The sequence below is a fragment of the Plectropomus leopardus genome, chromosome 2 (assembly GCF_026936395.1).
Source record: "Plectropomus leopardus strain MGB_pleo_1.0 chromosome 2, ASM2693639v1, whole genome shotgun sequence".
Classification (NCBI taxonomy): Eukaryota; Metazoa; Chordata; class Actinopteri; order Perciformes; family Serranidae; genus Plectropomus; species Plectropomus leopardus.
This window is the reverse complement of record NC_142177.1, coordinates 20,180,773-20,455,420: the sequence shown is the minus strand read 5'-3', so window position 1 is coordinate 20,455,420 and position 274,648 is coordinate 20,180,773. Positions and strand designations below refer to the sequence as shown.

The window sequence follows — 274,648 nt, the reverse complement described above, 5'->3', positions numbered from 1 at the left end:
GAAGATTTAATGTAATTGTTCCTTAACATGGTTTAAGAAGAAATTAAATTGAAGTTTATCCTAAATCCGGATACTTGTATCTTTTTCCAGATGGCAGCAGGATGAACAGACTGTGGCCGGGGTGGCAGCTGTCTTTCAGGATCCTTTGGGCTCTGTACACACACCTCACTTCACCAAGGTCACTGATACTCTCTAGGTGGGAACCAGTGATGTTCTGGGCAGTTTTAATCACACGCTGTAGAGCCTTCCTGTCCTGGGCCGTGCACAATCCATGCCAGTTCGTGATGTTTCCAGTCAGTAGGCTTTCTGTTGCTCATCTGTAGAAGTTAACCAGGATCTAAGGAAGGAGGAAGTAGAGCCTTTTCTGTGCATTTTTAACCTGGGTGGTGATGTGTGATGACCAAGATAGGTTCTCTGTGATAGTAATTGCAAGGAACCTATAACTGTTCAGCCGCTCCACCTCAGCTCCACTGATGTAGACAGAGGTGTATGTCTTTGCCTCCATCTTTCTAAAATCAGCAATCAGCTCCTTGGTTTTACTAATGTTGGGCAGTAGGTTGTACTCTGTGTTGATTTCCTCCCGGTATGAACTCTCATTGTTGTTTTATAATACGACAAATGATGGTGGTGTCGTCCGCATAGTTCACAGTAGAGTTCTCCTGATGTCTGGGAGTGCAGTCATGGGTGTACAGTGTGAACAGGAGGGGGCTGAGCACACAGCCCTGGGGGGCTCCGGTGTTGAGCACTAACGTAGAGGAGGAGCAACTGTTAATTGAACCCTCTGGGGTCTGCATATGAGGAAGTCTGGTGTCCAGTATCCAGTTGCAGAGCGTTGTACTTAAGCCCAGAGTATTATGTTTTCCAATCAGCTTCATGGGAGAGATTGTGTTGAATGTTGAGCTGAATTCAACAAACAGCATCCTTATGTAGCTATTCTTATTCTCCAGATGAGTGAAGACTGAGTGAAGAGCAGTAGATATGGCATCCTGTGTGGATCTGTTGGTTCTGAAAGTATACTGGTGAGGGTCCAGGCTGGCAGGGATGTTGTGTTTGATGTGCTGGAGAACTACTTTCTCATAGCAATTCATCAGGATGGGGGTAAGAGCCGCAGGGCGGTAGTCATTAAGACTAGACACAGCAGACTTTTTAGGTACAGGGACGATGATGGCCGTCTTGATACAGGAAGAAACAGTCTCTTGTGAAATTGAGATGTTAAAAATGACACTTATAACATTATCAAGCTGATCAGCACTGGTTAGTTATTGCAGGAATGTTCGACTGCATTACACTGCACAGGTGTTGCTTTGATTTTATTATTGTGTGGATACAGGATTAATTAATGTGCCAAAATAATCATTTTTAGTCATATTTCTGGCTAGATTTAGTTTACTGCCCTATAGCCTTAATAATGTAATGTTCCATTAGATATCAATAGAACATGAAGACAGGTCCGCACATGTAGGCTTGATCTGTCTCAAGATGATGTGCGCTTAAGGGAGCTCTGTACCTTTCTGAGTGATTTATTGCTATATTTTATTGGTTCCACACCTGCCTTAAACTACTACACTGCACCAGTGGCAAAAGTTAGGCTCTATCAGGAGAATCCTGTAAAAATAGACAACAGCGCAGAATTGGCAGACTTTGCAGTGTACATCACAGACCTTTTCTATAAATTCCATGATCAGAAATTATGAGCGTGGAGAGCAATTTCTGGTTACAGTGTGTTTGTTATTGCACAACTTAAATCATTTACAGGAGACAAAAATTAGATAAATTCATAAAAATAATCATGAGATCTGTATTTGTGAAATATTTGTTGTATTTTAATTAGACCCAATATATTCATGTGTTCAACATATTCACTGTATCTATATAGGTTTTAGTAGATAAATCACACTTGCTTGTTAATTACACTGGTTAGCACAGTTCATTTATCAAACTAATGCTTTAACACAGTGTCCTGTTTCTGCTCATAAAAATTCTAAAGGTGTATTTTCTGGCACAGTGAAGGACTAAAATGAAAAGACGAGAAAAAAGCATGCTGAGGTTGTGAACATAGGGTGTGGTGACGCTGAATCATCAGTGATGGATCTCAGACACAAAAGAGAGGCATAGAGATACACAACAGCAGCCTCTAGTGGATCACAGCTCCCTTGTAGACAAAAGTTGTTGAGAATATCACTGAAACACAATTAAGATTTTTAGTTAATCTTAAAAATGTATTTCTTAAACCTCTCAGAATGAATGGAAATAACACACAAAATATACTTTCATTCAAATACTCAACCAGTGGTGACATATAGTCATTATAAGTATACTTTCATCAGTTATAAAGTGTCTTTAAGCCCATATATTTTAAGCCTTTCTTCACTGCAAGGGCACAACAGAAGCAAATGTATTCTGCTTTTCTGCATAATGAAAACAACACTGTGGAACATTACAATGGGTCTCACAGAGTGGTTTTTACTCAACTCCATCAGCAGTTAGGTCCATACTTGTTTACACATACTTGACAGAAATATGCAGTACCGAAGTAGGTTTAATATTCCACTTATCACCCTTTGATAAAAAGGAAGTAGATTATCAGCTACTCCAAACATACATTTACAAGTAAGCAAAAACTCTGTTAGTTACTATGGATTCATCGCAAATAACAAAATAATTATGTAGAGGAAACATGTTCACTTCCTTTGTTTTTGTCAAAGCTTTTACCAGGAAGAATACATAGGTGTAGATTTTAAGATGGATATAGGGGGCACATTCCCCGCAAAAACATAGAATGCGCATTTGTCTACCAAAATAAAAACAAGTAGCAGAGGGCTTTTATTTCTTTTGACAAAATCAGTCACACTTCCACCAAAATGCAATTTTTGAAACCCCCCCACCCCCCTCCATTTCATACTTTGAAACAAAACCTTTCACCCAAGGGTGCATTTATGATTGTCAAATCCTACTCAATTAATAGAAACTTAAACAATACCAGAAACAGCAATATACAGCATCAACAGAACTTTTAAGAATGGCCAAATGTAACACAGGTAGCATTGTCCACAGGTGCAGCAGTTTTGGGGAATTCTTTTCATTTGTTGCGACGGAGTGGATATTGTCTTTGGCTTTTGTGATACAAATAAATGAGGGCAGACAGATCCTGGTCGTGGCAAGTGGTCCTCTTCCCCCTCAGTGAGGTGCACTGATCCTGCCAGGAGTGCCAGAGCTGTCACAGAACCACGCTGCCTGCTGCAGCTGTCACAGAGCTTCTGGTGGCAAAAGGCACATGGGGCATGCCAGGACTCAGAGCTGAGAGCGTAAGATAGGTGGGTGGGGAACAGTATGTAATGAAGCAAGGAGGAGGAGGAGTATCAGGGAGTAAGCGAGATACCAGGACTGATCTTCTGGTGTATGAAAAGGTACCGCACTTCATGCGATCACACTATAAACACTAAATTGTTAGCTCTTAGACTTCTTTGCGCAGTGCAACACGCACACTGCTGAAAATCTTGCCCAGTGCTTCAAAGAAGGGGTCACAGAAGGTCTGGATGCAGAGAGAGTAGATGCGGCTGATGCACTGCGACTCAATCAGACAGCTCTTGATGCAGGGAACCACAGCCCAGATGTGGCAGAAGGAGATGCATGCGAACAGGAAGCCCCAGAGCAGAGCGACAGGGATACCAAAGACAGCAGACAAGATGCGGTAGCACCAGTACTTGGACACGGTGAAGGTGGTGTAGCTGAGCTTCCACACTCCATCCAAGCTGTGTGTGCCGTCAGGCTCTGCAATGACATCCTCAAAGTCCACCTGATAGAAAATTGAAAGAGGCTTTCATTACTACACATTTGTAACCAGGCGCAATTTTCATCCATCTCCATCCACCAGATCTCCGTGTGCTCTGAGTAATATGCACATGCCAATGTAAAGTGTGGAGATTAAGCTTTGAAAGCTGCAGAGTGTTCGGATCAAATTTATGCAGAGGAACCAATTATGTGTTGAACATTATAGAATAAAACCTTAATGTTGTGGCATACAGGCAAAATAATGGAGTGGCTTTTAATGCTGTGTCTAAATCATCCTGAAAGGTCTATTTCTACACAATTCTCAGTAACCCAAGTTTGCCTCATGTAAAATGCATAAGAGCAACTGTACAAAGGTCCAATCTGTTTTCAGCATGTGTCACCTCGTCCACTGGAAAAGTGCTGTCGCTTTCTGAGATGAGACTCAGCTATAAAATGCTAATTAACTTAATCATGACAGGCAGACTCACTGCACATCTTAAACCTTTTCTTTTCTTCCAGACCACTGGAAAGGATCAGTATGGGGAGAGTGAAGTCCGTTTCCTGTAGGGATGGCAGCCTGAGATCATCCTCTGAATGAATGGCTGGACATGAACCGTTTTATATTTTCTCTGCAATATCTGGCCTCTTTCAGCTGTTAGAGGGATTGCTAGAGTCAAATACAGCAACAGACCAATCAGTGTTCTTTAGAGACAATAGATGGACACCCAAAGATGGTAAATCTGATAACTCAGGAGATAACATTCCCTGACTAATTAGACTGGTTCAATCAATATCACTTTATTTTAATGGAAAGGCAAGAAATAAGTTATGTTTAGTAGTAGATGAAGTGCCCAAAAGCCATACTTGAGTAAAAGTAAAGATTAATCACTGGAAAATGGCTATGGTAGAAGTTAAAGCCACCTATTATGATATAACTTAAGGAAAAGTCCTAAAATATCTGATTTTATTGTACTTAAGTACATTTAACATAAGAAAAATATTTTTAATACTTAAGTATTTAAAAGTACAATTAAATACTGTTAATAAATAGTTAGTGGTCAGAAGTATTATATGTTAGCACAAAATAACTGCATGGATCAAAATGTTGAAGTATCACTCACTTACTCCTACACAAGACAGTTGGGATTATTTTTGATAATCCTTTCAGTTTAAAGCAGACATAAGCAAGCATGTAAATCATTCCAAACGGAGTCTTGCAGACACTGAACTCTATTCATAACTTGTGATTTATACCTCAATTGACCATGTTTACAAAACATATTCTAAAGGTATATTTGGTCCTGTCAAGAAAATATATTGTTGCGGTAACATGGCAACAATCACCCGATAAACAGTCGTCAAACCTAAATAAATCACACGGCACAGTGTATCAGTTTCACACTCTTCTACCCCATTCCCAAAATACACTTTGCACAGGCAACAGGAATAGCTCTTGGTCTATTTAAGGATTTTCCAGACAGTGTGATAACCTGTTCTCTTGTCTTTGTTCCTATTTACCACTTTATTTATTTTCTCCCTGAACTCCCTCACATGCCAAGACAGAGGTTCTTAATCCTCTGTGTGACAGGACGGCGTCTCCATGCTGCACAAACCTTCACCACGTCCTCATTGATCTGCTTGGGATCTCTGTTAATTAGATCGATCTCCTTGGTGTGGCTGTCCTTCACAATCTTCTCCTCGTTGGTGTTGTACTGGTACTGATCCGCCATGGTGGAGCTGCAGGTCCTGGACGGGGCTGGAGACGGTGAGAGTAAACCTTCCTGGATCAAACTGCACAGAGCCGCCTCGGTTCACTTCTGAACCCCTGTATCACCACTGTGACGCTCCCTCTTGCATGCCAGTGGACAGCTGCTGCAGACGACCTGGTAAAAATGGAGGCCTGACCCCCACCCTACACACGCATAGGCATCAATACACACACACACACACGGTGTACACACACACACAATGTAATGCACACAGACAGAAAAGGCATGCCTTAAAGGAGACCCAGGGTTGTGTCACATTTCACATGGGGTTGTGGGGCTAACTGGGCAGGGTTTACACTGTGGCATGAACTTCCACCACTGAGTGTAGCAGTACGCACAAACACACCCTCCTGCTCTGGTTTTAGGTGGGACACAGTGTTTTGCATTTAAATAGTAAACTGAATTTGAATTGGAAAAAACTTTTTTATGCATTTGAAGCTAAATTGCATAATAGTAGAGAGAAAAATAAATATAACGAAAGTCACCAGGATTGTAGTGCTCTGTACTGTTAAATGTCCAGTGTGAATGATTTAGGGAAATATATAGGCAGAAATTGAATGTAATGTTATACCTATGTTTTCTTTAGTGTAAAATCCCCTGAAAATAAGAATCATATGAGAATGAAAATAAGAATGAGCTCTTTATATCTACACAGAAAGCATTACCTCGTCCACAGAGTCCACCATATTGTAGTGCCATGTTTCTACAGTAAACCAGAATGGACAAACCAAACACTTACTCTATATAGGGCCATTTGGATTTTTGGCATCGACCACTGTAGTTAGCAGCCCCTCTGAGACAAGCTATATCAGAAAAACACAGATGTTTGAACATTAACCCGCTTTATTTAATGCTTTTACTGGTTTAACTGTGCAGGTTTGTTTGTTTGGGAGAGAAAGAGGTCTCTGCAGGTAATTAGGGGTGTAACGATCCATCGATCTACATCGATATATCGATTAAATGAGCAACGATCACATAACATCGATGCAAAGTGTAAACATCGATCCATATCATCCTCTCTCAGGCGCGCCCTTATTTTGAAATTCTGTGTCACCGTCACACAGCGTCAGACAGATGGTGGCGAGCAGCCAAGAGAAAGATGATGAGGATAAAGCTGTTTATTCGGGAATAAATCATCAGTGTGGAAATATTTTGTTTTCGAAGAAACAGCAAGTCAACAGACGGCGGATGTCGTATGTAAACAGAAGCCGTACTGAGGAAACACGACGTACCTGCCGGCCACTTCACTGACTTCTTGCTAACGTTACGTTAGCTGCTCTGTTTCAGCAATGTTTACTGAAAAAAAAAAACGTGCATGTAGACCGAAACTCATCTGTGCTGTTCGGTCGGGAGTTGCGGGGACTTAAACCAGCGGTGAGTAAGACAAAGAAACGTAATAGTAAACTGGTTAAGTTACGAGTAGAGGAAAAGTCAGCTAACCGCTAAGCTAATTTCTGCAATGTAAAATGCCATAGGCGTATGCTAAAAACATTAGCATGTTGTAGGCTACATGTAGGGGAAATGTGACCTATAAAAGACAGCTGTTTAGTCTATGATCCTTGACAGTTATTATTGAGTTATACACTTTAGTGAAAAGATCTTGTTGTTAATCCACGTTTTGAGGATGTTGGGAGAAGTTTGTCTTCAAGTCAGACAGACCTGAAGTTTAGGATCATGGTTTAAATTCAAATGAAAACATGTTTTCCAGAAAGCATTTTCTCACTAAGCCAGATAATTATTTTTCAGTTATGTATATGTTGGTTTTATGCATTTTTTGGGCCAAAAGCAAAGAAAGGGGTGGCAGCTGTAACCTGTAACCGACTGTGTAACATGAGCATATATTGGCCTATATAGGCCCCTAAATCAAATCTATCTTGGTAGGCTTTGTAATATCGGAAAAATATTATATTGTTGTCCAAAGTATCAATATAATATCGTTTTGTGATGAAACCTTGTGAACGTCTGAATCTGAAGTTTTCAGAGAAAAAAGGTGAGCACACATTAACAGGTGCTGGGCTAGCAGCCCATTCCTGACTAGCCAAACAGTGTCGCTGTCAAATAGCGCTGTTTTTATTTTTATTTTTTTGACATAATACAGCTTTTTGATTTTTTGAAATGAATTTGCTGGTTTTACTTACCAGGTCAGTTTTTTGGAGAGGAAAAAACCTTTGTGGATAATTTGACCACCAGTAAACAAAACACCTTAACAATCAACACTGAAGGAATTTGCATCAAAATGCCACAAAATCTTCCCAAATTATACACACTGGAACTTTAATGTAGATTCCCACTATTAGTATCATTTATCATTTAGAAGGAGGAATATGATTAACATTAAAATTTGCCGAATTTATCAACTCATCACCTTAATCATGCTTGACATGGTCAGGCAGGTGGTTGGGTAGTTAGTAGATGTCACCTTACTTGTTGACTTTGCCAGCTATTCCCTCTCTGTCATTGCTTACAGTTCACAAACACTCTTTGTAGAGTAGTAATACTGTGGTGTACTGATGGATGTTTAACTGAGTTTTTTTGAAGGCTTTGTTTTATTTCTCAACATATTCTTTCTAAAATTGAGCCTGTGTTATATTGTTTAATTGTTAGGAGAGATTTGCCTGTATTGCATACTCATATATTTGCAAATGCTATTGTTTCTTTGCATATGCAACACTGCAAAACATGTCAAAGGGCTGAGTGGACATTGTAGAAAAGGTTGTCAGCCACTGGGTCTCAGAAGAAGGACAATTAAAATATCAAGTTTGCTGTTATAGTCTAGTTAAGGTGCTTGCATTCATAATCAGTCATAACAGCAAAGTGTTTCAGTCATTTAAATGTTTCACAGTCGTAGTGGTGTATAATAGATACCACACAAGGCGGGGCCCGAGCCTCTTATTCCAGATATTTCTGATTTTAGCAAGGGCAGATACATAAAACCCAATAGTCCCCCAAAATAAACTATGATTCAGTCTTTCTTAAGCTGCACAGTTGTTGCTATCGGTCATAGCTTTCTATAACAGCAGGCCGCATAAACAAACTCATAAGCCTGGTGCTGCCAAAAAGAAGGGGGAAGAGGAAGAGGTTCCTATGAAAACTGGTCCAAGGTCTCAATGCAGCCCCAGGTCTCTGTTGCTATTTATCTCAGTCAGTGTAAGAACAGTACAGGAAGTGTGACTTCAGATCATGGATTGGCATTTCTTGCCCCGGTTCCCCTGGTGGCAGGGACAGGGACAAAGAGGGAGGGGTGAAATGGGATCTGCGTGCATGTGATCGAGAGCCAGCCCAATTAGAGGAGTATTCTTGGCGTGGCAATGGGGAGAGTGGAGGCCAGTTAGGCATGGAGGCAGCGAGACAGAAATAGCTCAGCAGAGAGTCATGGTGGGCATACCTCTGCCTCTGTGCGTGTCTGCAATCAGCTGAGACTGCACCGGCTCCTCTCTCTCATTAATGTAGACAGACATACCTCTCTCAGACCTTTATTTAGAATCATATAGAATGTAATGGTAGGAGTGGGTATCACTAACTCGGGGTAATTTTATGAATAGTACTGGGTGTGTTATTTGACACATACAAATTATATTCAGTATTATTTACTATACATTTCAAAGTGATATTCTTACATACCATAATTCCTGAGAGCAGTAGCTTATCACAGGATTTTTTGTTGTAGCCCAACTGTTTTGTTAAATTCTCAGTGGTGTCCTGTACTGACCTCCAAAAACACAGACAATTAAACAAATTGCTCCACATTTTGGGAAATGCACTTATTTGCTTTCTGGGCAAGATGAGAAAGTTGACACCACCCTCATGTCTGTTAACTCAATATGACTGCTGCCAGCAGCTGGTTAGCTTAGCTTACCATAGACTGGAGGCAGGGAAAAGTTAGGCTGGCTCTCTCAAAAGATAACAAAATCTCCCTACCAGCACGTCTAAAGCTTGCTTATGAACATGCCATATCTTGTTTGTTTAATCTATTTAAATAAAAGCGATGTTAAATGTTATGTGCTTTGGCCAGGCAGCGTAACTTCCTGGAGTCCTGGAGTAACTCCCTCCAGGATTTCCCACATTCCCAGTCTTTGTGATAAGCTAACAGGCTGCTGGCTGTAGCTTCATATTTACCCTGCAGGTATGAGAGTGGTATTGATTTTCTCATCTAACTCCCTGCGAGAAAGTGTTAAACAAAAATTTAAACTATTCCTTTTTTTGCCTTTGCGTGATCAAAGTGAGCAAATATTTTTGACAGCCAATTCATGTCTTTCTTCACTCAGTCTTAAAATAATTTGAATACTAAGAGAAAAAAAAGTTTTCTTGTGCATTGAAGTACAGAAAAGTTTTCTTTGCAGTCATACCCAGTTTACTTTATTTTCCCCGCACAAGGACTTTATAGAAATATTTGATGTGTCCTCACTAATGTAAATAAAGATGTTGTCTAACCTAAGTGGGTTACTAGACTCCAGTGGGTGACTGCTGGTAGACCTGCAATGAGTTGCACAACGTACTTCACATTCATACTATTAACACTAGGACTGTTAGCTTTAACGTGTTAATTGCAGTGTAATTAAGGTCAGTATATAACAAGTTGGGTTTTTTTTTTTTTATCGCTGGCCCAAATTTCTGTCTTTAAGAGGCGGTACCGGGCTGAGCTTGAAACTAGAAGACTTTTGGAATCCAGGGGTACCATGTCATGCTAGCTGGGCGACATGGCCATTTCACAGGGGTCCGTTTGCCTCTCACCTCATGATATCTCAATGAAACGTGGGTTCTGTTAGTACACATGACTCTCCCCTTTAAAGAAATACCCACTTTCTGCTCGCCCCATGCAGTTTTTTGCTGTGATTTGATTCCAAATCAAGACAATCTGGTAAGAATTAACTTACCTTGTAAATATGGACTTCAACTTTCTTTGTAATGGAAAATACTGGAATAGTAAACATGCAATAAAAAATGTGATTTATCGTGATTAACTATTGAAATTCTGCAATAGATTGCAATGTAAAAAAAAAATCATTTGGCAGCCCTGATTTAAACTTATATTAATGTACCAAAATAAAAAAAGAATGTTTCAGTCTTCAGTTATATGGGGCAACAAATATTTTAACTAAATCTAATAAAAAGATAATAATGTCAACCATATATCCATATAAAATGGAATAATACATTACAATGAAGGAAAGAAAAATCATTTATTAAATTCATAAATGTAATTTCATTCAACTTATTTACGATTCCATTACATACATTTTACTGTAATATCATCGATGCAATAACTCAGTCTCGAAGACAACTCAAGTCCGTTTGTTTATCCAGAGACTCTTGCATAGCTCTCTATCAGCATCACTAGGTTTGTTGGGCTGTTTTGTGTTACAGAACAGAATCTGTGTAGATCATTTTGTAATTTTATTACAATGATTCATGCATTTACTTGCTAATTTTTCTGTAATTGTGCATTAAGTAGTTTTATACATTTACCTCACATATGCTTTCAACATGCTTTTTCAGGAGCTGGATCGGGGTTTGTCATACATCAGCTTCATCACAAAAGAGACAAACTGACATACAGTGTGCCAAATATCATGCCAGGTGAGTAATCATAGCTTACAGAATAATCACAGACCACGATGATGCACAATAAACCTGGATGGTTTTAGTATGAAATTTGTCACCACTTGCTTTTTCTCTGTTAATCAACAGTGTGTTTTTCTATCTGTCTGCATCTTTTGCCAGATGGATGTTGATTCGACCACAGCACTTTCCAATGCTAGTAAAGAAGGGACCGATGACAATGTTCAGTATGCTGCCCCACACAGTCTGAACCCAGTGCATGTTGATGAGAAGCAGCTGCACACAGGGCATTATTAACCTGCAGAGATATAGGGAAGTGGACAAAGCATGAGCTCATCTTGTTGATTAAAAAAAACAAAAAAGAAAGAAAGGCTTCTACACTCCGAAAAAAAAACCTGTAGTAGAGAAAAGGTTGAGATACTCTAATCATTTAATACCGCAAACCCTCCCAAATTTAATTTAATTCTAATTTAACAAAATTAACCTTTTTTTTTTTTTTACTAGAACAACATTTAGCAGTTCATCCATTCCTGTAGATTTATCTCATTTCAGTGACATAACAGTCCTACCAGATGTGAAGGCAGCTGAGCACAGCAAAGAGGACCCCTGCTGCCAGTGCAACCGGCACTGCCAGGAGGAGGGAGATGAAGCGGTACATCCACAGCCTGGACACCTCAAACAGGGCGTGACTCCACAACCACACTTTATCAAAGCTCCGCACAGAGGGAGGCTCTGCAATCACATCCTCAAACGTGACCTCAAGACACACACACACACACACACACACAGTCAGTGATTTCTGGGGAGTTCTTCTTCAAGCGTGTAAAATATAATACTGAGAAAAACTGGGGGCTTGGATATGAAGGCGTGGAGGCTATAATATCTTGACATATTTCAATATATTTTATTTCCTCACTTGCAATTTGGGTGCAGGATCTTACTGACATGCGCAAGACATGACTGTGTATGATCGTGTCCACTTGAGGTCACTGTTATGCAGTACATTGATATTTACCACATTAAGTTGGCAGTCTTTATACCCCAGAACAAAAATCAAAGTAATTGGCTTAGATAAGCAATTTTACATAACAAAAAGCTTTTTAAATTGCATTATCAACATCATTATGACTCATCTTTAAAATAATAATAATTATAATACTACTACTACTATTAATAATAGGCCTAATATTAATAATTATTACTAAAACTATACATAGATTTCAGTTTGAGCTCGACCTTGCATTATCACTGTGGGTCATCAGAGGCAGGAGGAGTTGTATGCAGAACATGTGCAGTGTTTTTGTTTATTTTACTGACCTCTCAAGTCCTCTGTTTCTCCAAACAGCATCGATGTACCTCAGCTCTGTGATGTGTGTTCCCTGTCAAGGTTTGTGTGTCTTTTATGTAGATTAAGCCCCTGTGACGGTGCACTCTCATTACCTTAAGACTCTTGTTGACTCCTTTGGGATCTCTGTCGTGAATCAGAGGCCTGGTGTCACTGTGGGTGGAATTCTGATCTTCAGATTGTACATCCACTCTGACATCCATCAGTTCCACTTCTGATCTCTTGTCTTTTAATTTCAGGTCCTCCATTTCCACGGAGTTGAGCTGTGTCCTAGCTTGTTAGACTGCTGTGGTCATGTCATTGGAAATATGGAGGATGTGCAGGGCGTAGCAGGAGGATGGCTTACCACTCTATCCTCTGCAGGCTTTCCACTGACACCCAGGTGGAACATAGCGGACTGCTGACTGTGTTGCTCCTTGTTGAGCAATGCCTTTATTAGCTTTTAAAGTCTTGTCTTTGGTGACCTTTTCCATGTGAGACACTACATGGAAAGACTCATTTAGACCTGCATGAGAAAGGCCCATTGCGAATGGCATAATTAGCCTTCGCTTCCTCCATAAATACTAAAGGTGTAAAGTATTCAGGGGAAGTGTTGAGTGCTTCGACAACTTCATTCATTCAGGTATAGTGAATATGTTTATGAATGTGGTGTTCACATTCCTACATAAAGATGTTATCAGCTAATCAGATAAAGGTCATAACTTGCATTTAATGATTTTTGGTCCCACGTGGACACAGGTCTTACATAGAGTTAGTTATCTCCTTATATAGTTGATATGAGCTTGTCAGTTAACTGTTGCTTATTTACACATCCAGCAGGTCCAGATCTTCAGTATACTTCGTTTGGAGTCCTGTTTCTGTCCAGCTGATGAATGTAAGTCCAATATTCACTCTCCTTTTAGCAACTTTTCTTGATCTCCTGGATGGAAACTAAAAGAATTTACCAGCTTTGAGGGAAATATCTGCATAGTGTTTTTTTTGTTTGTTTGTTTGTTTGTTTTTCTTCTTCTGAAAGCAGCTGCTTGGTGTATCCAAAAATAAAACTCAGAGAGTGATAAGGAGCCCAGTCGCCAGAATAAATTACTGGCATTCTGTGTTTCTGCAAACCACAGATATGATACATCACATTTCGTATGTAGCAAATAAACATTTATAAAGTGACATAGTTTAAATTACATGAGGGAGGAGGAGGGGACGGTGGATGGTGTGACACCTTGGTGAGATGGCTGCCATGGGGCAGACAGCAATAGATCGTTGTGTCAGAATAACAAAAAGCAGGTATCTTTACCACATGCTGAGACACCTCAAGCTGTGTTTGTTTAATCAAAACCGGTAAACCAGACGTGGCTTTTTGTGCTTGAACCTTTTGTGCTAACCATATGTTAACCACAGTGTTGTTTCAACATAAAATTGAAATGTAAAGAAATATACACTTTCAACATCAAATCCACAAAATAACAGATGAGATGTGCAAATTTAACACAACTGTAGTGTGTAGAAATTAAGAATTCCAACATTTATTGTGGAGACTGAGTTGTAATGAGAGTGAAGCAGTAAGGCTTCCAGCCAAAAAATTTAAAAAAAAATGAGATAAGGCGCTAAAACGCTAAAATGAGTTTGTCACTTCACACTTTGAAGTTGGAATGTTATCGGTTGTTAATATAAGAATAGTGATTGTAATCTTAGGTGAGCTTCATGCCTTTATCTTGTCAGTTCGTATTGCGCTTTGGTTGTGTGTTTTCCAAGAGAAGTTTGCAGTTAATAAAAATTACAACAAAGCAAAAGACACAAAGTGAAGCTGGAACCTTGAGGGGCCCCTCAGGGTCTGTGGCCTTGAGGACAATTGTCGGCTTTACGCTGCCATGTACATGTCTTTTTGGTAAATATAGTCCACTTTCGGTTACATCACCAGCACTGCCTTATTTAAAAGTTCTGTATATGGCAATTCAGAACATAGTTACAGCTGCAAAAAAACTATTTATTATATAATTTATAGCTTAAGGGCAGTAATGTTGTTCTCGTTTTAAAAAAAGGCACAACCAGACATTTATCAGACAACACATATCTCACTGCTAGTTGAAAATTCCTAGAAGCCCTCTTATCAGAAATATTCAACCAAAGAGGAGGGAGGAGGATTCATTGGAATACAGTGCCCTCTGCTGGCCATAGTTTGTGTTTGTAGTTAAAAAAATCCTTATTGTTTATCACTGATGGTTAAATCAGCTGCATTTTCCACTCACATGTGCCCAAATCACTATTACCAAAAATATCAGAGTGCCTGTGTTTCCAAGTGCAGCAGTGTTGCGGCGGTAGTGAAGTGGAGGCAGGCTGTAATTATCTGATGATTAATGGTGTGCATGTGTGGAAACCATGGTGATGAAGAGCCCCTGATATTATGTTGTGATTGTGACTGAGGTCTGTAGATCCTCCTCTCAACTGATGCTGATTTAGTTTATGTCTCGCACAGCTCTCGTTTTGTAAAACAACAATTTTAATCAAGAATGGTATCATGAACTGAATGAAAGAGAAATGTCACAGTAAAAATAACATATGTTGCCAATTTCAAATCAGGCCGCAGAGACAACACAGTAATAGTACCCCACCAAAGTGCAAAACATCAAATTGCTCTCCAAACTTTCTGAACCAGCAGAGGACAAATGTAAGCATCGGTTTGCTGTGTTTGCACTGGTGGTTTGGTGATCGAAAATCAAATTAAAGTCATGGTATACTTTTAATGGTATTATAGTCACTACTATTCTGACAGTTTCAATCAAAACGATAGTAGTGATGATTGTATTGTATTATTGTATTACTCAAGGCTCAGTGTTCTGACACTTCCTGTTTTAATTTTAAAAGCCTAACTAGGGACAGGCATTGCAAATTAGCCTTGGCTAGGAGCCTGTGTGCATTGCATCTACCAGAGCTGCCAACTTTCACGCAATGAGAGTGAAACACACACGCCCACCCTCTTTCACACGGTCTTATGCCACACCTCCTATTAATCATGTTGTCAGATCCAAAACAAGAAAAAAAGTTTTAGGAACTCATTTACAGAATGAGAGTTCTCGAGGCAGATCTGCCTATCAAATCTGCTTGACTATAAGGGCGTGGAACCGAAACTTGGTTCCAAATTAGAACCGAGTACTTCACGCCAAGTAACGGGTACCCTTGAAAAAAAGAAAGAAAAAGAAATCCCTTCTGCTTATCGGTTACTAAACGTGACATAAAAATTAATTAATGCAAGGCTATATAAATCTGCAAGGCCGTTGCTCCTTTGGCTGCCTTCCTTTTCTCAGCTGTCAGCAGGACTTGTTACTTCACACATCAACACTACAACGACCTGGAGAGCCAGCGTGTACGACCAGTGTGTCACAGCCATACCGGAAACCCATTTTATGCTGCCCTCTCTTGGTGTCCTCCCAGCGGCACATTTCTTCCGTATTTCTCCCGATGTTGACAAAATGGTCCAAAAAGTCAAAATGTTAAGCATTTTAAAGTCATTGTATAGTATGTTGAAAAACAGCATACTATAGCATGTCAGAAAATGGTTGAAAAAGTCATCAATCCAAATGTCTAAAAGAGTTAGTATTGCAAGTTTACCCCCACGGCGAACCCCAAGAATGTCACCAAGCCAAGAAGAGAAGCATCTGCTATTCTTCTGGCTCTTGCTCCCAAACCTCCTCCGAGGAAGGTTGCAGGTCTGGAGGACCTGCTCCCCCTTTCCCCACTCTCACACCTAAGCTTGGCAGGAGCTGCAGACTTGTTTCAGCTCTACTCTTCAAGCCCAAAGCGTCTTTGCAGAAGTTAGAAAGTCACAGCTAACTTCTCAAACCACAAGGAGAACAGAACTGAGACAGCATTGAACTGCTATCTCTGTAAGGACACCAGGACTGGCCAGCCTCCTCCTGGATCCTGGGAACTGCACAGCAGTGACTGAACCTGAACCTTTTTTCTTCAGCCAGCAACCTAAAGAACTCTCCTCACACTCCTGGATTGGCAAGTAACATCTGGACATAGTATTAGGACATAAGTACTGGCTGAGCAAGACTGTTTACTTTGTCTTTTATCATATCGTGTGTACCATGTATTGATGTAATACTACTGAACGGGTGGTTTTTGTGATCTCTTTATTAGGTTATTGGTTGGTTTGGATTTAGTTTGTTCATGCCTCACACAGACAGGCTCTTGCATGCAACTAAACACCCTTTTACTAACCAAGGCACCTTATATACATATTAGATCCATACATACACTCATTAATTAGCTCTCAACAGAAGCACAGACAGAAATTTCCACCTTTTTTTTGTTCCTTTGCCGGCTCACACACACACACTATTATGTACGTGTATATACTTGTATATATTGGGATTTAGGACATATTGTGTTTTGTTTGTTTTGCTTCCCTTTTGGAATAAACGTTTGTGTAATCATATTTGCTGTCTACTTAATATTGTACAAAATTGAGTAAATCGCCAACTACTGTGTCAAGAGCTCCAAAATCCTTTACTCTTTTCTATCAATGTGGTAATTTTGGTTATAATTATTAATTTAATTATTGATCAGAGTTCAAAATTGATAATTTAGTGTATTTTGAGACTGATTTTCTTTCTTTATGGGCTTTTGATTGGCTATCATTTTTCCCTTTCTGGGAATGGTGAAACACGAGTTGATTTAATGTAAATTAAGTCACATTATTTAACATAATTTACTAAGTATTTTTAATAGTTATCAATTATTTCTGATAGCCATGCTTTAACAATTGGTGACCTTTTGCATGAGGCCTGATCACATAAAGGGTTGCCCCGTGCTAAAGCCAAATCCCTACAACATGCTATTTTATGTACTTTTCAGCCGTTGTGCTAGTGCTCCTGGATCTCACAGCAGCTTTCGATACAGTTGATCATACAGTCCTCATATCCTGTCTGGAGTAGTTTGTAGGCATCCGTGGCAACGCTCTTCAATGGTTTAGGTCGTACCTGGCCAATAGAAGCTTCTCTGTGTTGATTGGTGACCTCCAATGATGCACGTCATCACATGCATTTCTCCCTTGTGGGGTGCCACAGGGTTCTATGCTCGGCCCTACCCTATTTTCCTTATATTTGCTACCACTGGGATCGATTATAACTAAACATAACCTGTCTTTCCATCTATATGCAGATGACTTAAAGTTATATTTGCCCATGAAACCCAACAAAGGCACTGCACTTAATAACTTACTGAGCTGTAGCAGTGGCTGGCACATAACTTTTTGCACTTGAACAACAGCAAAACAATGTATTTTGTTTAGCTCCTCTTGTATGCCTAATGCTATTGTAACAAATTGTGGCACTCTGGCTCCCTTCCTTAAACCAGAAGTAAAAAATCTTGGGGTAATATTCAACAATGGCCTGAAATTTGATAAACAGATCAGTTCTGTTGTTGGAACAAGCTTTTTTCAGCCTAGTCTCCTGGCCAAAGTGAAGCCCTTTCTCAATCGGCAGGACCTTGAGAAGGCAATTCATGCATTTGTTAGTTCGAGACTCGATTATTGCAATGCCCTTTACGTCGGCCTTAGCCAGTCTTGCCTTTCTCGTCTCCAACTTGTACAGAATGCTGCTGCCAGATTTTTAACCAACACATCCAGACGTGAGCGCATCACCCCTATCCTGTTGTCACTCCTCTGGCTCCCAGTTCGGTTTAGAATTGATTTTAAACTTTTGTTGTTTGTATTTAATGCCATTCACGGCCTGGCTCCTCTCTGCTTGTCAGAGATTTTAACTATCCGTGATCACACAAGGGCCTTGCGTTCTTCTGGTCAGCTTCTGCTAGATGTCCCAAGGTCGAAATATAAATAGTGGGGTGACCGTTCCTTTGCTGTCGCTGCTCCCAGATTGTGGAACAAGCTGCCCCCCGACATTCGCACCCCGACTGATCTCGGCCTTTTTAAGTCTAAACTGAAGACTTACTTTTTTAGAATGGCTTTTAATCTCTGACTACGGCTATCCTGTTTATACTGTTCTATCTTGTTTTATCTTATCTGAAAGGCTTTTAACACTTTGCAGCTGTGTAGCACCTCCCTTTGTATTTTTTATGTATTGTTTTCCGGTTCTTTTGCTTTATTGTTATTTACACTGTTTATCTACACTATTATTTCTGACACTGCTGTAAAGCACTTTGGGTACCTTTTTTCGTAATTGTAAAGGGCTATAGAGATAATATATTGATTGATTGATTGTTGTTTCAGTAGGTCATATTTTGACACTTTTTTGACATACTGTACTATTATGTCAGCATTCTATATTATGGTGTTTTAGGACGCTTTTGCAACATTCTATGCTATGCTGTGTCTCGGCACGCAATTTTATGGAATTTACAGCTATTTTTGGGACATGTCGTATTTTGACATTTTTTTTGCGATACTATACGAATGTAAGGGATTTTCGGTCAATTTTTTGACATGCTATATTATCAAATTTTTAGCCTTTTTTGGACATTATTTCAACGTTGTATACCATGATGCGTCTCTACAAGCTATATTATACAGTTTTAAGCTATTTTTGGATTCGAAATTTTGAGATTTTTTGCCATACTATAGCCTTGCAATTTCGGTGCTTTTTTTCCACATTCCAAATTATGGTGTTTTTGGTCCTGCTTGCAACTTTCTATGCTATAGTGTGTCTCAGCAAGTTATTTTAGGCGTTTTAAAGTGGTGTTCAGCTATTTTTGAGACATGCCATATTTTGACACTTTTGCCATAGTATAGCCTTGCCTTTTCGGTCATTTTTTGCACCTGCCAAAATATGGTGTTTTTGGCCTTTTTTTGCAATTTTCTGTGCCATGGCGCGTCTCAGCATGCTATTTCATGTTGTTTATTGTGGTTTTTAGCTGTTTTTAGGACATGGCATGTTTGACATTTTTGCCATACTATAGCCTTGCATTTCAAGTAATTTTTTGCACCTGCCAAAACATGGTGTTTTTGGCCCCTTTTGCAGCTTTCTATGCCATGGTATGTCTTGCAAAGCTATTTTATGTGGTTTAATGTGATTTTTAGCTGTTTTTGGGACATGCCATATTTTGACATTTTTGCCATACTATAGCCTTGCCTTTTAAGTAATTTTTTCCACATGCCAAAACATCGTGTTTTTGGTAGTTTTTGCAAGTCTCTATGCCAGGGTGTGTCTTAGCAGGCTATTTTATGTTGTTGATTGTGCTTTTCAGCTGTTTTTGAGACATGGCATATTTTGACATTTTTGCCAGACTATAGCCTTGCCTGTTCGGTCATTTTTTGCACATGCCAAAATATGGTGTTTTTGGCTTTTTTTGAAGTTTTCTGTGCCATTGCGTATCTCAGCAGGCTATTTTATGTTGTTTATTGTGGTTTTTAGCTGTTTTTGGGACATGGCATATTTTGACATTTTTGCCAAACTATAGCCTTGCCTTTTCGGTCATTTTTTCCACATGCCAAAACATGGAATTTTTGGTAGTTTTTGCAACTTTCTATGCCATGGCGTGTCGCAGCAGACTATTTTATGTGGTTTAATGTGGTCATTTTTTGCACCTGCCAAAATATGATGTTTTTGGCCTTTTTTGCAATTTTCTGTGCCATGGCGTGTCTCAGTATGCTATTTCATGTTGTTTAATGTGGTTTTTAGCTGTTTTTAGGACATGGTATATTTTGACATTTTTGCCATACTATAGCCTTGCCTTTTCGGTCATTTTTTGCACATGTCAAAATATGGTGTTTTTGGCCTTTTTTGCAATTTTCTCTCCTATGGCGGGTCTCAGCATGCTATTTCATGTGGTTCAATGTGGTTTTTAGCTGTTTTTAGGACATGGTATATTTTGATATTTTTGCCATACTATAGCCTTGCCTTTTCTGTCATTTTTTGCACCTGCCAAAATATGGTGTTTTTGGCCTTTTTTGCAATTTTCTGTGCCATGGCGTGTATTAGCAGGCTATTTTATGTTGTTTATTGTGGTTTTCAGCTGTTTTTGGGACATGCCATATTTTGACATTTTTGCCATACTATAGCCTTGCCTTTTCGGTCATTTTTTCCAAATGCCAAAACATCGTGTTTTTGGTAGTTTTTGCAAGTCTCTATGCCAGGGTGTGTCTTAGCAGGCTATTTTATGTTGTTGATTGTGCTTTTCAGCTGTTTTTGAGACATGGCATATTTTTACATTTTTGCCATACTATAGCCTTGCCTTTTCGGTCATTTTTTGCACATGTCAAAATATGGTGTTTTTGGCCTTTTTTGCAATTTTCTGTGCTATGGCGTGTCTCAGCATGCTATTTCATGTGGTTTAATGTGGTTTTTAGCTGTTTTTAGGACATGGCATATTTTGACATTTTTGCCATACTATAGCCTTGCCTTTTCGGTCATTTTTTCCACATGCCAAAATATGGTGTTTTTGGCCTGTTTTGACATTTTCTGTGCCATGGCGTGTATTAGCAGGCTATTTTATGTTGTTTATTATGATTTTTGGCTGTTTTTGGGACATGCCATATTTTGACATTTTTGCCATACTATAGCCTTGCCTTTTCGGTCATTTTTTGCACATGTCAAAATATGGTGTTTTTGGCCTTTTTTGCAATTTTCTGTGCTATGGCGTGTCTCAGCATGCTATTTCATGTGGTTTAATGTGGTTTTTAGCTGTTTTTAGGACATGCCATATTTTGACATTTTTGCCATACTATAGCCTTGCCTTTTCTGTCATTTTTTGCACATGTCAAAATATGGTGTTTTTGGCCTTTTTTGCAATTTTCTGTGCCATGGCGCGTCTCAGCATGCTATTTCATGTTGTTTATTGTGGTTTTTAGCTGTTTTTAGGACATGGCATGTTTGACATTTTTGCCATACTATAGCCTTGCATTTTAAGTAATTTTTTGCACATGCCAAAACATGGTGTTTTTGGCCCCTTTTGCAGCTTTCTATGCCATGGTATGTCTTGCATAGCTATTTCATGTTGTTTATTGTGATTTTTAGCTGTTTTTGGGACATGGCATATTTTGACATTTTTGCCATACTATAGCCTTGCCTTTTCGGTCATTTTTTGCACATGTCAAAATATGGTGTTTTTGGCCTTTTTTGCAATTTTCTGTGCTATGGCGTGTCTCAGCATGCTATTTCATGTGGTTTAATGTGGTTTTTAGCTGTTTTTAGGACATGGTATATTTTGACATTTTTGCCATACTATAGCCTTGCCTTTTCTGTCATTTTTTGCACCTGCCAAAATATGGTGTTTTTGGCCTTTTTTGCAATTTTCTGTGCCATGGCGTGTATTAGCAGGCTATTTTATGTTGTTTATTGTGGTTTTCAGCTGTTTTTGGGACATGCCATATTTTGACATTTTTGCCATACTATAGCCTTGCCTTTTCGGTCATTTTTTCCAAATGCCAAAACATCGTGTTTTTGGTAGTTTTTGCAAGTCTCTATGCCAGGGTGTGTCTTAGCAGGCTATTTTATGTTGTTGATTGTGCTTTTCAGCTGTTTTTGAGACATGGCATATTTTTACATTTTTGCCATACTATAGCCTTGCCTTTTCGGTCATTTTTTGCACATGTCAAAATATGGTGTTTTTGGCCTTTTTTGCAATTTTCTGTGCTATGGCATATCTCAGCATGCTATTTCATGTGGTTTATTGTGGTTTTTAGCTGTTTTTGGGACATGGCATATTTTGACATTTTTGCCATACTATAGCCTTGCCTTTTCGGTCATTTTTTGCACCTGCCAAAATATGGTGTTTTTGGCCTTTTTGCAATTTTCTGTGCTATGGCGTGTCTCAGCATGCTATTTCATGTGGTTTAATGTGGTTTTTAGCTGTTTTTGGGACATGGCATATTTTGACATTTTTGCCATACTATAGCCTTGCCTTTTCGGTCATTTTTTGCACCTGCCAAAACATGGTGTTTTTGGTAGTTTTTGCAATTCTCTATTCCATGGCGTGTCTTGGAAGGCTATTTTATGTTGTTTAATGTGGTTTTTAGCTGTTTTTAGGACATGGCATGTTTGACATTTTTGCCATACTATAGCCTTGCATTTTAAGTAATTTTTTGCACATGCCAAAACATGGTGTTTTTGGCCCCTTTTGCAGCTTTCTATGCCATGGTATGTCTTGCATAGCTATTTCATGTTGTTTATTGTGATTTTTAGCTGTTTTTGGGACATGGCATATTTTGACATTTTTGCCATACTATAGCCTTGCCTTTTCGGTCATTTTTTGCACATGTCAAAATATGGTGTTTTTGGCCTTTTTTGCAATTTTCTGTGCTATGGCGTGTCTCAGCATGCTATTTCATGTTGTTTATTGTGGTTTTTAGCTGTTTTTAGGACATGGCATGTTTGACATTTTTGCCATACTATAGCCTTGCATTTTAAGTAATTTTTTGCACATGCCAAAACATTGTGTTTTTGGTAGTTTTTGCAAGTTTCTTTGCCATGGCGTGTCTTGGCAGGCTATTTTATGTTGTTTAATGTGGTTTTTAGCTGTTTTTGAGACATGGCATATTTTGACTTTTTGCCATACTATAGCCTTGCATTTTTGGTCATTTTTTGCAATGCCAAAATATGGTGTTTTTGGTAGTTTTGCAATTTTCTATGCTATGGCGTGTCTCAGCATGCTATTTCATGTTGTTTATTGTGGTTTTTAGCTGTTTTTGGGACATGGCATATTTTGACATTTTTGCCATACTATAGCCTTGCCTTTTCGGTCATTTTTTGCACCTGCCAAAATATGGTGTTTTTGGCCTTTTTTGCAATTTTCTGTGCTATGGCGTGTCTCAGCATGCTATTTCATGTGGTTTAATGTGGTTTTTAGCTGTTTTTGGGACATGGCATATTTTGACATTTTTGCCATACTATAGCCTTGCCTTTTCGGTCATTTTTTGCACATGCCAAAATATGGTGTATTTGGCCTTTTGCAATTTTCTGTGCTATGGCGTGTCTCAGCATGCTATTTCATGTTGGTTATTGTGGTTTTTAGCTGTTTTTGGGACATGCCATATTTTGACATTTTTGCCATACTATAGCCTTGCCTTTTCGGTCATTTTTTGCACATGTCAAAATATGGTGTTTTTGGCCTGTTTTGACATTTTCTGTGCCATGGCGCGTCTCAGCATGCTATTTCATGTTGTTTATTGTGGTTTTAGCTGTTTTTGGGACATGGCATATTTTGACATTTTTGCCATACTATAGCCTTGCATTTTAAGTAATTTTTTGCACCTGCCAAAATATGGTGTTTTTGGCCTTTTTTGCAATTTTCTATGCTATGGCGTGTCTCAGCATGCTATTTCATGTGGTTTAATGTGGTTTTTAGCTGTTTTTGGGACATGGCATATTTTGACATTTTTGCCATACTATAGCCTTGCCTTTTCGGTCATTTTTTGCACCTGCCAAAATATGGTGTTTTTGGCCTTTTTTGCAATTTTCTGTGCTATGGCGTGTCTCAGCATGCTATTTCATGTTGTTTATTGTGGTTTTTAGCTGTTTTTGGGACATGGCATATTTTGACATTTTTGCCATACTATAGCCTTGCATTTTAAGTAATTTTTTGCACATGCCAAAACATGGTGTTTTTGGTAGTTTTTGCAATTCTCTATTCCATGGCGTATGTCTTGCAGGCTATTTTATGTTGTTTAATGTGATTTTAGCTGTTTTTGGGACATGCCATATTTTGACATTTTGCCATACTATAGCCTTGCCTTTTCGGTCATTTTTGCACATGTCAAAATATGGTGTTTTTGGCCTTTTGCAATTTTCTGTGCTATGGCGTGTCTCAGCATGCTATTTCATGTGGTTTAATGTGGTTTTTAGCTGTTTTGGGGACATGCCAAATTTTGACTTTTTGCCATACTATAGCCTTGCCTTTTCGGTCATTTTTTGCACCTGCCAAAATATGGTGTTTTTGGCCTTTTTTGCAATTTTCTATGCTATGGCGTGTCTCAGCATGCTATTTCATGTGGTTTAATGTGGTTTTTAGCTGTTTTTGGGACATGGCATATTTTGACATTTTTGCCATACTATAGCCTTGCCTTTTTGGTCATTTTTTGCACCTGCCAAAATATGGTGTTTTTGGCCTTTTTTGCAATTTTCTGTGCTATGGCGTGTCTCAGCATGCTATTTCATGTGGTTTATTGTGGTTTTTAGCTGTTTTTGGGACATGGCATATTTTGACATTTTTGCCATACTATAGCCTTGCCTTTTTGGTCATTTTTGCACCTGCCAAAATATGGTGTTTTTGGCCTTTTTTGCAATTTTCTATGCTATGGCGTGTCTCAGCATGCTATTTCATGTGGTTTAATGTGGTTTTTAGCTGTTTTTGGGACATGGCATATTTTGACATTTTTGCCATACTATAGCCTTGCCTTTTCGGTCATTTTTTGCACGTGTCAAAATATTGTGTTTTTGGCCCTTTTTTGCAATTTTCTATGCTACGGCGTGTCTCAGCATGCTATTTTTTGTTGTTTATTTTGATTTTTAGCGGTTTTCGGGACATGCCATATTTTGACATTTTTGCCATACTATAGCCTTGCCTTTTCGGTCATTTTTTGCACATGTCAAAATATGGTGTTTTTGGCCTTTTTTGCAATTTTCTGTGCTATGGCATATCTCAGCATGCTATTTCATGTGGTTTAATGTGGTTTTTAGCTGTTTTTGGGACATGGCATATTTTGACATTTTTGCCATACTATAGCCTTGCCTTTTCGGTCATTTTTTGCACATGTCAAAATATGGTGTTTTTGGCCTTTTTTGCAATTTTCTGTGCTATGGCGTGTCTCAGCATGCTATTTCATGTGGTTTAATGTGGTTTTTAGCTGTTTTTGGGACATGGCATATTTTGACATTTTTGCCATACTATAGCCTTGCCTTTTCGGTCATTTTTTGCACCTGCCAAAATATGGTGTTTTTGGCCTTTTTTGCAATTTTCTATGCTATGGCGTGTCTCAGCATGCTATTTCATGTGGTTTAATGTGGTTTTTAGCTGTTTTTGGGACATGCCATATTTTGACATTTTTGCCATACTATAGCCTTGCCTTTTCGGTCATTTTTTGCACCTGCCAAAATATGGTGTTTTTGGCCTTTTTTGCACTTTTCTATGCTATGGCGTGTCTCAGCATGCTATTTCATGTTGTTTATTGTGGTTTTTAGCTGTTTTTGGGACATGGCATATTTTGACATTTTTGCCATACTATAGCCTTGCATTTTAAGTAATTTTTTGCACATGCCAAAACATGGTGTTTTTGGTAGTTTTTGCAATTCTCTATTCCATGGCGTGTCTTGGAAGGCTATTTTATGTTGTTTAATGTGTTTTTTAGCTGTTTTTGGGACATGCCATATTTTGACATTTTTGCCATACTATAGCCTTGCCTTTTCGGTCATTTTTTGCACATGTCAAAATATGGTGTTTTTGGCCTTTTTTGCAATTTTCTGTGCTATGGCGTGTCTCAGCATGCTATTTCATGTGGTTTAATGTGGTTTTTAGCTGTTTTTGGGACATGGCATATTTTGACATTTTTGCCATACTATAGCCTTGCCTTTTCGGTCATTTTTGCACCTGCCAAAATATGGTGTTTTTGGCCTTTTGCAATTTTCTATGCTATGGCATATCTCAGCATGCTATTTCATGTGGTTTAATGTGGTTTTTAGCTGTTTTTGGGACATGGCATATTTTGACATTTTTGCCATACTATAGCCTTGCCTTTTTGGTCATTTTTTGCACCTGCCAAAATATGGTGTTTTTGGCCTTTTTTGCAATTTTCTGTGCTATGGCGTGTCTCAGCATGCTATTTCATGTGGTTTATTGTGGTTTTTAGCTGTTTTTGGGACATGGCATATTTTGACATTTTTGCCATACTATAGCCTTGCCTTTTCGGTCATTTTTTGCACCTGCCAAAATATGGTGTTTTTGGCCTTTTTTGCAATTTTCTATGCTATGGCGTGTCTCAGCATGCTATTTCATGTGGTTTAATGTGGTTTTTAGCTGTTTTTGGGACATGGCATATTTTGACATTTTTGCCATACTATAGCCTTGCCTTTTCGGTCATTTTTTGCACATGTCAAAATATGGTGTTTTTGGCCTTTTTTGCAATTTTCTGTGCTATGGCGTGTCTCAGCATGCTATTTCATGTTGTTTATTGTGGTTTTTAGCTGTTTTTGGGACATGCCATATTTTGACATTTTTGCCATACTATAGCCTTGCCTTTTCGGTCATTTTTTGCACATGTCAAAATATGGTGTTTTTGGCCTTTTTTGCAATTTTCTGTGCTATGGCATATCTCAGCATGCTATTTCATGTGGTTTAATGTGGTTTTTAGCTGTTTTTGGGACATGGCATATTTTGACATTTTTGCCATACTATAGCCTTGCCTTTTCGGTCATTTTTTGCACCTGCCAAAATATGGTGTTTTTGGCCTTTTTTGCACTTTTCTATGCTATGGCGTGTCTCAGCATGCTATTTCATGTTGTTTATTGTGGTTTTTAGCTGTTTTTGGGACATGGCATATTTTGACATTTTTGCCATACTATAGCCTTGCCTTTTTGGTCATTTTTTGCACCTGCCAAAATATGGTGTTTTTGGCCTTTTGCAATTTTCTATGCTATGGCGTGTCTCAGCATGCTATTTCATGTGGTTTAATGTGGTTTTAGCTCTTTTCGGGACATGGCATATTTTGACATTTTTGCCATACTATAGCCTTGCCTTTTCGGTCATTTTTTGCACCTGCCAAAATATGGTGTTTTTGGCCTTTTTTGCACTTTTCTATGCTATGGCGTGTCTCAGCATGCTATTTCATGTGGTTTAATGTGGTTTTTAGCTGTTTTTGGGACATGGCATATTTTGACATTTTGCCATACTATAGCCTTGCCTTTTCGGTCATTTTTGCACATGTCAAAATATGGTGTTTTTGGCCTTTTGCAATTTTCTGTGCTATGGCGTGTCTCAGCATGCTATTTCATGTTGTTTATTGTGGTTTTTAGCTGTTTTTGGGACATGGCATATTTTGACATTTTTGCCATACTATAGCCTTGCCTTTTCGGTCATTTTTTGCACCTGCCAAAATATGGTGTTTTTGGCCTTTTTTGCAGTTTTCTGTGCTGTGGCGTGTCTCTGCATGCTATTTCATGTGGTTTATTGTGGTTTTAGCTGTTTTTGGGACATGGCATATTTTGACATTTTTGCCATACTATAGCCTTACCTTTTCGGTCATTTTTTGCACCTGCCAAAATATGGTGTTTTTGGCCTTTTTTGCACTTTTCTATGCTATGGCGTGTCTCAGCATGCTATTTCATGTTGTTTATTGTGGTTTCTAGCTGTTTTTGGGACATGGCATATTTTGACATTTTTGCCATACTATAGCCTTGCCTTTTCGGTCATTTTTTGCACCTGCCAAAATATGGTGTTTTTGGCCTTTTTTGCAATTTTCTGTGCTATGGCGTGTCTCAGCATGCTATTTCATGTGGTTTAATGTGGTTTTTAGCTGTTTTTGGGACATGGCCTATTTTGACATTTTTGCCATACTATAGCCTTGCCTTTTCGGTCATTTTTGCACCTGCCAAAATATGGTGTTTTTTGGCCTTTTAGCAATTTTCTATGCTATGGCGTGTCTCAGCATGCTATTTCATGTTGTTTATTGTGGTTTTTAGCTGTTTTTGGGACATGGCATATTTTGACATTTTTGCCATACTATAGCCTTGCCTTTTCGGTCATTTTTTGCACCTGCCAAAATATGGTGTTTTTGGCCTTTTTTGCAATTTTCTGTGCTATGGCGTGTCTCAGTATGCTATTTCATGTGGTTTAATGTGGTTTTAGCTGTTTTTGGGACATGGCATATTTTGACATTTTTGCCATACTATAGCCTTGCCTTTTCGGTCATTTTTGCACCTGCCAAAATATGGTGTTTTTGGTAGTTTTGCAATTTTCTATGCCATGGCGTGTCTCAGCATGCTATTTCATGTTGTTTAATGTGGTTTTTAGCTGTTTTTGGGACATGGCATATTTTGACATTTTTGCCATACTATAGCCTTGCCTTTTCGGTCATTTTTTGCACATGTCAAAATATGGTGTTTTTGGCCTTTTTTGCAATTTTCTGTGCTATGGCGTGTCTCAGCATGCTATTTCATGTTGTTTATTGTGGTTTTTAGCTGTTTTTGGGACATGGCATATTTTGACATTTTTGCCATACTATAGCCTTGCATTTTAAGTAATTTTTTGCACATGCCAAAACATGGTGTTTTTGGTAGTTTTTGCAATTCTCTATTCCATGGCGTGTCTTGGAAGGCTATTTTATGTTGTTTAATGTGTTTTTTAGCTGTTTTTGGGACATGCCATATTTTGACATTTTTGCCATACTATAGCCTTGCCTTTTCGGTCATTTTTTGCACATGTCAAAATATGGTGTTTTTGGCCTTTTTTGCAATTTTCTGTGCTATGGCGTGTCTCAGCATGCTATTTCATGTGGTTTAATGTGGTTTTTAGCTGTTTTTGGGACATGGCATATTTTGACATTTTTGCCATACTATAGCCTTGCCTTTTCGGTCATTTTTGCACCTGCCAAAATATGGTGTTTTGGCCTTTTGCAATTTTCTATGCTATGGCGTGTCTCAGCATGCTATTTCATGTGGTTTAATGTGGTTTTTAGCTGTTTTTGGGACATGGCATATTTTGACATTTTTGCCATACTATAGCCTTGCCTTTTCGGTCATTTTTTGCACCTGCCAAAATATGGTGTTTTTGGCCTTTTTTGCACTTTTCTATGCTATGGCGTGTCTCAGCATGCTATTTCATGTTGTTTATTGTGGTTTTTAGCTGTTTTTGGGACATGGCATATTTTGACATTTTTGCCATACTATAGCCTTGCCTTTTCGGTCATTTTTTGCACCTGCCAAAATATGGTGTTTTTGGCCTTTTTTGCAATTTTCTGTGCTATGGCGTGTCTCAGCATGCTATTTCATGTGGTTTAATGTGGTTTTTAGCTGTTTTTGGGACATGGCATATTTTGACATTTTTGCCATACTATAGCCTTGCCTTTTCGGTCATTTTTTGCACCTGCCAAAATATGGTGTTTTTGGCCTTTTTGCAATTTTCTATACTATGGCGTGTCTCAGCATGCTATTTCATGTTGTTTATTGTGGTTTTTGGCTGTTTTTGGGACATGGCATATTTTGACATTTTTGCCATACTATAGCCTTGCCTTTTCGGTCATTTTTTGCACCTGCCAAAATATGGTGTTTTTGGCCTTTTTTGCAATTTTCTATGCTATGGCGTGTCTCAGCATGCTATTTCATGTGGTTTAATGTGGTTTTTAGCTGTTTTTGGGACATGGCATATTTTGACATTTTTGCCATACTATAGCCTTGCCTTTTCGGTCATTTTTTGCACCTGCCAAAATATGGTGTTTTTGGCCTTTTTTGCACTTTTCTATGCTATGGCGTGTCTCAGCATGCTATTTCATGTGGTTTAATGTGGTTTTTAGCTGTTTTTGGGACATGGCATATTTTGACATTTTTGCCATACTATAGCCTTGCCTTTTCGGTCATTTTTTGCACATGTCAAAATATGGTGTTTTTGGCCTTTTTTGCAATTTTCTGTGCTATGGCGTGTCTCAGCATGCTATTTCATGTTGTTTATTGTGGTTTTTAGCTGTTTTTGGGACATGCCATATTTTGACATTTTTGCCATACTATAGCCTTGCCTTTTCGGTCATTTTTTGCACATGTCAAAATATGGTGTTTTTGGCCTTTTTTGCAATTTTCTGTGCTATGGCATATCTCAGCATGCTATTTCATGTGGTTTAATGTGGTTTTTAGCTGTTTTTGGGACATGGCATATTTTGACATTTTTGCCATACTATAGCCTTGCCTTTTCGGTCATTTTTTGCACATGTCAAAATATGGTGTTTTTGGCCTTTTTTGCAATTTTCTGTGCTATGGCGTGTCTCAGCATGCTATTTCATGTGGTTTATTGTGGTTTTTAGCTGTTTTTGGGACATGGCATATTTTGACATTTTTGCCATACTATAGCCTTGCCTTTTCGGTCATTTTTTGCACCTGCCAAAATATGGTGTTTTTGGCCTTTTTGCAATTTTCTATGCTATGGCGTGTCTCAGCATGCTATTTCATGTGGTTTAATGTGGTTTTAGCTGTTTTTGGGACATGGCATATTTTGACATTTTTGCCATACTATAGCCTTGCCTTTTCGGTCATTTTTTGCACATGCCAAAATATGGTGTTTTTGGCCTTTTTTGCACTTTTCTATGCTATGGCGTGTCTCAGCATGCTATTTCATGTTGTTTATTGTGGTTTTTAGCTGTTTTTGGGACATGGCATATTTTGACATTTTTGCCATACTATAGCCTTGCCTTTTCGGTCATTTTTTGCACCTGCCAAAATATGGTGTTTTTGGCCTTTTTTGCAATTTTCTATGCTATGGCGTGTCTCAGCATGCTATTTCATGTGGTTTAATGTGGTTTTTAGCTGTTTTTGGGACATGGCATATTTTGACATTTTTGCCATACTATAGCCTTGCCTTTTCGGTCATTTTTTGCACCTGCCAAAATATGGTGTTTTTGGCCTTTTTTGCAATTTTCTATGCTATGGCGTGTCTCAGCATGCTATTTCATGTGGTTTAATGTGGTTTTTAGCTGTTTTTGGGACATGGCATATTTTGACATTTTTGCCATACTATAGCCTTGCCTTTTCGGTCATTTTTTGCACATGTCAAAATATGGTGTTTTTGGCCTTTTTTGCAATTTTCTGTGCTATGGCGTGTCTCAGCATGCTATTTCATGTTGTTTATTGTGGTTTTTAGCTGTTTTTGGGACATGCCATATTTTGACATTTTTGCCATACTATAGCCTTGCCTTTTCGGTCATTTTTTGCACATGTCAAAATATGGTGTTTTTGGCCTTTTTTGCAATTTTCTGTGCTATGGCATATCTCAGCATGCTATTTCATGTGGTTTAATGTGGTTTTTAGCTGTTTTTGGGACATGGCATATTTTGACATTTTTGCCATACTATAGCCTTGCCTTTTTGGTCATTTTTTGCACCTGCCAAAATATGGTGTTTTTGGCCTTTTTTGCAATTTTCTGTGCTATGGCGTGTCTCAGCATGCTATTTCATGTGGTTTATTGTGGTTTTTAGCTGTTTTTGGGACATGGCATATTTTGACATTTTTGCCATACTATAGCCTTGCCTTTTCGGTCATTTTTTGCACCTGCCAAAATATGGTGTTTTTGGCCTTTTTTGCAATTTTCTATGCTATGGCGTGTCTCAGCATGCTATTTCATGTGGTTTAATGTGGTTTTTAGCTGTTTTTGGGACATGGCATATTTTGACATTTTTGCCATACTATAGCCTTGCCTTTTCGGTCATTTTTTGCACATGTCAAAATATGGTGTTTTTGGCCTTTTTTGCAATTTTCTGTGCTATGGCGTGTCTCAGCATGCTATTTCATGTGGTTTATTGTGGTTTTTAGCTGTTTTTGGGACATGGCATATTTTGACATTTTTGCCATACTATAGCCTTGCCTTTTCGGTCATTTTTTGCACCTGCCAAAATATGGTGTTTTTGGCCTTTTTTGCACTTTTCTATGCTATGGCGTGTCTCAGCATGCTATTTCATGTTGTTTATTGTGGTTTTTAGCTGTTTTTGGGACATGGCATATTTTGACATTTTTGCCATACTATAGCCTTGCCTTTTCGGTCATTTTTTGCACCTGCCAAAATATGGTGTTTTTGGCCTTTTTTGCAATTTTCTGTGCTATGGCGTGTCTCAGCATGCTATTTCATGTTGTTTATTGTGGTTTTTAGCTGTTTTTGGGACATGGCATATTTTGACATTTTTGCCATACTATAGCCTTGCATTTTAAGTAATTTTTTGCACATGCCAAAACATGGTGTTTTTGGTAGTTTTTGCAATTCTCTATTCCATGGCGTGTCTTGGAAGGCTATTTTATGTTGTTTAATGTGTTTTTTAGCTGTTTTTGGGACATGCCATATTTTGACATTTTGCCATACTATAGCCTTGCCTTTTCGGTCATTTTTGCACCTGCCAAAATATGGTGTTTTTGGCCTTTTTGCAATTTTCTGTGCTATGGCGTGTCTCAGCATGCTATTTCATGTGGTTTAATGTGGTTTTTAGCTGTTTTTGGGACATGGCATATTTTGACATTTTTGCCATACTATAGCCTTGCCTTTTCGGTCATTTTTTGCACATGTCAAAATATGGTGTTTTTGGCCTTTTTTGCAATTTTCTGTGCTATGGCGTGTCTCAGCATGCTATTTCATGTGGTTTATTGTGGTTTTTAGCTGTTTTTGGGACATGGCATATTTTGACATTTTTGCCATACTATAGCCTTGCCTTTTCGGTCATTTTTTGCACCTGCCAAAATATGGTGTTTTTGGCCTTTTTTGCACTTTTCTATGCTATGGCGTGTCTCAGCATGCTATTTCATGTTGTTTATTGTGGTTTTTAGCTGTTTTTGGGACATGGCATATTTTGACATTTTTGCCATACTATAGCCTTGCCTTTTCGGTCATTTTTGCACCTGCCAAAATATGGTGTTTTTGGTAGTTTTGCAATTTTCTATTCCATGGCGTGTCTTGGAATGCTATTTTATGTTGTTTAATGTGGTTTTAGCTGTTTTTGGGACATGGCATATTTTGACATTTTTGCCATACTATAGCCTTGCCTCTTCGGTCATTTTTGCACCTGCCAAAATATGGTGTTTTTGGCCTTTTTTGCAATTTTCTGTGCTATGGCGTGTCTCAGCATGCTATTTCATGTTGTTTATTGTGGTTTTTAGCTGTTTTTGGGACATGGCATATTTTGACATTTTTGCCATACTATAGCCTTGCCTTTTCGGTCATTTTTTGCACATGTCAAAATATGGTGTTTTTGGCCTTTTGCAATTTTCTGTGCTATGGCGTGTCTCAGCATGCTATTTCATGTGGTTTAATGTGGTTTTAGCTGTTTTTGGGACATGGCATATTTTGACATTTTTGCCATACTATAGCCTTGCCTTTTCGGTCATTTTTTGCACCTGCCAAAATATGGTGTTTTTGGCCTTTTTTGCAATTTTCTGTGCTATGGCGTGTCTCAGCATGCTATTTCATGTGGTTTAATGTGGTTTTAGCTGTTTTTGGGACATGGCATATTTTGACATTTTTGCCATACTATAGCCTTGCCTTTTCGGTCATTTTTTGCACCTGCCAAAATATGGTGTTTTTGGCCTTTTTTGCAATTTTCTATGCTATGGCGTGTCTCAGCATGCTATTTCATGTTGTTTATTGTGGTTTTTAGCTGTTTTTGGGACATGGCATATTTTGACATTTTTGCCATACTATAGCCTTGCCTTTTCGGTCATTTTTTGCACATGTCAAAATATGGTGTTTTTGGCCTTTTTTGCAATTTTCTGTGCTATGGCATATCTCAGCATGCTATTTCATGTGGTTTAATGTGGTTTTTAGCTGTTTTTGGGACATGGCATATTTTGACATTTTTGCCATACTATAGCCTTGCCTTTTCGGTCATTTTTTGCACCTGCCAAAATATGGTGTTTTTGGCCTTTTTTGCAATTTTCTATGCTATGGCGTGTCTCAGCATGCTATTTCATGTTGTTTATTGTGGTTTTTGGCTGTTTTTGGGACATGGCATATTTTGACATTTTTGCCATACTATAGCCTTGCCTTTTTGGTCATTTTTGCACATGTCAAAATATGGTGTTTTTGGCCTTTTTTGCAATTTTCTATGCTATGGCGTGTCTCAGCATGCTATTTCATGTTGTTTATTGTGGTTTTTAGCTGTTTTTGGGACATGGCATATTTTGACATTTTTGCCATACTATAGCCTTGCCTTTTCGGTCATTTTTTGCACCTGCCAAAATATGGTGTTTTTGGCCTTTTTTTTGCAATTTTCTGTGCTATGGCGTGTCTCAGCATGCTATTTCATGTGGTTTAATGTGGTTTTTAGCTGTTTTTGGGACATGGCATATTTTGACATTTTTGCCATACTATAGCCTTGCCTTTTCGGTCATTTTTGCACATGCCAAAATATGGTGTTTTTGGTAGGTTTTGCAACTTTCTATGCCATGGTGTGTTGCAGCAGGCTATTTTATGTTGTTTAATGTGGTTTTCAGCTGTATTTGGGACATGTCCCATTCACATTTTTGCCATAGTATAGTCTTGCATTTTTAGTCATTTTGTTTGACATTCCATATGATCGTGTGACAGTATGAGTTTTTGTCATGACTTTTGAAGAATGGAGACACCTGTTGAAGCTTCAATCAGGACAGGTTTAATATGAGTTAAAGTACGAGTATACAATTAAAATTACAATTACAACAAACACAAGTAACAATAATAATAATAATAATGCATTTTATGTATTGGCGCCTTTCTTGACACTCAAGGTCACCTTACATCATATACATAAAAGCAGACACAATATTAAAAAGACAAAATAAAATCTAGAAATACAATATAAAATTAGAGAATGCAATTGTGATCAGAGGGAGTAAGCCAGTTTAAACAGATGGGTTTTGAGTTTGGATTTGAAATGTGGTAGTGAGTCTGAGTTACGGAGGTCAGGTGGGAATGAGTTCAAGAGCTGGGGAGCAGAGCGGCTGAATGCTCTGCTCCCCATGGTAACAAGACAGGCGGGGGGACGATGAGATGGATGGAGGAAGAAGATCTGAGGGTGCGGATGGGTGTAGCAATGTGGAGGAGGTCAGAGAGATATGGTGGGGCAAGGTTGTGGACAGCTTTGAAGGTAAGGAGGAGTACAATTAACAAGCACAACCTAAAGGAAGAAGAGTAAAAGACAAACTAAACGAAGACTACAAATGAGGACAAGAACAACAAAGACGAGCGCTTGGGTCAGCGCAGACAGAGACAGATACTAAACGCAGACTAACTGACACAAAACATAAAGAGCTGGCTGACACCAATCATATAGAAAGGCAGTAGTATTTATACAATGGTGTGACGTAGATGGTAGGTATCAATTACTAACACGTAAGTTACTAGACATCTTTTGAGGAATGAGGCATGTAATTTGTGTTGCTAAATTTACTGGCACCTGTCCAGCTCAGGTAACCATGGTCAAGCATAACTTACAGACACTAACACGTCACCATATATAGGTAGGTCTTCACTGAGGTAGACATAGAGTCTCAAATTAACCATGGAGGATGCATAATCCTAAAAATACATACAAACATGATGTTTTTGGCCGTTTTGGAATCTTTCCACATTATGGCGTCTCTCGAACTGTCTCGACAATGTGGTTTTCAGCTCTTTCTGGTACATTTCTGGTCATTTTTTCCACATACCAAAACATGGTGTTTTTGGTAGTTTTGAAACTCTCTATGCCATGGTGTGTCTTGGAAGGCTATTTCATGTGGTTTAATGTGGTTTTCAGCTGTTTTTGAGACATGCCATATTTTGATATTTTTGCTACACTATAGCCTTGCCTTTTCGGTCATTTTTTCCACATGCCAAAATATGGTGTTTTTCGCCTTTTTTGCAATTTACTGTGCCATGGCGTGTCTCAGCATGCTATTTCATGTTGTTTATTGTGATTTTTGGCTGTTTTGGGGACATGGCATATTTTGACATTTTTGCCATACTATAGCCTTGCCTTTTCGGTCATTTTTTCCACATGCCAAAACATTGTGTTTTTGGTACTTTTTGCAACTTTCTATGCCATGGCGTGTATTAGCATGCTATTTTATGTTGTTTAATGTGGTTTTCAGCTGTTTTTGGGACATGCCATATTTTGACACTTTTGCCATACTATAGCTTTGCCTTTTCGGTCATTTTTTGCACATGCCAAAACATTGTGTTTTTGGTAGTTTTTGCAATTTTCTTTGCCATGGCATGTCTCAGCAGGCTATTTTATGTTGTTTAATGTGGTTTTTAGCTGTTTTGGGGAAATGGGATATTTTGACATTTTTGCCATACTATAGCCTTGCCTTTTCGGTTATTTTTTCCACATGCCAAAACATGGTGTTTTGGCCTGTTTTGACATTTTCTGTGCCATGGCGTGTATTAGCAGGCTATTTTATGTTATTTATTGTGGTTTTTAGCTGTTTTTGGGACATGGCATATTTTGACATTTTTGCCATACTATAGCCTTGCCTTTTCGGTCATTTTTTGCACCTGCCAATATATGGTGTTTTTGGTAGTTTTTGAAACTCTCTATGCCATGGTGTGTCTTGGAAGGCTATTTCATGTGGTTTAATGTGGTTTTCAGCTGTTTTTGAGACATGCCATATTTTGATATTTTTGCTACACTATAGCCTTGCTTTTCGGTCATTTTTTCCACATGCCAAAATATGGTGTTTTTCGCCTTTTTTGCAATTTACTGTGCCATGGCGTGTCTCAGCATGCTATTTCATGTTGTTTATTGTGATTTTTGGCTGTTTTGGGGACATGGCATATTTTGACATTTTGCCATACTATAGCCTTGCCTTTTCGGTCATTTTTTCCACATGCCAAAACATTGTGTTTTTGGTACTTTTTGCAACTTTCTATGCCATGGCGTGTATTAGCAGGCTATTTTATGTTGTTTAATGTGGTTTTCAGCTGTTTTTGGGACATGCCATATTTTGACACTTTTGCCATACTATAGCTTTGCCTTTTCGGTCATTTTTTGCACATGCCAAAACATTGTGTTTTTGGTAGTTTTTGCAATTTTCTTTGCCATGGCATGTCTCAGCAGGCTATTTTATGTTGTTTAATGTGGTTTTTAGCTGTTTTGGGGAAATGGGATATTTTGACATTTTTGCCATACTATAGCCTTGCCTTTTCGGTTATTTTTTCCACATGCCAAAACATGGTGTTTTTGGTAGTTTTTGCAACTCTCTATTCCATGGCGTGTCTTGGAAGGCTATTTTATGTTGTTTAATGTGTCTTTTAGCTGTTTTTGGGACATGCCATATTTTGACATTTTTGCCATACTATAGCCTTGCCTCTTCGGTCATTTTTTGCACCTGCCAATATATGGTGTTTTTGGCCTTTTTTTGCAATTTTCTGTGCTATGGCGTGTCTCAGCATGCTATTTCATGTGGTTTAATGTGGTTTTTAGCTGTTTTTAGGACATGGCATATTTTGACATTTTTGCCATACTATAGCCTTGCCTTTTCGGTCATTTTTTCCAAATGCCAAAACATGGTGTTTTTGGCCTGTTTTGACATTTTCTGTGCCATGGCGTGTATTAGCAGGCTATTTTATGTTATTTATTGTGGTTTTTAGCTGTTTTTGGGACATGGCATATTTTGACATTTTTGCCATACTATAGCCTTGCCTTTTCGGTCATTTTTTGCACCTGCCAATATATGGTGTTTTTGGTAGTTTTTGAAACTCTCTATGCCATGGTGTGTCTTGGAAGGCTATTTCATGTGGTTTAATGTGGTTTTCAGCTGTTTTTGAGACATGCCATATTTTGATATTTTTGCTACACTATAGCCTTGCCTTTTCGGTCATTTTTTCCACATGCCAAAATATGGTGTTTTTCGCCTTTTTTGCAATTTACTGTGCCATGGCGTGTCTCAGCATGCTATTTCATGTTGTTTATTGTGATTTTTGGCTGTTTTGGGGACATGGCATATTTTGACATTTTTGCCATACTATAGCCTTGCCTTTTCGGTCATTTTTTGCACATGTCAAAATATGGTGTTTTTGGCCTTTTTTGCAATTTTCTGTGCTATGGCATATCTCAGCATGCTATTTCATGTGGTTTAATGTGGTTTTTAGCTGTTTTTGGGACATGGCATATTTTGACATTTTTGCCATACTATAGCCTTGCCTTTTTGGTCATTTTTTGCACCTGCCAAAATATGGTGTTTTTGGCCTTTTTTGCAATTTTCTATGCTATGGCGTGTCTCAGCATGCTATTTCATGTTGTTTATTGTGGTTTTTAGCTGTTTTTGGGACATGGCATATTTTGACATTTTTGCCATACTATAGCCTTGCCTTTTCGGTCATTTTTTGCACATGTCAAAATATGGTGTTTTTGGCCTTTTTTGCAATTTTCTATGCTATGGCGTGTCTCAGCATGCTATTTCATGTTGTTTATTGTGGTTTTTAGCTGTTTTTGGGACATGGCATATTTTGACATTTTTGCCATACTATAGCCTTGCCTTTTCGGTCATTTTTTGCACCTGCCAAAATATGGTGTTTTTGGCCTTTTTTTTGCAATTTTCTGTGCTATGGCGTGTCTCAGCATGCTATTTCATGTGGTTTAATGTGGTTTTTAGCTGTTTTTAGGACATGGCATATTTTGACATTTTTGCCATACTATAGCCTTGCCTTTTCGGTCATTTTTTGCACATGCCAAAATATGGTGTTTTTGGTAGGTTTTGCAACTTTCTATGCCATGGCGTGTTGCAGCAGGCTATTTTATGTTGTTTAATGTGGTTTTCAGCTGTATTTGGGACATGTCCCATTCACATTTTTGCCATAGTATAGTCTTGCATTTTTAGTCATTTTGTTTGACATTCCATATGATCGTGTGACAGTATGAGTTTTTTGTCATGACTTTTGAAGAATGGAGACACCTGTTGAAGCTTCAATCAGGACAGGTTTAATATGAGTTAAAGTACGAGTATACAATTAAAATTACAATTACAACAAACACAAGTAACAATAATAATAATAATAATGCATTTTATGTATTGGCGCCTTTCTTGACACTCAAGGTCACCTTACATCATATACATAAAAGCAGACACAATATTAAAAAGACAAAATAAAATATAGAAATACAATATAAAATTAGAGAATGCAATTGTGATCAGAGGGAGTAAGCCAGTTTAAACAGATGGGTTTTGAGTTTGGATTTGAAATGTGGTAGTGAGTCTGAGTTACGGAGGTCAGGTGGGAATGAGTTCAAGAGCTGGGGAGCAGAGCGGCTGAATGCTCTGCTCCCCATGGTAACAAGACGGGCGGGGGGGACGATGAGATGGATGGAGGAAGAAGATCTGAGGGTGCGGATGGGTGTAGCAATGTGGAGGAGGTCAGAGAGATATGGTGGGGCAAGGTTGTGGACAGCTTTGAAGGTAAGGAGGAGTACAATTAACAAGCACAACCTAAAGGAAGAAGAGTAAAAAGACAAACTAAAACGAAGACTACAAATGAGGACAAGAACAACAAAGACGAGCGCTCGGGTCAGCGCAGACAGAGACAGATACTAAACGCAGACTAACTGACACAAAACATAAAGAGCTGGCTGACACCAATCATATAGAAAGGCAGTAGTATTTATACAATGGTGTGACGTAGATTGTAGGTATCAATTACTAACACGTAAGTTAATAGACTTCTTTTGAGGAATGAGGCATGTAATTTGTGTTGCTAAATTTACTGGCACCTGTCCAGCTCAGGTATCCATGGTCAAGCATAACTTGCAGACACTAACACGTCACCATATATAGGTAGGTCTTCACTGAGGTAGACATAGAGTCTCAAATTAACCATGGAGGATGCATAATCCTAAAAATACATACAAACATGATGTTTTTGGCCGTTTTGGAATCTTTCCACATTATGGCGTCTCTCGAACTGTCTCGACAATGTGGTTTTCAGCTCTTTCTGGTACATTTCTGGTCATTTTTTCCACATACCAAAACATGGTGTTTTTGGTAGTTTTTGAAACTCTCTATGCCATGGTGTGTCTTGGAAGGCTATTTCATGTGGTTTAATGTGGTTTTCAGCTGTTTTTGAGACATGCCATATTTTGATATTTTTGCTACACTATAGCCTTGCCTTTTCGGTCATTTTTTCCACATGCCAAAATATGGTGTTTTTCGCCTTTTTTGCAATTTACTGTGCCATGGCGTGTCTCAGCATGCTATTTCATGTTGTTTATTGTGATTTTGGCTGTTTTGGGGACATGGCATATTTTGACATTTTTGCCATACTATAGCCTTGCCTTTTCGGGTCATTTTTTCCACATGCCAAAACATTGTGTTTTGGTACTTTTTGCAACTTTCTATGCCATGGCGTGTATTAGCATGCTATTTTATGTTGTTTAATGTGGTTTTCAGCTGTTTTTGGGACATGCCATATTTTGACACTTTTGCCATACTATAGCTTTGCCTTTTCGGTCATTTTTTGCACATGCCAAAACATTGTGTTTTTGGTAGTTTTTGCAATTTTCTTTGCCATGGCATGTCTCAGCAGGCTATTTTATGTTGTTTAATGTGGTTTTTAGCTGTTTTGGGGAAATGGGATATTTTGACATTTTTGCCATACTATAGCCTTGCCTTTTCGGTTATTTTTTCCACATGCCAAAACATGGTGTTTTTGGCCTGTTTTGACATTTTCTGTGCCATGGCGTGTATTAGCAGGCTATTTTATGTTATTTATTGTGGTTTTTAGCTGTTTTTGGGACATGGCATATTTTGACATTTTTGCCATACTATAGCCTTGCCTTTTCGGTCATTTTTGCACCTGCCAATATATGGTGTTTTTGGTAGTTTTGAAACTCTCTATGCCATGGTGTGTCTTGGAAGGCTATTTCATGTGGTTTAATGTGGTTTTCAGCTGTTTTTGAGACATGCCATATTTTGATATTTTGCTACACTATAGCCTTGCTTTTCGGTCATTTTTTCCACATGCCAAAATATGGTGTTTTTCGCCTTTTTTGCAATTTACTGTGCCATGGCGTGTCTCAGCATGCTATTTCATGTTGTTTATTGTGATTTTTGGCTGTTTTGGGGACATGGCATATTTTGACATTTTTGCCATACTATAGCCTTGCCTTTTCGGTCATTTTTTCCACATGCCAAAACATTGTGTTTTTGGTACTTTTTGCAACTTTCTATGCCATGGCGTGTATTAGCAGGCTATTTTATGTTGTTTAATGTGGTTTTCAGCTGTTTTTGGGACATGCCATATTTTGACACTTTTGCCATACTATAGCTTTGCCTTTTCGGTCATTTTTTGCACATGCCAAAACATTGTGTTTTTGGTAGTTTTTGCAATTTTCTTTGCCATGGCATGTCTCAGCAGGCTATTTTATGTTGTTTAATGTGGTTTTAGCTGTTTTGGGAAATGGGATATTTTGACATTTTGCCATACTATAGCCTTGCCTTTTTCGGTTATTTTTTCCACATGCCAAAACATGGTGTTTTTGGTAGTTTTTGCAACTCTCTATTCCATGGCGTGTCTTGGAAGGCTATTTTATGTTGTTTAATGTGTCTTTTAGCTGTTTTTGGGACATGCCATATTTTGACATTTTTGCCATACTATAGCCTTGCCTCTTCGGTCATTTTTTGCACCTGCCAATATATGGTGTTTTTGGCCTTTTTTTGCAATTTTCTGTGCTATGGCGTGTCTCAGCATGCTATTTCATGTGGTTTAATGTGGTTTTTAGCTGTTTTTAGGACATGGCATATTTTGACATTTTTGCCATACTATAGCCTTGCCTTTTCGGTCATTTTTTCCAAATGCCAAAACATGGTGTTTTTGGCCTGTTTTGACATTTTCTGTGCCATGGCGTGTATTAGCAGGCTATTTTATGTTATTTATTGTGGTTTTAGCTGTTTTGGGACATGGCATATTTTGACATTTTGCCATACTATAGCCTTGCCTTTTCGGTCATTTTTTGCACCTGCCAATATATGGTGTTTTTGGTAGTTTTTGAAACTCTCTATGCCATGGTGTGTCTTGGAAGGCTATTTCATGTGGTTTAATGTGGTTTTCAGCTGTTTTTGAGACATGCCATATTTTGATATTTTTGCTACACTATAGCCTTGCCTTTTCGGTCATTTTTTCCACATGCCAAAATATGGTGTTTTTCGCCTTTTTTGCAATTTACTGTGCCATGGCGTGTCTCAGCATGCTATTTCATGTTGTTTATTGTGATTTTTGGCTGTTTTGGGGACATGGCATATTTTGACATTTTTGCCATACTATAGCCTTGCCTTTTCGGTCATTTTTTCCACATGCCAAAACATTGTGTTTTTGGTACTTTTTGCAACTTTCTATGCCATGGCGTGTATTAGCATGCTATTTTATGTTGTTTAATGTGGTTTTCAGCTGTTTTTGGGACATGCCATATTTTGACACTTTTGCCATACTATAGCTTTGCCTTTTCGGTCATTTTTTGCACATGCCAAAACATTGTGTTTTTGGTAGTTTTTGCAATTTTCTTTGCCATGGCATGTCTCAGCAGGCTATTTTATGTTGTTTAATGTGGTTTTTAGCTGTTTTGGGGAAATGGGATATTTTGACATTTTTGCCATACTATAGCCTTGCCTTTTCGGTTATTTTTTCCACATGCCAAAACATGGTGTTTTTGGTAGTTTTTGCAACTCTCTATTCCATGGCGTGTCTTGGAAGGCTATTTTATGTTGTTTAATGTGTCTTTTAGCTGTTTTTGGGACATGCCATATTTTGACATTTTTGCCATACTATAGCCTTGCCTCTTCGGTCATTTTTTGCACCTGCCAATATATGGTGTTTTTGGCCTTTTTTTGCAATTTTCTGTGCTATGGCGTGTCTCAGCATGCTATTTCATGTGGTTTAATGTGGTTTTTAGCTGTTTTTAGGACATGGCATATTTTGACATTTTTGCCATACTATAGCCTTGCCTTTTCGGTCATTTTTTCCACATGCCAAAACATGGTGTTTTTGGTACTTTTTTGCAATTTTTTGTGCCATGGCGTGTCTCAGCAGGCTACTTTATGTTTTGTTTAATGTGGTTTTTAGCTGTTTTGGGACATGGCATATTTTGACATTTTTGCCATACTATAGCCTTGCCTTTTCTGTCATTTTTTCCACATGCCAAAATATGGTGTTTTTGGCCTTTTTTGCAATTTTCTGTGCCATGGCGTGTCTCAGCAGGCTATTTTATGATGTTTATTGTGGTTTTTAGCTGTTTTTAGGACATGGCATATTTTGACATTTTTGCCATACTATAGCTTTGCCTTTTCGGTCATTTTTTCCACATGCCAAAACATGGTGTTTTTGGTACTTTTTGCAACTTTCTATGCCATGGTGTGTCTTGGGATGCTATTTTATGTGGTTTCACTTGGTTTTCAGCTGTTTTGGGGACATGGCATATTTTGACATTTTTGCCATACTATAGCCTTGCCTTTTCGGTCATTTTTTGCACATGCCAAAATATGGTGTTTTTGGTAGTTTTTGCAAGTTTCTTTGCCATGGCGTGTCTTAGCAGGCTATTTTATGTTGTTTAATGTGGTTTTTAGCTTTTTTGGGTCATGGCATATTTTGACATTTTTGCCATACTATAGCCTTGCCTTTTCGGTCATTTTTTGCACATGCCAAAAAATGGTGTTTTTCGCCTTTTTTGCAATTTTCTGTGCTATGGCGTGTCTCAGCAGGCTATTTCATGTTGTTTATTGTGATTTTTAGCTGTTTTTGGGACATGGCATATTTTGACATTTTTGCCATACTATAGCCTTGCCTTTTCGGTCATTTTTTCCACATGCCAAAACATTGTGTTTTTGGTACTTTTTGCAACTTTCTATGCCATGGCGTGTATTATCAGGCTATTTTATGTTGTTTAATGTGGTTTTCAGCTGTTTTTGGGACATGGCATATTTTGACATTTTTGCCATACTATAGCCTTGCCTTTTCGGTCATTTTTTCCACATGCCAAAAAATGGTGTTTTTGGCCTTTTTTGCAATTTTTTGTGCCATGGCGTGTCTCAGCAGGCTATTTTATGTTTTGTTTAATGTGGTTTTTAGCTGTTTTGGGGAAATGGGATATTTTGACATTTTTGCCATACTATAGCCTTGCCTTTTCGGTCATTTTTTCCACATGCCAAAAAATGGTGTTTTTGGTAGTTTTAGCAATTTTCTATGCCATGGCGTGTCTTAGCATGCTATTTCATGTTGTTTATTGTGGTTTTTAGCTGTTTTTTTTGACATGGCATATTTTGACATTTTTGCCATACTATAGCCTTGCCTTTTCGGTCATTTTTTGCACATGCCAAAATATGGTGTTTTTCGCCTTTTTTGCAATTTTCTGTGCCATGGCGTGTCTCAGCATGCTATTTCATGTTGTTTATTGTGATTTTTAGCTGTTTTGGGGACATGGCATATTTTGACACTTTTGCCATACTATAGCCTTGCCTTTTCGGTCATTTTTTCAAAATGCCAAAACATGGTGTTTTGGGTAGTTTTTGCAATTTTCTATGCCATGGCGTGTCTTGGCAGACTATTTTATATTGTTTAATGTGGTTTTTAGCTGTTTTTGGGACATGGCATATTTTGACATTTTTGCCATACTATAGCCTTGTATTTTCGGTCATTTTTTCCACATGCCAAAACATGGTGTTTTTGGTACTTTTTGCAACTTTCTGTGCCATGGCGTGTCTCAGCAGGCTATTTTATGTTGTTTACTGTGTTTTCAGCTGTTTTTGGGACATGGCATATTTTGACATTTTTGCCATACTATAGCCTTGCCTTTTCGGTCATTTTTTCCACATGCCAAAAAATGGTGTTTTTGGTAGTTTTAGCAAGTTTCTATGCCATGGCGTGTCTCAGCATGCTATTTTATGTTGTTTATTGTGATTTTTAGCTGTTTTGGGGACATGGCATATTTTGACATTTTTGCCATACTATAGCCTTGCCTTTTCGGTCATTTTTTCCACATGCCAAAACATTGTGTTTTTGGTACTTTTTGCAACTTTCTATGCCATGGCGTGTATTAGCAGGCTATTTTATGTTGTGTAATGTGGTTTTTAGCTGTTTTTGGGACATGGCATATTTTGACTTTTTGCCATACTATAGCCTTGCCTTTTCGGTCATTTTTTCCACATGCCAAAACATGGTGTTTTTGGTACTTTTTGCAACTTTCTGTGCCATGGCGTGTCTCAGCAGGCTATTTTATGTTGTTTACTGTGGTTTTTAGCTGTTTTTGGGACATGCCATATTTTGACATTTTGCCATACTATAGCCTTGCCTTTTCGGTCATTTTTTCCACATGCCAAAAAATGGTGTTTTTGGTAGTTTTAGCAATTTTCTATGCCATGGCGTGTCTTAGCATGCTATTTTATGTTGTTTATTGTGGTTTTTAGCTGTTTTGGGGACATGGCATATTTTGACATTTTTGCCATACTATAGCCTTGCCTTTTCGGTCATTTTTTCCACATGCCAAAACATTGTGTTTTTGGCCTTTTTTGCAATTTTCTTTGCCATGGCGTGTATTAGCAGGCTATTTTATGTTGTTTAATGTGGCTTTTAGCTGTTTTTGGGACATGGCATATTTTGACTTTTTGCCATACTATAGCCTTGCCTTTTCGGTCATTTTTTCCACATGCCAAAACATGGTGTTTTTGGTACTTTTTTGCAATTTTTTGTGCCATGGCGTGTCTCAGCAGGCTATTTTATGTTTTGTTTAATGTGGTTTTTAGCTGTTTTGGGGAAATGGGATATTTTGACATTTTTGCCATACTATAGCCTTGCATTTTTGGTCATTTTTTGCACATGCCAAAATATGGTGTTTTTGGCCCTTTTTTTTTTTGCAATTTTCTGTGCCATAGCGTGTTTTGGAAGGCTATTTCATGTGGTTTAATGTGGTATTCAGCTGTTTTTGAGACATGTCATATTTTGACATTTTGCCATACTATAGCCTTGCCTTTTCGGTCATTTTTTGCACATGCCAAAACATGGTGTTTTTGACCTTTTTTTGCAATTTTCTGTGCCATGGCGTGTCTCAGCAGGCTATTTTATGTTGTTTAATGTGGCTTTTAGCTGTTTTTGGGACATGCCATATTTTTATATTTTTGCCATACTATAGCCTTACCTTTTCGGTGAGTTTTTCCACATACCAAAACATAGTGTTTTTGGTAGTTTTTGCAACTCTCTATGCCATGGCGTGTCTTAGCAGGCTATTTTATGTCGTTTAATGTGGTTTTTAGCTGTTTTGGGGACATGACATATTTTGACATTTTTGCCATACTATAGCCTTGCCTTTTCTGTTATTTTTTGCACATGCCAAAACATGGTGTTTCTTGCCTTTTTTTGCAATTTTCTGTGCCATGGTGTGTCTCAGCAGGCTATTTTATGTGGTTTAATGTGGTTTTTAGTTATTTTTGGGACATGCCATATTTTGAAATTTTTGACATACTATAGCCTTGCCTTTTCGGTCATTTTTCGCATGTGCCAAAACATGCCGTTTTTGGCCCTTTTTGCAATTTTCTATGCCATGGCGTGTCTTGGAAGGCTATTTTATTTGGTTTAACTTTGTTTTCATCTGTTTTTGAGACATGCCATATTTTGACATTTTTGCCATACTACAGCCTTGCCTTTTCGGTCATCTTTTTGACATGAAATATTATTGTGTATTTGGCCCTGTTTGCAATTCTCTATGCCATGGCATGTTTCGGCAGGCTATTTTATGCTGTTTATTGTGGATTTTAGGTTTTTTTTGGGGCGTGGCATATTTTGACATTTTTGCCATACTATAGCCTTGCCTTTTCGGTCATTTTTCCACATGTCAAAACATGGTGTTTTTGGAAGTGTTTGCATCTTTCTATGCCATGGCGTGTCGCAGCAGGCTATTTTATGTTGTTTAATGTGTTTTTTAGCTGTTTTTGGGACATGGCATATTTTGACATTTTGCCATACTATAGCCTTGCCTTTTCGGTCATTTTTTGCACATGCCAAAATATGGTGTTTTTTGCCTTTTTTGCAATTTTCTATGCCATGGCAAGTCTTGGAAGGCTATTTTATGTTGTTTAATGTGGTTTTCAGCCCTTTTTGGGACATGTCATATTCTGACATTTTTGCCATACTATAGCCTTGCATTTTTGATCATTTTCTCCACAAGCCAAAAGATTGTGTTTTTGTCCCCTTTTTGCAACTTCCTATGCCATGGCGTGTCTTGGAAGGCTATTTTATGTGGTTTAATGTGTTTTTTTAGCTGTTTTTGAGACATGTCATTTTTTGACATTTTTGCCATACTATAGCCTTGCATTTCTGGCTATTTTTTCCACATGCAAAAATATGGTGTTTTTGGCCCTTTCTGTAATTTTCTATGCCATGGCGTGTCTTGGAAGGCTATTTTATGTGGTGTGGTTTTTGGCTGTTTTTGAGACACGTCATTTTTTGACATTTTTCCCATACTATAGCCTTGAATTTTCTGTCATTTTTTCCACATACCAAATTATGTTGTTGTTGGCCCTTTTTGCAACTTTTTATGCCATGGCGTGTCTTGGAAGGCTATTTTATGTTGTTTATATGTCACATTTTGACATTTTTTCTGCATGCAACATTATCTGTCTGGTCATTTGTATGATCCATCCCACAGAAATACAGTAAATATTCCAGAGTCCAGCCAACATCACAGTACAATAACGTCATCAAGTAAACATGAACCACCTGAGGATAAATTACTCCAGGCGGTAAGCCACAACAAAATATATATTGACCAAATAGACATATATACATATAAATGCATATATATATACATATCCCAGCACAGCCCCATAAATTCAAAAATGTTATTCAGACAAAACAAAATACGATGCATTGGGACGTATGTCGACATTCTATACTATGGCGTTTCTTGATATGCTATACTATGTGGTGTTCAACTGTTTTTTTGGACATGTCATATTTTGACATTTTTTTTCATGTTTTTTCAACATGCTATATTATGATGTCATTGGCCTTTTTGGACTTCATTTTCCAAGCTATATTATGAGGTCTTCAGTCATTTTTTGGACATGTCAATATTTGAGATTTTTTTTTGCCATGAGGATGTTCATTAGACATTCTATACTATGATGTGTCTTGATATAGCATGTCTTCGTACTCTTTAGCGTAGCATGTTGAAAAAATGGTCCAAATAGTGAATAGTTTAAGTGTTTTAAAGCAAAAGTAAAGTATGGAAAAAAAGGCCATACTATAGTGTGTTGAGATATTGTCAATAAAGTGATTACTCCAAATGCTGAAAAAAGTCATAGTACAGCATGTTGAAGCAGTTTATATAATAGTGTGTTGAAAAAACTGTCCAAAATGTTTTTTCTTTTAAATTGCAAGGTTCCACCAACTCAACAGTCTAGAAAAAAACATATAAAAAATATGTACACAAATTGCACATAGAGGATAATTGCACATAAGAAAAACTGCACCTCTGGTCCAGTCCAGTTGGTTTATGTGCGTGGTCTACTGGTAGCAGTGCTGGTTGTATAGTCTGACAGCAGCAGCAGGAAGGAAGGACCTGCAGTACCGCTTCTTCACACACTTTGGATGGAGCAGTCTGTCACTGAAGGAGCTTTCCAGTGCAGTCAGTGTCGTGCATGGGGTGGGAGTCGTTTTCCAGCATGGATAGCTTGGTGATCATCCTCCTTTCTCCCACCACATGCACTGGATCAAGTGGGCATCCCAGGACAGAACTGGCCTTCCGTATCAGTCTGTCAAGCCTTTTCCTGTCTGCAGCCATGATACTGCTGCCCCAGCAGATCACTCCACAGAAAGATGGCTGATGCCACGACAGTGTCAAAGAAAGTCCTCAGGAGCGACCCCTGTACCCCAAAGGACCTAAGTTTCCTGAGCAGGTAGAGTCTGCCCTGATACTGGACTTGTAAAGCGCAGTGATGTTATCAGTCCAGTCCAGTTTGTTGTTTAGGTGAACACCCAGGTACTTGTAACAGTCCACTATCTCAATGTCCATTCCCTGGATGTTCACCGCTGTATAGTGTCGTGTCTGCGACTGTGGAAATCCACCACCAGCTCCTTGATTTTCCCCGCGTTGATGTGAGCGTGAGTTCGCTTACACCAGTCCACAAAGTTATTGGTGAGGTGTCTGTACTCTGTGTCATCTACATCTGTGATTAGGCCAACAATTGCAGAGTCGTCCTAGAACTTTTGCAGGTGACAGTTCATGGAGCTGTACATGAAGTCTGCAGTGTAGAGGGTGAAGAGAAAAGGGGCCTAGACAGTTCCCTGCTGGGCCCCCGTGCTGCAGACCAACATGTCAGCCACACAGTCCTGAGCCCTCACATACTGTGGTCAGTTGGTCCATTATCCAGGATGAAAGGTGGGGGTCCACCCCTGTGTGCTCCAGCTTGGCCCTCAGAAGCGAGGGCTGTATGGTATTGAAAGCACTGGAGAAATCAAACAACATGATTCTCACAGTGCTTCAAGGCTCTTCCAGGTGAGAGAGAGCTCTGTTTAAGAGGAAGATGAGAGCATCCTCCACACAGATGGCAGGTGGGTATGCAAACTGAAGTGGATCCATCGATGAACTGACCCAAAGGGCAGAGATAGACAAGGACCAGCTTCTCCAGGGTCTTCATCAGAAGTGAAGATGTGTGAAATACGTCATACTATAGCATTTCGAAAAATGGTCAAAAAAATGAGTGCTCCAAATTTTGAAAAAGTCATTGTTTAGTATGTTGTAAAAAGACATACTATAGCATGTCGAAAAATGGTAAATAAAAAAAACAGTTGTGGTTCCGAATGTCGAAAAAGAGTCATTGAATGCCCGTGACCTTGATCCCTCAGGCGGCACTGCATTAAAAACCAGCATCATTCTGTAAAGGATATCACCATGTGGGCACAGGTACACATCGGAAAACCATTGTCAGTTAACAAAGTTTGTCACAACATCTACAAGAGCAAGTTAAAACACTACCATGCAAAGTGAAAGCCTTATCAACGACACCCAGAAACACCGCCGGCTTCTCTGGCCCTGCACTCACCCAGGATGGACTGATGCAAAGTGGAAAAATGTGCTGTGGTCTGACGAATCCACATTTCCAATTGTATTTGGAATTCATGGACGTTGCATCCTCCGGGCCAAAGAGGAAAAGGACACCACAGTCACTTACATTCCTCTATCACCTTTTCACATTTAAAGGAGCAAAGTTAAAAAGCCAGCATCTGTGATGGTATGGGGGTGCGTTAGTGTCCATGGCATGGGTAACTTGCACATCTGTGAAGGTACAATTAATGCATACAGGTTCTGGAGCAACATATGCTACCATCCAAGCAACGTCTTTTTCAGGGGCGTCGACAATGCCAAGCTACATTCTGCATGTATTACTACAGCATGGCTTCGTAGTAAAAGAGTGCAGGTACTAGACTGGCCTGCCTGTCCAGCAACTGAAGTCGTACATCAAGCAAGAATGGGAGAGAATTCAGCCTACAAAGCTTCAACAAATATTGTCCTCAGTTCCCAAATGCTTATTGAGTGTCGTTAAAAGGAAAATGATGTAACGCATTGGTAGACATGCCCCTGTCCCAGCTTTTTTGGAACGTGTAGTGCAGGCATAAAATTCAAAATGAGTGAAAATTTGCAAAAAAACCAATAAAGTTTATCAGTTTGAACATTAAATATCTTGTCTTTGTAGTGCGTTCAATTGAACATAGGTTGAAAAGGATTTCTGTTTTTATTTCCATTTTACACAGCGTCCCAACTTTATTGGAATTGGGGTTTGCACTTCCATCCAAAAGTCTGACTAAATCTGAAACTAACACAAAGTAGTCTGTAAAAGTCGTAAGAAGTCACTATCCACCACTAGATATCTGTCTGTTTGTTCATTCAGACACTCAGATGCTGTGAGGAGAAGCTCCACTCTGTTTGTCGGTCTCTCTCTAACCGCACTGTGCTGTCAGATGATCTGCTGGTTGATCTGTGATAATGAAACACTGCTCAGTTATCAAATAATCAGCTGTATTCTACAGTCAGTCCTTCACTGCATTACATGATTGTTCAACACTTCTGCTGTTGCAATGTTTTGCCGTGAGATTTGCCTGGGAAGCTTGAGAGCGTGAGTCACACGTCAGGAATGTGAGAGTTGGCGACACTGAAATATGTTAAAATTTAGAACAATGCACCTTTAACGTTAAACACAGTCACACAGCGGAGGGCAGCTGCTTTCTCTGGAGCTGTACCCGCTGATCGTTAACACATCCTCACTCTGCAGCTACAGTACTTTGCGGTTCAGCCAAAAAGTTTGGATACGTAGAACTACATACATATAGAACTACAACAAATAGAATGTGCACTGTAGCTAGATACAATGATCTCTTTGTAATTGCGGATTGTGGACGCATTCTAATTCTTCGCGATCAAATATAGTCATATCGCACACCCCTCCATTGTACTACGACCTTTTAATGCTATTTTGGACGGCATACTATACTATGACTTTTTGAGGTATGAAGTCTGGAGCTGAATGGGAGACTGATATTGTAGATCAACAGAATGTTTGTTTTCTTCTATTACACCAAAATGGGCTTCATCATCATTGTATTGTATCATAGTGCTGAAACAGAAAACGTATATAGCCAGACCATTCCCCTGGCTGCTTTTACTGTAATCTACATCATCTTTCATCATAGATTGTCTATAGAGCATCTCCAGCCTTTTTAAATTATGACATCACAAATCTGAGTTTGAGCAATTTCTTTTTTTGTATTTGGGAGAGTTACTCATGTTTACTAATATTTTTTGGCATGTCTAACACCATATGAAAAACATATACATTTTGAATATGGGTGTAGTCCCCCTTTAACTAAGCGAAGAAGCAGACAAATATGCCCAGTTAAAAAAGTCTCACAGCATCTTTTGTTGTTTGTTTTAAGATAGTTATTTTTTTATGTCTTGTTCTTAGCATTTCAGTTGATATTTTATTATGCCTGTGTACGTTTATGTACATATATCTTTGTGTTAAGATAACTATTGCCATATTTACCTCAAAGAATGGTATACTTCAGTTACTGACAGCCAAACAGCAAAATGGGGTTTGCCGTTATTTGCTTTAACCACACTATTCCTCTTTATTCGTCCTGACCGTTGTTTGTGAAAGACTAATACAAACAGTAGAAGCCATAAAACAGCACTTTGTTACCACTCTCAGAGCATTATCAAACCCCAGTACTGATTTCCATTCACTATCTCCGCCTCACCCTACCTGTTTTACTATCATAGCATTCCACATTCGGAGGGGCTTATGCTACCTAACCTTACCATCAGCTTACATTCACACGTTAGCTTCTATTTGAAATCAAAGGCCTCATGTAATCCATCCAAAATGTGAAAAGCAGGCACAGTTAGACGTTAGAGGACTCCAACTGGGATTTAAAGCTAAAGCATACATCCAATCTAAAGGTACACGTTGCTATGTGAGTCATGCATATGCTCACTCAATTTCCATGACGACTAGGGCAGATGGCATTTGCCCTCTATCAGCGTATCTGTTGCACACAGGAACTCAGGGGGTATTGTTTCTTAGATTCATGAGAGCTTGTCACACTAGAGAGGCTACCTTGTTATCACTGCTTGGCAACATGTGCGTCCAATACTAAATTCAGCAGACTCAGTCACAAATATAACATTTGATATAGTTATTAAGATAAAAAAGGATACAGTAATACAAATCCATTTTATATGAAATACAAATAGTTTCTTAATTAAATACAATAAAACATTTAATAGCAATTTAATCAAGGCCTTATTATTGTAGATACACTCTAGTTTTTCACCTCTATAAATAGGTAAAACATTTCAACATCATTAAAATCAGGCCAACTGTAAAATGAAACGGAAAATATGTACAGAGGAACATTTATAAAGATTTCAGTATTTCCAGTTACAAAATAGCCATGGCACCTCGACCTTAATAAGAAAAACAACCTCACAGTTGTCTAAGTCTTTCTTAAAATGATACAGACATGTCCATCTTTGCATTTGAAAGATTATTGGTTGTTGTAAGAATACCTCCTGTCCATACAGGCCACAAATCACTTTCATGGAAGTGTTGGGGACAAAATCTACTGTCTTTGTTCCGTGTAAAAAAATTCTTTTTAAATTCAGATCAACCTAATATCAGTGTTCAACAAACTGAATTATCTAAATAAAGTGCAGATTTTTGCACAAAACAATGACTACGATTTTTAATGATTTTTTCTTCCATCACTTCAACTGATAGAAGCTGTGGTGGAAAATAACAAAGTACATTTACTCAAGTGTTGTACTTAAAGGTTCAGTGTGTAGGATTTGGAGGGATGGAATATATAAATAAGTATGTTTTCTTTGTTGTATAATCTAAGAATTACTGTGTTTTAATTTCCTCAGAGTGAGCCATTTATATCGGTCTTTGTCTATGGAGATCACCACATTGCACCGCCATTTTCCTACAGTAGCCCAGAACGGACACAAACACTGGCTCTGGATAGGGCCATAAGTGTTATGGCATTGGCCACTAGAGTTTGCAACCCCTCCAAAATGAAAGCGTCAAAGACACACTGTTTGTAACTTGAAAGTGCTTTATTCAGTGTGTTAATGCTAATTTAAATCACCCACTCTATTTGGTTTTGGAGAGGGGAGAGCCCTGCTAGTAATTCAGCTCTCAGTTAAAACCTTTCGAACGTCTGGATCTTAAATTAGCAAAGGAAATAGGTGAGCACACATTAGCAGGTAATGGGCTAGCAGCCTTTTTTCAGTGTGCCAAACAGCACCAGAGAAACACTATAATGCCAAACTGCTATATTCTGTGTTATTACTGGTTTAAATCACTGGTCTGTTTTTTTCAGAGGAAGAGACCTCTGCAGAAAATACTGCAGTCAAGCCAGCCCCTACAGCATTTTGTGGTGTGCACGAAGAAAAGACATTACCATAAGAGCGTGAAACAACTGATTTGCAAATTAAAGCCCATTGTGTATTTCTAAGGCTCGGAGCCTAACTGTCCTTTATGAAGTGTAGGCCGGCCTGAGTGCAGTCAATGACCAGATACTGTGATGTGACATTTCAAAATAAAAGCCACTTGAAATATCAGAAATAATTAATGGTTGCAGCTAAATGAGGACTCATACTAAAACTGTATTTCCACAGACTACATCAAATATGAGTGCAATCTGATTTGGAGATAGAACATTAAGAGCCATCTCAAATATGAAAAATGAGCTGTATTTCTGGCTTATTTTATTTTTGGGAATTAAAAATAAACTCCCTGTTTCCAGAGGCTCATTTTGGCTCAGACTGATAGGAGACCACCCACAATTTGACTGACCCAATATCAGGGCAATCTGATGTGGAATTTCAAAATAAAAACCTTCTGAAATGTGACAAATCTGCTAGATTTCTGGCGTATTTTAGTTTGAGATTAAATATATTCTCTGTTGCCACAGACTCATTTTGGCTCAGACTCATAGGAGACAACCCTACAATTTGACTGCCCCTATATCAGGGCTATCTGATTTAGAATTTCAAAATAAAAGCCATCTAATCTAAGTGAAATCTGCTAAATTTCTGGCCCATTTTAATAGGCGGCCAAATATAAACTCCCTGTTTCCACAGACTCATTTTATGTCAGACTGATGGGAGACCACCCCGCAGAGTGACTGACCCAATATCGGGGCAAACTGATGTGGAATATCAAAAATAAAAGCCATCTCAAATACGAAAAATGAGCTGTATTTCTAACATATTTTCATTTGAGATTATAAACACACCCCCTGTTTCCGGACTCATTTCGGTTCAGACTCATAGGAGACCACCCCACAATGTGACTGACCCAATATCAGGGCAATCTGATAAAAGCCATCTCAAATATGAAAGATCAGCTTTATTTCTGCCTATTTTACTTTCAGATAAAAAACAAACTCCCTAGTTCCACAGACTCATTTTACTTCAGACTGATTGGAGAATAACGAGGATTTCGAGGATTGGTTGAGGGCACAAAGTGCAGTTCCAGCTGCCTGCCCTTGCCTTTTCGGATTCCTCGTTATTCATCCCCAGGCATCGTCCATAGAACCATCTCTCACAATTTTGTGAATCCACATCATATTGTCCTGATTTTGGGTCGGTTACATTGTTGGATGGTCCCCTTTGAGTCTGAGCCAAAATGGGTCTGTGGAAACAGGGACTTTATTTTTAATCTAAAATTAAAATATGCCACACTCCTGGGTGATTTTTCATATTTGAGATGGGTTTTATTTTGAAATTCCCCATCAACTCGCCCTAATATTGGGTCCATCATGTTGTGGGGTGATCTCCTATCAGTCAGAATAACATGAGTCTGTAGCAACGGACTTTATTTTTAATTCCAAATGAAAATATGCAGAAATCTAGCAAAGTTGTCATATTTCAGATGGCCTTTTTATCTTGAAATTTCACATCAGATCGCTCTGATATTGGGTCAGTCATGTTGTGGGGTGGTCTCCTATCAGTCTGAAGTACAATGAGTCTGTGGAAACAGGGAGTTTATTTTTAATCTCAAATTAAAATATGGCAGAAATACAGCTAATTTTTCGTATTTGAGATGTATTTGACAGGCAAAATGTCATGGGGGCTGGCTCAAACCACAGTCGGAAAATCCAGATCCCAATTAAGGTACTGAGGTACTTGTACTTCACCAGTTACTAAATTTTGAATTATTGCGGAACACAAGCGCTGTGGTAAACAGATCTGAGTTACAACAGTTTACTTTAGTACTTAAGTAAATTGTAGCTGTTGCCACTGTTGCAACAGATGGTTTTTGTACCAGCAAAACTTCTGGACATTAATACGGATTGTATTGACCCAGGTGGCTCTCTACCTACCTGCTGCCATTTACCTCCAACCCCGAAGATTAGCAGGCTAACCTCCTGCTGTCAGTGCACCACTACTCGGAGACTCCCGTCTCTGTCCATCGCCACCATTATGGGGTATACACCCAGACAGCCAGTCTGCTGTTCCTGCCTCACTGCCTGGCCTTGGGACACACAGCTTTCACGGCTAGCTGCTAGCTAGCCGCCCTTCAGTCATCTATCGGCTGGTAGCTTAGCTGCTAACGAGACGTCCACAATCCTGTCTGCTTCGCCTGGACTCCTCGAACTCCCAGTTCTCTCGGTGTTCATCATGACCTACTTCTCCTGGCTCCGAGTCCTCCTGACATGTTTCTGATGAACTTTCTGCGCCCAATGGTTGCACCACGTCCTCGGCTAACGGCAAACAGCATGCTTACTCTCTCCACGACTGGCATGATGTTGAAGTATTCCCGGACCCAAGTGATGAAATTCAACAATTGTGCCACTCCAATGTACATCTCGGTCATCAAACATCTTGGACTCCTTCGTCGACCCCGCTACTTTCACAGAAGCTCTCGATGAAAGTTTGTTTACTCCCGGTCTGATCACTGCATCCGGTCAGTAAGCCAATCCGTTGCCCGATCCGTTCCACGCATGCGCAAACAGCCAACTTGGACAGCTACCTACGGCAGCCTCATTAGAACAAACAAGTGTTTTATCCCTTACCTCCAAAAGCACCCATAAAATGTAAAAATTGGCCAAGCAGTTGCTGATGTATTGTCAATATATATAATTCATATAATATAATAATAATAATAATATATAAATAACGCATGTATTATATTAATATAATATAATTATAATTAATTATTTTTATTAAATAATTGTTGTGAAACCCCTCATTTGTAAAACTCTTTTTAATCACAAGTTGTTTTCATCTATCGATAATCAGTTATATTCTATGCACGTTTTGCTTTAAATACACTTTAAATACAAGCTCTCTTAGCATGGACACTGATTTTCATGCATAATTTCTCTCCACATAAATATTCGAGGGAAGGAGGCACGGATCAGGTACTGATGCACCTGTTTGTCTAAGTAAGGCTGCTGTAGGTAGCTGTCCAAGATGGTGGACTGCTTGTGCATGCGCAGAACGAGTCAGGCAGGCGGAACGGTACTGACCCCATGGTACTGAGACATCCCATCACTCTGGTTAACCGTTGCATCTCTCCCATGTCATCAGAGCGCTGATGCTCTTTGTACTCATAGCCACGGAAACAGAGCATCTCCACTACACACACAGCGGGAGGGAAAACGTGGTGTGGATTTCAATCTGCTTCGGCCGATCCAGAGACTCATTGCTTCATCAAATATCAAAAATGAACTGTTGAATGCACAATCTCACAAACAAATCCTGTCTAATATGTGTCTATGTCCTGGACAAGTCTTTGTACCTCATATACCTCACGGAAACCTGGCATCAACCAGATGTTTTCTCTGTTCTAAATGAGACCTGTCCTTCTGGCTATTATTATGTCAAGAGAGCCCACAGCACAGGCTGTGGTGGTGGTCTGTCTGTCATCTACCACAGAGACTTGGATTTGTCCCCCCTGCCCCTGCCTGAACTGTCTTCTTTAGGATGCCCGGCTTTTAGATGCAAGCCCCCTTTCCCCATGACAATGCTTCTTATCTCCCGACCACCAAAATTAAACCCAAATTTCATTCCAGAGATGTTCGACCTCCTCTCAACTTTCTGTACTACAGCTACCAATATAATAATACTTGGGGATATGAACATCCATGTCAAAACACCTTCTTGCCATTTAGCAGCTGAATTTCTTCAACTTAGACTGTTTTAATCTCAGACAACATGTTGATGTGCCTACACACACTAGGGGCAACACTCTCTGGTCATTACTGATCTCCATGCACCCGTCAAAACCAGAACAGTCAGTTTCTCCTGCTCAGCCCCCTGGTTCACCAGTGAGCTGCGGAAAAATGAAGGCAGCTGGGCGCGCTCTTTAGCGGTGTCACAAAGCTTCAGGACTCACTGTTCACAAACTAGCAAACAAACTAGCCGATCAGGAACACCAAAAGACCTACTCGAAGTTTCTTAGAGAGGCTCGATCGAAGTTCTACTCATCATTAAAAAGAGTCCTGGCAATTCCAGGCAGCCATTCTCTGCTATTTACCATCTCTTCAAACCACAAGCTCCATCACTCACAGAAACTCCAGAACAACAATGCAACAATTTTGTTCTGTCAACCCACAGTTCAGGATCTCCTGGTCTCTCAGCTTCTTCCTGCAAGTCATGTAGCAGGAGCTTGAGGCCATCATCAGGAAATGAAACCCCCCCACTTGTGCCCTTGACCCCTTTCTTACGGCCCTGGTGAAAGCTAACATTTCTGCCGTCAGCCCTCTGATCACCACAGTGATAAATCTCTCCCTCCAGGCAGGCTGTGCTCCATCTGTTCTAAAAAACTGCCATAATGGGACCACTTCTCAAAAAACTTAACCTAGATCTAGAAGTCCTTGCCAATTACAGGCCCATTTCCAACCTTACATTTCTCTCCAAGGTACTGGAGAAAGTAGTTGCTGCCATCCTACAGGACCATCTCAAATCTTACAACATTTTTGAAAAATTCCAGTCTGATTTCCGCTCTGCCCATAGCACATGAACAGCTCTGGTAATGGTCACAAATGACCTGCTGATGGTGGCTGATGTTGGTTCACCCTCTCTCCTCATTCTCCTTGACCTGTCCACAGCATTCAACATAGTTGACCATGGCATACTACTCAACTGGCTACATCACACCATCGGATGCAATGACACCGCCCTTCAATGGTTTCATTCATTCCTCACTAACAGAGCAGAATATGTCTCCATGGGTGGTGCAAGGTCCCGGACACACACTGCCACCTGCGGGTCCCTCAAAGGTCGGTCCTTGACCCCACCCTCTTCGTGCTCTACATGCTCCCCCTTGGTCATGTCATAAGTTAGTATGGAATCTCATTCCACTGCCACACTAATGACACACAATTATACATGACACACATACCCCTGCAGCTTCACCACCGACTTCATCATCATCATCATCATCTCTGTCCTCACGCACAACTTTCTGCAACTTAACAGCTCCAAAACTGAAGCCATTTTAGTTGGTACCCCTCATCAGATCCAGTCATCCTCCATAACCAGCATATCATTCTCTGGCCAGGACATTTCCCTCTCCTCCTCAGTCACCAACCTTAGTGTGAGATTTGATCCTCAGCTTAACTTTGAGCTTCATATTAAACAGCCCTGCAAAAACTTATTCCACCACCTCAGAAATATTGCCAAACTCCATCCAACACTCACCCTTTCTGATGCTGAGAAGCTTGCCCATGCCTTTGTCTCCTCCAGACCGAATTACTGTAAAGGACGTCTAATCGGGATCCCCAGCAAGAGCCTCCAGTATGTACAAAACAGCACTGTGAGGATCCTGATGAGAGTGCGCAAATATGAGCACATCACACCCATCCTCCACTCACTTCACTGGCTTCCCATTTCTGTCAGAATTGAATATAAGGTCTCCCTCCTCATGTACCAGTGCATCCACATCAGTGCCCCCCCTTACCTGAAACATCTGCTCACCTCACAAACCTCATCATGATCCCTCCACTTTTTATGCTAATCATTTTATAATGTAGCACTTTGAGATTTGTTTAAAATGTAAAGTGCATTATAAATAAAATCCATTAATATTACTATTATTAATATTATTATTACAAGTGTATTTCCATTTTATGCTACTTTATACTTATGTAGGATTTATCTTGTACTTTTTACCGCACTAGATTTATTTAAGACCAAAAGTACTAGTTACCTTGTAAAATTGAAATTTTACACAAATCATACGACCAGTTTCTAAAATATGATCCATTGTTGCATATTACCAAAAAGTATTGGAAGTAATTGAAACTAGTTTTACCCTAATAACCACTAACATCTTAATATATAAATAATAATAATAATGATTGATCGATATAGCATAGTATTGTAATTTTTTTTGTGTGACATTACTCTTTCGTTACACAGACACCAGGTATCGATTTTTTTAAATTTGATAAATTATACTTATTACAAATACAAATTAAACATTTGGTAGTCTACTAGAATAATATAATCAGTTGCTTTTACATTTTACATTTTACTTTTACATTTTGCTGCAATAAAAATGACTGAAGTCTCATAAACAGACTGAAAACTTTATCTTATTAGATAAAACAGATGTTGACAAAATTTTCCTTTGGGGTGATAATTTGCACTTGAAAAAAAGGTAATATATTGCAAGTTATCGCAATATATTTTAATGCACTACTCAGCACATAACTCTTAAAAACAGGATATTATTGTATCATAACTTCCATACCGTGATAATATCTTATTGTATACTACCTGTACTTAAGTAGATGATTTTAATACTTTCACCACCACTGGAAAAAAAAAGGGATCTCTATGTGGCTAGAATGGACAGGACGAATGATAACAGTGACCAGTGATCATTGCAATGGACATATGAGCATGTCAGTTTTGTACTAAGACAGACTTTCAATGTGAACCTATCCGTTAAGAAAAAAAATGGCTCCAGACATGGCCTACATATTAGCACAGTGGTCCATAACTCATGTTGGTCAGTGTCTAAGCGTGCTCTTCAGGTATTTGTCCAGGAATCTTCACCCCCTGGTCCACAGTGTTTTTGGGACGGGAGTTGGTACAACTGGGTGGGCTTTCAGTTGTGCTTGTGGTTCTCTGGATGAACTGGAGGAAGTTCTCCTGAAGGGAGCCCTCGTGGCTGGACGTCCCAAATTCTGCCGGCTGGGTCAAGCAGCAGCGCCGAAACTTCACCAGCTCTTCTCTGATCTGCCTATTCAACATGCCGTAGAAGAAGGGGTTAACTGCAAAAGAGGAGTAGGCAAGCCAGGTGACTGCTTCCTCTAAGTCCCCAGGGCTGCTCATGGAGCCCGTCAGAGACATTTGAAGGTGGAATATGAAGTAGGGCAGCCAACAAACAAAGAACTGACCCACTATGAATACCAAAGTGAGAGCAGCCTTTCCTCCACTGAAGGCCCTCTCTGGAGATAGTCTTTGGGGCAGAGTGCGGGTGGTAGTGATCATGGTGGTCTGGCTGTTGATGGAGTCGGAGCGATTCTTAGCAGGACTTGCATTTGCCCATGTTTGCACAGCAGGGACTTGCTGCAGGGCAGCAGAACGAGCTACCTTGTACACTGCACCATACACAGCAAAGATGATCACGGCAGGAACCAGGAAACAGACCACACTGAAGAGCACAGCAAATATGCTTCTTAGACGACTGTGGCTTGCATGGAGAGAGCAGTGAGCTGCAGCTATAGAGCTCTGGTGTCCATAAGCTGGCCATCCAAACAGTGTGACCAAAGCCAGAAGGGCTGACTTAATCCAGATCAGGAGCATGACACCAATAGCGAGGTTGATGGTCATCTTGACTTCATAACGCATAGGGTGTACGATATAGAAGTAACGCTCCACACTGATGGCCGTGATGGTGAGAATGGAGAGACAGATGAGGAAAACATTGAGGAAGATGTAAACCTGACACTCCAGAATAGTAAACACCACTGTGCCAAAGAATGCTGAGCTGGAAATGATACCCAAAGGCATGAGGAGGATGGCACACAGCAAGTCCACTGCACAAAGGTGACACACAAAAGCAAACCTCTTGAGGTGAGGAGCACGGGCAATGGCCACCATCACACCGGTGTTGGCCAACAAAGCAATGAGGTTAAGGGTCACCATGCAGAATAACCCGAAAAGGTCTTTGACCTGTGACTGGGAGCTTGTGACAACGCCCACGTCGGGAGGAACCGTAGGATTGGGCTCCCAAAGGGCAGTGGTGAGATTTGGCACAGAGGCTATCATGGGACCAGACTTGTCAGCCATTATTCATTCACAACCGCCATTTGAGTCCCAGATGTCTTCATATGTGGATGTCCTGTGATGACAAGAAAAAAACAGTTAATCATAAAAAGATTTAGTAGACATTTCATGTACATACAGGTCTATCTATACATTATATAAGCAACACCCATATAAAACATAGTCATAAGTTAGTTTAGTGAAATACTGATGCAGACTGTATGATTATTTAATGTAAATTAGTTGACAAATATATTGCAATTAAAGCTCTGGTGACTACTGTGTTCCAACTGAGAACATGTTATTCCAGGATGTCAAACCTATTTTAGCTGATACAGCCTCCACACCCCAAACCCTGGCCCTGACCCTAACCTTGCCAGTCTCAAATGGAGTGAACCAATAAAACCATTGCATTATAACCTATAAACATCAACACCTAACACATTTCTCCTTCCTTCTAATAAAGCACAAGTAATTTCTGAAAATGTTCATCAATTTACAACACAAATTGTCATTGTACTACTCACTATCATTACATGTGCATTTTCCCATAATTTTCCACTCCTTTTACACCAACCTTTGGTGGAAATTATATAAGAAGAAGCAGGTTAAGTTATCCCCTGCCTCACAAAACAACTTACAAAGTTAACATGTTTTAGCAGCACCTTAGTAATAGGGTTTAACCAGTATTTTTTTACTATTAAGTCTGATTCTTTTGTCCTAAGGCTGTTGATTGACAATTTGCATAATGTACAATACCTTGAAATATAACCACAATTAAGTGCTCCAGGGATGATGTTTTCTGAAGGCCAACACTGAAGTAAGCATCGCACAGGTTTCCTCATTAAAAGGTCTATGGGACTTTTCCATTGGATTTTGAATCATTGCAGAAAATAATCCCTGTGGCAAACAAACATTTATGATACTTTGAGACATTCTCATTTAGCCCCAGGTTATTAACCCCATTTTATAAAACATAAATTTTTAAAAAAATTACACATTGGGTATTTCTGGCATTCATCAAATATGGCTTATGCCATAATTGCATGATTGTAGGGTAAAACATATTGATTAATAATAGATTGACAGTAAAAGATTACACACATAAAGCATAAAAAACAACACAAATATGTATTAAAAGACTTACCCATGATCCGCTTTGTGTTTGTGTGGTACAGGTCAGACCAAACAGGTGTTTAACTTGACAAAGCTGCTGTTGAAATCCCATATAAGTTTAGATACAGTAGGCCCAAACCAGTTGGTTTTGGGTTTTTATTTTGCTTTTTTTCTCCAAAATTAAAATAGCCAGTCCTGCAAGTGAAAATCCATGTCGTCCAGTTAACTCAGTGTCAGGTTTAGCTCCTTAGTAGAGAGGCTCCAGAGGTCACACATGTATGTTTCCAGTTAAAGAAGCACTGGTCACTGATTCTGTGATGGTTCTGATAAAAAATGATGCTTCCTCTCCTCAACCCTCCTCCAGTAACACTCTCATTCCTGTCCTGTGCTGTGTATGGCAGTGACTGTCACACATTGTGTTGTGTGTAATTGTGTTTTTCTTTTTTTTTGCTTTCAAATAGACACACAGTCCACTGTCCCCCTTTCAGAGCCCAGTCGTCCCTGGGTCCTAATTTCCACCAGGTTAAAGGGGAAGCTCACTCTGATGCAGTCAGCTCTGTATTTTTGCATTTATTGAAATAAGAGGCACCAATAACACTGTGAATGGGACTGCTCCACTAACAAAAAGTAAAGGACTGGCTGTTGTAGCCACAAAATATATTCAAACATTAAATGCACAACAAGATCATGCATGGTGTTTATGTTTTTTTTCATCCCAAGTACCTGTATTCTGCAGCACCAGTTCCCCAAAATGTTTATATTAATGAGCCTTAAAAAATTGCATACAACATCTAAAGTACCTTGAATATTCTTCCATTATTATATAGGTTATGTTTTAGTGCAGAAGTACAAAAGGTACTATCAGTATATTTTTCATCAATCCCAAAAAGTCTTTCTCGTTGTTACAATACCCAATCAATATGTCTACTGTAACTGTTAAGGCCTTTAATTGTACCAGCTTCCTTTAGCTCATCTGTGTCAAAAAAAATGCAAAATGTTGGAACTTTGATTTTATGCAAGTTTACCAGTCTGATCAGCAGTGTGTGAACTATTTGAAAAACACATTTTTAATCACAATTTTAGAACCAACAGGTCATGCAAAGTTTATTTAATAATCAAATTTATATTAAATACTGTAGTTTTTTACAGTCAAATTTAAAATTGGGATGAAAAAAATCACAGGTACGTCTGTTCTATAAGACATTCAGACAGAAATTTACCTGTAAAAAAGAGTAACACTTAAACAAGTAACACTTTGCAGTGTTGAAATAAGGTACATCCTATTAAATTCATTTTAACTCAAATCTTTGGTGTGTGTGTTTATATATATATATATATATATATATATATATATATATATATATATTTCTAACTTCTGATTATATTTTCCACCTTGATAGGTCAAAGAGCAGGATTTTTTACCTGATCTCAAAGTAACATAAAATGAGGGATATCAACCACATGATGGTTTTCAATTTGCTACACAGAGAGAAAATCTCAATATATTAAACCAATGTTTATAGCCTGTGGTAATTTTACTTGCTTCTTTAAGACCATCTTATTTAATCTTAGACAGCCATCATCGCCATTTTTTATCTAAATGTATTAATATTGTGCAAATAAATTATAGTGCTTTTTATCAAATGTCATCCAGCACCATATTTTAAATTTCTCTTGTGAAAAACATTATTATTAAATAAACAATGACTACCCTATAACCTGTAACACTGGAGAACACCTAAAATAGTATACAAAAAACGTTTTCAAGCTCAACATCCAAAGGGAAAAGCATTGCAAAAAGTTGGAGGGGCACTTCAGTTTATTAATTAATCATTGATTCAAGTAATGTCTTGCAATAGTAATGTCGTGCAAAAGATGCTGATACAATTACATTGCAAAGGGACTTGCTCGTTAGTGACACCATGTGGTGGCATTTAGTGTAATATACCTACTGAGAAAGAAACGTGACCAAGCTACTCATGGCTTACATGTTGCATTACTTAGCACAGTAGAATAACTTTCAGAGTCTTTTTCTTTCAATAAAAGATATATACCAGTGCTTAGACATTCCCCACAGATTGCACATCATACTTCTGTCTGTAAACACATCTATGCATAGTGTATCATTTTTACTTCTCCTCCATTATGTGACATTAGTCAAATGTCTGTAACTGCAAAGGCATGCCATTAAGTCCTACATATTAAAGATATTTCCTCTCTAAGGAACAGGTTTGTTGAAGCGTTACCACTGCGATTAAATAATGTAATAGGTAAAAAGTAAACTATTAAAACCAGAACTGAGATGTCAAAGAAAACATAAGGTGCAGCATGTCATATTAAAACACAACTGTGCAAATATCTAGAGGTCTTAAAGACCTTTAACAAAGTGAAAAAGAAATCATTTCATTGCATGGGTAAAAGTAATAAGTCAGCATGTATTGTTACGGAAGTGCAGTCTATCACTCTCAGGCCAGTTGTACAGTATGCAAAATATAAGGCACAGAGAAGTATGAGTCATTTGTGAATCATGGCAGGGACATAAAACACATAATAACCGTAATAATAAAGACAGTTATCATATTTTTTTTTTATAAGAAAACAGCATAGCAAAGCCTTTCAGGAAGCATTTTGTATAGTTGTATGGGAAAATGTTCTCTTTTAGGGAACCTGCTCCTTTCCTTGATATCAATTAGTGCATGTTTAGCTCCAGCAGGTAGCGAATGCGACACTGGCTCTCTTTGTAGATAAGATATTCACTGTTGCTGAAGTGGCTGTCTTTAAACTGGGGCTGATCTATGGGCTTACCCTGAGGCACAGCAACCTTCTTTCCCTCCAGGGTAATGACAGTGTCCTTGGATGGATCTGAAAACACAGAAGTTAACACATTTACCAAACAAAAGATGTTTGCAGCTAAACAAACTAATATCACAATATTTTGTGTTATAATAATATCAATTTTTTTTGACCAAATACCCCAATGTCAATATTGCAACGATACTGTAGGGTTGACTGCTGGTGCTTTCACAAATATTGACACAGTGAGATTTTTTACAAAAATATCAGTAATGAGGATATAATGACTAAGTGGGTAAAGTCAAATAATGGAACAACTAGAATACTCTGGTAGGTTTAGAAAAGTACACCACTTTACTGTAATACAGCGTTTAAAACCGGAAAACACTTACTATAATAGGATATCTAAGATAATATTTTGTCTCATATCATGAGTGCAATATAAGATTAATATATTGCCATGCCTTGCATTACATATCATTCAATACAGTGGAACTCAAATGCTTTCTTTTTTTTTTAAAAAAATCAATATTCAGAGTTCTCACACATTTTCATAAAGAAACTTTTCAAACTTTTCCATGACTTTCAAAGGTCCCATAATGTATTTTTATTACCTGGCATTTTATCAAACATATCTGATCATACTCTATTCAAATATACTTCCAGCTAGCTGGCGTACAGAAAGGGAGAGGGAAAAGGGGAAAATGATGACATGTATGCTACGGCAAACAAAATGTCACACATCAACACATACTACAGCTATGTTAAGTCAATAGCTACAGAAAGCTGCTATGTTACATTTTGCTGAAGGTTTCCATAAAAGATTACTGTAATTACTTCATTGTAGACAACAAAAATCTATGAATTTTTCAAAACTTTCAATGAATTTGACAAATTCTGTGACCTTTCCGGGTTTTCCATGACTATGGAAACACTGATTGTTGGGGAAAATACACACAAAATGAGCCAAGTAAGATTCGATTGAAATAACCTGATCTTAAAGTTTTTTTAAAACCAAAAGATTCTAGGCTTTCGCGATATGCTGTCAATGAGCTTGAGAACAATATTGGGGTAATTTCACTATATGAATGTAAGTGAGGAAGTACTGTACCTGGCTCCACTGATCCTCGTGCCACCACACTATCATAGCCTGCAGGGGCCTTCTTCAAAGAGGAGTTGTCTTTAGTGATGGTATATTCTTCGCCCAGGGCTACCTCATTCAAAAACATCACTCCAGTATTTTTAGAGGTGCGCACTAAAAATAATAAAAAAAAGATTTTTGGAACATCATAATATCATTATGATTGCAATCAATGCCATTATTATCTTCTTCAACCCCTGTCTTTTAAAAAATCCTTACCGTAACCTGCAGACTTGCTGTTCTCAGATGCAAAATAGATACCGCGACCAACACGGCCTCCTGAATGGGGCATTATCCTCAGACCGCTCTTCAGGATGGCTGCCACCACCGCTATGTTTGTACCATGCCACAGCAGACGGCGGTTCTCCAGTTCATCATTGTCTCTAAATCGCTCTCCCTGCAATGCGCAACATCATGTGTTAGGTCACAAGACTTCAGTCCTCTGTGTCACATCTAACAAGACTGACTGCACTTCCTACCTCAGTCTCTCTGTCGACCTCCCAAACATCAATGATTTTTGGTTTACGATAGCCACACCCAGTCTCTTTCAGGTATTTTTCTATGATCTTTACATGAGAAAAATTGTTAAAGTTTAATGAATAAACATGACTGAATGAAGATCCAAATGCTTTGTTTTATCTAAACCTCATCATCACTGTTAAAGTACCTTGAATGTTTCTGATTTCTTGTCCAACAGAGTGAGGCAGCATTTGAGGGAATTGTAGTCCTGGTCCAGAGGGTGAGGAACTGTCTCGATCATCTCTTCTTGAGCCTTTTCAGTCTCTGACTTCAGAGTCTGGGCGAGCTCGATGTCAGCCAGCACCTTAAGGGAGAACATAAAAAGAGAGTGACTTTAGGTTTGAGAAAACATCATAAAAATGAAGTGCATTCTAACATATGTATAATAAAAAAAGCACCATGAGCATCTCTTTCTTTTTCTCGACAATCTCTTTGTTGTCGATGGTTGGCGGTCTGTTGCGGCCAAAGTTGTGCGGGATCGTGGTGAAGAACTTTGAGGAAAGTTCTTCCAGTCGTGAGTTTCTACTTTTTTGGTTCAAGGCTGCCTCGATCTCCTCCAACACTTCAAAGCCCTTTGCAATCTGAACCTTACTGAGCTTGCCCAATGGCATCTTCTTGATGTCTGTGTAACATCCATACACACACATCCATACACACACACACACACACACACACACACAAACAAAAAAACACGAATTAGTTGAATTAGTTATAGTAGTTATAGTTAAGTGAATATTTGTGGCAAATTTGAAGAAATCTTCTCAAGGTATTTTTTAGATACTGCATTCATGAGAATGGGAAATATATACTGTCCAACAACACAAAAGCACAATACCTCCAGCTACAGCTGTCACCTGCACAAAGGTGTAAAAATTGGCTTCCCTCAAACTTCCCTTTCAAGTCATGTAGTAAAACTGGTCCTCTCTAGAGCCAGTGTTTGGTTTGCTCATTCTGGGCCATTGTAAAAACAAAGCTTTGCAACATGGGGTGCTCCATTTAAGAGAAGCTTTACACTAATAAAAACATATTTATGAATATTATATTCCATTTCTGCACATACATCCCCATACACGTCGCTCCTTTAAAGGTGCAAATTTTTACTTCAAATACTTAACAATGTTAGAAAAGAATACGTAATGACAATGATCCTCTTAACAAAGCCCAAGACATGATTGAGATATGTTCACATTGTTGAGATAAGGGGCTGTGTTGTGTAAATGCAGACTTCACCCTCTCTTTGCAGCAAAGGTTAATCATTTACATGTAACATTCTGCACTTTTTGATTTCCAATATTTCAACATTTCTAAGTAAACCTAAAAGTCTAGCTAATTATGCAAAAAGCTCTGCAATTTTGGAAATATTATCCATAATATTATTTAGTGCAACAGTCACTCTGGCCCAACAGGCGTGTCACAGAACAGATATGCGTGTAGCTGAACTTTTGCATACTGCGCAAACCTGCTTGTTTTAAATGGTTGGTAAACTGAGACACACCCACCTAGGTTCATACATTCCATCGCCTCCTTGAACATGTCATTGCTGAAAATGAGCTCGATGAGCCTCTGGGTAGAGTTGTCAAGGGTGCAGTCTAGGACATTTTTGGTGACTTTCACAGTCTTTCCATCGACAGTGTCTACCTGCAATGTCAAAAAGTAAAGCCAGTGAGATTCTGCTAAAGCTGATACTGAATTTCAAATGTTTTCTCTTAAATATCTGTCATAGATGGTGTTAACTTATATGGCATGATGCTTCTAGGTTTCATTATCAGTGCTCCTTGTGGCAGTGAGATGCACATTTATGTTACCTTGACCTCAGCATCCTGCTCTCCATCCACCTCGATCAGCGTGTACTTCCCAGAGTGAGACACAAAATTCGACCGATCACTCCAGTTGTTCTTTGTCTTGTCCTTAAACTTTTTCTCAAAATCCTTGACAGCCTTCTCAGGGTCATCAAACTTGTTAAGTTTGGACTGTCCCACTTCTCCCTGAATTTAGATTAGAGAAGAGGCAATTAGGGGCAATGTGCTTTCATAACAAAATAAAACTGTTCAAGCTGTCAGCCAACACTCAAATGGACGTTTCCATCCCAGTATACAAGTACAGTCAATGTTTTGACACATTTTTACCAAAGAATTTACAAAACTTTGCAATAAATTTTCTACAATATTTTACCCCATTTCCATGACTGTATTTAAGAAGTTTACAATGGATAGGCCTGTATAGTGATACATCTTTACTTAAACACTCACAAAATATCCAGGCTTTGCCCCTTTTTTTGGAGTTTGAAAACATAACATTCTATAGCTTTCAGTGTAATTTGACATGTGTTTGGATTTTAATTTTGAAACTTTTTGTATGCATTCATTTCTTGTTAAACAAATCTTGCACGTATATTTGATTGAATCAAACACAGCAATGAGATGATTCCAGTCAGGTCTTTGTGTATCACGTGATACTATTGACGTTTCAATGGTCACCCAGCAGACTTTAAATAAGTAATCCAAAGAATGTATTTCCAGTAACATTAGACATGTTTTGGGATTTTTATGAATACATTTGAATAAAAGCTAAAACAATGTGCTTCCTAAACCTTCAAAGTATTCAGTTAATTCCATATCATTATCAGGCCTGGAAAAAAGTTATTCAAATTTCCTTATTTTTCCAGGAATTTCACAACTGGGAACCTTGAATAGTAGCCATTAACATTGAAAATACAATAAATGAGAAAATATAAATAAAGAAGATAGTAGTGATATGTTGCAGGACAAACTTACCACTCTGCCCCATCTGTTCCACGAGTAGTAAGTGTTTTTGTCTTTAATAACTTGAATAACATAAAACTTGTTATTGTTGTGTCCGATGTTGGTCTGATTGAGCATGCAGTCATAATCTTCATGTACCTGGTGGAGACAAAACAGAACATCTTTCACAATTTACTTCACTTATTAAATACGATTACATACAGTTCTGACATTTGCACTCAGCTAAGTGAATATTGTGTTATAACAGCATATTTTTCTTACCTCTCCTGACACTGAGCAGTGCTCATCCACCTTCCTCTTGCCTTTTACCTGTGGCCCTGCAGCCAGAAGAGCCTCTTTTGCAGAAGTGAAGGCATCCTTAGGCTTTGGTGTCTCTGGCTCCTGTTTCACCTTCTTGCCACCTGCCCTGGCACCAGAAGCAGCTCGTCTCTTTGGAGGCATGATCCTGGATGAACAGAAACTTGCCCTGTTGGTCATCTGGGCATGATGCCTGGACAAGCTCAGACATGCCCACATTGAGCAGTAATCCCTCTCTCAGAATCAAAATCAAAACAACCTGATAAATCCCCCATGCACACTTATTGAGTTGTAACCTGTTAACTACTACTGTAATATACAGTATACATATACTACAAGTAATATCAATTCTGTTATCATGCAATGATAGTTTTGCTCTGTTTTGGAACAAGGAAGCCATAGTGCCTCCGCCTTCTCCTGTTTGTATTCCGAAGACGACCTGAAATGCCCTCAGCTGGGAACTCACCTTTAGACTTAAACAGCGTTAGCCGAGCCGGAGCAGAGGGAGGTAGACGGACAAACAACAGGGTCTCTTCGCTGCAGAAGCTTTGTCCGGCTGACTGGAGGCTGAACTGTCTGAGTCAGATTTTCGGGAAGTTTACACACACTTTACAGTCAGAGGAAGAGGAGGAGCTCCACTGTTTCCTGTAGTGTACTCTGCTTGAGCTGCCTGCCATCTACTGCCACCTAGCTCATCCTGGTACGTATTGTTCTCTCAAAACTTTCAAAAGAAGTAGGATATTTATAAGTAATAACATTTTTTTTTTTTGGAATCCACCAATTGTTCTCTTCAGTGCACGAGCATGCACTTCTTTACAAATACCAAAGCGCGGAGGGATGCGCTTAATATTTACATCGTGCATTTGTCTACCTAAATAAAGACATTGCAAAATCGACACAATTAAAGACTTTCACACCACAAATTGATCCAGGAAAGGCACCATTTGTTGCAAAAAAAAAAAAAAAAAAAAAAAAAAAAATCACCAGATTGCAGGGAATACAATGTTTGATGCTCAAACCTTTCTGGCAGAGGACTCCACAAACACTCTTGTGTTGAAACAAACCCTATGCCCTTGTTTCAATAAGATAATTTCAATAATCAATAATTTATAAAAAATAAAAAATGAATATATAAGTAGGGCCAAAGCTGGCTACAGATTTGATCCACAGTTCACCGTTGAGGATGCGTTGGCATTTTAAAGGCTATCATTAATTGTTTTAAAATAACTTCATCTTACCTACAAAATGTAGTACGCTACAGTAAGTTTTGTTCAAAATATAACTTCAACTCCAAAAATGTCCAATTGGACTTAGAGCCCACTGAAATGTTTATAAAGTTGCTGTTTTGAAATGCAGGTTAACAGTAAACAGTAAAATGAGATTTGTAGGAGTGGAGAAAAGAGCATGCTGTATCTGAAGTTGAGAGAAAATAATCCTCCATTAATGCTCTTAAAGCAATACAACTTTAAGGAGTCCAAACTTCATTTTTATATTCTATATATCATACCCTGTAGTAATTGGAGCTGCAACAATTAATCGATTGAAAGAAAGTTGCCAATTATTCATCATTTCAGTCATTTGTCGTCCAAAAGTGATAGACATTTACTGGTTCCAGCTTCTTGAATGAGATAATTTGCTGGTTTTCTTTTTCTTTTATGATAGTAAATGAAGAATCTTTGAGTTTTGAACTGTTGGTTTGACAAAAGAAGCAATACGAGGACATCACTTAGGGTTCTAGGAAACAGTAATGAGCAATTTTCACAACTTTACGATTACAACAATTAATCAAGTCATCTTTAAAATAATATACAGATTAATCTATCATGATAAAAAAGTTAGTTAGTTAGTTGCATTCCTACTGGACATATTGTATGTGTAACCTAAGTATATTTATTCAAAAGTAAAGTAGAAAAAAAGAAACATTTCTTGACTTCCCTCTTTTCACTTATTTTTCTTTCACTGTCACAGTACAATCACTATGAATTCCAATGTAAAAGTAAACACCATATGTAGTGGCCTACCTCCTCTCTAAAATTACACTTAATGTGCAGTTTTTCTCTGTTAAATTTGCAAAAACCACCATAGAAGAAAACTTGTGTGAGATTTAATGTTCAGTCGGTTAGTCTGTGTCATGTTTCTGTTAAAAGTTTTTCTTTAACCATTACATTAAAAGGTGGACAAGATATTATAAATATATATTAAACATTTTAGTAAATGGTATCATAGATATTGGAAACAATTTTTATTTTAGTGTCCTGTGTTTAATCATTAAATTGTGCCCTTACTTTTAGGAATTAATTAGATACACTGCAGATTTGTCTGATAAGGACTGATACTGTCAACTGAGGTACATCAAGGTAATACTGTGAAATAAATCTTGGTCTCAAAACATTTCCTCAAGAAAATATCTTCTCATAATTATGTCTCTAAATATTTAGCTTGATATGATGTGGCTCCATCTTTAACCTTTACACACAAGTTGACACTAATGTTCTTACGTCCACATCAGGGAGATGCTGCAGTACATGCTGTACCTGGTTTATATAAGAGCAGTAATTTGATGATGGCCACTGAGTAGATCTAATAACACATGACAGCGCCCTGATAATCTGTCCACTTCCTCCCTATGTAAATTCTCTATTTACAGCGAGCCCCAGGGCTGCCTACATGATACATGATCGAATCAAACACTTTGGACACAAGATGGCAGTATTAAATCGCAGATATTTCACAGGTTCATTTTCCAAAGCATCTGTCTCATGTACACAGGAGTACTAACTGCTGTGTGTATCCTCTGACAGCTTTGGTGGATTTTATCCCATATCAGCAGATGATGGATATTTGTGCTGGTAATTTCCATGTAGAGGCTGTTTGCTTTTGGCAGATGGTGTGGACTGAAGCTGGTGAATTACAGCTCAGATTTCAAACCCAAATGAGTCATAAATTTATACATGGCTTTCTTTTGGGGCTGTAGCTCAGGAGTTAGATCAGAACTTCAACTCATCACACACAGTTGATAGTTTGATCCCTCTGTCTACATGTTGAAGTGTCCTTGAGCACAGTGATCCTCAGAATTGCATCAGTCGTTGCAGCAGTAAGCAGACGGGTGTAACTAACACACAACAATGTAGTATAACGGCATGTTTGGCAAATTTATGCAGATTACTGAGACTACAAGATTAATTCAATTTCCTTGTGTTTATATAATATGCATCTCATGATGATTTGCAAATAAATATTACGACTATAAATATTTTGGTATTAATAAAAAACACATTTTATTTACATAAATTACAAGAAAGCACAAACTGGTTCACCAAAATCTACATTAAAAACGTCTTGTATATATTACATTTAACAGATTTACTATAATTTACTCCATTGTTGCATGTAGAATCTTCAATAAAAACAAGGGCTATATGCGAATTCATTGGCATCTCATTTCAAATCGCTACGAGTCAAAGAACAAAATAAAATAATCAGGACATTGTACTCACAGCACTTTGAGGACAACAAAGTCAGGACGATCGTCTGTATGACCTCTTTAATATCTGAGACACCTGATTCAGGACTAGTGATTATATAACTGTTTACAATGCTTGGCAAAGGAACTCAGCTGATCTTCACAAGGAGGATGTTGTCGAGTCCACCACCTCTCGTCCATTACACACTGTTGGAACAACATTGGAGGCTGACGCTGCAAAAGAGTGATAAAAAGTTGTGTTGGATTGCACAAACTATACAGACACAGAACTAATTAATATTGGCTAATAAATATTATATTCCACATGCCCTTGACATTCCTTTTCCACTGAGTTACGCTACTGCCTACAGATGAATCAGCAGTATGATGATCAAGTCATGAATTAACTGAAGTCATTTTTAATCAGTTATCCAGAAACAAGAGTGGGTTAGAATTTTGTTTTGTTTCCTGACTTATAGGAGATGAAGAAATGTTGTGGATTTTGTCTGGTGGAAATTTTCCAACTGTTTGTTTCACAGAACAAAAGCGCACCAGACACACTGTTCAGCTTTCTGTTTCCCCTGATGAATAATGCAAAAAAACAAACAAACAAAAAAAAACATAACAAAAACAGCCAACAGAGGTGTGATAGAAGGGTGGCCTCATATTAGGAATGCATCGATTTATTAGCCAAACATCTGTATCAGCCAAATTTTTGCCTTTGTTGACTGCCATCTACAAATACATATATACAATGACATTCACCGATGGCAGTGGCCAAAGTTTATTTGGTGGGTTGCATCAATTTTGTGCTGGCTAAAAGTGTTGGTTACTTTCAGTTAGAGAACCATAGCTGGCATAGCATACCCAGTTACTGATTTAGAGAGGCAACTGGCTGGTCTCAACTCTGGCATAATATAGGAGGAAAATGTTTACTGTGTGCTCATGTGGTTTGTTTTCACCTTGGTTTCAGTGAGCAGCTTTTCAGCTCTGCATCTCACATTTTGGATGATAAGAGAAATAGACTGAACTGCAACAAGGCAGAGATGCTTATCTTTGTAAAGAAAAGCATGCATCTTACCAAGAAGTAGGCTATAAGTTACTAGTGATTTGTTTTTTCCTTTTTATCATTAATATTCAGAAGAGGAGGTGTACTGAATGGAAAGCATTATTTTAAGAGGCCAATTTTTATTTTGTCAAGAGGCCCATGTTCAGAGTCATGTTCCAGCCAATAAGTCTGTGCTTAATGGAAACACAAAAATAGTGTATTTTGTATGAAAACCATGTCTGTATCTATTAATACATATATTTATATATAGTATTTCATTTATTTTTTAACTGCTTTTACAGTAAATTTAAATATGTTTAATTTATGTTAAAAACAAAAAAGAAAATGTTTGTTGGGCAATGTAAGGACTGAAAAAATCTTCTCATTCAGTAGGTAGTTGTATGGCAAGATAAAAAGGCTTTTAAAGCAGTTTTTCATTTTTCATTAAAAAATGTTCTCATGCAAAAGAAGAAGTGATTTAGTGGTCATTCAAACATAGTTCAATAAAGGTCTAAATAATTAAAAATAGTTCAGTTCTTTTCGTAAATAAGATTTCTTTTTATTTATTTGCACCAAAGGGGGGAATAAATAGCAACAGTAATAAAATAGATAATAAATAAAATCAAGCGTCTGCTTTCAGCCAAATTGTTATTTTCAACACTGGTATCGGTATCAGTATTAGGGGTTTAGTCGGTATTGGTATTAGCCCACAATTTCACAATCAGTGTATCCGCACATCATATAGTTGTAAATTAGTAATAATGAAGTATTTACACCATATTCCAGTTGAGTTATGTGTATGTATTCATGTTTGTGGCACTGTAGGCACAGTGATGTTGTTGTTGTGTATCAGGTGGTACCTTGAGAGAAACTGGAGCCTGGGCCAGTGGTGACGCTGAAGCGGGTGGTGGCCACTCTGAGAGTGCTGACATTCTTCTGCGGCTGGAACAGGATGATGTGGACCTTGGGAGAGAAGAGGCAGCCCAACACCACCGACCCACTCAGACTGACAGAGATGCACATGGTGGTTGTCTGCACCTGGAGGAGGAAAGAGAGGTGAGAAATTCACGGATATGACTCAGTCGTAGTCAGTGTTTTTAGTTTACTTTTATGTAACAGAAAAGTAAACTCACATTTTTAGATTGCCAAAATGTTGAGAGAACAGCATCAAAAGCGGCAATATTAATTTCACACCAGCGCCAGGAGTATTAATGTTCACGTACAGCTCAAGTCCCAATGAAGATATTTTCAGTTGTCATTTTTTTGGTATTAAAAACATTTTATTCAAGTGTTTGTTCATCCATAGAGCTGATATGACTGTGAGGGGAATGTTCAAAACAGCCAGCAGGTGTTAAATTAACTTTACTTGTGTGGATTCATACAAGCATTGGCATCGCGCTGAGGATCGTTTGCTGTGCAAGACTATTCATTTCAATCAGAAAGTGGCTCAAAAGTCAGAAAAGAAAATTCAGATATCTTTCATAACTCAGAATCAAAGCCAGGTGCAACAGAGGAGGAAGCTATCAGCTGGGACTGTTAAGAGAGGTGTTAAGCGATCTGCTTATGTGCTTGTCAATCAACTGCTTAGCTCTCGCTCCCTTTTCCCCTCACCCTGCCCACATCTCGCTATGTGTCATCATCGGTCTGCTCCTTCATTTTCAAACTCTGCCCATATTTTTTCCTGTTTTTTTTCTTGTTCCTGGATAACAGAATGCAGCTCAGCATTGTGTGGTGTGTGGCAGGTGCATCCCATTTTCACAGGGCACAGCAGGTGTCTGTTTTCACCCTGAATGCTAATGTTGGTATTAAAATAACGTGGGCGCCAAAGATTGCACTGTGCATGCACTGTTCTACAACAAAGAAAACAAGATAATAGCAAAAAGCAGTACGCATCAATTTGAGTGACACAAGGTCTATTTACCCAGAATGATGTTTAATCATCTTCATTATTTAAGTGTTGTTAAGTGTTGTTAAATGTCTGTTTCTTACTCTCTTACAATACATAATTACTAAGTACTTTAATAGTATGCGACAACTGATAATAGATTATATGAAGATAGTGACTAATTGCTAAAGATATCTATAGAAAATTATCTAATATTCATATATTTGAGAGATATTTTTGCAACACTGACTAAATGTCCTTGTGCACCATGTAAGTATGAAACATCACCGAGTGTATCTCTGTATCTTGAGATGTATTGTATGTTGCCATGTGCAATGAATTCAGCATTAAAATTCACCTCATGCCACATCTGAAATACACACAGACATGCTCAGATCCCGGACTCAGATGTAAATTTACAAACATCTACCATTTCCACTTTCTTTTGCTATATATCTGACCTGTATATTTGGACACATACAAAAGGGAAGTGCTAGTTTACACTTAATAATCTAAGCAATACTGCAGTGCACAGAGGCTAAATGTCTACTACTTAATTCAGAAATAGTTTGAATAAAACCGTGGACAGTACTGCATAGGAATGACCTGTTAAGTGGTTTTAATAATTCAGAAGATGCTCCTTTGGAAGAACAGAGGACAAGGAATCTGCCTTGGCAGTAATATTTCTCCAGATGTCTTCTGCTCGAGAATGGAGAACAGGATGTAGAGCATGGCTACTACGGCTTCTGTTTGTCTCTGATGTTTTAGAGGGTATTATTTTATTTTACGAATACAGTACTGCTGCTTCAGATATAAATAATGTCTGCTGTTTTCAGGTAGCCTTATTCCTCCAGAGAACCTCACAGCGGAGATGAGATTCCTCCTTTTATTGGGCTTCGTGCTGTAGGTTTATTGAAAAGCTTTATTGGATGAACCAGCCACAAGCCAGCCTTGGTAGGTTAGATGTGGAACTGACAAAACCCACAAGTCATTCAGTGTTGGAGTGTGTGATGTGTTGAGATTTCAAAAGTAGGGCGATGTTGTTCATCTGTAATTAGATATAACAGATGGGTTAGGTTAAGCAGAACTGTCTCCAAGAAATTACGTTCATATACAACTAATCTGAAAGAGTTTATCAGTTTTGAGGGAGATATAATGCAGAACAAATTACATTTTCTATTAACATAATAAGGAAATGTTGCAAATTAACATATCTGGCAAATCTCAAAAATGTTGATATTAAATGCTTGGAGCAAAATGTATTTCAGTTGTTTTCTGTCAAGATAGGCAATATTGTTATAAGGAATCCACTCAAAGTGACTGTGGCATTATTTTCTTATTACCTTTTATTAACATTTAACCATAACCAGGATCTTTCCCTAACTTTTTTTCTAAAGTGCTCTTGTTGCACTAACCTAAGACAGGAGTCTAGACGCAAATCATAGACTGTATAAATATATTGGCATCTTAGCTGTCACCATCTTTGTTTTTTGGAGCCAGAAGTGACTGTATTTGTGCATTAAGCTGGATCTATGGAGCAAAGGGTGGATCTGACTGGAAGTCAAGGACACTATCTGCAGGCAGCCTTTCACGCAAGTGGCCCTGCCCTAAAATGTCTGACTTTGGGCTTAATGAAACGTAAAAAAAACAGTGAGTTTTAGAAAAAATTAATCCCCAGTACAGTTGTCATGAAGGGGGGAAATAGCTTAGGAGTACAAAACCGTTATTTTTACCAGGCTGTTTATTTCTGCTGAAAAGTTTGACATTTTAACATGGGTGTGGATTTACTGTGTTTCAGAGCCAGCCTCAAGTGGCCATTTAATGAACTGCAGTTTTTAGCACTTCTGCATAAGCTTCATTTTTCAGCCTCAGAGGTGAGGCGCTTGGCCCAAAGTTCTAGTGTCAAGGTCCTACACTTTATGCGCCCAAAAACCTCGCCAACCACCTTCTTGTGAAGCTTAAAACTTGCCTGAATGAAGTGTTTCATGACCTGATAGAAATATGGTCTCTAAACATAATCCAGGCAGCGATTATGTTGCCACAACAATGCAATTTTAGTAACATACAGGCGTAATTTCTGGAGACAGGGTTGCTTTAAGAGACATTCATTATTAAAGAAAAAAATCAGTTATACCTGATCCTCACTTGTTTTAACAGCAGGTGTAGGTAACATATCACTGTGAATTCATTTCCGCTGAGGGCTGCTGTACATTCTGTCAAGACACTGGTTTAACTACTGTGTGTGTGAGATCAGTGGGCGCTAGAGCAAAAACATGCAACAGTATGGTGGGAAAGGAAGTCAAAGGAGCTGAACTGACAGAAATTAAAAATGTTTTAGAAAAGGTTGTTTTCAAGACAGATCTTCAAAGGATCTGTTAAAGTGACAGGCAGCGCATGTAAAGATCACAGGCAATATTTTTCTGTCTTGTAAAGCGCTGTGTGTTTAATCAGTTGTGTTTACTGCTGAGATGAGATGACCAGGACTGGCATATGAGGAGAGCCTGCTCCCTCAGGGCGTAGAACGTCTTCAATATTTCATATGGTAATCAAATGTGTTATTCATGGCTCAGTAGTATTTAGTTTACTTTAACATTTCATGACAGACCACAATCAGATCTGTATTTGTTGTTCGGTTGTAGAGTTGCATCGGGCTGTGACAACAATTTTAAAAAGTGGTGAAAAATTAGGAGAACTAATACGAGTAATACGTCGCTGCCTGTAGAAAACTAGAAACATTGTGCCAAGTCCATTGCTTTGGTAATTATTTATTGGTCAAAGGGGAGCTGATGAGCCCACTCAGGCTGTGAATTGCTCGCGCTGCCTGGAGGGCCTGGAGGAAGGGTTCCTCTGTGCCTCACTTGAGTCCCAGGACAGAGGGCACAGCTGGGATTCAGCATCCCAGTCTTTCACACTCCATTCCACACAGCTACGCACAGGGACACACGGGGACTTTCAGTCCTCATGGTCTTGCCTGCCTTCGCCATGTTTCTGCAGAGGCAGCTGTGTCGGGGGATTCCTCTGTCTATTTCTCCCTTCTGCCTCTCTCTCGCTGCAAGCTGTTCCCAAGAGAATTAAAGCCCATGACTCTGGCCACCCTTTTTCTCTGAAGTTCTATCAATGCAGTGTGTTTCTGTGTCTACCGATCAACATCAGAATTCATTCAGCATGCAGGTTCAGAGGCTGAACACTACTATCTTGTCAGTCCTCATTTTGATTTTTTAACTAAATTACACACATAAATTTGTCTGTCTGTCCAGCGATCCATCCATCCATCCAATGTATTCTCACAAAGGTTCGTATGATATCATTGTCACGTTGCGTTTTTAAAGGAGAGTTATGTATGTAACAAAAAGTTACATAGGTAAGTTTAGGCAAATGAAGTTAAATAGTTTAGCTTTAGGAAAAGAAACTCGGCGACAATGAGTTAGCATTAGACTGTGTGCTTTATGCTAATGTTAGCTGCTGTTAGTGGCTGAACAGGAGTCTGCACAGTAGCTCCCTCATTCTTCAGCTTGGAGTTTGTATGTTACTGGTTTAGCTGTTAAAAGTCTATAGCTGGGCAGTGGCTCGCTCTTCAGCTCGGGGGACATGTGTGGTTTGTGCCACTGAGTTAGCTGCTAAGGAAAGTCTGTTGCTTTGCATGGGCACATTCTTTGTTTTTATATAGTGGGGAAGTAACTATGTTAAAGATTGCTTCAGTGCATCATCGAGAACATTTTTAGGCCTGCCCCCAAAAATCCTAGACACAAATGGTGAAAAACAGTTCTACAGCTTTAACTCCTCAATTCAGTACTACACAGTTTCAAGTCTTTTCACATGTTTTCTACATGTATTTGTTAACATTTATCATGTGTTTAGAAAGAAATTACTGACTTTGACCCATACATACTTTAAAATAACTCAATGTTCACTTGGTTTGACATGAGACATGAACACCAGTCGCCTAGGGGAAGGTCCTGTGTTTGTTTGACCCCTTCACCACCCCAGCCTGCATCCTTAAGAGGACTCAGGCTCTTTACACTGCTTCCTTCTATACTCCTGTCATGTGATTGCAGTCCTCCCAAATACTCGAGTCATATAATATCTGTCTGTCCGTCTGTCTGTCTATTGCTGTTGTGTGCCAGTGTTGATTGGCACTGGAGGAACAAATCTTTATTAGAAGCATTGTTTTAGGTGATGTAGTTTAAAACTTTTTTTCCAGGGTTAGGTGTAGTTAGGAACTGTTAGTAGTGTAGTGGAACTGCTGGGGGTGAAAGGATAAAATTACCACCCACCATAAATTGGGCTGCTGTGTCTTCCCTCCATTTCATTTTGAAATTTTTACCAAACATTGGCTGTTTTATGTGTCTTTTGTCTAGAAAACCTTGAATACATCTTGTCAAAACGAACAAGATAGTTGGCCGCTTGTTACACTTCTCCATGACTTGAGCATCCATATTTTATAATTTACTCTGACTTCATTAATATTTAAATTTTAAAGGTAAAATAAGGCTGTACGTTTTCATCTTGGGGCACACCTGCAAATCTTTAGTATGTAGACAAATATGAAGAATTAAAGCAATGAAGCAATAAAGAACATATATGTCTAAGAGCCAAAGGCAACACAGACAGCTGAATCAATACTAGCTTACATTACTTTGTGATTTCATGCATATAAAATCCAGATTCTACCCCAGAAGAAGTCATTATCTGCTAGGATGTATTCTGCTCAGATTAAGAACCTAAAGCTATCTGAACCGAAAATTTAATACAAATCAATACGACAGCATGTATTTCATTTAGGATTTAGAAAAGAAAAAAGGAGCATTGATATGAGAAACGTGTTGTGCTCATTCATGTAGCAGGTGTAATTTAACTGAACTCACCCGGTAGTCACTGGCAGTAACGTAGAAAATAGGCTGGAAAGCCAGCCAGATGATACAGGTGGTGTACATGGTGAACCCAATGAACTTGGCCTCATTGAAGTTCTCTGGGCATTTACGGGTCTTGAAGGCGTAGACCGTGCAGAGGATAATGAGGATACAGTTGTAGGTGAGAGACATAAGCATGCTGGAGTCCTTGCTGTTACACTTGAGGGTGACCACATCTCTCCTCTCAGGGCTCACTTCCTTTCTCACCCCTGGGGCCTCCACCAGCAGCCAGACCACCACCACTACCAGCTGGCAGGAGATCAGAGCACCACAGATGGCAACCTGGGAGGCCGGGCTGATAAATCGAGGCCGCTGTGCTCCATCCTTCACTCCGCTGAAGATCCGGGCTATGCGATTGGTCTTGGTCAGGAGCGCTGAGTAGCACACAGCAAATGAAGTGCCTAAGCCTAGCCGGCGCAGAGTGCAAACTGCCGTGGACGGTTTGGCAATGTAGATGAAGGTCATGCTATAACACATCAGCACTCCCAGCAGAAGAATGTAGGAGAGCTCACGGCCACTGGCCTTCACCACAGGTGTCTCGTTGTGTTTAAGGAAGAGGCCAATGACAAAGAGTGTACACATCATCCCTAGACAGGAAATGGTGACGGGTCCAATGGCCCAGGCATCTTCCCAGCGGATGTACTCCTCAGGCAGATCATAACAGCCTGTCAGGTTGGCCAGGGGCCACTGTCCAAAACTGCAGTCAGCACAGGTAAACTCATCCTGCAAATACTGGTAGGGCTGACAGGGGATGCAGATCCAGCAGCACACATCTCCGGGCTGCATACTCTTCACCTCATTCTTCCTGCAGGGGTCACTACACTGGGAGGTTGGCGCAACGTGGCCAGCCCAGGGGATCAGGCTGGTGTTCAGGGTCAGGCTCTGAGCCCAGTAGCCGACCTTACGGTAGACATAGCGTCCATCTTCTTTGTGGTAGTGGAAAATGTTGTAGCGGCCGAGGCTGTCCCCGAAGGCATCAAAGCGGACAACATTCTCTGTGTCTGGTGGACGAAATGGTGCTGAAGGTGAAAAAAACAAACAAAAAGAAAACATTGTTATAAAATAACAGTTATAAGGGGCTCATTGTAAGCCAAGCACAATTTCAAAAACTGTAAAACAAGACTGTGGATTATGTACCATGAACTCATATCGTATAGATCTATCTCATATTATGTTTCTGAGCTGACATTTTATTTGTCTCGCACTACAGTTACTGGGATGGGACGCAGGTGTAAAGTGTCAATTTACATGCCGCAAGCCACAGTTTACCTCTGTTCACTCATATGGAACGTTCCTGGATTCAACACTAGAGTGGAAATTCCAAACAGATGGCCCAATACATAAAATAATGCTCAATTTTACTTGTGAAATCAAGGCTGAAATAAACCATCATCCTCTCCAAAATCACCCTTCATTATCCAATAAATATTGACTTTTATAGTAGCCGTGCAAGGTCTCTGCATACCTGGTCCGGGAATACTTTTCTAAGGACTTCAAATTGTTGTATATACATACAACAATTAATACATTTATTAAAATAAGTTAATAAACCAATATATATATATATATATATATATATATATATATATATATATTAAAATATTGCTGTTATTCAGAGTATTGCTTCCATTTACTTTATGGATCAATTAATTAAATAATCGACTTTTGTTTCAGCTCTGATTCTATATACATCATTTAATTGTAAAATGCTATTTTTTCCTAAGTGTAAATATTAACAGCCATGGAGATGCCATAAAATTCCATAAAATGAAGCATTAAATATAATTATAATCTTTTATATCTAATAATTATAAAATGTGTAGTTAGTGTTAGTGGTCCACCTGTTTTGTGTGTTTTTTTCCTTGGAGCATTGAAATGCCAGAAGGGACCAACTAATTTTAGGCCTTTAGTCCAATTTGAAGTCTCTAGACAGTAAAATCCTTTGGGTATTTTTTCCCCACAAATTGTGAAGAGCAGAAAAGCACAGCTGGATAAAAGCAAAAAAAATGGATAAATGGATAAAATGCTCTCACTTTAATTTTCAAGAGTGGGAGCCTTGTTGGTCTGCATTTGTGATGTGTTGATGCATATACTGTTGCACATTTTGTGTTTCAGCTTTGTGTAGACAAGCAGTAATGTGTGCATGATCAGTATCTGCAGTACTGAAACTGAAGAGCCCTCTTTCTCTCAGTCAAGTCAAGAGATGCATGAAAAAAGGAGCCTTCAAGCACGAGGGCGAGGAAAATACTTTCATCTTTGCAAATTGAATCATTGCAAAGCTTATCTGCAGCTACAGTGTACAAACATGTAGAATTACTCTTGAACTAATTCAACATCTTATATGAATTGGTAGAATGAATCTAAATTGATATAACCTAATTTGGCAGCATACAGCGCATGCAGGGTGCTCTTGGGAAAATTAAATGATGTTATATCAAGTCTTTTATGGAGTTTTGTACAGATGACAGAATAATGAGAAAAAGAAAGCTGCTTTACATCATGAAAATTCAAATCTGTTAAACACTGTGATAGTTGTTCCCCCCAGGATTTTGCGTGCTGTTTTGGGGATTGTTGCTACCTTCAATGCCTGATATCACAATAGCGTTTCTAAAAAATAGCACAGTGTGATCTCCTAATTCGTCATATTTCGCCGCTTTAGCAGAGGCCTCAGAGCAGCGGATGCTGACACAGAGGTGGTAATCTCAACCCAAAATGGCTTGACTTTGTCATTAAACACATTATCAACCGTTAATGTTAGCCTTGTGATGCTAACAGTTAGCCTTGTCAATGTGTGACTGTCTCAGGCACAGAGCTCCATTCCTGCAACAGTAGTCTCATGATAAACAGAGAGAGAGAGACAGGCAAATCAACACATTGTACACAATTCAGATTTGCAATAGAGATGTGGTGATTGGACAAAATTACAATGTTGTGCACAATTTACACGGATTGGCTGAATGTGCATGAATTGTTGCGATTGCAAGATTGCAACATCCTGGAGTGACTGAATAGTAGTTAATGACATTTTACTCACCTTCAAACTTGACCTTGAGAATGTAGTCTCTGTAAAACTTTCTGCCATTGCCTGGTTTGAGAGCGTCACACACCTTGGTGGAGTTAGGGCATAGGGCTTGTCTCATGTTGTGTAGGGCAGCAGCCATTGCATAAACAGCATTCACTACAAACATGATCTTGGACTCAGGCTGAAACTGAGTCTCGCGGAGTGAATGCTTCCCACAGCCCAGGTCATGGAGGCTGCACTGGAACTGGTTTTCCCAAAACTCTCTGAACCAGGGGTTCCTGGTGTTGTTGTATGGGTGCAGGGCAGTGAAGTAGTCATTAAACTGGGGGATCTGGTAGGAGGCCAGCTCAATGGTGAATGCCCCATCAGCCACAGCCTCACTGCCTCTCACCACACTCTCCTGCGCTCCCCAGCCATCACTGGCAACCCAGGTGAAGGTGACATTCATGCGGTTTGCTGCCACCAGCAGCTCACGGGCATCTTCACTGCGAGTGAAAAGGATCACCACCTTAGCATTGGACTTCTGTTGCAGGGAGCGGATTACATTCTCGTAACTCCAGCGGCTCATGGAACGGCTCACTTTGGCCGAAGTGGCAATGCAGATCTGACGTGCACGAGCCTCCTGCTGGAATGCGTCAATGCCAGTCTCACCATAGTCACCTTCTGATGCCACCGTCGACACGTACGTCCAGTTAAAGTATCGTAGGATCTCTGCCATGGCCTTGGCCTGGTAGAAGTCAGGGGGCACGGTGCGGGCAAAGTAGTCATAGCGGGTCTTGTCGCTGAGCTTGGCACTAGTGGAAGCATAGCTAATCTGAGGGATTTGGAAGAGTCGCAGCAGATTGGCCACCTGAAATAAGTGAGAGACACCAGAAGTATTATGCTTGTCACTTGAATCAGACTTCACACAAATCACACAATATCAATAAACCCTCATTAAGGTTACTGTAAGCATTAAAATGCAGATAATTATGACATTTTAGTTAGAAAAGTGGTAATTAACTTATAACACTTCACACAGAAAACACACACCTGCCAACCATGGGATTTTTTTTAATTGCTCATCCTTAAATAAATAAATAAAACTGGCTACACAGTGTGTGTTTTCCCCCGCAGATGTAATTAGTCTCACCCCATTCAGTCTCTAATTTCTCCACTGGATCCCTGCTGGGTTTTTCACAACTTTACTCCCCTGCTGATTGAGTGGCAAGTTGCTACATTTAACAATTATCAGGATTGCCTTTCTGCCCCATTTTTTATGATCTATAATACTGTCAACAATGTTCACTAAAAATATTTATGCAGGACTGAGTGGCTACATGTGCAAGGACAAAAATAAACACATTAACAGAAATTTCTTGATCTGCTGTGAAGAGGAAAGAGGAGTAGACAGGGAGAGATGGAAAGGGGTTGAGAGCAGAGATTGGAAAGTGAGAGGAGTCAGAGTATCAAAGAATCTTGAAACTTTACGTTTTCTCTGTAATAGGTTTTGTCAGTGGTGACACAGCTGTGCAGAAGCAGCTACTGACTAGCTTTTGCTTCAGGCACTTCTGTGGAAGCCTAAGGGGAGATGGTCTGATCAGTCAAAAGGATGCCAACCTAAATCTGGTTGACTTTAATGCTGGCTCTCACACCAGCACACTCATGGCACAACATCTTGAATGCCAATGAATCATTCCTGAGAAACTCAGAGAGGAAATTCACTTTCAAATGCATCCACTCTGGGTATAATTTATCAGTCCTATATTGCCGTGTTGTGGCTGTATAGAAAGCATCTTGTTTTATGCTATAAATAGTCCAGAGCAGTGGGCTTTTCAGGGGAAAGAGCACATTTATACGTTTGATAAAAGAATGGGGCAATTTCATCTTCTCTCTTATGACATTTCAGAAGACATTTTACATGAACTTACGTGAACTATTTTACAAGTAGCCTTTTCTTTGTTTTAAGCCAGATCAACAATTCCAGGACAATGTTATAAGGCCCTAGCTTGGCGTCCCAAGACCAATTTGCAAATGCAAATCTGTCTGGAACCTCTCTGTTCATTTGACAAGGGGCATTATCAACTGCCATTGACCAAAATAGCTCTTGACGCAATTGGATAGACCTACTGCTAATCTGAGCAACGTAATACATTGTGGTGCTGAGTGGTGAATAAATGTAAACAAACTACAGTGTGCAGAGATGAGCTGTGATGTAGCAATAGCATGTCTGTGTACAAGTGGTGCCATTTTTGCCATCAGAATTTGCACTACATCAGAAAGTTCCACATCAGCTGCAGACATATTGGTTGTTTTTCCAAGATAGGTTTATGCTCGCCATCATACCCTTGGTGGGAGGAAATGTGAGCCAAAAATGAGGTCATCATATATTTTGCATTAAGTGTGGAGGCTCCATAAGTTGTCAAATATCATATGAAACCCTTCCCATATTAGATAAACAGCTTTGATTGACCCAGGGCAATTTGAATGGAAATCTGTCCAAAAGTGACATAACATAAAACATGTTTCCCAGGCTCATAGGGTCACCATCTTGGCTTTATCTTACTGAATGAAAGTCTTGTAAAATTAGCCAGCAGTTTCTACAAATTATTTCATTTTTGCCAATAATATTATCTTGAATGTGATCAAAAGTTGAATGAAAAAATGTTTGAATATTGCTAATCATCATGTAATACGTAATGTGCTGGGATTATTAACAGAGTAACAAGCTGTCATGAATATAATTATGGAAAATTACAGCTAAAATGCATTTAGGGCAAGCCAAAACAACCATTGTCAATAAAAAGTCACATACACAGTAAAAACAGATATTAGACATGTATGATGTGGCCAGATTTTGGCATTTTGAACAGGTTCTTTCATCAGCCAATGTGCAAACTGCAGTGTATTGGTCGTAAAAGTTGCTGAATTGATTTGGAAGGAGCACAATCTAACAACACAGATATTTCAAATATAGACCAAATGCACCTGTGCAGATGAACAGACAGGTTGAGTCAAGCAGGATAAACAGATACTTCACTGATTAGTATATATTCTCACTGCAAAAGAGGGCAGCACACTGAGACATCACAATAAATTTAGTGTGATGTGCCTCGATGGATATTAATCATGGGATCTTTGTTATTCTGCAGGATCAGAGCGATGAATATTAAATGAGCCAATGGCAGTGATTTCCAGACCACTAGATTTATTGGAATTAATGAGAAAATGTTTCACAGAAAAATGAAATGAAACAGCACAATCACCACCACCCAACCAATGTCATACAGAGGGAACATTGAACATAATTACCAGTTCAACACTGGGGCTATTACTTACTCGTTGGTGGTACTGAAAAACCAAATGAAAATCTAGATTGTTGAAACACATGAGTGAACATTTCATACCAGTTCAAAGGTTACTTTGCCCTAAGATTTTCAGGTCAGCCGGAGAAACCCTGATTATGCAGACAGGCTAATAATCACATTTGTACATAAAATTGTTTCGACAGCTTCCTCAACATGTGGTGAAACAGCTGGCAGCAGCGTGCTCGCTCCCTCAGAAAGAAATCAGAGTATAATCTAAAGTGGCAAGACACATAAACACTAACTGATTAATCATTTTTCGCAATACGTAAATATGCATCAAAAAGTGCAAAAGCAATTCTAATAAATTGTCATGAAGGTTTTCTACATAATCCCCTCATAATTGATAATACTTGTCATAAGATTTGCAAATTGTTTAACACTGATGCCATTCCATGTCTTGGATTTAGTTTTGTGAACTTTGAGTGAACTGACCTATATTTTAACATCTCTGAACCCAATGGCCTGATGACAAAAAGCCTCTGGGGTCAATGGACAATATTTTCCATGTTTCAGTCATTTTGGCTAAACTCTATAAACAGATATTTGTATATGAATGCAGATGCATCAAAAAATGTTAATTAGGCTATTTGTCAACAGACGATAGCTGATGGCTTCTGAGATTGAACTTCAGCCAATGTGTGCCGCCTCTCCACACGAACAGTTTACCAACCAGTCCGATGGGAACCAGAACACTTCCAGTACCAAAATCTTGTCCTGTTTCTTATAGATTCTGAATACACGCATCTATGTGTTTATAGAGATTAATCACGTAACCAAGCATTTAACAACTCTCAGATTAATTTCCAGTCTACACAAGGACTTCATGGTGCACCGTAAGTACTCTCCATATACGAAAAAGATCACCTGCTAATTGTAGACACTATAATAGCATAATAATAATGAATATTATGAATGTCTATTCTTTATTTTTCTTCCTTTTTTTTAAATCGAATAAAGCTAACAACATTTCAAAATGCTTTTCAAGCTTCCATGTTTCATCAAGAATTCCTTTGGTTGATTGGTACCAATACAATCACCAGAATAAATGTTGGCATTCATTTCTGACAACCACAAACAGGCCAGCTATAAGGGATCTTGGACATGGGGACAAAGAGGGCCCCTCATCTGCACCATTTCACAGTAAATGCAGGCACTGGGGTATCAGATGGCAAGTTGAAATTTGGGTTGGTGAAAAAAAACATTTATCATGTAAATGTAAATATATAAATGATATTGTTAGTGATAGTCAGTAAGTAAATAGTTGTAAATGGGGCCGTTTAATGGTTTATGCATCAAAGTTCTCATTATCACAAAATCATTTGATGCTTAGATAATTACATGCACTACAAATTACTTCTAACATTAACACTACACTTCTGTTTCATATTTTTGACGGACATGTAACCCTGATGTGAGCTCAAAATCTAGGCAGAAACCAGCAGTTAAAATTTCACCTAAAAAGATGGTAAGCAAAATGCTCTATAACACCAACAGTTCTGCAATTGGTATAGAATAATTAAAGTCTAATATGTTGTTGAGGATGATTAGTTAGATGCTAACTGAAATGTGGGGGCTTTTAAAAAAAAGTTGTCTACTTCAGAAAAATGCTGTGGTACACATTTTTGTTCACTTTCAGGAGTGTGGACACCTTCGAGTTGGTCTGTTTTAGCACAAAGGCAAGTCAGAAAGGCTGAGAGAGCTCCTGTTGGATAGATACAGGGGGTTCTGGTGGGATTTGAATCCAGGCCAGTAAGACTGCATGTGATTCTTAAGCTGAAGGTCTTAACCATCTTTGAGCGTTAAGTCTTTCAAGATAAAGAAGGCACAGACCAAATGTAGGTGCATTAACATATTGGCAGATGTACGTGCAGGGTTAGGTACATCTTAGCGTCAAACATTCACAGCACAAGGACTAGACAAAGAGAATTACCTGGCATTCTTGTGTTAATGTGATCATTTTTCTCAACACAGGTATAAAGGTTTAAAGAAATCAATTTTACTGAAATTTGGCGATGCTCGCGGTGTGAATGAGTAATTTTTCTCCAGGGTATGAAAGGAAGCTGTATGCCAGTTTAGTAATCCACTTACATGTGTCTTATGGAGGTTATAAAGCACAGTGCCAGATGTGTCACCAATACAATGAGCTTATTGGAAATAATTATATAGATGTGCACATGGCTTATAGGCAAAGCCAAAATCCTTCCACCTGCCAAAGCCATTGACTGACACACTGTGAGGGTAGATGCTGTTGGTAGATTAGGAGGCAGATATGGTTCATTATAGAAATATGTATTCCATCTTCTCCTTTTCCACCACTTAAATATGATTATATGATCATTGTCATTTTGATTGGCTTTTTTTTTTTCCATAGTGGAGCATTGCACCTTTATCCAGGGGGCTCCCTGCTAACTAGTTATAACTGCGTGAGAATCCTCACTCAAGAATCTCTAATGTGATGGGTTCAAAGGAGCACAAAAGTCCGACAGCTTAAGATATCATAGAGGACAAGAGGAGCAGACAAGAGGAGCTTGAGGAATAAGTCGCATGACACCAGAAAAGCTGAGCCAAAAGAGAGAGAGATGTGAAGTGCTTTAAGGGCTTCTGTGGCAAGTTTATATCCTACAAACACTGCCATTCAGCAATTTGAGCTTGGAGGGCATTGGGGCCTGTACAGATGCAGGATTTCAGAAGGCTGTGAGAATGTTTCTTGATTTGCAAGACTTCTTCACTGAATCTCGTTCCACCATGTAGAAAACTGTTGCTTAATGTGTAAAGCAGATCCAATTTTTGATTCTTTCACAGGACTAAACTGCATTTATATTTATAGTTATCACTGGCACCATGGCATGGTTTAGAGTTTCACACATCCAGCTACAGGGATCACCCTGCATCAGACAGACCCTTATTTAATTAAGAAAATCAAGAAGTGACCCTGTGTGGCTTTGCATTGGAAGGTCTGTTACTGAGAAGATTACTGTGAAAGTGGTTTCCTTTCGAGCAATGAAAGCACACAGGACCTGGTAGCTGAATTTGACACAGAGACACCGAGTAACAGGATGTTCTTTTCAGCTGTCGTATACTGTTTTTACACAGATAACCCTAAGGCACCAGCCAACACCATGAGCTGGAATTATTCAGACTGCCCATGTGAAAATGTCAAAATACAGTTGTATAACGCAACATAAAAGCTATTTATACATCCAAAAAAAACTTAAAAGTCCATTTATGTGTATTATTCAAGAAATTTACCAACAAAGTGTTGTTGCATTTACAAATGCTTTCACAAATGTTGCTTTTACAAATTACAAATGCTTACAAGGGTAGAATTTAGTGGTACAGTTTTTAAAAATATTAAATAGATTTGCAGCTTCTTTCTTTAAACTGGAGCACATCTCCATCACATTTCATGCACCGCACATATGCATTATTTTTGTCTGCTTAACGTGCTGCTGAATGGGTGCATTAAAGAGAAATTTAGAAGCAAGGGATGTGAGAAGAGGCACAGTAGGGGTAATAGTCAAATAACAGAGATATACAGGAGCACAGAAAATAAGAGACTGAGAGAGTGTCCTAGTCCTGGAAATATCAGGCCTACTTTGTAGAGATGTCATGATTTTTTTTACATGAAAAGCCCATCTGCTCTTCCCAGAAGACTGTCTCAGTGTGCTTCTACAGCAATAACACTGTATACCCAGAGCAGCAGTCCTTTGCTCCACTAAGTATCACACATATACGGCCCACTGCAGCGCCCTGAACCATGCATGCAAATGCATACATTAGGAGCAGGCATGCATGCACATCCTGTATCATATGCAGCGGATAATTATAAGTTTATTTCTTAGGATTTAGTTGCTTGGCAACAGCTTTAACAGGGTGGGAAAATGAACTGATACCTACAGCAAGGATGCTTTTTGATCAGGTCCTGCCCCCTTGTGCTCTTGGATAACATGAATCTCCTTTATGATGCAGTAGTCTTTCAAAGTCCCAGTGTCATGCAGCCATTCAGACTATATCACATGTTTGGCTATGGGCTGCGCTTCCATTCATTTACAATGTCAGTAACTCTCCTTTCATTTTATTTCTCTCTTCTCTGACTCTGTGTGCATTATCATCCCTTTACAATCTGTTCTGTCATACAGACATCATGGACATGCTCATGACGAGCCCAAAATTGGGGTTCAGCTGTTTTTACGTCCTGCTGTCATTCATATCTGATATTGGGAGTTTGTGTGGTGGTCATATGTATTTCAACTGCATAAATATAGGGTTCTGCCAAACCACTGAATAATCCAATCACATGTGAATTATTTACGATTTCAGGAGCACGTTCTTTACTTTTCCCTATGAATAATGCATTTTCCTTGCATGGCTTTACTGATACGTTTCAAGATTATTGTTCTCTCCGGCATGAATTCTGTCATGTGTGTATCCATGTTTAAATCCTTTGTGTGACTCATATGTGCTCCAGAGATTGGCAGTGTCTACCTGCAGATGAAGACATTTCTATAAATAGGGTTGTTTGTGGGGGGATAAAAAATGAGATTCTCAAGCTCTCTGAAAGCCCATAAATTTACCTTATTATTCTGCTCACACAGTTTAGTCTGCAAATGTCAAACAAGTGTGTTCATATCAGGATCTATATCTTTAAATTCCAGCGTGCGTCCTTGTTAGTGTATCTCCCCCTGTCTCATTTATCAGTAAAAATTACCATTTCTCAGAAAGTGCGCTAAAATATTCCAATTAATTCACTGAGGTGCTGTTACACAATTAGAGTTTTCATCCTTATAGCCTGGAACAAGCCACCTTTCAATTCCAGATAGCAATTTTTGTGCCTCTCTCTAAAAGATCAGGCTATTTTTCATTGTTTTCAGATTGGTTCTAGAAATTTCTTCTAACTGTGTTTCATGCCTGAGAATGGTTCTTTAGTGAGTGTGCGAGTATTTGACATTCCAGAGGTGTTGTTCTTCTTATGCGGCCTGGTGATTATGATGTTTTTCCTGGGGGATGCTCTCTTACCAGTGAGTCATATTTAGCAGCACAGACCGCTGTCGGGGCAACAAAAGTGAAGTCCCTTCCCTTTCGTGTATTAATCAGAAGCCAGCCCAGAGGCTAGATGTTCCTGGACTGTAATTGTGGAATATAATACATCTCTGATTAAACCACACCTTTAGGACAATGAGGAGTAATAAGGCTAATGCTCCTTCTATAAAGCAGCTGTATCGGGAAAAATTCTTACAGTTGAGGCAGGCTGATGGTTTATGATTAAAGAGACAGTTCACCCCAAATTTTTCTTCTTAACTGTAGTACTATTTAACAATCTAGATTGTTTGGTTTTGAGTTGAGAGAGATGTGTCTGTTTTCTCCTGAATATAATGGAACTAGATGGCATTCAGCTTGTGGTGCCAAAAAACAATAACTGAAAACCTCAACAGTTATGTATTTTTCCAGAAATCATGACCCTGTTACTTAAGATAATCCACAGACCTTGTTGTGAGCAGTTTCATGTAGGAGCTATGTTCTTTCTACCAAATTACACCTACAAAACTGTATCACCGCACGGAAAGAAGCATGCAGCTACTGCTAGCTGGCTTTGCACCACTGAGCCAACAAATGCTGTGGCTCAGACAGTGAGCACACCATTAATGTTTACATCTTGTGCTGCCAGGAGCATGAGCCTTTTGTCCATTGATAAGCCTGCTGAGTGTATAGTTTGGTAGAAAGTAAATAGTTCCAACATCAAAGTGCTCACAACATAGGCTGTAAAGTATTTTGAGTAAACAGGTCATGATTTCCAGGCCATTCTCATTCCCAAGCTATTAAATTCTGCTACTTTGTCACACCCGTCAACATGGCGATATCGACTCCAAAAGCACCCTTAAACAGGTTTATGAGACGCACCGAGCTTTCGACTCCAATGTAAACCCATCCAGAGTTCATTGACAGTTCGTGTTCCATGTGAAACCAACATTAGTTTTGTTATAATGTAATGTTGGCAATTTATGTATGGCCGTCGCCAAATAATGGCACTCTTACATTGTATTGACGTCATGTTAGGCTACATAATAAATGGTTTCATTTAAAACCAGAAATAATCTTTTTTTTTCTAAATATATACCAAGTAGTTTTGTTGCCTAAACCTAACCATGACTGTTTCACAACATTTACAATATGTTACAGCATGTGCTTCAAGTGTGTGTCACACAGATAGGCTAAAGGTGCCCTGTGCATCACTATGAGACACAAAGGGGCGTGACAGTTCCTCAGTATTTGATGACCTGCGAAGGAGAATGGGATGTGGAAAGAGACACTCCTGTTAAGTTTTTAAAATGTATTGTTTGGCACTTTGACCACTAAGCTCAATGCCATTTAGTTCCATTATATTGGAGAAAAGGTAGACATTTCAAGATCTTCAACACTCTGCAACTCACACCAAAATAATGTACACTATTTAATACCACTTTTTTGGGTGAACTGTCCGTTTAAAGCTTGCTTTTAGTGTGCAATAATACTACTGAATATCTTGGACTGAATGCAAACAGAAATCTTGTTGCTGCTGCGGCTCTTCACCCATGAATGACGATGCTCATCGTACTGAACATGTCCTCACAAGGTCAATACTTTTCTGACTCTAATAACCTGCTGTTTGGATGGACCGCGGGGAAGCCTAAACACTACAGTCACATGAATATTTCTACAAGTAGCTTCATTCAAACTGTCCAGATGGCATCACAGACTTCCCAGTGACTGTTTAAGATACAGGCTTTGGTTGTCAAATGGTTGGTGAGTCACTCCATCTCAGTTTGCCCCAATGATCGAATCTGCCGGTCACTGTCTCAGTGTTTCTGTGAAACATGATCATCTCTCATTTAATCCCTCTGCATCCTCTGTGCACAGGCACACCCCTGCCAAACCACCAGACAAGTCCGGCAGCAACCACAGATGGGGAGTACAGGACCTAGCTTGCGAGAGCGTCATAGAACTTCGCCTCCACACTTAACTCAATCTGTGCCCATGTAACGCCAGCATGGCTAGGCCTGCAGCCAGATCCACCCCCATATCTGCGATTGTCACACCACAACACCAGCAGCACAGCAACACGCTCCTTCATTGTGACAGATTTAGACAGCACTCAGCGTTCTCACCACCTGTCAGTTCACCATGTTCCACCATGTCGCCATGGCAATAACGGTCTTTAAACTAACATTATTAGTGGTCCAGTAACTGCCTTGCCTTTGGGGTGAAATACACACGTCTGACTTCACCACCTGCCGCTCGCACAGAAAGGCAAGCACGGTCGCCTTTCACACAGCCTTGCTGGTTTGCTCAAAGGTCTGACTGGCTATAGATTATGCACAAACCAGAAAGCTACAAAGGACAAATACATTATGTGGAGATGAAATGCCACACATTAACATGGCCCAAATGCAAATACTTGTGTAAGAGCATGCCCCCAAAATTACAGATACTCTTGGTCTTGTTTTTACATCTCTATTTCAAATCTCATGCAATAAACAAGGAAGGTGAAAAAAAGTTGCAAGGCAATAATACATTTTTAAATGCTAGAAAGTGATTTGAAAAAAAAAAGGTATGAGCAAATTAAAGTTGGCGAGGCTATGGCGATGCTAGGAGAAAGAGACAGAGCTAGCACACCTTTTAACTGAAATGCATTACAATACAGAGGATTATTCATGGCCAGAAAGGGAACTGTGTCCTGTGGTGCACTCCTACTGATGAGGAAGATTCAGTGAGAAGCTAGGGCAGACCTCAGACCTCAGGCTTGTAATAGTACATCCATAAATTACCACAAGACAAGGGCACTCTCTGAGGAGCCCTAGATGCAGGACTTCACTAAAATTACAGCTCGTTTATCAAATCCTTTATTTCCAAACTGGCCTTTTCACCAGGAATCCTAATATAGGTTCTCTGAGTCCTCCTCTTACATCATTTCCCAGGAGATCTCTCCCTGTATAATGCATCATTGCACTGTACTGTACGTCTGACATTGTGTTTTGTCAGCAGGGAGACCAAAAAAATTGTTTTGTAACTACAGTTTGCTGACTTTCACTACCACTACCCACCACTTTAAGAATATTAAACAAAAACTATTTTTAATAGTAGCATTTACTTTTTCAAATAAAGGTCGACACATTAATTTATTTTCAACACACTGCTTTGAAAGGTCCAGTGTGTCGGATTTGAATGGCACCTGACGATGAGAGCTAAAACTTCTCCAGTGCACCAAACATGTAGGAGAACTACAGTGGCCGATGCAAACACGGGAATGGCCCCATCTAGTGTTTTATTTGTCCATTCTGGGCTACTGTAGAACAACATGGTGTACTCTGTGAAAGGGAACCTGCTCTGTATGTGCATATAACAAAAACAATTCTTATTTTCAGGGGATAATAAACTAATGAAAAAGAAAATCTGAACATTCAACCCTTTTTACCCCCCTCCGCATACTACCACTTTATCATGAAGTGGCTTCATGTCTATAAATGACATGCTAAGTATCCGACAGTGTCTGTTGTTGGCTTTGTGGGATGCCACATCAGTTTACGCTTTTTAAACGCAATGTGTGTTTTTGAAATACACTTCTGTTTCTACAGAAAATGTACAATTCGGCTCATACGACACATACAGTCTTTTTCAGAACATACTTACAATGTTTATTTTCTTGTTCAACAGAATTACGCAGTTTAAAAAAAAGAAGAAAAAAAAAATCATGGTTTGGCTTAACATTCACACACGAAGCGAATAGAGAGCTAGTATGTGAAAGTCCAGGGTTTATTTGACCCATCCAGCACCCCTTCTGCCTGCCCTATAGGGAACTTCTAGCTCTTTATGTTACAAACTGCTGCCGCCTATTGCATATGATACCCCCATAAATTTCTTACAAAGCAGCAGTATTTGACCAACTGATGACCCTAAATCCTACACACTGGACCTTTAAACTTGTCTCCAGACGGGGATTTCAAGTACCCATTTGAGAAAACATTTTTGTGGCAGCACACTGAGGCAGCTATTCACTGTGATTAATTTATTGTTGGCATATCAGCGATGACATGTCTGCTGGCCACTGTTTTCTACAAATCATGACTAAAAAGTATGGAAGGATGCCACCGCCAGTCCATTGTCCTGAAGTACCCACTAAGGAAAGCTGCTAACAGCAGACTGCCACTGACATGGGTTCCTACAGTATCTATGGTTTATCAGTGATCTGAAGCCAGTTATAATTTCTGGATGGTGTGCTCCTGTCTTGAAACAAGCCGATATCTGGAACATGAGGCAGCACGTCTCGAGTGAAGTGAACCATACTCTCCGGCCGAGACAGCAGACACACGGCGCTCTCTGGCTGACTGAGCCAGGATGATGAGTTTAAGTTAATGCTCTAAGGCATGTATTTTTGTGCGTTATTTACCAATCTCAGTTCCACGTGACACACCATCTCTTCCCACAATGCCTTTAAATTACACTGATGTGGCAGCCATATCGCAGCAGAAGATTTGGAGACCCAATTAGCAGAGCTTTCATCGCATCAGCTTGAGTGAGTCGAAAGGAGCGCTGCTGCTGAGAGTAATCATGCCGTCACTAGTCATCCTGTCAGCCCGTCCCGAGCACAACATCTGTAGCATGTCTGCCTCTGACAGGATCGCTGCCGAAGTGTGAATTACCGGGAAAGAGAAAGAGATCTCCTAAATTAGATCAGCCGTGCATATGGGCGAACAGGTAAACAGATCCTCCTTGCGGAACTGATACTCATTAAGTCCCTGTGTTAACATCTCGCAAGGGGTAATTGCACATGGTACTTAAGTCTAAATGGACAGTTATGTGACCATCCATCAAAATCTTGCTTGTACTCTGTCTTCTATCTCTCTCTCAAGCTTGCTGCTGTTATTTTAATTGCGCTGTCTGAAGAAATTAATGTACCTTTTGACCAACTCAATTCATGGCATAAAATAAAGATGATCTTCAACAGCAAACTTAATTAATCTCCTGCATACCTTGTAGACAGCCCACCCACTCAGCTGGTGTGTTTTTATTAGTTCCTACCTGAATGGAGACATCGCTGTAGGAGCCTCCTATGACCCCAGAGATAGCCAGAGGGACGTCATCGTGGATGGCGTAGGAGCCGTCGGGGCACGTGTACTCGCTGTCATCCACTTTAGTGAGGGAGGCCCTGACAAACTCCAGAGACTGCTCTAGAGCGTAGGTGTCCTTAGAGCAAGTGTCCAGTATATGAGCCCCCAGTCTGATCCCAGGCAGGATGCGCTCATCCTTGTTGATTTCATCTAGTGCCAGCAGCATGGCCTCCAGTCTCTGGATCCCTCTCTGAGCATTGATCTTCCCACAATCCTCTGTGCCCTCACCCTTCTGGTGCACGGGGAACAGGCCGCCAATCATCAAATCTCCGTCCAGTGTGATCTCTCTCTTGGAGTCAGTGTTATAACCTACCACAGGCAAGCCCTGGGGAGCCTGGGCAAACAGAGACATAAATAAGCACAGCAGGCTGAGATGGGACAGCCAGAGGGGTCGGGGCACAGGGCGCACCCCCAACACAGGGGATTTCCCCAATGACATATCCCTGGGCAAAACAAGGTCACCGTCCTGTCTGTGGTGTCTGGTCAGCGTCCGGTCTGCTTTTGATGAAGGCAGCTCTGAAGAAAAGAACAGTGAGGCGCAACAGCACCAGATCTCAAAGCATCAGTGTTTTTATTCTGACAGAGGCCATTTACAGCATCAGCCCCATCCTCTTCGTCCCTCTCTTCTTCTAGGTTTTTGTAGATTACAGCCTGCAGATCAAACAGAGAGAAATTCAGTCACAGCCTTTGAGCTGGAGTACAATGATGTCTTTGTCTCGCGCAGATCGTGTCTGCCAGGGACTGACTTGTCCAGTGAAAATATTTGACATCATCTGCACAAGTGAGTAAATATTTTGATGCTTATTGATGATGGATGTGAGATGCGGGACAGAAAATAAATTAAGAGTTTTAGTAGCCACGACTCATGCAACCACACACAAGGCGTAAACTAATCAACAACATGAGTCTCGAGGACAGGGGTCACCATCAAAGCAGGGTTCACTGAGGATAACAGGAGCATCCTCCAAATGGTTTTATCACGCCATCAAGCAGCACGTGGTCAAGCCCTCATTGTGAGCAGAGTGTGAGTGTGTTTTATTTTGAAACTGCTTTTCTCCTGCTGTTTCATTGTCTGTCTGACCTCACTTATTTCCCTTCCAAGGCAGATGATTGTACAACTCTTTTATAATCACATGTGCACATGCTCCTGTACACTGAACATCCACAGAGGTAACAAATCATGTCCCTGAGGATTGTTTGTCAAATCACATCAACTCCTCACACACAAAAACAAGATTTATGCAACACAAGCAAAGTCCACACACAAATAAATGGAGACAAAATACTGAAATCTGTTGCAAGCATATACATTCATTTTGTTGCCAACAATTTGAATTAGCATGATTTTGTCCAGAGCTACATAAACTTATTCATTTGTTTCGCTGTTTCTGCATTATTTATTTTTAATACAAAGCAAGATGCATCTCTAATGTGAGCATATCTCATTCCCAGCTACAACAAAAACATGTCGGTAAAACAAATGTGAGTCATACTGAAACAAATGGTGGATTTGGGGTTTCGGTGTTGTTGGAAAAACACTGCAGCTTCAATTTTATAGTTAAGCCCTGTCCTTATATAATAAAGACATTTACTATTTGTGTGCATTTAAACTAATACAGATTGATCTGGCAGGTCAAAGGATTCCCTGGAGCTAGAGGAAGGAATAATAAGTGCAATGTCTATGAAACCATATTACCGAAAAACACATTTGACCACAGGCTGTACTTTGGGGAGCAGTGAATATATTCTGCATTATTGACAATCTGTTAAACTGTTCCTTTAAGTTAGATTTCTTTACAAATATCTTATGCAGGATTTCCCTGAAGAAAAATGTATTGACTCATAAGGAAGTAACCCCTTTTATAAACACTTATGATCATAGACTGTAATGATAATAATGATAATAATGGACGTAGCTACCGTGATGTCATCTGTTGTTTGTGGACTCCTATTTTGAAACCTCAACTTCTGCATTTTGGCTGTCACTATAATTCTCACTGAAACTGTAAATTGCACATATTAATGTATTTGACTGTTCTGTGTTGAATTTTCACTGGGCGTTGCGCTTGCTCTTTGTAATGTGTGATAGTTGATATATTGTAATGAGTGATAGTATTTGTCTGCTTGTATTTACAGCTGTAATAATGTTTTATGCTGCCCTCTTGGCAAGGTCGCTCTTGAAAAAGAGATTTTAGACCTTGATGAGTCTTTTACCTAGTTAAATAAAGGATATAGGTGTGTACCCCAATAGCACTCAGGTGAGGTCAAGCTTTGTAAAAAAAAGTATAGCGAAAGGGTGCCAGACCATGAGCAGGGTTAAAAATATATGCAAATACAGTGAGGAAAAATGCCAGTGAATCTGGGGTTGGCTTTTACTTTCACTTTTGTTGGTGAGCATCTTTACAAACAATAACTGACATTTCTGCGTAGTAGAACTGTTTTAAATGATTGTTTCAATTTTTTTTTTTTACAACAGAAAAGTCCTTTGCCTGAAATAGTTAAATTTTTGTTTTTAATAATGAATAAAGTTATCTTTTTCTGGTCATTCCATTTCATCATATGTCTGGCATCAATCCTGTGCAGAGCCACATCCCGATTTAATGTGACACTGCACACTGATGCAGTTCATGTATGGATTTTCAACAGAAGAGACGCAGGGTTATTGTTCAGTCCTAGTGTCAGTCCCCACAAATCCCAGAGGCTTAATTAGGCAGAGTGTCGAGTGTGGGAGACGTTTATCGGAGTAAATTATTGAGCCAGAGTGATCTGTCTCATATCCACTGTTTCAACAAGTCAAGCAGGCTGACAAGCAGTAATTAACTGTATTGATGAGAGATTATGAAAGCCGAGCAGGCTGATATTAATACTCATATTTCCGTCTTTTCTGTTACAAAGTACCAACTTAAAACAACATATAGCTCTCAACAGGAGTCAGACTGCAGACCACATTCTTTGGGTGTTGTTCACGGTTTCTCTCTTGTCTTTCTCTCTCTATCCTCGGTCTCTCCCTGTTGTTTCCATGGAAACTTGCCAGTAGATGGAGAGGGTGAAGAGGAAGTGGAAGACAGACCAGGACAAGTGGGCCAGTCTGACCATGCATGATGCTTGGTCCTGTGGGAGAATTGGGAAACCTGACCAAACTGATCTGATTCCAGTCAGAGCCATTTTTAATTCGTGCTCTGCCTTTTAAAAGCAGAACAAAAACTAAATGATAAAAGCCTCAGTTTCAAACCACTAATGTCTTTAGATATTGCTTTAATATCTTATCTTTGATCCATCAGTATTCTTGCTCCTTCAGTAGTGGTTTGATAGAAAAAACTCTGCCTTCAAGGTGCTTGTGATGCAAACACTACAGTCTTTTAATAAGAAATAAGATGTGACATGTTGCATGATATTTGATGAACTGCCAGGGAAACTTAAAAGGTCCTTTTCCTTCTACACAAAATAAGTGTGTGGTTATCACGCCTTCCATTTGCTCCCTCAGCAGTTTGTCAACAAGTAAAAGTCCACTGCAACAGCTGGCACATATGGGCCAAGTCACTTCTACTTCCCTCGCATACAAAGGAAACTGCAGGAGAGGGAAGGAATAGCCTACATCTGTGTACAACAAGAGCGTTTTAATGTTTCCTGAGTGCAGCGTGTGAAACATTGCCACACGAGCCATAAATGCCCAAATGGAGAAAGACACAACAAGTCTGGGCTGTAAGCTGACTAAATGTGTTTATTTTGAATATAATTTGGCAGAGGCACAAATGTCGGTATAACACTGGTAAAGCACTTAAGCACAGCCTCAAGAGAGAATAGCGACAAAAGGATTTCTGGCTGACACGTTGTCAGTCTCCTTCCCAATCCTGCAGTCCCACGGGAGACCTCCATCTCACCAGTGGACTCCATTTCTCTCTGTCTTTGTTCACTACACGCCACTGTGCAACCTAGTTTGACAACATGTATATTCCTTTTGGAAAATGTTTAAATAATGTCATTGCAAAGACACAAGCAGTGAATGCTGATAATCTCCATATCTCCTCAATTTGCTTCATCTTTATGAAAAATGCTTCTGTTGATTTTTTAGGTGATAACAATTCAAATGTAGGAGTTTGCACATAGCAACCTAGACTGGAAACAGCAGGGAATTGCTGGAAATCCCTAAAAACAAGGTATTCCATTTGGGTGAGCACAGTTTTGCAGGACATTGCAGTGCATGCTTACACCTCCTCCTAATATACAGCAAGCAAGCAAACTCTGGCAGATGGAGCAACAAAAATTCTTTGGATATACAATGCATGACAGCCATAGTCAGAGAGCCTACCGTGCCCCAGTCAAGCCTAAGGAGCAGCTTGCTGTTGCTCTGAAAACAGATTCGGGGCATGTGAAACTACACAAATACAGAGCTATGACAAGCATGTTTTCAAGCAAGCGACATATTGCTTAGCCTCTTCAGCAGGTTAGGACATCTTATTGGGAAAAACTGAAATAATCGGATATTCACTTACTAAAATCGTGTCCAGTAAGAAAGAGAGTAGACCATCTCAGCCCCAATGCTCTAAATGCACATAAGGTCAATGCATCATAAGGTTCCCATGATGAAGGGGTCGTTACATTAGTTTTGTTTGGAAACTTTGGGAAAGTGTACAATTTGAGATCAGTTTATGTGATGCATGTCAAATATCAAGGTATACACATATCAACTCATCTTTTCCTATGATTTGTATATTTAGTCTCACATCAGTGTAGGCATACATGATAGCCGACACTACAGTGATATCAAAATACAGGTGAATTTTATAAAAATTAACATCTGTATAGTTGTCATGAATGTTGAAAATAGCTATAGAGAGTTTTTGTAACGGGCTGTAAATATGTTTATTTCTGCTGTAAAGTTGGGGAATGACTCCCCTCTGGAGCTAGCCTCAAGTGGCCATTCAAAGAACTGCTGTTTTGCGCACATCCGTGTTGATTTAATTTTTTCAATCCCTTAAATTGCCACTTGCAGAAAATCCAATCCAAGCCCATTACACACACACAGCATTCTGTTTGATGCAGGATGTGAGGCACTGCCCCCTAGGGTGAAATATCAAGTTTTTAAGTCTATGAAACCGCTAGCCTGGCTCTGTCCAAAGGCATCTGTGAAGCAACCACTTATCGTGATAAGACTTTTTTTTTGTTTTTGTTTTTTTTTTTAGATTTCAGTCACTTCCTGGAGCCTTATACTTCCAACCAAGAAATAGTCAAGTGCATTACCCAGAGAAAACACAATGCATCATTTTTTAACTTCAGTCTTTGTGCAGATTACGCAAAATAATAATTGCATTTAGTTCGCAAGCTTTATAGGCACTGTTTGGGAGATTTTACCCCTGTTTCCTGTCTTAATGCTACCTGAAGGTAACCAGCTGCTGGCACTATTTTCAACAAATTCTCAGAAAGAGAGTGAATAACGGTGTCTCCCAAATTGTCAAATTATTAATTTAAAGCAGCATTATGCAACATAAAGTCCATTGTTGAGTCTTATTCCCAGGTTGTGGTTGATGTTTGGACTGAAGCACCAACTCAAAACTTCAATATTTGACAAATAAAGTATGAGACTCAACAATCAACTAAAAGTTTCATAATGTTGCTTTAATAAATGTGTCTATCAGAAACAGTAATGGTTATAATATTTTATGGCTGTGAGTTTTCTGAAAACATGAAGATTCTTGACATAATGTAAGATGGCTCTGTTTCTAGCTCATCTACTCAATCAGCGTAATGCCGAAAATACTCTGCATAAGTGCATAAATGACAGATGCTCTGAGCAATATTTACACTTTAGATGTAATATCCCACCCAGGATTCTGTCTACATGTTAACTTCAAAGAAAAACTATGCCTCTCATTTTTCCTCTCTCCTCCTATGCAGCCATCCTTGTTTCCCTCTTCACCAGATGGCCTTTTTAATTCAAGAGCATAAAGCCTGCCAGCCTTTTACACACTTCATACCAGACTGTGTGAAGGAATGGGAGGAGTAGAAATGGGGGGCGAAAAATTACAAAAAAAGATAGCAGATGTGAGAGGGCAGAGAGAAAAAAAGACAAAGAGGAGTGTGGGCAGCAGCGAAAAGAGGTACAATATAAGGGTGGGGTTTGAGAAAGATGCTATCCAGGCTGTTTTTTTTTATGACACTCATTTGCCCCAGGAGTGGAGTGCAGCATTAATATGGTAATATCCCCCCAGGCAATAGCAAGTGTTGAAGAGTGGAGGTCATCTACTGTATATGCAGCCCTGGGCCTGGATGAGCAGGTTGGAGATCCCCAGTGGAATGACTTGGAGGCTGGCTGAGAGGAGGCTAAGGTAATGGGAGTCGGGCTTCCCTAAAATCACATTTCCAGCTGACAAAGAGAATGGTCCTGTGTGGGGGAAGACTGAAAATGGTCTGCTAATGGAAAATAAAGCTTGAGAGTGCATGCACATACACACTCACACACACAAATTACTCAGCACAAACAATGCACGAAGCTCAAATCCTGAAAGCACCTGTGACAAATTAAAGTCTGGGATGGTTTGCTGTTCAATATTTAGTACATGATGGAATTTCTTGACACATATTAGAGGATAAGGCAGGTGTCATAATTTACCTACAAGGTCAAAGTGGCCTCAAGGCAAAGCAATTTAAGTGTCCCTGCTCTACTACTTAAGTATGTGCAGATCTATGAATATATAAATTTGCCTTACTCTCTTCATCAAACACACAAACCTCTGCTTGTAAAAAGTAATTTATAACATGAGTCTCAGGCTTGACTACGTTATCAAACAGCTAATAATGTGTTGCTAATGTTAGATAAATCTTGTTCCCAATGTCCACCCCTGAAAGTAAAACTTCACTTGCAAAATATGATAAGTAGCTACATTTGGCCTCTCCTCATTTTGCCATAGCAGGCCCACCCAACACATTGATGGGTGTATTTCCATTTATGGTTGTGACATAACAGACCCAGGAAATTTTAATCACTGTCATTGATACACTACAGTCACAAAGCAGACGTGTTCAGCCACGGCCTTGACAACTTATTTCGCCTATTATGTCTTCTATAAAAAATACACCATATACACCAAAATACACCATATGCTGACAAGGATGATTTTCACTGGAGAGGGTGTTTAGGCTGTTTTTAAATTATTATTAAATGAGCATACATATTGTGAGTCACTTGTATTAAAAGATGTTTAAATCTTAAAAAGGAATTAAAGGGCTTGGAGCTGAGAGTCACACACAAGGGTAGAAGAGTCAGAGACTGCTGATATGCTGTTTTTGGTCTTTTTCTAAAATGTTTTGTTACTTAAAAAAATATGGAATACTCCAAACTTATCCTTTAGTTATATTTTCCATATTGACTACATTTTTGCCAAACTGGGATATACGGAGAAAGTACAAATAGAAAAAGGCAGAAAATCCTCACATTTGAGTGGCTGGACTTTTCCGTAAACGTGTGTAACTTTTTCTGTTCTGTTTATTATCTTGTAAGTCTTCTAAGTCAAGCAAGTCACAAGTCAAGTCATACGAAAATCTGATCATCTGATCATCTGATCATCTGGTGAAGCGTTAGCTTTCTAGACAACGTTTGACCAGTCAATAAGCTAGTTAAAAAGACACATTCACATACCTTTCTTTGTGAGTTTGTAGTAACAGATGACGTTGGATGTTGTGGTGGTCGTGTCACTGATTTTTTTAGCTGTAGACCTAACATATGGCTGTATTTGAACCCAAATTTTATTATTTTTGGTGGGCCCCCTCCCTGATAGCTGTCTTGTGCCTCTGCTAGTCTGCTGCATCCGAGTAGGTTCCAGATTTGCATGCATTGTAGAAAATCTCTCAATCAATATCTAGACAAATCATGTCAATATCTAAAACCACATTACTCAAACCTCTCCTCGAGTATCACTTGTCCTGCATGTTTTAGATCTCTTCCTGATGCAACACAGCTGAATTCAATGATGAGCCTTTTATCAAGCAGTTTCAGGAGTTCATAACGAGTTGACCATTTGAATCAGCTGTGTTGGAGCAGGTCTGAAACATGCAGGACAGGAGGTACTCAAGGAGAGGGTTAGTAAACGCTGACCTAGGAAATTGCAAATATTTCATGAAACAAATTCAAGTCCTTTCTAGTCATCTTTCTCAAATCTAAGTCAAGTCTCAAGTCCTGAAGTCAAAGTCAAGTTAAGTCTTTTAGCAGTGTTAGTATCAAGTATCAAGTTATTGTCACCTGTGTATATACACAGTATACAGCTAAACAAAATGCTGTTTCTCTCAGAGCAGGTGCTAAAGAAATTACAAAAATAAGGCAGTATATGTTGAATAAAGGACATATACTTATGTATATATGTACAATAAAATGCTATACAAACAAGATAAAAAAGATAGCATGTGCAAGACGACAAAACAGAGACAGCCTAACAGATATGCAAATATGCAATAAGAAACCAGTTTATAAATAGTGTAAAAAAAAAAAAAAAAAAAAACACAGCATGTGCAAGAATGAAAAAAAGGCACAGTGGTGATGCCCGTATGGTCAGGGCCAGAGTTAAGTGACAGATATGATGGCTCAATGTAAAGTGTCAAGCGCAAATTGTCCATTTTTGTGTGTGGAGCTGATTGACAGTTAGTCAAGCAAGTCTCAAGTCCTAAAATTTTTTGTCTTCAATCAGACACAAGTCAAGTCATGTGAACTGAGTCCTCAACCTCTGTTGTCAACTCAAATGATGGAAGAAATACAGCTTTAGTTTCTTTAATCTGGACATATGCCTGTCTTTTAGGTCATTTGAGGCTCTCCATGTTTGTCGTCACATCAGATGCATTTTTACCTATCATCATATTCTCTTATCATTTATAAGGGATGCATGATATTGGATTGTTTTTTGCTGATATCTAATGTGCCAATATATAACATCTGGCCAATAACCAATAACGATATCATTATATCAACTTTTTTTCCAACCTGATCATCAAGTGTTTTTTGTAGTGGAATTAACATTATATTATACATACTCTTATCGTGATGGCCCACCAGCAGATAGAGACATGAAACACAATGCTTTTCCATGCATGTAATATTTATTCATTGTTCAAAATAAGAAAAAGCATGTTGGCTGATTTAGAAAGGTAATTTTAAAGTCAACATTGGTCGATACCAATAACATGCCTATATATTATCATGCATCCCTATTATTATTATTATCTTACTCGCCCTCTGTGGAATAACTTTCAATGACTCATTCAAACTGTAGAAAACATTGCTACTAAAAACAGTACAATCTGTGAGCTATTGCATTTTAAAAGACAGTGTGATGTACAGAGTAAAGCGAGATAAGATATTTACAGGAAACCTAAGATGAATCATCTTTGCCCACCACAAGTATTCAAATCCACTTCAATTAATGTTGCAAGAAAGATTGACTGGATCAATGATATCCTCTGAAGTTACATCAGTAAAACAATGAAACGTCCTCCAAAAATACAATCGCTGCCCTTTTCTGATAAGGTCATTTATACAAGCAGCAATTACAGAGCAAGGGGGTCCTTGAAGTTTGAACATCGGCTGACGAAATTTCACGGCATTTTTGAAAAAGCAGCAATTAAGAAGACATGAATCAATTCAGAGGCTCACTGCATCACTGGAAGGGTTCGCTGTCACACAATCAGTTGAGACAGTCAGTAAATAGAAAACATATTCACTTCTCGATTATCCACTCCACTCTATGTGTGCTGCTATGCTTCTGCTTTATAAAAAGCTTGTTCCAGCTTTCAAAGCTGACTACACCCCCCACCCCCACCTACTCATCCATCTCCTCCTCTTCCTCCACCTGTAAAGGGGGAATCCCTTGCATGTGTTCAGCGGTCCCTCCGCCTCCCAGGAGCCCCATTCTGCCTCCCTCATCAAACATTCATCCTCTCTCTTTGTCTCTTGGAGATCATTACTGCCGGGCCTATGATTGGCCGGAACACAGTGATGGATGTATATGGTGCTTTTGTTTCAGAGGTTCTTATTGTATCTTTGCATTATTCATCGTCATGTCACCACATTGTTAAAACAAAGTGGCCTGAAACACCATGGTTTTGGGGCAATCATTAGTGCTGTTCCTGGACTGACAACATATTAGAAAGATGTTATCAGTGAAAAGATAAGATCTCACATTTAGTTTTTCTGTTTTTAGACTGTATCATTTATATAACTTAAGAAAAACAATATCCAAGAGCAGTAAGGATTGCCTGTAAATAGAAGCTTCTGTTTCTCTTGAATTGGTTCTTGTCTAAGCAAAAGTTTCATTGCATTCAGACTGACTCGTGATGTGTTTGGGGAAATACCGCAATGTGAGATTAAACAGTTGTATTTCCATCTTTATTTCAGAGAGTCTTTGTAATCTCTTACCTATTTTCTTCTGATGTTATCTCATTTTTATTCAGATATCCACTAACACTCAAATAAATTGGAGAGCTTGTGCCTCAACATTTCTGCGGATTTAATTAAGGAACTTTTGGGGGGAAAAAAGAGTTTTTATCTTAAACATTGATTAATTATGACTAAAGTGTTTATTTAGTTGAACACTCAGCTGATTTGCTTTATCTGGACTGTGTGGGTGTAGTGTCATTTATTTTAATGCTCCTAATAATCTTTTACAAACATATTGTCTACATGCATGTGGAGAGCTGGAACGCATTGGACAAAATGCAATCATGGAACCCATCAGCTATCGTCGGATGACAATTAAGTTTTATGTGAGCTTTATTAAAATTTACGTTTCTTATTTAGATATCTGTTTATAGAGATTAGTCAAAATGAGGAGCTCATAGAAGAGCACGTCTTGCCCCAGATATCTGCTGGTTGATTCCTATGAAAGTTGCTTAGTGGCACATGAAGCCAAAAAAGTTTGACTTTATGGGTTTAAAAGCACCCGGATCTTCCACACTGTGGGGCCTATAGAGAGACCTTCACCAGCAAAGCAGATAACTTCCAGTTTAGCCTTCCACTATCTTGAACAGGGATGAAAATGATTCAATCATACAGCTAGACTTTTGAAAAGTTATCAGACTGAATGGATCAAATTCAGATCCATCCTTGGTGTGCATGTATTGCTAGAAACCCAATTCTTTTTACGCAAGTGCAAAGATGGTTGGGGTTAAGCATTGGTAAATGGACTGCACTCGTATGGCACTTTTCTAGTCTTCCAGCCACTCAAAGCGCCACCTGCTTCTCAGTAACCAGTCACAAGCACACTGACAATGATGGAACAGCCATAGGGAGCATTTTGGGGTTCAGTATCTTGCCCAAGGATACATCGACATGTTGAGATAAAGAGCTGAGAATCAAACCGCAAACCTTCTGATTAGTGAATGACTCGCTCTACCTCTGAGCCACTGTTGTACCATTAACATGAATGGTTACGGTGAGGACAACCCATTGGGCAGGGTATAGGACCTGGAATCATCATGCTTCCAGTAAATGGATCAGGTAGTGACAGCAGTGTTTTGCTATAGTTTCTGGGTTAAAAGACTTGTTTCCTCGAAACGTTGTGAAACAGTGTACGATGGACTTTGAGTTAGGCTACATTTTCTCTCATTTGTCGGGTGTATCAGAGGTGTTACCTAATCAGCAGTGACTTGTAAAAACCTGCCATATTAACCCTTTAACACCTGGACTGGCATCAGTTTTCTCATGCTGCATTCAGACACATTTCACAAGCATTTTAACTTCTGAAACCTGAGAAAAAATGGTTTGATTTTTTTCAAAAACACAGGAAAAACGTAGAGCAACTTGGTAAGAACCGTCCCACCATCTGCAAAAAATGAGTAAAAGGTGAAAAGGAAATTATCTGAAAATGATCTGATAATTATTAAATATGATCAGAAAATGAGGGAAAATGGCGAGAAAACTATATTTATTATTCTCTTAATTACATATTTTTAAAATATGTTGCAGAATTTTTTTTTTTAGCACTTTCATTAGGTAATTTTCTTGTTGTTTTTTGTTTGTTCGTTTGTTTGTTTTTGTTGTTTTTTTTTTACTAATTTCTTGCTATTTTTTCAGCCATTTCTTGTTAAGCTGCTCATCGCCCTGTTCCTGTGTTTTTAAAAATATCGAGACAATTTGCTCAGGTTTTCAAGGGTGAATAGGGCAGTGCACTCGCATAACACAAAAGGGTGTTCAATGCATCACTTTTCCATTTAAATAAATATTTTGATGTGTTTTGTCAGGGCTGAATGCACCCCTGGACTTCACTTTCAGTCCAGTTGTCCATGTTTTCTCCCATGTTTTTTTCCTTACGAGCTGTTGTTTGTGTATTTTTGGTCTGCAATTTACAATCAGGTATTTAAAAAATGGTAGTTGCCAGTGCTACATTTGTGCACATGTTCAACCAATCACCATGCACTTAAATTTATCAAGGGTCCTCATGTGCCGGGAGGGTACCGACTCTAAAATAGGGGTTAAAAAATGGTCAACAGTTCTAAGATCTATGGTCGTTTTTTGGTCTTGCAGTGCGGACACAATATACAGTGAGGTTCTAAAAACTATTTAAAAAAATGTCCTCAGTTGTTTTGTCTCAAAATACACACAACTGATTTGAAATGTTCTAATAATCAAAAGATCATCAGCCAGCACTTTTGTTGATTCAGGACACCTTTAACAGTACATGAGAAGTGAGGAGTTCTCAGGCTCCAGCAACTTGACAAGTGTAGTTTTATCAAGCACCTGCTTGCAGAAATGTATCTGAGATAGGGGTACTGACACTGATTACATTTAAAAAGAGAAAAATAAAAACTAAATTAATGGGCTATGCCTCTGGACAGTTTGCGCTGTGTTTGTAGACTCAGACATTTCTTGGACAGAGGTAGAAACTACACATCAGTGTTTAATCCACAGATATGAATATTCTTTGTTCATTGAGTAATTGTGATTTAGCACTCCTTCCGGTGCCACTAATCCTGTTCGTATTTCTGAAGTCAGGATTTATTTCAGCAAGAGTTGCAAGCAGAAGAGATCAACAACAGTTCATCATTACTCACAATTGAAATAATTGATGTAGCTGACCCAGGAATCACCTGGGAACCTCTCACACATACACAAAGAATATAAAACAGGAATGAGTCATTTGCAGTCAGCGCAGCAGTTAATTTCTAATCTGAGAGTCATACTCACATCATTAATTAATTGGAAGCTTCTCTATGCTTTCATTTAAGTAAGTGCATGCTTAAATCTTTCTACTTGAGCTGGAATCTGGTGAATATACAAAGTTGTTTTCTCAATTTAATGCATGATTTAACCATGATTTTATCTGGACAGCATCATCGGTGCATGGTAAGCAGACTTACTAAATGCATATGTTTGATGTGAAATTAAATTTATAGGTGAAAAAAACAACAATCTGTCCATAAAACATACAAACTGAAAACATTTCCATTCATTCTGCACATCTAAAATTAGGGCCAGGACTCCTTTTCTTTTTCTTATCTTTCATTGTCACTTTGCTTTTGTCTGTCACACAACTGTCTCTTATTAACACCTGTGCAGATGTGCATTCAGCTCACAGAATACAGATCAGTTCATAAATACCTACATTTACAGAGGAGCAGAGGGACATTGAATATTTCATTTAACAGATGTTATGGGCGCCAGCTGTACAGTATAGACCAGGCTTTATGTGATATCACACTGGCAGACATCCAACTCCCAACCAATGTACCTCACCTGCACATGTGTGTAAGAGTGCACACATGACCATAAAGGAGAGTGAGCAATTAAGCTGTCCTTTTTGAGCGAACCGGAGTGATTCATCATACAGGAATATAATCACCGGTAGTTAATACAACCCACATGCAGCCCCTTTCTAAACTCTTTGCTTGCCTGTGCTAGGAAGATCAAGTTAAGCTACTGAGAAAAGCCCCACCTGCTTTGGTTTCTCTGCAGATAATGAGTCATTCCTGCATTATTTGTTCCAAAACTCTCCAAAATATGCTGCTACCTAGCTCTGCTCCTTCAGCACCCAAAGTAATTAACAGGGTTCCCTGTGCTTGTGTGAGTCCCATTAGTATCAAGTCAAAAGTAACAGGTGAGGCAGACTGCATTCAGGAGTGAGCTGCGGAGGTCAGACAGCCTCATCTCTTACTGCTACTTTTTTGTGTTTCTCAGTTCAGGTGATGGCAGTGGAGCATGGTTTTCTTCAGTTAGACATAAACTGAATAATTTACTGTAAATCCACATGTTCGGCTGTTAACACTCACAATCAGGCCCTTTCTTTCTGTTTGGACGTGTGTTGGATGAAGTGATTATTCTGCAATCTGTGGGGGTTTTCTATTGTGTTTTATCTGCTGAACATGCAGCACAGATGCCCCTGGGACTGGAGGAAGCATCCACAGTACATTTTGCTTCCCTTAATGACTTTGTCCAGCATTAGCGACACAGCCTCTAAATATCTGCGCCCTGGGGTATTCATTTATATTCTAGTGTGTTTAAAAATGTATTTTAACCTCCTGATGACGTGCTAATCGAAGATTCACCCAGAATCACTCCATCTAGAGCCACACAAGCAGCATCTCATTGCCCTCATGCTCATTTACAATAGTGTGATATTAATCTGCACTGATGAGGATTTTTTTTTCGAGATTAAATACACAGTAATAATGGCTTGTTATATATTTTCTGAGCATCCGCAAACTATTGACAAATGACTCCGATAGTAGAAATCAAAAAGAAAAGATTAACCGTGTTTATGGAGACCATCTTCTTCCCTCCAACACCCTGTGGCACACAAACTAATGCTTAAGTTTTTGGCTCTCAAATCGACTCTCTCGTTTATGTTTCGCACTTTTTTTTTTATCAGTCAAAGTGATTTGGAAATGAGCGAGATCGGAGATATGGTGGTTGTTGTGTGCTGCAGCGCCTGTTTAGTAGTTTGTCAGCAGCCTCGCACATGTGGAGGGCTGTGCAGCGAGTACATGGCTGTGGCCAGATAGTGGTAAACGTGAAAGATGTCAAATGTGCTTATCATAGGGTTATCAATTGCAAATTGTGTCAGTAAAAACAAGAAATAGTATTGCTAAAAAAAACAAATTACGCACAATTATTTTCTCAACACCCCTCGTTTTTCCCGAGTTTAAAGATGTGAACAACAACGATAAGAGGTGAAGTCAACTTCAACAAATTCAAACCTAAATTTCCTTCTCTGCAAACCAGCTCGTGGAAGTTCACAAAGCTGCACCTTCAGGCATCCAAAGCACAAATCACTCAGACAAAAACACGCACACAACATCTCTTACCTGTGCAGGGTTTCCAGCGCTGTCGTGCGATGAATGGATCGCTCAACGCATATCCTTTGCAGCAGTGTTGAGTTAAAGAAAAAAAAATCAGCGTGGATGCGATCTACAGTGAAGCTGGATGGATGGATGAATGAATGAATGAATTAATGAATGAATGAATGAATGAAAAAAGAGGGCGAGTGTGCCGCCACCTGAAGTTTGGACCGCGTGCAGCCGAGCCGCGTGCCAGGAGCTGTCCGTGGTGCTGAAAAAAAGAAAAAGAAAAAAAAACACACACTCACAAAAGACGAGCCTGCTCGGATACCTGGAGGTCTGATCCTGCTGACAGCGGTTCAAAAGTCACATTTCCAAATTGCAACTAACGCCCACTTCATTTTTCTGATGGGCGTTTCACTTTTTCAAGGCATCAACTGTGAGGAAAACAGACCCTAAATACCAATCTAGAAAAAAAATTAACTTATATAATGCTAAATTATTTGTTTAAGCGATCAAGAAATCCGACAATCGGACGCAAAGTTTAAATTCTACCTGTTACTCGAGCGTGCTGTGCAAAATCATAACTGGCAACAATGTTTCCAAAAATGATCTTGCTGCAGATGAACACCAACTCTCAGAAGGTTTGGACACCTGAGCAAAGGCGCTCCACGCATGAACAGTCGCGGAGATATTCAGTCTCATCGCAAAATAACATTATGTAACGTGGAGCCGAATGGAAAAGATTTCTATCAGCCGTTTTGTTGTAGTTTGTAAGCTGTTGGATCGGATGCGGAGAGGCTTTAAGAGTCGCTCCCTATTTGTTGAAGCGGTCAGGGGTGGGTACAGTATATTAAAAAATACCGATTCTTTAGAGACTGCTTATCTTCAGCGGTGGGAATTTTATTTGGGATCCGCAAACAAGTTGTGACACAGCACACGGAGAGTGTGAGGTCAGTCCCAGATGGCACAGCGTTGCGCGCGGGGGGACATGCGCTCTGAGAGGGTGAGCTGCGACCCTTTCCTCTGCTCCTGCAGAAAGCAGCTTCAGACACGCAATGGTCGAGCAACCAAATTTGTATGTTGAGACATCTCCCTCCCTTATCTCTTTCCACGTGCAATGTAATGAGATTAATAATTAACATCATGGGAAGGCAATAATCTCCGCGCCTTCAAAGCTGCACGACACCCCTGTGGGTTTCACAATTAATTAAATCAGTTGTTGACCCAGTGTGTCATCGCGAGTCTCTTCCAGGCTGATTTTTATTTTTGCCTTTGGACAAAGGTTGTGGTGCCAGGATTAAAACTGAAAGTGCAACAGACATGTGGTGAGGGCATCTGTCCCCGCAGACTGATCACACCTCTGTAGGCAGCGCAGCGAACAATCTCGGTCTAATCACAACACAAAATGTCACCCGCAGACTCTCGGAGATATTTTAAAGCCCGATTTCTCCCATGGTCTGAGAATGAAGAATTAGGGCGACATGTTAGTAAATGTTCTTATGAGTTGTTCTTGGATGGCCAAAACAACAGATTATGCTTCATTTCGATATTGCAGAAATACAAGAACAGAACAGTGTGAGGATGTGGGCTCAAATTAGCCTAAAACATAAAGTGTCTTATAGAAATACTTTACTCACAAAATGGCCATTTGTTTATCAGTTACTACCAACGGGTTATGCTGAATTCATGAAGAAAATTTTTCTGCCACGCATCTAATGAAGAATCCAAACAAGGTGAACAAAGGTAAATGGGGACAGTGTTTAACAAAAACAAAGCAATATCAAAAAATCTTTTTGCAAACTTTTCCACAACTTAGGCAGTATAATCTAGTCTCGTTTATCCAGTCATATGCACAGTCCTTCTAAAAAGTATGATTCAAAACATGTACAGTACAAGCAGTCATAGCATGTAGATTGCCCAGCCACAGGTGTGAACTCTGCTCAAGTGGGTCACATAGGCATGCTTGTGCTACTTGTTTGCAGAAGTGATTCATACTGTAACATTTCTGCAAAACAGCCAACCTGGTCTCACTGTCAAGTCATCAAATAACAGCGCTTGGTTATTGGCCCTCAGGTTCATACACTAGTGCACCAAGGCACACTCAAGGCAACTAACCTAGCATTAGGAGTGAGAAAGTCTGCATATGGTGTGTGGGAGGGGTGGTGGATGGGTAAAACATACTCTGGACTTTCACCCGAGAGCCGGCTGTAAAACTAAAATTCAGTTATTTTCAGTTAGAGTTAGAGTTATTTTTAATAATAATGTAATGCACTAGCATGTGTGGCATGCTGTTCTCGAGACATATGTCCCGTGACATTACTTTTTGTTACAAACATACTTAATTTAAGCCAAACTACGATGTTTTCTACCTAACCAAGTGCATTTGTTGCTTAAACCTATGTTAGTAAACTTACAAATTAAATGTTTTAACTAAGTTTAAAGTTTATTTTCAAGAGACTTATGCATTTGATTAGCAGATTAGCATTTCCTGTGAAAATGGAAGATTATTTTGAAAAAAAATATAAAAACACAATGATAGTCTGCGTGATTGCAAATTGATGTTTTGATATAGTTTTGCTGTTGTTAAATGTGGTCCACAATGACTTAAAATCATGAAGAACGTTTGTTTTCTCCGTTTGTCATGGTAACAAGGCAACATGCAGTGAGAGATACACAACAATCATTTTGCAGGTGAAGTATTACGTCAATAAGGTGTTCCTATACACCACAAGATGAAAAAACAGCTTCAGTGGCACATTGCATAGATTTTGTGATAGACAGATCTACTGGAGAGACACTCACCATTCTTTGAGTCTTTTTTGCACCTTGGGAATCATTGCAATAGCCAGAGCAGTATTGAATATTCAAGGAACATATAAATATTTGAGAGATATTAATAATAATAAAAACATAAAGTATGAGATACTACTTGATATTCATGTTAATATATGAAAACATATCATAAACATCTGATACGCACAACGCTGGACACATAACAGGTGATGAATATAACTTGTGAGTGTACCCTGGTGGACAATTTACCTTTTGCAACCTGGAGTGATAGCACATCAAGTATTTAAACCTTTAATCCTGAGCGAATGGGTGTGATTGTTTTCAAAATTATGGGAAAAAATGCTATGAGCAACTTGGTAAGAAATGTTCCACAAATTGCAAGGAATATGTAGATTTGGAAAACTAAACTAGATTTTAAAAAAAGCTAAGGGAAATGTTGTGGGGAAAAAAAGAAAAAAGCTAGGGACAAAAACTAGACTTATAATCATCATAAGTCCATATTTGAAATAATATTCAAATATTATATATATTTGTAAGCTCTTTTTTCAAATTTCATGTCTGTCTTTCTTTCTACTTTTTAAAAACAAATTTTCGGGTAATTTTCTCGTATTTTTTACTAATTTCTTGCTAATACTTGAGTCATTTTGTCTTTCATTGCTCATTGCCTGCTTCCCATGTTTGTTTGTTTTTAAAGAAATCAAGCTAATTTGCTCAGGCTCAAAGGATTAAGAAAGACACTGTTTCTAAATGACATAAAATGTATCAGTTTATAAGTCATGTCTGTAATATATGAAGCAGTATGTGTGATAAGCCAAAATTTACTATTGTGTTTTCCTGAGCAGAAAAAGAATAACATTTTCTCTCTTGGCTGATTAATCAGTAAAATTACTGTGCCTACTACAGTGTTGGACTTGAATGAAAACATTTGTACGTATAGGTCACGATGCTCATTAAGGACCACTGACTAAAGAACACATGTGTCCATCAAATATCAATAGTCTGCTGGAGCCTATTCTTCCTCTTGTGCTGTACTCACAGCTGATTAAATAAACTGTGGCACAAATGCCAAACCTCTCATTCAAATGCTGCTCAGATTAATGCAGTCCCTGCTAAAGTGACAGAATTTGGAAACAATAACATTTTGTAATCATCTTTTTAAGAGGATTTTGGCTACCCCAAATTTGTATTATTTTGTGCACATTAATGAAATATTTTAAGTGTGCCAGGGGAAATTGCTCCCTTAAGAAAATCTTAAAACAGCTTTTCTTAATTGTCTCAACTTGCACTGAAAAGTAAATTATGCCATTATTGGCTATTTCTTGAACATTTCTCTTTTATTCAGCTTTTGAATTTAATGTCTTTGCCTTTCTAATGGAAGAGACAGCAAGAGGCAGTCATTACAGTGTAAAACCATGAAAGCGTTTGGCATTAAAGAAAGAGCTTAATAAGTTATTAGGCTCCAGCTCCCTAACAACGTGTCCCACTGCCATCCACAATTTGTTACATCTCTCTGTCTCTGTGGGGATAAAGACAAATAAAAATGAATAAGAACTGTCCTCTGAGTGGAGCAGTAATGATGTAGCCTTGTATAAAAACGTATAATTGAGGTTATTTAACAAATATCTGTATAAAATAATTAATAATTGGCGAGCAATGAAAGGAGTACTTTGAGGAACTCCTGAACCTGACTGTCATGTCCTCCGTAAGAGAGGCAGAGTCTGAAGACTTGTGGGAACTTTTGTCCATATCATTGGGAGAGGTCACTGAGATAGTAAACAAACTCAGCAGCAAAGCACCAGGTTGTGGATGAGATTTGCCCTGATGCTATGGGCTCTGGACATTATTGGGCTGTCTTGACTGACATGCCTTTTCATTGTCGCATCAAGGTCAGGTACTGTGCCTTTAGAGTGGCAGACTGGGGGGGGGTGTCCCAATCATCAGGGTATCACACTGCCCGGCCTCCCTGTTAAAGTTTAGGTGCACGAAAGGAGGCTCCGACCAATTGTTGAACCTTAAATTCTGGAGGAGCAATGCTGGTCGTGAAACAGCTGACCAGTTCTTCACCCTTGTGAAAGCTGCTGGAGGGGTCATGCGAGTTTGTCCATCCAGTCTACATGTGCTTTGTGGACTTGGAGAAGGATTATGACCGTGTCCCTCGGGGAGTCCTGTGGGGGGTAGGGTCACTGTGGAAATATGGGATATCAGGGGCGCTGTCACAAACCAGTCATTTCCTGTATGACCAAAGTGAGAACTGACAACTTAAAATCAAACGTGTTTCCGGTGGGTGTTGGATTCCGCCAGGGTTGTTTCTTGTCACTGATTCTGTTTGTGATATTCATGGACAGGATCACAAGGCTCCGCCGGAAGGAGGAAGAATTGCATCTTTACTTTTTGCAGGTGATGTGGTTCTGTTGGCTCCATCACACCGTGACCTCCAGCATGCTGTGGGGTTGTTTGCAGCCAGGTGTGAAGCAGTTGGGATTAAAGTCAGCACCTCCAAATCTGACACCATTGTTCTGTTCTGGAAAATGGTGGATTGCCCCTTCTGGGTGGGGAGAGAGTTGCTGCCCCAAGCAAAGGAGTATAGGTATCTCTGGGTCTTGTTCACAAACGAGGATAAAATGGAGCGTGAGATGGTATCTGCAGGGATGCGGGTGTTGCATCGGACTGTCGTGGTAAAGAGGAAGTCATGAGCTTTGGGTAGTGACTGAAAGAATGAGATTGCCGGAACAAGTGGCTAAAATAAGTTTCCTCTGAAAGGTTGCTGGGCTTTAAAATACGGTGAGGAGCTTGAACATCTAGAGGGAGCTTAAAGTAGAGCTGGTCCTCTTTCGTGTCCAAAGGAGCCAGTTAAGGTGGTTTGGGTATCTGATCAGGATGCCTCCTGAGTGCCTCCATTTAGACGCTTTCCAGTCCAACTGGTAGGAGGCCCTGGGGCAAACCCAGAACACGATGGAGGGATTACATATCCCTCAGCCCATATCTGGCCCGGGAACACCTCAGGGTCCCCCAGGACAAGCTGGAAAGTGTTGCTGGGGAGAGGGACATCTGGAGTGCTTTGCTCAGTCTGCTGCCCCCCTGATTTAGCCCCAGATAAGCAGATGAAAGTGGATGGACTGATGGATGGACAGACGGACAGATGGAAGAAGGGTAACATGATTTTTTGTGCAACAACAATCTATGCGTTTCTGTCAAGTGAACTTTTCATTTGAAAATTTTATTACAGACAGAAAGACACAACCATGGCAATGTGCTGTACCTTACTTCCAATGTCTCACAGCACCAACAATTTCAACCTACAAACATTTCACAAATAGTCTGTGGAAGTGAATGAATTTTGGCTAAAAATGTGTGGTGTAATAAACTGACTATAGAAGAGAACATTATGTTAAAAAGCAATAATCTCAGCGCAGGGTGACAGTAAAATGTTCTGTACAGTATCCAAGGGTAAAAGTGAACATCTTTAAATTGCATTTTAAATCCTAGTCTCAGTGACTTGGAGGCTACTGTGGTGTTACATTACCGGTGCTGATGAATGTCTTTTTGCCTCAGGTTTTAGATTTTTCCCCTCAAAAAACATAATTAAATATGTCCATCCAAAAATTCATACGGCATTAGCTCCTGTAAATAGATGTTTATAAAGATGGGCAATGTGTCTTCACTTCCTCCCACTACACAAAACAAAGCTGAAATATTCCCAATACTGTCACTGCCATCTTATGCTAGTCAATTAGAGCCAGAGTCTGCGCAGCAACAATCTCTGCAATATCGAGATCCAACCCATAAACCAAACGTGAGCAGCGCCTTTGATCGCGAGCAAGCTGATTGGCCCAAAACAGCTGCCAATCATTACCTCAATCCCCCTTTTTATTGCATTAACTAACTATTTAAAACCAAACTTAAAAGAAAAAGGAAAATCTGAACAAAGACCAGCATAATAAGAACTATGTAAAAAGACAAAAACAAGCTTTGGGAAAATGTATTTGAGGTGTACTTTGAGATTTTAGTTTGGCCCATTTCCCATCTGCTTTCATGGAGGGGGCGGGGTTTATGACCTGTACTGCAACCAGCCACCAGGGGGCGATCAAGATGTTTTGGCTTCACTTTTGGGGAGCTGTTGTGTTGTGAATGCTCCAGCAAATTTTAAACCTAATGTTACTGTAAATCAAGACACCAAAATCGGGTAATGCACACGAATATGTTACAAAAAATTCCTCAGGGCATGACCTTAAAAGTGGGGTACAATAACTGTCACACACAGGCAAAAAGAAGTTATACAATGATCCAAAATAGCCGGCGTCACTGCTTTTTCCCTTGATGTAAATCTTAAACTGAAGTGTCACCTCTAATCTGAACACGAATGGTGGGGATTCACACAGGATTACAATTCGAAATGAAAAATAGAGTTGAACAAATTGTGCCTCTCATTTTCTGCACAACATGTGCAGAGAAAATTACTTAAGAAGATTTAACTAAATGGGGCTGTCTATTATTCTGTCCTGACAGAGTTTAAATATAGGATCAGGAATTATATTTTAAAAATGAGATTACAGTATAACAAAAAGTACAGGCTTCAGAAAGAGAATAAGAAGGCGCAGAAATATGGCATGTTGGTCATGGCATGAACAGCTTTAGATCCACCAACAAGATTACATGACAGATAACCAGCAACAACTGAGAAACTCTCTATCATGCCAGTGTTACATGGCTTCATCTCTTATCTCTTCAGCATCCTCCCTACTCCTCTCCATCCCCCACGGGCTCCATCTTCTCAGCCATCAGTTCAACTGCTTCTCTAGCTCCGTCTTCACCCTCAGGGACCTCCGCCTCTTCTCCATCTCCCCTCTCTTCCCTCTCCTCTCCCGCCTCCTGCTCCTCCTGATCCATGTCAAGCTCTTCAAAGGACGAGCCGCTGCCCATAGACTCGTTCGAGCCTCTCTCGCTGTTGTCCCTCTGCTTAGCGTCTTCATTTGCATCCATTACGTCCCTCAGAGGCAGGGAAGATGCCAGTGAGGCGGCTGTGGAAGCAGCTAGGGATGTCTCTCTACTGTCCCACGGCACACCGCCACTCACTGAACTCACATCACTGTGGGAGTCTGCACCTGCAACATAAACGGGAAAGAGACACAGATAAAATAGGCTCTATGAGTGTGCAAATACAAACTAGAATGATTATAGGTGAGGAAACTCAATTAGCATGGACTACAGGTGTTTGTTTGTGTGCTGATTTATTTAGTGTTGGATTAACGAAGTCACTACTACCTTCACAATTCAGAAAAGCACACGGAAAATTAAAGTTGTAAAAAATGGTTACTGCATCTCCTAAATGTTTACACTACAACAGAGACAATCTTGGGCATGGCTATTTGGATATTTGAGTAAACATTGGTTGGTATTTCTGCTTATTGGTTCTAAAGCACAACTACAGTGGCTGACAAAGGGCAAAGGGCCTAAAACATTTTCATTAGGAGAAATGTGCTGCAGCTTCAGACACAATGCTAATTCATAAACACAAGAATCCCCCAAACAAAATACACCAATGGAAATATGCTAATAAAGAAACAATGCAATGAATAAAAACAAAAAAAAAACAACAAAAAAAAAACACAAACCTTTAAAACATATGCAACAGGAGAGAAGGCTCTGTATATCCATCTCAAGATCTTCAGGCCTCTGGGGGGTGCGTTAAGTGGCACAGCGTGGTTTTCCACCCAAAAATGGGGATTTATCCCCTAGGATGTCTGTACATCCATTACGTACATACAATCCACCCAGAAGTTGTTGAGACATTTCGTAAAAAAACATAAATGTCAACCTCATTGATGATATATTAGAATGGGGACCAATCAGCTGCCAGAGAGATATTGCCCTATAGAGTCACACCACTGGCATGGTAAAACAAACAAACAAACAAACAAACAAACGTAAAGCTGTAGTTGGTAAATTTACAAAAATAACTTTGTTGTATTTGTTCAAACTGGCACTATATTAGCACAGAAATACATAAGACGAATAAGAAAAAAATATTTCTCTGCCTCCTGTTAGCTTCTAATGGCATGTGCAAGAATCCACCGCATGTGTATAATAAACAACCAGAGAACCTTAATTTACACTGTAAAATTAGGCAGTGCCGATCCAATATGAATACAGATTCTGTCACTGCATTTCCTGTTTTTTTCAAACCAAAATGAGAATATTCGTGACTTGCATGCCATGTGAAAAACAGTCATGCAAAAACAAAGCACTGCCCACCAGCCAGAACAAACTTTAAACAGCTAAACAGTACACTAAAATTTGAGGCGAGAAATAGGGCAATGCGGTTACAGAATCTTGACTCATATTTGATCAGCTCTCCCTAATTTATAAGTTGTATACTAGTTACACTAGTTATAAGATGCGTGAGAGACTCCTTGGCTCTGATTGGTTGTTTTCCAACAGCTGTGGTGGATTCGAACAAATGCCATAAGGAGCACTACCAGGAGAAACATGAAGATTATCTGTCAAGATGTATTAACATTTCCAGCAAAAAATAACTTTGTTATATACAATAACTAACATTATTATTATGCGTGTAATAAACCTCATTAAAGATGATGCAAGGGTGTTAAGATGTGTGTGTATATGCATTTTCATTCTCTGTCTTTTGTGTTATGAAACTATTATTCTTCGGTCACTTAAAATTCATCAGATCTGAATCTTTGAGTCACTTTAATATCATTATACCAACCTCGCTTGAACCCTGTTATTAAAGCTCATCAGCAGTCTGTGTGTCAGCTGAGCTCAGAGGAACCAGATTATTATTGCTAAAGAGAGAAGAGATATTTCATATGAACTCAGAGACCAGTCATGGCCAAGTTAGCGACATTACTTGAATCTAATGTTCCTGTATTGTGCTACTATGCAGCTACTAACTAAAACTTTACAAGGAGGGAACAGTTATGCTGCTGCTGTCTGAAACACATATCTGAAACAATCATGAACAGTGTCCATTAGCGTAACTGATGGAGATTTCTCACCCACATGATCAGCTTGCTAATGCCTTCACTCTAACCCTGATTCTAAGTGGCCTTTGATCTACGATTTTCCGTTTGCGAATAGCCATTCATTATCTCTTACTACTGTTATTTTTCGGTGTTACTGTGTTAGTGAACCAGGAGTTAAATGCTCTAATGTTTTGAGCAGAAGCATAGTAATTGCAGGAAAAGCCAGCGATATGAAAATCTGAAAAGAAAGGTAGAAATAAATTAAGGTTGCTGAAAAGAGCAGCACTCTTTGTCAGGTAGGTCAAAAATAAAAAAAAAAAACTACTAGAACTGAAATGAGGGAGAGAAATGAAAGAAATGAGGCCTTTGTTGGTCATACTGCCTAAAATTACAAATGAAAATAGGAATCAAGGCTCATAAATGTAACATCTCCCACCTACACAACAAATATTACTCAGTGAGCTTTCTGCAGAGGAGACGTCAGAGGCAGGATGGAAGAAAATGCCAACACTTGCTCTGCAAAAAAAAAAAACAGACTTTGAAACCTCAATGCCAAATTCTGGGTTAAAGTTTTTCCAATTTATGACTGTGTTTGTTTTATCTGACCACTTCTCCTTTCCAGCTCTTGTGCAACATACTGACGTTTTTCCTATTTTTGTGTGTCCCTAATATATTATTTGATTTAAGAAGAACAGCCTCGATATAAAACATCCTCTATAGATATAATTTGACTTGAGCTGACTTCACCATCCCACAAGACACTAAAATACTATTGTCCGAGCCTTTTCCCTGCTGCTTTCACACTCCAAATAAATCTCATCCACACTTCAAAGTGTGTTTGCACTAAATGTGTCATCTGGGACCCAAATACAATAAACAGGGAGTATTTGAGCTCCCCGCTGAGGCCAGTCTTTCCTTTTCATTCAGTCACATCTCAGTACCACTCAGCAATCTAATTATCACATCTGGCAGATCTGATCCTGTCTGCATGACGAATATCATATATGAGAAGTCCATTTAGGTTATTTATAATATCTGTTTATGAGTCTGTTGATTAGCCAGCCGGTCCAAACAAAACCACTGGGAATAATCTATGGTAGATCAGATCCACTATAAATGTGATGTGACTGAGTGGTTTAAAATGCATATGATTGTAGGTTGCAATTTATATTTCATTTGCACATTGCAGTTAAAGTACTTTTCCAGAGAGACTCATTTTACAATACAAGGAATTTTACGGGAAATAATGGGTCTATTTAGGGTAATTGGGTGGACAGCCCCCGAAGGAAGAGCCTCAACACACTGGACAACTTTCACCCCCTCTACAACTGCTAGCAAGTGCTGAAATTGGTACCCTGGTTGAAGCCAGCTGTGCCTCTGAAAGTCTTTTAGATAACATTTGCCTAAATTAGTTGCTAAATTGGGCCCATTGGGATTATTAGCAGAGAATCAAGGTCTTGTTCTTCCAACTGTTTGGAACAGAGGAAAGGATTTTTTTAAGGTGGTAATTAGAGACGGATTGGGCTGAGGCATGCTGAGACCTCAGAAAATCGGAGTGTGAGTGGATGACGAGAAAGATGTGACAATAAAATGTATAAACAGGAGTTAAAAGATGATACAGATGTTTGCAAATAAGAGCTAGAAAAAGGAGCTTATAAGAATATTCATCCTAAAATATACACATGTATTGCTGCACATCATAAACAGTGTTATTATAAAAAAAAAAAAGAATTTGTTTCCATCCAAATTTAGCACAAATTCCTAGAAATCAGGCAAAAGAAAATGCACATAAATGCGCACTCCATGCACTACTGTTATGTGAATATTAGGAGAGGGACACATTAAAATTCACATTTGGTGGCACTTTTTTTTCCAGATGGAAACCATTAAATCATAAAAGATGTGACTTAAAAAGTAGAAGATGTGACTTAAAGAACAGCAGTCAGATTTCAAACAAACAAACAAACAAAAACAATAGGGAAAACATGATGTAAAAATGGCATTTATTTATTTCATTGAGGAAGGTTACATTCTCCTCATCAGATATCCGCACCTCCGCACAGATCTGATGTTTCTGGCTGCTGGGACTTTTTGTCTCAGATGTTGACCTCTTCTTTGCACAGTGAAGGAGAAGATTAAGCGGACTTTTACCCAGATCCTTCATGTCATAATTTATTCTCTTTCGGTTGCACTTCATTGCATTTAGCTTTCATTGATACGCCGAAATTTTTCACCGCAGCTGAGGACAAAAAACCTTTTTTTATTTTATCCTTCTTAAAATTTCTGGCACAATAAAAGTTGGCTGGAAATGCAATTAATATCTCCTTCTAAACCTGACATACTTTATGCATTGCAATGCTTCATACAGTTGCAGACTTGTACTGGTTGTGTGGACGTGCACACAGTTCCATTCATACTACAATTTAGGATCCCCATCAGTCTGGCTTTCCACGCATGCACAATTCCTGGTGGAGTATTGGCAGATCATATCGCGCAAAAAACTAACATATGTTTCCTTCGTCTTCTTGGCAAACCAGCTAAAGTCACATGCGTCCATACTGAATTGGTATGTGGAACAAGTATCATTTTAACTGGAGCATGCACTGTTGGTGTGCTTGCTATATGCATAGTCTGCATGATCAAAAATTTTGGTCTGCACGCAGATGTTCACATTGAGGTCCATGTAGACCCTCAAGGACATGGGCAGATGATGACATTTACATAATGTGGACCAAAGTGGATCATCATGGACACAAAGATGCAGTAATTAGCCATAAGTGAGCAGGGTTTGTATGGCCACATGTGACAGACAGTGTTACCTCCCACAATAATCACGCACTTTAATAAGGCATTATTACCAAATGATGTGTAATTATACAGTGATTACAAACAGACCATTAGTTACTGCACAAGTACAATTAGCAATTATAAACTATTTGACAAGTTTAACAAGCCAATATTTTGTAAGGCTGTACCTTAGCTGGGTCCAATAAGTCCACTGTGACTGTGATGATCAGACCATTCAACAGTGGGATAAATGGTGTAAAAATGAAGCCCACTGGCCTGTTTTACACTGAGGCCGATTGGCGTCCTCAAAAGATTAACAAGCTTCTCGCAGCACAAACAGTGGATGCTGCGATCACAACATTATTATAAAAGTGTTTTCATTTTGTTTGGGTGTTTACTCACTCTCAGTGTGCTGTAATAGTAGAAGCAGGACAAATGTTTGACACAGGGAGAGTTTATGGTCGAGGCGGTCTATAATGCGGACAGCAGAGTTAAGGGATGAAAAGTCGAAGGCAATCTCCCAGGTGCCAAAGCGGGATATCCACCGCTGGCTTGTCAGACAAAGCTTAGCTCCACTGATTGATCTGTCTCTCATTAAGAAAGCTTAGCTGTGTCTGGGAACATAAACACACTTACACAGTCTCCATCTCTGACAGCGGCTGATGAGTCCTATTACTCATGTAATACACCAGCACAAAATCAAAACTATACAGAAAGACCAGCCATGATGTAGGAACACTGCTCACAAATAGGCGACATTCATCCAGCCTCACACCTGCCTTCCTGTTGTTGTGTAACATTTCATACCTGAGCTGACGGTGCAAATGTTGAACTCTTTGGAAAATGCACACCTCAACAAAAACATCAGTTTCTTCATTTGAAAGAAAGTAAAACTCATATTAAGAAATTCAACAAAACTTTCCAAAGAAACAACCAAGATTAGTATACACTGCAATTTTGACAAGTGGGTCCTGCAAACGCACAATATACAGTACAGCCGTGTAGAGTCTGATAAAAGCAACACTTCACAAGAGCAATTTGGTCACTCTTGAAACTCCATTTATGTTTCTGCTACCGCCAATCACACAATAGCTCCTTCTCAGCTCTTTTGTTAACAGCAAAGAGGCCTTGGGTGTTGAGTGGTCCAAGGGAGCATAAACACATTCCTTAAAGAGAGCCTAAAGCATATGTGAAAAAGAATAAACACCTCGTACCAGGAGGGACTGAAGTTTTTTCTAGACAGCCAACAGTTGCTGTTGTTTTGATTTTTTTTTTTTTTTTTTTAAGATTATTTTTTGGGCATTTTTTAGCCTTTATTAGACAGGACAGATGGCTGGCGTGAAAGAGGGAGAGAGAGAAGGGACGACATGCAGCAAAGGGCCACGAGCAGGAGTCGAACCCGAGGCCACTGCGGCAAGGACACTGCCTTCATTCATTGGGCGCCTGCTTTCTCAACTCTGCCACCGGACGCCCCAGTTGTAGTTTTTTTTTATTATTGTTATTATCCTTTCTATTTTTTATTTATTTTTTACATTATTTGGTGGATTTTTTATTACATTATTAGTATTACTATTATGATGATGATGATGATGATCATCATCATCATCATCATCATCATCAGGTATTTTCCCCTCATTGTTATCTGCTAAGTCTTATATAGCTCTTCTGTCTCTATTTCATCAGTTACAAATATAGACACACGCATACACATACACGTGTGTCCTACATAGCCACCCTGAGAAATAACTGGTTTTTTTTTTTTATTTATAACACCAAGAATGCTGTTATATTGAATTTATTTATTTATTTTTATACATTTTTTGTTGTTTTGTCTCATTTTGTCTATATTCTAATTTCGACCTGCTCCTCTGTATGTGCTGCGAGTCAGGACCTCATTTCAGTGTACTACCCCTTGGACCAACATGAAAATAATCCAGTGTTCTATCATATTATAAAAGAAAGCCTTTTAATGCTTTAAATGTGCGTATTTGACATGTTTTTTGCTGTCAATCATCTACATTATGATCTCAAACGATCCTGTTTATCTAACCTAATTCTTATTTGAACTCTTCCCTCTTTTTCATTCTCTGTGATATATATGAGTTTGACTTTTACCATAAGATTCTTATTGTTGCAGTCACTGCCTTTAGCTATTTTTTTTTATTAAATCAGGATATTAATTTTATCCAACACAGTTAAAGGACAGCGCTCCATGCGTAATGACATTTCACCTTTAGCTACCACACCCAACCCCCTGCATGGGACTCTGACACGCTCCCAGGAAGTTATTCTGTGCACAGTAACCTCTCTTTAGGCCTGTCAGGCTACCCCCTTCAGACCAACTGAGTGCTGAACAATGAGACAACCTTTGAAAGTAAAATTAATGATTTTCCCTGTTAAAATGTTGTTTGTTGACAGGATTGTTTTTCATATGATTCCTTTGTTTAGAGGGGTCTGAGGATGTACCCAGAATGCCAACATTATGGATGCATTAAAAAATGTGAGAAATAATAACCCAAATTATATAATCAATTCTTTTTTTCTTTGTTTAATGTGAATGATTTGATTTGTTATATTTTCTCTTTTCATGTATAGAAGAAATCAACAATAAACTGCTGGCGGAGGGGGGGTGCTCTTGGATCCCAGTGCCACCAACATCAGTACAGGTTTTTGACTAACCACTACGAACACTTGGATTATGTTGCATGAGCAGTTAGTGTTCATATCATATCCGCTCTGGAACTGTCGGCTTCACTTCACTGTCCATCATGAGTTAGACAATAAACATGCTCTCTCTTATAATATTGTGCATCCTGCAGCTTGATGAAATTTATCAGCTCATCTGAACAAAACCCGCCAAGCTCCACTTTGATTAAAAGCTTGTGACAGTCAACACAATGTGCTCAACAAAAGCTGTGTATTTATTAAACATTGCCAAATTCAAATTATCGTTCAAACCATTTCAAGTTCAATGGAGAAACTGTTCACCTCTTGTATGGTTTCTGGTTTATGAGATTGTGAGGGTATATTTCTGGATTAAACAGAAAACAGTGAAGACTGCATTTGTGTGTGTGCATGCATGTGTGTGTGTGAGTGAGTGAAACAGAGAGCGAGAGAAACCACCATTAAAAGATTATAAAACACGATCAACTCTGTTTTATCTGAATTGCCGTGGTGAAATGTTTTCTAACACTTTAGTTCATTCTTATTAACTTTCTCATTTGTTAGAAGAGCCATAATAAAACTTTGTCTCGGTCTGGTGACCAGTCTGCTGACAAACTAATTTAAAGTTGTGAATAGCCTTGACTCTCAGTTCAACAGAAAGTCAGCGGCACCACAGCTGACAATTGTGCTGTTTCTGTCTGAAGAATGGCCTTTACCTGTCTCTGGCTACAATGGAGACCCCAACATGCCAAAGACCCGTGAGCACACAGAGATCACGTAAGACCTTCTTCGTGATACACTGTCTGCTGTGTTTTACAAGACATTTAACATGATCTAAGCTCAAAGAAGACAGCAGCTGATGCAAAACCAGCCCACTTCCACCCACTCTGTTGCACCGAACCAACACCACCTTCTTTCTCTAGTGATTTGTACAATAACAAAGTCAATACTGCCACGAGTCCAGCCTACAGGTCCAGCAAGTTTGAAAGAATAATAGTAGCAGAGAAGACATTACGCTTGAAGACACATACTTGTAGTGACAGAACAATTACAGAGTCTCGTATATCACATGCGTTCAGAGATCAAGGGCAGGAGGGGAGTCAGTGCGGGTTGGACAAAATAAAAGTTGCCACACATTTCCTCTTTTTTTGCTTCTGACTGACAAGCTATAATCTCAAAAGAGCAGAAACCTGTGTTTCTATTAACTCGCTTCATTAGACTGGAAAAGAGATTAGATTCAATGACAAAATAGCACAAAAAATACTTGCTATTGGATGATCACCTTTTTTTTTTTTTTTTTACTTTTTGGGGGCAACACCCCCCCAAGGGAAAACTTTTTAATATACAGTATAAATATAGATATTACCATTTAACTTCCCCCAACTGATTACTTACATTCAATTATTTTTTGTATTAGAGGTTTCTTAAAATTATATGCGCAAATATGCAAATGAAGCTCATTCTAATTAAAAATTCACTAATTTGCATACATTTCCAAAACAAAAACCTGAACATCAGATAAAGCTTGGTGCAAACTTCTTGTTGCAGTTTGTTTACCCATTTGTCATGGTTTGGGGGTTTTGTCATACTGTGGACTGTTTGGGGGTTTTTTGTTTTCTGTTTTTTCCTTGTTTCTAGTTACTGATGTTGTTTCCTGTTTTATTGTGTATTTTTACTCCTTGTGTGTCACCTGTGCTTTGTCTCCCTGTCTCCCTGTCTCTCTATTTCTCTGTGTGTCTCTGTGTCTCAGACAGAACGAACTGACCAGTCATGGACCCAGCAGAGCAATTTCTTGTCATTCCCTTTTCCAATCCCTTCTGGGGAACCTGCCTGGTTTTAGGGGTCCTCAATCCTTAAAAAAGACTCCCAAGCCACTCAAAAACAACGTCCACTCTGATCCTCCCAGACATCAGCTCAAGCCCCAGCCCGATGTGCCCCCCACCCAGCTTACCAGCCACCAGCTTCCCTGATGGCCGGCTAGCCTCCTGCCCTCTCCTCGCTTTTAGTAAAGCTCGCTTTTAGTAAAGCTCACCTTTAGTTTATACTTCTGGCTGCCTTTTTATTTGTTCTGGTCCTCATCTTGCATCCACACCTGGGACCATTGGACTCAATGATTTTTGCAGAGAGAATTTTATATCTATGTAATTTATATCTGCAAAAATCCTGTTAACAGCCATAAGAAATATCAATTTTAGCCCCATTTTTTGGAATAAAATCCAACTGTGAATGATATATAATATAACCCCACTCTGAAAACCTTCAGAATATAGATAGATAGATAGAAGAAACTGGAGCATATCGGTGCATGGAGGTGCTACTGAATTGGAGATTTCCAGCTTAGAGGAGGAGAACAACTCTTTATGTATTGATAAATTTCCAAATTTTTTTTTAGCAAAAAATACACTGTAAGTATAAAGGGTAAAGATTTTAACTAATTGATAACACCATAAAACTTTCCCACTTGATAACTTGAAGGAAGACAATATATTTTTTATTACATGTTTTCTGGAATGTTATGTTTTCGATATGCAGATAATGCATTATCTAATTGAATATGCACCTTTAGCATACATTTACATACATTTACAGAGGAGAATTTTGAACTTAAATAAACACTTGTATTTTGGATCTTTTATTTCAACACGTCTAAAAGATGACATGTTATGGAAGCAAAACCTGAAAGCTGTGCATCAAAAAAAAAGTTTTCATCTTGGTTGTATTACCTTATCAAAACATCTGTTTGCAGTTCAACAGACAACATTTTTTTAGTAGCTGGAATTTTGTTGTCAGGGAGAGCTTTTTAGCTTACGCTGTCAATTATTTCCTAATGAGGGCTCAACAGTAACAACAGTGTTTGATTGGAATAAACAAAATACACAGCATTACCTGTAATGTCAGTTCCTCTGTCCTCGTCAGAGTCCTCTTCTTTAACATCTGTTTTAACCTCCTCCTTCATCTCTGGAACAAAGAAGTCCGTCTGTCGAGACAGTGGAACCATATAGTTGGTGACATCTGAGCCACAGATCTCAATAGTTGGGAATGCACACAGCTTCCTCTCCTGCAGAAGAAAACAACATAAAGTTAATAGTTATATGTAAAGCCTAACATAAGCCATTGTTATATAGTTGCTGTGTGTGTACTCCTTTAGCAGTGCTGGGGGAAAAAAAAGTTAGTAAAGCCTGAGTATCAGCTGAAGTTGGCACAACAGAGCTTCACTAACTTTTACAGGTCCCTACAATTAAGATGGTGTTAACCTTTCATAATTACATTGTGCTGGGATTGGAAAGAAACACAGACGAGCACGTAAGTTATTATAAACTGCGACAAGCATGATGTAATAAGAAAGAGCTGATAAGACTGAACATTTAGGTAGAAATTCTTTCAGTGTGTTTATGAGAGGCCCTCCTATTCTGCCCAGTCAACTGCTTCATACTCAGCCTTTTAACAAATTTGACATGTAAAATTACAGATGATTTAGATAACTACAATGGTCTTAGATCGGCCGAAAATATAACAGATTGTGTAGCTTTAAAATGTCTCCATTTTGCTGACATAACACTATGTCTTTGGCACATTAATATGAATATGCCCACCCATGTGAGTCCATTAAAGTTGCATTACCATCCACATCTATGTGTCTACATTTGCACCCTCCTATGGTGTGTGTAGAAAGTGGAGGGTTTATAAATATTATACTATATTTTCTCTAAAGAGGACATTAGCCTTGCATAATTTTGCTTCATGCTTTCATATAGTTCCTGAGGGATTGCAGAGGCGTGAGCTCTGCAATGGGATGTCAGAGTGCAGCTGGAGCAGAGCTGGGTGGGCTGCGCACACCGGTCTCAGCTATGATCGGTCGCAAAGTGACACATGAATGTTTCAGTATGAGATACAATGCTGGAATACATGATCAAAATAGGCATGACAGTATAACAAACTTAAGCAGTGCAAGTGCTACAAAATCTAATTAACACAAAAGTTTGTACAGTTTTACTTTAGAAGGTTTTATTCTCCAGTATTTGGTCACATAGCCAGTGTTAAAATGTTACTTCTCCTGTGGATGGAAAATTATACTTCAGCATAGTTTTACTTTTATTAATGCTGTTCCTATTTTGTCCAAACTCTTCATAACATACTGTAAGTATGGATAGCACTTATTTCCTCATTTCTATCACATTTCTAATATCTTAACAATAACTGACAAAGCCGTTTATTGGCTATAGTGGTGAAAGACGTATTCAGGTCACCTATAAAGTGTCAGTAACACAAGATAAAAACACTCCATTAGAAGTCAAATCTGTCATTCAACAATCATTACTCATATCTCAAAATTACTCAGGTATAACTGCATAATTATTTTCAGCAAAATGTATCACAAGTTTAAAAAGTGTAAGTTCACTGCAGAAAATGGCTATATAGTGATAAATTATTGAATCACTGATGCATTATTAGTGTAAGCAGAATTTAGCGTATTGTAGTTGGTTAAGTTGGAGCTAATTTTAGCTACTTTATGTACTATTCAGTAATTTAATGTATAACAGAGCAAAGTGTTTGATTTCAAGTACCTTTATATTACACTTCAAGAGAAACTATGCCCACATATATATTTCCAATAGTAAAAGACAGTCTGAAAATATTAGCAAACTTGAACAACTTTCAAATCCAAAAACTAGAGTGCTAAAACTCAAATTTGGGTTGACATAGGGTATAAAATCTGGAGCTGCTCCATAGATAAAGAACTGGGAGGATGACACTGGGAGCAGCCAGGGTTATGTTCTGAGTGTGCATTTTCTGTTACAGAGCTCCCGAACATTACAACAGATTAAAGCTCATTTGGATATGAAAAAGAGAATGAAACCAAATCGCGTTCCGGTTTACTGTATAAGGAGCAGCTCAAGACTTTATAAACGCTGAGGTCACAAGTTTGAGACTTTGGGCCAGGAAAATGCTAGGTCGGGCGCTGGGTGTTAGTCTTGTGTCTACTCTGTGCCAACTTTAAAAGGGAGCAAAGGCAGGTTGTTTCTGAAGTTGCTAAGTGACCATAATCAACACAGTAACACAGCCTACCAATACATCTCAAGTTTTGAGGTGATCGTCTTCCAGCCATTGTTGTTTATGTGTGTATTTCGCCTAAAATGTAGTGTGTAGAACAGATGTAAAGCTCGTAGCCCTGCGCTAAAACCTTACAACTTCTTACATTGCACTGATTTAAGAGGGAAGACATCGACCGCCTACTGGCTGTGATTGCATTTCTGGTCACATGGCATGTGATGCTGCTTCCCAAAAGTTAAACTTTGTTCATTTAAGGGCGCATTGGGTGACCTTATGTCTCTGGTTTCTGGCTTTGAGAGAGTAGTTCATGTTCACTAATATTGATTGAACTTTGCAAGACCATGGAAATAACAGATTGGATTTCTTAATTCAGGCAGTTTTTCCTTTAATTTAAGTGCATGAGTTAATGTCCTAAGTTAATTTCATCATTAATACACTAAACATATATCCTTATTGTACAGACTTTATTGGTGATTGAGCATCAGAAATGTAATATCCTCTACTTTACAAGAAAGACTTCAAGCTCAATTCTTCATTTCAACCTCTCACGCCTAAAGTGACCATTTGCACAAATTAAAGTGCCGTGCTTTTAAGAAGCAGTTTATCCAAATCTTACTTTCTTTAACAGATACTGTACTGCCTCTGATAAGTTTCATTTCCATAAAGTCGCTCCTGGATAAATGTCTTTTTTCTTCAAATAGTACTTTTATGTTTGACTTCTCTTTGTTCGGGACCTCTTGTGGTTTTTCTTACATATCCTTTCCCACGTGATCACATTCTACTACGCAATATAACTCCCTTTTCTGGAATTTTTATTCTCATGCTGGTTGGCCCCTTGCTGCATGAAAGCTCTCAGAATTTCATAACCACCTCGTCTCCAAATTGAAGTGAATGTAAAGACTTCCAATGTTGCCATGGTTGTGCGACAAATAGGGCTTTTATGGGCTATTCCGAGAGGGCAAGAAACTCGTTGGATGGTCTCAGGCCAGTCAGCTGACTCATTTTCCTCCAGGTCAGGGTGATCTAGGCTGATTGATTGGTTTTAATCTCATCCTCTGCAAAATAAGACTGTAGGAGTTGGTATGAATCACCTGGCTGCTACACACGGGGGCTCCAGCCCTGGGGCTGCCTATGCAAATGAGTACCCATCTCCTTGAACCTGCTCCGATAATGAGCAGGGAAAACTAGACAAAGACGGTTCACTATACTGTAGGTGCACAGTCATACACACATAGACACACACACATCTCCAAGGGATACTGTCACAGATGAGAGAAGAGAAACAGCATGTGAGAGAGATGTGTACCAATATATTTGTGCAAAACTGACAGTAACTTTTACCTTGTTAAAACAGGAACTTGTTCATCATTATCATATTCTCTCAGTGTAAGAGGTTTCGGTCCTTATGCCAGGAGGGACTGCAGGATTTCATTTCCACCAGACATCAGGTGATTTGACTGATTAACATCACCATAGACCATGGAGGAGGAGCTCGTCATGAAATCACCTCACATTATCTCTGGTAAAATTGAAAAATACGGCATATTCTCAGCCCTCCATGACAGTGTGAGACCTCTCGCTCTGCTGCATGCATGGATTTTTCGCCTTCAGCTCAGGAAATGACAAATTTCGCTACCAACTCAAAATATTTTTTTTTGTAGCCGTAGGTAATTAGTGCTGCTTTGACATTACTGTGGCATGTGAAGCTGAGTAGGCCATGCTGAGAAAACTCTTTTGGATGACTAGGTTATGCATCACTCTGGTACATATTTTCAGTAATTTAGTTGGCGACACTTTCATTGAAAAAGCATCTCAGTTTTAACTGGACTTGATCAATTTTAATATTTTTTGATAGGATATGGTCCTATGGTCTGCTGGCCAAGTTTAGGCCACATTGTTGTTTACATATCTTCCAAGCACTGCAATATAATGGTTAGTTAAGGGAAAATAGTATGTCTTAAGCACTGTCATTTTGTGATTATCTGCTACAAACATACGTTTCTATGCAAATAATTTGTGTTACAGACACATTTCTGCCAGTACAAGATATTTCAAGAGCTGTAAAGGTGTTTTTTTTTTTTGTTGTTGTTTTTTGCAGTATCATGTCGTTTTGTTTTTTTTTAACTCATTCTTACCTTCCCTTCTAACCAAATTCACTCCAAACTTAAGTGTTAAAGTAGAATACCTGAGGATATATTTTTCAATGTTTAATCTGTAATAATGATTTTAGTTCAACTTTCTGTTGATATCCAAAGTTTTGCCCTTTGATGTATTTCAAAGAACTCTGTGACTCCACATGTGAATATTAGGGTATTCCTTATCACTCCCTGTATTGTTGACATGATGAATTGCTTCAAAATAGATGGTAATTTATACATAATTAACCCTGCTCCCATGTGTGTTTGAAAAAGCTGTCACTGTCAAATGAAAACAGACCTACACATGTAAACCAAACTGTTATTCAACCTCTTTAAATAATATTACAACTCTACATAAGATCATCCTTCCATTAGAAAGTACTGATAGAAATCTATTTATTTTATCCTTGTTATTCACCGTCTTATGTGACAACCGAAAAAAAAGAAAAAAGGAAAACACGGCTAACATCTACTGTAAAACGTCAATAAGCTGATCTAAGCAGAAGTTATTTTTCTGACCAATAATCCATATTTACTTTCACCAGGGAAATTAATAAAGAAATACCAGATAGATTAACTGCCCTGCTGTAATCAAAACTTGCTCCTGGCTTGAATGTTTTAATTATACAACATGAAAGGTGTTCTATTGTTTCCCTCTGCCGTTTACTGGTCTCAGCTTCCCACGTCTGCTGTCTGATTGGGTGCCATCTATTTCCCTAACGCCTCTCATGGAGTCAACATGCATCCACTTAACCTGCATCTGTGTCCGGGAGCTGCTGCATTTCAAACGTGCTTTCCTGCAGGGTACAAAGGCATTTGCGACTGAACCGTCTTAAACAGGTCAGTCGTTCCTCCCTGCTGCCTCAGAGCAGACTCAGTCACACTGATGAACTAGTTGGTACGGCACTATTAAACCCATGCTTTCCACAGAGCATTACCTGTTCCTAACCTTACAGTGGCTCTACAAAATGGGTCACTTTCAGTCCTGGCCCCTCTCTCTATGTTATGCAACCTCGCACTTAATAATTAATGACCTTGCAGCACTGAGGTGTTTTGTCTATTAAATGTATTACATTCAAATTGTTGGAGAAGAAGTGATCCTATTATTATACAAAAACACCCTTCAATTTATTTCAAATGGCACTGCCTTTTATTTCATGATAAAATCCCCACAGCTATGGTGTTGTGCCTGCAAGAAAAACTGAAAATTCTGTTGATTTCTTTTTTTTTTTTTTTTTTAATTATGTGCAATCAAGCAATAAGGCGCACAGGTTTCAATTTCAAGCAAAAAACCACTCCATCTAATGTCATTACTGTGGGTGGTTACAGCCTCTCAGGGCAGGAATGCATTCAAATCAGAGAAATCAGAAAGTGTAGAGTTTGTGAGTAAGTGTTAAAACCACAGCTTTGTGCACAGCTTGAAATAAGGTTTATCTCTTAAGTATTTTTATGACAGGTATGGCAAAAAAAAAGTTAGACAATACAAATTCAAAAGCTTGTTTATACTCAGATATTTTTTCTTGTATGTTTGCATGCTGCATTAGGCCATTTTGCATATCAATGAGCATTTACAGCAGTTTTGCATCAAATATCTCAAATGTTTTTCTTTGATCTGTTCCGAAACCTGTTCTTTAAACATATCATTATCATAGGTCTCGTGTGGCTTTATAGTGTCTTTGACCCCTCTGCTCCGATAGCAATACCAATAAGAGGAAAGTAAACAGAGATAACAACACCCCTCGAGCTTGATTTACTGCATCGCTCAACTAACCCTGACATATAAACATGGTCAGAAAGTAACTGGGCTATAGGTACAACAGACAAGCTCAATACTGACACTGCATATTGTATTTCAGCCCTTCATGCATGAAATATATTCAATCCTCTCAGGTCTGATAAATAACACTGACACAACATTCTTAAAGGGATGGTTCACCCAAAAACAAAATAAATTATATAAATTCACCTAGTGTTTGTATGCTTACAGAAAATATTTTCCCTTAAGTGGCAATAAGGATAAGGGACAACTTAAAGTTTGGTTTGGATTTCCATGAGCCAACAAGTTTTCTGTACACTAAACACTTAGATACTGCTGCACAGGATGTGTTTTTTTTTTAATTTTTTAAATTTTCTGTACATATTATATTTTTCAGTTTCTGTGTTTGTTTTTGTTGCTGCCTTTAGTCTCCATTGAAGTTTATTTGAGCTGATATGCTGTAATTTCTGGCACCGCCTACTCTCCTGAAAGCCATTAGTTTGTTGGGGACCATAGAGAGCCTACAGAGGTAAGTACTACAATATACACCACACACAATTTATAAAGACTTTTGGTGAACTATTTATTTTTATTGGTTAAACTGCAACAATCAAGTGCTATTAAGCCTAGTTTCTAGATGTTGTATGAATACCCCAAAGTAAATTCACATACTGTATATCTTCCCCACAGTACAAAAATGAGTAAGGAAGTGAAGCATCAAATGTAAGAAGAAATATTTCATTCTGCCTATATCGTGACATAATACAGCAGCCCACTCCTGAAAACCTGTTCTGCTTCATGATTATTTTTAACTGTTATCTGTAACCATGAAGTCACTTCTTTTGGTTAGGAAAAATAAAGATTAGTTAGCTTTTGTAATGCACAGCAGCTTTGAAACAGAAGAATCAGAAGAATTTTCCTTGGCTTTAAGGCTGATTATGATAACTACTGTCATTAAGAAACAAATAATCTGTGATGTCTGGCCTTATCAGTTTTATTTGAATTTGAATCTTTTGGATAGACAGACAGTAAAGTATTTACAGGATCTGAGAACGAGTTTATTAGAAGGAGGTTTGAACTTAATTAAGCATGTAAATGTGCGCGAGAGACGTAACCAGCTGTGGGAGCGTCTTAACAGATCAAAGGACACAGGTTAAAGCAGCTTCTGATGAAGTGCCCTTGACCCAGACACTGAATCTCTGCATCCCCACAGTACGACTCTGTAGTTGATCTTTAACCTTCACTGGAAGATACAAGCAGTAATTTTCCACTAGATCAATAAAAGTATCACATTTTTTTTACTATTATTGCTCCCCAAGCCGCCTCACAGGAATAGTAGCATTGTAATTAAAACAATCATTATGAGCTTCATCTTAACAAGTCTTTCAGGTGACAGAACCCAAACAGCATGACGGTAAATTGAATATCTTTGGGTTGTGGAAAAACAAGACATTTTAGGATGACATATTGGGCTTTGGGAAACACTGATCAACATTTTTTGTATGTTATAGACCAAACACCTAATCAATTAACTGAGAAAATAATCAACAGATTAATCGACAATGAAAGTAACTGTTACTTGCTGCCCTAAAGGCAATGGAACAAGGTTTTTGTATCAGAAGCTCTCTGGTTTCCATTTTTTGGTCTGAGAAGTAGAGCTGAGCCAAGCGCTCAAATGAAACGAGTACAGATAATGTACTTTTTACAAGTATTAGTATCATCCACATAAAATGTGTCAATTTACTAACTGAAGGAAATTAAGGAAAATCCTCACTTGGGCAGCTATGCTCAATCTATTAATTCGTGATAAAAAAAAAAATGATATGAAGCTCGATTTTGGGATTGTTCAGTATATAGTTTTCTGAAAATGGATAAATATAGTAACTTCTGACCAAACTATTTCAATGTCAGGTTTAAAATAACAACTCTGGTTGGGTCCCACCCCTTTCCAGTTGAAACCACACCCACATCTGATTCAAACTCCACCCATTCTGAGAATGGATACAGATACACTCTGGGTCTGCGCCATTAGCACGCTGGCGTACACCTGTGGTGCTCTGAGTAGCAAGATTCTCCACACTATTTCACAGTTATTGGAGCCAGCACATGCTCCAAATCTGTTGCTAAATTTCAGCAGCAAGATTGGGAGTTTGGTAGGACAGAATGAATGTCATTTAGGCTTATATATTATCATTCATTCATTGTCCGTAACCGCTTGTCCTCGCAAGGGTCGCGGGGGGGGGGCTGTCATAGGGCGGAAGGCAGGGTACCCCCTGGACAGGTTGCCAAACTATCACAGGGCCGACACATATAAACAGACAACCTTTCACGCTCACAGTCACACATAAGGGCAAGTTAGAGTCACCAATCAACCTGTCCTGCATGTCTTTGGACTGTGGGAGGAAGCCGGAGACCCCGGAGAGAACCCACGCAGGCTCCCGCCCATGTTCCAACCCCGGGATTGAACCCAGGGACCCTCTTGCTGTGAGGCAACAGTGCTAACCACGAGGCCACCATGCAGCATCATATTACCATATACTATCATATTGTTAACAATACTGTCCATGCAGGGAATTATTTGTCAACTAGGAAAGCTACCACGGCTTTTGCTCTATAGGCTGACATCACTGTTTGAGTGTCAGCTGACAGTTTCATGGTTGCTGCTGCTGGCTAAGATTACGCTCAGTTTAAGCAGCTTTCCCAGCCGTCGCTGTTACATTTTAAGTGGTGCACCTGTGCGTTGAAATGGAGCAGACCCACTCTTCTATGGTACTGACCAATGATGTTCAAGCTGGCTTTTGTTGCATGCAGGTAAGCAACTGTGTGAAGAGCAAAAAAAGGTGGAACACACTGGCCAAAATGTGATCTTGAAACCCATCAGCTAACATCAATAAAGCTTTTTAAAAATGTATCTTTAGTCATGTGAAGACATCTGTTTATATGACATTAGTAAAAAGTGTCCAGGACATGGAAGAGAAGGGGAAGTCTTGGATTGGATATCAGTTATCTGGATATGCTGATGCTACACTGGAACCTCTTAAATATTGACCATGGACCCCCAGATCTTTGTCTAATCAACAGCCCACGGTTACCTAATAGGATTTTCTATAATCAAAAGTAAACTATTTTACAGAAGAAATTAGTGCTGCTACAGGCACTTTATTAATTGGGAAGTGCATTAAGTGGTGATGTAACTAGACATTGGGTTAATCAGGAATGATTAGGACGATTGTCTGGTAAAAGGCTTACACTGTTAAAATTGTTTGTGTGTGTATATGACTGTGTGTGAGAAAGGCTGGTTGAGGGACGCAGAAACAGACAAATATATTGGATGGTCTCAAGGGGCTCTACAGTGTCTTTGACCTCTCTGGCAGTTGTTCCAATAGAAATACCAATAAGAGGAAAGTAAACATAGATAACAACACCCCTGGAGCTTAAGTCCCTGCATCTCAACTAACCCTGATATATAAACATGGTCACGGATTAACTGGGCCATAAGTACAGCAGAAGAGCTCGATACTGACACTTCTTATAGCAATTCAGCCTTTCATATATAAAATGTAATCTGTTTTCTCAGGTCTGATAAATAAAAATGACAAACAATCTTCCACTTCCAGATGTGCCTTGAAAGACACCACATCAAGCAGCCGTTTTCAAAGAGCTGTGTGTTAGCTTCTTTCTGTCTTTTCACATCTCATCTCTTTACCCTGTGTTTGTTTTCGGCTCACTGGCTCTTCTGGCTGATGGCCAGAAACACAGAGCAGGAGAAGATGGAATATCGCGCTCTCAAGAGGCCAGCAGTCTCGCAAAGTTGAGGACCAAACTGCAGCAAATATCAAGAGGTCTGACTGGAGATCGACCCAGACAAAAGGGACATTTTTACCTCGCTCTGTTCTGTGTGTTTTCAGAGGTGCACTACAGTGTTTGTCTGAGGCATGGCTAAAACTTAAACAGTGTGTTGACAGGTAGATGTGCTAGTCAGTAAATTCTTGAGGAGCAAACATGTGAAATGGTATCACCATGACAATATTTTCTGCAACAACCATGGGATTTAATTAGAGAACATTGTTCAGAGACAAGACATCACTGCTACACATCAGATTTAGTGCCAAGCTCTCAAAACTCTTTTTGCATATACTACAATGTTTTGAATTATCATTTAACAAACATAAACGCAGGAATGAATAAAGGAAGGAAAGGAAATAATTTCTCTTCACCCTCCCTAAAAACAGAGGGTACTTTGCTAACTGAGAGGCTAACGCTCATTTGCTTCAGCTGAAAAAAGCACCATCCTGCCATTACTTCCACTCCTCTTAGGTTCATTACTTTCTCCACCAATGCATAAAACTCAGCTGGACCCTGAAGGTCCTGTGGAGTTGTCTAGGAGACATGAGAAGGTATTCTAGGAAATTCAGGAAACCACTAACTTAAATAGAAGCAGGCGAGACAGGCGGAAGAAACATGTAGGCAACAAAAAGGCAAATTACAACACTTCATCACAACCCCTGGGATTCAGTGGACATAAACAATGGAGGATTTATATGAGGCAATAAGATGATCTAAGGCTGCAATTTAATTCAAAGACATTGTGGCACGATGAGGTGGTGGTTAGATGTGCTATTCCATATCCAGAGGGTCACAGATTTGATCCTCGCAATGTAAGTTTTCATGTCCTGACAGTGTCCATGAGCAAGGCAGAGAACCACTACCACATCTTTAACTGTACTGTTTAGGCTCATCTATAGTCCATTCACATATGAAAGCAGAAGCATTTATGACTTCCAATCTAGCTGGCACAGCGATGGCAGCATAGAGCGTTCACAGAGGATGTTTTGTCAGAACTAGTGAAGCTTCAGATGCAAACGGAGGCTAAATTGTCTGATTTGGAGGCGACCCACGACGTGAGAGTGTCAGAAAATAGACAAATTTATTTCAAACCTGTGCATCACTGCTCTCATACTTCAATGTGTCCTTTGTGATATCACAGATGCAGCCAATAGATGGCACTAGAGGGCGGAGTCAAAAAAAGTTTCAGACAACAACAAACAAGGCGACGGTAAAGGAGGTCCTAATAATGTTCCCTTTAACAAAGGCAGCGCTGCAGACAGCGGTGGTTTTGAGGCCAGTATAATGTGGTATGGACAGAGAATTATTTCACCATATTATAGATTTGTTCTGTTCTGCAATTTTTAAAATATCTTTGTCTTGTGTAGCTGCACAGTTTAGTTCGCATCCATAGGCTTTAAAAAAAAAAGTGCACAAATACAAACAAAACAAAGGACAGACAGAAGGCTTCATTAGTGTACATATATGTATCTAATTATAAACATAAATGGACCATTAGTCAGACTGAAAAAGAGCAAAACTAGAGAAAATATATGATGCTTAAAGAAATTCTTTCCACTGCTCTGCTCTCTGCTTCCCACTAGAGCTCATCCTTCCATCCATCTCACTGTTGTCACTGCCTAAAACAAACTCGGCACAGCCTGCATTTGCTCTTCTTCTTTTTTGAGGTTTGAGGGTCACAGATTGATCAGGAAATTAAGTAACTCTGCAACTGAAAAGGTGTTTTCCATAACTGTTCACAGTGAAAAGTAAAATAAAATAAAATAGTAAAATACCAGCTGAACCAAAGCAAGAGATTTTAAAAAATCCTTACCAGAGAACTCAACTGTGAACAAATGATGATAAATGATAAATGACAATGAATGTCACTGAGTTAATAACTTAACAAAAGTGAAATATAAATAAAGTGAAATTTCAGCACAGAGCTTGTGCCTTCACATGATTTCAAAATAAGAGCTTCTAGGCCACTTACTACTTGAACTAAATTGTGAAAAGACACAAAAAGCCTGGGTCAATTAGTCTGCAAGTTGCACCAACCGGTGCGGAAATGGGCCGTTCAAAAGAAGCGTGTCTGTGTTTGATAGACAGCAGCTGGCAGGTTGGAGCTCAGCAGGTAAGGTGAAAGGAGAGGAAAAAGTAAAGAAACTTGGCTGTAACATAGACGGATGTGCTGCTAGCAATATTAATTAAGGACCACAGCAACATCTGAGTGGACCGAAGTAACATTTGCAGGTACTTTTATATGCTGTTGCTTAGTGCACTGCAACTGACCAGATAATTAACTAGCTATCAAGCTTTATAAGTGTTAGAAGAGCACTTTTCGACAGTGAATGATGTTTTGTGGCTTATTCAACAAGCTGGGGTCAAAGACAAGACACGTGTTCATGTTTACAGGTTAGATAGATACAAAGGAGACTTAAGCAGGAAAGCTAATGTGAGTTGTTGATCAGATTAGTGGCTCGAGTGTTTTTTATCAGTTTGCTGATATACAGAAAGATTTACACCAAGTCTTAGTGAGGAAAAAGGTTTACACCTAGATTGTGCAAGTGGTGTAACACTTAGGTCGGTCTTAAGATGTCGGGTTACAACCAACTTTGAGGACGGCAGTGGCTCAGGAGACAGAGAGGGTTGCCCACTAATTGGGAGATCGAAATGGACCCCACATTGCTCTGATGGTTGTTCCATCTGTGAGTCAGTGTGTTTAAGCTGAGTAGCAGGTGGCACCTTGTACGGTAACCTTGGCCATCAGTGTATGAATATGTGTGTGATTGTGACATGTAGTGTTAAAGCGCTTCGGAGTGGTCAGAAGACTCAAAAGGCACTATACATTTACATCAAAGGCCTTTCTACAATGAGTCCTTTTTTCCATCCAAAGTTGTTGCACATATAAAAATAAATATAAGCTCACGTTGTGACCCTATTAAAGTTTTTGAAACAGGTTCAATTTTCTGTGTGTATTGCATCAGTCAAAAGCTTTAAGAGTTGTTTGGCTGAGAATCAGTGAATTAAATGTGGCAGCAGGACACATCAGGAACAAGAGAAAGGAGCAAAGCACACTGTGTCTTTTCATAACTCATAATGGTTCACTTTCAGCAGGTCAGATTGTGATATTCAGGTGGATGATGACAATGAGGAGGATGAGGACCAAACAAAGACACAGAAAGCAAAAGGGTGGAGACAGAGAGGAGGACAGCTCAATCCCTTCACATGCAGCTGCGGTGCCAAATACAAGACGCAGGGAGAGAAAGGAGACAGCCAGGGAGGTGCTCCAATGGAGAGGAGCAAGGGAGCAAATGTGTCTTGTATTGCGACTTTTCACAACAAAAAGGATGATAAAATGCATCAGACTAAGTTTGTAAGGTTTTTGTGTGTAATGTTTTTTTTCTTTCTTTTTTTTTTTAAAGGATTAAAATAATGCATCCAAAAAACAGACTTGGTTATGCAAAGGCCTTTACTTTTTATTCCATTCCATTTACTTAGCGTGAGACCAGTCGTATGACCTGTTGGTGTAACTGGCCAGTGCAAGCAACCAGTCTGTATTAGTTCATGCTTACAGCCAAAAGGTATTCAATGAGCTGTTCTGCTGTTGCTTACAGGTTTAAATGAAAGCAACTAGTTCATGCTGCGTCCGCACTGTTCAAAGTCAGTCCTAACACAGAAAAATCTTCTCTCTTGAAAAAGAAGAAGCTTGAGGGAAAATATGCACACCCAAAAATTTAATTACAACTCAGCATCAGAGGTTGATAATATCTCCAAGGCTAGATTTCTCCTTTAAAACATTCCTGACTATCGCAGGAAGAAACTACTGATCCTACGATGGAAAAAGGTGTTGTCTTGCCAGCAGAAAGAATCAGTGACAGCACACCTCCCCCTCAGGGGAGAGACGTGAGATATGGCTGAGGAGCGGTGGTGAATAATGAAAGGAAGACAGAACGTTCATTCAGCGCTGGATTCACAGTGACAGTCTCCAACTAGCATGAACCCTGAGGAAAGATGGAAAAAGACCCTGGCCCATCACTGAGGGTGTAGGCCACTTTATCACAATGGGTTATGTACCAAACACACGCAAACATATGAACACACTCACTCACACACACACACACACACACACACATCTATTTATAGGGCAATGATTTCTCACCCCGGTCCCCAGGGACACCAAAAGGAAAATTAATACAAAAGCAGGGCGACTCATGGTGACAATTGGTGACAGTCCCCGGAGTTCTCTCTCTATTTCTATCTCTATTTACTCCCACCGCACTACTACAGACACATAGTCCACCCATCTCACACCCACCCTAACCTCCTTTTCCTCCTCCTATCTGTGGAAAGAGACAAAAACTCTACTTCACACCTTGGTAGAGGTGTCCAATTCAGACTGTCCCTTATGGTCACACACTTCCCCAGAACAGTGTATTTTCATTCTGCCTGCAGAGGGGCTATTTTCTGCAACCATCTCAGCAAGCCCAGGCCTCCTCCGTCTTGCTTCCATGCCCTGGTGGAAGTGTGCAAAGTTGGCCGTGGGTGGAGGTAGTGGAGATCTGAGAACTGAAATGGCATTGTTGTAAAGGCTGTGGAGCAGGAGGAGCGGAAGTCAGGGCAATGGGGGTGCTGCAACCTCTCCGTGCACCCGTGCAATCAATAAGGAGAAACACTTGATGAGTTTCAAATATAGTGACTCTGTCAGCAGCTGCTGCGGTCTCCAGAGGTCTTTCACAATTGATCTGGTAAACTGGTGAGAGGTTACTGGTCTACCCCCCACCCCCACACACACACACACACACTTTCTCACCTGGGAGCTTTGGGTTTGCCAAGAAATGAGCAGTTAAACTACAAAACATAGTATGATGTATGTTCCACTATATATACTATATGTCGCCCCCAAATCACTGCTGAACAAGTAATACTGTCAACATTACCATGGACACAAGTAATGTTTTTACAAAAAGCAGGTTACCAGGTGTCCAGGTGTAATAGTCCATCAGTGCCGAATTAAATATTTCAACAACTATTGGATGGATTGCCGTGACATTTTGTACAGATATTCATGTTTCCCAGAAGATAAAATGTACTGACTTAGTCAGCCTTTGACCTTTTATGTAGCACCACAACAAGTTGACAGTTTTGTTTTTAACGTGAAATGTTGTGACAATTATATGAAGTCTAGCATAAAATTAGACACAGACATGCGTGGTGCAAAGAGAATGAAACATACTGACTTTTCTGACTTAACTTATGGAAACAATATCTCAATATTCGTATTAGGGGAAAAAATGCTGATGTATTCATGACCCTCCAGAAGATGTATCCTGATGACTTTGGTGCTCCCATGATTGTTTTTCTGTAATGGTACCGCAAGGTTGACATTTGTGGTTGAGTCAAAAAGTTACTGCATGCCACAAAAGTTTGATTAAGACAATGTTTAATCTTACTTGGATTTTTGTCAAGTCAAACAATGTCTCAATTAAACTTTTGTGGCATGTAGCAAGAGCGCAGGCTATAAATTTTACCTTCATGCACACTGTTTTTTGATAGTCTTGCACCTATGTGATGTGTATATAATTATTCTCCCTAAATATGAAAAAAGCAGTCTGAATCCTGGTAAACCATTTGCAAACCAGGCTGTGTTAACCGGGTTTTTCTTAATCCCCTCCTGAGCTCAAAAAAACTTGGGTTCTCATTTACATGATTTTTAGGAAATAAGGTTGCCACAGAAAAACAACAATAACCAGTTTGCTTTAGTAAATGTAAACACGCTGAGTGAGATGCATAGTTCCTACAGAGAATTCAGCCTTCGAGGAGCAAACTTAATATGCCTTTAAGGCCTAAAGTAAACACTCACTAAAAAGCAAACAGTGCCTTTACAGCAGCTGTGAGATTTGCCTCTGAAAAGTGATTCAACAGAAAGCACAAGGCCATTAAGAAAACCATTGGAGAAGTTTGAAGTCAATTAGTCCTTGCCATTAAAGCCTCAAAATTCAGTGAACCATTGCATGGAGAGGAGGATATGGAAATACATGAATATGAATAGTGATTAATTTTAATCGGGCAGACAGATTCCCTCCTCTAATTGAGATCTTAATCTGGGAGTCTAATGTTAGAGACATTCAAATCTCTATTCTAATGAGATACAATTAGGGAGAGGGTATGTGGACAGTAGCTTCGTGATGGAGAGAGGCTGGACCATCTATTATTTCTTCCTGCAGGCTTCTCATGTACAGAGCACCTTAAATATATGCCACTTGATAAGTCCTCTACACAGTTTCTTTGCACGAGCATACCTGGAGGCATTCAGGGAGAAATTATTAGTGAGCCATTTCTCATCTGTCAAGTGAAGAGGGCTTTGTTCTGCAAAAGTGGCATTTTGTCAAGTTCAGCTGAATAATGAAACTCACAAAAACACAAAACCTCGGGCAGATCATTAGAATTGTGTCTATGTCCCTGTGGCATCCTTATAGAGACATGCGCAACCAATCAATTTCTATACATGCACCTTGTCCAGATGTAATTAAAAGTTATGAAAGGCTGCAGCAGAGGGAAAGTATTGCATCCAAAGATTAGGAAAGGTGTGATTAATGTAGCAGTAATGAGTTCTGTCTGGTATTTTGGGAAAATGGCCAAATTATAAAATGATAGAGAGGGTGCAGTATACCAAAGAACTGTTAGTTAAAGAAAAGTCCTGCAAAGAACAGAAAAGACATAATAAAGGATGGAAATAATTCCTTCCAAAAATTAAAATTTATAATCAATGGAAAGAAACTGAATTCTTTTGACTAGGTTTCCCTTCGTCTATTGTCCTTCAGAAAGTCCTCGCCGGCCTGGCCTTGTAGCCCTAGAAATGAGCCATCAGGCATTCTACCACCTCTCTATGAATAAACCATGGGTACCATCCTTGGCATTCACACAGGAAGAGGGCATACACCAGCTCAAAGCCCACATGTGGCCATGGCACACACACAAAATTAACTGACGGGAATACAACAAAAAAGGGGTCTTGAACTTCTTCTCTTCAAATCTTCTATTATTTGTATTAAAGTAAAATGTGTTCAATATTTAATTGATTCCATGTTTCTTTTATCAGCACCATTACGTCAAATATAAAATTCTACATGTCTTGTGCATCCTTTTCTGCCCACACACATTTCTCCATGTACAACCTGACAGATTTGGTATCTTTGGTAACCTTGGCTCCTTGAGCATAATTTTAAATAAAGTTCTATAGGTTTTAACAAGACAGCATGCTATTTCTAAAAGCCCTGTCAAACAGACTATAATTTTCACAAGTCACAGCTCTTCTTTTGAGACAGTAAAGTCACAGTCTTTCTGTTTTTTACAGTTCTTCCCCTCCATTCCTGTGCTGAGCATGTGGGTGATTGAAAAGCCCCAGAGCAGAACACAGACGTCAAAATCCTTCTTGTGTCTTCCAGCTCAAAGTGGTATCTTTTTAACTAGAAAGCCTTTCGAGCTGAATTAAGGACTGGGATAGAGAACTAAATCAAAAAGCATTTCACAGGCCCTGCCAGGTCATGGTGATCATCAAATGGATCCACACAGCCTTGAACAATTTGCGATGAGGGTTTAAACAGAAGGGCTCTGAGTTAGTGCATAAAAACCACGTTCCTGTCCTTGAGCCAACAAGTGAGCCAAAATATTCTGATTTGGTCATAAAGCAAAGAGTTTATGGTGCAAGAGATCAACAAAGTTACAATTCAACCAAGGAGAGACAATGAATGTCTGTACCAAATTTCATGGTAAGCCATCTGATAAGTTGTTGAGACATTTTGTTAAAGCCCAAAAAGGTCAGCTTCATGGTGACATTAGAGGAAAAGTCAGCAGATCACCAAAGTAATACGAATGCATCCTTTGTGGCCAGAGGGGTGGAAAGACTGACAAACCAACCGATGTTGCCATCCTTACAGCAAAAAGAAAACAACTGAGCACACAAGTCAATATTACGTCATCAAAAGTATGTATACTTGATCCTAAAAGCTATCCTTTGGTCAGAGGAGACATGAAAAAATTAGGGTTGCCCCCTGAAAGTCAAAGACTCGAATCATTAGTCCAAGACCCCTCAGTTGACTGAGATTCTTCAAGTGTGCAGTTTAACTCTGGAGATGTTTCAGCCCCAGATATAGCTGCAGAGTGAGCGCTCCTCGCTTTCAAGCTCCTCTCTGATAGAGGAAGCTGCAGACATAGACCAAGGGTAATCTGAGTGAAACGGAGGCAGCTCCCGGTCGGAAAGATGAGAGGCTTTGCATGGTCAGGCATGGTCAAATAATATGTTCTTCTGCCTTTTGCTTAGATGTGGTGAATTTACAGCTCACAGCAACTTAATATGATATAGTCCCTGGCTTTTGTTTAATATCTAGTGTGTACAAAAAATGTCCTCGTTTAATCCAGCTATAGCATAGTAAGCACACTGTAGCTCAGAGGGCTGACTTAGGGAAAAAAAAAATGAAAAAAAAAGCACTGCAATCTAAAAATCCCTGTTTGGTAAACACTGTCCTTCATGTGTAGCCACTCATAAGGAACACGGCAAGTTGAAACACAGGGCTGAAGTCTAAATACTAAGCGAAAAAATGCTGCTGACAATTTCCCGCTCTCAACTCTGAATATGAGCTAGTGTGACAACCATCACAAACCATACTCCTCAAAGCCATTGTATATCTAATTATGACACAGTAGAGTGGCTAATAGGAGTTTGTTTCTGTTTGAGTATTTCAATTAACCCCCATAAACTGCATTTGCTGTCAACAGAGTGGTGATCAACAAGGCAAACAAACTTCACTTCCATTGCCACAATTAGTGAGATTGGAACAGAGAAAGGAAAACAGGAAACTGGGACTGAGCCTTCGACTAATGGCATGGTTTTAAGAGGTACCAAAGATAGCAATTTGTTTCAGCTCCACGCCTCCATCCCCAGGGACCAGGGAAAAACACAGGGAGGGATGATCCGGTGTCAGCTTCAAAAAAGAAGCTGTTGGATCTGGGTAAAAGTCACTCCAGCCCTGCTGCTGTCCATAGGGCGAGAGCCATGTTTAAAACCACAGACCACCCTCTATTAGAGCTCTGTCAGCGTGGCATGGCGGCAGCCTAATGGTTACAATTAACAGTCCCTTCTGCTGACAGAGCTCCGATCTGAATGCCCCCTCTGTACTCCTCTATGCCTGATCCTGCTATAATGACTGTGTTTTGTGGGTGCAGTGAAAGAGAAACCCAGACCAAAAAGTGGAGCAGGAATGTGAAAAATACAGAAAGAACGGATTTATATGAGAAAAAATAGAAAGAAGGACAGAAGTTGAAAATAAACCTAACGTTTTAAATAGATTTGCAAAAATAACAGAATGTGACCTGCTGGTTTAAACAAGCGATAGTGTGCCATGATATGATATGCTTAGCCACTTATGTTTTATAGCTTTGCTACAATGATAAACTCAAACACTGCTTCAAAATGAATTCTCACGATGAAGGGACTTTTACGGTAAAAACAATTTTAACAAAATTACATTTGATTTATTGCTTATTATATAAACATCTATTATTGTGAAACAGCATTACGAATGTTAACTCAAGAGAACAGGTATTCCTAAAAAAGGAATTAGAAAAGTTGCAATAAACACCATCTTTATCATATTTTATTTGTTTCAGTCCTTTAATCCATTTATTTTACCTCGATCCTCTACTGAGGATCAATCTCATGTATGTGTTTGAGCAGGGAAAAAACAAATTATCCCATTTTTAGAAACATGGATAAGACCTTATTCCATTTATAAGAAACCTAAATATGCTACCAAGAGTATCCCGAAACAAAGGGGGATAGTATTACATGAATACAACTTATCCTGGTTGCTAGCCCTTTTTACACAGAGATTGTGCTATGAAGTCCTTTTTTATACCAAATTTGCATTTTTACACAGCCCCTGTTGCCCCTGTTGCTGCCGCCGCCGTCTCACCTCTGAAGGGATGAAACAACTGAGCTTTGTCTTTAGGTAAAAACGGAGGCTGCGTAGTTTTTCCACTGCTCCCTTGTCCTGTATGCGGTGACAGTGACAGGCTGGCACCAGTGTGAAGAACAGTGATATACCAGTAGCGTAGCTGCGTTCAAGAACAATGTTAGGTGAGTGAGTATAGTGTGTGGGGCTCACTTGGTAAAGTGGGGGCCCCACTTAGAAAGGTATCTGTGGCTTGCCATAGCAGCCACAGATACGAGTCCGGCCTCTGCCCTTTGCTGCATGTCATCCCCACTCTCTTACCCTTTCACGCTGCCACTATCCTATGCAATGAGTGCAAAAAGCCGCAAAAAATATCTTTAAAAATATATATGTACAGTGTGTGTGTGTGTGTGTGTGTGTGTGAGTGCGGTTGAGAAAAAGAGGGAGAAAGAGAGAGGCCTGGGTGCCCTTAGATCAGATGGCTGTTGGTGATTGGTGCAGAGAAGTCAGCAGTTAAGTTGCAAAGTGGTAATGAATGTACAGTGTGGTACAGTGTCGCTCTTATCTCCCATTGTTCGTTTGTGTAATTTCTCTGTGCTCAGGTAAACACCAAATCCTGAATATGATCAGAACCAGGATAAGCCTCATAAATGGGTATTCATGTCCATGTAAATGCATTCAATCGAACACAATTTGTGAAGAAGGCACAGTTGCTTCCTCAGTCATGTTTTAGAGACAAAGTTAGTTTAACTTCCCATGAAAACAAAACATTTTCTTTGTTATCAGCTTTTATGATTTTTTTAAATTTGTTAAACTGTTGAAGTTTAAATGATGAAGAAAACTTGTCTTTTGATACTACTGCTTTAGTTTTTTGGTTGTTCAGAAAAACGCTTGCATGATATTGGCAATCAGACAGGCCATCTGGAGGAGTGGGAGTTTTCCTGGTGGGGCGGTCGACCAGTGGGCTTGTGATGAGTTTAGCAACACCAATATAAAAATCAGGATGAAAAATGTCTCCTGTTGTTTGATCTGTCATTAGGCTGACCGGCTGGCTTCATACAGATGTGAGTCTGGCAGCGTTTGAATTCACATCTCATGAGTCTATCTTTCTTTCCCTGCCAACTTCACTTTGGTACATTCTGCCTCCCAAAACATCCAGCTGACAATAATAAACACTTTGTGTCAGCTGCATGTTGGAATTACAAGGCAACACTGTGAAAACAAGGTGTTATTACTCAGATACAATGATACTCGTAGATTTGGTCAAGGAAGGAAATTAAAAGCAGATTCTTTTAAGCACAGGGGAAGTTAGATCCTTTTAATGTACAGAAGATAACAAAGACAGCAGCTGACGCCCTTGCACTGTGTCCTCACTCAATGCAACACACGCGAGTTTCAGCGACTAAATCAATTTGATTTCATTGTTTTCTATTAGAATGTCCTAAGTGGCTACAAGCGATGCTGCGAGATCCAGTGTGCTGTTTTGAGCTGAATTTTTGTCAGACAGCATGTTTCCATTTTACACCTGTCACTTGAGCTGAAAGCACCACAATGTAAGAAGAACAGCTGATTCACAGAGTTGAAATTAGGGGTTGTCTATGTGACGCCTCCTCATTCCTAACAGAAACCTAAATAAATTGGCATCTAGCTGGAGGGAGATCGCCAGAGAGCTGAAGGTTTCTGGGAGGTAATGTAGTGTGGGATGCACCTCAGAGCTTACAAGTTAACTAAGTGGAAAGGTAGATTTTTTAACTTTTTATATCGACAAATCATTTGGGTTTTTTTTTTTGGTTTTTTAAATATTTGTCTCTGGACGACCTCAGAAGAGCAATAGGACAGAATTTAACCTATCATCAGGGTTCTGCCAGCTTAAGGACAGTGGGATTTAAGACTTTCTAAGACCTCGTTATTGAGACTCAGAATAAAATGTAAGACCAAAGAAAAAAAAAGAGTAAAAAAAGCATGAACCTACATCTGTTACTTAGGATAAGGGAGAATTATTATTATTGTAATATAAAACATCATTTTTTTTGTGTCTTTAATGTGAGATAATTCAGTTTTTTGCTCTTTTTTTAAAAGATTTGCAAGTATTTTAAGATTTTACAATGCAAAGTCAGAAAAAAATGATTTATACATCCCATATCTTTGCATTTTTAAGACTTTTGAAATATTATTTTAAGACATTTTAATACCAATTAAGGCCTTATTTTAAGATTAATGATTCCAATGTCTATGAAGACTTTTTATGGATCCGTGGGAACCCTGTTTCTTAGCAGAGGTCAAGCTAGCTGTGACTCACATGGTCCAACAGTAAAGTCGACAGACTGAGGCCAGACATCAGACAAAGAACCTCCCCTCCTTCTCTAAGTCCTGCACTCTATTCATACATCTCAAACTATTTTCTCCAAGGAGCACATCACCTTGCTCCAGAGGACACTTACGTCTGACCCGTCTGCCTTCCTAAAGCTCATTCCATTCAATTCGTCCACACCTCACTGAGTCTAAATTACTGTCCAAATAGCAAAGAAAATCCTCATCAGAACAGCCATATGTTACAGGAATGGGACAAAAAATCCATTAGAATATCTACTTCACAGCTTTCCATTCTGTCTGTCTGTCCAAAGTGTCTCTCCAGCTGCTGTCACTCCACCTTTGAAAGGTACTCATTATGGGATGTCCCTGGAGCTAAAACTTAAACTTCCAGTACTCTTCCACTGTTAAAATTCACTGAGCTTTCTGCTTTTTAAATACACATTGGCTTTTATGGCACTAAAGCTACACATCAAAGATATTGCTTTGTACTTTTTTCTTACAGTTCCTGAACAATTTTATTGATTTAGTTAAAAAAGGAAAACTCTTTCTACGATGTTGTACTTATACTGTATATTGATGATGCAGCATTACTTCACAATGTAACAATAGTCAGCAATTTTCTGATGCAGAGGAAGTTTGCAAACTTACAACCACCCCGGAGAGCTAACCCCACACACAGTGACACCGATGATGAGATGTTTGCCCATAAAATGCTGTGCTGCTGCATTTGATATGACTGACATTTTCATCTCTCAGGTCTTTCCATGTTCACATTCCCAACCTGTCAACAAATTACTAATTGGATTGTAGATCCCTGAGGAAATCAGACAGGTCTATTTCAGCAGCAAAGTTGCTTTCAGTCAAGCTCAAACACCATCAGCCCTGAGAGGGTCTGCTCAGGTCAAAACTGGTACTGTCAGACCACATGAATCACATGCATTATTTAGTCTCCAAGATTTTGGATGCTCCAAACAATAGAGAATCAATAAATTGTCTCCACCTGACAGAATGTATTGAGCTATAAAGTGCATGCATGTTTTGGCAGTCAGTAGGATGCAATTTCAAATTAAATACCCTGTTATATTAGTCAGTCACACATCAGAAAGAGAGATGAAGCTTCAGATAATGCTGCAGTTAGTCAGGTACGCTTTTTTTTTTTTTTACTATTTTGTACTGTGGCTGACAGGAACATTGATGATGGAAATGTCAACACTGCCTCGTTCTGTAAAACACATGGCACTGACTTGAGCCTGACAGTCTTCCTTAAAAGACACTGCTGCACAGAGATGTGAAGAAAAGTGAAGAGCTCAGCAGCCAACGACACAATGTGGCATGAATGACAGCAGCTCAGAAGCACATGTTCACAAAATGCAAAAGCAGGATGTGTGCATGACGAGACGGCTCACTGCTGAGGTCTGTCTGACTGCATATGTCAAAAGTTCTAGTTTGTGTTACCAGCAGAAAGACATCTCAATACTTTTAATGAAGAAGTAATCATTACAGCACTACAGCACTGTTTCTAGGAGGAGGGAAACCTTAAAAAAAAGTGAATGATTGTTTTGGGAAACTCTTATAGTTCAGATAGCGCCATATTTCAGAATCTTACATTTTATCAGAGCAGCACAAAGATCTATCAGTGCCAGTCTTTCCACAGAAGCAGATCTTAAGCTACAAGATTTTTCACGCTGTTCTCACCATGGCTGTCTCGCTGGGCTGAGACAGGTAGGTACTCCAACCTGTCAACTGTCTGCCAACTCCCAGTTATGTGGTTTAAGTCAGTTGTGTTTTACCTCTGCTCTGGGCATCTGACTTAACGGAGCTTGTTACCAGGGCAACCGCCTCTGCCAAAGATCCCCCCTCTCTGTTTTCCATGGAGACCGGATACTTTGATAATCTGAGGGATTGCAGAAGACGTGGGGGGAGTGTGGAGTGGCTGCCAAATGTCTTTTGAAGCACAGGAGTTCTCTCAAAATAGCAAAATGAGAAAACAAGAAATGCCGCCACCAGTGCTACTGCGTGTTATTGAGATGTGTCTGTGCTGCTGTCAACTGCTCATTAATTTCAAAACATAAAATCCGTGATTACATCATGTTTTTAATGATTTGAGAGGAACCTGCTATGTTTCATAGCTAAACACTTATGCATTTGTGAATATCCAAATATTTAAAAACTGATCTTCTTGCAACACTGGATGTGTCCAGCCTCCACAACAACACTCTCTTTAAGTTTGGCTGATTAGCAGAGCAAACTAAAATATGGACAGGGGTTATGACTGGTTATGAGGGGTTATGACTGTCAGCATTAATGTGTTAATCGTGATGCATTTAAGGTCTGTACATAATGTGTTTTGGGTTTTTTTAAGTTTTAAAGAGTAATGATACTGGTATCATATGAAGCAGGTTTTGTGGGAGTCTCCCCTCTACAGACATGCCCATTTTATGTTAGTCGCATGCAGTTTTTTTTTTGTTTTTTTTTTTGCTGTCATTTGATTCCTTAGCAATACAATCGAGTAAATACTCTCTGGTGCCTCAAAATAGTGATATTCTCCAATTTCTCCACTTAAGGTGTTATTCTTTTTAACAATTGGAATGCAGTTAGTTCTTGATTATATAATAAAATCTATTTACAAGACTATCATTCATTTGGCTAATGGGTTTGTCCTCTCTCTCAGTCTCTCAGTGTCTCTCTGTCTCTCTCTCCCAATGCAATTCAATTTAATTTGCTTTATTGGCATGAATGTTTGTAAAACAATATTGCCAAAGCCTCAGATACAATTAAATGATGATATAAATAGATACAAGAAAAATTATCTGTCTCTCTGTGTTGCAGGGACTGGACTGGTGAGGTGATCTGTTTGGGAAGGGGGTTTAGTGATGGGAATATTTTACCTTGTGTGTGTGTGGGCGAGGGGCTTATAGGGGGTGTATGGTGTTATCATGGTACTGAAATGAGTTCTTAGTGGACATGTTGTGATAAAGGTGGTTGAAAAGTCAAATGCCTCTCTCTCTCTCTGTCTCTGTCTCTCTCTGTCTCTCCCTCTGTGTCTCTCACTCTCTCTCTCTCTCTCTCTCTCTCAAAAACAGGTTTGCCCCAAGTCAACTTCATCATGTTAATAGGATTTGTGACAGAGATGAAAATTATGTTAAATATGCCAGTGAGATGATGAAACAGTTTAGAGATGATTCACAAGCCTGACTGCCAAAAATGAAATAAAATAAGACTGAAAACACAGAAAGGCCCATACAAAAAGAAATTCCCCGGCTTACCAACGGACCGAACTAAGTGTCATGAAACTAAATCAAACTCTCAAACTCTTCCAAAACAGAGGGTAATCATATTCTAATGGTATTCTAGCATAAATTACAAAAACATGTTGGTAATGCACACTCTTGACACTGACAGTACCATTATACCAAAGAACTCCAGGGAGGCACCTGAAATAAAAGTAGATGCTAAATCACCAAGAGATATTATATGAAACCCCAGTGAAGCCATAAGCAAAGGTGCTAGTCTAAACCTCAACGTCATTACACTACATCTGCTCAAGTATACAGAAAATATACAGTCCGGCTGCCCATGGGTAGAGAAAAAGAAAATGAGCATATATGCAAATGAGTCAAGGAAAGAAGAAAATGTAAATTTGTTCGCTTCTCTTCACATAAAACAGAGAAACAATTTATCTTAATTTCCAGCGGAATATGAAAAAGTTCCCCAGACATGAGAATATGGAGAACAATAAGCTGCCAACGAGTCTCAGGGGATGGTGGATCCATATGAAAGTATTCCTCATATAGACGAGGCTGTGCTGGTGACAGGAGGGAGATGAATGAAGGCGCACAAGATTGCTCTGTTCTCAACAGTGATGCCGTTATGTCACGTTATTAATGTACACAGTGAGCATCCTCGATTGCGGATCATCGCCTGATTAAAACTGTCAGATGGAGTGACGAGTGATGTAACGCGTGTCCACACACACATACTAAGTTACAATGTGAGGAATATATCTGAAACAAATTTGACTTCCCACTCAATGTGCAAAGGTTCCAAGAAAATTCTATTTATAGTTCATTCTCTCCAATTAGCAGACATGTGCAAAAGCAAAGCAACCCACCCACACACACAAACACACACACACAGACTCAAGCACACAGTATAAATTCAAGTAATTTCTCTATCTGATTTTATCAGCTGACCAGTTTCTGGCTCATAAAGCACTGATATATGTGTCAAACAGACACACATATAACATGATATAGTATATATAATGAAGTGAATGTGTGTTGCCCATTATCAACGTGACTGCAAAACTGGCATCATTACACATCAAAAGACTAGAATGGTTAAATAAACTGAAATGAAATTCTATTTCCCTTTAGAGTAGAGGGCGCATCTTATAGACAAGGTCAACATTTTTTTTGCTCTGTATTATTATTAAATTCTACTGTTTTTATTAGAAATTTCTTTGTTAAGTTCAGCAGAAACTAACATAAGGTTTTACAAGTCTGGGTATAAGCAAAATGTAGTCTCAGAATTGCCCCTAGACAAGGAAAATCCATGTTAATGAAAGGTGTATATGCAAGCATAATGCATTGCCCTCTGAACACTCTCAGATTTCAGTCAGGTCTTAATGCAAGTAGTGTGTGTAACCAAATTTTAAGAGAAAGAAATTTGTCCAGCAGGTTGAAAGGGTACCTTACTCAAAAAAATACAAGTAGTATCAGTAGAGAACAAGTCATTTTCTCAACATTCTGATTTATAAATGCATGATGATCATCCATTGCACTGCTTTACTTGACTTGGGAGTAGGGCTGGGAAATATATCGATATTATATCGATATCATGATATGAGACTGGATACCAGCTTACATTTTGGATATTGTTATATCACAAGTGTTGTCCTTTCCTGGTTTTAAAAGCTATATTAAGACTTTCCTCATTAGACATCATTGATAGCTGCAGCTATTTGAACTTGGCTCTATTCATAGTACAACTGAGGGTCCATGTCAGCACCCCAGCAGTAAATAGGCCGTCTGGGATGAGAGTTTACTGTCCTCTTATAGCCGACATCAGATGAAAGTGTAGCTTAAGTTAATGTCTGTAAAATATCCAACTTGACAGCAGTGTTTTGGACTGGACTGGAGTTTATAATGAGATATTTGAGCACGCCCAGTTGGTGCATTGGCTCTTCCTTTGGTCTGCTAGGTCACAAAAAATGGGCTGCATGTGGACATTCATACATATGCATGTATATAAGGCCAGTGACGACCCTCGCAAACATTGGTAAAGAACAACATAAACATCACAGAGCAGACCAAAGACCAAAGCAGATGCCTCCAGAAACACGGACGCCGTAAGTATGAATTGGCCCTCACAGTAAAGTGATGTGATTTTCTGAAATCAGACTGTTCTAGCTGCTCTATTATTTGCCTTTACCCACTTAGTCATTAGATCCACATAATTAATGATTATTTATCAAATATCTCATTGTGTAAATATCTTGTGAAAGCACCAATAATCAACCCTATAATATTGTCATAATATTGATATCCAACTTTTTAGCAAAAATTATTGAGATATTTTATTTTCTGATTTTCTCCAGCCCACTTGGGACAAGCCAGTGGTGACAGTTTGTATGCCTAACCAATTCTAATAACCATGTAGGCAGAACTGAGTGGATGCAACAGCCCGTGGATCAGATGTTATTATCCAGATAACGTTTCCAAATACAGACCAAATGATTATAATAGGTGTAAATGAGCCTTGAGCCATAAGTTCATACATTTAATACATAACAAGGACTGTACATTTTGTCCCCCATCTCTTACATCTTCAGGACTAATATGGAGAGCAGGAATAATTTCAGCAGCTCATAACACTTTTTAAGACAGTCTATACACTAGTTAAAGGGTAGACAACCTGTGGCTTCAGAGCCACATGTGGCTCTTTAGGCCCTCTCTCCAGTGGCTCCCTGTAGCATTGCCAAAAATGATGCGTTATGGCATAATGGTTATTTTTTAACATTTTCTTTTCCATTCATTATTAGTGTAGGTATAAAGTGATTCTTACATTCTCCAGTGGTTAAAATTGTGTAGGCTTTACAATAAGTACATTTATTTTTTTGACATTTAGTTAACTAAAATATGCGTCATATAGCTATGCCCTGGCATTTTTCCTTTAAATTTTGGCTAACCTCAATAGTGGTGGCTAGTCTTGCGTCTCCGTAGCTAGGCTAAGTATGGATTTCAAATCCATTTGTTTGCTTCCACCGTCAACCAAATAATCATTCATAGCCCACTGCAGAGTAGTCATCTTGTGGTATTACATATATAATATAATAATAATAATAAATTCTTTTTTTTGATCTATTAGTAATGTTAACAAGCTAATTTGGACTTAATGGGCTGTGTTCATTATAAGTGTGCCTGTGCCACATATTCTGGGGCATGTTGTCCACTTCATTTGAGATCAGCCGTCACTGCCATTGTCATCTAATCTGCAGCACAGCTCACTGGTGTCCTGCTGCAAAGTGTGTTGCCTCCTTCAGGCTTGAAAACTCAGTAGGTGCGGTACATGCCATACACCACACATGTAAGAAGCCATAAATGCACACACAAGAGACCAGAGGAGGAGGATGTCTAGCGGTCTACATGGCATAACGCTCTCTTCACTCCCCTGCTCATGCAGTACTCTTCAATGCACATGGGTGCACCCCTCCATCACCTCTTGCCATCCTGCTCAGCAAACCGCTCAGTGCCATGAAGACTGTTATGGTATTTCACACTCTGCGATGCTCTGCCTCATTCCTCTGAGCGACGGCTTCCTGAATGGCATTAATAAATTGAGTCGCCCTGTTAGCTGTCTTCACTTCAGTACACAGAGGAACAAGCACTCAGTCTGCATTTGTGAGGGACCTCGGGTCAGAAGGGTAGGTCTGTCTGAAGCATTTTGTCAGCTATAAAATGCCCATTTCATGGTGCAAAGTCTGTGCACTACATTTAATTTGTCATTATAGCACTGTAGATATAGTTCACAGAGGCATGTCAGTCAGGCACAGGTCTGTATTTATCTACTTGTAGGTATACCTGGGTTTTATCGCTCTTTGACAGATTACGTAAAACTCATCATCTCAGTGTGTGAGTTTATTCTGTCTTGAAGTATTCTACATTTTCTTAGCATTTACTTGTATTTTAAAGCATGTAGAGGTAAATAACTTTTGCTTCAGTCACTGTACTGTATGAAAAAGTGGGCATGATTAGATGAATTCACTTCCTTCTACAACTTTTTGGACATTTGGTGATTTCTTTATAAGAGTGTTGATATTATCAACAACTGTTATTTAATGACTAAACAATATTGCAACAACAATGTAAATGGAAAAAACTACTAACAAAACTACAGTGAAATCTCTGTTCATCATGCTGTGACAAATACAGATGAGACCAACAAATCGCATTAGTGAGTAGCCTGTGTGGCTCCATTAACATATCGTTAAATTCAACAGAGCCGATCACTTATGGTAAACATCAGTTAAGAAGATTATTATTATTTCTTATGACTCACAGACACTTACACACTCAGTAAACATTTAACATAATTCAGCATTATTTGTAGTTTCATATACAGTGCTGAATTTAGCAAAGATCTCATTAATATCAGCAATATAAAGTACGAGTAATATAACTAAATTTAGGTATTGTTTTCATATGACATGAAAGAAGTATCTTAAGTCTTCTCATTCTCAGCCTATAGGTCAAAATGTAAACAAATCCTGAACCCAGCAGTTGGTGAAATGTCCATGAGCATTAAGGGATTTTTAGTTTTTGAACTGTTCACAGGTATCTTACAGGGTAAACCATTGGTAATATTCAAGTACAAGGTTGGAGGCACCAATATGAGGTCAACTTTTAGCATGGATTGATGTTGTTAATAGATAGCAATTCAGTCAGATAACGGTTTTGCTAATTTTGTCTCTGTGTGGTTTTGTTGTGGTAATGCTGTTTACTGTAAAGTGCTTTCTGAAGCTTAGTGTAGCTTAGCCTCCAAAATGGAGACTCAGTGATGTCACAGACAATACGCACACGTGACTGAAAAAGACTGTACAACTGCACAATGAAAAGCAAGAGCAGATAGAGACCTAATCCTCCTCAGTTTTCCTTTCATAAATTGACTCACTTTATCTCACAGCATCCGTTCGATCATCCATGTTCCTAAAAGGCTACTGCTGGCAGACAACTTTAAAGAAGAAAAAAATACCACATATAGATGTGATGTAGTGTGTGCGTGTGCATGTGCAAGCTCATGTTTCTTTCTAGGTGGTGGGCCAAATGTAAACATTTTCATTTTAAAAATTTGTCTCTAAAGGGGCTCACAGGACTGTTTGGCTCATCCTGACACTATGATGTCCTTTCTGTGTAACATTAACCTTTCCTCCTGTTCCTAATTTTCCCCGCCCCTGCGGACAAACAAGAAAATTAGAGGAGGCACAAGAGGGGAAGACAGGCTGATAAAGGACACATACAGTGGCTGCAGAGGCAATAGAAGATGTACTAAAAAAGTGAAGGGCAGAGGGAGTGGAGAGGGATGTGCCTTAGACTGCTGATCCATAACCTGTGGCATGTTGAATGTTAAAATACCACATCTGCCCCTCAGATGAGAAGCCCTCCCCTCTCCCACTCTCTTCCCCCAGCGAAATGATTTAACATTGGTGCCAGGGCCGAGTGCTACTTAAAGGAACACACAAGTGTTTATCTTCTCTTTCCCACACATCTTTACATATTAATTGGATGTTATCCCGGGGCTAATTCCTGTTGCACGGCTCTCTTGGTGTATTTTGAGCCATCATTTTAGTCATGTTAGCTGGTAAACCAAAGAAATCTCAGCTGTATGAGCAATAAAGAAACACCTCATATTCCATTAATTTCGTGCCACCAGAGAACGTAAGCTGACAGTGATTATGAGTGACACCATGAATATAGAGAAATAATACTGTTGCACAATAATATGGGGGAGATTAGTGTTGATCTCTCATTTTTTTCAGGTCAAGATTTTCAGTACAAAGCAAATATTGTACGATGTGTATTTCAGTCAGTGTTCAAGAATCTCAACTCTGTTTTTTTTTTTATATATATATATATGAGATCTCTCAAAAGACATTTTGTACAGTTTAAAAAAATTTTTTGCATTAGCTGCACAAGTCACATCATTCTTAATAACAGTTATAGTGGGTGTTAGAGGTCTGAAAATCATCTTTTTCTCTGTTGTGATGTCAAGGCTGGATAAGAAAACTTAATTTTGTCACAAATTCTACAAAATAATGTAATGTGGAAAGGTGGTACGGTCTCAAAAATCACGAATAAACATGTCAAACACATGAAAACTTTTTTTGCTTTTGTAATAAATGTAACAAGGGTAAAGGTAAGTACAACAGGCCTTTAATAATGATGACTGATCAGACGATAATCAGGACGCCAGTTAGCCAGTAAGCACTTTGAAAAGACAGTCTTAAAAGAACAAAGCATATTTGCCATGCGCCACTGAATAAAAATGCAAACCATCAGGAAAGTTTTCTGCTAAAGAGCTCAGTTGTTCTGATCTCACTGTCTCTTGACGTTAGACTTTTGAGTACTTTCCTCACTTCCATTTCTCTTCTTGTGCCTTGACTGAACTGCCAATCAGACTGATTTCATTCACAAATGAGCACCACCGTCTCCAATGTCTATTCAACATGCTGAATCACCTGGAAAAAAAAAAAATCCGACGAGGGCTGATGAGGGCTAACAGAGCGGGACACACCACAGCAACTAGGGCGTCAGATGCTGACCGACAGCCCAACACTGATCGACAGCCAACCATTGGCTTGGTGTGGCAAAGCCTTAAGACATTCATAGCAATACTACAAAATACTGCCTAGGGGTGTAAATCAGAAAGTTCCTAGAGTATTATATCTAATGATTAATAACAATACTATTTGTTGGACGAAGTGGCCGGGGAGAGGGTAGTCTGGGCTTCCCTGCTTAGGCTGCTGCCCCCCTGACCCGACCCCGGATAAGCAGTAGAAAATGGATGGATGAATGGACGATATTTGCTGGTGTCATAAAGTCTACCACATTATAATTTCAATTTAATTCAGTTCAGGAGTCTGTGATTGATATGAAACTAAATCATAAACTGCCCTTATGGTCTTTTTTCTTGTCTGCTTGCTGTAACTGCTGTTTGAAGTGGGAATGGGAATTTTAAATAAAAGTGTATCTTTTGGTGGGCGACATTTATAAGTGTTTTCACTTTGCATTGATGATATTAGATCATCGTTCATTGATGAAATATAAATCAAGATCAATGTATTGGTACTTCCCTACTACCACCTTTAAAAACCACTGAGTTGAATGGACACAAAAAACAAAATAAGAAGCTTTACAAATTGAAATTTACTTATTTGACTGAGTGTCACTCAAACCAAGCCAGCTTGTGTTTTTCTGGTTGTAAAAATGAATGTGACACATTACTTACTCTGACGATCTGAAGGTTTGGATTAACACGGCTGCTTGTAACGGGGGAAGTTCATCAAGTTTCAAACCGTAGACTGTATTTAAAGATGGATAACATGACAGCTCCCCCAAAGTATAACTTTTCAATCTCAATCGCTCCCTGTCTGCCTGCAGTATAGGTCATAAAACCCGCCCCTACATGTTAGTGTATGGACACAGGCCAAACTAAAAACTCAAAGTACACAGCAAATACATTTTTCCCAAAGTTGGTTTCTGTCACTGAAGGTAGTTCTTATCACTCCGAAGTTTGCTCAAGTGATTGTTTTAATGAGTTATTAAATCATACAATAGGGGGCATTTCTGCCATGACTGACAGCTGTGGCAGTCAGACGAATTTGCCAGATGGGTGTTTTGGTGGGAATTCTCCCACCAAGGATATCACTACAGCATAGTCTCCAGCTCTTAATGACATCACCCTCGCAAGATGGCAATGCCCGTATCTCAGATATTTTAACCTCACTTCAGCATAGCGGGGGTAGGTGGGGGTGTGTCGTCTATCTTTGTATAACAGTCTATGTTTCAAACTAAATTTAATCCTGTACAAGTAAAAGTAATGTTTTCAATATCTGAAAATGAACTGAAAAGTAGCTGTCAGCTGGCTCCAACAGGGGAATGAAAAATACCATATGCACAACCACCTGTAGCTACAAAGTATGTTATTTTGGCTGTTAAGTCTGAGGGGGGTCTGGCTTCTTAGTCAACCTAGACTGGAAAATGTCCAGCTACACCTTGCTACCATTGTGCTCCATGTTATTATAATAGCAGAGATGAGGAAGGCATGTGGTTGACAGCATGAGCCTCTAACAAACGCAGTGGGTGTGAATATGAGGATCTGGTTCCAAACCTCTTTGAATAAAATGAAAGGTAACAAAAGTACCACGGATGATAGAGCCACTAAACCCCTTATGGTCAAGTCAGTGGTGTCATCCAGCTGGATGACACCACTGACCGCAACATGCCTGGACTTTGATAATGGAGCTGTAGTGGTTAAAGGTGAAGGATGAAGCACAGCTTTCATTGTCCTTTCAGGAACAAAAGCCCGCTTTGCAAGTTGTGACTCATTGTGACACATTAAAATGGTACTCAGCATCAAACGTGGTGCACACAAGCCATTAGATATCTTTCAGTCCTGTTGGAGATCACCTAAAAGCTGTTCTTTTGTTTCCGAGATCACAAACTTGTTTTTGATAAAGGGCTGGGTGATGAATCAAATTTTGCTTTCAAGCTTTCAATTACAATTTCAATTACAAATGTTTATTTATGTTTTCTAGTGCTTTACATAAAAAAAAACTTACCAAACATACTTTGTTTTTTATAGAGTTTCTTGGCCAAGAAATGAGATTAAATGCTGTAACATAGTCTGTCAAAACAGACAAGTCAACGTAGTACACACAAGTCACTGAAACAATGAAACAACTGAAGCAATTAAAACGGTTTGGTTTTGTATCATCTACGCTACATAGGATATAATTTCATTGTCAAAATAATACATATTAGTATAAATTTCCCATTATCAGCCCAATATATATCTCGTATCCCTAGCTGCCATAATCGCCGTACTTGATTGTCTACTTTTACATGTGTCACACAGGCCTTTGCCATCTTCTTAAGTTAAGCTGGCATAAGTAAACATAACCATTCTAGAAACATTTTCTACTGTATGCCGTTCAATGACTGTCTGAATACTGGTAAAAATCCACGAAGAGTAAGGAAATGCATAAACCATGATGGCAGTTGCTGCTCTGCCTGAATAGGAGATTTACAGGCAGTGCAGGTATGAGAGCTGTCAGTGTGATGCCACTGTTGGGACTGAGTCTCAGGCATGCTAATGTGGCATTTGGGTTCAGAAGTGAATGTGACAGGAGTTAATGGGAGTGGACAGAGGACAGGCAGCACCCTTATTATCACTGTGATAACCAGCTCTTTCTTTCTCTCACCCATTTCATATGAGGTCAATCTGAATTCAGCCACAGAACAGATTCATCAATACACACATACCCATCTTACTCTATGGTGTAATGAGGCTCTGATGCACACATGATAAGTAAGCACTGTAAGCACTGCATGGACATGAAAATTGAGAAATGTTTAAAAAGTTACTCCTTAAATTTACACATTTTCAAGGTTTTTTAAGAAAAATGTATTGATAAGTAGTTTCCTGCGTTTTCATTTCCTTCCAACATGTGCACAAAGACCAAGGACGGACACAAACACAGATGTGACATTACTGGTGAGGTATGTTTCAACAATTGGTGGTGCACTCAGAGTTCCCACACATTATAATGGACAAAATTTCCAAACTTTTTACAATAACTTTTTAAGGATTCAAAATGAAATAACAATGATTATTCACAACTTATAACACAAACAAAACTATATATTTACGATAGATGTTTACTTTATATTTCATTATTATATATTCACTTTACTACAGATGTTAAGCTCCAAGAGTCGCGGAGCGACATCCGTCAGTTTGGTTGGCCCGTTGTTAATTTGTTTAAAAAAAAAAAAAGCTTCCTACCTCAGAACTACCAGTTCTGCTTTAAGAACTGTTAAAGGGTAACCAAAGTGACAGTTAAATGCCTTGGGCTGCCAATGTCGATAGCTTTATCTAAAAAATGTAACACAATTTTAAAGCAGTAGTGGGTATAGAAACATGTTAAATCACACTGACACAACATGTTTTTGTTACGCCATTTGCTTGGCATTTTTCAAACATATCAGATTCAAACATAATTGCAGCTGGCTGGCATACATGGACGAATAAACAGGACATGGAGTAAAAATAAACCATGTGTTACCATGTATGATGGCATACAAAACATTACACATCTGCGTATTTTAGAGCTCAGGCGGCTCTCATGCATTATTCACGTTTTCCTTTATTATTCACGTGAAAAAAAATTTGTACATATCCGACATAATGATGAGCATTTAATCTGTGCATAACCCACGTATTTCGGACGGCTGCGATCACATGACCAATGTTCTGACAGGAGTAAAGGCGACGCCAAATGGCACCTAGAACACTGCCGGATGGAGTCAGGTGACAACGCAGCCAGACAGAACTGGTCGCGGTGTTATTATACGGCTCTGGACGGCACCTACTGCATCCGTCCAGTATGCACACAGGCGGCATCACTTGAAAGCGCAGCCAGATATAACCTGTCACGTGAGCATGAAAATCATCAGGAAGGTCTCAGGTTGTAATGCTGCAACAATGTGATATGAGGAGCGCAAGGACACTTATAGGGCTGGTGTGAGGGTAGGTAGATAGTTCTCACAAATCCGTACTTTAACACGGGAATCCGGTGTTCACTTGTCGCCTAACTGTCCGTGCTTTTGTTGCCTTATAACAAGCATGTGCCATATCATCCCACCGTGTGGATTTGTTGACATCACTATAGTGGCATCCTGGAGCATAAACAACAGACCCAGAAGGATACCTAACTTGTAATATGTAGTCACAGAAGTCCTCTGAAAAAGCTGCAAAATGTGCGCAAACTGATGTAAACAGCATCAGTTTTGAAATACCTCTCACGACTGAGACTGAGTGCAAATGAAAGACATCTGCTCAACTTTCTTGACTGGCATCAAGCTGTCTGGTGTTTTCTGAGAACATGTGGACCAGTCAGCCACAGGAGGTGAGTGGATGGTCCCTGAGCCTGTGTCTTTCTGTAACTTCTATTGATCCCATTGCTTTGTGAGATCTCCAGCCGTCTACATTTCCTTCACCTCTCCATTCCCGCTCAGCCTATTGGCACATTAATCCCAATCTGCAATAGCTGCCGTAACAAAGATTGCATTAGCTGCTGAGTGATCAAATTAGGCGACAGCACGCTTACCCGCCTCCGCAATCAGTGGCACTTTCCGATGGAGACAACTACACGCTTACAATCAATGTGCTACCCTAATCTAATCGGGCAGCTCACACGCATCTCTGTGGCTCGTTTTATTTCTTGCACACTTGGTGACATGGAAAAGATGAGCTCTACACAGCTAAACAACCACACACACACACACACACACGTGCACACACAACATCCACTCGTAGTGACACGAATGCATGCACACACATGCATAAATCCTTTTTCCAACATTCCACGCATGTCTTCATGGACATGCTTCACTACATCCACAAATAAACAAATTTGCCCCCTGCCTCTCCTGAGAGCTTGCTGCCTCCTTGTTGGTTAAGATGTAGGGCAGCAAGCGGAGAGCAGGCAGAAGATGATGCTGATACCGTCTCTTAATCAACACCATTCATCTCCCAAGCATGCCTTTAGCAGCTTCACAAACAGGTGAGAAGCGTGAAGAGCTCCACAGTGGGACAGGCAGTGAATGCACCGCTGTCATTGCTTATTGTAGGATGAATAACAAGTTCAGTGAATAACAAGGAGCTACACCCCCACCCCCCTTTCTTTCTTTCACATAAACCACACAGTGAACGGTTTCATTAATGCCTTAAAATACAAGTTCATAGAACCACAGTGTAACCAGGACGTTGGTAAATTAATGCTAAGGCTTGCTGTTTTTTTCGTAACCAGTTTTAACAGATTTTTTTGTTTTCACACACCAAAAAGTCGTAGTTTTTTCCAACGGGAATTAAAAGGAGAGAGTTCACAAGTAAACAATGTCATCTTGCAGACACACTGCTGAGAAAATGGTAGAAAGCATAAATGAGCTACTGAATATTCACAAGAGTACCTTTTAGTCATAAAACGAACAATTAATGCTGTGATTTTTCGCCACACATGAATTTAGATTTTTACCCACATATTGATATTAACAAAATTAGCTTTATAATACCAAAATGACCACAGATAAATGAACACTTTTCTTTTGCAAGATTTAAAAATAATCAACCCTGTGACCGCTGTCGACAAAATCTAAATGACTTCAGTCTTTGATCATTAATCAGAGCAAATATTCAACCACATGGATCTACAACATTCATCCCACAGGGAGAGAGTAAACAGAATCAATATTTGCACCCATGAAGCATTTCTCCAGGCTCCGCAGTACAAACCACTGATGTCTCATCTCTTTTAATGAGGGATGGCTCACCAGGCATCTGCTACACATAGACTGTTCTCACTGCAGCAGCTCCGGCTGCTGCTAGTTAGAATGTGACATACAGTAAGTGTGCAGCCCATGGCAAGATATAAGAAGGGGCTGAAAATATGAAACAGTACACATGAAGTTATGGTGTAAGAAAAACTTTTGACATCACACTATTATGCATTAATTATTGTAATTTTCACCCTTGATCTCATCCAAGGCAAAACACAACTTACAATTCATGTACACCAAACACTAATGGTTCAAACAAGTTGGTGCTCCAACTTTGAAAAATGTTGGATAGTCAAGTATGGAAATACATAACCTTTCAACACCAGTGTTCAAATTGTGCTGTTGGAATGTCATGCCAGCTCAGTTTTAGCTGCAGAACCAATGGTGTTAAATGGCAGGAAGCACATAAAGTATGACAAGACTAGCACATATACTGGCTGCTGACGGGTAATGTCGCCTGTAGGTTCAGACAGGCTTTCCATGCAGGCAAACATGGAAATGAGGCAAATGTGATCAGCATGAGCCTTTCCTTCCATAGTCATAGAAGATGATAGTAGTTTCAGCAACAAGTTTCTCGAGTAGTTGCTGAAATCCAAAGTGAGACATGACCTGGCTGACTGCAACCTTTCTGTGTAGAGTGAGCATGTTTCTCCAGTTTTCTCAAAAAAGGACAAAGACATGAACGTTAGGTGAACCAGAAACTCTAGGTGTCAACCTCACTTTCATTTTAAGTGCCAAAGCAATCCCCTTGTGCATAATACCGACTCATTTATCCCTATTTGCCTGCACTCATGCTGTCATTTCCACAGCATCGTCACAGTGGGAGACCCATATATTTTTCTTCTCTGCTCCATTCATTTGCTGCTATGAGCTAGTGTCGATGTGTAAAGCTACTGTTGATTCTCACTGAACAAGAACAACAAAGTAGACACAACTCAAATTAAAGGATAACGTCAGTATTTTTTAACCTGGACAGTATTTTCAAATGTTTTCGGATTTAAGTGGCTAATGGAGACAACAGTTTTTGAAACTAGTCCAGTACTGAGCAAGACAGCTGCAGATGACAGGCACAAAACAGGCTGCAATATAACCTCTCACCACTAAAAATGCTTGTTTTTGCCACTTGCAGGCTCAGATTGTTATTGTAAGTGTCTAACAATATATGGAAATATATGGAAAGAAACAGAGTAAGAGTTAATTTAAAGAGTAAGATCCTCTTTGTTTTACCAGGACCATTCCCAAAATTCTCCTTGCCAAATCCACCAGACTTGATTTGAATAAACAGTAATTTTAGCATGTAGAGCCAGCCTATTTTTACATGTAACTGGATGAATTAGTGGTTCATTTCAACCAAACCAGGGGTGGTGATTGGTGACAGCACCAGAATACAAACTAAGATGGCTTTTGTGAGTTTTATTTTGTTTCTGAGTTTTATTTTTCTTCTGTCGACTATGAATGAAATTGTGTATAAAATGATAAAATTAGGATTTATTTAAATGGAGTCTGGTGGGTTTGGCATCACCATTTTTGGGCTGATTAAACAAAAAGATCTCACTCTTAACATTAAGCTATCTTTGAAGGGTCTTTTCCATAATATTGTCAGATATTTAGGATAACAATCTGAGCCCCTCGGTGGCAAAAACTTGAATTAAAGGTGTGATATTGTCATGAGTGGTTCCATTTTGTCCATGCTGGGTGCATATTGAGTGCTCTCACTCAATACTAAAATAATTTCAAATATTATTTTCTCCATCTCCACTTAAACACAAAAAAAGCATAACAAAACAGGGTCCTAAATGAAAACTTATGAAGTTACCCTTTAACTGCAGAATGAAAACATTATTTCTGCTGAGAAATGTAGTAGGCTGCAGGTCATTTCATCAAACTTCATGAGTTTCCTTACCCTGATATTATTTGAGACGTACTACTTGAATACTGGCTTTTATATGACAATTTCTGGTAAACACAACACCAGTAATCCAACGTGCGCCTGTGGCGTGTTTTAAATGAGGCTGTAATGTGGGCGCATCTGCCCTTGGGTCAGTAAAAATTTAACTGCAGTTGAAATTAATTTTCACATGTTTACAGAGAGCTTTTTATTATATTAGAATGTCAGTGCCCGCTCTACAATAATTAAATAAATAGAAGTAAATTCCCCTCTTTGGGAATTAACTGCACACATGAAGGGGTGCATTCAAGTACATTAGAACACAAACAAACAAACAAATAAAGTCATACATCAACAAACACACACATAGTGAGTATAGGAGAAGATGAGAGTCCTAAGTAAACACCTGCTTAATTAAAAGATACTGAACAAACTGCTCTCTGAAGTATACAGACTCCCCATCAATAGCTGCTATAGACGGTCCACTACCGGAGTTCATTAAAGGCTTAAAATAACCACTGTACATTGGATTGCCTTCCCCAGAATCATCATTGAATAATCAATATAACTAAGATATCTGTACTTTTCAGGTCAGGTATTGTTACACTAGGGCCACACTGGAAAAAAATCTGGCAGAGATAGGACCAGCAATCCAAAACTACAAATCAGGTCTCTAAGTTCAACAAACGCCATTATAAGACAATATCACAATAGCTGAAAAGTGTTCTTCACTTTTATGGTTTATCTATGTATATTGTTTATATATTTTGCAAACTGTGAAACATCTGGACAGAGACGGACAATACAGCCAACACATGATGAACTTCACTTCATGAAAAAGGTTTGGAATGACACCTAACCTGCGTATTTATATTTGGATTTATTCTCTGATCCCTCTCTTTATATTCTTTTTGATAGTTTCTTTGAGGAATTCTATTAATCCTATTAAAACCATGATGACATTTCCTTTCTCATGGAGGCTACAAGAATGTACAGGTTCAAAAGTAACAAGGATTGGTGAGGCCGTCTGGGACAGAGACAGGAAGGACATAGTGGCAGAAAAGGTATTTGACAATTACTTTCACATGAGACAACACAACATCTATTGCTAGAACATCTGCTCTTTGAACCTCTTTGATTCCCCCTAAGATGCACAAGCAGCAAGTGGGCAGTAATGCTGGCTCAGAGGAAGTGGCCACAACACCACATTGATGAGGACAGAGGAGATGAAAGCGCAAGACATTCACTGTTTTTACGTTAACATACTATTTCAGTACATTAGAGGAATCTGTCTCACAGGATTTATTACTGGCTTCATATGAGATAAAATGTGAACAGCCTGACTGCAGAGTCATGGTGATGGGAAGGATTCTTTGACACTGCGGTTATTGGTCTGTCTCTGGCATAACATCTGTGTTGGAGCATTGAGGTTTGATTACTAAAAATCATAAACCCACAGCCTGAACTAAAGTACTTCTCAACAGACCTAAAGCAGGACCATTTTCTCATCTTTACACTGCTTGTTTGTTTTGTTTGGGCTCACATAAGTTTTTCATTAGATGTAGAAAAGACTCCTTGCTTCATAAAATAATTAGAGTAATAACTTCTGAAGTAAAGTAAATGTTAAAAAAATATAAATACAAAATAAAGGAGACAAGTAAAGCTGTATCAATGTTGAACATTTACACAGCATCCAGCATAGCGTTACCAGGTTATTACCACTTTTGCAACATAAACCCAGCATGCCCCATCTCCCCACATAATATTACTCCTTTCCCTGCTGTTATACAGAAGTGCCCAAAGGCTAGTGCGTGTCTGTGTGGCTATTTTACATAAGCCCAGCATCTTAGTTTGCATCCACTGGAAAACAAACAAACACAAAGAGAAAGAGGTCTACAGCATAACAACAGCTAAAAAATCAAGAGACAGAAAAGCAATACTTATTACACACATTTTAGGAAATGTCAACAGCTGATCTGTTTTGACAACTCAGCCCCTCGTGCTCTTCTCCTGTGTCTCCGCAGCCAGAGGGGTGGTGGATTAGCTGCCGTATGTTCCACCCAGAGGGGTCTTTCTCAGTAATCTGGCATCTATTTAATATTTGCTCACCCACAGTGTCAAAGGCAGGGTGGCCTTTTCACTGCGGGACATCCAGAGAGGCAGAATGACTGACTGATAGAGGGGGCTGGATTCATGTGGTCCATAGGACAATATGCTTCTGACCTGGAGGTTAAGTCCAAGTGTGAGATGGAGATCAAGGTCTGACCATCAATTGCAGGAAAATACAGAGACCTTTGATTGATGTGAGAATCACTGCGGTGGAGCAGACTTGGAGAGAATTTATAATACAGTGAAGCAGACTTCATGCTCTCCTCACCAACACAGACACATGGGCTTGTTTGGTTATTCTGGGATGACTCTGCTGAAGCACCTGTTACTTTTTTTGTAAAGCAGGCACGAGTGCTGAACCAGGGATAGCACACAGCAAACAGATATTATCTGACAACCATTCAAAACTACTTTCATTTTTATCTTGCTTATTTCGTAAAATTATCTGATGCCACGGACAATGTGTAAACATCAGCACAGACACTGACACCGACATAGACACACTTACATTTTCTAGATTATTCAAGTGCAAAAAAAAAGTCACTAGTTACAAAACAATTATTTTTCTCTTGACTTATCTGGTGTTCTATGAAAAGTATAAAAGCTTTTGATGCATATAATTATAAGTTAATATAATTAAGCAGTTTTATGTCACCTTTAAACAGTCTGTCAGCAGTATCTGTAGCAGACAACATACCTTATTTTTGTCCTTATTCTGTTCTTTATCTCAGTGATACTCAATGTAGGGCCCACAAGCAAAAGCTGGCCTGTAGGGTGCCGCTTGGCCCAGCTTGTTTATTTATTTATTTTTAGAAATGCTCCTGGTGGCCCAACAAGAGGTCCAGGCTTAGTCCTGAATGTCCTCAGATCCTGCAAATTTCTGACCTGTGTGCAGGTTGCTGTGACTGGATTACCTCTTGCCAGTAGATACAACTGTTTGTTTATTAACTGGCCCCTAACCTCCTGTCAATTTGCAAAGGTAGACTCAGGGCAAAGCAAGCTTCTTGAGTATCTGACATGTAATCCATGGTGTAGTGGAAACTTGTTCACGGTTAATGAAAACTTTCCTGTAGCAAATGAGGCAGAGATGTTTCCAGAACTATATTTTATGTTAGTCAGTGCAGTGGTCAAAACAAAACTGCTCCTCGCTCTGCTCTTTGAGATGTCCAGAGCAGCCTCTCATTTTTAAGCTGAGCGTACTGCCCCATGGGCCTCCTGTAAGGATGATGATGCAAAGATAAGCCTAATCTCCAAAAACCCACTCTTCCATAGTCTGCTCCCCAAAACGGACAGATTTAGACTGAGCTCAAAGTTCCTACAGAGAAATGCTGCTTAAAGGCTGTGACCTTCTGTTTAAAGGCCAAGATGTCCTTGCTGACTTAGCTGGGTGTAATAGGCTGAAATCAAGTCAATAAACCTCACTGAGTCATCTGATGAACAAGCAACTTGACACACACAAACACGATTGTGTGCAGAGACAGCAGTGGTGCTGCCAAAGAGGGACTGTCCATCCTGTGGATGTACGAAGCTTCTTTCATCTAACCTCGTCAGTTCTCAACACTCCCTTTGCCTTGGTCTCAAACTCAAGCTGTTTCGCCATTTCAGCTGATGAAAAAGGACAGGCCCACTATGTCAAATACACCGTTATTAGTCGCCAGGTCAGAACATGATTTTTAATCTCAGAGACAAAAGACAAGTTCTGAATAGCAAGGAAATACAATATGTTCTGCTTCACAGCAGTTGATTAAAAGTACATTCGAAAGTTGCCAGATTTGCAAGGACACATTAAAACCTTTGCATGGACTCAAACTAAATACCTGTATGGAGACTATTCTATCAAATAACACAAATACACCATGCCTTAGTGACAACATTGCCATGGCAACCATTATTCACATATCAGTAGATAAGGCTGAGTGGGTCAGAGAAGTGTAAGAGGCCGATTTAACAGCCCGCCGAACGAGAACAGCATGCACACACAGGCGAGGAGATGGACAGAAATACACACAGGTCACACATACGAGAGTAAAAACATTACCTGTCAGATTGTGCTCACAAGATAGAGTCTAATTGGCAGCATGGTGTGTGATGCCCAGCTGGAGTTTTAGAGGGAAAAGTATCCCAGAGCTGGAGGGAAGCAGGAATCAATAAGAACACCACAAATGCTTCTGCCTGCTCTCAACCTCACTTTCTGCATGACTGGATTGTCACTACAAATAGGAGCCTCAGACTGAGATTACAAGACAAGCACAATGATTAAAGCCCAAGACGACTTCAATGTTTACAACATGGTCTTGAAAGGTGCAAGTAAATCAAGAAACAGTTCGGCATTTTGGGAAATACTTTTACTTGGTTTCTTATTCTGAATTCAGAATTCAGAAACTCCATACTGCTGTTTGTCGCCCCTCCCCTTGCTTTGCCGACCAGCACCTCTAAACTAATGAACACAATGTATCTAGTTAATGTATTCAGTACACAAACACATATGTAGACCAGATCACAACAAGTTGTAGTTTAACAAGCAGAAGCATGCTGTAACTATCTTTTCGGGCACTTGGGACACCAGCCAAGCTAGCAGGTTTCCCTATGTTTCCAACCTTTTATGCTAAGCTAAGCCACTTGCCGGTTGGCTCTTGCGCCATTGTAAACACACAAACACAATGATATGGTATGTTTCCCAAAAATTGTTCTCTTAACAGACTCTTACATGTGTGTATGTATGTATGTATGTATGAATGTATGTATGTATTATTATTATTATTATTATTATATGTTAATTTAATATTGTCATTTTGTTTTTCAAGTTGTAATTTTTCAATTTCTGCGTAGGTTTAAATAGATGTCTGTTTTTAATATGCGTATTATTGGCCCAGATTTAAAAAAGCCCAGTGGTGGAAAAAACTTTCAGATGATTTAATTAAGTAAAAGTAATATCCCAATGTGAAAATATAGCTACATATATGCTTCATTTTACTTGCATAAAATGACAAAACTATTAGCAGCAAATACATACTTTCAACTAATGTATATACTTTTGATAAATGGTTTAATCTATAAAATAAAAAAGCACCATATTTTATTTGTCAATCATGTTTTCTTATGAAAAATCATCAATCTGCAAATAAACCAGCAGTTATAGCTATCAAATAAGTGTAGTAGAGAAAAAAGTACAATATTTCCTTCTGAAATAAAGTGTAAGTAGTATACAGTGGAAAATAGAGTAAAAAAACTAAAGACTAAATATACTTACTTACCATTACTGTCCACCACTGGAAAAGACCTAACTACACTTTCCTCATCACATGCATTAAAAATGAAATTCAGTTTCTCAGTTGTGGAAGTTAAGCAGGAGGAGCGCTTTACATGTAACCAAGGACGAGGCTCTGAATGAAAACAGATAACTGAATATTGGAGCTGCATTAATTTTCAGAGAGTCTGGCATAGCAAACAGGAAAGCACACATTATGTGGCATTTTGTAACCTACACAGGTCTTAAGCTCATCACAGCCCTTGTTGTAGGCAAGAAAAGAAAAAAAAGTGATAAAACTGTCATGAGCATCACTGGTATCTAAATATAGCCTTGCGTATCTACAGCCAAGTAATTCCTCCATGGACTGCCAAATAGCAAAGCGAAGGGATAACACGACATATTAATTGTAAACACATGATATGAAGAATTACAGGTCAGAGTCTACCTCCACCTCTGGACTGCTGCTTTTCTGTTATGTTAAGGTTATTATTTTTGAGAGCCTTAGAAAAAACGAGTTTTAACCAATAAAAAAATAAAAATGTAATAAAGGGTGCAATGCTGTGGAATGACAGCGTTAATAATGAAGAAGACTAATCCCGCTCGTACCGCAACCTGCATTTTAAAGCGCACAGACAAAAACACACAGGGCAGTGCAGACAGGCGTGTGCCTCCTCTCACTCAAATTTTCACCAAGCTCTCGAGCAATCAGACACAGAGAAGCATGCTCGCTCACAAACTCGCACATCACTTATTGAGTCTCATTTTGCTCTCTGTGCTTTGATGCCATCACAGCCACGACCCCTGCCATTCTACACCACCCCGCACAAAAATTGTTGAATAGAGAGCAGTTAAGGGAGTCTGCTCCCTCAGCCCAGGAGGCATTAAAGATGTAGAATCCTGCCACACCTTCCCCCCTGCCTGCATGTCCCTTTGGGCAGATTTGAAGCTCTCACTGCCTGACAAAAGGAGCAAAAAGGGTCAGTGTAAAACCATGTCAAACCACATTACTGCTGATGATACTGCAGACAGTGTGGACCGATAATGCTGCATTAGGGTCTGTGGTCTACTGTTAAAAGCATATACAAGTGGCTCATGAGGGTTAACATTGTGTCACTGGGCAGCAAAAACAAGCAAACATTTTTCTTCAAGCAGTAAATGTTTACGAAGTTTGAAGGGATAATGATTGTAGAGATGCTAATTTAGATTTTTTTGAGATCAGTAGCTGGCCCTTTTTAACCAATCATTAACTATTTACTACAGTGTGTGTGTGTGTGTGTGTGTGTGTGTGCGTGTGTGTGTGTGTGAGGTCCTGATCCGATGTCAAAGATGGGTATCAGGGCCGATCAAGGCACTTTTTGACTGATGAGGATGGGTGATATAGATCCAGTGATCCTTTGTTTTGTGCCAGCCGTCACAAAGATGTTAATGTCTGTGTGACTTTTTAAATCTTATTTCATTATAGAGCTGTGTGTAGCATATTATTTAGCTCAGCAGCTTGTTGCCCAACTGTTGCTCATTCTCTCTATCATGACACCACTGCTGCTGGAGGTGTGAGCTTCGCACCAGAGACTTGGAGAGTCCACCCGCCCAGCAAACACACAGTGACAGAGCTAACTGTTAGCATCACACGGATAATGTTACCCAGCAGACTTCACAACAGAGTTGAACTGTTTCAGTGTCGGTGAGTCTGTCTCATCCCCTGTCTCATCATTTCCCCCCATAATACCACTATATATTTTTAACTGTTTAATAGAATTAATCGGTTAATTAATCAAAAACCCAAACTCTTTGGTTAACAGCTAAAGGGTGAATTAATAACATCTTTGATTCAGTTTTGTTTGTTTTGTTTTTTTAGGTTTTTGTTTTCTCGTGGCTTGCTGTTTCAAGGCACTATATGCTGAAGATCTCTTTAAACCCACAAATATTCATACAGTGAGCTAAGGTAAGCTTCAAACTAGAGATGTAAGAAAGCATTTCTAGATTTGTCTCATTCAAGGTGAGTCAAACAAAAAAATAGTAAAGTTCCCCCAAACCAAACTATTCCTCAAAAATATTTTACTGTAAGTCTACTTTCAAAGACTCAACTTGTGTAACTGGGGTTCATGCACTCAGATGCATTGCCCCTTAAATATTACATGTTATCTGTCTCTTATTAGGGCTCCCGTCTGCTGTAGAAAACAACCGGCATCCATCCAAAATAATTAGGAGAGGAAAGACTATTAGCATAACGCATAATCATGTACTTTGTACAATGAGACAGGTGGGAAAGGCAGGACAAAGAGGAATACAATCCAATATCTTAACAATGCCTCAAAATAATCCCGAATAGATAATTAGATACACTTTTATAACTGTACTATCTATGAGCCCAGAGGCTCCTGTGGGTGGGGTGTCAAAATGCTATAGAGCAAAGCCAAAAAAAGAAAAAGAGTTTCTATCTGCATAACAATTGATTCCTCAAACTTGTACCTGCATTTAGCACTGTCAGTTGTCAGAGAAAGAACTGTAATATAAGGCATGACATTCAGAAATTCTGGGATGTGAGACAGTGAGTGGGCGGATTCCTCCACCTGACTTTGAGAGGAAAATAATTGGCTTCATAACCATGTAACATGATTTAGGATTATTATTAATAAATGGTCTGTGTGTATGTGTGTGTCAGTGAGTGTGTGTTCACTGGAGACAGAGACACAGAAAAACAGAGCTGCGCTACAATGGGTGGTGGAGGCACAGCTGTCTTACAGGAGTGTCCTGATTCCCCATTCACTATCCTGCTGGTTGAGTGACAGACGGCATATCAGCACACACACGGCCCAAGACACAAAGACTGACATAAAGAAGGCAAACAAAGAAGATGCAATATTCTAAAAATAGAGTTTCACAACCATCTAACCAGAGCGAAGGGCATCCCAGTTGTTTACTCGGTGGGTTCACCTGAAATCAGCGCAGTTCCACTGGCTAACCCCTAATCAGGCCATTGCATGAAATAAAGATGCTGCGGACAAGCAAAAAAAGAAAAATCTATATTTAATTCAATAAATAATAACATCAAAGAAGATGGAGAAGAGCAGTTGGTGAATAAACCATGAACAGAATGGAGATGAGGAATCAACACTCTGCTATAGTAAAGCATGAAGGTGCCGCTAACAAAAAAGGTGAAAACACAGTCACCTCCATTTTGCCAGCAAATAACACAAAAACTAAACTTCACCTCAGTGGGAGAAAGATGCCAGTGATAACAAAGATTTTTATCTTGATTTTACAGATGATTAACTATATTGCAGCCAAAAAAATTCCAGTGTTTTGTTTCATGCGGACTGATAAAGCTTTTCAGAGCACTTTTAAGAACCCAAACCACCTGCTGAACACTGCCTACAATTCCTCTGGACATGGGAGCTGAAACAGAGTTCTGCATCAGGTCTGGTAAAAAAATAAATAAATAAATAATGGTAATTTGCAGGTGATATAATGTTTTAATTATATTAAAGTATTTCGTTCTGGGTAAAACAGACCATGCAGGTTGAATCATGGTTATTCGATGATAAATATATTAAAATGAAATGGGAATATTAACGTTTTAATCCTCTAGCTGCTGACTTTGTGTGTCGTCTCCGTCTTGTGTGCCACTTGGAATATGAAAGCGGCTTCAATCTGGTGTGTAACTAACAGGCAAATTAACTATGGAGATGTGCTACTCAATATTATGGGAATAAGCTAATTTAAATTATATTTCCTGAGTTCCCTTTGTTTTAAAATAAGGCATAATAAAGCAGCTAACTTGCGGTTTAGCGCTCCACTAAGTTGAATTGGGATAAAATGATTTAAGTGTTCAGCTCTTCTAGACTTCCAAAATATAATTGGACCATATGGATCAAATCCAGATAGTCGAGTCATTTTGCAGAGGTTGTGATGCTCAATAACTGTATCCACTGATGTACAGATGTCTCTATCATAATGTAAGTCCACAGGAAAAGGTATTACTGGTCCCAATGACATCACATGACAGACCCAGAAATTGTAATTCCCCGATTTAGCCACTGTATCAATTTGGCTTCAAAGCCAGACGCTGTTCCTGGGGGCTTTCTGCAGAGAGACCAAAAAACCTGCACTGATTTATGTAACATTTAAAAAAAATATATATGTTAGACCACTTAATTTTTTTTTCATAGCTGGTCAGTGCCACTTTGCATGGAATCACTCAGTTTCATGAGTCGTGCAAAATGTAAAATAAATAGGGGCAAACTTCACAACAGGTCAAGATTAATATTTGAACATGGTGTCAGTTATGGACACCTTATGTGTAGTTCATATCAGGCAGGCTGTTCACCCTAATAACTGCACTCCAGGTTTCTACTTACACATATGAGCACTGACATCCCCCAAGAAGATTTATGGAGTGTCCAGGTTGCACCCGCTCTAAAACCAGAGACTCCAGATTGCTGCAGTACATAAGTCAGACCGTTTCTAACTGTGACACGCTGTCACATAGAGGCAACCCTCACATCATCACCTTCACCTGCTGCTCAGCTGGCAACTTATCAAACCAATACACCGAACACTGTGGGTGGTGGGCCCATATGGCGACATTGCTAATTCAGACTGAGCTTGCTGTTTAGCATTGTTAGTGGTAAATTGCTTGGACTTTCTCTCCAGAGACTGAACTGAAAAAAAACAGGAAAGTGTGCTTAAATGCTGATACTGAGTTAAGTTTTTGAGCTGAAACTGTGACTGTTTTGTCAGCACTGCTTATGATTCCTGCTTCTCCTGAAATAACACCTTCTTTCTATAAACACAATGTGAGCAACCATACAGAACAACAATAGATGGAATACATCCAAATCGTGCAATTGTGGAATACCCCAGACAATACAAATCCAAGAATTTCCAGGGGGCTTTGTAGATCTACATTTTAATTGCTGCGGGACCCACAAGGCAAACAAAAATGTGGTATGAGTGAAATGAGGGGTAAAATAAAAAGCTTTTATGATGCTTTAAGCTAGATTCGGATAAATGGATTACTAAATGGACGGGAGCTATCAGTTTCTCATCTCGTTTCTGCTCACCGAGCCTTTTGGGAGTTTTGTGTGACGCACACACCAAAATAACACCCACAGTGATTGTCCGCTCTCATTCTTTAGGTCCTGAAAAGGTGCTTTCACAAAGATCAAACAGGCCTTGACCAAATCCTTTAATATAGCGTGAAAGCTACTTCTTTATCTGTTCATTTTTGCTTCTTTCACCATCGGGCTTTTTAACTACGAGACGATACAATCCCAAGCATCCTGTGCTCATACCCACTCATTCACAGCTTCATTTAGACTGACGTGAATATACAACTGCTGAGCACAAATTACCAAGATCTCAGACATTCTACTGATCCCCCAAATACATTGATATGCGCTGATTATTCACAGCACATTAAAAACATCAGAATTAACCACAGTGAACACTATCACCCACTTCAGATCTTGTAAACTACAATTATGCCCCCTTGTGTGTGTGTGTGTGTGTGTGTGTGTGTGTGTGTATTGGCTTATATGCTGTGCACGGAAGAGATAAGGTGAGGTAAGCTGGTGTGGAGATGATGCTGTTGGAGCGGAGAGAAAGCGTTCAAGTGAAAAAAAAGGGCAGTTATGCACTTAACCTGCTCTCTGATAAGTGAAGCGCTATAGGAGGCCAGGAGGTGTATTCTCTGAGTACACCTCCTGGAGTTTATGAGAAAATACCCTGGAGGCAGGGCAGGGGCCACACAGTAAGACCACCTTACCAGTCTGGCCTTCTCAGTCTTGCTGGCAGCACTGGTCTGCATAGTTTAACCAAGAAGAACTATAGCTTTAAGAAGTTCTTAAAGCTATAGTTGGTATCTTTTGTTAAAAGATAACTTTGAGTCATATTTGCAGAGATTGTCACAATATCCACACAGCAGTACATGAGATGATCTGTGAAAATAATCATATTCCTCTGTCCTCTTGAATAGATTCAAATGGCATTAACACACATGAACAAAAACAACCATCGGAGGCGAGGAGGAGCCATAAATAATCAACTCCCATTTTCGTAGTTAGGTGATGAAGAGTCCTGCAAGAATTCCTAGTGATATGGTGCATTTTAGTGTGGTTTAGCTAATAATTTTTATCCCTCAACAACCTCACTGTTTTGGTTCAATCTCACCGTTATCATCACCCTTGGTTTTCAGCTGCAGCATTTAAAATTCTCTGAAAAACCCTCTTCACACTACATACCCAGAGCCAAGCAGCCCACAAAGTTAACAGTTTTCTTGTGAACATAGTGTACGAAGCAGCTGGATATTTCCCACAGGAGTTGGTGAAGCCCAAAACAGAGTTAAAAGAAAGTTAATATTGGATAAACAAACTTGACTTCAGATTAATTCTGCTGTTGATCTGTGTCTGCATGTGTTAACAACTGTTTGCTACTACATTACTCTACTACATTAGTTACTTCATAAGATAATGATATTACAGCTTGTTATGCTGCCACCTAGTCACTGCAAAAACAATGCATGTATATGCTCAGTATCTGTGTTTGTGCATAGATTAGCATAATTGTCTTATCTGAAATCAAACAGAATTGTCAGCTTGTTACACTTAGTTTTCATCTTCAGTCTGACATTACATCTACTCCAAATAATTTCTGTTGGGGCGGGGATTCAATATTCCCCAACCAATCACTATATACCAACGTATCTGCCTGATGTCATTTTAAGTCCACGCTGATGAGTAATCATGCCAGATAAACTTGTTGGCTTTTAAGATTGGAGCAGAGAGAAGCAAAGGTATGTCAATTTATAACAGCCTCAATAGCAGTGTTTATTTTGTCTATAACTTGCTATTGTTGTTATTACTCCTCACTGGTTCCGGTGCACCACTTAACAATGCTTCATAACAGCTTAATAGTGACATTAGTCCCACTGCTTGGCTCACTGATTCCTACCATGGTGGTTAATTGTTTTTTTAATCTGAGACACCGCTGTTTCATATCACAATGCCAGACATATCTGTCAACTCTATGGAGTGGGCGGATTAAAAGGTCTGGACTCAGGCAAATAATTGTCAGTGGATTCATTAAAATCTGCTGGCTCTACAGTAGAGAACAGAGCTGCGTCACCAGTGTCTCCCTACTTTTAAAGTCCTTCATACTACAAAACTACTCAATTAATCATACATACAGTATGTATGCACACATTTCTAGCACATTCACATAGCATCCTCTAACCAAGCCTCTCCAAACCATGCTCCATTATTCAGTAGCCTTGCTGTAGCTGCTATGCATAGTGCACTCGCCCCTCCACAAGTCAAACTGGATGTTTGTGTGTTATTAGCCCATCTACTGCGCGAAGGCACCTCCTTAACGACCTGTCACAGCACTCAGGTCAACTGACGGACAGCGACATGCACTTCGACCTCATGGCGGACAAGTGTGAGGAAGTAAAAACAGATGCTTTACCTTCAGTGACATCATCTTGCTTGACAGACGGCGCTGCATGCTTACAAAAGATGCACACTGACAGTGGCCATGATTATGTAATAGCACTAGTTATTCGCCTGAAAGGGAATACTACTAAATTTTAACACTGAGGGAAGCTATTCTATGCCTTCAGATCGTTTATTCTGTGTCAGTGCACATGTTAGAGTTTGTCCTGCCCTCTGATGTCGAGTGTTACAATGTGCTTAGTGCTGCAGAGACCAAACTGCAAAAAAGATGAGATGGCTGGTAAATGACGATAAGCTGACCAGATAGTGGTTCTTTGAGATGTAGAATGTGTAGATCCGGACTGATCTCACTCCTGCCACATAAATGCAGAGAAGGTACTGAAAACTTGAGCAGAGTAAACCACAAACAGTCAGCGCCCCCCAGTCATTCTCACTAAAGCAGCTCTGCGTACTGGTAAATATCACACATTAGAACCTTTTTTTGGGTGGGAAGCCAGTGGGGGTTCATCTCCTTGTCAGTGCACTAGCAACTCCTACTGGACGGTCGAGCTGCCTGGGTTGATATTTGGGTGTAACGCCCCAGGGCAGGTGAAAAGAGGCAGCGAGGGACTATGTATCAGATGAGACATATTGAAGACTGTATAATATGGAGAATTAGCCAATCCAAGTTAGAAGGTAGAAGACAATTCTGGTGTTCATTTTTGAAATCGTGACACATTATATATTGTGTAGATATTATGTTTTTAAAAAAATGACGGCAAAACAAACAATGTAAAAAAGCATATTCAAAAATCAAACTGTAGTCAGTGCCAAGAATTCAAGCTTCCTAATAAAGAAAACCCTGGGACAAGGACAGGATCAAAAGTCACCGATACAACGACTGAGACATTTCAGGTCAGTCTATGACAGACAGGCTATCTTTAGCATTGCTTTGATATGTTGACAGAGCTGGACACAGCCAACGAACAATGCCATCGGCAGTATCCTTGCCCTCTTTAATTTCCTATGTTCAACATAATAGCAGATGGAAGATTCAATGCAGCGCAGTAAATCACTACACCTATTAGATGTGCAAGAAAATACGCATACACCTGCGATATTTCGTTTTGTGACACTGTGTCATTTCTCAAAAAACCTGTATTGATTTTTAATTAATAATCTACATGCTTGGATTAGTAGCAGTCATTCATTTTGTGTCGAATTAAAGCCCTGACCACTAGATAGAAATGCCGTAACCTATCTTCAGCCATTTGTCTTTTCCATTTCAACATAACAACATATTGCAAGCATAAATGCAAAGAACATGGGCCAAAGACACAGACTAAGAAATTAAGTGTGCACTGCTAGCTCCTAAAATTACATTTACACAGCTCTAAAACCTATGGCATCATCACATGCTGATAAAAGACTGGGTTTGTTTCACGCACAGATTTTCCAAGCTGAAAAAATTAAGCCAAAGCCTAAGTGCCAAAAAACTGTAGATCTTCTACTAGCCACTTGAGGCTGACTCCAAAAAAGAGCAAATCTCCATAGACCCCCGTGTGAAAATGCCAAACAGTACAACAGAGTATAATAGATAGTCTCTGTAGCTTATTTCAACCTACGTGACAACTGTACGGGAGGTGATTTTTATATAACTCACCTTTTTACATTTTTATTAAATTACACAAAATTAAGATTGCTACTCTGAGTGACAGACTGTCTGCAGATAGTGTCCTCAGGCTCTCAGTCAGATCCACTCCTCAGTCTTTCACAACCCCACCCTCTAGTCTAAAAATGGTCTCCTCTGGCTCCAAAAATCCAACGTGGCAAAAGGCAAAATGCCAAACTCGAGGTTACAAAATGGGAGTCCTCAAACCAATGGGTGATGTCACAGTGACTACAAACATTATTTTTGTGCAGTCTATGGGTTTGTGCAGGCAAGTCAAAAACTGCAGTTTGCTGATTTAATACAAAAGGTTCACAGACATGGAGGAATACCAATGAATTGCAGCAACTAAATGCATTCCCTCCTGCCACTGTACCATTTTGTGTGAACACACTGTCTCTGACTATCATGAAAATGAGAAAGAAAAAGTCCCACTCGCAGAGGGTGAATGTAAAAAAATCAGCACATTTTCTAGACATAATGGTACATTTTATGACCAGAAAGTGGGTCCTTTTTACCTCCTGTGAAGAGACAGAAGCTTAAATAAACAGATGGACAGATGTACGTGCATGCACGTGCATGCACTCACACACAAGCGCACGTGGAGCATTATTCATGCAGTGGGATGCCCCAAAATGAATCCATGTGTGTAAATGTCATCAGTAAATGTCAATAGCTTTTTGAGGCCTGTCCTGAGGACATGGAGCCCAGCATATGGGCCACGGGACTCAGATGCACCTTCATTTCCTACTACTTCATCTATTCTTAATCTACTTTAAAGACCTTATCTGCCCATGTGATGAATTAAACAACACATGAGTGGGGGTCTTTTGACAAGCAGGCATCAGAAAAGAGGACAGACATGTTCAAAAGGATGATTGCCATTCACTGCAACAAAAGGAAAAGGGGAAAGAAAAGAAGAAAACTCCTGTCTTAATTTTTCATATGATGGCATACACTTATTTATGTGGAATAAGGTTATAAAACAAGTTATTTTAGTTATTATATAGTTATTGTTATAGAAGCAGTCTGCTAAAAAGACAGACATCAGTAAACACTTGAGACATGCACACTGATAAAACCTGTGCACGTGTTTCTCAGGGATACTTTTTGATAAGAGCGGGAATAAATCCTGATTCACTGACTGCAGGTTAGGATACTATGCAGCTAAAACAGCTTTGGGATGGCTCAAGTGATTACAGGTATATCCACATTGTGCAAACTGTACCTCAATGTAGGAGGCGAGCCTGGGGTAGACCCTGTAAGGTCCCAGCACGTGAGACAGAGGGGTGGTGCAGGGGAAGCTGGTGGTCACAGCGTGGCTCACTTCAGGCAGAGAAAACACCTTGAAGCCAAACTTCTCATACATCTTCTGCAGTTCTTCATCGGGCTTCTCTTCGCCCTCACACAGGACACTGCCCACCACGTAACGACATTTTTCTGCAGGCCTCTGAGGGGACAGAGAGAGGATATATATCAAACATCTACAGATTCACTTAAAACCCTTCAGTGAGTCACCTCACACCAGAAGAAACTCATACTTAATATACAAGCAGTACACAGCAGGGTAACGCACTCTGTTGGAGAAACAATGTGGCATTTTTATTGGCGTTCCATTTTAGCACATCTCTGTTTGATTCAAGACAGAGTATACGCTGATTAAAACATACTATATATATTAAAATCTCTTAATTTTTAGTTTCTCGTGCTCAGAGGCATGTAATTTGTGGAGAAGGCTACAAAAACAAAAATCTCTAAATAAGCCAATCAAGAACTTTTAAAATACCTAATTTTCATAATACTGGTCCATTTAGTCTGTAAAATGAACGTTCCTGGCGACTTATTTTCCTGGCGTTTAAATGTAAGTTTAAACTTAGACAAGTCAAAACTTGACTAAAAGAATGAAAAGAGTCCAAATTGAGCACAATTTACTCTATTGGGTTAAACATCGACCAAAAAATGTGCAGAATAAGAGCCATTTGAATCATTAATCACAATTTTCAATAACCAAAGTATATTTTAATACCACTAAAATGTGTGGCTCTTTGCACAGGGTATAACACATATTGCACATTATCTTTCAAAAAATGACAACAACTCACTAAATAAAAGTTGACAAATAACATTTATTGAAAACAAGCCTTATATGATACGATTAAGTCCAGAATTCTATAGCTGCCAACTGCAGTGACACCTCTGATCAGAATAGCCACTTTTATGGCTTTTATTCACATTCGGCTCACTTTTATTATAAATTAAATAGTAAAAATAAAAGTCTGGGGATGCTCTGGAACTCCCTCAAGGACCCCTGGGGGTTTCCAGCCCCCTGGCTGAGAACCACTGACATAGATCAATGTTAATGTTTGCCTGGTGTTAAAGAATATATTATAGTAGGGTGAGCTTTTTAGTATTTTCTATCCTATATTTGTTTGCAAGAATTTTAACAAAAAGTACAACCCAAAAATAACAGTACTGCATTTGATTAATGGAATATGCACAGACCACCAATTTGTCTTTATCCCCTGTTGCATTATTTTATAGCACATAATCCTTAATAAAAATAAGTCTTTATAGCAAACAGGAAGGCCTAGAGAGAGAAAGTGCTTAATGCTCTATCAGCACAAAACTGCACATGTGTGGAAGTAAAAATAGAAGTTGTTTGATTTAAACTTGTTTGGGCATTTCACCTTCACACAAGTTTAAGTGTCACTGGACAGAATGCTGCCAGCTCCGATAAACATCCCACCTGAGATATCCAACAGCCAGGTCACATATTGTGTGTGGCAGTTCAGATTGCATCTATGCTGCAAAGCATGTTAGCGAAGTGTGCCAGAAGTGGATACTTATTTTTACACCATGCTCAACAAAATTCATTAAAACATATTATAGATACTATTTTAGATTTTGTATTTTATCAAAGTCAACTGTACTTTACATAAAAAGGGTTTGTGGATATCAATTACCAAGTGGTCCAAACCACAAACAATTGTTCTCTTGCCTACTAATATTATGAAAATAAGGAAATATTGATGAATTGCAGATTTTAGCCTAAAACATTTCAGGATTTGTAGGTTTAGCTGTTTAGAACTGGTAGTAGGGATTGTTTGTTTTGCTGTATGACTCTAGAGGAGAAGCAGATACAAGCAGACATGAAGGTTTGGCCTCCTTTGCTACAAAGTGTCTCTGTCACCGCAACCTCTCTTAATGTACCCACATGTCTGCATACAGATGTGATAGAGACAGAATCACAACCACTAAGTGACTTGTCAGCCAGACGAGGATCTGACAGATTCTCCCACTCACATACGTTTTACAGACAGTTTGCTGTCAGTCTGTAGAGCTTCAGATGGAGAGTGGGAGCTGTTGTTAAAGGACCATATCGGCTTTTTTTTTTTTTTTTTTTTGCATGTTTTGGTCAATTTACTAAAAATCACATAGGTACACTTTACATTTCTGCCCACCATTTTCAAGATCTTGCCACAGTATTTCAGATATGAAAATGTTTCCTAACTTGCCAACTGCCAAAAATAATGATTCTGTAGGAGATTATGCACCAATTATATGCAGAACAATATGATAACAGTCCTTAGAAAACCAAACTTTTATTAATATCTGTGCAGAATGAAAATCAACTTTGAGAGACATATATGAGTAATGCTATGTTCACAGAACCAAAACCAAACATCTTCACAGTGACAGATCACCCAATTCAAGCGAGTTTTGTCTCTGCAAGTTGATTTTTATATTGCTTTGTGAACTGGGAACAAGTGGCAGCCTGGAAGGCAAGATTAACAACTTTTAAAGTCCTAAAAAGTAAATACAGTTGACTCAATCTGTTCTAAACGAGATAAAACATACAAAATCCCTGGTACGGTCTTTTAAGACGTGCTGCTGGTTTCTGCTCTGTGAGAGTGGCCGTCTGTGAAGGGCTGGCACTGAGGGGGCACAGATGGGAGTCAGCAACACTCATCTTCATGTCCCTGGCGTCCTTGCACGAAATTATCACATCTAAACGCCACAACCTTCTCTTCTTTTCCATCTCATTTCTCACATTCGGGGTTATTTTTGACTGCATTGTGCCGCCGCTACACTGCACTCTTCCCACTGTCCTACTTTGTTCATACAGCAGCGTTTGTGCTGTGATTCAGTGTCGCTGGCTGCTGGTGAGACTCCCCGGCTGAGATAAATCTATTTGATCACCCCACCCATAACCCTCAGTGCCTCTTAATGTCTGCATCATGTGGGTAATAATAATGACTGACAGTGCCTGTTGAGCATGAACAGATAATCTTTACTGTCACCTGACAGAGACCCTTGCCACCAAGCTCAACAGTGAGTCAGAGAACACAGATCACCTGCTTTTGACAGAGAATTATTCATTGAAGGCAGCAGGAGATAGACTCAATCTATTTACAATGAAGCAATGAGTCACTGCAAACACAGGCAGTCACAATGAAGACGGATCTATTTTAAAGCCTAGTAACATATAAATTACATTTTATAAAAACATGGTAGTGGTAGTGACAGTATAATGATTTGATAACCATTATTTGGATGGATTGATTAAATTTGGTATAGACATCAGGATGCATTGTGAACTCTTAAATGATTATTTTAATTTTTATCTAGCACCATGATCGGGTCAAAATTTCAAATTGTCCAATACTTTATCATGCTAACACAATAAACCACTGGTTCCAAAGAGGGGGGTCCCATAGCTCACTTCAAGGTGGTCATGAAGCTATCTTGATCTTAAGAAGTGTAAAATCCATGCACAGCTACAATTAATCTCTCTATTTCAGATTTCTATATTATTAACCAGTACCCGACCCCTCCCTTCTTATCCTCTCTGTATGTCATCCCTGTCTTTGTGATTGCAAATGAAACATGCGTCCATGTCTATTTTTTCTGCCTATGTTAAATAAGTGAAATTATCCAAGTGTCAATGGTCTATTTGTTTTCTGATTTTTGCCACAACCGTGTACCTTTTTTTACACTGTCTTATGTTTTTGGAGTTGTTCGCACTGCTGTTTTTTTATCACAGCGAGGACCTGAAAACAAGCTCTATTCAAAGAGCCTTCATTCTCTGCTAAACAGCCTCACCCTGCATTAAGAAAGTAAAGTTAAAACATTGAAATGGTAGTTAAAACATCTTAATGTTGTTTTTTTTCTTCTTTTTCTTAATGTTATCAAAAAGACTTTGTAAGAGAAATGGAAAAGTGTCTGGGAGATGAAAATACTGAATTTTGTCCAAAAAAGACTTTTTAAGTACGTCTGATAGATAAAATTAAATAAATAAAACGATAAAAACAGGAAATAATCAGTCCAAAATTCATCCAAATTGCTCCTCTTACACAAACTTTATGCAGTTATTGTGTTGTTGTGTACTGGTATTGTTATGCATTAAATATAACATGAAACATCCATAAAATAAGTCACATAGTCAGGGGTCATCAGTTTATTTAATGATCGACGTGGGGCCCCTTAAGGAAAAAGGTTGGGAATAAATGCAGGAAATATAAGATCCTGGACATTGTCAGCACAACACCTGCTATCAGCGTCATATTGCACCATTATTGTGAGCATGTTGGCATGCACAAAAACATTTAGCTAAAAGGATTGTTTTGCTTTTTGCAAAACCTCACAAATCACTCTCATTCTTGTTCCGACATCTAATCGTCATGATATGTCAAAGGTATGCAAAACCAGATACAGACAAAAACACTGAACAAAACTCTTTGTACAGGTTAAGCATAAACTTGAATAAACTGAACTATTGAATGAAAAAAAATGAATTCATAACATGTAGCTTGGAATCATTAATTACATAATTTTGTCACAACCCAATATGATCATATCTTCACTGCATTAGTACTGAATTATCACTCAGCCCTGTTTGCCACATTAATATAACTGTCAAAGACCTTCGTTTCTCAGCTGTGTTTTTTAAACAACTGAATTGTCTTCTCATCTAAAAGGATTTATGTGCAGAGGTTGGTCTGCATCGCCCTCTTTCCTACATGAAAGCATTAAATGTATGGGCTGTCAACCACAGCTACTCCTCGTCAACACTGGTGGTCTATGATAAGAAGCAACAATAACCATTCAAACACAGAGGGGATAACAACTGTCCTCCCACGGTCTGGCTTCGATATCTTACCATCTCGCTATCTCTCAAGCTCTCCGCACTGATAGACTAGAGTGTGTTAGCCAAACCAGTAGTTCACTAATGATATCATTCAGGGCTCTATCTATCATTCACATCCCACACAGTGGCAAGAACAAACAGCAGCCCTGACTGCATCTCATCTCTGCTTCCCTCCAGATAACACACCCCAGAGACTACAGGCAATTAGGAAAGAGAGGAACACCACTCCATGTACTTGACTTGTCTTGTCTTCCACACCAAAGTTGTTTTGTTTGTGTCTGAAATTCTAATACTAAAGGTAGAAATTCTCAGACGCTGTCCATGCTGGGCAGAGGCACTCTAAAAGTCAGCTGCTGCCAAGGCTGTATTTTGGAAGACAGCGTGTGATTCCATTTCTCACAGGTAGCTGAGGAAAGCCGACTGAGGCTTTTGATTGACCTGGGGGTGAAGCAGAGAGTCGGATAATGGGAGGAACGTGAAGGTTTTACCTCTATAACTCAACACTGACATATTATTCTGTAGCAGGCCGCAGAAAAGCAATCCAGGTAACAGAGACTTGTAAACTCCACTGAATGTGCATTAAAGCCATCTGTAGGATTTACACAAATGTTTAATTTCATCTGACTACGTCTCTGCTGATTTCATCTACAGCCAACATTCATTTCACATATTTCCCTATGCTAAGTGAGCTCGTTAAAATCGGGTGAAAAGAAAAGACATTGACGGCCAACTTTTACAGAGCTCATGGCCCACGGGACTCTAAGATGGCTTTCCCTCACAAATGGTGCCATTCCCATCTCTACCAGATTCCCTTAAGCCGGGTCTCCAAGGACCTGTTGGGAAAGAAAGTAATTTCAAGAGCAATTCTTTGCTTGAGGCTTCAAGGGCCTTTTTTGATGGATGAGGCCACTTAAACAATAAAAAGGTATGGCTGACAGAGGTAATTCTTTATTAGCAGACACGTAATGAGGATTTACACTCTTCATCTTTTCTCCTCAGGGCCCTGCACATCTTCACTCTTGGCTATCACCACTTGGGATGCATTGGTTTGTGTGCTGGTCCCGTTTACAAATGGTAATTTCTGAAGAGTTAGCAGGCTTGGAAGGACGGGTACAAACAAGGCAGGCAGCCAGCACTCTGCATTTACTGTTGCTTAAAGACGGGATCATAATGAGCATACCATACTCTGCCTGACCGAGGACCATCACCGTGCTCATTAAAACACAACTGCCAAGCGACTGATCAACAAAATGCGGAGCTAAATTAGCAGAGTGGGAGTGATTAACACTGAAAGAGCATAACATCATCTCCCTCTTCAAACGTAACATAAACTGAAGCAAAGGAAACTCAGCTGCACTGCTGTGAGCCAGGAAACAAAAACTTTAAATATTTAAGTGCATTCGTCTTACTTTATTTTTCACAGGCTGCCTTGTAATTAGTAATGCAGTAATGCAGGCAATGTATTAAATTGATATTGTGCTATGAGACTAGATAACGCCTTAGTTTTTGGATATAGTAATATCACAAGTGTTGTCTTTTCCTGGTTTTAATGGCTGCATTTAGGTGAAGTCATTTTTGAATTTACCAAACTGTTATATAATCTGTTTTCACACACTTAGACATTATATCCCAATTACTGATTATTATTTTGCAAAAACCTCATTGTGTTTTGTAAAAGCCCCAATAATCAACCAAATAATATCACCACAAAACTTATGTTGAAGTATTAAGTCTATATTATCATTATATTTAATTTTCTCTGTAACACTCAGCCCTCTAGGCGTTGATTTCGGGGGGACACAGGGGACATGTCCACTTCAATAAATATAACATGTACATTTTGTCCCCCCAAAACATTAAAGTATTTTATTTTATGACTTTTTCACTATAAATCGATGCCAAAAAAGTGCAGATTGGCACTAGAAAATATACCAGAATGCAGGAAATTACGTGTGTGGTGCTAAAAACTTCCTCCCTCCTCAATGTTGAAACAAAACCTACACCCTTGCCAAGCCCTCCTTGTAGCATGCAATTCGAAAACTAAAAAAGTGTCATTGAAAGTAAAATATGTGAACAAAACATCACATTTACTCTTCATGCTCTTGTTGGCAAACTGGGTTTACCATTATGCCAAAATTGAGCTGAGAGGCTGTGATTGTACAAGGGTCCTTCACTGCACTGCAGTCAATAAATCTGCAAATTTGGAGCCTCTCTGGACTTCTATGCCGTCTTCACATCAACATCTGCAGTGAAGCGTGACAAGCAGCAAATGCAGCATTCATAAAGACCACATCAAGTTTGTAAAGAGCACATAATGACCCAAAAATTTCATCTGCAGTCCAAATGCATCGGATAAATGTATCACACAAACAATACACATCGCTTTGCTGGAGAGCTCTTTCTATCTGTTCAGAAGTTTGCAGAATATTTTTCTATCCATATCTGGAGCACCGAGACAGATGGTGTTTGGGGCACTTCCCTGAACGAGCAAAGAACGTGACACACGCGGAGCAAGAAGAACAGAGGACTATGGGATAAGAAATCCCTCAACAAGAGCTGTCTTTTGCCTCAGTGTGTCAGAGCGATAACCTGTCTCAGCAGATTGGGGGCCGTTCGCCCCCCCACAGTCAGACTAGGCAGCAGAGACAAAGTCACCAGGAGGGAAATTGAAACTAATAGTGCTGCACAGCGCTGGGACCGCAGGTATGCTGTGATGGGCTCTTTGTAGCTGAATTAATGGAGCAGCAATTGCATTGAAGCAAGTATGCTTACCCAAACAAATGCAGGTAAAACAAAGTGATTCACCAAGGGAACAGTGGGGGTCATTTTATGATTTGGAGGGACAGAAAAAATAACCAACACACTGACTGATATAATATTAAAGAGACAGTTCACTCCCAAATCAAGGAAAACATGTTTCTCTCCTACCTGTTGTGTTATTTATACAGCTAATTTATGCACTTTCCATTCATCATAAATACTCACATATGCACATATTTGTATTGTTAGTATATGTACTGTGTAACATGCTGTAAAAATTCATACTGTGCAATTTTTTACCACTTTACTACCATATTTATAGGCTAGATTTTTAGTAAATATACTACACAACACGTGTATTTTCCGTTATCCTGTGCAACTATCAATCATGAACATATAGTATCTATGTAAGTAAAAGATGTATATAGTGTATACAGATGTCACATTTTATTATATTTTATTTTTATTCTTTTATTTTGTTTTATTTGATTTTATTTTTATTTTGTAATAGTTTATCCTTTCCACTCAAATCACTTTTTTTTTTTGCATTTTTCTATCGCTGACTCTTGTCAGCGTGTGAATTTTCCCAGTGTGGGATTAATGAAGTCTCATCTCGCCTTGTCTCGTCTTATCTAGATTGTTTTGGTGTGAGTTGGAGAGTGCTGTTTGCCTTCTCTTGAATATAATGAAACTACAGTAGATGGCACTCGGTTGTGGTGTTAAAAAAAAACAAAATACTTTTAAAAAAACTTCAGTGGCCAATAAGCTGAGTTGGTTCAACTCAGCTGGACTCCTTCTCTACAATGTCTCCTTGCTTATCGTAAGCAGCTCTGATAAAACATTTGCCTGTGATGGAATGAGATGGCACTCGGATTGTGGTGCCCAATGCGCAAAAAAATACATTTAAAAAAACTCAACAGCGATGTCTCTTTCCAGAATCCATGACCCGGTTACTCAAGATAATCCACATAACTTTCTTTCTAACAAACTACACCGGCCAGCGATATCATCACACAGAAAGGAAGCTATTTAGTTGAGCAGTAACATTGGGTCAGTGGTGCTCGGTGAGCTAACAGTAGATGCACGCCTCCCTCCGCATGGGGATACAGTTGACAAGTTTAGTTCGGTAGAATAAAACAGTGGCTACGTGAAACTGCTCACAACAAGGTCTGTGGATTATCTGGAGTAACCCGGTCATGAGTTCTGGACAGAGACATTGCTGTTGAGTTTTTTAAATGTGTTTCCCCAATGCCATAAATATTCTAAACAAACAATGATTCAAAATTAATTCCAACCTGAACTTGATCATTCTGCACATTAAGATGTTTAAACCTGTTTAAGTTTTTTGCACAGTATTTTTATCTCACTTGGTTTTAATTGTGTGTCTTTTAGTCTTAGTCTTAAATAGTGTTGTTGGTTGTATGAGCGACGACCAAGACAATTTTCTGCCATGACAGACAATAAAGATTTTCTGATTCGGATTCTGATCAATAAATAGCACCAAAGGTAAAACAAAAAATATATCTAATTTAGGGTTAAATTGTCTCTTTAAGACACATGATCATGTCACTGCTTGTTATGATTGTGAAAATAAAATGAAGCCTTATTCAAAACATCAATTTGTCCTCCTTTCCAAGGGGGGCCCTCAAGCACCCAAATCAGATTATATATCCACCGCAGTGTCGGGGCGTGGGCCCCGATAGCCCCTCGAGTAAAAAGCCAGTGGAAATCTTTTTTTCGGTCTCTCACTCTTTCACCAAGTGCAGCTCTGTGCCTTTAGGCTGTGCTCAGACTTAGCTGGTAATTACACATGGCATCCTGGGAGTTCTGGCATGTATAATTACTGGCGTGGGTAAGCAGCCTGCTGGAGTTTTCCTACGCCACAGTCGCTGAGCTGGTTCACCACTCCTTGGCCAGCTGGACACAGTGTGGCACTCCTCCAGCCAGATGTCACAGAGCAGGGAGATAATCTTCTCTAATAGGTGATATGAATGAATTCCTCCCTCCTCAGCATAGGCTTGCTTCCTTCTCTACAAATGTTCAACTCTCTTTCTCCACCTCTCTGCTCACTGTAAGCAGCTCTGATAGATATTCGCTTGTGTAATTCAATATCCTGCACTTCATAACAGTGGATGAAAAGCCAATACATGTCACAGGATTGATGGCGCAGAGGATTTAAATACATTCTTCACCATCTTGTTTCACTGACTAATCGTAACATGTCAGCTTGCAGAGCAACATCTTCATTTCCACACAGTTTGTGAAAGCAGATCAAAATGGCATCCTAAAAATACACACAACAGTTGTGTTACGGTTAAAAAAAAACAGCTTCCCCTTTAATAGATTCTCTCTGGATATCTGCCTTCTCATTTTGCAGTATCTCACTCACTGTAGATTTGTCCATAAACATTAATGGGGTGCTTTACTATAGGGAGAACGTACATGTCCACAGTCTTGCATAATATTGACTTGAAGACCTGTGGGACCAGACTTCAGAGTATGAGCACATTTATTTCACATTTTATATCCACCTTTAAAAGCGGCAACTCCTTGCCAGAAGCCCCCCTTTCATGTTGTTGCTGTCGACAGACAGACAAGCGGCAGTAAAATGCTAATAAATTTGACTGGGAGTGCAGCGATGCTCGGCGCTCTGATCTGAAATTCCGATTGATGAATTGGAGCACTGCAAGGCTCTCAAGGTGAGTCAGACTCCTACCAATTTATACCCCTCTTCCAAGGCAGTTCCACACCTCGCCTCATTTCTCACTGCCACTCCCATATATGTCTACACATGACATTTCATTTTCTCCTCCTTGTCATGGGGAGCCACGAGTGGGTTGCTTCAGAAGCTAAAAACAAAGTGGGAATTCAGTAGATCAGAGGATGAACCAAACAGCAGCTCTAGTTGAGCCTCGATACAAACACAACATGTTATCAGTGTCAGAGCAGAGGCAGCTGCATCTGCTGTGTAGTTCTACCAAGTGTGGACAGACGTTGATCATTTCCACAACACAGGGCACAATGGTAAAGGTCCAGTGTGTGTCGGATTTAGGGGGATATATTGGCAGAAATGGAACATAATGTAATAAGTATGTTAGCTTTAGTGGATAACCACATAAAAATAAGAATTGTGGTGTTTTCATTGCTTTAAAATCAGCTGTTTATATCTGCATAGGGAGCAGGTCCTCGTATATGAAGATGGCCACGTTGCATCGTCATGTTTCTACAGTAGCCCAGAATGGACAAATCAAACACTAGCTAGGGACAATTTTTTGCTTCAGCCACTTTAGCTTGCAACCCCTCTGTGACAGTCAGACAGACAGAAAAACATTTATTTGTAATCCTGATTAGTTGTTGTGTGTAATGCTTTTCTGGTCCGTTTGTTTTGGAGAGGAAGACATTTGCATATGACGCGGCTCCCGGTAAAAAGCTCCTGAACATCTGATCTTAAGATATCAGTAAGAAAAGGTGGGCACACATCAGCAGATGCTGGGCTAGTGGCCCATATCTGATGTGCCAAAAGAGTTGCAAAAACACTGATTAGTAACGTAAAACTGCTTTACTCAATGTTTTTACTGATTTAAATCATAGTGGCTGTTTGTTTTAGAGAAGAAGAGACCTCTTCAGATTCGGCACCAGGTAAAAACCTCCTGAACATCTGGATCAGACATGTCAAACAGCGTCTTTGAAACACTGATTTGTGAAGTGAAATTTCTTTATTCAGTGTTTTTACCAGTTTTAATCACCTGGTCCATTTGTTTTTAGGGTTTAAAGAGACCTCTGCAGATAATGTGGCTGCTGGCTAAAACATCCAGAGTTTCAGCTGGTTGCAATCTGAAGTCATGTAAGTATGTTTTCTTTGGTGGATAACCACATAAAAATAAGAATTGTGGTGTTTTCATTGCTTTAAAATGAGCTGTTTATATCTGCATAGATATATACATGCCACTAAATCCCCCTAAATCTTACACCCTTTAAATAAATAGTCTACCCATGTATTTGTATTATCTTCTAATTCTATCAGAAAAATGAAATTACATTTATCTTGAAGTTCCTTACTCTCTTGCTCATAATACACAAACTGGCGCCTGAGCATTCACTGCTGTCCACTCTTACTAATACATCTTGCTCAGGAGATTCCTTGCAGACAAGCAGCCTTCCTTCTAAAACATAACAAACCAGGAATTCGGTGATTTAGTTTGTCCTTTATCCAGACTGGAGTAGTTCAATACTTGTGTCAGAGCCCCATTACAGCAAAGCCTGAGGCAACTCCTGCCTAAAGTGGTTAGGTGGGTTTAAAGTGTAACCCCCTGCAGTGTTTTGGGTCACTGTCTGGTTGACTGACCCCTGTGTGCCAAACTGCTAAACTGTTCAATCCCCCAGGCCTGTGTGATAAAAAGTTTTTGGAATTATAAGCATACATTTAAACGCATGCATGCATGAGTGGATGACTAGATTTAATTGGTGTCGCCTCACACGTCTCAACTGAGTGAGGTGAAGATTTCAGCCACCAGACCAGTGAAATCAAACAAGTCAACAGCTGTCCAGAGACAAAACATACAGTAGATTTAGGCACTGTAACGGAGGCCTGCTGATTAATTTGATCCGTTGCTGTAGTAAGTTTTGAATGCCGATCTTCAGGACACAGAGTCCTGCAGGTTTTCCTTGTATTCATTAAACACAGATTATATTCCAACATAAATGCAAGGTGAATGCAAACGACTGCAATTTGTTGGAAACCAGCAATATTCCTAAAACCACTACAATAGTGTCACAGTGACCAGATAATTCAGTCGCTTGTGTAGGTTTGAAAGCTTACCCTATTCTAATATGATTGATCCATTTTTGACTGAATGAATTATAGGAGGCTGAGTTACACTTCATCTGCCATAGTAATAAATTAAGCATAAAGATCAATGTGGTTTTGAGGAGGTGCCTGCATCCCGCACAACTAAGTTTCAATGCCAACACTGCCATCTAGTGGCTAAACTGTGCAGCAAGCAAACAGACATATAAATGTTGGGTATAGGATGGATGCTGTACTCACTATAATTAACAATATTTTCTGAAACAATAAATAAATATTTAACCAACTTGGATGTAGCTCAAAAACACTAACTGATTGGATGGAGGAATCGAGCCTGTTTCAGTGGTTCATTAATGTTTTCCTGCATCTTCTAAATACTCAAAAAAAAAATATAAACACAAAACTTGTGTTTTTGTTCCCATATTTCACAATTAAACGCCACTTTAAAATGTGCAGTTTGATCACGCAACACAGTGTCACAGACGTCCTAAGTTTTGAGGGGGGGTGCCATTGGCATGCTGACTGCAGGAATGTCACAAGGCGGTTATGATGACATACTACTGTGATGTCAAGACCCTGGTGTGGAAGATGAGGATGCAGAAAAGCTTCCCTGAGACACTTGTGCAAAAATTCTTCGGTTGTGCAAATCAGTTGTATCAGTTGTTTGGCTGGTCTCAGACAGTCTTGCAGGTGAAGTCGCTGGATGTGGAAGTCCTGAGCTTATGTAGTTGCATGTGGTCTGCAGTTGTGAGGCCGTCTGGACGGAAACAACACTGTAAACTGCTTATGATAGTCTGATGAACTTTTAGTTCATGGGCAGCAGCTCGAGTGGACATTCCTGCAGTCAGCATGCAAATGGCATGCTCACAATTGTGGCATTGTGTTGTGATCAAACTGAACATTTTTGAGTGGCTTTTTATTGTATAGTATAATACATATCAATCTGCATGCTAACCACTTAAAGACTGTGACTCTGGCTATGACTGCATGTCTGAGACCTGGTGTGCTTCAGTGGTTCTCAACCAGGGCTCCTTCAGGGAATTGAAGGGGGTCCCCAGAAAAATGGAAAATAGTTAATTTTCTAAAAATTTAATTCACTACAGAAGTGAGCTAAACGTGAGTAAGGGTCAAAAGAGTGACTATCCGATCAGAGGTTTCACTGAATAACTGTAGAATTCTGGTATAAATCATATCTAACTGGGCTGAAATGGTATCAGATTTCACTGCACAATTATCACGGCTAAGCGGGTTTATAATGATGATATTGTGATATAGAAAATTATAGTAATAATACTATCTGTCAAATTATTATTTTTTTTAACTTTGTTCATCGTTGGTTTTGGCTCTTTTTCCCCCCCCATATTTATACTCAACATACAACTGTAAGGAGGTGGAGGGACACTCTGTAACCATAACTGTACAAAATCATACAAAAAAAGCAATTACACTTAATGGAAAGAAAAAAGGCAACCAGATGGCGCTGAGGGAGGGAAACAAAGTGAGAACGGAAAGAAATTATTAAAGAGACGCTGGATTATTTACACGATATTATCATATAGGTAGTATTAAAATGATTTCAATATTTCAATTTAAATATTGCGGTTATCTTCAATACTGGTATACACCCCTAGTATCAAATAACCAAACACTTTTCTGATGGAGGTCCCTGAAGCGAAATGTTATCAAAAGGGGGTGTGTGTTTTATCAGTTCAGGGGCCCTCGACACGATAAAAAGGTTGAGAACCACTAATCCAGACAACACAGATACTTATTCCATTTATATACAAAGAATTAAAACTAGCTCATTGTGTTTTCGCCATGCATAGAGATGGTATTCATTACACAATCGATTATACACACACACAACTACATCTACACATGGAATTAAGCATTTGTTTTCCCTTAAGGAAATCCTGAGAAGAACAGCTTTAATTTTCCCTATTCTGAGCTGCTGATTTGACTGGATTGTACCATTATTGCAGGCACTACTGAACACTCTGGAAGACTTCAGGGCACAGCAGCATAGTGAGAGAGTTAGCTGCTGTTTACACCGGATGCAGAGGCCACTTTAAGTATTGAGGTCAAGTCTAAACACAGCAAGTTACAAAGTCCACAGCAAATCATGCAAAAAAGAGCTGACCTTCTAAACCCCTTAAAACTTGTTTTTTTACTTTGATTACTGCATAAGACTTTGGGACTGAGTCACAGAAAAACAAGTATCAGCATTTATTAGAAATTCCATCTCAGACAAAGTTCAGCCATATGGCAGCTCTCACATTTTGAGTTTACTCGTGTGGCTGGTGGTGAGTAATCACTTTTGGCCTCTGTAAACAAAGAAGGTCAACAAATTCTCATGTCACAAAACAAACACTGAAAACGACAAACAGTTATGATTACAGCCCTCATCGCCTCGTCCTCTGCTCTAATTTATCATGACATGTAGAAATGTTTGGCGATGAGACTGACAGGGGTCTTACACTCTCAGCCAGTGGACATTCAATGGCTAATTTTACATTTGCTGCAAAAATTACTGACAATATTTTATGTCTTTGATGTCTTATTTAACTCCAAAGGAAAATCAGAAGCACATACATCTTCATATTATGTAAAATAGACACAGACTGCAGTACTGAGTCAAGAGATCTGTATAGAAATCTGAGCATCCTATAACGGCCCCTTATGATACAGCCTTTCCACAAACTCTGACACCAGAAGAGAAGTTTAGTGAGCATCCTGCCACAATTTTCCACTGGTGTGACTCACAGTCAGGGTTTCCACTAAAAGATTTTACTTAAAAAAAGGACAAGGCACTCCAGAGGAACTGGCACTGGTAAGCAGAAAGACAAACGCCAAGTTGTGCCAGGGTGCCACATTCTTTATACCACAAAGAATAAGAAGAAAACTGAAGTCATAAAACACAGCTGACTTTATAATACTAAAAAGAAAATCAACACCACAGTCTATGCATCTGGTCAACTCAACTGAGTTACAGTGCACATTTAGCTGATGAGCCAAAAGCCTCTATTTTGTCATACTGTTTGTCAGATGGCTTAACTCACCCGACCATAACAAACTCAAATGTCAGCAGAATGGACACAATAGAAGCTAAAAGCAAATCAAAGAGCAAACAACACTGTACAGTTAATTTGTCATTAGGTCATGGATTAAGAAATATAAAGGCTAAATTCTGCCTTTGTGAAATTTTATTGTGTCTGTATACTTTTCTCACATCAGCTGGGTACTCAATAAAAACCCTGCCAAACAAGCAGCTGTTGTGCAGACATCCCTTGTTTACTAAAAACAGAACTCGTGATGAATGGAGGAATGCGAAACAGAAGACAACCACAGATCTCAGCAGAGGAATGACCCATTTACACTAAAATTTGTTTTTTAAACTGGACAAAGGGAGATTTATTGCTTCTTGCATCTGTATTGTGATTATAACTTCATAACCACTTAAACTAAACCAAAAAGTGTACACACACACAGACATGTATCAGCTCTCTTCAGACACATATGAAGAGGCTGCGTTTGCCCTTCTAGTTTGGGACTCTGTTTGGTTTGAGTCAGACAGATGCTGAAGCACCCTGGAGCCACAGATGAGAGGGGAAAAAGTATCAACAGTGCAACGTGGCATTGAACAGCTGACTGGTTTCATCATCCAGGCTCAGTTCCTTCAAAAGGCTGCTTGTAGAATTAACCCCTTGAGCCATGCATGCTGAATTACAGCGAAACACATCAAGTTATACAGCACATTACACTAACCATATCAAGACCTCTAGTAAGGACCTTGCTAAGTAGACAATCCCATCAGAAACTCACTGAAAATGCAAAACCTTATAAAACAAAATTTGAGCTAAACGATAACTTGATGGACTCAAAGTTAAAGTTAAATTTTGAAGATTTTAAACCAAAAATACAAAACAGCTGCTGATTTCAGCTTTTCAAATGTATAATTTGCTGATTTTTTCTTTCCTTTAGAACAGTATGTGAAATATATTTTGGTTTTGGACTATGGGCTGGACAAAAGAAGCAATATAAAGATGCTAACTTGGCCTCTGGGAAATGATTAACTGATTTATGCATTCACTTATTTATTTATTTATCTCTACAGATTATAGCCCCATTTACACAAGGGACCGTACCTTATTCAGCAGAGAGGAGGGATGGCTAGGGTGTGCCTTTGGGTTTTTTCCGTATTAGGACCCTCCCCACTGCTACCAATACATTTCTTTGAGCCTCCCTCAGTGTCTGGAAGAAAATGCATGACCCTCCCATCACCGTATTTACCAGTTTAACAGTTTCTGACTTTAAGTAATTATGTGATTTGAGAGGATTTTAGAGAAAACATGCCTTTCAAACCCTCTTGCAGGTTTGGGAGTTATGGGGGTATTTAAAATAAATCCAAAACACAGCCATTTAAAGTTGAACTGCCCTCCCCTAAAGCAAATCAAAAAACTTAACTCCCACCTCTGTGCTTAAAAAAATATTCAATTTGCCTCCCCCGTTTTGCACCACCGCCACTTCAAAAATAAGCAAGTCCCCTGCACCTTCTTATTTCCAATAGTACATCGATACATTGACATAGAAACTCACTGAAATTGTATAAATCTAAGTTTTAAACACATAATATCACCACCTGTGTGCGACCTTTGAGAGTCTAGCCAGGTCAAACAAAGCATATCTCACCACCTGTAACATCTTATCAGGAAACAGAGTACATTGGGGTTTTGTGGTTATGTCACGGGTTCAGGTGTAAATACAGACACGGTGCTGTATGGTTAGACTAACACGGGGTCTCACCTGCTTGGGGTCATCGTAAAAGACCCCGACGGTGCTCAGCTTTGGCCCAATGCTGCAGCTCTCTGTGTAGGCTGCACCGCAGTCCTTGTATGATCCCTCTCTGAACTTGTAAGCAATGGTAACATTTCTGACAGGAGGTGGCCCGGTTTTTACAATCACGTCGCACAACAGTCCCGAGTACAGCAGGAAGGCACCTACTGTCACTACCAAACACACCAGGAGCAAGACTAACAGGAGAACCAGAATTAAATCAGACATGGTTTCTTCTCAACGCGGTCCAGTCAATGCAATTAGCAAAAAAATATCTGTCGTGCCCCCCAAAAACGTCCTCCTCTGGGTTACACACGCCGACTCTGTGTAGCTCTCCAGTAGCTTCAAGCGACAACCCCAAAAACGCGGCTACTTAAAAGACGCTGTTAAATTTGGTTTTTTTGGTCGTATTAACCTGAAACGAAAGAGGAAACACTCGTTCAAGTTGACAAGAAAGACAATTTGTTTATGGTATTTCCCCAAACACTGAACATGCTTCCCGGATAGACCATTCTCGTCTACAGATGGGGGAGGCGTTATTGTATTTATTTGAAAGTCTACTTTTTATGGATGCATCGCCATTTCAAAATATTGAATATGCATATTGTGCGTAAAAAATAATGAATATTATGTATATTGATGAATTAAAATCTTTGTTAGTGACCATAGTATGCGCATTTCTGGGAAAATACCCCCCTCTTTTCGTCACCATGGTTCAACCCAAGAGCTGTACAGAGAGTTGATTCAACACCATGTCAAAAAACGGTGATTTTTATGTGTTTCAATTCAAATATTTTGGTCTTTCATTAATTCCCGTGCTCTGTAAATGTATTGGACTTATCTAAAGGCCGTCGATGCTATGTCACAGCTTTCAGTGCTGTCTTTAGGGACTGTGGACTCAGTTATTGAAGCTTTTGTTCAGTCAGCGTTATACAGTCGTGCTGACGTCAAGTTACCCAAAGTATGGAAATTCATTGAGGACAAAATATGAAGCGAAATGGGAGCAAATTAAAGTGGAGTGTGTTGAGTGTGTGGGTACTTATTTGTAAGCCCAGGACACACTTTGTATACAAGTTAGGGCAGTCAGCGGTGTGATCAATGTTTCAAAGCAAAAAAAATAAATAAAGGTTTTGGCTTTGCTGCTATGTAGTGTGTGGAAAGATGTGCGCGGTCCGTTTTGGCAGTTCATAAATGCCTGAAAAAAAGTGCTACTCCATGTTTGGCCTCTATGCTAAAACACAGCTGCAAGTATATTTACTGGTGTATTGAGTGGGGGGACTCTAGTGCAATTTATTGCAGGGATCTAGGACCCCACTAAGAATCTGAGTTGGACGAGGTCCAAATTATTTTGGACGGGAGGTTACTGGAGGAAAATGCATGACTTTCCCTCCACCATAAATAACCACATTTCACTGTTTCTGGCTACAGTAAATGGTGTGATTTGTTTTTCCAAGTAATCATGTTGTGCATGCTGTGTTCTGAGTATATTCAAAATGAACACAAAATACAACCATTTAAAGTTGAATGTCCCTCTCCTAAGCCAAATCAAAAACCATAACTGCCTCCCCAGTGCTTAAAAAATATTATTTGAAGTGCCTCCCCCGTTTTGGAGATAAATGTTATATTAGATGTAAGACAGAGAATGTGAATTGTGCACTTTTTCTTAATGATCCTTTTAGCTATACTTTGTTCTCCACCAACTCCTGCAGGGTTTACACAAGCATCTCAGACCTAACCCTGGGTTAAAATTTAAATCCCAAATAAAGAGCTAGTACCGCTCAGTTTTAATTTGTGAATTTTAACAAATCTGTTTTTGGAGATAAACAGCTGAGTCACAGGTTTAAGTGATGAAGTCATCTAAAGACACTTCCTTGAAATGAGCAATGGAAACCTCTTAAAGAATAAAACAGCAGACTTTACTGGGCTATGTGACCCAGCAAGGTTCCAGTTTAATGATACTATCATTTGGAAATGTTGACATAGGTGTCCACATATCTTTGAGCAGTACAGGTTAACATGGGTTTTATGGTGTTTTTGCCCCTTCAGCACCCAAGAAGTTTAGTTATATTACCATCTTTTTAACAGAAGTCTTTGGGGGTATAGATATGGCTGAATTTTTTATGTCACCGTTTTCCCATCAGTTGCAAATTTATGGGGTGTCCAAGACATAGAAATGCATGGGTTAAAGATTCTGCTAATGTCTATTCTGCTACAATATTTGTTTTTATAAATCAGGACTTTTGTGTACAAAGAGTTAACAAAGAAGTCTCAGAGATAACTCATTTTCATTTACAGTGTACTATAATTGGTGCTGTTTCTCTTTTTGGGGTTTTCTGGGAACAAAGATCTCAGTGTTTAGTCTGTGGAAAAGTCAGTGTTCTTTTACATTTCTAATGAATGACAAATCACACCAAAACATCTCTCATTAATGCAGATTTTATTTTGTCAGCAAACAAATAGAATAACGCAAAGAGCACTTTCATTTTCCAAAACCCAACCTACTGTGAAAACACCTAATTATTAGGCATGTTTTACCTTCAACAGAAAAGACAACCTGTGGAAGTACATAAATGCATCTCATACATTTTTTTTCAATGGCCCGCAGTATTATTGCCACATATGTAAGAATATGAATTATTGATCCTATACGTGCAAACTGCACATTGAGTCGCAGTTTTCAATATATTTAAAGAGTGTTAATGTAAAAAGACACAGCTGGCATTTTAAACATCAAAATGCAATCCCCATATGGGAGTTTGGCCCAAAAGTGTAAATCAAACCAACAGTTTATTTTTCTGTTATTCAGAGTCATCTGATGTGTCATCTTGATCCAAATCTTCTCCTCTGTTGACCTTCGTACTTTGCCTAGAGTCAGTCTCCTGGGCCTGATGGAAAGCACATGAGAAACATTTGGCAAACATGCTCAATTAAAGCTGTGAGCCTGCTTAAATAAAGCAGCATTAGGGAGAAAGTACATAGCCTGAGGTCTTAGAACTGACACCTTATCAAACATTTTCCCTGTAAAACTGTGTCAACCACTAATCATTAGCTTGCTGGAGAGCTCCAACAGTTATCTTATCAGCCCACGCTCTGCAGTCTCAACCGCCTGTTAACCGACCTGTATGGACTGAAACTTTGCAAAGAACTGACCCGGCAACTGTGGAAGCACTGTGTTTGGTTCAAGGTCAAGGTAATCTGACTGGTTTATATAACTGACTGTATTATTACTGTGTGCTGCTTCTCCCTCAAAATAAAACCTGTGTTGTGGACCCAACCTCTGCAAATCTTTTCAGCGACTTCACGCTCACATGCTCATTACTCCACCTGGTTGTTAATTTACATTGTTCAGCTATACGAGAAAGGGTTTTTTTTCTATTCCCCCATTTGTTTACATGGTACAGTGCGTGATTTTGCTGTGTGCCGCCGAATCTCAAAAATTCCTCCCAGGTTGTTGTTTTGAAACATACTACAGTCCATACTAATTATAGCATGGTGGTTTAATTTAATGGTGATTTTAATTTTAAAATGTAGTATTTCATCTTACCTTTTATATCTTATCTCTTTACTCTTTCATTGTAAATATGTATTCTTTATTATGTTTTTATATTTTATTGCTCTGTAAAGCACTTTGAATTACTCTATTGTATGAAATGTGCTATACAAATAAAGCTGCCTTTCCAGGGGTGCCCAAACTTCCTCCCTTGGAGAGAGATGGGCCAAAAACACTTTTTGCATTGTATTTTTAAGATGCAAGATTGTAATTGTAGGATTCCAAGTCCTCTTAATTTTTTTGTCCCTTTGATAGTCTTTACTTCCCCTTTTTTTCTTAACTCACCCACACCCTACTGACTGCATAAAGTGTAACTCTACTCACCTTGCTCGTATTTCAAAAAAATTCAGGGATCCTATGTATTATTATTATAGTACAATTAATGTGCACACAGTCAAAACATGTAGCCAATACCTGTTGATCTCTGTATTTTTGACATCCTTTTGATATGTTTTGTCAATTAATTGTCGGTCACATCAATGCTGATTGTAGTGAATTCCATGCTATACTGTCTTACAATGTTACAGAATCAAACCTTTTATTAAGTCAAAATTAATCAAAATTAATTTTGTCTAAACAGATGCAATGATAAGCTGCAACGATCAGTCTGTTTTAATAATCAATTAAACATTTCATTCGTTTTTCAAGCTAAAATGTCAGACACGTGGTGGTTCCGGCTTCTTAAATAAGAAAATTATCTGCTTTGTTTTTATATTAATGTTAATAAATTTAGAGTCTTTGAGTTTTGCATTGTTGGTTAGACAAAAGGAGCAATTTGAAGGAGTCACTCTGGGCTCTGGGAATTTTTTTTGACATGTATACACAAGAGGAATAATTGATTAATTGTGAAAATTATCAACAGATTAATCAATAACAAAAATAAGTTGGACCTATTGTCACACCTGATAATTACAAACAATGAAGTGTCTATATGAGAATTAATCTGCGAAAAGCCCATCATGCATTAGACATGAACATAGAGCCTGAAAATGACAGGTACCTCATCCTCTGACTGGTCCTGAGGCAGCGGGGAACATTGTTCCTCTTCCTCCTCCTCCTCCTCATCTTCACTTCCTTGTGACCTCTGGGAAAGAATCTCTTCACCCTGAAGCATATATTGTTCTTTTAAGTAAATGACAAAAACATGAAGAGAGACACCTAATATAAGTTCAGTAATTTCGTACCTTCAGGTTGCGATTTTTCAGGTTGCCAATCCAAAATGCCTCCTGACAGTTGTTGAGCATCAGCATGGCCTTCACTCTGTAAACAAACAGCTCGAGGCTCTTCTTTAAGGCCGGCACGTGGTTGGTCAGGCTTGTATCCTGATGAATCTGAGAACCAACACGTTATGACAAGGCTACTTAATTAAAGAGCACCTGAGGATCAACGTATATACTCTCCGAACTCTGAATCTGTCTTTTCTTAAATTTGTGAGAATTATTTTGTACTCTAGGACTGATTGCTTTGACACAAGTGCACGCAGAGAGATGTCTCCGGCTATAGAAATGATAAAGAAATAAGCTACCTTAGAATGTCCGCACATGTGATGGAGCTGCCGGGTGCTGAGCTGGAAGGTTTTTAGCAAGCTTTGAACATCCTCCTTAAAAAAAAAAACAATGCACAACACAAAGTCACCTCACTGTCAGCACTTCATTTTGCATGTTTACTCAACAACACACAATGTTTCTCTGCGCTTAGCTATACTATATTGCCAACCCATGTTTGAATATCGGGATGCAGAAAATTATATTTATATATAAAGCAAGGAATCAACCAACTTAGGTGGGATAAACTAGAAAATCTTTTTTAAATTTAAATGATTTGTAATGCAATGTGTTTTAATAAAATATTTTCTGAAGGTCCTGACATCTATATTAAGCAGCATCAGTTATCTATAGTTTTGTTGTTTCTTACCTCCTGGAGTATTTTATCCGGAGGTGGTTCATGTTTACTTGATGATGTTTTCGTACTGTGATGGCTGATGCTGGCAGGATGCCGGAATATTTACTTTATTTCAGTTAATGTGTCTGAATAATCCCATGCGAGATGGGTCATACGAATGACCAGACACATAAATAAAATATTTATTCATTCATCAGATTAAAGATGGAAACTGAAAACAACAAGTTGACAATTCTGTCTGATATGGGAACATTTAAATCAGAAACAGGTCCAATTCCCTCAGAGTGTTGAGTGTACTGTAATTGTGCATTGTTTGCAAAAGTAATAATATCAAAGTCAACTACTGATTTCTTTTTTGAGGCCATGCTCGTGCACAATTTCAACTTTCAAGCTTTATTAGGTGACAAGATTTCATACGTACCATGTGCCTTTTGAAACTGTTGTCCAGTAGTGGCATTCCCAACTTCAGGAAAGACTCCAGGAAAAGGCGACCATACTACCAATAATAACATTATGATCAGTTAATACAAAAGTACAGCGGTTTCACCTGAATGTGAATTATTTTCAGCACCACAGCCACCTTACCTTCAGACACACATTGAGCACCGGCCTGGAATCAAACACCTGTAAGAAAAGATTGGAAGGCGTACATGTGAGCAGATGAGCTGAATTTAAACACATCTGTTAGAGACAAATTTATAAAAGAGCTGATAGGACAAAAGTAATGACATCAAATGATAAAGATTATAAAATTGCATATCCAAAGATTCCTAAAACTAATCAAAATGTGACCCAGTGCTTAGCTGAAAACTGGAAACAGAGGAGGTCAAATGTCAAAATCAGATCAAAACACATTCAGAGCTGTTAGATTTTGCTAACAGACCTTAACTAGGTTGACGAGGATATGAAAATCTCTGACTGCCAGGTTCCATGTCAGCAGCTTCTCACTCTGGACCTTGAAGAAGGACACAGGTTACATGTTTTTAATAGTAAAAACACACACTCACGCACACACAAATTACAGTCTTAAGCATTATAAATATATAAAAAAAAACAAAAGTTGAAGATTAACTAACAACAAATGTACAACTGATTTGCCACTTCTTCGAGTGGATGTGTAGTGGTGTTTTGTGGCTCTTATAACTGTGAGCTCTGAGGTGCGCTGTAGATAAGAGCACAGTGTGCGGTGTGACACCTGGCGGCTGACCTCAGTGCTGTCACTGACTTTGCCAGCAGGAATTTTCCTGACGGCCTTTTCCAGCTCGGCCATCAAAACTTTGTAGAACACCAGGAAGGTTTGCCTGAAGAGGAAGAAAATGATGGAAGAATGAACAACAGAACAATAACAACATGGATGAATATATTCTTTTTATTCTTACATAAATATGTAACCGAAGTCAACTGATTATGGATGAATATATTCTTAAAGTCAGTGTAAAGCATATTCAGAGATTTGTTTCAAAACACATTAGAAATGTTGGAAACTGATTGTTGAAAACATGTTACAAAGACCCTTTACTATATAGTACTGAATTGTGGAGTCAGACGGTTGACTGTTCTTTTTCCTGTTTTTTTGGGCGGGCCTAAAACCATAGTTCGATGATACACTGCAGCTATACTCAGCATAACCCTGTCCCACGATTGACCGTGGCCTCCGCTCCTCCAGCAGACACTTTTGTAGAATCACTAGCTCACAAGTGATATTACTTTAAGGCAGCTCAGCACAATGACTGAGGTAAAGAGGGTCTACCTGCTGAGAGTGGGCCAGGTTGAAGAGCTCTCATCTTTTGATGCATTGAGGAGCTCAGGGATTCCCTCTCCAGCTATTTCCTCCACCGCCTTCAAAACATCATCAACATGCTCCAGATAGATGCTGCAGGGAGAGGAGAGAATATAATAATTTAAAACATTAAGATGCTTGTTGATGATAATAAAAATCATAAATGACATGTTTATCGAGAAACTTTGTGCTTCATGCCAACACTTCTAGGTGCTCAACATTAATGTGTTGTGGTCATAGTGTTGTGTAACTGTGAGAAAAGCCACGAGTGACTGCAACAACGCAAAACTTCTCGTGTGGTATGTGTTTGAACAGTACACCATCCCTGAATTGATGCATGTCTGTGTGTTTACTTCTGTTGTGCTGCATCGTGTGGAAACACAAATAACATCTCATGCACACACAAATCATCAAAAGTCTTACTGGAAAGCTGTAGGATGCCTGTTTAACAGGCATCCTACAGCTTAAGGCAAGTTGCATCTAAGACTTTTTTATATATTTTATATATAATGGCAACGTGATTTCTAAACTACAACAAACTCACACTTGGGCATTTCTAAACTGCAGCTGTGTTACTTACTGGCCATCAAATGTATCAATACACACCAATACAAATATACCTTAATGTGTGAGAAACTAAAATCTGTTGCCAATGTATCAGTCAAGCTCTAAAACAAGCAGCTTGGTTTCTTTCCATCAATTTTGCATCTAACTTTTTTGTGTGTGCTAGATAGCCGTTTTTGACCCGCACCTTAGGAGAGCATGAAGGGCTTCATTGAACTTGTTCCCTCGCTCCCTCTCTCCGCTGGCTGTCACCCACTCTTGGCTCAGGAAACATTTTGCTAGGGAAGCTAAAAAAAAAAATAAAATCAACCATTCATTAACACAGTTCACTGGATCGCAGATAAGTTGATTTAAGTGAGGCAACATGTCAAACTGACCCGTCTGCTGTCTGTAGGCCGCAGGGTTCCCTCCTCTCTCTGACACAGTGGTCAGAAGCTGGGAGAGACACAGAGCTGTGCTGAGACTTGGCATTGTGCTGCGGAAGTTCACCAGGTACTCAAAGCTGTGTCTAAACAAAGCACAAAAACATGCATTCGTTATGTCAAAAACACAACTAAGCATTGCACTTGACAATATTTGTCAATTCTGATATTATAGATCATTGTGATATTAAGAGTTCCTTCTACAACAAACTGCAAATGTCTCTTGCCCTCTACTGGGCCCATGGAAATTAAATGATACATTTATTTCTACTGTACTTTAAAGAGTGGCTCTTTAATGAGTTATTTGGAGAATTGTGCTGTTATTTGTTGACGTGTGTTTGCTGTCATTCTTAGCAAACAGGAGACTGTATTTACTTTTTTAGCAGTCAGAGGCCACCTGAGCTGACTGAATGAAATATAGAAATAGATTAAAGAAAAATAAGTTTTAAAAAGGCTGATCTTAAACGTTATCACTCACTTTACAAGCTGCTCCAGGGTCAACTCATTACTTCCCTCTTTTAGTCGTTCAGCCAAAACTCCAAGAGCCTTCCTCAGTAAACTCCTCTGTCCTGGCTGACTGAATCCAGACCTGACAAATACACACAAACAGAGATACATTTCAGAGACAAAACTAAACACAAGCCAGACACGCTGACTCTTCCAGAGAAATACTGCCCTGACATTTTATACAGTTAAAGATTTGAATGTCCGACATGAAAGACAGCGTTGCTGGTCTTCCTCACCAGTTGAAGGCGGTGTTCAGGACCTGCAGGAGAAGCTGGTAGGCTGATGACATCAGATGGTGCTCCAGAACATCTGTGGCGGGTCCGTCCACAACCCCGTTGTTCTCAGACAGCAGTGTCTGGGAGAAAAAAAAACAAAACACAGATGTACACAAACACAGAAAATGTTTATAGACAACCTGAAGACAGGGACAAGCCCTTCAATTATATCTACAGATTGTTTGTGTTTGTACCTGAAAATGGTTGTGGCAGTTTTCCAGGTGTGAGCAGAGGGCGGGCAGCAGCTGGACGCAGTAGGAAGCGATATCCTTGGAGCTCCTCTGTTGTAGATGGGAGAAGCCTGCGCTCTTATCGGTCTTTCCCTGCACAGAAAATACATCATGAAGCTTTGTCTCATATAAACCTGCATATTTTATACAGTAAGGCATCTTAACTAAGGGCAGACTCAAAAAATACTTTCTTCAGGCGTTCATTTTATTTGTCTGCCTCAAAGAAAAACTATAGTGAATATTGCAAACAGCTTTTTTGTTTGATATGTCCAAGATCTGCACATTCTCACATTTCCAAAGCTTTCATAACTTCTCTGACCTGTGTTTAACACCGTATGTGTTTGGGGTTTTTTTTTTTCTGTACCTTGAAGAAAGGCATTCTCTTGGCAGGGGCAGCTGTAAGACTGAACTCCAGTTTGCGAAGCATATCCTCCAGCAGGAACACCAGCTCGGCGGGACCCAGCAGAACCTCCTCTCGCACCTCAATCATGTAAGAATATTAGAAATGTATAACAAAAAACTGTGCACGCATCAATATGGTACACACTTTTTGCAATAGATTAAAACTGCATGAATGATGATTTGCTTCCAAAAAATTCACCTCAGTGGATGATCGGGTGGTAAAAATCAGGTGTGAAAATATATATCTAAGCTGATATAACCTTCAGATTGAAAGCAATGATATTTTTAAATCATTCAAAAATTATAGAAATGACAACTTTGTAAAAAACAAAACAAAACAAATAAAACACCTGCTCTACTTTAAAAGAAAAAAAAAACATCGTATTCCTCGTCTTACCTTGGTGTGGAGTTCAGAGTCCAGCAGCGAGCGAGACAGCAAACCACACTGCAGCACACTCAGCACCTCCATATCCAGCTCCCTGAAAAACTGTCTGTAGGACACCAGACTGACACCTTGCCGGATCTCTTTTTCTTTCTCCTTTTCTGGTTGCTCCTTTACAAAAGCAGAAATCAGTTTTTTATTTTTAGCTTAATGAAATAAACTAAAGAGATTAATATGAGAGGTCAAGGTTTACCTGCTGAGTTTTGTCTGCGTCAGTCGTCTCGTCAAGCTGAGAGCTGCTCTCTGAGGAATTCTTACCAGGGGCCTTCCTCTTTTTACCTGAGCCATCTACAAAACATGGGAGTTAGACAATTATGTAAATTTTATTCCCTTATTCAGAGTATTAGGTTTCACTAAATGAATAGTTCTGATATTTTGAAGCTGGGATGTATGAAGTGCTTATCTGTAGACAGCATATTAGCTTTGGTAGATGTCAGTCATCAGTTCTCTTTTTGGAGAAGCAGACAGGAATACGGACCCTAGGCAATGTACTGCTGTGTACGGGGACAGCAGCAAAGCATATTTTAGCCAACAAAAAAATCAATATCAATATCAATAATATTTAAGAATATGCTATATTTTGAATATTTTCACCACTTTAACTTGCCATCAGACAGCTCTTTTAGACTGGACGCTGCCAGACTCCTTTGACAAAAACAAAAAGTAAGACAAAAGCTGCCTCGATCAGTTAGTCTGTTTGTGCATAACTTTGGTGACTCCAAACTTATACTAGAACATACTAAAGTCACACAAACTAACTACACAATCAAGGCAGCAACAGACCAGAAACCCTTGTGATCTTTTAGATAAAATTTCTGTTTTTGTAAGAGGAGTTTGGTGGCTTTGAAGACAACACAAAGAATAGCTTCAGTTCCCCATCAGAAAGGGCTGTCCAAAAGCAAGATGAAGTGGTGAAAATATTCTAAATACAGTGTACACTTAAACTGATAGTGATTGTTTTGGTAGGACGTTTTTAGACGGCTGCTGCTGCCCCTGTCTGCAGTACACTGCTCAGCTTCTGTGGTGGTACTCGTGCCTGTTGGTCCTGACTCTGGATAAATGCCTCATAAAACCCCACTTCAAAAATCCAAAATATCTCTTAATCATGGAGTAAAATATCTAATGTTGGGGACAATTACCTTTCTTTGCCTTATTCGCAGAAGCAGCAGAACTATGTATAACCCCATCTGTGCATTCTCCATCAAAGTTGGCAACAGGTGGAACATAGCCAGGTGTTTCTGAAACATACAAATTAAAGAAAAAGTACAATATGTTCAAATCTTAAGTAAAACTGACACCACATTGTGAAATAATGGGTAGATTTTGTGTATTAATGAATCAAAAACTCACCTGCCAGAGCCCTCTCCAAAAGTGTCTGAAGGTATGTGATGTTCTGCAGACGGGTCATCACTTTCATTTTCATCTCAGTTTCTTTTTGTTTACAGAATGCATTTACCACCTGACACATAACAGGGGTAAGACGGCACCTTAGTCACATACTTTTAAGAAAGTGTTGTAGAATTCAGTCAAGTGCAGTTACCTCTCTGAACCAGTTGATGGTGTGAAACAGCAAAGTACAGAGGAACTCCCTCTCAGCTTTGGACAGGCTCTCCATTTTCTCTACTACATCCATGTCCGTTAGGATCAGAGGGCAGCCTGGGTTCCAGCAACATGCAAACACACAGACACAAAATAGTTTACAGCTACAGAAATGAGAACAAATTGGTTTCCAGGAAAATGTGTGACTTCCACTTCCTCACCGAGCAAGGCGTCAATCTCCTCGAGGTCTCCATGGTGCAGTTTCTCCTCACAGAGTCTCAGGAGGCGAAAAAATGGAGACAGACAGAGGGGAGACACTCGCCTGCCCCGGACAAAATACAGCAAGAAACACATCAAACGTCTTGTTTATTAAAAAATGAAATGAAATTGTAAATCTGTCTCTAGCAAGTGAAATACGTCACTGATTAAGTGTTTTTTTGTCACTATTAGAATTGGTTAGAGGTGGTGGGAGAGGGGTGACTGACCTGTTTGGCTTGTTGGTTTGACTCTGCTGCTCTCCTCTGTTCTGGATGTCTTTGGCCATGAGAGGCAGCAGGTTGATGACGATGCCTTGCTGACTGTCTTCTTCATCAAGATTGTACAACACTTGGGGCGTGAAGTGAAAGGAACTGAGAAACACAGGAAGGACGGATCAGTGAGAGGAGTAATAGGAAAACATATTGAAGTATATTAAATGATTTCTTATGCGGCCAGCACTAACCCTGATATTTCTGGGCCTAGATCCACCACAAAGTCTTCCTGAAAGTCATCTAGGACGCTCTTTGCGATGTAGTCCTGTTGGTAGTAGGAAAATAACCAGAACAGAATGCTTAATCATGCTTTAGTTGCAACTTCCATTGTGTGCATGTCAAAAATGTTAGAAATTAAGAGATAAGACAAGATATTAAGATAGGAAGTACAGTAAATGTTAATCTGAGACACACCTGCACCTGTGAGTCCAGGGTAGAGCTCAGGATCAGGTTGGCCAGTTCATCGAAGTACAGAGCTGCAGCTTCAGGTGAACTTTCACTGCTGGACTTCACCAGCTCCAACAGAGCTGTCACCTGCAACACACACAAACACACACACACACGAAAATATTTACAGGCCAAACGCCTGCAGTTACAATCACTCTGTGCTCTGTTGGCAGGTGGAACAAGAACAGAGCACAGAGCACTTAGTGATGTGCCTTTCTGTAGTTTGTGGCATGATAAATTACTGCCATTATAATGTTTTTGTTTGATCTCGCCCACAGAGAGGTCACAGCATATCTTGAATAACTAAAGAGATACCCGTTACCTGGTGTGCAGTGTCTATATCAAGACACTGACAGAGGCACAGAGGCTTGAATATAAGCCAACAATCACCAAATGAAGGATTATTTATTTACTCTGCCCTGAGGTGGTGCTGACCTTACCCACACCCTCCTTGGTAGCAAATGTAAATTATATGAAATATCATTATCAAAGTTTTACATGAATCCCATTTGATAAGACACTTGCTAAAATAAAGTAAACAAGACGTCAACAAAACACAAATGTGAGCTAAAGCCCCCTTATTGACTAATAAAACCAAATTGCTAAATAAGATTTTTTAGCCAAAGGTAAAAGGCATTCAGATGTTTGCCTCAACGCAAACTTAGAAAACTGAAAAATGTTTGTTTTATAAAGTCCACATTCATTATATATTTCCTCCCTCTATAAAACACTGAATCTAGAAATGAAGTACATTTAAAATAGTTTCTGTTGTCGAAATGTAGCAGAGGTGCTGTAACGCACTATTAAACTGTAAGCCATGAGTAAAGTGATGGTGAAATAAAAAATGAACACAGTTAGAAGAAAACTTACGTCAAATCAGAAGCCACAACATCCTTGCAACAGACACAGCTTACTCTGAGTGTTTTAATGTCTTAAACGTACCTGTCTGAGCGCCTCCTGAGGTAACGCCCCACTCTGTGACTCCTTCACCTTCAGTCTGCAGGGAGGGGGACAGCAGGCGGCGTGATCGAGACATATAAGTGACAGAATGAACCAGAGAAATGCTGCTTGTGCCTGTAAGTAGCAGCTCTTACCTGGAGGCCCCCATGCTGCCTACAATCATGACAGCACCAATGATGCCAATACGCTTGTACTTTGGAACAGTGCTGGAGAGCTGTTTACGGATCACAATGTGCATGTCATCCTGAGGGAAGAAAACACAACGAGAGAGCGAGGTCAGCGGGTGAGGAGACGACAAGGAAAGGCAGAAACGTGTTGACAGAGAAAGACTGAATCATTTCGTGAATGTGCACCTGGATGTGAGATCCCTGATGCTGCTGCCCGAAGGCCAGTCGGCTTAGAAGGTGGAAGAGTCTGCGGATCTGCTGCGGTGTGAGGTTGTCCATATAGTCCAAGATCCCCTGTATCAAATACCGTGCTCAGTTGAAAACCAAGAATAATGTTAAGATACTAAACCTTTATTAGCTACAAGCTATTGGCATAGACGTCCAGGGTTCCTACAAATTTTTATTTCAAAATTCCACTTTTCCAGACTCCTTAGTAGTTTTTTTTTAGCAAACATTGGTTATTTGAAGTACGAATAACATGGTGTTTATTGTGCATATAAATGGTTTTAAAATCAAATAGTTAATATGTTTGTTACGTTCTATGATTGCTACTATGTTGCCAAATAATTGGCAACATAGTTTGGCATAAATGTTAGCCATTTTATGCCAAATAAAGTAACTGAAGATAAAACCCAGACAAATTCAAAACACAGCATTTTATTCAAGCTGCATTGATAAATGCAATTCGAAGAAATATTTACAATTTCTCTCAAATTAATTTGGTCACAAATGTAAAATGTGTCTTTGTTATAGGACAATTGTTTGAGCATGGTTTTTTTTGCAGGCTCTGACGTACAAGCACAGATCAGGTGTGTGTAAGAGTGTGCGTCTAGTCACATGCGACACTTATTGCCTTTCTTTCAACGACATAAAGCCTTTTGGCTACGTTGCTTTTCTGCCCAGAAGGCCATGAAAAACACTCATATGATCAATTTAGTTCTAAAAGCTTTTGAGTTTTGTATTTTAAAAAAACAATGTTAAGAGGCAACAGTTTGGAAAAAAACATATTTTTTCATACTTATCCAGACCTGGAAATTACTAAAATTAAATTCTATATTTTCCATACTGCATAGGAACCCTGTACATTTATAGTGCTCAAATTTCATTCATGCATTTTTCATTGTGGTTTGGTTAGCAGCTACAAAGCAGATATATGGATCACTTCTTACCTTGACAAAAACAGCATATAGGGCCATTTCTGAGGGCTTTTCTGTAACCAAGCCGCAGAGCAGATCCAGAGCCATGTCCACCTCCCCACCCACACCACTACACACATGGGTCACTAAAGAGCCCACCACCTCCTGTAAATCATAACACAGACAGCTGCACAAAAAAATTTACCCAGACATAAATGAATCCCAAACACAGCAATGCTTTTATTTTGGTTGCTTTTATGCTTTTATCTTGTAGCACTTTGAGATTAGTTCAGAACGTTAGGTGCATTACAAATAAAATCTATTATTATTATTATTATTATTATTATTATTATTATTATTACCTGTTGGCAGTAAGAGTCAAAAGCAGTGAATGAGTGTCGGTACATGTGTCCTCCAAAAGGCACCACACAGGGGTCAGGGGAGCGCAGCAAACCCTGAGCCAGAGCCAAAATGGAGGGGAAATACCCTCGCATCACCTGGAGAATCATCATTATTAATATAACATGTTGCTCAAATAATATTAAATACTAAATACAATAAAGTGCTACTGTCTGCAGACTGACTCACTTGAGCATAGTCTCTGAAGGTCTTCTGGAGCAAAGCTTCCTGGATCAGTCCAGTCCTCACTTTCACCTTTAACACCCTCTCCGCCCCCCGCCGGCTCTGGTTGGCGTTGGTGGAGTGGAGGATGAGCAGCACCAGCAGATCTATTACCTGACATGGCAGAGCAAATATGGTCATAAATGCGAATCATAAATATGTTTCCTTCTTGCTCAAAATTTTAAAACGCCATATTTTGTTCACATCCAAACTGTGAGACAGCATGATAGATGCTATTAATGGCTGAATACCTATACGCATGTGCACGCAGTGAGGATTCTTTATATCGCCAACATCGTCATCATCGTCACAAAATGGTCCTTATGCATGTAGACTGAATGACATGATTTTTCTACGATTTTTAATACTTTATTTACACTTTTAAAACTGTTGTCAAAATCATCAAAATTTTCTATTTTCTAGTTGAGCAGAAACCTCCATTCAGACTAACCACTTTACAAAAGGAAATCCCGAACTGACGAGTTGACACTCACCTTATGTTCTTCCTCTTCATCCACAGACTCTATTGCCTAATTAAAAACAACAGTAAAAGTTCAGTAAGCAACATGAAATTAAGACGACTGTTATTCAAAGACATAAACATTTATTAATCAACTAAAACAAAGGAGTATAAATTCTGATTCGTTTCCCACCTTGAGCCAAGCCTCAGATATCGTTTTCTGGAATCGCACTGCTGACTTGATGCCGTCCAGCGTCAATGACACACTGTCCTGGCTGCTGCCAGCTGCTGGTGTGGAAGCAGACCTGCCCATAAATCAGACTTATTATATCAAATCTTAAGGAATACAATAACAAGTACATGCTGACTTATTTCCAAACATGATCCTGACAAAGTTTGCAGATGTATAGCTGTGAGTGGGAATCTGTGACTTCTTACGCAGCCGATCCTTTGCTCTTCATGCGGCTCTGAGAGGCCTGCAGCACAGAGGGGAGGACACACTGCTCCAACTCCAGCTTTTTACGAAGATTACACACCACCTACGCAAAGGAAAAACACACAGATATTACAACAACCAGAGCACAATTACCATGTTGTGTTTTTTAAATTCAAAATGCTGTGGCCTTGACTCTGAGCTCTGACCTCCAATGCATCAGAGGCGGAGACAGAGTGCAGGATGAACTTGACCACCACAGGCAGGTCCTCCAGCTGCACGGCAGCGAGAGTGGCCATGACGGCTCCACGGACCTGAGAAAGCAGACAGTAACAGGAAGCAACACAGTGACATTCACTTGGCCTTTAATTATTTACCTAAAATAAGTGTGTGCGTATGTGTACTACCTCGGTAAGTAATGAGGAGCTGAGGTTCAGACTGGAAAGGGCGTCCAGGATGGGGACAGTCAACTGAGTGTTCTCTTGGAGTAAAGAGCTACAGAGAGCAGGGTTGAAAACAGCAGTTAGTATAATAACCACACATTCAGCACAAGAACTACAAATCTTGTAGAGATTTACTGAACACACTTAAGCTCTCTGGCTATATCATTGTGCTGGGAGTCCTCCAGTATCTCTGGCAGACTGGTGATGATGTCACGCTGAACCTCCACTGGTGCTACTGACACCAGCTCCATGAGCTTTACTGCCAACTCCTGCAAATAACATGCCGCAAAGAGGGCAGAAATAAACACATCACCATCAAGAAATTAGTGACAATTGATACACGATTAAAGGTTGAATAGAAAAGAAAAACACTTGTAAGAGCTGTAATGGCTGTGTGCACGCAACCTAGAATTACAGAAATTACTACCTTGCTGTCCGTAACTCGGTCGAGCCATTTAAGCTGGTTAATAATTATGTGAGGAATACTGAGGCCTCCATCTCCAGCACTACGAAAGACAGAACAAGATGGCATTTAGGAAATAAGACAATGTCAAAAGTGTGTAGAAATTGTTAAAATGCCGTAAAGTAAAATCGTATAAAATACCGACCCATCACACATAAATTCAGGGAGTTTCTCAAGCAAAATGTTAATGACGAAGGTCTGCATGAAAGAGAAAAGTACACTGAGGATTCTGCACTGTCCATGTACACGTTGCATGCCTCATGGCAGAAAAAGACATTTTCAAATTGTTTTTTCATGTGACATCCTTTGCTTTGTCTTTTCTTTGGCAGAACCGATACAGAAAATCTTACCTGCAACATCTCAATCCCCAACAGCATGCGTAGCAGACTCTCCTGGAATGAGCCGACACAACTGCAACACAAAGATAAACTTTTTGGGGGGTCTGTATGTTGTGACATACAGACCCCCAAAAAACTGGGTCTAGTTTGTAGCTCAGCCCTTTATAAAGTCAAGTTCTGCCTGATGTAGCCGCTATTAGCATTGAGAGTTTGTAACAGTTACCTGGAGTCTCCATCAGACAATCGTGGGACACATGGAAGAAGACAGTTCCTAAACTGCTCAGGGTCCTCAATATGAGACTCCAGTCCAGTGGTGAATTCCTGAACAATCTGAGCAAAGAAATGCGATGAAGCAAACTTGTATCATGCCTTGATTTTGTGTAGTGATGGTGTGTATACTTACCCCTGGGTACCTGGGACTCTTCTGTAGTTGTTTCTTTATCCTCTTTTGGAAAACTACTTGGTCAACAGCTAGAGGAGGATAAAAGATGCAGATCACAACAATCAGAAGTGAAAAACGATTGATTTATAGGCCTGGTTTGTTTTGAGACTTAGAAGGAGTGTGTTTACCGATCTCATTGGATGTGCCTCCTTGTTTCAAGGTAACACCTGCCTCTCGAAGAAAGACGCTAAATACGCTTTGATTCGTCTCTTCTGCAGCAGGGTTTTTTGGTTGGCGAACAGTGCTGCGACTCTTCTTTGCTTCTATAGCGAGAAGACAACAGCAGTCAAGACTGAGGGCTATTCCATCAAGGTGCATAAAAGCAAAGCCTGGCTTATTTTGATCAGTGTCGCTGCTTTAAGTGTGAGATCCGTTTTATGAATGTGGCTTATGTGGGTCCCCGCTCAGTAACCATGGTAACTTCTCCTCCTGAACTAGTTTGCTCCATGGACAAATAACTATCGAGCTTAGTTTAGCTGAACGTCAAAGAATCCCAACAGACAGGTCTGTATAGCAGAATACCTTCACTTTTGTCTCAAGTTTCAGACGTTTTTCTCACAGTGACCAAACATGAAGGTACGTGTTTGATTTGGTTACAAAGAACTCGATAATGATCAAGTTTTTATTAAAAATCATGTCTTACCACTTTTACAATCTTAAAAAGACATATTTGATATCGGCCAGCCTATTTCATGTAATCCTCATTTTATTCACGATCACCCTTGTTTTAAAGATTTTAGACTCTAGGCCATGTTGTATCGACGCTCCAGTTCCCATAATGCCTTGTTGTGGACTGAGTTTAATGTAGTTTGCAGTAAAGTTTATTGTTTTATGTTCCAAAACACAAATGTTCACTTTTTGTTAGTGTTCATAATTTGTCTATTCAAAGAATGGTAGTTTATACCATGAAAGAGTTTGCAGAGAAGGTTTACACTTTGATAACTGGGCGTACACCATTTTTCTACTGGAAACACTTTAGGCATTTATGTTATCTTATTTTTCCTGCAAATGCAGTGAATTTATGTCTGTTCGTCTAAGTAATTCTGCCCCATTGTTTCATCAAACACATCTGAAATTGTTTGACCTACTGTAAATATAGCCATAGTCTTAAGCCTACATTATTGTTCATTTATCATCAAATACAAAGGAAAATAAGCAGGCTGGGCATTTTTAGGTGAGCTTGGCTTTCTGAAGCTGCGTAGATGTAATACCCCCCAGGGCTCCCGAAACAGACAATATTCAGACATGATGCCATAAATTAATGAGGGGATGTTGGGATGTTGGTGTAATCAGTTCACTGTGATATCAAACATGCAGTGGTCCTGTCAGGTTATGTCATACTCCTGTAATACTGTTTTCTACTTCATCCCCTATGTAAGTAATATAATTAACTTACAGTGTAATAGAGATCTGAGAAATCGAGTATCTTAGGGATTGTTCTTTATTTATAAGAGGAGTGGGGTGGCCAGGGTGCAAATTTGTTATTGTTTTTTTTAACCTCTCCAAAGCAATATGAACGCAACTATATAAGAGGTGAAATTTTAACCTCTTTTAAATAAAGAACAGTCCCTTTTGGCAAACTGTACTGACACATAGTTATGAGCTAATGTGATGTTAAGTCAGATTAAACTTACTAGTGGTCGCAGTGGCTCCCTCCCCTTTATCCACGGAGGAGCGTCGCCTTCTCATCTGATGAAATATAAAAGGCAGCTTTTAATGACAAGATCGGGTTAGCATCCGCAGTAGCAAAAACAAGCTAACTTCCCTTACAACCTATGAAACCTTGTAGCAAACTATGCTACATCCTCCTACGTTAGCTAGGGCAGCAAATTAGCTGGCGTTATTTCAGTTATTAAATGACCACCGTTATAACCAAACGTTATACCAAACGTTAAGTATGTGTTGCTAAATCGAGTTTATGTTGTTGACTGTCAAAGTAATTCAGAATTAGAAAAGTGAGACATACGTTTACCAGACAGACGGACCCACAGGAGACGATATAACGACCCCAAAATCAGAAATTACAAAACAAACTTCCGCGCCAATGTGCGGCTTGCGTCATCAAGGGATCGTCCTCGTTGAATTTAGGTAACAAGGGGAGCAGCTAGATATAAATGCCCGATACGTCTGAAAGTTATCAATTAAAACAAATATACGTGTTTTGGTTACGTTCAAACGTTCGTCCGTTTAATGAAATATCTGTTTTACTATTAAAAGTGGTCAGTATTCAAACACTATAACGTTTACAACATGTTTCAGTCGGTCCCTAATTTCCCTGCATTGGGGCGCGTGTTTTTGTAAATAAGTTGTCCGTTGTTGGGCGGGGTTAGTACTCTTGTTGACTTGTCTCTTCAACAGGACTTTTCCGGGACACGCCGTATAAGTAAACATGCACAACCTCGGAGTGCTTCACCTGCGCAACTACATCGAAGAGTGTAGAGTTGGTTGAGCGGTTTCACTGCTGTCTACATCCGACTTCGCCATGATTTACTAATTTCCCGCTAACGTTTTTTATTTACGAACTTAATGGGCCGTTTTATTTTCATACTAAAGTACCACAGCTGTTAACTTGCATATTCACAAAAACATATACATATAGCATTTTCTGATGAGACTTCTGACCCTTGTATTTATTTTCTATTTTATTTTATGATTATTATTTGTTATTACTGCTTTCCATTCGAGTTCTATTGTCAGCCTGCAATTTGTACTGTTTGTACTGTATTATCCGCTTGATGTAATGGCCAGAATTCGTTTCTAAATAAAGGTTTATTAAAAAGAAGAAGACAACAAAAAAAAAAACGTTCAAATGGGCCGGCTCTCGGGCAGCGGGGTGTGAACCATCTTGACAGCTAAATTCAAGCTCTTTGGCTATACTTCAGGTTAATTTAAGACTCGGCAGCAGCACAACTGCATCTGACTGCCAAGGTGTCTTTGTCACTCTTAACAAAGGGACAAAGTATCGGGTATTGCAAGAATGGCTACGAAATTTTACGACCTTACAGCCAAACTGTTAACGGGAGAAACATTTAATTTCTCCTCCCTGAAGGGCAAAGTAGTCCTCATTGAGAATGTGGCGTCTCTCTGAGGTACGACCAGCAGGGATTACACCCAGATGAACGAGCTCCACGAGCGGTACGCCGAGAAGGGGCTTGTGATCCTGGGAGTGCCCTGCAACCAGTTCGGCCATCAGGTGAGGAAATTAATATCCTGCAGCTCTCTAGAACGAGGTTATTTGTATTCATATGTTTTAGTTTTATTTATTTTATTTTATTTTATTTTATTTTTCCTGCAAATACTTGATTTTGACATTCCGGAAATAGCCCCCTTGCTTTAAAATGTCATAAAATAACAAAAATAAAAGTATAAATAACAAATAGGCCTACTCAGGATCATACAACTATAGTAAATTATAATCAGGTTGTATTTTCTCAAGTTAAATTAGTTATGCTCCTGTTTGTGTTAGGTTCGAGCTTTAGTCTTATATTAAGTAAATTTGTAATTACAGCCTACTACAGACACAGTAATGCAAGTAAATTATTAAATTATCTTGAACATTTGTAAAAGTAAACCTAAAATTCAGTTATACGTTTTTTTGGGGTTTTTTTCTTGTGAGTATCTCAGTTACTGTGAGCAGTTACAGCAATAAGGGATATTTCGGAAAGAGGAAGTTGTGGTAGTGTGAACAGGTTTCCAAACAACATAACAAAAGACCAACAAGAATGTTGAAGTTGTTCATTGTTCTTAATGCATGCAGTTTTTCCTGCTTCACCATGATAATACACACGATAAGCAAATGTTATTTATTAACTCAGTGTCACTGCCAAAAATAAGAGTAACTCATTGACACATAAACTAATGAGCAGGAAGTTAAACAGATGCTCGTGCTATTAATGTGAGCCTCGAGTCAAACTGCAAGTTAACAACCAAACCAAAAGTTAGTTGTGTGCTAGAATGTTTTAACTGATCAAATTAATTTTCTAAAAAGCATCAAATAATTTGTTTGTCAAGTTTTCAAGCCCTCTGGATTTAAATTGAAACAGTTTTTGCCAGAGGTGTGGACTCGAGTCACAAAATTTGTTTTTCTGTCAGTCACGAGACACAAATTTGACTACTTGACTTTAATACCAGTGACCTGCGACCTCATCCTGAGTTGAGGCTTTTGACTTGAAAATATTTGATACTTTTCCCCCAAGCCCAAAGATGAAAAATGTGTCATTTAAAAAGTGTGCAACCAATCAGCTATTACCGCTATTTATTTCCAGCAAGTTAACCCTGAACTCCCCGGATAATCCACTTTGTTGTAACCGGTCAAACAGCTGCAGGAAAGAACATGAAAAAATGGACATTATGTTACAGACAGTTGGAGAAAAGATGATATGAAAGATACATGTGTACAAATCATCATCATCAAAAAACAAATGTAAGTAGGCAAAACGTGCAGGTCAAAAATGATAAATTATTTAAAAAAAAAATATCCTCCAACATATTTTAACAAATAAATACAAATTTTAAAAAGTCTTCCTGATTTTTGTAAAATGTAAGTATTTTAACTCTGTTACAATTACATTACATTTGGTGAAGAGTGCAATATGACTTGTTTAGGACTCGGGACTTGCTTGTCTTGTCTCGAAACTTAAGTGCAAAGACTTGAGACTTATTTCTAAACGCAAAATAATGATTTGGTCCCACCTCTTGTATCTAATCACTTCCCAAACAAAACTTTATAATAAACGTCCATAGTGACATAATGCCGTGTTAACTTCCTATAACACTTACAACACAACTTCCTATCCTGTAAATCTCACATAATCACACAAAATCTTCTGATCAACCCCCGCAGGAGAACTGCAAGAATGAAGAAATTCTCGTGTCTCTGAAATACGTCCGTCCTGGAAATGGCTTTGAGCCAAAGTTTAACCTCCTGGAGAAAGTGGATGTCAACGGCAAGGATGCTCATCCCCTGTTTGTGTTCCTGAGAGAAAAGCTCCCGTTTCCCAGCGACGAGCCAAGCGCCCTGATGACTGACCCCAAGTGCATCATCTGGAGCCCGGTCTGCAGAAACGACGTGGCCTGGAACTTTGAGAAGTTCCTCATCGGGCCGGATGGAGTGCCGTTCAAGCGCTACAGCAGGAGGTTCCTCACCAGCGACATCGAGGGAGACATCAAGAAGCTCCTGAGCCAGGCTAACTAATCCACCCGTCCTCCTTCACCCATCCTGCAGCTCCCACCTGCACCAGCACTACGTGCGCCTTAAGCTCCGTGTTTTTGTGTCCGTAGCTCCTGTAGATGGCGTTTGGTTCTTCTGCAGACCGCCTGTGCTCTCTCGTACACGATGGCTGAGTTCTGTTCTTTTACTACATGAAGGCATCCTCTGAAACCAAGCTAGTTGTGAGGGGGGGGTCTGATGAAATGTAAAAGGCTGAATGTTTTCAGATGCATTGTGTGCATGTAAAGCACAGCTGTGTTTTGATGTATGAAGAGGAATAATAATAAAAGTATTTTTTCAACATTTCTTGACTGCTTCTCAGTGAAATTCTAGTAACTTTTTATGGACTTAAAAAAAAAAAAAAAACCCTATCATGACTTCTGAATTTAGTTGGATTGATATTTTAAAGGTGATTTTGGTATTTTGCAACCTGGATTCTTTTTCCAGTGTTTTTGTGTCTAATTGATGAATGGGAACAACATTTTTTAAACTGGTCTGGTATTGAGCACCTACCAAACAGGCTGCAGTGTGACCACTTGGGGCTTGTTCACACCGTCAATGTTCGGCCAATAATTTTTTTTAATGCTGCTGGTCTCTGATCAATTTAAGTTTCTGAAAACATTATGGAGAGCGCCGTACAGAGATGGACCTTTTTTTTTTTTGAAGAGTAATATACTTCTTTTTAACCAGAAAATGCCCCAAAATCACAACTCTAAACCCACCAAACTATTAAAATAAACAGTCATTTTAGTTCATATAGAGTCAGCATATTTTTAAAATCTAATAGAGTAAATTAAGACATCATTTAAACCAACAGTGGAAAAACAAACCAAGATGGTTTTGTGAGTCTTTAGTTTCTGTTGACTTTGAATGAAGCGTGTTTTAGTCATAAAATTACAGTTCATTTACATGATTCAGGCTCAATAAAATTTGATAATAATACAATAAAACACAATAAAATAAACTGAACTGACCCTTTAATATTTTTTGATTCACACTAAATTTGGTAAAGTCAAGTTTTAACTGCATTAAAAAAAAACTATCCTCTATGAAAGTCCCATGTTAAAATTATTTTTCTGACATGCAATCTTTAAATGACCAGTCATGGTGGGGAAAATGATCCATCTAGCACTTTGTGAAAACTGGATTTACAATAACAGTCTGATGACTAGGAGTACAGATCATAGCTCATGTTGCAACCTGTCAGCATGAATGCCATGCAATTAAGGTTTCATCACCTGCAAATTTACAGTTCTGCAATACATAGGTATTTCACAACCACCACTGACATTTAGCCAGCTTTGTTCGAGTCACAGCAAGTCACAGAGAGAAAGGTATTTTGTGTGTGTAATTAGTCCAAACAAACCACCCTGTTGAGGCTTCCAGTCTTTATTGTACTTTGAATTCAAATATTTCTCAGTTAAAAACAAATACTGTAGATATCGGCAATAAGATAAATATGAGGACAAGAGTTTGTACACCTATTTTCAATAGTGTGATTATTTACATCTCTTCGGTTATTTTAGAGTTTGAATTGCTGTCGTGATTTAAGGGGAAAACAAGATTCGCTGCATTTGGCAGCTGCATTTTGTTTTCAACTAAGTATCTAGGGTTACAGATATGATGTAAAGCTTTTCTAGGCATATAGGCATAAATGATTATACGTAGGTAGTCACCTCTGAACGACATGATGGGCAGGACCAACCAGCACAAAGGGCACTTGGAGGCCCTTCATATCAACATGCTGTAATGCAACTAAGTGCAGAATTTATGCCACAGAACAGGACTTATAGGATGTACTGACCACCATTAGACAGCAGACCCTTAAGACTGAGTTTAAGTATTTTATACTCCGTCACACTCATACAAGACACCTGCTGTAACTGCTTCCTGGGATAACTGTGTCTTTAAGACCCATTCAGATAAAAACAAAGGGATTCTTCTCTTATGCTACCAACCGAGACAACTTTGCCCTATTTTCCTAAACGGCTGAGTGGTGTACTATGATCACTGGAAGGGAAAACAAATGCCTGCACTCCGTGGGAATGCTGTTAAGGTACTGCTGTCCTGATGACGCGTGTAGATTGTTCCTGATGATAAGGAGCAAGTTCAAGTTTCATGAATAAAAGCACCACTTTTATACTAGTTTATTTTGCTTCACTCAGTGTGCTTTGAAGATATCAAATAACATAGCCATTTCAATACAGAGCTGCATTAATGTACAAGACTAGTAAGGACAAGCCATTGCAGGTGAGCTAGGGGTCCGATCAGGCAGCAATCAAAATATGCTTATAAGACACATTAAAAATGTTCTGGAAGTGTATGACGGACCGTAATCCTTAATGCTAAGGCCAAATCATACAATTCTGTCATGTCTAGATACACCAGAAGCAGGTAGATAATGTACTCATGGAGAATTCAAAGTGCCCCCTTTTTAGTCAGGCTGCAGGAATCAAAAGGCCGCTTTTGCATTGTGATTACAAAAAAAAAAAGAAGGAAAAGAAAAATTGGTAGCAAGGGTAAGACTCCTCTCATAAGTTTAGGGTCCGAGAGACAGCAGAGCCCATTCTGTGCATTGAAGAACAAAAAAAGAGGATGGCTAAACAAGAGCTGAAAAACTGCTTTCCGCCATGGCTCATGTCAAAATGTAAATCTTAACATCTTGAAACAAGACATCCTTTCTGTGGTTTAGATTGCAACACAGACCTGGCAGCACAACTGCCAGTCTGCAGCAGCATCACCCCCCATCAGTGATCCACTCTACACAGGTGGAATAAGGTCACACGATTCTTTCCACAAGCACGGTGTGTATTGTTCTGCGTGCAGATCACACTGATAAAGTCTGCATTTACCTCAGCACAGCAAGATATTTAGAGATAAATCTAGGCACGACGCCAGTATCCTGCTGAAGTCTTAACAGTTGGTTACATCATGAAAACCTTGGAACGCTTTGGTTGAAACAACATGTGCATTTGGCTTCTTTTGTTTATATTACTGAAACATTTGTTTATCTACGCATTTGAGGGCACTTCTAACATTCTGTTCATCCAGTGAGAGGATCTTAATCCACCTATACTCCTCTTTTAGTTCCAGACTAGTAAACTAAGAAATCAGCAGGCCACCCGCTGCGGGGAGGACGTCTCTCGGGTCATTCTTCTGACACGGTTGTTGGCTCTATTTGACAACATACGAGATAGAAATCAAATAAAATATGGGGAAGGAAGGATTAATAATGTTAAGTCTGTGGAGTCCTCTGTCACTAAAGTAGCTTTGTGTGTGCGTCCGAGTGTCTCTATTTGCCGTATGTGTTTCAGTGCGTGTCCCTTTTAACGTCAGGGCTCCTCAGTTTGTGTCCATGTGATCATCGGCAGCTTCCGGGGCTCCTCCCAGCGAGGCCGAAGGCTGAGGTTTGGAGGGGGCTTCCTCGTCTCTGCGCTGATAGAACAGCACGTAGGCTGCTTTAGTCTGCAAGAGGCGACAAGGATAGCATTACACTACGAAAAAACGGACACTCGACACTGAGGACGGACTGATAAGAAGGCTGAGGGCGTATCTTCATTAAACATCCGTCAATGATAAATTAACAAATGCTGCATCTCTGGGGGGTATCTGAGTACAGGACACCAGGAGTTATTAAACCTTGGTTAACCTGCTACACAACAGCTTTTTCTTTCCTTATCTGACAGCGTGTTTCTTTCCTCCAAAAGGGGGCGCGGTCTTGGTGATGACTCACTGCCAGTGTGGTCTATGTGTGTCACATGATACTACTCACACAGTGCAGTGGTGTATTTTAAATCAGTACTACCAGGGATGTATCTCACATAACGATATTTCTGGACATATTTTAGATATTGGCCAAAATAACCTATATTCAAACATTTTCCAAAACTTTATGTTAATTCCAAACCATTTCCAAAATTTCCAGGAATTCCATGACTGAGGGAACTGTGTTAAGACTCAAAACTCACCACAATCTGGTCCTCTGAGGCAGAGGAGACACTGCTGTCATCAAAGTAATACCACTTTCCATCCACTTTATTCTTGCCATAAGCCGTGTCTGTTGCAGGGAAAAGGGGGTCAGACAAATAGATATTCGGTTCATTTGTTTATCCAGGGCGAGATAAATATCTTATCACGCCAGTTCACCATTAATGAACAAAGCAAACAAAACAAGAACTTGACAATGAGTCCACAGAGAACCCTTTGCCATATTAAAATGCAACTGATAAGTGTCTATGGAGATACACCTTTTGGTTCAGCAGACCATCTGTTAACACGTATTGCTTGTACGCTGTGAGACTAAATGTGTTGGTAGTGGCACAAGAACTAGAGTGGATTTTTACTGGCTGAAACCCCACCCAAAAAAACATTTTAATATTAAAAAAGATAAATTCTTTACAATTTTTTCAAGTCTATTGATGAGGAGTAAGATTGGCCTATGATAACTGTTCCAGAAGAAAGCAAAGTGCTATTCAGGAGATTAAAATGACAGAAAAAAGAAGAAAAAAATCAACATTGACTTACAGTGACCCCCTCCCATTCCTCCATAGTGGTTTGACACGGCAATGAGGTCATAAGTGTAGGGGCCGGCCTTAGGGTCACACACAAACTCTGACATGTTCAGATCCCTGACAAAGAAAATATCATCAGTTGCTGGAAAATAAAATGGCACTGCAACCACACTGAAACTGAGTTATAAAACTCTGAGTAACCAATAACTATACAGGAGATGCTCTTAAAGTCACATTCAATGTAAAACACAGTGAGCCTACTGTATGTTTAAGACAACCTTAGTAAGCATGAGTCAGCATTTTCTAAAGCTGGATAACATTTCCTCTGCCTCCTAGTTTCTAATGGATCAAGTTCCTCAACAGAGATCAAAATGTGCTGCACACACAGCGCCAAGAGGGAGACAGGTAGCCACAATTTCTCTATTTCAAAACGAAAAGGAAAAAGTGCTAACAGAAACCAGGTTAATGACTCATCAAGAGGTACTTCTGAAGGCTACATTAGTTACACAACTCAAGATAAGGAGACACTGGTGTATTTGTTCTTTGCAGTATGAAGTAAATTCCCTGAAGCAAGAGTCCATTTCTTGAAAGTACAATAAATACAGTATTTCCTCGTTCCGACCTTGGGCAGTTTTGTTCTATGAGTTTTTAACTACAGCTCCCCCTTCTGTTTAAGAGCAACTGATACTGCTGTGTCACTCACAAAACACATTTTTTTCAAATTGAGCAAAATAATGTGCATCCACAGCTCATTTTGTCACAACCTGGCGTGCATTTCTAATTACTTTCTCAATTAATAAACTGATAAATGATTACAATTCTACACTGAGTGATACTTGGTGACCAAAATCCATTTTCAGTTCCCATGTCTCAAAGTCATTTTTTTTAAATGGGTTTTTGTTAGATGCCTGAAATAAGGTCAGCAGTTTACAGAAGCTTTAGAGATTTCCATGTTTTTTCTGTGACATGAAATAAATCAGTAGATACCCCACTTGTGAATTTTGTTTGTTTTGTTTTATGCATTTTGAAAAGGCAATTGCTAACAAGTGGCTATTTAAAATACAGACATGGTCGGGAACATTAAACATCATCATCTCACTAAACAACAAGTTTAGTGGTGGTGACAGAATACATGCGACCATTTTCGACTTTGTTCATAGCCTATCGATAGCTGGCAATTGCATTAACGCTTCATAATCATAAAAGGAGTAATCTTTTATGAAAATAATCTTACTGTACGAAACATGAAAGTACCATAAACGTTTGGCATTTTCTGAGAAAACCAGGACGAAACCAACATTTTACCAGCATCTCTTTATTCTCATAATTCTAAGAACCGATAGGACAAGAGTCTTAGGTCTTATTAAATTCAATCTAAAATTTAAAGGCCCAAAACATCAACTGTCAGCCTTCACAAGTGTTTATTATTCTGACTGATCAGACAACTTCTCAGTACATCTGGGACTACTAGAAAGACAACAGTGCCCTTTTCTCAATATAAGACTAAAGGAGTGATGCTTAACTCACGGTCCATGGGCCAGATGTACCAATTGTCCTAGAAACGCCTCTGTATACACCTCATCTGTGCGGGTTGCTCTGACTAGATTTGCCTTTTAGCAAAGATGAGCGAGGACAGCAAACGACGAAAGGTTGACAACAGGCAAATAATTTATTATGTACTGAAAAAATTATATTTCTGTTTATTTTTTTAACTGGCTCTTGTCATTTTGCAAAGACATCCACCTGGCAAAGCAAGTTAAGCATGTCTGGTTGAAAGCCTTCTTCTTTAACTTATCAACTATCCTAAAAATGATCAATACTCCTGCATACCTGATGGGAAAGTCCACCACTGTGTCCAGCTTGTCCCTCCAACACCGGTTATAGGAGAACCGCTTTAGATGAACTACAAGAATGCGAGGCAGCGACCACAAGTCAAACTTTTTTGTGGCCTGTTGGTGTTTCTTACATGTTGGACAATACCTGCATAGAAAAAGAAACGTATTCGTAAGACAAAGATAGAAACCTAACTGGTGGTTCGACACTGAACTAGGCTGTAGTTGTGAACCTTACCATGGATCGTGCTCTCCGAGTGTCTCCATGGTGGTGAAGAGCTCGATGCACTCCCTCAGAGCCACAGTGGCTTTCTTCTTTTGGGGCTGGAGCATGCTCTCGTGCTTCTCGTAGGCCTACGCAGAATATCCACACAAATATAAACAGACTGTTTTGAAAATCTCTGCAGGGGATTTTTCTGATGCATATTAACCAACTGACCTCTGCTTCCTGTTCATCATAACACAGTTTCTTTGACTCTGTGTCCCAGTCAATCGCCACTGTGGAATGTGCTGCAGAGAGAGACGGGTGGGAGAGGCTGTGTCAACACAAAGTGGCCTCAAAAAAAATAAAACTATCCATGCAATTGAAAGTTTAAAAGATGAGCACTGACGATTAAGTTTGAGGACATTTCCATCACAGGGCAGCGGGCTGATGTTAGCTGTTCCATAAGAGTTGACTATGCTGAAAGTGAAGAGCTTTGCTGGTGAAGAGCACTGCTTGGTCATGCCTCCTTTAGGGCCATTTTCCAAGTCAGAGGTTTCCTCTTCCTCCTCCTCAGACTGACCGTTCTCTGGCTCTGGACTCACCTGGTGGTCCATGGCCTCCTCCTCACCTGCACAAATACCAATAAAATCTTGTCAATTTTGAAGTTCTGTTTGCATGGCTGATCAATGTTTCCTTTGCATTCAATTGCTGACAGAAAACATTCGCTGCTTACCATCATATAGCCCGTTAGTTTCATTGCACGTCCCTGAGTGGTTGCTGCCGTTACTGGAGCTGGCACTGCACGAAGCCCCGTCTGACAGGGGGCTCCCACAGCCACCCAGGCTGGCATTGTGACTAGACGATGTGGAACATTCAGGAGCCTGGCTGCAGCTGGCAAAGGTGGCTGAGGCTGAGGCCCTGCTCTCAGTGTTGGGGCTCTGGGATTGTTTTACATAGCGCCTGCAACAGGGAACAAAGCACATCAGTTAACCAGCAAATACACTCACTTTACATTAGCAGTCGCTGCACCGTCACGCTGTTTCCTTCCTTGCACAGTAGGTCCTTACCCAATCCTCTCCAGGATCTTGTCATAAAGAACGTCTGCTATGAGGTTGTGTCTGGGCACGGTGATGAGTAAAGGCTGGCCAAACAGCATGGTGCTTGAGGAACTTCCAGCATGCTTGGAGTGGCGCTCCCTGAAATATACAGGCAGGTTCATCCTCTCGCTGTCCTCTTCCTGTACCTCATACCTGCGAAGAGCGACAACACAAACACACTCATCACACACACCTTAAAGAGCAGCAAGTGACTCGCTTTTAGACCTGCACCAAGAGAAATCAAGTTTTTAAATTGTATTTTTTCTAGACTTACACAAAGATGTCATCCTTTTCCATGATTTGGTTGAGGCCATCATCCCGTCTGTAAATTTTATGGAACCTATGATTGTAAACGTCAGCCACCACCATCTACAAAGAGAAGTGAATTCAAAGGTTAGCACATAATGTTTCCATTTCAACCAAAGAGGAAGAAAATGTTAAGCTGGAAGTATTAAAGGAAAAAGTTTTTACATTTTCCGGAGGGAATCCACACAGTTTGGACAAGGCGCTGCACAGGTCTGTCACTGTACCCAGTTTGGGGACCACTACTCGATACTGTCAGACAAAGAAAAAACAGATATTAAGATCTAAGTCAGGGAACTGCTAAATTAAATGCCTGAGCTTTGAGAAACATCAACAGCCAGTACAAAGCCAACTCTCTTTAAAAGCTGGAATACTAGCATTAGTTAGTTGGTATTAATTAGAATTAATTTAACCACAGTAGTTTGAGTCTAGAGAGTTCATTTCCACCTCACCTGCGTGGGTCTGGACTGTGGGTCCGATCGCACCAGGAAAACCTCCATAGTGCGGTCCTTCTTCATGGGCAGAGGCAGTGTGAGGTAGCAGAATGGGTCAAAGGTTACAGACACCTTGGAGCACTCTGGGCACACCAAAGTGGACTTGAAGAGGCCGTGGAAAATATCAACGATAATAGAGTCATTGCGCAAGCGGTGGTTCGTCCAGGCTTCCTTTGCAACAATCTGTAATTCCACAACCAACATGGAAAAACTTTCATTAGATGCCATTTAAAAACCTCAGAGAGAAAGAGTGCAACTTGATATTTTGTGATGAGTAATTCAATGAAGCATTTTGCTCTTCTGTTATTTAGAGCTGCATGTTTGATCAATTAGCTATCAACTATTAAAGAAATCACCAACTAATCTGATTATATATTAATTGATTTGAGAAATTTTTAAGGAAAAAAGGCCAAAATTTCTCTTATCCCAGCTCCTTATTTGGAAATATCTTCTGTGTTTTTTGTTTTTTTTAACTTCTCTATGCTGCAGACTCAATATATTTCAGATGTGAACAAAATAAGACATTAAGGACATCATCTTTGGGAAACACTCAACAAAATTGTTTTTACCATTTTCCTTACATTTTATAGACAAAACAACAAATCGTCTGATCAAGGAAAAAAAACAACAGATTAACCAATGATGAAAATAATGACTAGTTGCAGCCCTGTTATAAAACAGTGTTTATAAAAGCACACTATGTGCAACTTCAAAAGATTACACTATGACTATGTCTTGCTGCTCAGTTAATCTCTGAAATCTAAAGCCAATTTCACCTTCATAAATCAAAACACAACATAGCTCGATGTGCTGTGAATGTTAAAAATGGAAGCAGCATTATTTTGTGGCATCAGACTGAACTACTGAATGCAGATTTCATTTTCCTTTTTGAAAAACAATAACCCTGAAAAACCACACAAGGTAATGTCCACAGTTTGAAACCAGTATCACGCCACATATAAATATGCGCTATACCTCGTCTGGACGGCCCTCTGCATCCCTCAGGGCCAGGTAAGGCTTCTTCTTGACGCGGTTTAGATCTTCATGGAGCCCGTCGAGCAGGAAGGCCAACAACTCCTGTGAGTCTTGCTGTTGATAGCCTGAAAACTGGGGGGCAAAACGCCCGACCTGTGTCTGGAAAAAAAAAAGGTACATTTTATTAACTTTGTTTGTAGGTTTAGGATTATGAATAGGATTATTTTCAATCTTTACTCATTCACTTCAGATTTAAGCTGCTTGACACAACTCACTTTAAAGGTACGTGGGGCCACATAGCTGCTGCGGCTCAGCCACATCTGCTTTACTAGATCTGCATAGGCCTCGGCAATCTCGCCCCTCATTCCCAGGGGATTCTCTCGGTTAATCTCTGCCTCATACTGGTCATTGAGGAAGTACTCGGTGAGATGAGATGCATTGCTCAGGCACTGAAAGAAGAGGAATTAAAGTGGATTATGTGAACATAAAACCTCAAAACATGCAACTGACTTTCTCCAAAAGTTGTAAGTGTCGCATTTTAGTTTGGTTTTTTTTACCTGGAGGGCAGAGTTCATGAAGCACGTGTTGCCCAAATTACTGAGACCACACAGGCCAGGCTGTGACTGTGACTCTCTGTAGTTGTAGGAGGAGCTGTATGAATTGTAGCCCCCCAGTCTGTTGGAAAAGTATATGTGTTACTTGTGTGCATCTTCCTCTGTGCTATGATGAAGCCAATACCAAACACTTATGTTTAAACATGACATTTAAATATGGCATGTGCATAAAATATCAGATTAATAAAATACCAGAAAATACAAGAGAACACGTTCACCACTTAAATGAATTGTCAACAAGCAATATTACCTCGGCTAAAGCCGCAACTCTTAAAATACTGATTTACACAATCATGCAAACCCTAAACAAATATATGCACAAAAGCACATGATTACAGGAGCTCACTGCAGTTCATGTAAAATGTTATGTAACAGATGTTTTATGCAATCAAAGGAGCTTTCTCTTGCAAATTCAGTCAAACTTTTCAACTTTTATTTTGCATTTCATATGAAATTGTGTGTCTAACACACACACCTCTATTCAGCAGGAAACCAGTTACTGGTACATTTCTACTTAGACTGTAGTTAAAAGCAGATTGAGGATATATTATTGCTACTTTTAATGTCAAACCATCTCCTGAGGTGGTTGGGACTATCAAAAGAACATCAAAGCCTTTTGAATAAGTTGTCTGCACTTACTTCAGACGTCATTACTGCAGGTACATCTTATTTCTCTTTAGAACTTAAAGCAATGTCCCTGAATGCACTAGTGAAGTGGCAAATCTTATGCTGAGCTTGAATGTGAGCACAGATCTTCCTCTGTATGCAACTTTTTTTTTTTTCATTCAAGGACGCTGCGCAAATGCTTTGTTTTTGTTCAGACTAATTTAGTGTTTTGTTCTCCGGTAAGCTGTGGCAATGCAATCTCTACTGAGATGCTACTTTATAAGTTACAACTGATGCTATCCAATACAGCGATTGGCAATAAATCCTATCTGTATGATCTGCATTAGGTTTTTGTTGACATAAATAGGGGGGGATAAATAATTATGAACACCTGTCAATGTAACAAACAGTCTACACTCTCCAAAGTTGAGTGGAGTTGAATAAACCTCAAGATTTTGGTTGCAGCTATATGTACCAAATAAACTGGTTACTTTGAGTATAGCCTTTGCTAATTAAATTGCATAGTTCATGCTATTTCACAAAATAGTTAATCAACTTTTCAGTAATCCTTCTAACCTCTAGGTAGCACTGAACTTCAGAAAGAGCAGATGCAAGCTTCTTACGGCCATAAAGCCTTTTCCAGCAAGCACTATAATGGACCCTTGCTGCAACAATATGGTTACAGTGAGTTCTTTTATTCCATGTTTCTCATCATGCAGTATGATAAAACTATGGTGATACACACACTGTAGTGTACAGTATGCACATATTTGATATCAGCCGGCTATCAAATGGATGTTGGCATGCACTGCTTTTCTGGGTCACACACAGTGTCGGACAAACCCAATACAAAACAAATTTACAATGTAAAAACTGACGAACATTGAAACAATGAAAAGCAGAAGTACTATTGACCGTTTCATTGCTATTTTGTTGCTTGGAACAAAGGTTTGGTCCCTGTCCACTTCCTCTCTGCTACCGAATCAACAAGCATTGCGACAAAACATTTTTACCCATTTCAAATGTTCATTTGTTTTAAAGGTCTGTAAATTAACTTATAATTTGAGCAGAGAAAAAGCACACACTTTTAATTCGGCAGTAACAGACATTGAATTATCTGTTGGTTTTTTTTCAGCAAAGATCTAATGTTCTGATGCGGGTCTGTAGAGGCTGAACCGTAATGTACTGATAAGAGAATGCCTTAAATGCAAGAGTAGCGCACAAAAATCTCCTCTTAAATCTCCCATACAATCCACTGGCATGAGAATAATTGGATTTGCAGGCCTCATCATAGTTCAAACTATGTCTTTGGAGAGCTGATAACCACATGAGCTGAGGAAGTAACTGGTACATGAGTACATTGAGTTAGATGAACTGCTGGTTGTTATGTGTTTGTACCAAACTCATGTGCTCATAACTGAAAAGTCTTGTGCCACAAAAACACATACAGTAAATGCCCAGGAAAGGTAAAGGACGGTACTCTGTGCATGGGGAAAACAGTGTGGGGGGGTTAAATCAATACAAAACTCTTACCTGTTGCCAGAGGAGGTGCTGTTGTTAAGTGTGTAGCCAGGGCTACAGCTGCTGTCTCCATTGGTTACTGTTGAGGAGATGCTGGCTGTTGAGTTGGAGGAGAGTTTTGGGGAGGTAGTGAAATTCCTGGATGGGGTTGTACTGGATCTGGTGAGCAATAACAAAACCACATTTTAGGGAAGCACATTTCTAAAAACAGCATTAAACTTTCAAGGACACAACTTATCTCCTGTTCTTGACTGACAATAAAAAAAACAAACAACAAGGTATTTGCTTACTTGGGATGAGAGGCTTGTCTGGGCCATGTGCCATCCTCATTCTTACGCTCAATCACAAGCACCTGTGGGAGAACAAGCTGAGTGAGAGCCAAGCCGGCACAACTGACCTTCATGCCAGAGCTATCATGTCTCAGGCTTGAATTTAATACTAAATGTGCACCATGTGCTGCCAAGATTTAGCTGCTGCAGGTAGGTCTATCAACTGCATTAACTTTGATGTGTGATTAGTTCGTTTTTGACCTTCGGTTTAAAGTTTTAGGACATTGGGTGCTGGGATAAATTGAAACTTTTGTCCCGTGTCTTTCACATTGCAACTCATGACTATGAAGTACATGAGTATGGGTGCAATAGCATGAACATCACAGTACAGTACAGTACAGTTTAATGTAATTTAGTAAACTGTAACCAACAGTAAAACTTTGAAAGATCATTTTTTTTATGGAAAGGTCATGGTGTTAGCTAAACTCAACAGTAACATTTGAGGCGATGTGATCTTGCTGAATTAGATTATGTTATGCAGTAAGATGTCATTCTCTTCCCTACACCCAGTCCAGCCACCCCTTATATATAGGAAATGCAAAATATAAACAAAAAAATACATTTCCCAGTGCTATGACTTAACTTCAGCATCCAAAATTACAATATAGCTGAACCAAAAGCTGACTTCTCTGACAAAAGAAGACTTACACACTATAATCCTAACAATATCTTGTTGCAGAACTAATGTACAGTATTGCAATAGAGACCTAGAGTTCCTGTTATTCCTGTAATGCTTGTAAATCATTTATGTATGCACAGTAAGTACCAGTATGTTACTGGGCCATGGTGTTCTTCAAAAGACAAGAGGAACAGACTCTATCAGTGATATGAAGGTTATTTGAATAACACAGCTCTACACTACCTGCCCCTGGAAGAGACCAGCATCCTGTACAGTGCTGTCTGGCTTGTTCAGCTGCTCGTAGGTGTTGCTCATGTATTTGTTCCAGAGCCGTGTCTCCTTCTCCGATGGAATATTGAACAGCGTCCTCATCTCCTTCTCTATAGTATCTGGAGAGTGGGGAATTGCAGGTATTTTCTTTATTCAATTTGTACACAGAGCACATTTAAAAGACTGACAATGTGTAGATATTTCCAACGTATGGGCAAGCATCTATCTAGTTATTTTCAATACAAAGTTGAATCTCAAAAAACACTTTTGAGTATCTCACCTATAGTATCAGCTTTGCTGAAATGACGCGTGACAACATTGTCCATGTTGTCATTCTCACACAAGTTCAGCTCCAGCAAATAGACCTCCACCTTACAGTGCTTAACAAACATGCCATGTTCAACAACCTGGAGAGGAAAGACGACATTTAGGTGCCCAATCCGTAAGTGAAGGGCCAAAGTTATTTATTTTATTTATTTATTTTTTTAAATCTTGGATGGCATTACCTTCCTGACGATGGGTCGCTGACCCTCAAGGCAGCCGTACCAGCTGACAAGCTTATTCCAAGCCTCAGTGGGTACAAGGACATAGTCCAGCTCATCTATAAGGTGCTCTTTCAGGGCCTGAGTCTCCTGGTCTTTAAGGGAAAGAAGATATCAGAATAACTACAGGCTGAAGAACAGCTCTTTGCATCAATATGTGGGATTATGTCGTTTTTATCAGCAACCAAATCAACACACAACAGATGCCTGTTTGAAGGTATACCTGAGAAAAGCCCGGAGTTGTCAATCGGCCCTGGGTAGAGGCTCCGTTCTCCAACATTGTACATATCCCAGCTGTCAAATCCAACATACTTCTTCCATTGTTTGAACCACCGACTGTCTATTAGATACCTAAAACAAATGGGTTGGTAACAGTTAATGACAAATACATCACACTTGATCGTTGCATCTGAACCTTTACAGGTCTAGTGTGTGTTGGATTTTGGAGCATCTGAATCTGCAGTGAAGTTGCAGATTGCAAATAACTGAAGCATTCCCTGTAGGCCAAGCGTGTAAAACTACAACGGCCAATGCAAAAATGTCAATGGCCAAATCTAGAGCCAGTGTTTGGTTTGTCCATTCTGGGTTACTGTAGAAACAAAATGACGGACTCAGAGGAAGAGCACCACCCAGTCCATATGTAGCTATAAACAGCTCATTCTAAGGTAAGGATAACACGAATCTTACAATCAAGTGATAACACTCAAATGAAAACATAACTATGAATATTAGATTCCACTCATGCCAACAAACCTACCTAAAACCTACACATTGAACCTTTCAGACTCATAGTTCATAAAACATTTTTTATTTATTTGATTTGTTTGGAAAATTGAGTAAGGGCAGAAAACTATCAAAGGGATGATACAGTGTATGGGGTTTGGAGAAACATTGTACTGGTCTTATGCCAACTGGGAACATTATGCAACACCAAACTGCCTTGGCATTTGCAGATATAGTAACAGCAAGCAAGTTTGACCTAATCTCCCAAGCGAGAATCTCCTTTAGTTAATAGGCTTGTTAGCAAGCATTCCCATAGTAAGACGTTGCGGTCATGGAACTTTGTTTAGCTTGACCACTGTCAGAATTAATGCAATAGCCTCAAGCCGGAGGTGTCTCAAAGTAAGGTGTGTGATATTTGCCCTTTGACTTTAGGTCAGCATCCCCCTTACCTTGTGAAAATCATACATTCAAATGTAATGCAATGATATAGTAGCTGATATTTAACCACAGTATCAAACACTAGGCATAGCTGATACGTTTTAACAACTATATGATCATGTACGCTGAGGAGCTAGTAGCTGACACATAATAGATGTGCTATGTTATTCTCTTTGTGGCCCTTTTCTGTCAACACATAAAGCAATTCAAATTCTTGCTTATCTGACCGTTTTCCGTAGTAAAACTGAATTGCTGTTGTGAAGCTTCTTTAATACAACTAGCTGCATTATGTCAAGGCCTGGATGGTCTTTATGATAAGAAACAATGTTAGCTAACGTTTTCACAGGAAGCCGGCCAGTAAGGAAACCTGTCAGACAACTTCAATTAACATGTCACTACAGGCGGGTAACAACATTGTAAAACATCCCTGTCAATTGGCCCCATTTCCTGAGCACTAACTATCTGACAACGAGCCGGTTTGACTAGCAGGGGAACCTACCACCTGAATCCAGGGCCTAACGTTATTCTCCCAGCCGACTAGCCACCACACCAGCCAACGTCACCTAACTTGTCACAAAACAGGTATTAACATCCAAGTACTCTACAGTTGAGCCACTAAGCTAGCCACGATAGTTAGGTTGTTTACGGCTTTCGTTAATAGTGGTTATGACAGGCACCACTCTAAACAGAGATATTGTGAAGTCTGGTTGGCTAGCAGCTAGCATGCTAACCTGTTAAACATTAGCTCAGCAGCTTTCGCTTCAGACTCGCAACCAATGATGCCGTTAGCCTGCTAGCTTTAGCGTATTAGCATTTCCTGTTTCTAGCTAACGCTAACTGAAACACCCTGGTAACGCTGGTCGACTCTCACCATTCGTCTCCCTTTCTTAGCGTTGTCTTCAAAAGTGACCCGATAGTCTGTTTTTGATTCTCCGTTGAAGGGGTTGGCATTTGTGCGGCTACCGGCTCCGAGTCGGAGTCTGCCGCGCCACCCGGCTCGGGTCCGCCTCCCTCGGCCATCATGCAGCGAATGTGCCGGTGTCGTGAACGCGCGGATGCAGGAGGCGCACTTGAGCGAGCTTCAGAGCGCCGCTCATGGGAAAGCTTCTTCCTCTACGGTCATTACACAACCGAGGAGAGCTGCTGCAGCACTCCAGCGTGAACGCTCTGCCATCACCATCATCACACCAGGCAGGCAGATGCTAAACGGCACACTGTCTCAGGTCAACTGTGTACCAGAAGGGCTACTTTACAAAAAACATCCGTGCACTCACTGCTGTGACCTCTTCAGAGGAATCCACCAAACTCCAGTGGTAAAATGTAATATAGTACAAGTGCTTAAGTATGAATTCGAGGTACTTGTACATTACTCGAGTATATGATTTCTATGCTACTTTATACTTTTACCCCACTACATTTCAGAGATCAATATTGTACTTTTTACTTCACTACATTTATCTGACAGCTTTGGGTACTTTATTAATTTAAGTTTTTTTGCCAAAAAAAAACCCATAAGAAGGATTTCTAAATTATGATCTTTGTTACAACAGTTTATAAAAGTGCAGCTGTAACAATTAGTTCAGTCGATTCATAATGGAAAATTAATAACCAACTGTTTTGGTGAATAGTTAAGTGTTTTTCTATTTTATTTATTGTGATAGTTTTGACATTTTTGGGAATCTACTTTTTTATGATTTTTCTCATTTGGTACTTTTACTTTTAATATCTTAAATAAATTGTCCTGATTATACTTGCTCACTACAACCTAAGTACCATTTTCAGTGCAGAAGTTTCACTTGTAACAAAGTACTTTCACAGGATGATATCAGTAATTTTACTCAAGAAAAGGATCTGAGTACTTCTTTCACCACTGCATCACCAACTTCACCTTAGCAAACTGATAACCTGTTAGATAGCAGACATATTACTCAGATTACTCATGTTGCATGTGAAAGGGTAAATTTGGCATTTTCCAACCTGAACTCTATTTTATCGTGATTTTGTTTGTAAATGACTTGTGAAAACAATAATTCTTGAATTTGGTCCTGTATTTAGGAGAGAGGGCTGCAGCCAGCCTGCCGTGCAGCGCCAGTACTGTAATCAGGTGGGCCTCTCTTGCAAAATCACTGTACATGCCTTAAAGTTGTTTCATTTTTGTCACAGTCAAGTTCAGATTGTTAATTTAAGTGTCTTAAGTTTCTCTTCACCTTTTGCTAAATACAGTCTGTTTGTTAAGTGGACTAAATGTCTAAAGTCTAGGTCTAGGAGTTGTCTTCCTCTGAAATCTCACACGTCTTAACTTATTGCAGTAAGACAATGTTGCAAATGTTAGTGAGAGGGAAAAGTGTGCTGTGCTGCAGTACAGAAAACAGCTTAGTGTCATCTAAAAGATTCTCAATGACACATTTACAGCGTTTTCTTCCTGTATGTGTCACATCATTACAAAATTTCTTTTTGAGCGAGACTTAGACACACCTCTAACACTTACAGTAACAATCTGAGCCTGACTGTGGTAAAATAATTACCACTTTTAATGGACATACAATGATGATGCACAATTGCCCCACCTAGTTATATCGCAAGCTGTAGCCCTCTCTCTCTACTTGACCATTTTCAAAATATAACATTCACATCAGCAACTTAGACACAAAACCATGGGAAAATAGGGGAAGGGTTAAAAATGGCAGTTACCCTTTAATGTATTTTTTATGTGTTGGGATGAATTGCAACAAAGAAAAAAACAGGTATCTTGTCAAAACAGGCTTTATTCTGTACAAAACACAGGGGAGTTACATTACAAAATAAACCATCTACATACCTCAAAAAAAACACAATATTTCAATCACACAAACATTCTCAGCCAACAACTAATCAGTTCTGGGTCTAAGTACTTCCAAATTGCGGCAGCTGACGGAGAACAGCTGATCTATCTATGCAGTAACAAAGGAGTCATTAAAGATTGTTATTATTAAATAAACATCATTCAAAAATGGAAAATGGGTGTGTCCTAGTGTTTGAACATGAAGCATATTAAAATTGTGTTATGCATGACATAAGAAAAAATAAGCACAAGGTAGTTCACATTCTATCACCTAATGGCTTTACGATGGCATAACTACAGCTGCAAGCTAATGATGCACTCCAATAAGCAAAAAGCTACTTCGTTTCTCCCAAACATCATTGTCTCAAAAGGTGAAATAAAGCAATGCTTTCAAATATGCATGATACAGCAGCAAAACCAGTGTAAGTCATTTCAGATATTCTATGGACAGTAATGGAAAGGTAAATACATGTGAAAAGACAAGGACCACACATAAGTGAATGTAAACTTTGCATAACATGAAGGGATTTGTCCCATCTCTGTGGCTTTAACCAAAAAACAAATCCCTGCAATGGTCAAAATTCAAATTGAAGGCTCCAAGTATAAGTGAGCAGGCCATCAGAAGATGCCACTTGGCAGCTCCTTGCTAAACATGCCATCAAAGTCCAGCTCTCTGCTCATCAGATCCTCCTCTACACTCTCCAGTGCCCACTGGTGATCGGTCAGTTCCAGCGCCTCCCACTCAGCCTGAAAACAGGGACAGACATCACATGAACAACTGAGCAAAGCCCTCCCTCATTAACTAACTATACTGAAACTACACTGTGTACCTTGAAAGCTTTATTTGTATCTGCAGGCATGGCCATGGCGGCACCGCTCATCTGCTCCTGCATGATCCTCGACTGGTCTGCACCTGTGGGACAGCCAAAACAATCATCATCTGGGAATGGAAAATAATCATCTGAATACAAAGCTGTTTCTGCAAAGATAAGGTGTTACAACATTTATAGTTGCATGATTTACTCAGATTATATGGCTGACTTGAATTGTATATAAATATCGGTAGGCAGGATGCATGTGTGGCTTAAATCTACAATTAAATATTTTTTTCATCTTTATATTCCTGCTAATAGCATAATGACTATGACAATGTCTTTGTTATCATGAAGAACTGAAGCTCAACTGAATATTATTAAGAGTTAACATGACAAAATTAATATTACTGTTAAACCTTCAGTTGCTAAAACATATTCATGTTGTCGCTAAAACTACAAACTGCCATAACAAAACACTTGAAATCATCCTAAAATTACCATTATCTTGTCCTAGAATTAACGAGTACATGCTTCGTAGTCCAAACACGTTCAGGAAATACCATGAGGCTGAGCTCACCCTAAAAGATAAACACACACAACGAAAAGAACAAATAACAACAAGGTCACATGCTAGTTTATACAATGTCAGACATGTTGACTAAGACAGCACATCTCTACAGATCTTGTTTTATGAGTTTACCAGGAAGCATCCAGTGAAAGCAGCTCTATTCCTTGCTGCAGCATGGGCTTGAAGCGTAGTGTGAGAGGGAAGGGAACCTTAGCTGTGAAAAATAGAGCACAGACACAACTCAATGTAGGATTTCCATGTAAAACAAATATCTTTTCTGGTAGCATGAAAGAATAAAGACTTTTTTTTGTGCACGTCACTTTCTGCACCACAAATTATTACTTGTTACAAATCCTGAAAAGGTCCAGTTGATCCAGCCTCCGATGAGGATCATGGGAAGCACATTGGTGACATTTCCTTTCATCATGTCTGTCAGCATGCTGGGATCTGTGAAACCATACAAAAGGTACAATAAAATGCACTCACTGATAGTCTTGCAATGGATTGATTTTTTGTTGTTGTTGCTACATATATATATAAATGTGTCATAATAACTGTATTTTTTGACAAATACAGGCATTAAGCACAATACACCCATAAGCAGTACTGACAAACATTTTTCATTTAAGGGTCTAGTGAGTTTGATTAGTAGCATTTACCAGGGAGGTTGCAGATTGCAACCAGCTGACACTTCACCTGTGTGCCAAATGTGTTTGAGAACTATAATGCCCGATGCAAAAACGTAAATAGCTCTATCTAGAGCCAGTGTTTGGTTTGTCAGTTCTGGGCTACTGTAGAAACAACATGACAGACTCTGTGGATGAGAACCTGCTCCATATGTAGATATATAAGGCTCTTTCTAATACAACAAAAACACAATTATTCTTAAATTCAGTTGATTATTCACAAATAAAATAGCTTTGAATGTTATCTACAATTTTTACCAATATATCCCCCTTAATCCTACATGCTGGACCTTTAACTAGGCTCTTGTACAAAGGGTCATGGTGGGTCATAACACACCTGATTGTGTCATCATGTCCTGTTAATTGGTAAATACTTAAAAGGATTACCTGTCATTGGAGAAGGTGGAACAACCTTTCTTTTGGTCTTCTTAAAAAATCCATCTTCTTGATTATTGAAGTAGAACTTCCTCATCAAAAAAGACTGTAACAAACAAGAGATTTCACGTCACATTGCACACTGTAGTTATGAAGAATAAATGCAAAGACAGGTGTTTTGGTGTTGGGCGTGTATTTTAAAGGCAATAACTTGTACATGAGTTGGAGACAGATGATGAAATTACCTGTTTGGGAATGTATTTTCCATTTTCTCTGAGGATCCTGCTCCGAATAAGAACCTGGCTGGATTTGGAGATGGAACAACTTATATTAATCGAGACGAATTTCAATTGGGAGGTATTTGTTGTTGTTTTGCGGTTTTAATGTGATCCACCTGACAACTGAAGAATAGTTACCTGTCAGAAACCTGCTCTAACGTCAACTTCTTGTCACTTTGAAGAAGAATGGATACATAATGCCGAATCACCCCGACGAGAAAGGTGATGAAGACGATGGGTAACACCACCCAAAGTCGGATGTTGGAGTCGAGCAGCAGCTCCGGCTCAGCCATACAGCCTGGTAGTTTAACTAGACAATCAGAGACAGCGAGACGAGCGTCACATACTTTCAGGAAATAACAGGCAAGTTTAGCACAACTTTTGGCTGTCTGAAACCCTGCTCCAACTATTGAGAGGCTTTATTTTTTTGGTCACAAATCGCCAGATTAACAATGAAGATGTAGCTATATAATGCTACCACCGAGGGTTGAGCTGTCAGCCCCGTTAGCTAACGTTAGCTAGCAAGTGTGATTAAGGAAACATTTATGGTAGCTATGAAGCTCTAAACTACCCTTCACAAGTAGCAACGGTGTGGTTTTTAATAAAACAGCAGCATCAATGTATGAAGCTACCACCGATTAACAGCTGACGCTAGTGATTGGCTAATGTTAGCCAGCGGGCTACCTTCTTCCTGATGCCCGGGTCACAGTTGGTGGGAGCAGGCGAGTCGTCCTAACGCAGCGGAGACCACCTGGACTGTTTTCACAGCTGCGGGAGACGCAAATCACACGCACTGTGAGGTAGTTTAATAAATTCAACAATATTTATAAATTCGCATCCACTGCCGTGGCCATCGCGCTGCGGTGTTGACTTCAGGGATGAGAGCAGATTTCTGCTTCTGCAGGTCATCCGCATCTCAGCGGGACTGCAGCGCCACCCCGCGATGATGGAGGGAAGTGTCCACTCGGACCAGCCAGTGTCCCCCTGCCAGTGATGTCCTCATTGAGACAGCCTGAGGTCTCTTTGTGTTAAGGCGAACTGTACCAGTGGTGTAAGAAATACTCATGCAGTATCACAGTGTAGAATTACTCTTCTACAATTAATTAAAGTCCTGTGTTTAACAAAGGTAGCTACTGGCATGAAAAATGGGCTAATTGAGAATCAAAAGTATTCATTAGGGCTGAAAATTATTTATTTTATTTTATTATATTTATTATTTTAAGGGCTCTATCTCAATACATGATATATATATCTTGATTTCTTAAAATCTTCTCAAAAGCACTTATTAATGCGAAAACTGGGAGACTGAATCGAACATTACAATGTTTTGTTTCCCAGATTCCCTCTTTGATGTGACAATGTTGTAGGAATGATTGCTGGTACTTTGAAAAAAATATTAAAACAATTCAATTTTTAATCATTAATCATTAGTAATGTCTATATAATGACCAAGTGGGTAAATGTAAGTACTAAAACAAATTGACCTGTCTGATAAGTTGAGAAAAGTACATTACTTTACAGTAATGCAACCTTTATAATCAAAAACTCACTTTATTCCATATCCCAATATGACAATATTCAATATCTAGGACGATATATAGTCTCATATCACAACACAATATAATATCTTTATATTGCCAAACTCTAATGCTCATTATCCTACAGAATGGCCCATTTCAGAATTATAATATTTTTATCATTGGATAGCCAGCTATTATTGGTGTATTAATGTGTACAGCTGGTAAAGGTGGGGATAATTTGGATTATGTATTATACTGCTGGCTAACTTAACAAATTTACAGGATCAAGAAAAGTCTTATCTTAACCGATTATAATCCATTATAATTTATAACAAACCCACAAAGTGACGGTTATTATTAAATGTATTAAATTAATGCAGTGGTGTAAAAATGTAATACTTTCCTCTGAATTGTAAGTATAAGGAAGGAGAAGATGGAAAAGTGCAAGTACCTGAAATAGCACAGTACTTGAGTAAATCAACTTAGTTACTTTCCACCACTGAAAAATACAGTTAGTATTAGTGACATGTTGTAGGTTACACCTAGTACCTTGCTCCTAAATTTTGAGTAAAGTGACAGCTTTACAATTTAATTTAAAGTCATCGCTAGTGTTGTGTAGAATTCAATTTTTTTTCCCATTAAGTTTCATTAATAGATATTTAGGAATTACAGATGGTGATGAGGCATGTAAACAAGGAGAACAGTAATCCTAATTGCAACTATACAATAAAAATTGCAGAAGATAAAAGGATTATGTCATACTAAAACAAGCAATTTTTGAAAGTTTTTTTTTTTATTTTTAAGTATATGTCAAAATACAAATTAACACAAAGTCCATGTATTAATAACTTATTTTTGTGGAAGTAGATTTTCCTCTCTCACCTAACTGAAAAGCAGATAATGGGCAAGACTGTAACCTGAGGCTAACATGGCTCTCTGCTTGAAAAGTTTAACTTAATTTTATGCCATATATGTAGCATAGTAGGGAGTCCTTGCTCCATCTCTCTTTCATCTAAGGGCTCCCTGCCACCCCTGTTATAGGCAATTCAAACGGTTGCTGTTTATCCACTGCTATATATTATTTATATATTTCTGCACAGTCGAATATTAAACACATGTTTTAATCTGATGTTTTGGTAATTTCTAATTTCACGGGGATGCAGTGCAGATGCATGTGTCAGTGGGTGGCGGTGTGGCGCAGTGATTGTGTTTGTTCTCACTTATGAAACAGAGAAGAAGACGGTCCTGCTGACCGGAAGAACCAGATAAAAAAACATCATCAGCAGTCTGCGCTTTTATACGGTATGTAGCACGAAAGATCTCTGGTTTATATTTGTCGTTTCGACTGATGTAATATGAGTTATTTAGGGCGACGCTAGATAATTCATACGGCATTAAACGTGTAAGCTAACGCTACTCGCACACAGCTAAACCGGCCCGGCTGCTGCTGTGTTAGCGCAGGGCCGCTTATCTCAGCAGGTTGTCGCTGGATAATTAAAAAAGAAAAACAGTCTGATCTGATCGTTTAACGATTAGTAGACCAGTCACATCGGAATGTAACGATGTTCTAGAAATTTTAACATTTTGTAATAACATCCACTGCTTTAGTGTATGTTTTTTTTATTGAAAAGTATTCATGACAAATCTGCTTTATAGCTGAATAATTTCAAAGCAAATAAAGGCACAGGTCATAATCTTTGACCCTTTGAAACCTTAGCAAACTGGCTTTGTTTCTTCCAAAAACATGGAAGGAAATGAACAATGACAGAGCAAATGAGTGGATTTTTTTTTTTTTTGGCAAGAAAAAGTAAAAATTACAATACAATTACCTGAAAATTAGTAAATAATAAATAAATAAAAGACGTAACTAAAAAATACAGAGAACAGGAAAGTTATAACAGGCAAACAAGGAAATGCTTGAAAGTGTATAATAATTCTGTAATGTAATTTAAATATGTAATTAAGATAATTATAATATAGTTTGTCAGTAGATTTATTTCCTAGACATTTTTCCCTAGCATTTTAAAAACGACTTTATAAATCTCCAAATTTCTTGCAATTCATGGACATTTCTTACCAAGTTGCTTGTGGCTTTTTTATGTTTTTGTGAGAAATTGCACTGATTTGCTGTAGGTTCAAAGCTTTAAATGATTTAAACGGAGTTGTAAAGCAGCACCAGAAAAGCGATTATGCTCCAATTTTTAAAGAGTTAACCTTTCAATCTCTGAGGTTTTTCCTGATGTTTAACAGCAGCTGAAGATATTTTTGATAGTGATTTCATGGTTGAAAACTCTTTGATTTTTCTACAGAGTTCCTTGATCCTCTATATTAAACCATGGGAGCTGATAAAAGGTAAGATGAACATAATGCAGAGCAGTCGACTGGATGCTTGACGGGTGCCAGTTCACCTCCTGGGCACTGCCGAGGTGCCGTTGCTCCAGTTGCATCATATTATGGCTGACTCTGTGCAACCCCCCTTAATTGCATATGTGTGGTGTGTAAAGCCAGGGATAAGCAGAAGCTACATTTAAGATGATAATATTTGAGAATTGTGTGAATAGACAAATAAAATCTAACATAATAAAAAAAATAAGTCACATATTCAGTATTTTTTATAGTGACACCCATTTTGTATTTCAGGCTTAGTCGGGGTGAACGTAGTGGAAGATATGGTCCTGATGGGAGGAGAGATGATCCAGAATGGCATGAAAGACGGAGCAGAGATGTGGAGAGGGATTATGATCGACGATGGGATGATGATAGACACAGAGAGCGCTTCGACGAGCGCAGAGACAGAGACAGTCCAGAGGTGAGTGAGCCGAAATGCCTTTGTAAGCTCATGTTTCTTTCACACCTGCAACAGAAACAGAACTGTCATCTAGTTTCACTCCGACTCCGAGAAAACGTAATAATAATAGCAGTATTTGCTCTGGTTTGTTTGCAGCAGAGGGGCCGGAAACGACGCAGTAGTGATAGATCCGATGACGAATATGATGGGGATTACCCAGACCAGGACTACAAAATGGAGCAGGAGGAGGAGAGCAAGACTATTATGCTGAGGGGTCTCTCTCTTCATGTCACTGAGGATGATGTAAGCAAACAAGTCTCACTGAGTCTCCCTGATGCTTTTTAAGGGTTAAGCTGCACAGAGAGAGACAGGGTAGAGCTGCCGCCTTTTGGTTCATTTTTCAGAAGTAACAGCGAAACCTTGTAAAGAGTGTGACGACGTCAGAGGCAGAGGGGTGCAGGCTGTCAGCTTTTAGAGCAAAGCTTAAGTCTGTTCACTGAACCGGGATGGGTGTAAAGTTATGAATTCACATCTGAGATCCTTTGTGGATGCAAATAAATTTAAATTGTAAAACTCATGAGGCGGCTTCTGCACTAATCTGTTTAACATTTGGGCTGGCACGACAATTTATCCGTCATCAAGCAGCTGATTGTGGGAGTTTTTGGCCGTACTGGTCTGGCTTTACCACAAGTTCTGACGGTTTGTGCAGGAAGTTTGTGCAGTTGTATTTGTAAGTTGTATTTTCAGCTGATTTCTGACTAAGTTTGTAAGGAAAAAAGCAGCTGATTATTTCTAAAAATGGAGCCATGTCGTAAAGTTTGATAAAAGTGTTAGCTGTATGTTAGTGAAACTGATGGGGAATAAAGGCTGTATAAAGATGTCTGCGTATGCACACTAAACAAAAATGAAGCCAAAATATCCTGGATATGCTGCCATTTTGTGCTGGTGATGTCATTTGGAGCCAGAACCTGCAACAATATCCACAGCCTCAAATTCCTGCCCATACACCTTTTTCGACCAGACATGCTTAGCATCACTGATCAGGAGCGCAGACATTGGCACACACAGCTGTCAATCATGACGTCAAACCCCAATTTTCTATCATTAAATAACTGATAAAAACCAAATGCACCAGAAAAATGAATACCCGAATGTACATCAGAACAACCTGAAATGACAAAACATCATTAGGAAAAATGTATTTGATGTTTAGTGTGACCTATCTGTTACCATAGAGGAGGCGTGGTTTATGACTCCAGCCAGCCACTGGGAGGCGATCAAGATGTTTTTGCTTCACTTTTTGTGGAGCTATCATGTCGTCCACCTTTATTACGCAGTCTGTGATTGCAAAATGCTGTAAAAGCAACATAAGACAGTGGAAAAAGAACAGATAAATCTGACCCTCTGCCTAATTTCTCCAGATCCGCTCAGCGCTCGAGCAGCTGCAGGGGCCCCAGCCTGTGGACATACGCTTGATGAAGAAAAGGACAGGTGAGTGTCAAATGTCTCACAATCACCTCCACATTCTGTCTCACAAGCCCGCTTTGCCTCTTTTTTTATTCCAATCCCTGAAAAAAGCCACATGTTACAACTGTCAGAAGATTATTTGTGTCACATAGTCTGGTCTTGATGATATTGTCAGGTAAGGAGGTAATTGAATGTACTGTCCCCTCCCATTTCTGTACAGACATTACATGTTATGGTAAACAAAATCTGCCACCACCCCCTTGACCTTGTAAGCACCCCTCCCACCTCCGTGTTTGATTTGAACTGGACTGTACAAAGCCCATTGTGAGTTTGAATGTTGCACCAAAGCATTCTAACTAACACGCCTCCCGTCTATATTTGAATGCTGTCTCTAGGTATAAGCCGAGGTTTCGCCTTCGTGGAGTTTTATCACTTGCAAGATTCTACCCGGTGGATGGAGACCAATCAGGTTGCCTCAACAATCACCAAGTTTAGATTTATTCTTGGAGATTAGAGCCCCAGTGAACCGATACATGAGTGACTGATCATTAAGAGTTGTGCATATTTGCAGTATACAAAGCTAAGACACTGTCAGTATTTAGTTTCAGGAATGTATTTGGTCACTCAAAACTGTGATATCAGAGGTAAACATTTTTGATATCACACTCTTAGCTGATTGATTTAGTGCAGCAGCTGTACAGATGGAATAGTCTCAACTGCTTGATGTTGATGTTTAAAGGGTTTTTCTTTTGGAAATGCAGTGAAAGCTTTTGTCTGTTCTGTTTCAAATATTCACCAAAATGCTCTGCGAGAGAATATTTAAGACCATAAGCTCAGTTAGCCTTTTGCCTCTCCTTAAGAAAGGAGTATACTTGGTGTTCACAGAGTGAACCGACCATCGAGTGGTTCCATAGCACATCCTGCTCCAGCTCAGTCACTTGGATATTTTCTCATCTCCATTAAAAATCCGAAGAGTGGAGTGAGACATGGACGAGCTGGCAGCACTCCGATCCCAAACACTTAGATCTTTTTTTTTCTTTCTTTTTTGAGAACTCATTCCCTCACACACAGACCTGCAGCTTTCTCTCTGAACTTCACTCTCTACCTCTGTTCCCCTTTTACTCCCTGAGACACTCTACCCAAGCAGCTAAGAGTGTAAGCCTAGCCGCTCTTTCCCGCTCCAGCTGCTGCTCTCACTCTTCTCGTGGGAATATGAAATAACTGTTAACTTTTTGGCTTCGCAGAACAAGCTGGTCATCCAGGGGAAGAACATTGCGGTGCACTACAGCAACAGGAGACAGAAGTTTGAAAACTGGCTTTGCAATGCAGTGAGTGGAATTTGTCACTAGTTTAAGTAACCTTTCTTTGCCTTTTGCACAGCTACAGGGCACATTGCACAGTTCTGTCGGAAGATAAGGAAAGGTTGGGGTGATGAGGAGTAAAACACGAGTAAAACAACATACCTGGGTCATACACTGAGTAAAAACTAGAGTTAGTATAAAAGAAAAAAAAAGAAAATCTTTATAAAAGACATTAAAGGGATAGTTTATTCATTTATTTTAAAGAGGGCTTAAATGAGGTACTTATCCATAGTCAGTGTATGACTTACAGTAGAGTGCGGCTGGTTTGCTCCCAGTTTGGAGAAGCTGGCAGAAGTACTGACACGGAAGCTAAGCAATGTACTGCTTTGGACATGGGTTGCAGAGAAATGCATTTTAACCACCAAAAAAATGAAGGCCCCTGCGTTATTTTCAGAATATTTTAGCTGCTTTACCTTGCCATCAGACAGCCATTTTTGATGTTTGACTGAAGCCGTTATATCCATGTATGCTCTCTTCGAAGCCACCAAACTCCTTTTGACAAAACCAGTCATTTTTACCTCATAGGAGCTGCTGGTCCGCCGCTGCCTCGATCAGTTGGTTGGTTTGTGTTATTGTTTGACTTTGTTGTTTTAGGGATAGTTGGGATTCACTCAAGTCACACAACATCAAAAACGACCCAGCTGATAAAGACAGAAGTAAATCAGCAACTCCTGTGATCTGTGAGGTAAAATTACAGACTGTTAAAGAAGTTTGGTGGCTCTGAAGAGAGCACAGATGGTTATATAATGGCTCAAGTTCCCCATCGGATGGGACTGTCTAACGGCAAGGTAAACAGTGTAAATATCCCATATATATATAGCGTACACTCGGACTGATATTGACTTTTTTGGTGGCTAAAATATGTTTTGTTACTGCCCGCCATCCACAGTGGTACATGGCTTCACAACTCCTTTCTCAAAACTTGGGGCATTCCAACTGCCATCTAATGTAGGAAGACAATAACTATCATCATACAACCCCACTGTCACGGTTTCGCTTGTATGACGGTGTTAAGCACTAATTTGTAAATAAGTCTTTTGCATGTGTGCTTTAGGTGCTACACTGTGATCCCAGAATATTTCTCTTTCTCTTAAAACAAAAAGACTACAACACTGTCTTTGTTTCATCGCAGTGTGGTCTCTACAATTTCCGGAAGAGGCTGAAGTGTTTCAGGTGTGGAGCAGCCAAAGTTGGTGAGTTGTCACTTAAACGAACCAAATGTATTGTGTTTGTTCTTCTTTGTAAGTACCTTTCACTGTGTCCTGCACTGTTTAAGTGGCTTGCACTAATTAATGGTAGCCTATGTGTCACTCTGCTTTGTAACTGCTGACAGTAGATGGAGAGTCACCAGGACTTAGTGGTTTAAATACTGAGTCTCAACAGGCAGGAGATTACAATGGAGACAGTGAGTGTAATTTTTTTTTTATACCACATAATTAAATAGTCGGGTGCTCCTGTAAACATATTTAACACGTATTCATGTTTTTTTTTTATTTACAGCAATAATTTTGAGAAATATTGCCCCTCTTTCTACTGTTGATGGGATTTTGAACATATTGGCCCCCTATGCAAACCTGTCAGCGGGCAACATCCGCCTCATCAAAGACAAGCAAACAGGACAGAATAGAGGCTTTGCCTTTGTTCAGCTCTCATCTCCCTTGGTATGTTATGTCTGTAATCAATATGTTGTCATGATATAAGTGCGTATGTTTCTGTGGGGGTGTTCACGCCTTTGACAATCTTGCATTTTCACTTCCTGCACAGGAGGCTTCTCAGCTGCTCACCATTCTTCAGAGCCTTCAGCCGCCTCTGAAACTGGATGGAAAAACAATTGGTGTGGATTATGCCAAGAGCGCTAGGAAGTGAGTCATCACACACACATACTGTTTGAATCAGCTCTCCAGCAATAGAATATAGCACATATAAGCTCTTTTGAAAGCCGCGCTGTGTAAACTGCACCATGTGGGAATTTTTACCACACACTGTTAAGATTTCTTCTTATTCACTTCTGTTGTGGTAAAAATGAGATGAAAACGTGTTCACTTATTCTAAAAATTCCTAATCACATTTTGTGGGAGAGTGCTGATTTGGTCCTGCAGGCAGGTTTGATCCTTAAATGCAAACGTGGTTAACGCAAACAAAGAACAAATTTTCACCCTGCCTGTGCTACAATTAAGGCTTAACTGATCACACTGTGTCCTTTTTCCAGAGACTCAGCGCAGCCTGATGGGATCAGAGCCAGTGCTCTCTCTGTTGCCAGCACAGCCATCGCTGCCGCTCAGTGGTCATCCAGCCAGGTATCGGGGTTTAAGTTGTGCTGTTTTGTATTTCTAAATCGTTTGAATTTGTTGCATTTAAAATTTTTAATCAGGCATCCTTGCCGAGATGATACCTTTTAAAAGGAAAAAGAAGACTAAGGATAAATCGGTTAACTTCCTGTAATGAAAAATGTTTGCTGTTATGCTAAGCCTACGGAGAAAACAACATTTGATTAATTTTTAATTAAATTGGCGCTTAAACGGATAGTTCTGATGTTGAATGAGATAGTTCTGCAATGTACTGCGGTGGATGGCAGCTGCAGCAAAATGTGTTTTAACCTCCAAAAAAAAATCAATATCAGAGGACAAAGACCTTAATGGTGCAAACACTCATGAAAAAAACATAACAAAACAAAAGGGTTTCACTGCAAGTGACCTCATGTGTTTGCACCATTAATGTCTTTGTTTTGTCTCATGACACTTTTATTGTATTGGATCTTCATGACCTGTCAGGTGACCTGTTCATGTTATTTATGGGGTGTGTCTGCACTCTCACGTCTAAAGACGGGCTGTGGCCCAAAACGTCACACGTGTGGAATAATTAATAATAATTTACTAGTAATTTAATAAGCGTTGATGGGAGCATTTTCTTGTGTGCAGACTTTATTTATTTTTAAAAATGACTCTTTTTGTTGTGGAGTCCGCGGCAGAGCCTAGATAACAGCTTCAGTTCCCCTTTTAATTGTCTGAATATGTTTTGCTGCTGCCCCCATCCACAGCAGTGCATTGCTTAGCATCTGTGTCGATGCTCCAGCCTGCTTTTTCAAACTTGGGGGTTGCCGACTGCCATTTAATGTAGGACGTACAATGACTATGGATAAGTACCCAATACAACCCCACTTAAACAAAATCAGAACTATTAAACCTTAAATATGCCAATTTTAATTTGATGTCTTACTAAAGTTTAAATTAGGGTTCTTGTCTGTTGTTGCTGACTTTGCTCTTGTCTCCTGTATTTTCTTGTAGTTACAGCAAGGTTCAGGTGCCACCTCTGACTATGTAGCTCTACCAGAGGGCTATGCACAGCAAACACAGGTCCGTTTACAGTTTACTTTGATTTCGAAAGTAACTTTAACAAGACAGGCCAGTGATTGACGTAACGTTTCTTCCCTGTGATGCAGGGACAAAGTTATCAAGTGTGGCAGCAGCAGCCTGAAGCATTGGCTCCTGTCATTGGAGATGGATTACTCGGAGGTAATAAGAGAGGTGGATCCATCAGAGAAATTCTGACAGATTTTGACACTATGGCTGGGTCTGCTAATCTATCATTACTATCAATCTTTAGCTGCTCCAGGAATGAAGACATTGATCCCAGCAGCCACAGCTGTGGTCATATCCCAGACGGCTCAGGTTTACCAACCTGTTATTATCAGCCAGCCAGCCATACAGGTAGATGGTGTATTAACACGGCTTCTATGTACTTAAACACAACTACTGATTTCTAATTTACCACTTATCACGCGTTTCATGATGGCTGCAAAAGTAACTAATGATTTTTTCCCCCCTCATTTGCAGTCACATCAGTTAGTGAGGCCCGTTGATGCAGCACAACAGATTGCTAGTGTTAGCGCTGCACCACTGGTAACACAGGCAGCTTCTACAGTTGCAGCTGCTGTCTGTGCTGCCCCAACTTCTAAAACTACAGGTGAGATTAGTTGGCTACTTTGGCCCCCTGCATCAACCTAAAATTCATTTTGTGTAATTAGTGAGGCATGTTTTTTTTTCATTGTATCTGTAGCTGCCCCTGATACCTCCACATACCAGTATGATGAGTCTTCAGGTTACTATTATGATCCACAGACTGGCCTGTACTATGATCCCAGCAGCCAAGTATGTACCCCGTTACTGTAATATACTGCCGAACACTGCATTTGTATGTCATTTATTTTATCCAAAAGAGATTATAAAGTCTTTTCTCTGCTTGTAATGAATAGTACTACTACAACTCGGAGACCCAGCAGTACCTCTACTGGGACAGTGAGAAGGAGGCATACATCCCTGCACCGACTGAATCAGACACGAGCACAGAACAAGTGTCAGCTAACAGTTCCTCAACCACAAACAGTAAAGAGCCCAAAGAGAAAAAGGACAAGCCCAAAAGCAAGTCTGCACAGCAGGTAAATGCTGCTTTATTTTTATTTTTTTAATGTATGGCTCTTAACTTGTCATTCAAATGATATATGTAATGACTGTTGATTTGATTGCAGATTGCAAAGGACATGGAGCGCTGGGCAAAAACCTTAAATAAGCAAAAAGAAAGTTTTAAGAGCAGTTTCCAAGGCAGCGGAGCGTCCAGGGAGGAAGAGAGAAGAGAGTCTGCAGCAGCCGATGCAGGTTTCTCCCTCTTTGAGAAAAAGGTATTTAGTCGTCTCCACTAGGCCTAAGTGTGTTTTGCTTGAGATCAATTAATTAACTGGGAAGGTTCATTAATTCAGATTCATACTGTAATTTTTTGTATGTGTGAATGAGAACTAAACCCTCTAATTAATTTTTTTGTTTTTTGCCATTTTGATCTTGAGTTTGTATGACTGATATTAGCCGACTGATATTTTCTCAAATGATCTCCAGACAATGTCCAGAGTTTCTCTTTGTTTGTGTTAGAAGCATTTTCACCTACAGGAAATGCTCCCTTTGGTTTAGGCGAGGGGTGGCGGCTGGTTAGAGAGTGCAGGAGGCAGGACATGACACGGATTACACCACAGTCACGTAGCCTGTCTGTAACTTGGTCATAAACCGCAGAATCTCGTGGTGTTTGCCTGCTGATTTTGGCATCGGCCCTTACCGACAGATGTTCCCAACTGTCTGTATCCCTCGAGTTAGATATTTTTCATAGACTTTTTTTTGTATAGATGATGCTTCTTTTTCGTCCTCTGATATTTGTTTTCTTCTGGTTTCACACGAGATCCACATACCCTCTTGCTCGCTGTGATTTTTTCTGGACAATTGTCCACTCTATTCACACATGAGCTCAGTTGCACATTACACAGACTTTTTACTAGGGAGCTAGCAGGATAAAGTCAATTTAATGTCCAGTCTAACTGATTCAGACATTTGCGTTCTCACATACTTCATTATAAAACTTAATTAAAAAAAAAACAAAAAAACAATTTCAGGTCTCCAGTGCATGTGTGAGGGGATTTTAAACCCCAAACCAGTGGCTTTTTTATTCATAATTAACATAAGATGAGAGATTGTCATTTGTGTTGTAGACAGTCATATGATCATATAGCTTATTTGTATTATTTCTTGTTTCCCTTTTTAGCAAATGGGAGGCTTTGAGATGCCATCTTTCATGAACGAACAAACCAAGATCACAGAGCAGGACACTTCGGCAAAGGTTAGTTTGTGTCTTTGCCTTTTTTTCCCCACTCTACAATTATTAATTAAAACAAATCTCATTACATTTAACCCTTTTTCTATTCTCATATTGCAGAGCAGCCTGGTTGCTGCTTACAATGGAGACAGTGATCCAGAGGAGGGTGGCTCAGATAGAGCAGCGGATGAGGACGAAAAAATTACAGATTGGAAGAAGATGGTTTGCCTGCTGTGTCGACGGCAGTTCCCCACCAAGGACGCTCTGCTGCGTCACCAGCAGCTCTCCGACCTTCACAAGGTGAGGATGGTGACACAGCGGGCGCTCAGTCTGCACGAAGCTCCGAATATTCTCAGCGCTGCCATCTGTTTAACATATCAAGCTTCAATATAAAGCACAGAGGACAATATTGATTATATACTGTCTTGAACATACATTGTGTGCAAAAGTCTTTGGCCACCTTTAACTTTATTATTTCAGCAAGGTTATAATGATCATACATATTAATTCTCTTTACTAAAGTATAATCAGCACATACAGAAAATATTTGCGCTGTATTTAAATTGCAAATATGTCTGAATTTAAACAGGCTAAAATTGGCCTCCTTTTCCACTTAGCATGTTTTGAATTCTCTTGGAAAGACAATATGAGATTTACAATATTAATCTCCTGGTACACTAGAAGATTATTTAAGAAAACTTCAAAATAGAGTTTAAGAGGTTCTATGTGTAAAGGGAGTTTACACGAAATTTTGACTTCAGTCTGAATAAGCCATTTTTGTTCTGTCTTTTTTGGCATTTTAATGCATTTACAGTACACTATGATAAACAATGGGAATTAAAGTTGTTTTAAAATGTTTAAGCAAAACTTGGAAATTCAGAGAAGATCGAAACTCACGGAAGCTGAGCTGGAGGAGCTGGAGAGGAAAGAAACTGAGGTATTTTGCTCAAGAATTTTCTCTATCAGCTTTTTTTTGTCAATAAGGACACATTGATCAATGTGTTTTATGGTCATTTCAACAGCTGAAATACAGAGACAGAGCTGCAGAGAGAAGGGAGAAGTACGGTGTTCCCGAACCTCCTGCACCAAAGAAGAAATTCTATCAACCGCCAACACCTACAGTGTGAGTGTAAGAATGAAATGAAATGTGGAATGAACTCTCACTGCATCTGTGAAATTTAATACCTAACATCTCCTGTCATTCCCCATAAATAGAAGCTATGAGCAGCCTACCAAAGACGGCCTTACAAGCGATAACATTGGGAACAAAATGTTGCAAGCGATGGGCTGGAAGGAAGGCAAAGGTCTGGGGCGCCACCAGCAGGGCATCACCGCTCCCATCTCTGTAAGAAGGCTAACAATTTTTTTTCCTCATAATAATACTCTCATCTCTTAGCTCCTAACAGATGGAATATGCATGTCAGTGAGTTCTTTTTCACTCACAAAGCAATTAGCACTCTTACCTGAGGACTACCTGCATCCAATCTGTCTCCTCTAATAACCGTCTTCTCCCCACAGGCTTCATTAAGGACCAAGGGCACAGGCTTGGGTATTAAAGGGAGCTCGTATGAACTCTCTGCATCCGACACCTACAAGGATGCAGTTCGTAAAGCCATGTTCGCACGCTTCACTGAGATAGAGTGAGTAATCAGACTGAAATGGGAAATATTAATGGTGTGGCCAAATGACTGTGAAAAGGAAACTGCACAGACTCAAACTGTAATTTCTATCTTCTCTATGTATATAAATTATAGTTTTGTTTTATAGAGCTAGATATTTTGTCACCAAAATATGTTTTCAGTTGATTGAATCTGTAAATGTTGTATAGTGTTTGTATATAAAATTATGTGGACCCGCTGAGGTCTTCTTTCTGTGAAACTCTGAAGAATCAATGTGACAATTAAACCTGACCTTTGTGCTCTACAATAGTTATCTGTAGTATTTTCTTGCTTTACAAAAAAGCATCTTGTTATAAGAAAAATATCATAATAGAAAACAGACCTCTTCTTTTATTAAATGGCACCACTGAGTTCCATGTTGATGTTGATCTGCAGGTTGAGTATGTTTCTTTCATGACATGGATATATAGTCTTGGGAGTGGGGACTTAAAGGTCTCGTATTGTAAAAGGTCAATTTTTTAAAAATGTAAAGCACATAAAGGTAATATATCGATACTGTGAAAGTATCAAAACGCTCTATCCACAGAGAAATGCACACAGTCCGTGTTAAGAAAATGCCTTCAAATGAGCCATAAGGACTTAGGAGAGGTTGTGATGTCACAACTATACTATGAAGACCATTTTGAACTTGACAATATAAACAATATAAATGGGTACCATTTGTATTTTTACTGTTGGAATTTGTTTGCAGTGTATGTTAATGACATCAGCTGTCAGAAAGTGAACATGGACCCAGGCTATTGCATAGTATCGAAATTTCAGTGAAATGGTCATAAAGGTAGAAAGGACAGCGGTGGCTTAGGAGGTAAAATGGGTCGGTCACATATGGAAAGATCGGTGGTTCAATCCACGGCTCCTCCAGTCCACATGTCAAAGCATCTTTGGGGAAATGGGTATGAACGCTTAACGGAGTAGCGGGTGGCACCTTGTGTGGTAGCCTCGGCCACTAATGTGGGAATGTGACATAAAGTGTTAAAGCACAACTCGGATCTGAAACACTGATCAGTCAAATCACATTCAGCTTTTTCGGAAGGGGGACTTAAATTCAAAGTGCCAAAAAAGTGGGGAAAATGTTTTTTGAACATGAAAATATGAAAAAAAAAATAAATGTAGCAGAAACCCAAAATACTAATATAAACCTGAAATAGTATGGAACCTTGAATTTAAGCGGTCATATTAAAAACAATGTTTCGTATGCTTTAGACAGCTTCAGCCTCAACTATGGTTTTGCTGTAAACTGTGTTCCCTAAGTATGTATGTAGTTGTGATGAAAGAAAATAGTCTACTGCATGTGAGGCTTTACTGACCTCTTAGTTTCATTAAATACATCCACAATCGTTAGAGTCAAACTGCTGTACATGCTCGTGTTGTGTGTAGAAATACTAATTTAATATTGTAAAGGTTCACTTTACAAAAGCTGTTTCCAATCCTCATCTCTCAGTCACCACCAGACACTCTATTATTTCTGGCAGACCCTCTGCTGGCTGCCTTCATATCCTCTCTCCTGAGGCTTAATGGCTGACATGTTTCACTCGCTCTAGCTTCAGTGTGAATGCCAGGGATTTTGAAGATGCCTCACAGGATCTTTGCTTGTTTGGGGTCATTCTGTCTCTCTGTAATTCCTGGAAGAACTGGGGATAGAGGCTGAACTGCAGTGTGAAGCCGTACAAAGTTACAGAGTAGTAGCTCCTGCCACCTTTACGACTGTGTTTCTAATTCTTTAATTCTGTAATGTCAACCACTTTACTGTGGATAGAGCTTGTGTAGGCAAATTTAAAGTCATTCATCATGCCTTTTTTAGTCACTTTCACAATTTAGACCAACATACAAATGTCAGTCAAATTCCAGTGTTAAATTTCAGCAAAGCATTTGACAGACATTATAGAGCTGATCTGCTATTTTATTTATGTAATGTCCCTGTTGTGTATTAGAGTGTTTTGTGTCCAATCACTAGGGGGCAGTGTCAGTTTTAGAAGGAAATTCTTCAACCTGTCACTCTAAAAGATGATAAAATGACCCCTTTAAATGCAAAAAAATCAATTAAAATCATCCCGTAGTTATAAAAATTTTGTCAGCTCATTTGCTTCCAAAACTCTCTCTTCTTTAATAGTACACAAATGATGATAAATCTATTTATGCTGATAATTTGAGTGCTTTTCATGTATAAGTGTGTGTCAGATCAAATCTTGCTGTGACTGTAGTTTCATATCAGTGCTGCTGGTTACATCAGCAGCCTCCCTCACACTGTCTCTCTCACAGTGACATGTCCTCACTGCTGCTGGGCACACAGGAGGGGGAGGTGGGGTTAACATCACTGGTGTTGGGTCATAATACAACACTCACAACGGTAAAGCTCGAGGTTAATTTGAATCATCTCAATTTGTTTCTCCTGAATTAAAATCCTCCCCTTTGGCTTTGATCAGGATGTCATGCGTCACATCAGGTGGCGTAGAAAGTGCCAGAGTTCACACAGGTCTCCTGTTGAGTACCAGCCAAATAGTGCAGCTTAACCGAGTCCGTAGTAGCAGAATGACAGCTTTGATCTCCCTGTTGATTAATACCACAAGCAGCACAAAATGAACTGTGCTCTCCGTCTCACAGGGACACTCGTGAATGCCTACTCAGTGTTCAGCATGGCACTGGCTCAGCTTACCAAAATCTGTGTCAGTTGACTAAGCCGTTTTGCATAACGCAGTCAGTGGCCACACTGAATAAAATTGTGAGAGGTTGGCACATGTACACCATGTCCCAAATGTATAGAGGATGTGATATGAATAGGATTTCATCAAATACAATCTCTTCTTAATCATAGAAGCAGCCTAGTTCTCTTGAGTTCAAACTTACAGAACATATTCCATTACTGTGCCACACTGGAACAGCTCAGATAACTTAAATAATGGCTTTTGCGTCATCAAGTAGCATTATGTCTTGGCTTGCCTAAAAACAACAGCTGGTGCTAACAGTTAAAGCTCTGCATGTCCTAACTCCTCACTATATCACCGACCTCCTCCCCCCTTCAAATCTTCGGAAAGCTCCCCTTCATCTCATTGTGAACCCTCGACATGTGATATTTTTATGAAGCTCATTTTTTTTTATTCAGACAGGCTTTTAATTAACCTCTTCTAATAACTATTAACCTGTTTTTTTTTTCATTTCTCTCCTTATTTATTCGATGTTGCCCTGTGCTGTGTATTGTTGCTATCAGTGTGTTATTGGTTTTAATGTTTCATTTTAATGTTATGTAACATGTAACTGTTAAGCACTTTGTTAAATGTGCAATACAAGCATTAAGTGGACGCCAGTAATACTACAGTTGCAGAGACTAATTAAGGACAAAATGTCTTGGTAACCCCAGTAGAGTGGAGGAGTTTTACTGGTGCTGTAAATGAAACATATACAGATGTGGCTGTGATTGTGTAAAGGTGCGTGCACAGTGGTAGTACAATGATAGATTTATTGAGATTTCCTAGACCCTCCTAACTTTGCTTTTCAGAGTTCCCCAAATGGCATCTAAGTGTCTTGTTGAACTCATGTTTGACTGCATATTAGAATGAGGTTACTTTGGTGCTTGTGTCTGCGTGTCTTCTGTGCATGTTGCCTCTGTTGCCACTAAAAGATCTCAAAATGAAGAGAACACATAAAGTTTTGTAACAGTTTTCTCTGCAACTATAGAGGAACAAAAGCATTTAAAAGTAGAGCATGGAAAGTTTCAAGAGCTGATCCTGATGTAGAGGAAGCGTGAAATGTAGAAATAAATATGATGCATTTTGTTACAACACGAGAAGTAGTGACACGGAAAATGGAAGCTAAAAAACAAGAACTACATCATAAGGCAAGCACGGACAACACAGGAATTTGTTGCATGTGACCATAGGCACAATTTCCATTGGGGATGAGGGACAAGGGACTTTTCAAAATCCTGTTTGTGTCCTCCCAACCTTCAAAAACAGTGCAATGGTAAGGCATAAACCTGGTAACAACATGCCAACCTGAGGACATCACTTAGACCGAGTCTTCCACGATGTTGACTGGTCTGCAGTCAGTTGCCACCCATTTAGCAGTGCTGTAGTTAACACTTCTTTAAGATGTGTGACTAAACAGTCTGATTAGCTGCATCTGTGCGTTCGGCCCGTAGGTGTTCGCAATTTCAACTTTATAGGGACCCCCATAAATATTCAAATACAATAGGCGAAAATAGCACATTTCTACATGTGTGGGACTAGCATAAAGTGGGCATGTATGTGAAGGGGAGACTCGTGGATACCAACAGAACCCATTTTCATTCAGATATCTTAAGGTCAGAGGTCAAGGGACCCCAGTGAAATGGCCATGTTGTTTTTCCTTGCCAAAATTTAACCCAACTTTGGAGCATTATTTAGCCACCTTCATTAGAAGCGAGCATGACATGGCACCACTGGAATCCTTAAGTCTTCTAGTTTCATATGAAACCAGTATCATTAAAACTCAGCAAGCAGCTTGGTGAGAAGAGATCAACTGTTGGAGCAATAATTAGAAAATGGAAGCAATACAAGATCACTGACAATCTCCCTCGACCTGGGGCTCCATGCAAGATCTCACCTCGTGGGGTACAAATGGTCTTGAGAACAGTGAGGAATCAGCCCAGAACTACACGAGGGGACCTGGTCAATGACCTGAAGAGAGCTGGGACCACAGTAACAAAGGTTACGATTAGTAACACATTACGTCGTCATGGATTAAAATCCTGCAGCGCCCGAAAGGTCCCCCTGCTTAAGCCAGCACATGTTCAGGCCGGTCTAAAGTTTGCCAGTGACCATCTGGATGATCCAGAGGAGGATTGGGAGAATGTCATGTGGTCAGATGAGACCAAAATAGAACTTTTTGTAATAACTCCACTCGCCGTGTATGGAGGGGGAAGAATGCTGAGTTGCATCCCAAGAACACCATACGCACTGTGAAGCATGGCGGTGGGAACATTATGCTTTGAGGCTGCTTTTCTGCAAAGAGGACAGGACGACTGATCCGTATTAAGGAAAGGATGAATGGGGCCATGTATCGTGAGATTTTGGGCAAAAACCTCCTTCCATCAGTGAGAGCATTGAAGATGAAACGTGGCTGGGTCTTCCAGCATGACAATGATCCCAAACACACAGCCCGGGCAACGAAGGAGTGGCTCCGTAAGATGCATGTCCTGGAGTGGCCTAGCCAGTCTCTAGACCTCAACCCAATAGAAATCTGTGAAGGGAGTTGAAAGTCTGTGTTGCCCAGTGACAGCCCCAAAACATCACAGCTCTAGAGAAGATCTGCATGGAAGAATGGGCCACAATACCAGCTACAGTGTGTGCAAACCTGGTGAAGACCTACAGGAAGTGTTTGACCTCTGTCATTGCCAACAGAGGTTACATTACAAAATACTGAGTTGAACTTTTGTTATCGACCAAATATTTATTTTCTGCACCATTATACAAATAAATTGTTTAAAAATCATACAATGTGATTTCCTGGATTTATTTTTCACATTCTGTCTCACACAGTTGAAGTTTACCTATGATGAAAATTACGGACCTCTCTCATCTTTTTAAGTAGGACAACTTGCACAATCGGTGGCTGCCAAATACTTTTTTTGCCCCACTGTATGTAGAAATGCAGGAAATGGGATTCACATCGCAGATTTATTTCTGGGGGTGGACTGCCTTTTTTGTTGTGTCCCTTCTAAATCCAAAGTTACGCCCCCGCATATGACTACACGAATGTATGACATGCGAAGGTTATAATGACAAAAGAAATTGGGACGTTTGGGTATGAACATGAAAAATAGATATCAGATATCACAATAATTTCTCATAATCTGATAAAGTCCAAAACACAAACAGTTGCTGTAAATAAAGTCGATGTTGTCCATTTAAACAGAGGATCTTTATATACTGTCCGGCGGATCATGGTGAAGCTGCACTGATCCAAAGGACATACTGTACAGAGTTGTGTTTGTCTACATCTGAAATGTTTGTGTTCCTTTCCTCAGGGATCTAAAAGGAAATACATCTAAGACTATGCTCATGACAAACAGGAGAACCCACACTGATAACACACGTGTCTCATGCAGGCAAAACTCCGGCCAGCTGTCCAAACAGGAGAAAACTGAATTCAATAACTGAGGAACTTATGAGTCGCACATATTCATTTAGAGAGTTTAGATGTCTTATTAAATCTCAGCATTCATAACATGAGGTATTTCTACTTTATTATTTACTTATTATCGCAAAAATGTTTGGCATGTTTTTCTGCCACGGAGGCCTCACGACAACTTTCCACCTGTTTGGAGGTTATGAGTTTGAGTCTGAATGCAGTTTACCAATACAGTGTACATATTGTACTTCATGTCTTGTTTTGTTTGAGGAAGAAGAATGCATCAGTATTTGGTATAATGCAGGTGATATTTTTATGCTCACAGGTGAAACTGTTAGGAATTCAGTTTGAAAAGTTTTGTTTTGATGTTCTGATGAGAATGTGGTGAGGCACTTATTTTGTCATTGGGCCTTTTACAGTGGTGGAGTGTAACAAAGTACATGTACTCGACTACTATAGCTTACTAAAGTACAATTTTTACATACTTGTACTTTACTTGAGTATTACATGTACATTACCTTTAAGGCATGATTTACAAGACAGGTATGGCTGGTAAACCCCATTTCGCTCACTATTTTTCTTTGTGTTGCTTTTATGCTTTAGCATGTTACACAGTGCACATAGTGCATAATCACTTTTTTTTGGTGAAAGTGATTGTGCTGATTTTGCTGCTGTCTTGTCCATGACTTGACCACAAATAGACAGATAGACAGACAGACAGATAGACAGATAGATAGATAGATAGATAGATATTATACTGCTAATTTACCCAGTAGTCTATACAAAGTATCTAAATTGGCTCCACATTTTGTACCTTTAAAGTAAAAACACACAGAACACTGACACTCACAGATAAACTTGCATATTTAATGAAGGTAAAATTAACTGTATCGGGTGCATTGAAGCTACAAAGCCATCAGCAGCTTCACAGTCATTCAATCAAAGTCATTCATTTTGTCCACATTAAATAAGTAATATTTTTCTCTGGATGCTGGTTTTCTGTTTGTTTTCGGATCCTCACCACAACCGTACACCTCTATATATTTTTTCATTTAAAAAAATCACCTTTATTTAAGTAAAATGTGGAATCCAGGACTTTTACTTTTGGTATTTTAGACTGCGGTATTTCTACACAGTTGGAGTCCTTCTTCCACCTCTTGCCTTTCATGATTCCTTTTTGTGCCATAGGTTAATGGTGCATACAGTAGCTCCTCAAGGCTATACCAAGCTGTTGGTGAAGGGATAAACTATCATTAGTAGTCGGTATGAGTTTAAGGAGAGGCTTACAGACCATGAGAATCCCCTTATTGGTAGCTTCGGTGGAGCTGTTCATCGAGTGCAATCCAATTTGGGAACTGTTCTGTCTGGAGTAAACAGCAGATGTGAAGATAATAATATGTAACAAGATGATCCGAATCTGATTGAACAAGATTCCGGTTTACTTCATTTATCCCTTAGGAAATGTATGTTGCCCACAAAGACTGCCACAAAAAAAATACAAACAGTTAGAAGTGATTTTATACAACTGTCAACAGCTGTAAAATATAAATGTTTTTGCCCATGTTAACTTTTCCTCGTCTCTGCTGCCTATACTCCGTTTCACCCCGATCTTCTTCCCTCTTTTGGGCCTCGATGTTTCTGCTCCCTCCTGGAATGGCCAGGCTGCTCCTTCAGGGAATTCCTCCCGCAGAGAGGAATAATGCTCGGGACTTCTCTACTCTCTATCCTGCAGTGTGTGTATGTGTGTGTACTACAGTGCAGGCTCTTTGATGGCAAAAGAGGAGGATGGGCAGGTGGCCCAACTATGTGTTTATGTGTGTAGGAGAGGGGAAACTTTGTGAACTTCCTCTGTAAAAACTTTCTCGGATGATTGAAGTCTGGACAGAATAACAAAAATCATCCCCCCAGTATGACAGATGTCTCCTCTCGATAAATGCTTAAGAAACTCCCTGATTACTCCAGCTTACCGCCTCATTATGTAACAGTTACAGTTGCTGACAATATGCTGTTCTGTTTCAACTGTGTCCTATTGCCTGCTAGTGTTTACATTTATTGTCAAATGAGATGATGTTTTTTTATCTCACTAAAGCAATGTTCACATTACAAGCAAATGAGGCCCAAATCTGATTTTTTTTTTTTTTTTTGCCTTTATGTGATACAGATTGGATTTTTTTTCTTTTTTTTGTGAGTGATGTGAATACAGAAATCTGTTAGGGTTTTTTTTCAATCAGATCTGGACCACTTTCATTTGTGGTCCCAAATCCCATACATCTCTGATCACTGGCCATGTGAGCGCTGTGAGAGCAGTCATATTTGTGATTCGACCTCTGCAGCAAATCATTTGAGAAATGAAGCTTGCACCTCTATGTCATTCATCTTTTTCCTTTTTCCTTAAAACACAAAATTTCATAAAATCCAGAAAAAAAAGTGTCAGGAGAAGTCAAGAAACCACAGGCTATACAAACATGTGATGGTACATGAGAGGCATTTCACTGCAGAGATCCGTTCACACTGATGTCAGATATGGGTCACTTCAGACATGAATCTTAACAGTTATGTTGGTGATACTCAACTATGGCGTTGGGCTGCAATAGGGTTTTAGGTGGCCCGATGACCATTTTTGAAAATAAATGTATTTACAATGGGAATATTTTTTTGTACATTAAATGTAGATTAAGTGCCACAGTACAACAGAGGTCCTAATTATTTATACATACATTATTAATATTTGTTTATTAACTGGCCCTGGCCTCCTTTAATCCTGCAAAAGTAGCCCCTGTGCAAAGCCAGTTGATGAAGTCCTGTTTGTCTTACACCTGAGTATTTTTGCCTGGATGGGCTCACACTCTGTCCCTCCTCTAGTGTGCTTCAAAAAATATGAATATATATAAATAAATATTTAATCATAAAGTGAAACCAATGTTGATAACATACAGTACAATAAACATGATATTTGATATGGATCATATTCTTTTTATTTACTAATTCATGTAAACAGACCTGATCATCTAAGCTGGCATGTAATTTTCTGTAACACCTACAAACTGACTCAAGCCTGTAGCCCCCAAGGCACTGTGTCAAGTGTCGTCAGTGTTAGCTGATGTTCACACACACACACACACACACACACACACACACACACACACACACACACACACACACACACACACACACACACACACACTGCGTGACTATGAGTCACCGCCACACTTGATTCACAAGGCATTAATAAACCTTCACCAAACTGCCTATAGTCCTACATAAAGCTCCATCTCAGTGAAACCAGCTCTCAGGTAATTACACAACCACATAATTTCCACAGCATGGCTATTTCTTGCTCATCCATGAGTGGGCCATGTTGCTTTGGATAATCACATGGTGACTCGCATTTCTTCTCCAAATGATGAATGCACTACTAGAAGATTGACCTTAATTGAGTTTGATTGCAGCATCTTCCAGCAGGGCTCAGCAAAATCAGCTGAATGGGTTTAGTGGTCTGTGATGAGATCTTTTCTTCCTGTTTCTCCTCATTATGTACATGGCGGGGGCTGTGAGGCTGTGGAGGATGGACTAGAGGCCACAAATCAAGCTGCATACTTGTGAGGGAAGCTCCTTGGAAAAGACCCTTTAAAACAAGATTGTTTTAGATTTTTTTTTGAAGGCAATCCAATCAAGATTGATGAAACATTTTTGCCAGGGTGCAGGATAACAAGAGCAAAAAGAGAAGACATCTGTGCAGTTATTAAATAATAGGCTATTCTTATTTTTCTTATTGTCTTTTTCTAAACCTGTCTTTGGAAAGAAATCTAAATCTATTTATGTATTTACAGTCACCAAAGTTATAATCTAACATATTGTTATGCAGGTTGACCTGAACTCCCAGAAGTCACAGGATCCCATTGTTTTCAGAAATCCAGTGAAAGAAGGCCACACTGTTTTGTCGATGTAATACATGAGGTTCACTAGTGTTTGTATTGCAGTTGTACAAAGATGACTTAACACTGTTTCTATGAATGTGCAGCACCACATTCGATGGTGAGAGCAAGACAAAATGAAACTGCCTGTGATCCACAAATCATTGTGAGAATATCTGACAAAAAGACTGTAATGTCAAAGATAACAGTAATAAACGTCTGTTTAAAATAGCAGTAAAATACACATGTAGTGTGAAAGAGGGACTAAAATGACCAAATGTGGTCCCTCACTTAATCTGTATAAATTTGTTACTAGGATACTAGAGTAAAAGAAGACTCTGTTATCTTTATGCGCATTAACAGTCTCTGAAATCCTGCTGACTAACTGCAAGAAACACTGAATGTCTTTCTAGAACAACAGTGCGATGTGAATCCCAAGTTAGTTAAGTGCTTTATAATAAAAACAATAAAGCTAAAAAATGTGTACAAGATAACGGTAAAATAGTATCAAAAGTAACAATGAATGACATAAGTTAAGAAAAGGCCAAATGATAGAAGTAAGCTTCACTGAGGTTGCCTCCACAGCTGAGGAGCACGGATAGCAACTAATGACTATACCATTACGATGCAAAGAGCAATAAACTTTCAATCATTCCAGAAATGACTAAAAGTAAGACCTAACATAGTTACGAACATTCAGTTCAACTTCTGCCAAAGATGCTTAAATCCTACACATTGGTCCTTTAACTTGAAAAATGGCCTTTAGTTTTATATGTAGTAGTCACGTCAGCCACACCTTTCATCACAGGGGTGTTCTGGGTCACAATAATCTTGGGTGAGTAGAAAGTCCAGGATACAGCGATGGTGCCCTTGCAAAACAATAGCACGCAAATGTCATTTCTTTTTTCACTGAAGCCGAGAATGGCAGAGTTTGCAATGACTTTTGCAAATATTATATCTTGAGACACCAGCCTTTTGTTTTCTCGAGAATTGACAAATTTTACCTAGTATCACGACAAAACAAGCTTAGTTAACTCAATGTAATGAGTTAATATACTTCTGATATCGAGATACTGGCAATGAAAAATAATTCCAAGCATGGCCATTCTGGGTTTATGTAATTATGTGTTTTTGTGTGCAAATACCATGAGAACAATCATGTATTGGTGGAATAAGTGGAATAAGTATTTTGTGCAATGTGTCACTTATCTCAGGCTTGAGAGTACCCTGACATATGAGTGTCAGTGTGAGATTAAACACATTAACTGATGCCATACTTCATTAGTCATTTAGCATCTCTGCTCAGTGGTCATCTAACTTGCATTCCAGGCCTTTGCTACACCCAGTTTCTATGGTTACACCTTTTTTGCACACTGCTTTTGGCAGTCAGAAAATCCTCTTGAGCACTACACATGCATCACCTTTGAAGCTGACAGTTAGGTGAGGCAAGGTGAGGCTGGTACACACGCCATTAAAAGAAGAAAGAACAGGGGGGGTTCATGTAGCTGAATAAAAATGCCTCCAGAACCAGTTGCCAGATGTCCTTTGTGTTCACCCTCTCCTCCTCATTAGCTGACAGTGCTTAAATTAGCATACCAGTATGCTATTTGGGAACAACCAGAGGACACTGCTCTTGAAATGAAATTACAGATTCAGTGAAGCACGTGAGATTCCTTCTTTGAACTATAGCATACAGCTGTTGAGCTCCTTGGCGAACCTCTGGGACGCACCGGACGCTTTCTCAGCATCTCTGGCCCTTTCCTCTATGGGTAGCCATTCCCCACTGGGTCAACCTCAGAGCAGATGTTGAGCTTATATGTCCCAGAGGTTAAATGTCCTCTGCTTTCCACAAGGTCAAGTTTACTGCCACAGCTTCAAAGCAGATTTGTGGTTTCTGGTTCATTCTGGGGTGACATGACACAGTAGTATTTGTGGGAGAAAGTGTAGATTGTCTCAGCTCATATTTGGGAAA

General features: G+C 39.3%; 11 protein-coding genes, 1 long non-coding RNA gene and 1 pseudogene across 23 annotated transcripts; 4 read left to right on the top strand and 9 right to left on the bottom strand.

Annotated features, from left to right (window-relative positions):
• Positions 1-1,801: 1,801 nt before the first annotated feature.
• Positions 1,802-5,704, bottom strand: cav3 (caveolin 3). The gene is made up of 2 exons (XM_042504327.2): positions 5,385-5,704; positions 1,802-3,796 (listed from the first exon to the last, which is right to left on the bottom strand). The coding sequence occupies exons 1-2, from the start codon at positions 5,499-5,501 to the stop codon at positions 3,455-3,457; spliced, it is 459 nt and encodes a 152-aa protein (XP_042360261.1). The 5' UTR covers positions 5,502-5,704; the 3' UTR covers positions 1,802-3,454.
• On the top strand, positions 5,524-16,876 carry LOC121956207 (uncharacterized). 6 transcript variants are annotated; one of them, XR_015778740.1, is made up of 6 exons: positions 6,234-6,914; positions 11,037-11,117; positions 11,262-12,486; positions 12,684-13,066; positions 13,261-13,318; positions 15,741-16,876. It is a non-coding gene; the product is annotated as an uncharacterized LOC121956207 (long non-coding RNA). The 6 variants fall into 6 exon arrangements; XR_015778739.1 differs by lacking the exon at positions 6,234-6,914 and adding an exon at positions 5,524-5,657 and having other exon boundaries at positions 11,262-13,066; XR_015778741.1 differs by having other exon boundaries at positions 6,235-6,914; positions 11,262-12,826; positions 13,264-13,318.
• On the bottom strand, positions 11,202-12,707 carry LOC121956181 (caveolin-2-like). Its single transcript, XM_042504315.2, has 3 exons — positions 12,540-12,707; positions 11,669-11,856; positions 11,202-11,397 (listed from the first exon to the last, which is right to left on the bottom strand). Exons 1-3 carry the CDS (start codon positions 12,690-12,692, stop codon positions 11,238-11,240), a joined length of 501 nt encoding a protein of 166 aa, XP_042360249.2. The 5' UTR covers positions 12,693-12,707; the 3' UTR covers positions 11,202-11,237.
• A 36,058-nt stretch (positions 16,877-52,934) lies between the features above and the next one.
• gpr61l (G protein-coupled receptor 61-like) lies at positions 52,935-64,632 on the bottom strand. Of its 2 annotated transcripts, XM_088087685.1 has the most exons (3): positions 62,997-64,632; positions 62,609-62,749; positions 52,935-61,925 (listed from the first exon to the last, which is right to left on the bottom strand). In XM_088087685.1, exon 3 carries the CDS (start codon positions 61,871-61,873, stop codon positions 60,596-60,598), a length of 1,278 nt encoding a protein of 425 aa, XP_087943811.1. In that variant the 5' UTR covers positions 61,874-61,925; positions 62,609-62,749; positions 62,997-64,632; the 3' UTR covers positions 52,935-60,595. The 2 variants fall into 2 exon arrangements, with proteins under 2 accessions (XP_087943811.1, XP_087943814.1); XM_088087688.1 differs by lacking the exon at positions 62,609-62,749.
• LOC148190197 (uncharacterized) lies at positions 58,404-59,567 on the top strand (annotated as a pseudogene).
• A 134-nt stretch (positions 64,633-64,766) lies between the features above and the next one.
• On the bottom strand, positions 64,767-71,103 carry parp3 (poly (ADP-ribose) polymerase family, member 3). The gene is made up of 11 exons (XM_042495620.2): positions 70,944-71,103; positions 70,442-70,625; positions 70,193-70,318; positions 69,224-69,403; positions 68,918-69,056; positions 67,817-68,040; positions 67,567-67,722; positions 67,379-67,465; positions 67,119-67,296; positions 66,870-67,013; positions 64,767-65,827 (listed from the first exon to the last, which is right to left on the bottom strand). The coding sequence occupies exons 2-11, from the start codon at positions 70,619-70,621 to the stop codon at positions 65,655-65,657; spliced, it is 1,587 nt and encodes a 528-aa protein (XP_042351554.2). The 5' UTR covers positions 70,622-70,625; positions 70,944-71,103; the 3' UTR covers positions 64,767-65,654.
• A 2,633-nt stretch (positions 71,104-73,736) lies between these two features.
• On the bottom strand, positions 73,737-119,405 carry grm2a (glutamate receptor, metabotropic 2a). Of its 3 annotated transcripts, none has more exons than XM_088087667.1 (7): positions 113,768-119,405; positions 113,577-113,630; positions 98,206-98,945; positions 84,818-85,655; positions 81,739-82,802; positions 75,849-76,026; positions 73,737-74,174 (listed from the first exon to the last, which is right to left on the bottom strand). In XM_088087667.1, the coding sequence occupies exons 3-7, from the start codon at positions 98,731-98,733 to the stop codon at positions 74,101-74,103; spliced, it is 2,682 nt and encodes an 893-aa protein (XP_087943793.1). In that variant the 5' UTR covers positions 98,734-98,945; positions 113,577-113,630; positions 113,768-119,405; the 3' UTR covers positions 73,737-74,100. The 3 variants fall into 3 exon arrangements, with proteins under 3 accessions (XP_087943793.1, XP_087943791.1, XP_042351119.2); XM_088087665.1 differs by having other exon boundaries at positions 113,577-113,820; positions 114,105-119,405; XM_042495185.2 differs by lacking the exons at positions 113,577-113,630; positions 113,768-119,405 and adding an exon at positions 105,931-106,230.
• Positions 119,406-119,541: 136 nt separating this feature from the next.
• Positions 119,542-204,819, bottom strand: tex264a (testis expressed 264, ER-phagy receptor a). The gene is given in 5 exon segments (XM_042504257.2): positions 119,542-121,084; positions 121,086-121,447; positions 131,666-131,837; positions 187,008-187,229; positions 204,298-204,819. Coding segments are annotated over 5 exon segments (1,053 nt in total). The 5' UTR covers positions 204,556-204,819; the 3' UTR covers positions 119,542-121,045.
• A 1,928-nt stretch (positions 204,820-206,747) lies between these two features.
• On the bottom strand, positions 206,748-224,455 carry fancd2 (FA complementation group D2). Its single transcript, XM_042495295.2, has 44 exons — positions 224,347-224,455; positions 224,015-224,069; positions 222,509-222,643; positions 222,342-222,409; positions 222,162-222,268; positions 221,951-222,011; positions 221,746-221,798; positions 221,565-221,643; positions 221,282-221,406; positions 221,102-221,189; positions 220,904-221,008; positions 220,700-220,800; positions 220,455-220,566; positions 220,296-220,331; positions 219,769-219,915; positions 219,543-219,677; positions 219,214-219,345; positions 218,231-218,338; positions 218,012-218,121; positions 217,860-217,914; positions 216,885-217,004; positions 216,662-216,735; positions 216,426-216,569; positions 216,162-216,262; positions 215,942-216,057; positions 215,752-215,860; positions 215,541-215,639; positions 214,595-214,689; positions 214,357-214,512; positions 213,922-214,038; positions 213,522-213,650; positions 213,289-213,407; positions 213,024-213,134; positions 212,501-212,631; positions 212,311-212,410; positions 211,530-211,652; positions 210,987-211,080; positions 210,663-210,734; positions 210,365-210,403; positions 210,201-210,275; positions 209,403-209,477; positions 209,062-209,208; positions 208,878-208,982; positions 206,748-207,212 (listed from the first exon to the last, which is right to left on the bottom strand). The coding sequence occupies exons 2-44, from the start codon at positions 224,067-224,069 to the stop codon at positions 207,126-207,128; spliced, it is 4,350 nt and encodes a 1,449-aa protein (XP_042351229.2). The 5' UTR covers positions 224,347-224,455; the 3' UTR covers positions 206,748-207,125.
• Positions 224,456-225,273: 818 nt separating this feature from the next.
• gpx1b (glutathione peroxidase 1b) lies at positions 225,274-227,892 on the top strand. The gene is made up of 2 exons (XM_042504235.2): positions 225,274-225,573; positions 227,224-227,892. The coding sequence occupies exons 1-2, from the start codon at positions 225,358-225,360 to the stop codon at positions 227,572-227,574; spliced, it is 567 nt and encodes a 188-aa protein (XP_042360169.1). The 5' UTR covers positions 225,274-225,357; the 3' UTR covers positions 227,575-227,892.
• Positions 227,893-228,962: 1,070 nt separating this feature from the next.
• Positions 228,963-243,729, bottom strand: usp4 (ubiquitin specific peptidase 4). The gene is made up of 22 exons (XM_042504224.2): positions 243,540-243,729; positions 241,731-241,858; positions 241,472-241,602; positions 241,246-241,372; positions 240,939-241,084; positions 240,038-240,099; positions 239,760-239,906; positions 237,564-237,681; positions 237,282-237,455; positions 237,007-237,165; positions 235,990-236,214; positions 235,706-235,789; positions 235,509-235,603; positions 235,205-235,387; positions 234,871-235,097; positions 234,544-234,765; positions 234,372-234,442; positions 234,171-234,286; positions 233,931-234,080; positions 232,114-232,217; positions 231,558-231,646; positions 228,963-231,054 (listed from the first exon to the last, which is right to left on the bottom strand). Exons 1-22 carry the CDS (start codon positions 243,689-243,691, stop codon positions 230,932-230,934), a joined length of 3,033 nt encoding a protein of 1,010 aa, XP_042360158.1. The 5' UTR covers positions 243,692-243,729; the 3' UTR covers positions 228,963-230,931.
• Positions 243,730-245,415: 1,686 nt separating this feature from the next.
• Positions 245,416-249,140, bottom strand: emc3 (ER membrane protein complex subunit 3). The gene is made up of 9 exons (XM_042496122.2): positions 248,896-249,140; positions 248,350-248,521; positions 248,179-248,236; positions 247,946-248,039; positions 247,215-247,319; positions 247,005-247,086; positions 246,803-246,882; positions 246,320-246,402; positions 245,416-246,236 (listed from the first exon to the last, which is right to left on the bottom strand). The coding sequence occupies exons 2-9, from the start codon at positions 248,502-248,504 to the stop codon at positions 246,108-246,110; spliced, it is 786 nt and encodes a 261-aa protein (XP_042352056.1). The 5' UTR covers positions 248,505-248,521; positions 248,896-249,140; the 3' UTR covers positions 245,416-246,107.
• Positions 249,141-250,935: 1,795 nt separating this feature from the next.
• Positions 250,936-262,904, top strand: LOC121956097 (RNA-binding protein 5-like). Of its 4 annotated transcripts, none has more exons than XM_088087639.1 (25): positions 250,936-251,033; positions 252,041-252,083; positions 252,372-252,540; positions 252,679-252,822; positions 253,941-254,010; positions 254,382-254,455; positions 255,231-255,314; positions 256,480-256,540; positions 256,684-256,752; positions 256,848-257,008; positions 257,112-257,209; positions 257,557-257,644; positions 258,632-258,700; positions 258,787-258,859; positions 258,951-259,054; positions 259,181-259,310; positions 259,404-259,495; positions 259,600-259,782; positions 259,873-260,022; positions 260,928-261,002; positions 261,099-261,278; positions 261,841-261,915; positions 262,001-262,101; positions 262,194-262,323; positions 262,497-262,904. In XM_088087639.1, the coding sequence occupies exons 2-25, from the start codon at positions 252,067-252,069 to the stop codon at positions 262,620-262,622; spliced, it is 2,523 nt and encodes an 840-aa protein (XP_087943765.1). In that variant the 5' UTR covers positions 250,936-251,033; positions 252,041-252,066; the 3' UTR covers positions 262,623-262,904. The 4 variants fall into 4 exon arrangements, with proteins under 4 accessions (XP_087943765.1, XP_087943758.1, XP_042360145.1 ...); XM_088087632.1 differs by having other exon boundaries at positions 256,681-256,752; XM_042504211.2 differs by having other exon boundaries at positions 252,676-252,822.
• Positions 262,905-274,648: the final 11,744 nt, after the last annotated feature.

Coding starts and splice junctions, on each gene's coding strand:
- emc3 (XM_042496122.2), bottom strand. CDS start 248,504: ATGGCTGAGCCGGAGCTGCTGCTCGACTCCAACATCCGACTTTGGGTG. Junction 246,883..247,004: donor CTTTCACTGGATGCTTCCTG/GTAAACTCATAA, acceptor TTTATCTTTTAG/GGTGAGCTCAGCCTCATGGT. Junction 246,403..246,802: donor AATTCTAGGACAAGATAATG/GTAATTTTAGGA, acceptor GCTGTCCCACAG/GTGCAGACCAGTCGAGGATC.
- LOC121956181 (XM_042504315.2), bottom strand. CDS start 12,692: ATGGAGGACCTGAAATTAAAAGACAAGAGATCAGAAGTGGAACTGATG. Junction 11,857..12,539: donor GAGTCAACAAGAGTCTTAAG/GTAATGAGAGTG, acceptor GTGTGTCTTGAG/GTCACGTTTGAGGATGTGAT. Junction 11,398..11,668: donor CTCAGCTGCCTTCACATCTG/GTAGGACTGTTA, acceptor ATATCTCTGCAG/GTTAATAATGCCCTGTGTGC.
- fancd2 (XM_042495295.2), bottom strand. CDS start 224,069: ATGAGAAGGCGACGCTCCTCCGTGGATAAAGGGGAGGGAGCCACTGCG. Junction 222,012..222,161: donor TTGTCTGATGGAGACTCCAG/GTAACTGTTACA, acceptor TTTGTGTTGCAG/TTGTGTCGGCTCATTCCAGG. Junction 221,799..221,950: donor TGGGGATTGAGATGTTGCAG/GTAAGATTTTCT, acceptor TCTTTCATGCAG/ACCTTCGTCATTAACATTTT.
- grm2a (XM_088087667.1), bottom strand. CDS start 98,733: ATGTCATTGGGGAAATCCCCTGTGTTGGGGGTGCGCCCTGTGCCCCGA. Junction 85,656..98,205: donor ACAGCGATGTCTCCATTCAG/GTAGGAACTAAT, acceptor CACTTATTTCAG/GTGGCCAATCTGCTGCGACT. Junction 82,803..84,817: donor TCTCAAGGTCAAGTTTGAAG/GTGAGTAAAATG, acceptor TTTCACCTTCAG/CACCATTTCGTCCACCAGAC.
- cav3 (XM_042504327.2), bottom strand. CDS start 5,501: ATGGCGGATCAGTACCAGTACAACACCAACGAGGAGAAGATTGTGAAG. Junction 3,797..5,384: donor TCAATGAGGACGTGGTGAAG/GTTTGTGCAGCA, acceptor ATTTTCTATCAG/GTGGACTTTGAGGATGTCAT.
- usp4 (XM_042504224.2), bottom strand. CDS start 243,691: ATGATGGCCGAGGGAGGCGGACCCGAGCCGGGTGGCGCGGCAGACTCC. Junction 237,456..237,563: donor TCATGAACTCTGCCCTCCAG/GTAAAAAAAACC, acceptor CTCTTCTTTCAG/TGCCTGAGCAATGCATCTCA. Junction 232,218..233,930: donor GTGGTGGACTTTCCCATCAG/GTATGCAGGAGT, acceptor TTTCTTTGTCAG/GGATCTGAACATGTCAGAGT.
- LOC121956097 (XM_042504201.2), top strand. Junction 257,210..257,556: donor TATGCCAAGAGCGCTAGGAA/GTGAGTCATCAC, acceptor TCCTTTTTCCAG/AGACTCAGCGCAGCCTGATG. Junction 261,279..261,840: donor AGCTCTCCGACCTTCACAAG/GTGAGGATGGTG, acceptor AAAATGTTTAAG/CAAAACTTGGAAATTCAGAG.
- gpr61l (XM_088087685.1), bottom strand. CDS start 61,873: ATGGCTGACAAGTCTGGTCCCATGATAGCCTCTGTGCCAAATCTCACC.
- parp3 (XM_042495620.2), bottom strand. CDS start 70,621: ATGCCTCCAAAGAGACGAGCTGCTTCTGGTGCCAGGGCAGGTGGCAAG. Junction 68,041..68,917: donor GATGGAATGTATGAACCTAG/GTGGGTGTGTCT, acceptor GATGTTACACAG/ACATCAAGAAGATGCCATTG. Junction 67,297..67,378: donor AGGTCGACAGAGAGACTGAG/GTAGGAAGTGCA, acceptor TGCGCATTGCAG/GGAGAGCGATTTAGAGACAA.